A 288,358-nucleotide genomic window follows, 5' to 3' on the forward strand; every position below is an offset into this window, starting at 1 on the left:
ATTTATGAGAAGCTAAAGAACACATCTTAACCAGGGGTGCCAATAATTATGGAGGGCACTGTATGTATGCATGCATGGCCAAACGTTCTAGGCCAATAGAGGCTTGTTAATAGATTTTTATTCAGTCCATTCGAAATGGAAAGTTCACTTTTACAATCTCGCAGCTACAGAATACCAGATTAGTAGAGGAATGTCAAAGTACAGCAGAAGAAAACATCTCAACAACCCCCCGTCTACAGACGCCGCGCTATCACCCACCCTTGCCTCGAATGCACGGCTATTATAGCTGCTGTTTTCATTACAAGGTGCACTAGTTCATTTCATTGCACGTTCCTCATCTCTGCAACGATGCGATGCATTCTAGACTTAATATCCTCTCTGGCTGCCACTGTATAATTGACGCCCCCTCTGCCCCGGAGTTCCGAGCGAGCTGAAAGTAGTGGAGAGAGGAGGCGAGGCACTGGAGAAGCAAGAGCAAAGAGAGAGTGAGGGTGGGGGAAGAGGAGTAAAGTGTGGTGGTGGTGGTGGTGATGGTGGTGGGAGGTGGAGAGGAGGGCTGCATCCCTCGGCCCCCCGGTCTTGAGGTCTGTGAGCTGCGCTTTTTCTCTCCCCCACAACAAACACTTTCATGGCTCAACACCCGGTGGCGACTCAAGATGCGATTTCTTTCTCCCCCCTCCCAAAACAGCCAGCAGGGCCCCCAGCAAGCCTTATCAGCAGCGAGCAGAGGCCCAGGCAATTTGAGCCCTGTGATAGACACAGCAATTTCCGGCTGCACGGGCCCCGGATTCGGAGGAGGAGGATGAGGATGAGAAAGAACGAGGGGTTAGAGGATGCAGAGTGGGGGGAAAAAAGGGTGAAGAGGGCTAGAGAGACAAACAATGCAGGGAGCGCAGTGAGGGACCTGCTTGCACCATTGTGTTGCCATGAGTAAGAAAACACACACTGTTGTCGGCTTGACCCAAAGTGTTTGAGGACGTGACTTTGGCAAGAGTCTACATTATAACACTGGTTCTACTATTACGACTCCGGAAGCAAATTTAGTTAGTTGAATTATTTAATGTTTGAACAAAATATTTTTAGGCGAAACAAGTACACGTATATGTTCGTGAAAGTCGTATAGAAACAATTTCATGTATTAGAGTCTTTGGCGTAGGCCCGTCATCGGCCCAGGACTTGATACATCTGGGCTCTGCAGATCCTGTCGTACACTGAAGACAGGGCGGAGCCAACCCCAAAAGTAAAAATTATAAATATACCCACCGGCAGATCTTTACCTGGTTTCTACTTCCTGTAATAGAAGAAATGTTTAATTAATAATAGCATAATGCAATGTTACGATTTTATGTTGCACCGAGATTGTGGACAGTGGTGTGTTTTATTTATACCATGAATATCCCCATGCATGAGTGAGTTTATTTAGCATTTAACTTGTGAATTGCGTAAAGTGAGCATATGCTTGATGCATCTAAATGTGGGTGTTCTGTGCAGTAACAAGCAGAGTTAATGTGGGTGTAGTGCCCAGTGATGCGCTTGATCGCGCCAACTTTCCATGCTGTTAGTATGGGCCTATGCCCTGGTTCATACATGAGCTTGCTGCGAGCCTTGAGCGGGGAGCGCCCCCGAAGCACAAGGGCGCGAGCCCTCTTCCATACTCTAGATACTAGCTCGAGCGGGGTGCGCCCCCGAGGGCGTGAGCCCTTATAATTCATTCATTTCATCTTTCGTTATTCTTTTATGCGTAGGGGACGTCCCCAAAAGACATACGGCTGCATGCCTTTCTTTCAGTCTTTCGTTCATTCATTATATTCATCCGATCATACGCGGGGAATGCCACAAATATGCAGGCTGCGTGCCTACCTCATTCTTTTATTTATTTCGTTCATTCGTTCATTCTGCATTCATCGATCATAACATTACCTTGCATTAAATTCTGTTTGGCCGACTTTTTGTCTGAAGCGACTAAGATACAGTACAGATATGTTAGAAGATAAATACAGAATAGTAGAAGGAAAACATCATACAATAGGGCCTAAAGGAGGTCAGAGGGAAATAATGGGATAGAGGAGCGAAGGAGGAGAGAAGGAAAATGAAGTTAGAAAGAAAGAGAAGAGGTTATGCGAGGGGTGAGCCCCCGAGCAGTCGAGCCACGGGCTCTACATTCATACACTTGGGCGTCGAGCCCGAGAAAAGCATGCATTGCTGTTAGTGAGGGCCATGGGCCAAAAACATGCATCTAGGTTGGGCGTTGAGCCCTCATGCGCGGGGACCGCCCCCAAAGCATGCATTGCTGTTAGTAACGGGCGAAGCGCCCTTAAAAACGCTTGGGCGAGAAGCCTTGCAAGCGCGGGGATTTACCCCTGAAAACATGCATTGCTGTTAGTAACAAGATTTAATGATAATACCATGTTCACCGGGCATGAGCCCTGCTAAAATTGACTAATCTAACTATAAATAGAAACTAATGACCACGGGTCATAATGCATAAAAGTAGGCTGTAAAAGCAATAGAGTAATATAGTATCTTCGATCTAGTAATAACGAATAATTAAAATAGAAATCATTGAAACTATGAGCTAAAGTTAATGTCGTGAATACTAAATTAGCTGAGATAATCGTGTAGTTGAAGCATTTTTAGCATTTACCGATGTCAGAAGAACATCCACCGCCTCCAGTGAGTGCTAAAATAGAAACTTACTTGGTTAGTCTTGAAAGAGCTTGCTGAGCGTTTAGAACTTGGTCTTGTTCAGGTCTAATGTAATTCTGGTATGCCGAAGATGTCCATCTTCCCAGCAGCATTATGGAAGGGATGCTGACGCCGGCTTCGGCTGAAGACGTGGCTGCGCCGATCCTGAAAGAATGACCAGTGTAGCAGGATGGAGATAGCCCGCATTTTTTAATTATATGGGACAAATGATTCCTGAACCATTGTTTTGTCATAGGGTGACCATTGGGTAAAACGAAAAGAGGTGAATTAGGATCAGAAGAAGAGCGTGATAGCAGATAGCGAACCATTGAAGAGTAAGGGCAGAAATCGGTGTGAAGTTTTGAAATTTTAATCGTTACACCAGTTCGCCTGTGATCAGTTTTAGAGTGTTTTAAGAAAACAGAAAAGAAGGTAGGTGTAAAACTTAAATCTGACAGCGTAAGGCCTTTTGACTGATCGAAAGACGCAGAGTTGTTTGTAAACTCTCCTATGCGCATAAATCCGTAAAATTCTAGTAAAAAGGCAGCTTCTAGCATGGAGTTGACGTAAGGAGAATAAAACCCGTCTCGTAAAATTAAAATTAATTTGTGAAGAATGGCCAGAGTAATAGGCTTTTATCTTTGGATTGTGGAGATGATTTCTCTATACCTTTAAGGAGTAGGCGTATAGCTGGGTTGGAAAACAGGCTTGGATAATCTGGATTATTACAACGGGCTTTAAATTGTATAGCGGCGATAATTTTTCTCAGTGAAGAAATTTGGTTATGTCGTGTAGAATGGGAGTGAACTAGGAAAGCACAAACAGTAGTAGCTAGTATAGGAAAGATAGGAATTTGGAGGGAAAAGCAAAAGAGAGTAAAAAGATGCCAGACAGAATTATAGCTTTTTAGTGTAGAAGGAGCTAGGCCTTTAGTCATGAAATTTTGAGCGCTTATGAGTAGAGTGTTAAAATAATTTAATCCAGGATTAATTGACTGAATGGCGGGCATGGTTCCGGGAACTGATTGGCTGCTGGGCAGAGGCATCTGAACTCCTGTAAATGAAAACGAGACAGTGCGTCAGCAGCGTTATTGTAGTGACCGGGAATGTGAACAGCTTTAAGTATAAAATTTTCTATTACAGATTGCCAGGTAATTCTCCTGAGCAAGGGCATGATAGAAGAGCAAGAAGAGCGACCTTTATTGATTATCGCGACCACGGCTTCATTGTCACAGTATAAATTGGAGGAGCCGAAGCATAGAAAAAAGAGACACCGGGCCATAAAGCGAGAAGGCGCGACCAGAACCGCAGATCGGACCTGAAGACGTCGTCCAGAACGACGAGGTCTGACAGGCCAGGAACCGAGTGAGCCACGTGCAAGAGTCTTGAAATAAACGACCGGCCCTGAGGAACAATACGCATCGCGAAATTTAGGTGACCGAGGAGAGAGAGAACGGCGCGTTTGGTAACTAAAGACAAAGCAAGGAACTCCACCAAGAGGGCACGAATACGAGCCAACTTATCAACGGGGAGAGAAGCCTGCATTCGCAAGGAGTCTAACCAGACGCCTAGGAATTCGAGCGACGTGCTGGGGCCGATGGTCTTCTCCGCGGAGAGTGGGACGCCCAAATCACCGAACACGCGCCGGAGCACCGCCAACCCGGAGCGACGGGAGGACGCAAAATCAATTAACAAAAAATCGTCCAACAAGTGCAAGACGAAGGGCAACCGGCAAACGTTCAACAAAATCCAGCACAACGCCTCGGACAAACAGTCAAACACACGCGGACTACTCCTACAACCGAAAACGAGACGAACAGCGAAATAGAATTTGGAGGCCCACTTAACGCCGAAAAGGGGCCAATCGGCCGGGTGAATAGGAATAATCTTGAACGCATCAGTAATATCCGCCTTAGCGAGGAGCGCATCTCTACCCGCGATTTTAATGAACCTAATAGCGTCATCGACCGAGGCGTAATATAACGAAAAAGGTTCAAGCGGAATAAGCTCGTTCACGCTAGCTACCACATCGGAATGGGGAAGACATGTCAAAAATCAATCGTTTCTTGCCAGAGTAACGACGAGTGGCCACGCCAAGAGAATTAACACGGAAAGGAACAAACCGAATGGACCCACCAGATAACCTTTATTCAGCTCAGCAGCCAACAGAGAGGAAACAACGTCCGGCTCGGCCAGCGCGGACTGCAGGTTTTTTGAAACATGAGAGGATGAAAGAGGAAAAAGAGCACCTTGAGAGAGCCCAGAGAGAAGAAAATCAACAAAACATGAATCAGGGTGGGAAGCCAGGAGAGAGGACAGAACAGAAACATTAATAGGGGTAGAGGGGTGGCCAGCTAAAAGTTCTTTGATCGAGGAGCAAATCCTCTGCGTGCCGGGCGAGTGCGCTGAGGGCAAACAGACTTCGGGTGAGGGGACCTGCAGAAACTACAGACATGAAGAAATTTACAATTAGGGAAAGAGCAAACAGATTCATTAAAGTTATTGCAGAGTACAGCCCCTTGGTAAGGAATGAGCGGGCGGCCTCTGACATCCCGCATGGTGCTTACAGGATCAGCACCCGGGACAGCAGCCGGAGCAGTCACAGTGCTAGTCGAGGGGCACAACGCAGATGTGTGTCCGTGCGAGCCACAAACAGTACAGGAGAGGGTACAGTGGCCGCCAAAGTGGCGGACCAGCAGCTCAGTATCTACGACCGACCAGTCCAGCCGGGCATTATAGAGCGCGATAAAAGAAGCGGATTTAGCTGAAAAAGCCTTATGATACTCGTAAAAGAGAGTACCCCCGTACCTTTGACTAAAATCGGCCATCATAGCTAGGTATAGATCCAGTTCAAGGCGACGGGCAGGGAAAGCACTGCACAAAATGTCCCGAAAAACACAGAAGGCTATAACGAAATCCCCGAAGGAGAGATTTCTCTGGAGCCTGCGATCAGACGTGCGGAGGAAAACCGAAACATCCCCGCAGTTAATCATCTGACGGTCGAAGGCAGGAGGAGGGAGCAACAACGAAGCCAAATTAATGTCCTTACCTTGCAGTATGTCTGCGCGCAAGCGCGGGGAAACCAGAGCAGCAGCGGGGGAAACAAACGGCCTACCCAAAGCCGGGGCCGGCACAGCAGTAGCCAGGGTGAAGGAGGCAGAGGCCAGGGCAAACGAGGGCTCGGGCAGGAGCGCACCAGCCGAAGCCGCAGCAGAAGATCCGGGGGGGAGCACACTAGGCAGCGCGCCAGCGAAATATCCAGGCAGAAGCGCACCGGGCAGCGCAGCAGCAGATGAGCCAGGTAGAGGCGCACCAGCGAGCGGAGAAACAGCAGAAGGTCCGGGCAGGAGCGCGCCGGGCAGCGCGACGGCAGAAGATCCGTGCAGGAGCGCACCAGACGGTGCAGCAGCAGAAGGTCCAGGGAGAAACGCTCCAGGCAGTGCCAGCGCACCGGGCATTGCAGTAGCAGCAGAGGCCAGGGGAGGCGCCGCGGAGGTGGAAGGGCCCGGATGATCCACAGCAGCAGGGAGAAGCAACCCGGAAGCAGATCCACAACGCTCCTCCATCGCAAGCAGACGAGAGTCTATGCCACGCACTGAGGCAGCAAGAGCCTGAAGGACCGGGACCAGCTGGGGCTCAAGATCGACCGAGGGCAGAGGTTGCGGAGGGGGCAGAATAGGAGGAGGAGGAGGAGAAGGGCGAGACACCTGAATGAGACATAGCTGCGGGTACAGAGAACAGCCGGAAGAGCGACCAACAGCGTCTGAAATGCAGCAAGGTACTGAATGAGTGATCGTTATTTAAAGCAGAAGAGAAAATCTGATTGGATAGGTAATTAGGTGACGTAGCATTGGAGTCTATAGTAGAACTTACGCTGCGCTTTCATGTCTGTTTGAGGGTGCACATGCCACTGGCGGACGGGCCACATGATGATACGGTGTGATATCGAGCTCGAAAATAAATTGTCATGTGATGCATTTGCTACTTTTAGTCATTAGTGCACATTAGTCTCAGAATTATTCATCACCTTCATAACTTCGTTCATCAGTAGCACTTTTGCTGTTGCAACCTACTGCAAACATGGTGCATAGCCAGACACCAGCTTCTGGCAGCATTCCAGAGGAATCTTGACCCATTTCTCATTGCCAGTGGCCTCAACTTCAATTATATTCATGGATTTGCATGCTGCAACCATCATCTTCAAATATCACTATTTATACTGTAATATTTTAGGGGGGGGAGTCATGTTATATAACTTTAATGGTCACTCCAGAATCTTCCAGGACTTCTTTTGAAACCAAACTTTGCTGAACTGCAAGTTATGTTTCAGTGATGGGAATTCCGCCTCTTTTTAGGGAGCTGGTTCTTCTGGCTCAGCTCACTACCTCTTTTCCACCAACTCTTTTCCTGCGAATCTGCGAACATTTTAAGAACTGGCCCGTGTTTCCACTGCTTTAAGGAGTCACTCACTACATATGTGAATATGGGCGTCAATAGAAGTCGGGGGGCGATTTGAAAACAACATGGCAGAACCCGAGCTCCTTTTGAAACTTGTGCTGCTATCCTCAGTGGACCACTGTTGATTCATTTTATTCATTTAGCTGCTTCTGCTGCTCTTAGCTGTGAATGGAGGTGAGGTTTGTGAACAACTTTGCCCTGGAGACGCGCCAACGCCCCGCCCTTTGGCAGCTCGCGTCACAGGTCGCTGGTTCCAGACCAGCAAAATTGTGGGGCCAGAACGGAACCGGCTTTTCTGGCCGAGAACCTGTGATTTTGCGGTGGAAACGCAAAGAACCGTTTGGGAACCTGGCACCAGCACCGGCACCATGACGGTGGAAAAGCGCCTTAAGAAGAGCCCCCAAGTTAGCTCCCAAGTGGCTCCTTAGATTTTTTGGTTGTTTAAATCAATTTATTATCAAATTATGTTGAAAATAAATTACTAGGGTAAAAACATACATATGAAATATGTATTATTTATATGGCTTTTTTATACCAAAATAAATTATGAAATACAAAAATAAAGGCCCATCTCAGTAAACAAACAGGTCCAATCTCTAAATGTGTAAATTATTTGTAAATTTGCAACTATATACAGTGAAACAAACAGTACCAAACAAACAACATCAAAAAAGTGTCACTCAGACAGGACAGGTGTTGCTGCAATACACAGTTTATGTGATATCACGTGTAAGACATGGGTATATTAAGCACTCCCTTTCAATGTTGAATGCTTCTTAGGTCAATCAGAATGTAAATCAGTATCACATCTTTTTTTAATGTTCCTTTGTATCTAAATTCTGAGAGACTTTTCTTCTTTCTTTTTAAAGAAAACTAACATCTCTGTGAATATGAACCCTGTGATATAATGGTTCTTTCATACACTGATCTTGATATAGAGAATATTATTAATATTGTTATTTTATTGAGTAAATACAACATAAACTGTAAATACTTGACTTCAATACCAAAATCAAAAAAGTCCAGAAATCTTCTTTCTGGACTTTACTTCACTTTTTAAATCCTTTTAAAATGGCTAAGAATAAGAAAGGCTTAAAACCTGTGAGAATTTTTGATGGGCTGTCACTGTTAATGTTAACTCTTGTAAATATTTCTCTATGTTTATCATTTCTTATACTGTCTTCTATTGTGGTTCATATGTATCATATTGAAACTTGAAATAAAAGTTTAAATATATATATAATTACACTTTATAACTGAACGAGATTCACACTGTATAACTGTAACTAATAAACCATGTTTATCCAGTGCTCAAAAGAAAAAAAAAAAACACTCCACCAATTACGTGTGGCAAAAAAAAAAAGAAAAGAAAAAAAGAACTCTTAGAGACTCTTAGGGTTCAATGTCCTGTTGGAAGAGCCTATCTTCTGCACAGAAGCCATACATTTTTCCAGATATTTGATTAACTCATCTCAAATTCACACTGCGGTTCCTCAAGGGTTTTTGACCACCTGCCTCTTCAGGAGCCTGGCAGCTGAGGATACGTTCCTCTTTCTGCCAGGTCCAGACTAACTTTGAACTCCTCAAAACTAACCTTCCAATCATGTCTCCAGGCATATTTAGAGTTTCATCTCTTGCACACTTGATGCAACTAATGAAGCCTTTGATTTGCCACCTGATTTGCAAATGTGTGCTGGTTTGAGGGATTCTGTTCCCCTTGTCTGAGGAGAATAATTGTGACACTGGAGTATAGTCAATAAAGTGGCATTTTTGTTTGAATACTAGTTGTGTTGAGTGAATTAAATTGCTCTTGTTGGACAGTTTTTTGCTGAACGTTTGTGAATTCTGATAATAAACCTAATTTGCAACGTGAGTTACAATTAAACTGTACACAGTTTTCTCAAAAGAGCAGCAACAAAACTCTTGTTATACAAACTCTAGTGTAAAATGGCCAAGTGATGACACTTGCATCCATCTATCCATGTATCCCTTCATCCATCTTCTTATCTTCTGGATTAGAGTGTAGATTCTCTGCCTAAGCCTAAAGCTCAACCCGAATTCAGGAGATTTCCCACCACCAGGGGCAGATTAAGGCACAGGATACCCTAGGCTGCAGCATTGGGGCCCATGCAAATATTAGAGCTCACTGATTGGCCACATTCTTTTAATTAACTCATTTTCACCCAACCACCCCACCCTGCCTCGTCTAGCTTTGCAGTTCAGTCAGAGACCTTATTAATGATGGGATTGATGAGTTTGTCTGTGTGAGTGTGCTCATGCTTATGCTGTTTATTGTGTACCCGGTTAACAATAACACCTATCCAGCAAACTACCTATGGACCTGTGTCACTGTGTACTTAGAGAGTAAGAACAGTAAAAATTAGGTGAGTTGTGGGTTTATTAACCATTAATATAAAACCTTGTGGTTTCTGCGTATTAATAAATACATGTTCTTTAAAACCTCTGCATACCTGATTGAGTTATCGAAGGTATATAAATATTATTGTATTTTAGTCTTGGCATTATTAACTATACTGTTTTAGCTGCTCCACCCTTGAAAGTTTTAAAAGCATAAATCAAATTCTCATTTATGCATTTTTTATGCTATTTATTTATTTTTGTTTTATACAAAGCTATGGTGTGATTATCACAATACAGCTCTAAAAAAATTAGACCACTCAAAAATGAGTTTCTTTGATTTTACCAAATTGAAAACCTCTGGAATGTAATCAAGAGGAAGATGGATGATCACAAGCCATCAAACCAAGCTGAACTGCTTGAATTTTTGCACCAGGAGTAGCATACAGTTATCCAAAAGCAGTGTGTAAGACTGCTGGAGGAGAACATTCCAAGATGCATGAAAACTGTGATTTCACCAAATATTGATTTTTTTTTACTCTTAAACTTTATGAATATGAAATTGTTTTCTTTGCATTATTTGAGGTCTGAAAGCCCTGCATCTTTTTTGTTATTTCAGCCATTTTCTCATTTCTCAAACTCCAATTCCTAAAATGCACCTGACTCTGATCTCACATGCACTCACAACCACATGACACCAACCAGGTCACGCTCACCAGACTTTTGATTGCTCACTCCTGTTCAAGAACCTTTATTTATATAAACTTGTTCCCTGTGTTCCATGCCGTGTATTGTATTGGTCAGCCCTGAATTACAAAGTGTTCTCTTATTGTGTTTTTGATCTGTCTGTGTGTGACATTTGCCTGTTGCCACTGATGTTTTTTGACCTTACCTCTAGTATTTATCTTCAGTATATTGACCCTGTGCTGTTTTACTATCCCTGTTATGTTGCATTCTTTGTACTTTTTCCTTATATGGCCAATCCTTCTCGTTTTGACCCCCTTTTTTGGATGATCCTGTTTTAATAAAGCCTTATTCCTTTATCCACACTTGTCTTCCCCCTTTCCGTCCATGACATGTGCTTCTGCATGACTGAAATAAAAACCTGCAGCCTTACCAACCCTTCAGGAAAAAGTTCTGTCACCTCTTCCTTAAAAGAACACAATAATACGGCTCATATTATTCTAGCATTATAGCATTGTCTTTGAGTATCCTGGGATTATACGGTATTATTTTACACTTTAGCCTGAAGTTATAATTATTACAATAATCCCTGTTAAAGCTCTGCTGATATGGAGAATATTGGTGTAAATAGGAGTTCTATGTAATATGATACCTTTATTGAAATCTTGCATCTTACTCTGGCTTTCAGAATGGTTGATCAGAACCTTCTCATAAAGCTTTTCCTAGAAAACAGGATTATTTATCCATCATCCATCATTGATAACTCTTTTTATATAAAATAGCATCCTTTACAAGACATGGCACATCCTTTGGTACAATTTTATCTTATCGTATAAGATGGACAAGGTCTCTCCACTTTATAAATCTTTACGTTTTAGTTTCAGGTCAGTCTGTGTCTTTCATATCTTTAGAGAAATTATTCCTTTAGAGAGTTATTCCCTTTTTGCTGTCATGTATAACCATCTCATAAAAGTTCTCCAAGAAAACGTGAAGGTCACCATGATCCAATAAGTCTTTCAGGCGTGCTCAGAGAATTTCTTTATAAATGTTAGATCTAATGATATGGAAAAACTACAAACAATTAAACAATTATAGCAGATTTGTGTTAGGTCATGGTCAAAAGGTAATTTTTTTTTCTGAGTAACCAGTGTGCACTAAATGCATTGACTGTAGCATTTATTAGTTTATGGTTTTATTATTTAATACAGGTAGCAAGCTGAAAGGTTGCCTACATTGGTACTTTTGGCAGTGTGGGCATTGTACCAAGTCCTGCTGGAAAATGAAATCCGCATCTCCATTAAAGTTGTCAGCAGTAAGTGCTATAAGATTTTCCGGGAAAACACTGCACTGACTTTAGACTTGAAATAAAACCAGGTGATTTTACAGCACTTCTTGCTTCCCTCTGCTTTTATGCAGATGCGGATTTCATTTACCAGCAGGACTTTGCACACTGCCCACACTGCAGAATGTACCAATTGGTCTTATATAAAGAGAGCAGACAAGTGAAAATCCTCCTTATTTGATAATTTAATAATCTCACAATTTGATAAAAACAGTGATTTCATTTTAAAGTTTATCATTTTTTTTTACAGTTTGTAAATCAGTGTTAAAATGAATGCAGTATGAATGCTAATATTCATTGTGATAAAATACAGCAGCTTATTATTGTGATTTATTACTAATTACAGTACTGTGATAAGGCTACACTGTAATAAACATGTCTGTATGTTAAAGGTACTGTAATTGAATAAAAAATTCTTACAGCACTTACTATGTAATTGTGTCCTTTTTACAGTGTTGGTTGATTTGATGTGCATAAAAATATCATTTTCATATGAACACACACAATGTCCACTGGACTGCAGGTCAAAACACCAGTCTTAGCAAAACCAGACCCAACTACATTAGTAGCTGTTCCAGAAAACATGTTCATGTTCAGAATTGGAGGAGATTTTCTCTTTAACCCTTTCAGACCCGGCATCCATTATAATGGACATGTCCATCAGGTATTTTTCTATTATTTTTAAATGGTTTGTTTCACATAAAACTATTTGAGAGCTGTTGTCCATCAGAATAGACCATGAACCAGCCAATGAACAAGTTTATAAAACCACTGAAACAGTAACTTGGCCCCGCCCACTGCACGGAAAAAAACTGCAGTACTAGAACCATTAGGGCAAAGTAAGTAAATTTAATGTGATTTAGAACACGTTTTAATCATGTTTTTGTACTGTTTAGGGATGGTTTATGAAATATAAAGGTTAATAAAGTTTTTTTTTTTTTAATATTTTATTTAATGTATTATATTTATTTGCAATATAGACTTTATAGTAGAATATTAGAGTCTTCGTTTCTGTTTCTAATAAAGGTTAATCCTGACTGTAAAGACAGTTTTTTCTTTAATAGCACACTTCTGCAAGCATGACCCACCCTTTGCTTCAGTGTGGTGTGAAGATTGCACATTCTGGATGTCCCCCTGCATGGGAATCAAAAAGAAAAAAAATGTTCTGGCAGGCAAAAAGCACTTTACCAAATTGAAAACACTCAAACATGGAGGAAACATTTTACCTCCTCTAAGTGGTCGGGAAAAGATGACTGCAATTTCACAGCGAGTCCCTTTTAAACAGAATCGAATAATTCATTATCTGACCATGCCTTTGAACCTTGGCATAAAGAGTGATCATCAAAAAGTGTTCATCATCTGAGCGCACTCACTGCCACGGCAAGGACCAGGAGTGTACCGTAAATAATGGCGCTTTGTTGGCATTATGCCGTTAAAAGTATGAGGAATGTTCAAGATGTATTTAAGTATTAAATTAAATGGTGGCTATTAAAGTTAAAAGATTTTCTTAATTTCCTTGCTGGAGGTACACGCGCAGCTCGTTAGAAACTACGTGATGAAAGTGCTCTCTTGGCACAGATCCATTTACATCACTGTGCTTTCTGAATGCAGGCAGAGTGTTCCACCAGGGCCTGATCTGATACAATCAATCTGATTATATTGGCAACAGTAGCAGCATATGCTATTAACGTTTGGTGATGAAGAACGGCGGAAAGAATGTGCTGTTAGCTTATTGGCTGAGGATGGCCATTGCTCAGGGCCAGAGTAAGACTCAGCAAGCTGACCGAAACACCACGAAGGACTGACTCTTCATTTACACAATGTACGGAGACAATGCATTTAATGTAGTTTATTACATACATAAAAAATAAGATAGAAAAATACGGTATAAACTTGTAACAATGGCTGTTGATACAGACATACGTATTTTCTCATAGGCAATACTTGGGTATGGGGCGCACACATCATGGATCTAACACAGAGAAACTTCAGTCTGTAGGTCTGTAACACACTTACTTATTCACTCCAATCATGAAGAACATTCACATTGATCAATTCTCACTAATTCTGGAATAAAAACTAAAACTCATTTCATTAAAACCAAAAAAGAAACCAGATTGGGACTATTTGCTATCAAAGGGGAGTAAAGTATCATGCGATGTCAAATATGGTACTCTTCGCTCGTGGGCAGATCAATAACCTGTGATGTTGATCATCTAATAACATTTATTCTCTTTAGAAAAAAAAATCTGTTTCTCAAATTGGTTTATCTTATAATCTACACAAAAAAAACAGCATTTTTTTTTTTTGGCAAACAGGCGATTTTCATGTCATTTCATTTTTAATTTCATCTTATTTTATTTCAAAAGACTATCAATTCTAATACCTTCATGATGACAACAATACTGTCATGGCACTGCAGAATCCGTACTGAAAAGTAGTAGTAATAGTAGTAGTGGTGGTGGTGGTGGTGTTGGTGGAGAGACGTGAGGACGGTACAGGAAGACATGTCTGATTGACACACACATATGCTCCCCACAAGACGTCAGAGGCCATTCTGTTGCATAGTAAAGTAAGATTTGGGGGCGGGGTCTAGGGGGACACACGACACAGTAATATGGTGCAGACCAGGCTGGGCAGTGTACGCAGCTTTCTTTCTCTCTTACAGTTCATTATATTCCAACCTTTATTTAATGTATTTTAATGCAATCCATCATAATAAACCCCCCCACGTAACTCTGTTAAATGCTGTTAAATGCGGTGCAGTCTGTCGATTTTAGGCTGCACTGAGCACTGAGACTAATACTGTACAGTTTATTCAGTTCACAGTTGTAATATATTAAATATTGAGCTGAGTGTTTAAGCCCAATCAGAAAGCATAAGGTTTTAGGCACAAAGCTATTCCTGCTTCACACTAAAAATTCACATTGTGTTCTTCTATAATAACTTTTATAATATTTGATGTTTTTAAACTTTTTGAAATTGGGAGTTTTATAAAAAAAAATCACAATAAATGCATCGACTCAAATGTTTCACAAAATAAATTAATTTTACAATAACTTCTAATTAAAGCCAATATTTATTTTTTTATTCTTTTGGATGAGATTTTTGTGTGACAATGATAATATGCTTAAACCTGATAAAAAACATACATTTCATACATTTTAAACACATGTTATAATTACTAATGGGATAGTTCTTTAGTTCTTTCGAATTGTTCTATAACCTCTTGAGACCCTGCATACTCATATATGGACATTTATCATATATCATATATTACATTTCTGATTCTCCGCACCATGATACTCAATTTGTTAAAACATTGATCATTTGGCCCCATATGGAAACACTGTCCATTACATCTGGTGGTCACATTTTGGACGACATTTACAGACTCAATTCATTAAAAACACGATAATGGGAATCCCAGTCAAAAGTTTCTACAGCCAGTCCAGACACTTACTTCCCCATATGATGAAATTGATTTTTGCAAAAATGTTTGCTAATCCCAAATATATAGGATAAATTAAAAATGCACCCAAAGAAAAAGTTTGGGGTCTTAGGATCGCACATTTATGATTATTTTTTGTCTGGTTAAATTTTCTATAACTAAAAAACATTTAGAGGTTATGAATGGTTGTCTGTAGCACCAAAAAAGGACAAAAGAACCTATTTTCATACAGTATGTAAAACCTTTTATTTCAATAAGTGTATTGTGTAAAATGGCTATTATTGCTCTAAAAAGAGCTATTATAAAACTATAAATGATAAAATAATATAACAATCATTCTCACACTTTTGACCACTTTGGAAACTCAATATTGTCTGGAGATGTGTCCAGTTCATCATACTGGTACAACTAATATTTCATATATTTTCACAAGTTCATATAAGTTTTTATACGTTTTTTTTCTTTAGATTACAAACACATTTTATTGTATATATTTTATTACGTTATTGAACACAGTATGTTCATTCTAGGCTTCTGACTGAATCGCCTGTTTTACCAATGACTTTCTAAGAAATTTCTTAACGGGCCTCTGATTCCAAACTTTAAAATATTTGAGGGTAAATTTAGGGTGAATTTATACAAAATTGAACAGTCTAAAAACTTCCTAAACACTGAACGCCTATAGGTTAGCCCATTCACATCTTACATACTCAACGTAAAATTGAAATAAAAAGGGTTTTCCTGCAGTAACTGGAAAATTCACAGTAGTTACTGATGTTACTGAAGACTACAAGCCTTTTTAAGCAAGTTTAAGGATTCAGATTTAGAATTTAAATCCAGCCATCAAATCAGCTGCTTAAACTGAAGGGGAAATATAAGATGAGCACGGAAGGCTGATGGCATCTTCCTGCACTCAGAGAAAGCTGCGTGCACTGAGCTCTGGTCTGCTCATTCGCCACTAATGATGACACATTCAGATCGAAGAGAACCACGATAAGGCACTTTTGTAATGTTTCCATTTCAACCCTCCGTCGACAAGAGGAGAGGGCTGTTTTGGTCATCCGTTTCTACATCCAATTACAGAAAACTGGATTGTTTTCACTTCATAAAGGGTTTCGGTTTGATCTGTTTTAGTTTTTTATTATTATTATTTTTTTCTTTTTTTGTCTTTCCCTTGACAATACTTGCGAGTATAAAAGTCTGTAATTGTAAAAATATAGATATGTTCTGTTTGTTCCACTGCAGAGGAGGATAATAAAAGGTTTCTTTTCTGTACACGTGTTCTTTGTCTCGCGGATTCTGTTTTTTTCTTTTTAAACATTTTTTTTATCTACAAATTTCATACATTTTGTACAGCAGATAGGCAAGCATGGCTTATACATCCTCAGAGAAACTCGTCCACTGAATAGTGTCCGATTGTTTTGGAGGAGAGGGGAGGGGGGGGGGAAATGCTTGTTTTTTGACACGTGTCCCTTGCTGTTTTGACGCTACGACGTCTGTCTTACCTTCCCCAAATTTAAAAAGTCACACCAGTTGGACAGTTGATGTATCAGCTGAGTTCTGTCATGTACTAGGAGGAGCCGACTGTATGGTGCATGCACTGAGGCCACACCATCATATCACACATCATATCATACATTCAGATAGATAGAGCTGTTACCAACAGACGGGCAATGCGGCAGGTGTATGCTTTTCCCGTGACGGAAGGCTGGGTCTGGGTCTGGAGGTCAGTATACAGTATTTGGGGCTGTAGGTTGGAGTGTGAAGCCTTCGTTGAGTGGAGAAGTCAGTCTGCCGTTGTGGAGAAGATTGGGCTAATTGGGCGTTATTGCTTATTGCTTTTACAAATGACTGAGTGCAGATCTGCAGGGGCAGGTGGTCCACTTTTGGAGCAGACCATTCGTACCAACTGGCGTGGACGTCTTCTGTTCCAGCCACTGGCCTGCGTCCATACGTACGTCGACTCGGCTGCAGGAAAGCCACTTCTCCACTCCGCCACTCTGCTGTCAAGTGAAGGCTGTTTAAACACACTCTTGTGTGCGTTTTGTTCATCATTTATTATGTTTAGAGAGAGAGAGAAGTTGAGAGAAGTGATCTGCAGGCAGGTAATGGGCAGGTCATCATTGGGTGAAGTTGAGAGGTCAGAAGGTCAGATTGTTAGTTGCCGGTGGTGGCTGGGTGGGTTAGAGAAACAGAAAGGAAAAGGGGAAGGGGGACAAGAAGGAAAAGAAGGGGAAACAAAAGAGGGAGGAAAGGAAAAAAGATAGAGAGGAGATTAGTTTCAGCTAGTGACGGCAGGATGACAAACTGATATGATAAACTGATCACAACATCGGACACCTCCACTGTTTCCATGCCTTACACAACACGCCAAGGTGGGGGTCACCAAGCTTATCCAGCTAAGGTTGGAGTGGCTGCTGGTTTTCATTCCAACCTGGATGCAGCACTCTTTAAGTGACTCTTCAACTGATTGAACCAGTGGAGCCAGTGGAACCAATGGAATCCAGTAGAAGTTCCAGGTCCAGCCTGACTGGAATGGAAACTTGCAGTCACACTTTCTCCTTTATGGATAAAACCGATGACCCCTGCTCCAAAATGTCCAGAAATGTTGTGCAAGGCATGAAAACTGTGTTGTGTATTTTAAAACAATCCCAACAGTGGGTTGAACTGACTGAAAAATGGGAGCGTTCAGGACAGAACAGTTGGTGTTGCACCTACACGCCACAGTAAAATCAGTGCATGATTTTACTGACAGTATGACACACTCTTCAAACTAAAGGTGCTGAAAATATTATTTGTGAATTACAATTGATGCTTATGATTAAGCACTGTGTTTAATTTCAGTGCAACAGCTGTAACACCATTTCCAATGAGCACTACAATCGTTATTGCTGCAATCACTAATTGTTTTATAAATGTATTTGCAGTCCAATCAGACAAACTAATAGCTCCTTATGTTAACTAACTCCGGCTCATGGGCCACTAATAAAGTAATCTTAAATGTGAGGGGCCAATTAATATCTGTCGGCGGGATGCATTTGGCCCCAGGCTGAACTTTAGACACCCCTGTAAAATAGATGTGAAGCTTTAACCTGGTAAAGATCTTCAACATCTGCTTTTTAAAGAATTTATATCTCTTTTTAAATGCCCTTTTTCTATAAAATCACTTAAAATAAATTTTGTAGCACCTTTTTTGGAAGAGCGCAGGCCACCTGTTCTAACAGGTCATGTTAAACAGGAGGAAATGAAAAGAGAAAACCTGATAAACAAAAAACAGAACATAACTGCAGTAAACATGTCTAATGTTAGTAGCAGTCAAGTGAATGAACAAGAGCTCCTAATGAAATGAAAAAGAAACAGAAATAGCAGCCAGCGCATCATTTATTTCCCAACTGCTAGAGGTGGACGATATGGCAACAACACAATATGATAATCACAATACTTGGGAGACCTGTTCATAATTCACAATATTAACAGCAATATTTTTTTTTCTGAGATTTCATAATCAATCATTTAAACACAACTTTTGTATTTCTATTCTGTGATACAATAGTATCGTCATATCGCCCACCCCTACCGACTGCTATTAAGCACTGATGCTCTTCAGAGGATCAAGCAGCAAGCTGACAGTTATGATGGAGATGAATTATGATGTCTCATTTGTTAAGACTGAGAGGCAGAAGGTAATTTGAGAGGACCACATTGAACAGTAAAAAAGAATTTAGGGCCAGAACAAGTGTTGGTCGTTTTTGTACTCAATAAAATTTTTATTGCCTTTTCAAATTCTTTTTTTTCTTCCTTCTATTTACAACAACATAAAAATCATGGCCTTAATGATACAAAGCAACACTACAAGGTATTCTCTAGAAAGCATAATAGCCAAGGAACACAAGCTGTGGAAATTTTAGCCATTACCCACAGCATTGCAGACTATTGACAATAATTCACAGGACACATAATATAAAATGCTTTTGCATATAAACACTGAAAAAAGTCCTGTCGTTCATATAAAGCCCTAACATATATATCCAAAAATATAGGAAATTCTCTAAGGTGGTACTATAAAGCCACTATGATGCATATTTGTTCTTTCCTACAAATAGCCCTCTATAATATCATTGCTATTTCTTTGCAAAATACAAGTAAAATCTGACATTTCATATACATTCCTGCTTTATATTTTTTATATATATTTTATATATTTATATATATATTTTATTAAGCCACAAGTAAATACTATTTTCTTTGCAACAACAAAAAATAAAAAGAAGCTTACAGTAAAACATAAACAAAAAAGAAAATGTATCAAGTGGAATATTTCTCATAAATGCATTTATACTCGAACATGATCAAATCCACAAAGCGGACTCAACAATATTTTTGTCCACACCACAGTGGTCAGCCTTAAGACTAAAGCGGCTTCGATCGCACACGTATTCAACAGGTTTGTTCAGTTCCGTCGTCTGAGGTTTGATGTAGTTTTCACTTTTTCAACATGTCCGCTCTGTGTAGAGCAGAGGAGATGAATGCTTCTGACTCGTTCAGTGCAAAAATAAAGAGTTGTGCCACAGAGTATGTCTTTACCGAATGAGGCAAATACAATCGGTGGAAATAAACAAACGTAACAGAAAACTGAACAACTGAAACAAACAAACAAACAAACAAAATAAGTGAGGCCACTGTGTAGATTGGCGATCCAGTAAGAATGCACAGATTGGAAATTTGGAAGTTCTGTGCAAAAGGGCTTCTCAAACGTAGACTCTCTTGTAAGCAGTAGTACCATAATATAAAACATGTACAGTGTAAAAACAAAGAAATATGAGATAATAAAGAATAAGGAATTAAAAAAATCTCTTGAAACAATTTTGTCTGCTTGACATCTATCTGCCTCTACCTATTTTCCAGTTGTAACTGTTAAAGGGAGCCAGATCTAAAGGAACAGCTCAGTAAAAAAACGAAATGAACACGATTTATCCCATACTCCAGATACGGTTCATCAGACAAGACATGATTTTATATCTGGCACGTGAATGTGTAGTTTAGAATGAAATATGCTAGGCTAATATTGCTAACAAGTACTCATATACTGTATTTTTCGCACTATAAGGCGCAGTATAAGGCGCGGTAAAGTCCCTCCGCTAAAGTATAGCGTTATACAAGAGTTTCGGTGAAGTTTCAGAGGCTGGAACAGTATTAGCATTAGCCACTAACCATAGCCCTAGCTCCTCTGCCATTCTGAGGTGAGAATATTGGACTGTACCCTGCGTTTACCATGTTAAAACAAGCTACGCGGGACAAACCGCTAGCTGATATCACCCTGGCTTATCTGAACACTCAGGGTTTCTCAGCGCAGTGCTGTTGGGCGACGTTTACTAGCGCTAAGCACTGCTAACCGCATCTAGTGCTGCTGCTAACCTCAGCCAATGCTGCTGCTACCCTCGACTAGCGCTGCTTCTAACCATGGCTAGCGCTGTTATAAATATTGGAAATATAAGCTTACCGTAAACTAACAGAAGGGCTTTACTCACCAAAATAAATAGTTTCAGGAGATAAATCTGTGTAAATTAACATCCATCATTAACATGACTTTAAAAGACAATGTTTTTTTTTAGAATTATAGTTTTGTTTACTTAGGTGCTTCCCCCAGCTTTTCCTTTAGAAGGGAAACATGATGACACCATTGTTCCTTACTATTGTCGTTTAAAATGTGCCTTATCATCTGGTGCGCCTTAATAGTGTGAAAAATACATCCAAATCAATGATTTTTTACAGAGCAATCCCTTTGAAATGGCACCCAACACATCTTTCCTCCTTTTCATATATTCTTTTAACTTCTTTCAACTAAGCTACTTTTCCTGGATTCAGTCAGTCAGAAGTACCAGTTGACCTTTAAACGTCAACCAAGAAAATCATCTAAACCCAGATATTGGAGACACAGTATTCAAGGCTCTTATTTTTTTCACAGTGAGGGTCAGTTGCAGTGATCTGCTGGTCTGCTGGCAGGGCTGTGGCCTCTAAGTGACATGAAAATGTGTATCATTTTAGTTTAATCTGTGTCATTCTAATTCTATCCAACACATATTCCTGACTGTGAGTCAGTCATTCGTTTGTGTTGTCTCTTTGAAGAGTTTGTTAGCATCTGTGTATCTGTATTTGCTCCATAATTTCAAAAATCATGTGCACCTGCAGAGCTCAGTGACTGATCTTCATCTTTATCAAATTCCAAAGTTTTTCCGCATGATTATTCTGTTTTTTTTTTTATTTAAACTGGGAAATTTGTTTAACTTTTTATTTCCATCTGTGTAGGTGAATATCTATTATTAAATATTATTTAAGATTTGTTTTTGAATAAAAGGTTAATATTTTGAAATTTCCCATAAATGGACAAACATAGACGACTCTTAATGACATAGATGGACTTCAGAATCTGGATCTATTAAACATGCTGGGGCACCCAGTAAAGTACTGGCTGAAAAACTCGCTGCAATGTTAAAATGTAATATTTTTATTACTTTTAAAACAAAAATTTGTCAATTGGTGCTCTCGTCCTGAGCCCACATGTGCCAAAACAGCTTATATAGTTTTGTTTTGTCAGTGTACAAGTATTGATAAATTGAGGGTATATACAGGTAAACATCTTAAATAAAGAACTTATGATAGACTTATTATAGACAGAAATTTAAAAAACAAAAATGGATGAAAAAATTATGTTTTTTTTTTTGTGAGCAGTCATTATTCCACAGTTTAACACCAGGGCTCATACTAAAGTTTGAAGTGTACCCACCTTAATTTACCACCAGATCTAAAAGGCTATATATAAATATATTCATTAATGACTAAACAGAAATGGGCAACAATGAAGACTCAGGGTTTAGCTCACAAGAAGCACCAATGGTAGAATCTGGAAGTCCTGGATTTATAAAGTACATGTGGCTACCTATTATTATTTTATTAACGTAATAAAACATGCATCGTTTTCAATCAATTGTATTGTTTATTGTAAGCTATATCTGTTTCAAATTCTTAATTAAATTAAATTCTTAATTATCTTAATTATTATTAAAATGTATTCATTTTTTATTGTAAATGTTTGTACTGTAACTAGTGTCTGCAAAATAAATAAACATAAATATAGTAAACCTCACCAGCACACAGAGAGCCAGCGAGGTGATGGAAAATTGAGGGGTGTCTAAAGCAGATTTCCATGCAAGAGGGTCCATTATTTGTCATCAACATCATGTCCGATTCACAAGGTCATCGAAATAATGGAATGAAGTCATCCACTTAACTTCTGCAGGGGCTGCGCTTGTGTTTGCTGCGTTTGCTGTGTTTGTACTCCATGCATGCTCATCAAGGCTTATTTTTATATTATAAATGGAGCTCACTGGAAAAGGCTGACTGTTGAGACGGATGCTGTGGTGTTGGGAATGGCCTGCACACTGTATGTGTATGACGCACAACAGGACCAACAATTACTGGTGATTTAAAAAACAAAAGACAAATCACGAAAGCAGGGGGGCTAAACTAACCTCTGTCTGTGGTCACTACCCTTTGGTAAGGATGGACCCGCATTTCGTGCCTTCGTACTTTTGTTGTCACTGCACCTGCTTGGATTGCAATCATATCACCAACAACACAGGTTAGATCAATCAAGAATTCACAAATCCCAAGATCAACAGATCAAATTTAAGACAAAGAGTGGACAGGAGGCATACAGTATATCTGTAGAACCAAATTCACCCAAAATAAGAAGAATCATCAACATACAAGTTAAGGCACAAATAATACTTGTCTTTCATCTGTAAAACTAGCAATAAAAAAAAAATAATAATATAAGAAAATAAAAAAAGGAAAAAAAAACATGGTTGCATTCATCCCAAGTGGACCCATGCGTTGCTTGGATACAGTATGACGGACATGATAATTGACAAGCACACGTTTATGTACGGACACACACACACACACATAGAGGGGAGGCTTTACTAGTCACATAATTCCTGCGTAGGAGCAACAACAGGAAAGTGCATGTCTCCACAGTTCCACATTTAAATATAATACTGATACACTCGCTCTCTGAGCAAAGGCACAGAGATAATAGCGTTCGCTTATAGGCACGTCTGCAGTAGTAAAAAAAAAAATAAAATTAAAATTAATCACAACAGCGGTGAATTAAGTGATTAGTAAAGCAAGATCTTAGTTGATGTTTTTTTGTTCATATTTTTCTTTTTCCTAAACCAGAACACACACAGTCAGTAGAACAGTCCCGTAACTACGCACACACACAAACAAACACACACACACACACACATATATATGTATATATTGTCGCTGTAGGACAAAAACCTTCTGGTAACTGGTAAACTGAAACTTTACAAAAGAAGGAAAAAACCCAATATAAAGAACAAGTGCCACATTCACATTATTTTTTAAAAGTAAAAAAAGTGTATATTGGGCTTTTGTATGATGGTGACTATATATATATATATATATATATATATACTAACCCCAGCATTCTAAAATATATACCACCTATGTACACCCCCAGCATTCTGAAATACAGCACTTTTAGCCGTTTTATGCTCTCAACAGGTTTATGATAGTAGTGATACGGGCATAACGTTGCCCATTTAAAGGTACTGTGTGTATAAGTTTTTTTAAATAAACTACCTGCACACTTTTAAAGTTCTCAGTACCTTGTTTTAAATGTCAGAGCCCTCAAAATTCTATCAATGAAGTACGGAGCTACTTTAAGCTTTTAATTGAGGTATTTCTGTGCATGGGCAATATTATGTCCCTATCACTAGCATTATAAGCCTGTTGGGAGCAACAGTGTTATATTTAAAGTGCTATATTTCAGAATGCTGGGGGTGAACAGAGATGGGCTAATTGACAAAAGTTCATACTTATCATGTTTCACTACAACCCAAGTCTATTTCACACTGGATTTCTGCTTTAACTCAATTTCATAAGAGTCGAATTTAAGTTAATTTGGACTTTTAGAATTTTTAGAGCTTTTCTATTGGTCCATTAATCATAACATTTGAAAAAAAAAAAGTAAAGAACAACTAAGAAATTAAGAAATTATACACAAAAATTTTACTCAACACAAGGTTTTTGTACAACAGCGACAATAAATAAATAAACAGTATATATATGTGCTAGAAGCTGAGCCTCTTTGGGCGAGGAATGGCCAGTGTAAACAAACAAACAAACAAACAAAAAACAAAAAAACAACAGTAGTGTGTCTGACTGCTAGACACATAATCATGGTTCATCAATAACAAGGCCGCTGTGAAACAAAAAGCGCACGTGTGTTAACACTCAGATCGGATGAGGGGCTCAGTGTAAGGATCCTCAAAAGCGCTTTTAGCCTTTCGTGGGGAAAGCCACACCTAAAGAATAAAGGAAGGGAATGGGAAATTAGTGCCAGGAGTGTCTGTCCTCGGAAAGCAACACACACTACAGTCTCCTGCATCGGCACAGCCGTTCTAGGACAGTCCGAGTCGTGTGCGGGACCCTACGACCCTGAGAAGTAAGGCCCCTCTGAGCTGGTTAGGCCAAGCCCTCCTGTATTCCACTTTTATCTTTATGTATCTTTTACTGTAAACACTCTGCTGAACTGTCCTACAATGGCTGTGCGAACAGAGCTGCTGTATTTAGAACAGATGTACCACTGCCCTCTCTAACATCTCCCAAAGCAGCCCCTGTCTGACCCCCACTGTCCCCTCACCGTCGTCATGTTACCCCTCCTGACCCCCCCTCCGGACTGACCCGCCCTATCAGAGCGGGGAATGGAGGGAGCATCCAGAGAAGGTTTTGCAGCAGTTTGGGGCTCAGTGCTCTTTTTTTTTTTGTATCTCCCTCATTATGACACACACAGTTTCAACACAGCACATTTCATTACAATTGAAAACAAATTAATCTGAATACAAAAGAACAAATCAAAAAAAGAAAAAGAATGGACAAGGCATGAAGGTTGCAGAAGAGATAAACAGTGAAAGAGCCTCCGAGGAGCCGCTTTCTGGTCAGTCCGATAAGACGGGCGGTTGTGGGGCAGGGACTGGGGTGGTGGGGTGTGGAGTGCAGTGGGTGTGGCCGTTGGAAGAGTGAATGCGGGTCAGGAAAGGGGGAAGAGGGGGAAAAAAGGGAAAGGGGGAAAAGGGAAAAAGGGTAAGGGGGTGGTGGTGGTGCAGGTGGTGAGGGGTTCTGCTTTAAAATGGAGGCCGGCTGGTGGGCTCTCCACGCTGGACAGTGATGGGAAAGTGACAGGTCTGAAAGCCCAGGTAGAGGGGCAGCTCTTCGGCCTTTGAGGACGCTGTATAGGTGTACACAAGAGAGAAGACAGGGTGAAATCTTCCACTCTTCTACCCCCCAATCCCTCCTCACGTACTTCGCCCACTGAGTCAGACCCCATCCACCCGTATTCGGATTAGACCTGGACTGATCTATATAATAATATTTATGGGTAGAGGGTATCATTACATCATCAATATATCATGTTATGCATAAACTTTTTAAGGTCAATGCAAAAAGATTTAATTCCAAGTTCTTTTGGACTAACTACCTTTTTAATTCGGGCTGCCACAATTAGTCGACAATGCCAACTATAAAAAAAATTTAGACACAAAATTTCACTGTTGATGCGGCATTAATGTGTGATGAAGTGGACTACACCCCATGAGAGGGTTAATGGTCTTCCTCTCAGTGTCTCCAAAATATAAACACACCAGATAAGAGACAAGACAACACCCATAAACACTCTACATAAGCTTATTATACATTTAAACATATTCTCAGCATTTAAATCCCACATAGAGTGTGTTCTGTTGTCATTGGATCAACAGAGAAAAAAACAGACATGAATGCTGCCAGGGTTGCCAGGTCCAGCAGCAAAATTCCTGCCCAAAGTCTGTCTAAAACACAGTACATTACATGTTGAACTGTTTGCAATTAAGGCTTTATTGTGGCCTCAATAAATATAAAAATGAATCAAAAAAGCTCAGTTTGTCGTTGTAAAAACATGAAACTGGCAACCTGGGTTACAGAGGCAATTCAAGAGTGCAATACAAAGGTCATCTGTTGCAGCCCTAATTTCTATTGGTCCATCTTAAATTTTGACAACAACTTTTAGATTTCTAATCTGGCAAAAATAGAGATACAAGGTTTTTGCTAATCATTATCCAATCAGCTCATGAATATGAATCTCCCATTCTTTCTTTTCATGTTGGATCATTTTGAGCAATACACATTACAAAACATGTAATAATGTTTATCATAATGTGTTAAGACAGACTCCCCCAGGAATGACATGCTCATATGATGGTTTTCAAACCGTTTTTTTTTATAACACTTTTGGTGTGGGTGGGGATTTGAATAAAAAGAGAGGAAAAATAATACATAGTCAGTCATGGCATACCAATCCATTTTTTTCTGCATCCTGATCCAATTCAGTCCTTTAATCTTGAGTATCAGTCGAACAATCCAATTTATGTTTACACATAAACTGGTTTGACCAATGCTTATGGTTTCCTATAGAATCGAGATGTCCCTACTTTCCAGCTGAATCCGATTACGTGTGGACGAGGCCTCAAGCACCTTTGTGGTCGACCCGTACATCAAACCACCCCTGCACCCTCCACCCCCCACCCCAGCACCCTCCCACAGAAACACACTGCAACAGGCCTCTAAGACCAGGACCACTGTACTGTGCTAGAAACACTTGGGAGCAGCCGGCTCAATCTTGGCTGAATAAAGGCTGCTTATTGGACAGTGGTTAAACCCTGCTTGGCCTCATCTCATTGGACACGCCGCTCTTGGCGTGGGGACGCATTTTTTGTCATTGCTCAACTTAACACTGCGCCTCTGGGAGCAGCCTGTGTTAAACTGGCAGAATGCTGTTTGTAACATGATATTCATAATCGGCTTTTCTCAAGTGCCTTAATAAAGCCATAGAGCTTGTGCGGAGAGGACAGGGCCTTTGAGAGAGAGAGAGAGAGAGCGCAGCGAGGAAAAAGAGAGCGCTCTCTTATAATTCACATAAAGCCGGGAGAGCACTTAACAGCCCAATCATTTATGCACACATTTCTGAAAAGGATTTTTTTTAGCAGTGAGAGAGGACTTTTATGATACTAAATGGATTAAGTGAAAAAGGCTGGGAGTGTTATTGTTTTTTTGGCCTTATGTTGTAGCCTCTTTTACTTGCTCACTGTGATAGCAGAGGTGGGAGAGGACGGGGGTGGCGGCGGCAGTAACTCTTCTAGGCTGCAGAGGGTGTTTAAAGAGCTACACTGCAATAAGGAGGCTGAGCTTGGGAGGAGGGTTTATGGGGAGGCTGGTGTTAGGGATGGGCATAGGATATTTATTTAAATATGCAGATAACTATTCTCATCTTAGGGTTTGTTACTGTAGCAAAGTTTGGAACACTTATCATACATTTTAGATTAATTTTAACTGAAAATGTCTGATATTTTGTCTCAGTTTAAGTGAAATTGAAGTATCTGACATTAAACAGTGGACCCAATGTGGATCAACTGGTAGTGTATTGTCACATTTTTCTACAACCCAAAGACAAAATGCACAAAATCCCCCCAATAACCAGATACAGGCCACCTCTAATGCTAGATGCACACAATATTCCAATGTTAATGATCTTTTTTATGTTAGAATTTCCACAGTATAACATTGGGATATTGGAACACTGGAACCAGTTAAAAAGCCCATCCCTAGTTTAAAACTCTAGGAAAAGTGGTGGTGCAGGATCAGGGCAGGTGCCATGGCCCACTGGCCGAGAGGGTGGGGGTGCGGCAGTGGGCACTCGCAGGCGCAGCCATGCTTACCTAACACCCCGCTGGAGTCGATGGGGTACTCCAGGATGGATGTTGCGGGTGCCAGTGTATACGGGTACTCGTAAGGCGCAGCGTAGATCAGGCCCGCCGACTCGGGGCCAGGTGGCACCAGGGTGGCGGCGGCGGCCGGGTGGGCCGAGCCGTTGGGCATGACAGTCTGGATCTGACGGATGAGGGGCATGATGGTGGGGCCAGCGGGCGTGGGGGTGCGCAGGGCTGCCGGCGGCAGGACAGGGGCGGGGCCGGCGATGATGCGGGGTGCCTGGGCACTCGCTGCAAGAGAGAAGGCAAGGGCAGCTGCGGTGAGCGGAAGAATGTGGAGGGGGAGGAGGGGTGAGGACAGGGGGACAAAAGAAGGAGGAAAAGGGAAGAACAGGGGAGGGTAGAAGGGGGAGACAAAACAAGAGTTAGTATCATGCATGAGTACACAGCACATAAAGCATGTCAGCCAAGACAAGAGTGGCCAGACATCAGGTAGTCAGGGGTTTGGGGCAACGGGAGGGGCAATACAATGCAACTTATACCTCCGCTAATATAAAACTCCACAAGGTGGCACTTTATCAGCGGCAACATTTGCAAAAGCAGCCAGGCGAAAGAGGGGCATAGCGCAGTGTTCCATGACATAAAACGAGGCTTTTTCGCCCCCTCTTTTTGAAGCTTCAACTGTTTTGAAGCTTTAGCGAGCTTACTACAGCTCGCTGTGGCAATTTAAAATCAAAGCAACGAGCACTTTCTGAGTGCTCTTATCTGCAAATCAGGGTTACCTAAGAGCACAGGCTGGAGCATTAGCGAAAAGTCGGGATCACGCAGCTCTTGAACACAGCCAGCAATGTGCAAACAAATCTCTGCGGAGAGGAGGCACTTACGCGATTTAATGTTGGCGTCCCTGTAGGTGCCGTTTAGAATGGCCAGTTCCATCAACTGCATCTTCTTCAGACTGTCCTCGCCTTCAGCCTGGGTGAAAAAACACAAAGAACAGTCATCAGTTGAGGCACCCTTTATCCACATTGCCATATGCGCTTTATGTCTGTGTGACTGGCGACTTGGTCAGAATACATATACAGTTACACCCCAAAGTGCGGATGTCACAGATCATATATTTAAGTAATTAAATTACATTACGAATGAAGACATACATACAATTTGGGGAAAGGAGAAAGCATCAGAGAAAGTTCTACTAGGAGACTACAATGATGTCTCCTTTACTCCAACCAAACATCAGCTTTCCCCTGTTTTAATAAACCTCTCCTTGCAAGCCCACTTGGCTGCTTTCAGCCACCTGTTTGGTCATACTCGGTTTGTTCTAGAGGTTAGCTTCACCCCACTCTTCAATGTACTGCACAATCTGAGAGGGCTCAGATGTTACACGATCTGGCCAATGGTCTTTAAGTTACTATTATTTAGCCTATATTTGTTGAAGTTTTTATATTGCACACTTGTCTCATTAGTTTTCCGTGAGAACCATCTTACTTTAAGTTCTATTCCGTTAGCAAGCGATATGTGGATTTGCATAACACTGTGGAAATGGTAGTGGATTTACAAGTATCACTATGATAAAACATGCTTTTTGATACCTCTCCCCCACCCCCTTCACCTTCTCTCTTTATAGAACTCACTTTCTTTTATTTGTTTTAATCTCTCCACTGTTCTTTTTGCAAATGAAATGACTGAAAACAAGCAAGTATATCAGAGAAATGTTGGCCTTTTTATTTGAAGCTCATGGAATCCAGGTAAATAGGCGCGTGATAATAGATTGGAAAGCTGATGTTCGTAAATTTAGGGCCCTCTCCGGTGAGAATGGGTAATTGCACTGAATTGAACTTGCGGAAGAATCATTTTAAACTTGGCGGGTAAGACATGGTCTCCTTTCAGAGTGGATGAATCCGATTCCAGGTTACATTCAGTCAGAGTTCAAACACCAATCAGATATTAATCCTGGTTTTAGCACGGACACTATCCTGTTCCTTTTTGGCTTCTGAGCTTGCTTTACTCCTTTATTTCTTCAGTTTTACTATGGGTTAATGATCCCTTCTGAAGTCCCCATTGCTCCACCAGCCGCTCACATTCTGTACAACTGAGCCAGATCCTCTTTTAGAGGCTGTATGTGTGACGTAAGTATGTAAAGACGCGTGATTTGGCCAGAAGAAGTCCTGCGAAAAGTGACCAGACACCCCAGTTTTTAGAATGAATATATTTTAGACTAAGCAGGGACGGTGGTTCCAGCAGACTGGCACAATTAAACACATTATTTTGTCACTTCTACACTCAGAAATGTTTCTGTTTTCAGTTTAGAAACGAAATAATAAGGACTGCCTCTGTTACTGTAGGGGGCGCTGTATGTCACCCCTATGACCCCTGTGATTTCATTCCATCAAGCATCGTAAAACTGTTAGAACTGTTTGTGAAGGCAACCCATGCACTTCAAAAGACTGAGAGTGTGTTTCTTGTCATATGAACAACCTCTTTTACTTAAGAGTGGAATGAAACGGCAGTTGAAATCTAATCAGGGTGAAATCTCTTATATTTATGTCGCCTCTAATCTGTGTGGTTGGCACAGCAGCGGCAAAATAACAAAGCTTCGTTTCATTATCCCCCTCCCCAATTTCACATCACAGCCCCGTTTGATCACTCGCAGGCCCGCAGCAGCAATTAACTTGCCAAGTGAAAATGCTATCAAGACTTCGCTCCGTCCTCGTCTTTTGATTTGTCTGAGGCGTCTGGAGACGAGGTGCGGGAAGGGGAGGTGTGTTTCGCGGGCCTGTCACGGTTGCGCTCTTACCCGGGCCCCTGGTGCCCTCCTCCACTGCGCCGCTGGAGCGCTCCCCTGCCTCGGCTGCGTCTAAATATCAATACTTTATTAAGTCAAGAGGCTGGTGATGAATCGCGTAGGAGGAAGGAAAGGAGGGAGGGAGGGAGAGCTGTTATAAATCACTCTCTGTCTTTATGTAATCAGCCAAATGCGCTCTGTCCTTGGCTTGAGAGGGAGATTTGGGGGCTCGGCTACTGTGGGCCGCTCTGATGACTTACGGGCTTGTAAAGGGCTGAGAATGAGGAAAGAGAGAGAGAAAGTTTGGAGAACTTTCTTTTGTGTTGTCGTTTAGTTGGTGGCCTAGATAGAACATCTGAGGATGCTGCAAAAAAACTTACAGAAAAAGTAGCAAAATAGTACAATGTATAATACAACCATAATTCCAGAGAAGTTGGGACTTTTAAAATGCAAGTAAATGTAATGCTTTGAAAATCTTATAGTCCCATACTTTATTCAGAACATAGAACACATATCAGATACTAATAATGAGACATTTAACAATATGTCTACATGATCCAGAAACGTTTCTGTCTTCTTTAATCCAAAGGTAGAGAGGACAGTCATTTCTAGATATTGTTGGCATATGGTTTCTTCTTTGCATGATACAGCTGTATCTTATATATTGTGGGTGAATTGCACGACAAACTGCATTCATAGAAAGTTATTTCAATTTCAATACAGTGCAACTGCAACCTGAGGGCCCAAAGAACACCAGCATCTAATACTGATCATCCATTGTAAGCCTTTTCACACAGGGATTACTCCAGATTCTCTGATGATCTTTTGGTGATATTATGTATTGTAGATGCTGAGACATCCAAATACTTTACGATATTAAGTTGAGGAACATTTTCTGAAATTTTGACATGTTTTTTTGGCATACTGGTGAAACACTGGTGCCGACATTTCTTAATTTTATAATCAGTCCTTCCATTGTATCTGTTTTTATTAGTTCCCCTGACTTTTGTAGCCCTGTCCCAACTTTTATAAAACTCATTTCTGCATTAATGTTTTCCATGAAATGAGAAAATGCCTCGTTTCCACATCTGACGTATGTTCTAAGTTATATTGTGAATTAAATCTCAGTTTGGAATTGGGGTTGTATAATTTAAATCCATTTTTTGCAAGCAGTTTTCTGTTTTTCCAGACGGATAATTCATGGTGACACTGGTGATAAATGATGGAGAACATTCTATTTTGTCTCTCTGAGAAAACTGAAGATGTACTGTAATGCCACATGAGGCCACGGCCAGTATAGTGCAGTATCAAGTCTAAACCAGTGAGAGGTGCTGTGTTGTCACTTTAGCCTTTTGACAAAGCCTTCCAACACAACACTGACTCCACGGTGCATCTCGATGAATGGTACCTGCAGCCCAACTTTCTCCCTTTCTCCATGTGCATCACTCTCTACCCAAGAGCCCTACCTAAGCTCCTCACCGAATCCAGCTGGAGTTAGAGAGAGCCGTGGAGCAAATCCGGCTGATCCCAGCTCTGATTGATGCCCCTTTCCTTTCCCCACAGCTCTATTTCTCTTTATTCTACAAATCAAAAGCCCCTTTTTTTCCCTTCTTTCCGTAGTTGTGCTCCGCTCTTATCTGCCTCTGTTCATCTCTCTGAGGCTGAACGTGAGTGATTTCAGCTGCTCTCAGTTTTCCCCCACACCTCAGTAATCTATTACAGGCCTGCTGACTATCTCACTCACACTGCCTACCTCCTCCATGCTTCACTGTCCCCTCTATTCCTCTATCTTGCCCTATAACTCTCTTTTTCTTCCCTACTATCGTTCCTTCATCCCCGTCCTCTCCTCATCACTCTCACTCTCTCTCTCTCTCTCTCCCGCTCTCTCTGTGTGACAAACTTGCCCAAAGCCTTTCCTGCATTCAGACAAAAGCCCAGCAAAGCTTCCACGATTACGCGAGCGCGAGCAGCGGAGTCTCGCCGACGCTCACAGCAAACATCAATATGGTTGATCTCGGTTTAATATAAAGGATGCTCTAGGATGGAGAAGCTTCTGAATCGTGCTCTCGCTCTTCCGCCTTGGGCTCAGGGCGATTGTCTACGGCGGAATGCTTCCGCATTGCGAAAGCTGAGAAAAAACTTTTGCTGTACAACAAAAAAAAAGAAGATAAACCAGCAATACAATGGAAGCTTGCATCTTTCATGCTGCTTTCAGCTGCAAAAGAACATCCTCACAAACAAGCAAATGAATGAAGTAGAAGGAGAACAACTATTGAAATGGCCACGTTTCCTTTCATCCCTCAGGCTATATATATATATTTACAAAACAGGTGAAAGTGTCCAAAATCCAATCTTTTAATTATATGTGGCACAGACATGTCATTAGTATGTCAATATGTTATTCTAAAATTCAAAACATACAGTACAGGCCAAAAGTTTGGACTCACTTCTCTTTTTCAATGAATTTTCTTTGTTTTCATGACTATTTACATTGTAGATTTTTACTGAAGGCATCAAAACTATGAATGAACGTGGAGTTTTGTACTTAACAAAAAAAGGTATATTCTAGTTTCTTTAAAATAGCCACCCTTTGCACCCCTCTAGGCATTCTCTCAATGAGCTTCAAGAGGTGGTCACCTGAAATGGTTTTCCAACAGTCTTGAAGGAGTTCCCAGAGGTGTTTAGCACTTGTTGGCCCCTTTGCCTTGACTCTGTGGAGGCCATGTCATTTTTTGTAAAGTACAAAAAAACTCCACGTGTTCATTCATAGTTTTGATGCCTTCAGTGAGAATCTACAATGTAAATAGTCATGAAAATAAAGAAAACACATTTAATATGAAGGTGTGTTCAAACTTTTGGCCTGTATTGTATCCAATTTGTGTTAAACTGATTCAGAAAGAACAGGTGGATCTGATTTCATGCAACTTTTACGTCAAGGAGAAGGAAGAAAAGGCTTTGAGGAGAAAGAAAAACGGATGACAGCAGTGAGTGAGAGGTTTAGTATCTTGATAATGACCTCATAACAGGTAACAGACTTCATAAAGATTTGTTAATAAGTCCTCTTATAAACAAAAATAGAAGGCTTGTGTCACAATCGCTCAATATCTTCAATGAAATTGCAAGCAAGAAACAAGCAAGATTTACAAGGCTCTGAAGCTCCTGTGATGCTGGTGAAGATGAAACCGAACCTTCACCCGAAGCACATGTTCATTAACATATTTGTACAATCTGTTCAGACAAATGACAGATTTAATCCAGTTTTAAGCCAGTTTCTCATAACAATCATGATCCTTTTCAAGGTTTTCAGGCTTTGGAAAACATATCCCTGCTGTCTAACTAACAGACGGCTGAAGAAACAGGCCAGAGTCACTCACAGACCTGAAGATTACATCACATCACCTGCCAGAAAAAGCTATTTTCTTTGGCAATAAGTGCCAAATATCATTTTCATATAAAGAAAGCTGTCCGTGGTGCCCACCTCCAAGCGGACAGGCTGAGAGCACACATAATGGCTGATGAGCCTCTAACAATGGACTGGAGTAATGGAGATTTATAGGTGTTGTGGTGCAGACTCTAATCCTGGACCCAGGGAGGGAGGAGAGGAGGGAGAGGGTTAGAAAAAGAGAGAGGGAACCAGACAGAAAGAGAGAGAAAGAGAGGGAGGGGAGGGGGGGAGCTGAAGTGGGGACAGTGGGGCAAAAACGCAGGTCAGCCGCAGTGGAATGCTTTTTATGTCCTCCTGCATAAAGAGGAATCACTCTGGACCTATTCAGGCTGGGATCATAATGACCTTTGGAGCACAATGCCTGGCTGCCTAGCCCTCTCCATCACCGCCTGTCAGGCTGCCTCTCTCTCTCTCTCTCTCTCTCTCTCTCTCTCTCTCTCTCTCTCTCACACACAAACAGTTTCTCCCACAGGATCATGTACTAGAGCCTGACCGATATGGAAATGATTCTGCAGTAGTTTTACAGAGCTGAAATGTCCAACAGTATTTTTTTTTTATTTACTCAAAATTACTAAGTGTCAGCAGCCAAATATGATACAGGTCTCAATAGTCAAACTCTAAACTTAATTTAAAGTCTTCTATACACTTAAAACTAACTTTAAACTACTTTTTTGCACCTGAAATTATGCTTACATTCCATGTGCAATTATGCAAAAAAAATTGTTGCTGTTTAGTGGGTCGTATTTTTTTTAACTTTTCAAAACTTTGCGAACTCTTACTTTTAACCTATTTAATCTGGTTAATTAGTTTTATTATTAAGAAAACTCTAATAGAGCTGACAAGAGAGGAGCTGGGAGAGCCCATAGAGAAATATCCAGTTTATCAAACCATATACAGCTGTGGAAAAAAATAGTTTCTGAGTCAGTTTCTCTGATTTTGCTATTTATAGGTTTATGTTTGAGTAAAATTAATATTCTTGTTTTATTCTATAAACTACGGATAACATTTCTCCCAAATTCCAAACATTAATATTATCATTTAGAGCGTTTATTTGCAGAAAATGAGAAATGGCTGAAACAACAAAAAAATGCAGAGCTTTCAGACCTCAAATTATGCAAAGAAAACAAATTCATATTTATAAAGTTTTAAGAGTTCAGAAATCAATATTTGGTGAAATAACCCTGGTTTTTAATCACAGTTTTCATGCATCTTGGCATGTTTTCCTCCAACAGTTTTACACACTGGTTTTGGATAACTTTATGCCACTTCTGGTGCAAACATTCAAGCAGTTCTGCTTGGTTTGATGGCTTTAATCATCCATCTTTCTCTTGATTATATTCCAAAGGTTTTAAATTTGGTGAAATCAAAGAAACGTATCATTTTTGGTGATCTCTTATTTTTTCCACAGCTGTATATACCTTTGAGGGAACAAAAATGTTTATTTAAAAAAATAACTGGTGAAATAAAATTATTCTTTTTCTCAGATTAGCTTTTAGTTCTTCAGTTTTTATTTAATATGGTTAATTAAAAAATCTGTTCTTTATAGCAACAAAAATGTTAAATATCCCTTTCTCAATAACACATTTTGTTTAGAGTGTACAGGTTGCATAGACACTTTTACAGAAATATTATAAAAATGTTATAGAATTACCTATATTCAACAGGTGTCTAATCATAAAGTAAAAAGTATGTGTATAAAAATGTATAATATTAAAATGCATATCTATCATGTATACATATATTCAAATGCACAATGTAAAAATGTATGTATAAATTATATAATATACATATGTATATTAACAAAAAAGTAACAGTATTCAATTTTGTAAAAAAATTCTCCTTTGTGAAAAATTAAAAAAATATTATTAATAAATAAACAAATGAATCTATTCAAAATATTGTCTTGTCTTGTCCTGCTATCACTCTGTCATTCCTGTATTCTCTTCCCTCCTTCACATCCACTGTATCAGGCACTCTCGTATGACCTCTAACTAACTTTTACTTTTTTGCCCCCCCCATCAACCCTCTCAATACCCCGCCCCCAATCCCCTCTCCGCTCCACAAACCACTCAAGCGATTGCTTTCTTAATGGCACAAAATATGATCAGATCTGGTCCTCCTCCAGCCTGATCCTGTTATGTGGGTGATCTTATTAGTGGCACTCTTTCAAGGGCAGCGATGCAGGTTTGCTGGTGTCTGACGAGGCATTGATCTGATTGGCTGGTCCGGGGGGCCGGAGGACAGAGGGGTGCTGTAACTGGCTGAAGGAGGACGGGGAGGACGTGGAAAGCTGTGTGAATGGAAACAGGATGCTGCCGCTCCAAGAACGTCTCCCGCTCCCAGTGTGCACAGCTGCTCTGGGTGAATACGAACACGCACACACACACACGCTATTGGCGGCTGGCCACAGAGTCGCCTCATCCCCTCTCAGGCCCTTCCTGTCTCCCCGCGCCACACAGGAACCCAGCGCCTTTCCCCTGAGCAGCCCCCCAAAACTCTGATCACACCGTGTTTCTCCTGATCCAGGACCAGTGATATTGAGAATCTGACAATAATCGGTGTGTAGATGAGAAGAGATAAGGTGGGAGTCATTGTTTCAAACCTGAATAATTATGTTGATAAGATGTATGCAAAGTCATTCAGGATGTTTTGGTATCAGAGGGTAATTGATGAGAAATGTACTAGCACATAAATAAAACTTGTGATTTATTGATTTATTGTGAACATACACTATATCACCAAAACTATTAATTCTCCTGCATTGTGTTTGGTGATGTAAGGCTTTGGTGAAGCTGCTCGGACATGAAAACTCATTCCAGGAAGATCTGTTTGCTCTACTGTTCTTGAGCTAATCTGAACACCACATGAAGTTTGGAGGTCTGTAATGATTAACGTCTCATCCGCTGACTTCACTCAAGTTGCTTTAGTTCCCAGTTGCTTCCACTTTGTTATAATATCACTGACAGTTGGCTGTGGAATATTTAGTACTGGACTTGTTGCATAGGTGGCATCCTATGATGGTACCACATTGGAATATAATGAGCTCCTCAGTGAGACCCATTCTTTCACTTATGTTTGTAAAATAATATAAAATGGCAATATTGAGTATATAATAACATACCAAATGTCATGCACTGTCCACTGTGGGTGGTAATGCCTTCTATGTATCAGTACACAACATACTGTTGTTTCAACTTTGATAAAAAAAAGAGGCGGATTATATGTGTCCTAGCCAATGCCATTGCTCGATGCGCACTAAGCTTTGCTGTGATTGGTCTTCATGGCCATGTTCCCTCCCACACAGAGCTGCTGATACGTGCACACAGAAGTATAAAAGCACTCAGCTGTATAGTGCACTCTCGCTGAATACGCATAGGCTACGGAGTAGGTTCGACGCAGAAGTATAAATTGGCCAAAGTATTCACATTCAATATCAACTCAAGCTATTTACTCAAGTAAAAAAGTAAAAGTACTGCTTTTAAAACTACTTAAAGTATAAAAGTAAATGTAATAAAAGAGAGAAAAAAAGCTTAGACTACACCACAGGAGCCTATAGTGCAGTACCCCTCTCCACAAAACACATTTTTCTAAAAGCCATAATGACTATAATGTTATAATATAATGTTAATGTTAAAAAAAATTAATGCATTAGGCTCCCTGTTTCAGCTGCATACATACCTTTTTATCATTTAAAATGACTGTATTTCAGCACAATGTAAATATATATTTAAGAAGTTTAGTTGAGATATTTTGAGAGCTTGAGTTCTCTTAAATCTCTGCACAGATCATCTTCATACCGGGCTACATAAGTCTGCTATGTTCTTGCTGGAGTGTGGGCGTGACGTGTGTAAGTATGATGGATTGCATTTAAACCAATTGTGATACCAATTGTGTTTATGCTTCTTACCCAACCACAATCAAATTAACTCTATCCAGATGGAGAAATTTATCTGGATAGTTTTGTCTTTAAATACAGACTGAAGTGAAATAGGAGCAACGAGGCTATTTTAAAATGTAAGAAGTAGAAAGTTCAGATAATTGTGAGTAAATTTAAGAAGAAGAAGAAGTAAAAAGCTGTCTGAAAAATAAATAATTACTCCAGCAAAGTATAGATAACCAACCAGTGGTGCACAGACATTTTGGGGGGCAAGTGCTCAGGGGGGAAAAAGGGCATTTTTAGCTTAGTGCACGTGGAACACTTCATTATAAAAAAAATTACTTCAACATGAATATCAACATGCCCACTTAATTTTACTGCCCCCCCAAGCAAATCAGTCCAGAACCGGTGCTGTATGTGGTCGTCCTCACGTTATCTATCATTGATTTGGGCTAGAGCGGCTAGTTTATCTGGTGACCAGTCGGCTAAAGATGCTTAGTAGTTTGGTGCTGTATGAAACATTTTACTGCACAACAAAATGATTTTACGTTGGGCTTAGAGGGCAAACGGTAGGATTTTACTTGATGTGTATGTTACATGGTTGGTGGGACACGGGGGAGAAGAAGCCTGTTGCCGTGCTGTGCTGAAGACTCGCTGAACTAAACTGCTGCTGCAACATCTAGTGTGCCTTGTGCGCAATCGCGCGGGGTCACGTGACAGAGGAATAGAAAGGAATAGAAAGGTCGGGTGTGTGCGAGCTGATTTCAGGGCATTCTGTTTTCACTCGTTTTTAATCGCTCAGGTTTTCAAAAGATCATTTCAAACCGGCCTCAGTAAAATCTTAATAACAATAATAAAACAAAAAACAAAGTTTCAAAAAGGCACTTTGGTTGATAAAGGGCAAAGTTGGTGGTGCTTTAGCACCTATGTCTGCATGCCTCTGTAACCAACATTTCTATTTAAGTATTTGTACTTCATTATTTGACACTTCTGCCGATCTTTCTCAACAGATCAGGAGATCTTTTCTCTCAACATGGGTTCTGAGAGTGAAAGCACTCTAAACTGTCCTGTGGCAGACATGGAGACGACCTATCTAACAGAGCTGGCCTGAAGTTCAGCACCACTGGCAGTAATTCAGGTGCAAAGCAGAGTTTACCAGAATCTCAGATCGAGATTCCTCTGCAGCTGCTCGGAGATGAATCGTCCTACTGAGACAGACACCGGAGCTGCAGGGACTGTGAAAACTCACGCTGGCTTCCTGTCTCTCACTATCTAAAGACCGAGACACACCAACACGCGCAGGGACACGTAACTCCGACACAAAGCCATCACAGGCTCTTCACAGACCTGCTGGAATAATTGCATCTTAATCCGCTCTTAATGTTGATCAGACTTGCTGCACGTCACATAATTGGGTGGCTTAACTTGCTAATTGAAGAGGAGAAAACACTCTCCCGGCCTGTTTAATCCCCTCGTGTGTGAAGGCCTGGAAGAAAAGGTGAGCGGTGTGGCGTCGAGGAAATGACCTGAGACGATGAGACACCCCTAATACACACCAGTCTGATTTAACTATTGAACCAGTGTCACAGCTTTATTTACTACTATTCAGCCCCACAGCAGCGTGTGTATGTGTCTCTGTGTGTGTGTGTCTGTGTCTGTGTGTGTGTGTGCTGTCTGAGAAACAGCGGTACAGCAGCACTGAGAGCACAGAGCTTCATAAATAAGCACAAAGAGGATGAACATGTCTGTCTTTTGTCTGAAAGACCCCCCCCCCCCCCCCCCCCACACACACACACACACATACACACACAGGTTAAAATTAGCCCGGGAAAATAGAGGAAAACAGCCTTTCCTGGATGTGTGGAACAAGACTCAAGACCTAGGGTCATATAAGCACAGACTAGCAGAGAGACAAATACACACACAGGAGCAAGAGAGTAAGAAAGTAAGAGAGAAATAGTAAGAGATTAAAAAAGTGAGAGAAAAATAGCAACAGAAACAAATGTAGAGAAATAGAGGAATAAAATAAGAGCAAGATAGATCAGATAATAAATAAATAAAGATCAAATAGAGATACTGATCATCTCATTGCTTTAGTTTAATATTTATGTATTTAAGCTTATAACTAGGGGTGGATATATATACATATATATATATATATATATATGTATATATATATATATAGGATGCGATATTATCACGTTACATTACCCACGATAACGATTATATCACAATATGTGATTCTGCGACTCGCGATATTTGACACCTCATATCAATACAAAACAACAATTTAGAATATCATTGAAAAGTTACGTTATTTCAGTGCTTCAGTTCAAAATGTGAAATTCAAATATTACACAGTATAGATGTATTACACACAGAATGATCTATTTAAAGCGTTTACTTCTTTTGAAAACCCAAAAATCTGTTGAATATTATATAAGAACAATTGGTACTTTTGGCTGTGTAGTATATCATATAGATGTATTACACACAGAGTGATCTCTTGACAATGTGCCAAGTCCTGCTGGAAAATGAAATCTGGTTCACTGATTGTGGAAACTTCACACTAGACCTCAAGCAGCTTGGACTGTGTGTCTCTCCACTCTTCCTCCAGACTCTGGTCCATTTATTTCCAAATTAAATGCAAAATTTACTGATGGTCAGTGATGGTTTGGAGAGACATGTCTTCTGCTGGTGTTGATCCACTGTGTTTTATCAAGTCCAAGGTCAATGCATCTTACAGCACTTCATGCTTCCCTTTGCTGACTTTTATGGAGATACGGATTTTATTTTCCAGCAGGACTTGGCACATTGCCAAGAGATCACTCTGTGTGTAATACATCTATATGATATACTACTTTTACATTTGAACTGAAATAAAGCAACTTTTTAATGATATTCTATTTTTTAAAGATTTGCACCAGTTTTGCAAATCTTTATAGAAATGCTTATTGCTGTTTTCCTTCTCCTGTGAAGTTTATATATTGTTTTCAATTAATACCTTTGTTTACTGGTGTTTCACATATTTTTTCATTATTGTTGCTGTTTTTGTCTTTTTTATTGTTTTATTGTTGCAGTGCTTTGGTATTATTGAACTCATTACAGTTTTGCCATTCAATCTACTCTGCATCTGAACACTGAAAGAGAGACAAAAATAAAGTGAGAGAGAAAATAGAGGATCAATATGTTAAACAGAAGAGTGGGAACGAAAGAGATTAAACCAAGAAAATAAAGGAGAGAAGAAAAATTCACATGTAAGTTAAACAGTGGAAGAGGGAGACACAAAAGGAAAGTATGAGAAAAAACAATAATAAAGATCAGACCTCATTTAAATGAACAAAAAATATTTAAGAAAGAGATTAGTAAATAACATTCATTTATATGAAATAGGAAAGAAAAGATCAGACATATATTAGAGAGAAACTCAGAGACAAAACAAAGAGAGAAGAAACAAAAGGAGATCAGACCAAGAAAATGTGGATTAGGGAAAAATGAGAAAGAATGAGAGAAAGAAGAAAAAATCTGACATATTTAGAGAAAAGGCAAAAAGAAAAAAGAAACAGAGATCAGATCAAAAATGTGAGAGAGAATAAATTACCAATAGCAAATTAAAGATCGAAAGAGAAGTAGAAGCACAGAGGGAAAGGGGGAGAAAAAGAAGAAAAAGAGACATCAGACCAAATGAGAAAAATGGACAGAAAGAAAGAAGTAAATAACAGTCATATTTTGGAGACACAAAAACAACAAAAAGCACAAAGATCTGATGAAGAGAGAAAGAGAATGAAAGAGGGAGAGAGAATAAAAGAGAGGGAGAGAAATCAAAGAGATATTAGGCACAGAATGTGAGAGTCAAAACAGAGAGATCAAACAGAGAAAATGAGAGAAAGAGAAGGGGGGCAATGTTTACCTGACGTGACTAATTACTCTGAGTGTGTGTGTGTGTGTGTGAGAATGAGTGTGAGTGTGTGGGAGGAGGATTATGAGCACTGTATCTCCACATTTGGGGAAGCAATGTGTGAACATGCATGCATTAGCTTCAGGTTGAACTGCATAGGTGTGTGTGTGTGTGTGTGTGTGTAAACAGAAGGGGGGATTCAGAGGGCAGGAGGAGAAGGAGAGGGAAAGTCAGATCTTGCTGCATATCTACTACAGTAATCAGGGCGAGTCTCACAGAGCACAGGCTCAGGTGTTAATTGGTTTTGAGAGTAGGAAGAGGTGGGAGCGTCCCCTGGGTCAAAGCTTGGTTTGTGTGTGTGTGTGTGTGTGTGTGTGTGTGTGTGTGTCAGCGTGTGTGTGGTCTTCTAATCTACTGTGAATATTTATTAATGTAAAATCATCTTTGGAAATGAAATACTGGTGTGTGGCCGAATAAAGAAATTATAGAACACATAAATAAACACCAGGATACACTGATACACCTCTATATTATTTTCCATGCTGTATTAAACTAATGCACTCTGGAGATGTTCAACCTAATCTCTGTCTGCTGCATCTGTAGCGTGCAGTCAATTACCACAGATAATATCTGTGACATATTTCCCTCCACTCGGAAAAGAAGAGAAAATCTGTTCCAATAGATCCAAACTAGGAACTCACATCTGATAGAGACCAATTGTCCTGAATACTAAAACCCCTGTCCATCAACAGCAATTCAAGAGTGATTGGTTCTTTGGTGGCAATGTCAAGCCACACCCAAATGTGGTCTGTTATAATGTATGCAGGTATGCAGGTACTCAAATTACAGTATAAGTGTTGTTTTAGGTTAGAAATACAAAAACGATCTGTGCTTTGATTAGCATACCAGATTTTTTTTTGATAGGATAAGGAAAAAAAAATGTATGTCAAAATACAAAATACCAAAATACAAAAAAAAGTTATAATTTTTTTTTAAATAAAAGATGATGTATCAAGCTGTAAATTAGATTTAGAATTCTATTATCTGTTGGCACAGGTAGCTGGTGACTATGAATGGTCATAACCAGGCCCGTTTCAACGAGGCAAGCAAACTCATCAATTGCCTAGCTGTCTTGGGGCCCCATGACAACGACTGGCTATGAAATGAAGGCAATGATAAACTGTGTGAACATCCCTCTAAACTTTGTGATGGTAATGCAGGAAAGTACAATGATACTGTAACAGAATCTCCCTCAAGGAGGTCCCTCCCACTATTTGCTTAGAGTAGCCAGCCAGCCAGCCAGCCAGGTTTGGGATTCCTGCTCTGATCCTCAAATAGCATGGCTGGAGCAGCATTAGCATTACCTCCTAACTGTGCTAGCTCTTTTGCCGTTCAGAGGTGAGTATTATCGGCCTGTAGTCTGCTGCTAGCCCCGGCTGGCTTTGCTGGAGCAGCATTAGCATTACCCACAAACCCTGCTAGCTCTTTGCTGTTCAGAGGTGAGGATATCGGACTGTGGCCTGCGTGTTTACCGTGTTAAAACAAGCTACGTGAGACAAAACGCTAGCTAATTTTCACCCTAGATTACAAAAACACTCAGAGCTTCTCAGTGTAGCACTGTCTGGCTAGGCTTAGTGGAAATCTGGAAATCTAAGCTTATTGTAAATAAACGATAAAACTTTACTCACCCAAATAAATAGTTTTCAAGAGAGAAACTTATGTAGATTAACATCCAGCACTCGGTTGGGTTTAAAAGTAATGCGCTTTATAATCTTGCGCGCCTTATATATGAAAATAGACCAGAAAATAGACGTTTATTGATAGTACGCCTTATAATCCGATGCGCTTTATAGTGTCAGAACATGTACTGTTATAAATCATTACGCATTGTTATTATACATGTTATGTAATATGTTTGTCAGATTGCACACTCCCACTAAAGTAATGTGAGGACATAACAGGCTTAAATAGAGACACGATAGGATAGTGACACTCAAATATGAGTTTTGAGTTTAATTTGTTGTCATTATTTTTCACATGATTGTAAAAGCAGAAATATATTGGTATTAATAAAAGAATAATCACTTCAAATTGGGATTTTTTAGGGTTTTAATAGAGTGCATCTCTTTTGGTGGTTTAAGCTCCCCAGGCTGTCCCGTAATTTGAACACTAGTTTTTCTGTTCTCTCCTCTGAGCACAGGGAAATTACTGTCGGTGGTAATTGACTTAGGTTGAAAAACGCTGTTCCTTTAACACTTGCATTTGTAGTCCTCTGTGCAACACCTTGTCCTACAGCCAATGATGCGAGTGTTAACGACAAATGCAAAATGCTCCCACTGTAATCAGCAAAGCTGTCTTCACTTCTGCAACAAGAAGCAAAGCTCTGTATCATTTGCTTATTTTGACGGGCACCTTGTTTCTATTCTGGATGTATGCACTGCCTCAGGATGATGTAGCATCCCAAATAAATCAGAACAAAGCAGTTAAACCAGCCACATTCTGTTAAAAACGTGGTGGAGAAACTGATACACAAGGTTTAGAAGAAATTATCTACGAAATCCCTGCATTGTTTTTTTTTAAACACAAACAGCACACATCTTAACTGTAAAACATGCTGGAGGGAGCACTATGGTTCAGGGCTGCTTTGTACTCACTAAGGAAACAATGAATTCAAAATGTAAGGGCTACAGTCCAAGGTCTCAACCAAAGAGATACTGGATCATGCTACAAGACAATGATCAAAGGCACACATGTAAATCAATTGAGGATTCAAATTGATTGTGAGGTTTAATAGGTGTAATAAGAAATTGTTTACACCTGGTCACTTCATGCCTTTTGAGTTATCAGGATTTTATCTGGATAAAACCAAGTCATTTAACAATGCAAATGTGAAAGCTACCTAATTACTGAAAATAGATACAAAGCCAGTCACTTTAAACACTTCAATAGGTGGTCTGCGACATGGTTTGAACCACACATTAACCCTTTTGCATTAACCTGAATTATCTCCAGTGATTAAAAGAAAAAGAAGAATGTTGTTTTCTGTCTGCAATGCAGAGAAAAGAAGACTCTATTATTTGACAATAAAATCTATATAGCAAATAAACCTAATTAACTTTTTAGTAAATATTTAATATAAATATTTTTATTTCCATTGCATTGGAAGCCTGTTTGTAATATTTCATATTTCATATTGACCTTTTTATTTCATGAACCATCCTTAAATAGTAAAAAAACATGATTAAAACAGGTTCTAAATCACAATAAATTAGTAAAAATTGTATTTCTAGTACTACTGTTTTCCAGTGCAGTGGCTGGGACCAAGCTACGGTTTTAATATTTTATAAACTTATTGATTGGCTGGTTAATGGTCTATTCTGATGGACAACAGCTCTCAAATGGTGTTATGTGCAACAAAGCTTTTTAGAATAAGAAAATATATGATGTCCATTGCAATGGACGTGGGATCTGTCTCTTTAGATTCAACAGATTAAACAACACTAAACTCCTCTCAGTAAAACCGAAATAGCAGAAATTATGCATTTGTAAAAGATATGCAAAAGAGATGCATTTGACTACGAAGACTCAAGGTTGCCCCACTTAACTTTTTTAATCTGCCATTTTTCATTCACCTCTAAAGGGCACACTTTACACATGCATTTCTGGACAAGCTGAGAGATGCTGAACTATCATTCAAAGTGAAAAAAGCATGTAGACTAAGACTGTAAAGGAAAATGACAGTATTTAACAAATACAATTTGGTCACAAAACCTTACTCCACTTTTGCAAGCATTGTCCTGCTTACTTCTCAAAATTTTACAGACTACATAGTGTAGTTATCAGCATGGTAAACCTTAGAGTTGCAGAGATAGAGACGCATTTCACCTTTTTACAGGGTAATGGAGCATCACAATTTAAGAGTTGAACGTGAGTCCAAAACATAGCCCATAAATATACACCCAGATCTAATACAACAAAGACAACCCCACATAATCAAAGAGTCCTGAGCACACAACCTTCAGGGACATGCTATTTCCCTGAAACCTTCAATAATAGCAATAGCACAGCAATTGCTCTGGGTACGTAAATGGATACTCAAAATCGAAATGGCATATGAAAAAAAAAAAAAAAAAAAAAAAAAAAACATAAATGGCTACGGTTATCGTCTTAACAGCTCACCTATTTGCTCTTTCATCTTTTTCTTAGCGCTTGAGTGGAAAGCTATGCTAAAGTAAGCCCTAGCAAGATCTGGATTTGGGTCATCTGCCTGCCTGTGTACGGGGGGACAATAGCAGTCTTGGAATCAAGGCCTCTGGGTATGGGATACAAAATGGGTCCAAAAGAGTCTTTGATAGCAGTTCAGATTCGCATTAGTTGCCCGCATTTGAAATAGACGCCTCATGCGCTCCTGTTCCAAAAGCTGTTGTGTCTGCCAGCTCTGCACAGCAAGACGCTGCGCTAGCTGCCAGAATTACGCATAAAGGATGTGAGACTGGGTGCAACCCATGATTTCTCTCTTTCAATCTCTCCCTCTCTCTCTTTTTTTTCTTTCTCTCTCTCTCTCTCTCTCTCTCTCTATATATATATATATAAATATATAAGCACACACAGTGTTAGTTCTGCTGAACTGAGCATGCAGTACAAATACGCATACACATAATTGTAATGTAAATGCAGGTTGAAGCAATGACTGGCTGTCAAAGCGTAGGCACTCTCCTGATTGGAATTAAAGAGCCATAATTAGGAGGAGGAGGAAGTCTCATACATCAAACCGGCTTTGAACTGAGGAGACTACAGAGACAGGGAAGGAGAGAGCGAGAGAAAAAGAGAGCGAGAGAGAGAGAGAGAGAGAGAGAGAGAAAGTGAGAGAGGGAGAAAGTCTGTTTAAATCCAGCTAACTGCTCACCAGGCTGACTGACAGCTAGGCAGACTCACTTTATCACTCCGGAAGGAACTCTGATTGTTTAGTGTGTGTGTGTGTGTGTGTGTGTGTGTGTGTAAGTGCACACCAACACACACACGCGTTCACGCACACAGAAGTTCAAATAAAAAGCATACACCCTACTCCATTCCTCCCACTTATAACTCACAATCCCACTCACAAAAGGCTCAGTCCTCTCTCTCTCCATATATTAATATGCTATCGTTCCCTCTTTCCTCATAAAAGGCGGCCTCAAGCACAGAGAACCCGCTCGAGAGAGGAAGCACCGCTGTGACGAGTCCGCTGGACACAAAGTCCAAAACATTATGGAAGACAGAACTGTAAAAAAGAGAGAGATCGAAAGAGAGAGAGAGGGAAAAGAAAAAGAGAGAGAAACTGCTTGACATCAGACAAACACAGCCCTCTCATCTCTCCAGCAGCACTGGAAGCCACTGGCTGTCCCAGACACACTAAAACAGATTCGAGTCAAATTTGGCCTTTAAAAATGCATGCCTTCCTTCATAATTCATTTTCCGACTGCATCCAAATTCCGACTTAAAAAAAAAAAAAAAAAAAATCCCTGTGTGAGACGGTGGCTCTCCCCGGCTGAATGAAAAGCGTTGTTGAGCCGCTGCAATATCAATGGATAATGATCTGGAGGAACAATGGGGGAATAATGAGGAATCGCACGCTTTCTGAGACCCCGGAACCAAGGGGCTTCTGTACTCGGCTGCATCTGATTCATTCATTTGAACCGCCGTGTGGTCCGAAGTGTGGTGTCGTGTGATTGCTCATCTTATGTTTCTTCAGAGACCAAAGGGATTAGAAAAGAAGTTTGTCCATCCTTTTTTGCTGTAGTAGTAACAGCCTTCTCATATTTGGGGAGGCTTTATAGCAGACGTTGAGATACTGGTGGGAGGATTTGATTGCATTTAGGGTTAAGTAGAGCACTGGAGATTTTAGGTAAAAGATGAAGATGGTGGGCGATTAGTTCTGGAACTCAAAAGACACTCCAGCTCATTCTTAAAGTATGAATGAATAAATGAATGAAGCTGCACTTAAATAGCATCTTTTCAGAAACCCAAGGGCGCTTTCCAATCAACAGTCAATACACATTTTTTAGGGTACTTTAACATCTGCCTTGTTTGGTCAGGACTTTTCAGGTTGGTATTCAAACCAAAAAAACAGATCTAAAAGAGGCTGGGAACCACAGTCAAAGGACAAGAATTTGGTCCGAACAAAAGAGGTGGTCTTGGACCGGTTCGTCTGCAGTGAGAAAACACTTTTCTAAATGGTTCTGACTTTTTACAGGACCCATCACAGACAGTTGAATAGGTCTTTAAACAAACCAAAGGACTAAATAATTTTTGAACGTAGGTCTTCTGAGAGCTCTTTTGTGTGAGGCATGATTCACATCAAGCAATGCTTCTTAAGACAGCAAACTCAAAACTGGTGTTTTTTTTTTTTATAGGGCAGGGCAGCTTTAACCAACACATCCAATCTCATTACACTGATTGGACTCCAGGTTGGCTGACTCCTGGCTCCAATTAGCTGTTAGAAAAGTCATTAGCCTAGGGGTTCACATACTTTTTCCACCCTGCACTGTAAAAGGGTTCACATACTTTTTCTTGCAACTGTATGTGGCAGCTAGTCAGAGGTGAAACAGTACTGGTTCTGATGGACATGCCCTGTCAAAATATTATGTTTTATTTAGGTTGGTTCAGGTTAATTTATCCAATAAAAAGCATTCCACACTTTTAGTTTTTACCATGGTTTGAACCTTGCAGTGGCTCTGTGCACTTTATAAAGGACTCTGGATAAACAGACCACTACAAACGGCTCTAAAATAACACTTTTGTCTTCTCTTATGAGGATATCTCCATTTTTTTCTTTGAACAGTAATGATTTGTTCTCTGTACCTTGCTTTTTCACAACATTACAGTGAGCAGCTGCAATCAGAATAGTGGGTATGGGCATTTTCTGCTTTTCACATTGATTAGTACTGGCTCCTTCTGGTCAGGGAGGTCTCAAACTGACGAACAATCCTGCCGGGAGTCTTGTTGGATTTTTGCAGTTTTACGCCATGGTCTGCTATAATGTGACAAAAGACACCTTTGATGTGTCTTCACATTGCGCACTTCCTCTCTGGCCACGTTTGCGAGTCAGAATTGTACTTGTAATAGAAACACCTCTAGCAATTGGCTTTAAAACACACAGACTAAAGGATCAGGTGGCAGGTCTGCAGTTGGATCTGTAAGGATTCAGTGCAGCACATCACCGCCCTGAAATCAGCTTTACAGGAGCAATGAAGACACAATACGAAGAGTCAAAACAGCTCTGTACGTTCTGCAGCACTGCAGGGGTGTCAGAGACTTTCAAACGGCCTGGAATGACACCGGCTCCGCTAACTTCTCGGGAGGAAAAGCCGCTGAGCGCTCGGCAGAGTCAAGCGGCGTATTAGAGAGTCAGAACGGAGTGTTTGAGAAAGTGACGCGAGCTGACAGACGGTACATGTTGAGAATGGGTGCCTTTATTTCAAGCGCTGACATTTCGTTCTCGCAGAGCCTGGGGGAGGCTCCTGAACCGGATCGGTCTCTGAGCCACCGGAGTCTGCATCTTTACTACATTCCTCCACTTACTCTGGGATTAATGTGTCATTCAACTGGGAACACAATTCAGAGGTGGGCTGGTGGTGGGGAAAAAAGAGAGAGGAAAGTATGAAGGTCTATGGGTGAGAATATTGGGTAGGTGATATGATATTTTTTTCAGTTAGAACCAAATATGTTAACAGCATTCGCTGTGGCATTGTTTCGTTCAGCTTCTGCAGTGTCACAAGATTTTATTTCAATCCAGTGTTGCATTAATTTTTCACCAAGATCTTGCAGCAGCATTGATGCTGGTAGAGTCTGACCAACTGCACAAAGTCTTCTTCAGCACATCCCAAAGATTCTCAATGGGGTTAAGGTCTGAACTCTGTGGTGAACTCTCAATCCATGTGTGAAAATGATGATCTCATGCTCCCTGAACCACACTTTCATAATTCCAGCCCCATGAATCCTGACATTATCATCTTGGAATATGCTTGTGTCATCAGGGAAGATAGACCTGGTCTATATTCAGCATATTCAGGTAGTCAGCTGACATTATTCTTTGAGCACATACTGTTGCTGAACCTAAACCTGCAGACCAACTGCAGCATCAACCCCACACCATTTACTTACTTAAATCCAGATGGAGACTTTTTTCAGCCAGGCAGTGTATTATATAATAACAATAGTAATAATAACATCAGGATGCATGACGTGCATCACAAGATTTTGTTTGTGTTTTTGAGGTGCAGAAAGGTGATATGGACAGAAAAGCAATATTTAAGCAATAGAACACAAGAGGGAGTGTGTTATTCGCGAGTAACACACTCCCTCTCGTGTTCTATTGCTTTTATTCAACTTTTTTTTTTACAAAATGAATAAAGAAAATAAAAGACCCTCAAAAATGATAATGAATATGCTTTAATACGGACTGTGCCTTCCGCTAAAACGTAGTTCCACAACAAGTAAACTGTAACAGAACTGTAGCTACAAAACGGCGTATAGTTTATACGTTAGAATGAATTCAAAATTGAGGGGTTAAGGGGGTTAGTAAACATTAGGACCTTGTGATCATGCTGAACCTCCTCTCCTGCCTTGTGGAATTGTCTTTATGTGAAAGCTGTGCTTTTTGCTGGGTGGTGTTGGTTCTAGCTAGCCAGCTGGACTGTGGTTAGGTCAGGGTAGCTTGCTTTAGCCCAGCATTAACTTAGCTTAGCCTAGCAATGTTGGTTACTGTTCCGGTTATCAGACTGCAGCCGAGCTGACTGATGAATTTTCTTTCTTTTCCACAAAAGACGAGCAAGCAAATAGAAACACAAAACTCATTTGCAAATACTTTCATCTGCCTCATCTCTCACTTCTCATCTCTGCCACAGATCCCTCTATCAGACAAAGTCTGCTGGTTAATTCTGCTGTGTACTGTCGGAGGTTCTTAATCAAAATGACCAAATTAGTGTTTCTTCAACTGATCTAGTGGGTGGAGCTCTAGTGGTGGTTGACTGGTGAGGGGTGGTGCCAGGGTGGTTCTACGCATGTTTCCTTAGTGTGATGTCACAATAAGGGAGCCATTCAAACGGCTCATAGAAGCATATGATTCCTGATACCTAAATCTTTCAGCTGATTCACAGAAAAAGGTGTTTCGAGTGTTTTTAGAAGCAGTCAAGACCTAAGTGGAAATACATTTTTGAATAATATGTCCCTTTTAATATAAAATAACTTATATAACTTATAAAATAAACTGATATAGCTCTCTTTTTGGTTAATACATGGTTATTTATTGGATTGTCTCAACTGTAAACCTAAGTCTACCATCCCTAGGTGAGAATGAGGGAGCGAGCATTATGAGGTGCTTGTTAGAAGGGTGGAGAGAACAGGGTAAGCGGGGGCTTTTTGGCTAGAGGATTAAAGCTCCTCTGTCTCTTGTTCATATGACCTTATGCTTGAAAGATGGGGCAAGAGCCTCCCGCAAAAGGTCTCCCAGGCAACTCACCCTGTGACCTTCTGCGCTGCTGGACCTGCTTTTATTCCCCACCGAAAGCCCAACTGTACCCACATGAGTTGCAAAACATAACATAGTTACTCAATAAAGTGGACACGGAAGAATAGGAGTACGTGAAGTGAGAGAGAAAGAGAGAGAGAGAGAGAGACACCCACTGGGAGCATTATGCAGCCTTGCTGGAGCTGAAAGCTCCGCTCAGGATTTCCACACTCCAGTTGTAAACAAAAGACCTTTTGATGCTCTCTCAGCCTCAAAGACCTGGATGACTACTCAATCATGTGACTACAGTAAAGAAGTCCTCGCTGGTCACACGTCCAGCACACACACACACACACACATGCAGAGTCATAGGCCCTGCTTTTGAGCCCATCTCCACACTGCTATCAAAATAGAAAATAGTTATGCAACATTCACAGCTGTGGAGCAAGAAAAGCACTAGATTTATGCCCTTCCATGATCTCCCAATGCACACCACTTTTCTAAGGTCTACAAAACATCCAGCCTTTCCACACACTATACTGGTGATGCAGTGGTGACTCAGCAGTTAGAGCACCTTTTTACTGATAACAGAGTAGTGGGTTGTGGGGTTGATATCTGGGTTTGGTACTGTAAGAAGTTTATCAGTCACTACCTGCGTTAGAATGTTAGTAGAAATGTAAATGGCGTGTAGTAATTTCATTTTAATGGCTTACCTTTCTGTAATCTTTTCAGAATGTTTCTAAACACTATTATAATGCTCTCTGTTAGATGGGCTGATGCTCCACTAACCTTTAGGTTAGTAACTCTATCATTGCTTGGCATACCGCTAACTGCACTTTGTAACTTTGGGGAAGCTTTGTTGAAGTCTTTTCTATCGCTCCTTCACATCAAAATTTAAAAAATATTTTTTTCTACCAGATTTTCTTTAGTATTGTGTCCATATGGCAATATTTACATTTTGCTTAAACTATTGACTATACTCCATAATATCCAGTAGTACAGCACAGTTCCATCCGCATTTGCACGCTTTCCGACAATTTGCATTAATGCTAAGAAAGTGAACACAAAGTACGGACAGAAGGCAATGTAACCATTCCTTTCTAACCACAAAAAAGAAATACCAAACCACCTAAGGGCCTTAAAGGGCCATTATAGATTATTCTATCTGTTGTAACTCATAACATGATCAGAATGTATCATCAAATATTAAGAAAACATGGTGAGTTAAAGCACTGACAGTCTGTGTCAGAAGAGCTTCTGCCAGTATTAGTTAGTAGAGCTTAACCCATCTGTGTGGGTTGTGGCCTCAGAATCTGCCCAGCACCAATCCCCCAGTCCTATTTCCACACTCAGGGCTGCCAGGTAAAGACAACGGAATGAAAACAGTGTGCTTTATCCATGGAAATGGGCAATCTGGCTATTTTTCTTTTGAACAGGTAATCACTGAGCTTCAGTAAGGATGCTAAACATAGCTGAGTAGTTTACCACAGTTACTAGCATAGTAGAGACAGGCATTTTGGCTATTTTCACTGATCAGCTACAGAGTAATTATTTTTGTTGCTTCTTGCTGTGTCAATCTGGCAACCCGCACGAGCTTCACATCAGATAAGGGGTAGAAAATCCTATACAGTGTTTGGAAAATAAACTATTGTAGCCAATTCAAATTGATTACTCCTTAAAGATTTTTGTATATGCGTTTAGCCATTATTTCAATAGGAAACTAATTCTCTGAACATTTAAAAAATGTCCACAAACTTTCAAAAGAATGCAGTATACCACACCCACATACACCCACATACACACGCACATATGCACACACACCCCTAAATGATTAGAGGGAGGAAAGGAATGGGATGCTCATGCCTGCATACACACACACACACACACACACACACATACACATACACACATCCCCATTCCCACAGAGCACATAAGAGACAGGGGCTGCATTCTGAGAGAGTGAGCGAGTGAGAGAGAGAGAAAGAAAGAGAGAGAGAGAGAGAGAGAGAGAGAGAAAGAGAGAGACTCCCTGCCTGGGCTGAGCCACTCAGAGAAGCAGTGAGTGGCACAAAAACATGTCATGCAAGAGGGAGTCTATTGTGCACAGCGGCGAACAGATGGGAACTCCCACAAACCACTGCGTCTTTTATTCCACCATTCAACTGCACTCATAAAGACACACACACACACACACACACCGTCACAAACAGAAACAGCCCATGGGGACTCTTCTACTTTTATGTCCACTCAAGTCCTCCCTTTCAGAGATGTGAGAGAGTGTGTGTGTGTGTTAAAGCTTAGTGTTTATGGGAGTGTGTGTTTTTTGGGGCTGAACTCGGGATGGGAATCCCCAAGCTAAACATCCAGAGTTCCCCACCCTCACACACATTCTGATACACACGTCCTCCATTAAGCATGAGCAGCTCTGAGGCTCACACACACCCTGCTGTGAACCCCGGAGAAGGTGAAACGAGTGTCAGAGTAATAGAGAGCAAGAGAAACTGAAACTATCTGTGTTAGGATCTGGGAACAGGAGGGAGGGAGGCCGGGAAAGAGAGAAAGGAAGAGAGAGAGAGAAAGGGAGAGAGAGAGAGAGGGGAACAAAACAGTCTAAGAGTAAATGCCTGCAACAACAGTACACAACCAACTGACACTGACTCTTCATTTACTATTACTCTTGGCTGCCATCCTTCACAAATGATGCTGGAAATGATCTGCTGATGAAGTAACACTCATAACACATCCAAAAGTACACAAATACCCCTTATTATTAGTCAATTAAAATGATAAAGGAGTATAATTCCCCAGCAATGGGTTGTAGAGCAGTGGAACATGGTGTGTGAAGTACTGGCGCTCCTTCCAGTACACTTGAGACCCTCGGTTCCTCCTCTCACTTATTCTCTTGCGACCAGTGATGAATAGTTACTTTGAAAAAGTAATCTGATGACTGACTATTGATTACTCCTTTAAATTGTAACTCGGTTACTATATGGATTTCTTGATTTTACAAGTTACTTTATTATATACTTTCAGCAGCTGCCGACAGCAACCATTGTTAGTTCCAGCAAAAGTGATGACCGTGTTCCTTTATCCTGATTACTGCCTCACGGCCGTGGTTGCGATGCTTACGAGCTTACGAGCTAAACTTTCCTTTCCACCCGTTCTGGGGCAAAAACCCAGTTTACCCAAGTTTGGTTCTTTTCCAGCGCAAAGATGAGCAAAAACTGGGTTAAAGAGAAGTACTGGGCATTTATTGTAGCCTGCTTGTTCATGACACAAAAATAAAACAAGCTAAAATGACAAAAATGAGCGAGAGAGAAAACATAACTGCTGCGGCACCTAGGCGACTACACACCTACACTACAATTCCCAGAATACATTACGTTTCTCAGCATTAACACCTTCCTTTCCCAACAACTATAAACAGATTTCTCATCTATTCTTTCAAAGTGTCCAGCCGGATGCTATAATATCTTTTTACTAAGAAAAATGACAAAAAGTAACGCACAATGACCTGGATAAGTAACTTTAATCCTAACTTTATTAAACTTAATTCATTTCATTGATTTTAGAAGAACAAAAACAACAAAACAATAACTTAGGGTAGAAATCCTCCTTGATTTCTACAGAAACATCAGGTGTTTACATATGTTTGTACACTTACAGTAAAAACAGAAAACAACAACAATAAAAAGTGAGGAAAATAGGTTGAATAGTCTCATGTACTATTGTACTATGTCCTATTAATCCCATTGATTTCAGCAGAAACCTCATATGACCTGGTTTCCACAAATATTTAGACATATACATTAACTTAAGAGTGATATAAAACAAGATAATTATCTACAAATTGGTGAAACGGTTTCATTACATTTGTACAATAATCAGAATGTACAGAATGTATCAGCTACAAAAATTCCCAGTTCCCATATTACTTAATATCACTGCATGGCCAAAAGTGTGAGGACACTAATACATCACACCCATATGGGTCTCATGTATCAGATTACCAGTGAAGCATGATTTGTGATTCATCACTCCATAGAACAAGTTTCCACTGCTTAAAAAGTTTAAAAAGGGGTGTGTAGCACACCACACTGATGCTCGGCATTAATGATGATGATCTTGGCCTTATTTTAACTTCTAGAACTTCTAAAATGCTCTCACATCTACCCTTATTTGGCTGAACCAAAAAAGCAGGAGTGAATGGTGCTAAAAATCACTGTTCAGAGCAAAGGTCTAAAATTTGGTCTTACAGAGAAAGGCGAACTTAGTCCCTATTAACTGAACCATTGTCGGACGGCTCGGACTTTTGGAAAAAATGACAGGAAGTTGAGGCAGGCTATGTTTTGTTCAACAACAAAAAAAATCTCAGTGTGTCTTGCAGTAGTACAAGTGCAACAGATTATACTTGTGACGTCTATATCTACTGTAACTGTAGATTAATCTGATGGAAGTCTGATATGCTGTATGACACATGTGCATATTTAAAAGGGTCAGATTGTGGCAAGGAGGCACAGGTCACTGTAACACCCAGAAAAAGTATCTCACTCATGTCAAGTATAGTGAGATATAGAGACATTTAGTTTAGTGCACTCACTAAACTGCAGTATAAACCAAAAGTAGCCATTGTAACAAACACTTGGACCTTAGTTCAGACTATGAACTAGGTATAAAAAAAACTCTAAGAATCTTTGCTGGCCTCCATACTTTGGTTATAGCGTAGAGGCAGTGTTACACTGGACCGAAGCCCGAATCTGACGCAATGGCCAGATTGAGAACACAGTAACATCCACTCTTCCCTCGAGGCCACAGGCACCGACACAAAATTGCTGAGCTCAGACTGCGCGAGTCGACAGGGCTGGGGCCGCGAGACTGACAAGCCAAGCTGGTGGAGGATCGAATCTGCAGCTCCTGAGGCCCTCGCTGTTTATCCGTCAACACTGCTGGCCAGACGCGGGCGATGTGCGACGTGTGCACTATATGCGTGTACAACACCTGCCCAAAGCCCACCCCCTACTTTAAATTCCACTTTATCTCCAGCCCCGACAATTAAAGCTGTCTTTATCTGTCCCGACTGTGGCTGGAAGCCACCGCAGGGAGGCTGACGGACAGGACTTTAATTAAAGTGGCCCCTTCAGGAACGGACGCTGAGGCCTGGGTTCGGCTAGCGTGGCTGAGGCCCTCCAGACGTCATCAGGAGCTTCACTTTGTGGAGGCTGGAAAAAACGGCCGCCGGCTTATGTGCTCAACGAGCTCAAAGTTCGCCGCAATTCTGCACACGACGCTGCAGTGCACATGTCTGTTTACCTGTTTACAAACATGAATCATCAGCAGCTTCATATCACATGGATATAAAACTTAGGAAAAGAACATGCAGTGTGAAAAAGAATATAAGAAGTAATCCCAAGGAGTTTTGGGGACTTGAAGCCTTTCCGCTTGCAGATATGAGCATTTTTCAGTCCGTGGAGAAAGTGCAGAAAAAAAGAAAAAGAAGCAAAGAAAGAAAAAAGGCTAAGCTAAGAGCTAAAAGCAATATTACCTTGCACATTTCCCAACTTCAAAGTATTGCAGCGGCGGCACGCAGTGTGAATGTCGCTGACACAAGGCAGTGGCAGAGTTTTCCCTCCTGTGGCAGTGTGTTGTTGTGTGTGTGTGTACTATGTGTGTGTGTTGCGCTGGGGGTGTGTCTGCGTGAACCTCTGCTACTGTCAGCACAATCAGGTGCGATTGTCTGTAGTAAGGCATTTTTTATTTTTGCCACAAAGCCATTGATGATAATTGCTTTTGACTGTATAACCACTACCCCGCTGGTCACCGCGCTCCAGCCAGCACCCGGCCGGGGGCTACTGTGAAGGCTGATTGTGAGAGCGATGATGATGATGATGATGATGAGGGTAATAAAGATAGATTGAATGGAAAACATGATCTTAAGCACTGAATAAAGCCTACCATCTGCTTGAACTTTGGAGCGTTTTGGACAGGTCAGGTTCGTAAAGATAAGTAAGATTTAAACTTTACAAAGTTCAAACTAAACAGGTTTCTGATTAAACTCATCTATCAGTGCATGAAGTGGGTCAGTACTTATAGTTCTTATAGGAAAGTCAATCAGTTCAATCTGCAGCCATCTTTTCAACACTGCCAGACCTATTTTCTGCATTAGAAGGCGCACTATCAATAAATGTCTATTTTCTGATCTATTTTCATACGTAAAGCACACTGGATTATATGTTTCTACTGCTCCAGGCTCCAGCAGTGCTAGGTCGATAATACTTACCTCTGAATGGTGAAAGAGCAAGCGTTTAGCGCGATTAGCAGCTAATGCTAATACTGCTGGAGAATTAAACTAAAACTTCTGTATAACTCTGTACTTCAGAGGAGTGGCTTTACTGCTCCTTACAACCTGACTGCTAAAATTCATATATAAGGTGCACCAGATTATAAGGCTCAATGACAATTGTTGGGAAAATTGAAGCTTTTAAAGTGCGACAAATTCTCAAACATAGTTTAAATCAGATAAAATCTGACCTTTATAACCTTTATAAACAGTTTGCAGCATTTGGCTCAATAATGCAGAAAAAAACACAATTTGTTATAATTAATGTGTTTGCACAGATCTCCACATCGACGGGATCTTTTCAAAAAGGAGACCAGTCATTATCGCCATAACACTGCTAACCCCATTCCACTAGTACTAGTTAGTGGGTGGAAACTGGCCGTAATGGGGTAAAAATTCTATCAAATCACTTATTCACCTTTTTTGAAACATGATAGTTACATTAAGATTAGAAATCACTTTTACAAATGAGCCTAGACTTAATGCACAATGATTTAGTTATGTGTTAACATCCATCTCTTAGTTTATTTCTTTCTTCCTGGTAGAATTAGTGTTTCTATAATAGTTACACACAGTATCTTACCAGATGTATATGGAGTATATCTTCCCACGATTGGTGCACAAATACTAAAAAGACTGATTGGTTTTGTCTCTGTGGACAAACACCAAAAGACATACTAGTAAAGATTAAATTACCAAATTTTAAATCTGAACCATTTTCACAACATATTTTAAATCACTTATAAAATCTGAAAGAACATCATAAACAGTTTGGGTGTTTTGTGCATTATTGCATCAAATGCTGCAATTATTGGCTTGGTATTGCTAATGTGTTTGCACAGATCTCCACATCAAGGGGGGCTTTTCTAAATAAAGAATCCAGTCATTATCGCCATAACATTGCTAACCCTCTCCCACTCATGGTGTAAACAGCAAACTAAAAAAAATGGTCTTGTTTTATTGAAGGGCAGGATGCCATGTTGAGCATTGTAGGAATTCTCATTTATATTTCAACCAGAAACTGGTCTCTGTTTATGATGCAGTTTGATTTTATAACACTATGAGGACTTATAGTTTCTTTGATTTTACAAAATTGACAACCTCTGGAATATAATAAGAGAAATATGGATAAACTTGTTTTCTTGAAATGACAATATTTTTATTTGGAATTTGAGAGAAATGTCTGTAGTTTATTGAATAAAACAACAATATTAATTTTACTCAAACGTAAACCTATAAATAGCAAAATCATAGAAACTGATTTAGAAACTGAAGTGGTCTTTTACTTTTCTCCAGAGCTGTATATAGGTAATAACAGAACTGTTATTACATTTTTGAAACTGCTCAAAAATGTAATCATTTAAAATGTAAAAGGAAGCAGAATTGTTATATTTTTCTGGAACTGGTCATGTTTTGTTTAAAATCTTACCAAGCGCCTGTTTTTTTATTATTTCTGAATGTATAGACTTAAATATATTTACACCAAAAGATATCTTTTCAAAAATTTAAAGCATACAAATATTGATGATAGTTCATTACATGGTTTATTACTTTGACAAAATACATGAAAAGCATCAGGCAGATTTATTTTTCTTGATAATCACACCTCTAGGATACATGTAGATTACTAAAAACCTGACACTCAGAGCAGCCTATGCCTTTCAGTATTTTAATCAGGGCCAATATGGCCAATATTCCACAAAATAATGAGAAAAACACTTTTATTTAGGACACACAAAGAAAACTATGTCTAAAAAATGTCTAAATAAATAAAAAAAAATTAGTGCAAAATAGGTACTTAGTAAAGTTTGCAAGCAAAATAAAAACTATATAATGTAGTGCGCACACCATACCTAGCTTTAGTTTGAGTGCAGGTAGTTTCACACTTTCTGTGGACACTTTTGGGTCATTTACTGATATTATTTGGTTTGAAGCATCATTTAAATTGCAGGTATTGTTTTGTTTTGGGAAAGGTCCTTTTTTAACACTTTGAGGAATCAGTGGCAATGATGAGGTCATGTGATTTACTCAGAGACCTGAGAGTTATAATGGAAGAATAAAACAAGGAACTTTGAAGTAGATCTTACTTATTAGGTGTTTTCTCAATGGATTTCTTGTAGATGCTTTAACGCACTGGGATGTTATCCCCTATTTTTAGAAAGAGTAAGTTCCGCCCTTTCTAACCATATATGCATTATATTTATATGTGAAGGGATTTCTGAGTAATTAAGCTGAGAACACAAGGTGTGATTTTGCACGTAACATTTGTCCATAGGGTTCTAAGGGTTAATGGCACATAGAAACCTACAGAAAAAAAACAGGTGATACCTGATCCATTAGAAATGCCTGGATTGGACCTGATCCTGATCCACAGTTTGGAACATCAGACCAAACATAGAGAACCAGTTGGGTGTCTCAGATCAAAAAGTACTACAATATGTGCTGTGCCCTGTGAAGATATCTTTATGCATTACATCATTTCCACATCATCCACTCCTAATATTCAGGCTCAGAACTGCTGGTCCAATACAATCTCCTCTACTGGAGTCCTGTAGGGCAGGTAGAAACACCAGCTCGTGAGTGGCACTCAACAGGCAGCCTCTTTAAGACTAGGCATGCCAAACCCTGGTGTGACGGGAACTCTGCTAATGCATGCCATTAAAGTCACCGCATTTCCCACCAACTCTTCGGACGCTGGGCTGCCGCACCCACCCCTCCGCCCACCAGGGAGCAGGGCTGGCAGTTCAAATGCCATGGGGGTGCCTTCAATCTGTATGTAAATTTTGGTGGGGATTAGGCGTGCTCTCAATGAGTTGGAGCAGAACACTGGCGGCCGTGATCTCAGCACAAACACAGAGAAGAAAAACAGACTCTCTCTCTCTCTCTTTTTCTCTATTTCTCTCTTTTTCTTCATCTCTGTGTCTCAGACCAGCCCCTAGACGCAAACATGGAGGCGGTAATGGCTTTTACCTCGGGACTCCGGAGTGTGTCTTCACTGAAACCTCACACTGCAGAGCAGAGCCGGGGTAATGAAGCGAGAGGCACTGTCTGCGGGCCCAAGGGTGACCACAGGTCAGTGCTGTTGGACATGAAGTCAGGGGTCAGGATGATGTTACAGGTCTGGAGGTGAAGCAGTGCTGAAGCAGCTCAGCTGACAGAGATGGACAGATCTCAGACAGGTGACTGGAAAACAAACAGTGACCAAGATAACCCTGGAGTAACACCTGATTCTGGGCAATATATCTTCCTCTTTGTTTCTACATCCATTTTCAGTTTGTTCAGCTTCACTGATATAGGACCACTTTATAGATAGATCTACACTGTTAGTTTGGACAAATCATAGACTGTGTATAGCTGGACAGAGCATTGTCTCTCAAAATTGAAGCCACCACAGGTCGAGCGCCCCCTGCTGTTCGGCTGCAGAAAGCTGTGTAACCCCACCCATCCCCATAGGTTTCAATGGCAAAACAGACAACTTTCAATCACGTTTTTTTTCTAATATTCTGTAATTCTACCTCCATTATTTAAATGCAACAGCTAGTGTAACCTCTGCTTATATTGTACAGTTTTTATATCCCCACAGAATTCGTTTTTTTAAAACGTTATTCAGCTCTATTCAAAAAGGTGTGGTTATTGTAAAAGGGCTGGGTTACACCTAGCCGGGGTGGGACCAATGACTGTATGGGTGGGACCAATAACAGACCATCAGCAAAACCTGCATCATGCAGCCATCAGGGGCGGGTTTATGCAAATTAGTAGGCTGTCTCTCCACAGTCTTTTTTCCTCCTCTGGTCTACTCTCTTCAGGATCGCCAACATGGCAGAAGATTTTGGCTTCATTTTCATTGAATGAATGGGAACGGTGACACGGCGTCCATCTTTTTTACAGTCTCTGGGACAAATTAAGTCTGTTTGGTAACACTTTCTATGAATGTCATTTCTATTAGACTATATAAACACATTCATTTTATATTATAATGCATTCATAAGGCATTACAAACATTGCTATAAATATGTATAAAATGCATAACCAATTATAGCCATGTTTATTATGCATTATGACTTGTGATTATAATACGTATGATAGTATACATACCTATTATACATATTCGGTAACACTTCCTATGAACCCTGTAATCATAATGCATTCATAATGCATAATACCTTATAATGACTGTAATAAGCCTATATAATAACTCATAAGTACTTACAGCGACTTTCATAACACATTAAAAAACTACAAGTATAAGGGTTTAAAAGAAAGGGCTTATAATGCCTTATAATATTTGTTCATAAGAACATTGTACAAGAACATTGTACAATTATACTGTTATAATACATTATAAGTGACTATAACTAATATTATATTATTATTAAATTAAAGTATAATTCATGAGAGGGAAAATATTTAGTGTATTATACAAATTATTTTTTAGTCACAATGCATAATTCTGCTAGCTGTAACTGAGTTTCTTGGTATTGACGAATAATGTATGTTATAAACGCAGCTGTTAATGCATTATGATCACAATTCATAATGCGTACTAAACAAAGCTATGATGGGTTATACAAGTTTATAAATATGTTTATAATGTCTTATCAATGCATTATAATGTGTTATGTGAGTATGTTCATTGAGTCTTATATAGATGACATGCAAAGAAAGTGTTACCGGTAAAGTCTGTTTTATATAAAATTTGGATATTTACAAACAGAACAAACTATTTTAAATGAGGTGGTCACATTTGAATCAGTTCATAACAACCAAGTTTAGTCTGTTGCCATTGGCAGTGTCAGGTTGCAGCAAGGGAGATATGGAGGCGGACGCAAATGCAAGTATTTATATATATATATATATATATATATATATATATATATATATATATATATATATTTAATGAAACAGAAATAAACCAAAGAAATAAACACATACAGAATAAACAAACAGGACTGGCTAACAAAAACAAGAAATAAACTAAAACAACCTAACCAGTGTAAAAATGTACAAGAACTGACAAGGCAACACAGAAACAAAGGGGCTATACTGTATATCGACGCTGTCTTATGAAAAACACTTCTCCCTGTTTGTCGATTTTTAGTTTTTCTACATAATTCGAACAGAAAACCTGTCCCTTACACTGTGACAAAATTTTTCGATGAACGGACCATTAGAAACTCTTCAAAATGACCTGAAATAAACTCTTTTTACACTGACTTTATTTTCTCTTTCCTGTAAAGTTGCTGTTTCGGAGATGTGTTTTTCATTGGACAGCGATGATATACGGAAGTAGACAGGAAACAACAAACACCTGGGGACAGATAATGAGGGGGCGGAGTTACAAATGAACACAGGTGGAAGCACTAAAGACAGGGGCGGAGACAAGGAGAAAAGAGAGCCACGTGCAAGAAAGCACATGACTAGTAAATCAGACAGAGAAAAGATAGAAACACAGAGATAAATCAGAAAAGACAAGAAAAAGGACGAGAACGTGATGGGCAGCTTCTTTTTTAATTGGCTTCATTGGCACAATCTATTTGCATACTAGGTGTGTCCCCCAGTTTCCGACATCTAGCTAGGTACTTTTCTAGATCATATCTAAATTTCTATAAGTATTTCAACTCTGTATTTTATTTAAGTGAAATCAAAGAGAAGACTAAATACAAATTATACAAAGTAGAAAAAATATTATGCAAAGCAATTGATATAACAAAAAACAAATAAAAATAAATAAATAAAATAAAATGTACTTACAATTTAGGCATAATAACAAAGTTTTTAGTCTAATAAACTCAAGTTTTCAGTAAACATTACTTAAAAAGGGCAACTAGTTTCCTCAAATAATTTAAGTAAGTTCAGCTTAGCCAGGCTGACAGTGTATAATCACAGACTGCAGTCCTATATCTGTTTCTCTGCATACTTTATTACGATAGTCTGTAGAAATCTGCATCAGCATCTGTGTCTAGAATGATAGCCAGAGCTGTACATCACTCTACAGACAGCAAGAAACATATGGATGAATTTGAAGATGTAAGTGTTGAAGTAATAAATGTAAACAGATAATTGCAGTATATTATCACTTTATACCTTCTTGGTTTTCCGAGAAGCTCAATGAATGAAAATAAAATGCCATCTGGTGTCTAGCTTACAGTTATTTAGTTTAGACTGACTGTGTTAGTTGTTCTTGGATAAAGCAACTGCAGTTATGAATATGATTACAATCCATGGCGTTTGGCATTTGGGGGCCTCAGAGTGTTCTTTAAGATGTGTTTTTTTAAAAGCAAAACAACAGGTAGGTATAAAGCTTCATATTGTTTTAGAACATTGTACTACTGGACATAAAGAAATATGATTATGATGGTTAGTATTCAAGACCGCTAGAGCCGAGTCCATGTCAAGACCAAGACCAGGCCATGTCAAGTCCAAGTCAAGAACGAGACTTTTAGTAGCTGTGTCAACAGAATCAAATTCCATACATTTTTATTGAAAAATGTGAAAAGATTTACAATTTAAATTTTAACTTCTGAGCTTGTTGCTGAGGTTATCTTAGCAATGTTGTTTTAGCTAGCTTGTCCCTAAGGTTAGCCAGATTGCTGCTAAGGTTAGCTGGCTTAAGTTCTCTCCCTGGTAATATTAGATGTTAGCTAGATCATTGCTAACATTATTTCTCTCCCTCCGGTAACATTAGTATGTTAGCTAGCTCGCCACTAAGATAAGCTAGCTCGTCGCTAGCTTTAATTCACTCCACGGTAACATTACAATGTTAGCTAGCTTGTCGCTAAGGTAAGCTAGCTCGTCGCTAAGATTTTAGGCACACAGAGAAAGGACTGATTCTGTCTGTTCGAATGAATTGTTGATGTTCAGTAATGATAGAAAAAGTTCAGTTTCTTATAAACTTCACAAACATTAGAATGTTAGCTAGCTTGCCGTTAAGGTAAGCTAGCTTATTGCTAAGGTTACCTAGCTCTTCGGTAGCTTTAGTTCACTCCACGGTAACATTAGAATGTTAGCTAGCTTGTTGCTAAGGTAAGCTAGCTCGTCGCGAAGGTAAGCTAGCTCGTCGCTAAGATTTTAGGCACACAGAGAAAGGACTGATTCTGTCTGTTCGAATGAATTGTTGATGTTCAGTAATGATAGAAAAAGTTCAGTTTCTTATAAACTTCACAAAGTTTATTGCTAAGGTTACCTAGCTCTTCGCTAGCTTTAGTTCACTCCACGGTAACATTAGAATGTTAGCTAGCTTGCCGTTAAGGTAAGCTAGCTCGTCGCTAAGGTTTTAGGCACACAGAGAAAGGACTGATTCTGTCTGTTTGAATGAATTGTTGATGTCCAGTAATGATTGAAAAAGTTCAGTTTTTTAATAACCTCACCTTAGACAGAAGACACAGACTCGGCCGCTCTCGTGTCTCCAAATCCTTCTCACCTCAAGACCGAGACCGGACTTGAGTACTACAACACTAATGTTAGTTTTAATAAATGTAAATCGTACTCTTCTCTGCATCTTTTCCATTGACAAGTATCTTAAGCAATAAATCCATTAGTCTGCATTTCAGTGTCAAAAGGTCAGTGATGCACAGTGATGGTTGTGATAGTTGTGATAATGTATTTACTAATAAATGTCAAAATAGATAGCTTCATCATATGTTTATTTTCTGCTAAAGATTCTATTTTGTGTCCATATGGCAAAGGTTGTGATTTGCTTGAACTGTTGGCTACACTGCCCCCACAATTTCCAGTAATACTGCATCAATCTATTTGTATCTGAAAGCTTTCAAAGAAATGCACAAAAAAAATGAATTAAACCCCTCAGGCTCATTGTATATCCATATTTGATGGTGAGCATAAATGAGCCTTTCATTAACTCTCCAGCTGGCCTTCCTCACTGACAGATGTTATTATCCGGTTCTAATCTGCTAGGTTGTCAGATAAAACTGACACTGTAATTAACCAGGTAACCAAAGCCCAGTGTCTTCTACAAAATTGTCTAGATTTCACAGGCACGTTGCGATGCTCATTGCTACTTACACCCCACCAGCAGTCTCTTTTGACACCTGCCACCTGTAACGATTAAATAGCATTGATGCTTATGAATATACAGTAAGTACGCTGACGGGTGGGGTGGTCTGGAAGTGAGGTGTTCAAGTAAATTTCTGGTGTATTGCTATCTTGGCAACAAAAAACACAGGTGTGCCACTAACTGGATAAATATAAGCTATAAGGCACAATTTAATTTAATCCTTAAATTTTTTCCAATTTTTTTTATAATCCGGTAAGGAGCAGTAAAGCCACTCCGCTGAAGCACAGCGTTAAACAGGAGTTTCAATATAGTTCTCCCGAACCAAGCCTGGAGCAGTATTAGCATTATCTACTAGCCGCATTAAGCGCTAGCTTTTTTGCCGTTCAGAGGTGAATATTATTGAACTGTAGTCTGCATGTTTACAGTGTTAAAACAAGCTACGTGGCACAAACAGCTAGCTAACATCGCCCTGGCTAATCAGGAAACTCAGGGTTCCTCAGTGTAGCTCTGTCAGGCAGCTTTAGCAGTTAACAGCAGCTAGCGCTAACGATTAGCTGCTAATGCTAATGCTGCGATTTTCAGTGGAAACCTGAAAATCTAAGCTCACCCAAATAATTTGTGTAGATTAATATCCAGTGCCCAATTTATATTTTTACTTGTTACAGTTTTGTTTACGTAGCTTAGCTTAGCTTTGCAGGTCTCACCACCCAGCATGGTTTTCTAACTTTGATTTCTAACTAAATGCAACAATATTCATTATTCCAAATTTAACATCTGTCCAACTTTTCTGTCTGATGTCAAACTGACATCCAGTGTTTCCTGGGTTTATTATCCTATGTGATACCACTATGTATTCAGAATAATATTGAAATATATATCAGTATCATCCAATACCTGCAACCTGTTCTACTGCAGCCGCTCCCTGTGCTGGTCCTGGAGCACCCCTGCTCTCACACACCTGATAAAATTCAACATGAGCTTGTTGACTAGCCAATTAGTTTGATGAGGTGTATAAGAGCCGGGGAAACACCAGAACTCACAAGGCAAGGGGTCTCCAGGGGGTTAGTTCATTAAGCAGAATTTCTCAGTAAAAAAGATCATTTAAGCTGAAAGTGAAGACTGCCCTACAGGAATGCCCATTACTGCTCCTTCTATTGACTTAGACTTAAGTTGTCTGAATAAATGGGAACTTCTTCTGTGTGTTAAAAAAAAAAATAAACTACTGATCTAGGAACAGCAATGGGCTGTGAATCTGATGCTTTGCATAGCAGTTTCTTCTTTATTTGGTATTACTTTAAAATAAGGCTATATTTTATGTTTGTGTTGTAGCTGCTTATTATTGGTTTATAAAGTATTTACGATCGAATTAATAACATTAATAAACTCCTTTGTAAACTATTTATAACCCCTTTATAAAGGAGCCTAATTTTAAAGTGGTACCTTATTTGGTACCACTTTAAAATAAGGCTCCTTTGTAAAGGGTTTATAAATAGTCTATGAATGAGTTTATTAATGGTTAATAAACAGGTTGTAAATACTTTATGCACCATTAATAAATAGTTACAACACATTACAAAACGTATTCTCCTTTGTTTTTTCCATCAGTCAGCATTAGCACACTTAATAAAATGAATAAAAAAGAAAGTCAGTTTAGTTATTTTATGTTATTTTATGTTAATATACACCACACTATGATTATTGGATAAATAATTAATCTGTGTCATTGAAGTAATTAACAGATATGTTATTAACAGATAAGTTAATGAATGCCTGATGACTGATGGAACAGACAAAGTAAGATAAGCATCTAGTAAGACCTGAGGTTTAAATAAACATGAAATTATTATTTTTCAAATGACAGGCCATTGTTATCCTTTCTATGTATGTGTTATAGTTGCTTATTAATGGTTTATAAAGTATTTACAACCTAATTAATAACATTAATAACCTCCTCTGTTTATTAAACTATTTATAAACTCTTTATGAAGGAGCCTTTTCTTAAAGTAGTACCAAATAAGGTACTACTACAAATAATGCTGACTGATGATTTGTAAACTATTTATAAACCCTTTATGAAGGAGCCTTATTTTAAAGTGGTAGCCTTTATTTTACATTATAAAGAGAATTTCAAATGTTTTTGTGTTCAGTATCCAGTGTTCCTGCATGGAAATGTGCAGGTAAAGTGGAGAAACATGAGAAAAAAAGTAGATTCATTCTACACTTCCTTTCTCTTCTTCACACATACACACACACACAGACGCACACACACACACGCTCAAACAAGCGTCATGTGTAATCACAGATCTAGCTCCATGTAATGAACGTAATGAATGTTTCAGCCAGGCTCTCCAGAGGCTGACCCTGCAGTCTTGTGTTCTTCATTAATGCCCAGCGGCTAATGAAATCAATGAGGCAGGCCTCACCGGTCATGCCCTAGCTGTTAGCAAACTCTCAGTAGCTTTGAAATCATCAATGGCGGCAAACATAATCCAATGACCGTGATCTCCGTGAAGCTACGACCACATCACATGACCTGTCTTAAGATATCATGTGACTTAAGGAAACTACACTGAGCCAACGCAATGCCAGAGATTCACTCCCAAAGGTTTGGACACTTTGTTTTATACTGCCAGTGTTTTTTTTGAGGAGATAAAAATATTTAATAACACTGCCATTTATATTTCATATTATAGGACACCTTGGACACAGAAGGTATTGTGGAGTCCATGCATTTATGGCTGGCTGTGAGAATTAGATTGCATTCAGCAATAAGGGCATTAGTGTGGTCAACCTAACAGTACTGAATGTAGCTCCATCACTCTAGAGAGCACATTACCATTGTTTCAAAGCTTGGTAATGGTAATTGGGGGGTTTATACTCTTTGGCAGGCCTCTGTCAAAGTCTGTCAACTGAGCAACATGTTTTTAAATGTGTTGTAGAGGCAAGTCTAGCTATCAGCAAGAGGTTTCTCTCACCAAGAGGTGCACTACCCAAAAGTAACCTCTAAATGCCTTCTTACAGGGCATCTGGGGCAGTACTGTTAAAGCCCTCTTATGGCAAGACCCATTGCCCTCTCTTACATCTGACAAATATATATTTTCACACCTTGTGCCTGTGTTGTTTAAATAGAAAAGACACATACAAATACATATCTATGCTCATAGGCATAGTGGTCTGGAAGTGAGGTGTGTTCAGGTAAGTTTCTGGCGTATTGCTATCTTGCTATTAGAAACCACAGGTGCGCCACTAACCTTTTTGAACCCTGACAACAGTCATAAGTCAGATGTTCATTCCTGTCTTGACAACGCAGTATTAGTACATGCCTTTTGCTTGTTTCGAGCCACGCAAGGCATATTTTTTGCATCCTCACAATAGCAAAGAAACACTCACTCATGCCCTAAATCAAATAGCGCAGTGCATGGTTGATCGCTCGCCTACTTATCGCTAAAATAGGGCCCCCAGTGTCTAATCAAACCACTGCTGCATTAATTGATACAGTATACCTCCCTGAGACATATCTGAATGCTGAGATCTGCAGCAATCTGGACCTCATTATTATTATTATTTTTTATCAGTGAATGCAGATTTGTTACCATGTATGTACATTAACATTAATACAGCTTTTATTCCCTACTTAATTTCTAATTAAATGTCCTAATTAAAAAGTAATTTGATAGAAAATCAACCATCAAAATATGCCTGCAACAACAACCCCAAGTATCCCTAATTAAACATGCAGATACATCTAAAAAAAGTATATCATTGAAAAGTTATTTGTTTTAGTAATTCAGTTTAAAATGTGTAACTCATCGTCTTTTTTAAGTGTTTTTTTTTCTTTTAATGTTGATCATTATGGCTTACAGCCAAAGAAAACCCAATAATCAGTATGTCAGAAAATTAGAATATTATATAAGACCAATTGGTGCTTTTCTGTGGACTGCAGTGTGGGCAGTGTGCCAAGTCCTGCTGGAAAATGAAATCCCCAAACCAGAAACACTATTTTCACCAATGTTTTATTTTTCTGCATTGTGCAATTCAACTCAAAACATCACCAATTTGCTCCCTCTCTCACCCTTACCCCAGTGTCCTGCTGACTCAATACGTGGTCAGTGGTCTGGCCTTTTTCCCTCACACACCTCCTTCTTAGCTCAGCTGAAGAGGGAAAAAACAGTGCTTCCTCTTTCACAGGAGAGATGAGAGAAAATTTCGCTTCCTGCTCATCAAGTGACATGACGATGAATGGAAATGAAATGGGGAAATGTGTACCAGCTCAAAGGAGAGTGCATATGAACCCAAACGCACATACCCTCGCAATCGCACAAGAGACACGACAACAAAGCGCAAACAACCCGCCAATTAATAAAAAAAACGTAAGCGTCAAAAGACGTGTTGGCTGGGGCACAGCTGTCATCGGGCATGTTAGACTACTCTGCTGAGATATACTGTGGCCTGCAAAGCAATACAATCAGAGATAATAGGTTTTAAAGGGCAAACACTTTGTCTGCTGATTTTATGATGCCTCTCTGAGTGAAATGAATACTCTAATAAGCACCTGATGCCATGTGAAATGGTTCAGAGAAATTGCTAGGTAAACTCATAGGTCAAAACTGCAGGAAACCCAGCACACACCCACAAACATGTGTATACCTACGTATACATACACAGTACATACTACCGTCAGTGATCATTCTATACCATACTATAAAACTGTGCCCTGCAAACACACCCATTACCAAAAAGCATTTTTGCACAGAAAAGCAATCAACCGACAGGAATGAAACTTGGTGGATAGATGTACAATGTCGTTAGATGCCAGATCACCTTTTTGTTTTAATTAGAGACACTTTGACAGCTCTGTGTTACGTTAATAAGCTCCCACAACCAGTGGTTCTACATTCTTGAGGGTGTACGCACACTAAGCAACTAAGTTTAGTTGAATCGCGTTTAGTTTAGTGGAGCTAAACGGTTTTGCCCCCTCCCCATTCCACCGCCAGCCTGCACTGTGCTCTGCGTTTAAACAATCCGTGCCCGAGCACACTTAAGTTGTCACGCACTGCTCAGTGGGCTCAGTGGGCTTGCCGGTGTTGTGACAAAAAGCCATGAAAAGCACCCTCTCTCCGGTGCGCATACGCACTATTTTCTTGATAAAAGCAAAAATGATTCCATTTGAACTTACTTAGAAATACGCGCCAAAAGTCACAGTTAACTTAGTCACGGTTACGTACTTAGTGGCTTTTCTGGTGGGGTGCTGAATCCAGCACAACACCGCCTTGGGCAAGGAACGTTTATACCCTAGTGAAAAAAACGTTTTTGTACTTATTATACTTTAATTGTATAAAAATAGTACAAAAGTATTACTTAAATTGTGCTGAGTGTACTTAACTGTACTAAAATGAAACTATTTTAAATAAACTTAAGTAACATTTAAACATATTACTTAATGTATGTAACCCCATATTTTAAATGTGCTTACAGTAAAATTATAATACAAGTAATGAGTGTTACAACTGTATCACTAGTATACACTGAGTAAATTAGAAATGTACTAAGAATTGATGTTAAATATATGTAATCTATTTACATTAGAGTACAAATATGCTTCCTGTTCCTGTCTTTTGTAAGTAGCACACTTCTAGTACACTTCGTTGGGTATGAAAATATATTTTAATATAATGTACTACAATTTTTTGTGTTAAAAATGTATTTAAATTTTTTTTAAATGTAGTAATTTAATTTAGTTCTTAAAAGTTACATGATACATTGTACATTAAATGAACTACTGTAACATTTGTTTTTAACACACTTTGCTAAAAATGTACAAAATAATTTTTGGAAATAAGTATTTTAGAAGTATATTAAATTACATGAAACTAAAAGTGTACTTCATAGCACATTTGTTGAAAGCATAATATTAATGTACTTTTAATATATTTTAAGTAAGTACATACATCTGTTTATGTTTATTCACAGCATACTTAGACATTTCTCAATATGTTTTAAGTACAATAAAGTTTTTTTTTTTTTTTCATCAGGGCACTGCATGCGTACCGTGCTTGAGTCCAAGTGAATGGTTCAGTGTATGATTTGGAGCGATCACACTAATCAAATAAGCTGTGCTTTGGAAGGTAACCATGCCCGGGCGTGGCAAGGACTGTCTAGTGTGAGTACACCCTGAATGTACACTCCTGAGCCCAGTTCCAAAAGAACAGTGCTGGTCCGCATGCTGCTCATGTCTTAAGAGCTGACCTTCAAAAAATATTCAAGTTGCATGGGATGGATTATCACAGGACTGTATTCCTAAATGCTTATTAAGTAGCTCAATTAATATTGCATGTCCCATATCAGTTTAAAACTTGAATCATTTATTATTCTTGGTAACCTTTATTTTCCTTTTATTTTTGAATACAATCTGAATATGACACTAACTACTTTTGCAACAATTTCTTTGACAACAAAAGTATCATACTATGAAAATGTCCCCTGCACATATATTCCACGTACAATTAATATGATCTGTAACCTTCCACATAAGCAGAGTTCACAGCTCTTATCACAAGGCAGAGTTCATGGCATTTTTTTCATTAGTCTCATGATGTTCACTTCTCTGTCACTCTGACATGCATGACATCAATTTCTGTGTAAAAAGTAAATCTGAGCTGTGTGAAAAGGCATTTTGAAAAGGAAGAGGAAGAGTCACGAGCTGCAGCAGGAAGCCACACATTTCAGCCCTCACTCACCGCAGGAACCAGTAGCTTATTGACCTCCTCCACGGCCCGCTTCAGCTTGATCTCGGCACGGTTCTGAGCGTCTTCTACTGTAATCAGGACATGCAGGTCTTCATTTAGGTGCTCCCAGTTTGGCTTTCCTCGGTTCTGCTCCTCCTGGAAATAAAAACAGTGCAGACAATGATAAAACTTTACTTAAAAAAACCTTAAAACTATATTCACTCACAATGATATATACTGATTTTGTCAGTCCTGATGCTGTCAGTCTGCCCCTTCAGTACAATTCCACTAAAGCTCAATTTCCCAGCATTCTCAGCACATGGACTACAATGACTACAATGGACTACATGGACTACAATGACTACAATAGACTACATGGACTACAATGACTACGTTACACTGCAGCGTTAATCCTCACCTACATTCTGATTGTTCATTACCCACACCCGTGTTCACCTGTATAAATAGCCCACTGTTTCCTTTGCTCCTCGCCGAGTATTATCTAGTTTTCTAGCTCTGTTATGACACGCTTTCCTAGCTGTCTTGCCTTCTTGTTATTGTCCATTTTCTGCCCTTAGTTTACTCTCTTGTCTAGCCCTCTAGTTCTTATGTTGATCTTTAGTTACCGACCTTGCTTTTTTCTCTTTGACTGCTCTCTTGCCTAATCTCTGTATTCTTTATTGTTAACTGTGTTCTGGCTCACTACGTTCTGGTATGTTGTCTTTTTATTGCTGCCCTGTTGTTTACTAGTTGTACATTGTGCACCAATCCCTATGGAATCTGTGTTAACAATAAGACAGTGTTTTATAATCAGCACTTGTCTCACCTTGTCTTGGCCCTGGTGACAAATTTGATGTTTTAGTAATAATAACAAGTAGCTATGGTCATTTTTGATGCTTCTGGGCTTAGTTAACAGTGGCTATAGTATAGTCAACATCTAACTAATATCAGTTTACATGGTAGTTTACTTCTTATCTTGCATACATTAGCTTGGCTAGCTAGGAAATGTCCACCTAATATGAGCTAGAGAAGTTTACATCTAGTTAACATAAACTAGAATTGTTAACATCTTGCTAGAGTAGTTAACATCTAGATTACAGAATCTTACAGCACTTCAGAAAATAGATCATTATACTGAACGTAAAACATGGTGGTGGTAGTGTGATGGCCGTCTGTTTGTGACCTCAAGCTTAGGTATACTTGGGTTCTGCAGCAGGACAATGATCCAAAGCACCCCAAGGAAATAAGAAAATAAATAGAGAGTTTGAAGCGGCCTAATGAAAGTCTGATTGAGATCTTAAACAAGATGTTCATGCACAAGAACCCTCCAATGTGGCTGAATGAAAAAATTCTCTGGACAGAAGAGTGGAACAAAATTCTGCCTCAGAGATGTAAAAGATGCAAATACTTTTTACATGTAAAGCAGTGCAATGCAACAGTTAGTAACATATTTGTAGTAACAAAATCACATTATAAAATAATTAATAATAATAAAGATGGTTTGCTTATGCTAACCATACACTAGACGACTTTGAAAACACTGAAAAATCTTTTAATAGACTAAAGTCTGACACCCTCTCACATTTAAAGACAAGTCACAGACGTTTTACTCACAGACTTTTTACTCACAGACTTTTTACTCACAGACTTTTTACTCAGTCTTTTTACTCACAGTTTTTTTACTCACAGATGTTTTACTCACAGACTTTTTACTCACAGACTTTTTTACTCAGTCTTTTTACTCACAGTCTTTTTACTCACAAACTTTTTACTCACAGACTTTTTACTCACAGACTTTTTACTCACAGACTTTTTACTCACAGTCTTTTTACTCAAAGACTTTTTACTCACAGACTGTTTACTCACATACTTTTTACTCACAGTCTTTTTTACTCACAGACTTTTTACTCACAGTCTTTTTACTCAAAGACTTTTTACTCACAGACTTTTTACTCACATACTTTTTACTCACAGTCTTTTTACTCACAGACTTTTTACTCACAGACTTTTTATTCACAGTCTTTTTACTCACAGACGTTTTACTCACAGACTTTTTACTCACAGACGTTTTACTCACAGACTTTTTATTCACAGTCTTTTTACTCACAGACGTTTTACTCACAGACTTTTTACTCACAGACGTTTTACTCACAGACTTTTTATTCACAGTCTTTTTACTCACAGACGTTTTACTCACAGACTTTTTATTCACAGTCTTTTTACTCACAGACGTTTTACTCAGACTTTTTACTCACAGTCTTTTTACTCACATACTTTTTACTCACAGACTTTTTACTCACAGACTTTTTACTCACAAACTAAGATTTTGCAAAGACGGGGGACCTTGCAGGGTCTTTATTTGCAACTGGATTCTTTCTGAGATTATTTCCCATCATGCTTCTGGTGGAGTTTAAAAGGAAGAGAATCTGTTTAATAATGCACAAAAAAAATATGCATAAAATTTACTTTAAAAAAAGTTTTGCAACTTTCTGCATTTGCTTTTTTTAAGTTAATTTAATTTCAGATACATTTAAGTAATTTCAACTCGGTTTCAAGACTTAAATGTTACATAGAGTAAATAAGTCAACTGAACTTCAATTTCTGCATACAATATTACCTAATTACAATTACTTAATTTATACAATATTACTCAAATAAATTATGATACAATGAAATTAAAATATTTTTATTTAAAACACATATCACACTGTCTCAACACTGGGATGTAATACATTCTTTATAGTATACTAAAAAGAATGTATTACATGCCATTCATGTGTTGAAACAGTGAGACCTGGTCTGTTTACAAAATAAATCTTTGAGATTATATTAATATTTGAATTTTTTTTTTAAATTATAAATTATTTGAGCAATATTGTATAAATTAAGTAACTGTAATTAGGTAATATTGTATGCAGAAATGAAGTAATTAAGTTTACTAAAAGAAAGGATTGATTCAGCAAAAATAAATGAAGTAAAGTTTAATAAAAGAAAGGATTGACTGAAGATCAGTTCTCTTATTTACTCTATGTAACATTTAAGTCTTGAAATCGAGTTGAAGTTACTTAAATTTATCTGAAATTTAATTTAATAAAAAAACGAATGCAGAAAGTTGCGAAACTTCACTCTTAATTTCTTTCAGTGTAGGAACCGATTCCTGATACCAGTATCAGCATTCATGCATCTCTATCCCAAACCATCACTGAGAAAATGGCTAATATCATCAACCTCCATGAACACTGTCAGTGAATTAGAATGAGTTTCTGACTCAGTCTGACCTTATTCTTAAATCACGTGAAAGGGGAATAGAGCATATCTGCCACGAATCAAAATGAGTCTCAGAGCAGTTCAAATCTGAGCGTGGCATCCTCACTGTCAAAACTTCAGCATTAAGAATTCCACTTCGCCTCCAGCTCTTGTTGTGCGATACGTTGCTGTGTTTTCACTTCTCCAACAAAGAGCACAACCAACAAGGGCAAAGCAGGAGAGGCTGAGAAAATCAACTTAAAACACCGCAGACAGAGGTGCTGCCACTCTGATCTGCCGCATGCTACCAGAGGTGTCATGAGGTAATGCGCTGCTTTATAAAAGGAGATTCATGAAATAGCAACAGACTCTCAAGACAAACAGTGGCAGAGGCTTTCAGGGTAGTGGAGCACAGCAACAAAGCACACTACAGCTGCAGCGCTGTACATAAAACTCAAATAGATACGCAACACACAGCTGATTTACAACCGCAACTCAACTCAGCTCCCAAAACAGCCGGCCTCCAACATCAACAGACACTGGCTGTTACCAGGCTGAATGTAGGTTGAGACACCGTTTGGTGTTTGGTATCCGCGTGTGTCTATCGTGTATCTATTTTAAACCAAAATTCAACATCTGTACATCTGTATCTGGTTGATGTCAAACCATTGTTGGTTTTTGACAGTAACTTTGACTTCCAGCCAAGGTTTATCATTTGTACAATGTTGGAGCTTAATGTCAATTAAATGTTTGTATTTGACAGATATGTGACTGTGATTGTTGTTTAACGCTTAATGTTGTAGCTCAATGCTGATTTTTGACACATCTTCAACTTCATATCTTCGACACATTTTCAACAAAAATATCGGTACAACTTTAGTTCTTGATGGCAAATCCGTTTTCGTTTTTGATAGATAGCGAATGTCACTTTGATTCCCAACCAACCAAACTAACATCTGTACAACACTGGAGCTTGATATCAACCTAATGACGTAGACCCAGCCAATTTAATTTCAAACTCCTAAATTCACCATCTATACAATGCTAGAGTCGAAGGTCTTTCTAATATCAAATTGATGTCCTGTTACTGCTGGTAGACTGAGACTCGTACATTATCTACAATCCTGTACTCACTAAGGAGAAAGTGCAGCTCTACAGCTTCTCTGCTTGGCTTTCTTTTTACTTTCCACTGTGAATAAAAAAAAAACCTTTAAGATATGATTTATGCAATAATCAGATATGCAAACAGTGCTCATTTTTTCTCCTAGTGCCAGCAAATGGGAAATTGATGGCAATCAGCGCTGCCGTCTGTGTTGCTGCATTTTTTGCGCCTGTTGATTTTCATTAGGGCTCCATTGTTGCCTCTTTTTTTTGGAGGGAGGTGGGGGGGAGGGGGGGTTGATGCGACCGGGGAAAATATTGCAGCATTAGCATCATCATATGCGCCTGATATGATTTATCATCTGATGCTGAGGTGGCACGCTTGTATTAGGTCACTTCCTTTTTTTTTTCCTGCTCTGTGTTTTTTTCCCCCTTTGTTCGGCTGATTTACTTGGCTGTCCTTGGTTTTGACAAGCGCTAAAAATTGATCCTGTGTGCCTGGCTGTCACAGCCCAGCAGCCCACCCACGACCACCCAGTCAATATCACTCTGAAAAAAACAAAAAACAAAAAAAAACATGCAAAAAACACGCCCAGGAGGGTCCTCTAGTGTGTGTGTGTGTGTAAGTGTGTGTGTTTTCTTGTTGTTTTTTGTTATATTATTATTTTTGTTTTAGTTTTTGCTTGGAGGTTAATGACAGGCCTTGATGTAGGCCTATCTATCTGAGTGTCAGGGATGTACAAAAATAATGGCTATAGTAAAGTATTGTAATTAACATGCTTTAAATGAATGAATAAAAATACACTTTTATAGTACCTTTCTAGAAACCCAAGAACACTTTACACAACTTACACGTTTTTACACACAACCACTCATACTCAGCACTCACATAATGGTGAGAAGTGGCAGCCAATAGCGCACAGCATACTCTTAACCGGAAATGACCGTCTGTCTGGACGACTTTAACGTCTTTAAACTCTCACTCTTTCCCCCTCCGTTCTTTTATTTTACAATTAAAAATCAATTTCAAAAGTTTAAGTCTTAAGAAGAAAAAATGCAATTAATTAATTGTGTGATTAATACGTAATAATTTTTTTAAAATTATTTCAACGGTCCTAACGATTACAATATTATGGTTTGGAAAGCTTTATCGATTTTCAAAAACAGTATAAATTCTGAATTATTATTCTGAAGTTTACATGTAAAGATTGGTGGAAGACAGTGGTTTAATTTGTGTTGTGTTTAAACCCTGGGAACTAGAGGGCAGTATTGTATTTTTTTGGGCCCAATCTTTCACCCTGCACAAGGCGTGTTGCGATGCTCATTGCTATCTTACACCCCACATGCACAGTTTATTTTCACGCCTTTCACCTGCAAGGCTTAAATAGCAACAGCGCTTCTGAATATATGAAATGACTCAGGTACATTTCTGGCATATTGCTACCTTGGCAATAGAAAACATCGGTGCACCACTGATTGAAAATAACCTAGTCAGATGTCAACAGCCGAACGTTCACTGCTACCTTTTTACTTGTAAAAGAAAAGTGTATTAAGTATATTTTTTGAAAGTATACTTAACATTGACTTTTAAAAATTAAAATATGTATTTAAATACAAACTAAATGTACTGTTTTGGAACAACTTATGTCAACTTAAGTATCCCAGATAGCAAAAAGGATCTGGCCCGGATCCGGCACAATTCAAAACGGATCTGGCCCAGTGTCCTTTTGCACAGTGGGATATTTAAGTTGTAATTAAGCTATATTTAAATACAACATAAAAGCACAAAAAAACTTCTTTTGAGTGCTTTTTCGTACAACTTCTGCAAACTTAATATATTAAAGCACGTGTTTTTTGAAAACATTATTTTTAATACACTTGAAGCATATTGCTAATGTACTACTTTGCGTATTGATGCACATATTGTGTACACCTTAATGCTACTGGAAAAGAAAAACACTTCAAAGTGCACTTTATGCAGTATTTAATGCGACTCTTTATATATTATATCAACACAACATATAATTAAGGGCATATTGCCTAAAAATATATGTTATGGAAATACAGAGAAAGTATATTTAATGTGTATTTTCTAGGGGTGTGACGAGATCTCGACGTGATGATATTTTTCGTCCTGTCTCGCGGGGAAAAAAAATTGTTTAGTGTGGACTTTTTAAGCGGGATCTGCCAACACAGTAGGAGGACGTTCTGTTTGTGGTGTATGCAAACGTAGTATCAGCGCCCCCGGGGGCGCTGATTGGCTGTTTGGCTGTTTCTCTTGAGAAAAAAAAGAATATTTCGGGCTTTCATTTGGCGCTTCCTTCAGTGCAGCGCCCCTATGAGTCGCATAGGCTGCATACCCCCTTTTTAAGTTGTATGTCTGGCTGCATTTTGGCTCCAGTGGAAACAATAAACTGTATCAGAGTGACCAACAAGACACAAACCATATGTAAATACTGTAAGTAAATCGTACACGTGACGCAGCTGTACTAATCCCTTAGCTCTTTATCTGTATTTAAAAAAAAATGTTCTGTCTCTGTTTGCACTTCAAGCATAGTCTTAATATGACTGGTTATGGTTCTGCATAGTTAAATTACAAGAGATTTAGGAGAAAAAAACACAAACCATAGTCTTAATATGACTGGTTGTGGTTTGCACTTATTGTTTGCACTATATAAGACCTAGAAAAGTTTTATTTTTTATTCTTATTCTTATTTCTATTTCTTATAAAATCAATGTGTGAGAAAAACCAGTCTGCTTAATTTGCGTTATATGATTTTGTCAAATAAAACTCTAGTTTTCAGGCCATTTTTCATTTTTGAGGTTTTCTTTAAAATTTTATTTTTAAATCACGTCTCGTCTCGTTCTCGTGAACCCAGTATCGTGTCTCGTCTCGTCTCGTGATATTAGTGTCTCGTCACACCCCTAGTATTTTCACATAGTATATTAAATTGAAAATGCACATTTACAGGCCCGTAGCCAGGGGGGATCGAAGGGTTCGTTCGATCCCCCCCCCCCCATCCCCCCTATCCCCCCCTCAGCCACCACAATCCCCCCCCCCCCTGCCCCCAGAGTAGTGACGAGTAAGAAAAATTGTTAATGTTTCTCTTTACACATTTTGTTCAGACTGTTTTACACCAATCCAGTAGGTGGCGGCAATTCCCCCATTTCTGTTCTAAGCTTGTGGAAAGAATAAGAATCAGGGGAAAGTTACTTGAGAAAATGGGTAAAAAAGAAGACAAGCAGCGAAAACGGAAGAAAACGGCGGTAACATTGTCCCAAAACATTGGTGACTTGTTCAAAAAAAAGGCCCAAAATCGGTAAGCTGCTGAGTGCAGGGCTTCTATTTCTTTACAACTCCCCTGCATTAACAGTGCCGGGCTCGGCTTAGCCCAATAGTATATTGTACATGTAACACCGGATTATTACTGTTATTATTGCGATAACTCCAAAGTCTGGATTTTAGTTGATTTTTAAGAAATGTAGGTTAAGTGACAATAACATTCAGTCACTCACTTTGCAATTCTGACGATCAAGCTAGAGTGTATTTTACGGCCATATATAAAATACAGTACAGAGGTGTAAAAAGGGGGTTAACCTCTTAACACGCCCTAGCCCGCCGGCGGGCCAGAAAAATATCATATTTAATATCTGGCTGTGTTTATGAATACTTATAGGTTCAATATAGACACCCAATATGCCATTTTAAAGCTGTTCAGTTATCTAGCCTATTTAACCGTATCTCCTTTCAGAAAATAAACATTTAGGGCGAAATATGCCTATTTAGTTATGAAATATTATTTTCATATTTGCGTTTTTCGTACGTCCATATTTGATCGAATGCGGACATGTTATACACCATTCGAACCGTCTGCCTCTCCGGATTACGGAACTGTGTTTACAGTTTAAATCTGCTTGTGTTTCGCTTTGTGTTTACCTCAGGACACACGAGACACACACCCAACCCCCTCCAGCGCTTCCCCCACACTCTTACCTTCAAAACGCAATCCAGTCACCAGTAATTCTCACATATATCCAAACAGTGCTTTAAATAATTTGAGGCAGAAAAAAAACAATATCAACTTTAACGTGTTATTAAAAGCGGATTATTGGTCGCTCCACGAATCCAAGCATATCTAATGACCAGACGGTATGCCAGACGGTATGCACATGAGCTCTGTCAGCCAATCAGGCGCCGAGTTCAGCGAGCTGAAGGGAGGGGGCAACGAAGTCCCAGCACAGTTGTAGGAAGATTTGAATAAGACAGAACACTTCATTTTATATTATTATTAATTCATGTTTAAGTTTTAATGACAATACCGATAGTGAAGTAATTCTTATCTATTTATGTCAATAGTAGAGAGATAGACAGATAAAGGACAGCAACATCAGAGACAGACAATGGAGGGCAGCAACAGAGACAATGGAACAAAGCAACAGACAACTGAGGTGAGCAACAGAGACAGACAATGAATTCACATCACAGATGTAGGAAGTTTGAGTAACACTTACATTTATATAAAATTTATGTTAACAGTGGGGAGCAACAGATGAACAAATAAGGACAGCAACAACAGATTCACAACAAACTTATAATGAATAAAATATGTCTAAATTAAAAGGTTTGAAGTATGCTCGTGTATTTAGGGGGCATTGGAGTAGAGAGCCAAATGAAGTCCACTTTTGGGGGAAAAAGATCCCCCCCATAACAATGCTGGCTACGGGCCTGATTTAGTATTCTTTACCTGTTTTTTTACCTAATTATTAACTCTTACAAGAGAATTCTTACTTTTCCCGCCGTTACAATAGCAAAGACACACTGGAGATTCCTTGAATCAAGCTGCACAGTGTACACAAGCTGCATATTTTTTATACTGTTTTAGTTTTCTCCCCCCAAAAATCTCAATATACTGCCATTCATAAAATATCGCAGACAAAATGGCAATATACCGAATCATAACAAGTGTATTGTGATACATATCATATTGTCAGGTTCTTGCCGAGTTCCACATCCCTATTGCGTGTGTGTAAAGGGTGTGTATATATGTGTCTGTTCGAGTGTGTGCACGCACTGCTGGACCCTCTCGGGGTCCGGTCAGCTTGTCTCACATCACGTCCACTCCAGACCCTGCAGGGCGGCTGGTGAAAGGCTGGTAGTCAAGGTGACGCTCCCTCAACGCTCCACAGAGGAAACATGTCCAGCTGTGCAGTCCTTTGTTTACACCTTCCCTCTCTCTTTCCCTCCCTCCTTCCCTCCTCCTCTTCCTCCCTCCTCCTCTGCCTCTCCGGCTGGCCATCCAGTAGCTGAGCAGTAGCCTAATCAATGTCTATAAATCCATTGTTCAGTTCCTTTGTAATCCTCACAGAGGCAATAACACTGCCCTGGAGCAAAGCTGGCCCTACCGCCGAGGCTGCTGGGAACTAATATCACAGCCTGCTCAAGAGGAGAGAGGGGGAGCAGCTTTAATTGGCTGAGGAACACGCAGGGAAGAGGGAGGGATGGGAGGAATGGAAGAGCATTCTCAAGTCCTGGGTGTAATGAATCTCGTGTAGCTGACCAGTATCTTCAAACTACACAAACCCCAGTCAACACTGGAGATTGATGTACAAAGAATGCTGGTTTTTGATGGACATGTACTGTAACTTAAAAAAAGAGCCAATCAGATTGCTGATTATGTTTATATGTTTCTTGATAAGGAGATCTGCACAAGTGCAGCAGCCATAACCAGCCAAAAAAATATTTTTGTGCATTATGGAGCCAAATGCTACAAACTATGCAAGAGATTTCTGACAGATTTTATCAGAGATGCAAAATATTTTGATGTAAAATGATAATTTGGCTTTCAGTTCAGAGTATTTTGGTATTTTTCCCATTCAAACAGATGGAAGGCTGGCCCTGTATGAGTGGATATTACTAAGCTATGACTTTGCAAAGATGACCACTGAGTGAACTGATTTAAGGATGCTTATAGAACGTTGTTTTAACTCACTGTTGGTTTTTGACAGATTTGTGACTTTGATTTTAAACCAAGACTGAACATCTGTACAATGTTTGAGCTTGACATCAAACAATGTTGTTTAGATGGATCTGTTTTTTATTTCCTATCTAACTGTAATGTCTGTACAATGTGAGCGCTTGATGTCAACTCAGTATGGGTTTATGCTAGATACAGTACATAACTTTGATTTTAACATCTGGACAATGTTGAAGCTTGAAGTCAACCGCAGCTTGTGTTTTTAAAATCAAAAATCAAAATTCTGTACAATGATAGAGCGTAGCATCAAGCCAATTTTGTTTTTTGACAGAGATGTAACTTTGATTTCCAAACCAAAATTTAACATCAACATCTGTACAATGATGGAGCTTGATTTTTAACCCTATTTTTGTTTTTGACAGATGTAACTTTAATTTAGAACCGAAATTTAACATCTGAACAACTTTGGAACTTGAAGTCAACTGAACTTCGTTTTTTTATTGAATTTGTTATTTGATATTTTACTTTGATTTTTAACCAAACATTCAATGTTTTTGACATCTGGTATCTGCTGGGAAGAACTACACAAACCCCAGTCTGTCAACATTTTCAGGGGAATATTGTATGAGTTTCCCCTTTTTCTGATTGTGATAATTTTTTCTTGCAACACAGCCACCAGAAACACACTCAAAACATTCAGACCTATTGTGAGAATCAATTGGAATGAATCCGACATACCTCCGAAACGACAACTTCAAATTCCTCTGCTTTAAGCCCACTGTAGGCTGTTCAATAACAGCGTTCTATTGGTTTATTGCGTGTCGCCCTGCACAGAATGCTGCAAATTCAATCTCGGCCAAATTCCGCTGGCAGACGGTACAAATTAAGTTATGCTGCAGGTCAGATTGTGCGATAAAGATTTTTCAGCAATAGATCTACACCGCGGGAAAATGACCACAACAGATGTAGGCAAACACAACTTTAGAGCAATAAAGATATACACTTTGTTTATCACCTTCTCTCTCTCTCTCTCTCTCTCTCTCTCTCTTTCTCTCGCTTTCTCTCACACACACAAACGCATTATTTTATTACTGTTGGCTGTTGTCAGAAGTGAGCACCAACAGTTTTGCCATATGACAATAAATGTTAAAAGACCACCAACACAGTGCTTTAGGTCACTTTCAAAATGCAGCTCAAAGTTTTAGGTCACTTTAATAATGCAGCTCAATGCTTTACGCAACCTTGATAATGCGGCTCAATGCTTTAGGTCACTTTAATAATGCAGCTCAATGCTTTACGCAACCTTGATAATGCGGCTCAATGCTTTAGGTCAGTTTGATAATGCGGCTCAATGCTTTAGGTCACTTTAATAATGCAGCTCAATGCTTTACGCAACCTTGATAATGCGGCTCAATGCTTTAGGTCAGTTTGATAATGCAGCTCAATGCTTTTGGTCACTTTGATAATGCAGCTCAATGCTTTAGGCCACTTTGATAATGCAGCTCAATGCTTTAGGTCACTTTGATAATGCAGCTCAAAGTTTTAGGTCACTTTGATAATGTAGCTCAATGCTTTAGGTCACTTTAATAATGCAGCTCAATGCTTTACGCAACCTTGATAATGCGGCTCAATGCTTTAGGTCACTTTGATAATGCAGCTCAATGCTTTAGGTCAGTTTGATAATGCAGCTCAATGCTTTACGCAACCTTGATAATGCGGCTCAATGCTTTAGGTCACTTTGATAATGTAGCTCAATGCTTTAGGTCACTTTGATAATGCAGCTCAATGCTTTAGGTCAGTTTGATAATGCAGCTCAATGCTTTAGGTCAGTTTGATAATGCAGCTCAATGCTTTTGGTCAGTTTGATAATGCAGCTCAATGCTTTAGGTCATTTAAATAATGCAGCTCAATGCTTTAGGCCACTTTGATAATGCAGTTCAATGCTTTAGGCCACTTTGATAATGCAACCCAAAGTTTTAGGTCACTTTGATAATGCAGCTCAATGCTTTAGGCCACTTTGATAATGCAGCATAATGCTTTAGGCCACTTTAGTAATGTAATCAATGCATTAGACCGTTGCATTAACAGCTGCTTGCGCTATGCATGTATGCCACTATGATAATGCAGCATAAAGCTTTTGGCATCTTTGATAATGCAGAATGCAGCTCAGTGCTTTAATACACTTTAATAATACAATGCAGCTATCTGACGCTATCTGACGAGACATTAAATGATGCCATCATTACATATTAACATTACAACAGTTCTACAGTATCTACATCAAATGTAATGTCAATAGGGTTACATCATGCCTCTGTAAACAGAACAGAATGTACAGTGCTTAATTTAATCTGGAAATGGTTTAGGAATGTTTGTTTGATTGTTTGGGTGCAGGAAAAGAAACAGTTTTAATATTGGTTTGGTTTGGAGAAAAGCAAATTTGCTTTGTTTTTATTGTTTCTCTGCCCTGGTTTTGGGGAAATGAGATCCATGATTTATGCCAAAGGAACTGAGGAGTTGGCATTGCTTCAGCAGCTGCAGTCTTTCTTGATTGCGGCTTTAATGCGATCTAATCAGTCAGTGCGTTGTGATGACTGTGGTATCTAAATTTTCATTTATGTGAAACTCCAGTTATTTCATTCAGTGCTGCTTTGGGGCTGCATAATAGAAGAAAGAGTGTCAGAACCTACCAGGCTCCTCCCTCTCTCTCTCTCTCTCTCTCCCTTTCTCTTTCTCTCTTTCTCTCTAGCTCTCTGTCTCTCAGGGGAGGATTTCAGGTTGAGGGGAGAGAGGCAGTAGAATGAGAGAGGGCTGTGCTCTGAAATCCAGAGGAATCGGTGATTGTGTAAAAACCTCCAGCACATCAAAGCTGCTTGTTAGAGGATTTAGAGAACAGAAAAATCCAGGGTTATGTTCTTTGTTAGAGAACTCCCAATTGCGACATTCCAATATTCGGCCTGCGCTAAAGATCGCCGCCACACACACACACACACACAAACACACACACACACACACACACACACACACACACACACACACACACACACACACACACACACACACACACACCACATACACGCACATTTATCTGGACCTGGACACACACACACCCGCCCACAAAGGCGCACCTTTAATTTAGCAGTTTCCCTGGATCTGTTCCTCAGCCCATTTCCTCCTGGCTGGCTAATAAAGACTGGCTGACAAGTCAGTGACGGTGCTGAATTATGTATTCATATTATGTACACTGCGAATTTGGCTCTCATTCATAACGAGGCAGGACAAAACTTGATTTAAGTGTCTGGCGTCCTTGTCGCAAAGGTGCAGCGCTTTTTTTTTTCTCTCTCTTTTTTTTTTTTTCTCGAGTGCTTGTGCAAAGGCAGTAATTAAACTCGGCTTTAAAATTCATAAAACTACTTGTAATTTACATCGCTGAACAATGAGCCCATGGCTAACTTCATGTTAGCATAGTGGAAACGTGCCTCTAATGCTAATTTAAAAAAAGCCACGGAGAGGCTCGTATAAACAAGCGCTCTCAATATGTGTTCTCTGCAGGAAGGGGTGGAGGAGGTTATAAATAAAAATAAACACTGCATGCAATAATTCTAGTGCGTGCACACACACTCACACACATACACACACACACGCATATACATGCACGCAATCTCACACACTGCTTTTGCATGGTAGCTGTGGTATGACTAGATGGTGCTGATGTAATTATGACAGGCCTAATAACAGTAATTCCTAGCAGGCTTAACTGTGGAGCAGAGCCTCTCTGACAGGTCCAGCCTGAACAATAGCAGCTCCAGCAGACCGCAGAACCTCAGGAGAAGCACAGCGGTAATCTCCATACGCTTGTGCTGCCTTCACATACTTGTTAAATGCTTCTGTTTTCAACGTACCAAGCCCTAATTACAAAGCCACTGCATTTAGTAAGGCTTAGAGATGCACTGATATAGAACTTCTGGGCTGATGACAAGAACTTTAAATGCCATAAATGTAAAAATAACTGATAAATAACACCTTTGAAAGGCCAAAGCCAAGAAGTGATCATTTATTTTTATTTTATCATTGCCAAAACTGGCCTTCTCGTCACATCAGCGCCACTAAAAACTGCAATGGTGTCGTGCGAGATTATAGAGTAGTTTTTAAAGCCCTAACGCGAACCCTGCGCAAGGTGAGTTTGCGATGTTCGTTGCTATCTTACACCCCACCAACACTCTATTTTCACAAATTGTGCCCGCACGCTTTTAAAATAGCGTCAGCGTTTATGAATAATTCTACACTGATGGGCGTGGCGGTGAGTGTGTGGAAGTGAGGTGTGTTCAGGTCAATTTCTGGTGTGTTACTATATTTTGACTGCACCAGTGACTGAAATGAACCTAGACAATAGTCAACCATCAAAGTCACCATTCCTATAAGTGAGCCATGCACTGTAGAGCACAAACCCAACTTTTAACTCAACAATAAACACAATAAAGAAAATAATATAACATAAAATAACATTGCTGTTCCCTTAACCCTTTTCATCATCTCAGTATTTGATGAGTTTAGCACAGCTGTTCAATTTCTGCCTGATATTACACAGTTATATCTTGAGGAATTATTTTTAAGCATTACATAAAAAGGTTTCATGTTTGCCAGTAAAACTGCCAGAGCTAAAATTATTAAGAGAACATTATTAACCCTTGTGTGGTGTTCATATTTTTGTTACTCGTTTACTTTGTTACTTGTATTTAATTCAGCAAAATTTAGCAGTTTTACATTAAAATGCTTTACACATGCTCGCTTCACCTAAATTGCAAGCAATATAAACAGCTTACATGGTTAATATTGGCTCTTTACCTTTCTTATGTTACATTTCTTTTAAAAAGTGCTACTCTTTTTTGATGTTTTTTAATAAAATGTAAAAGAAAATGAATTAAACTCAAGATATGAGTAGCAAATTTGTTTAGTTTCAAATTTACAAATGAAGCCATGTTTTTTAGCCCTTGGCCAAACATACTGTTTTTAATATAAATGTGTGTGTGGGGGGGGAGTGTGTACAGTGTGTGTTTATCGAAAATGTGTTTTGATATATGTTTTTCACATAAAATGAGCCAATGCCAATGAGTTTGAGTTAGAAAACATATTTTTTTGGTATCATTTGATGAAAAATGAAAACGGGGCCCACAGACCCGAACACCACACAAGGGTTAAGAGTGAGCATGTAGCTCCTCCAACTGTTCTGTAGGAGAACCTCTACAAAGCTTTTAAAGTTTGAGAATATAAATAACATTTTACTGTAGAGATAAAGGGTTGCACCTGTAGTTCGTATACAGGCCAAGGTCTGTTAAGGGGTTAAATGAGCTGCAGATGTACCTGCTTCTTTAAGGTAATGGCATGAGACACTCACTTATGACTAATTAACAGAATTAGTACATGTCTTTTGCATGTTTTGAGCTATTTTTTGTACTCTCATGATACCAAAAACAAACCGATGCCCTAAATCCAGGTGTGCAATGTGCTACAGATCACTAAAATAGGGCTCATAGAGTGACTCAATAATAGAAAATCAGTGAGTCATCTTCAGTAATGTGTCCTGTTTTTTTGTCCTCTGTTCTGTGTGCTAGGATGAACGAACATGAGATTTCATACGATGACAGATCATACTTGATCTTTGGTCTTCATTACCTTTTGTTACCAGGGTCCTGAAACCAGAGGTCCTACCTTTTACAGTGTGCTATATCAGCAGGACAATGCTCATCCACATGCCGCTGCTGTCTCAAGAGCTTGCTTTACACAGATACAGATATTATGCCATGACCTGCTGCATCGCGAGACCTATCCCATATTGAAAATGTGTGGGATGCTTTAAAAAGTGCTATCAATATTTCACTTTAGATTATTCAAGATGCATGGGATGGATTTCTAGGAGGACACCCTAAGGAACTTCATGTCAACACATCTGCCATGTTGCACATGTAATTAAGTATTTTGTAATATAAATTTTGTATATTCCAGGGGTATCCCCCAATCCACATCCTCCAGTCCTAAAGGGTTCGGATTCAATGCACCTTTTGTTGAGCATTCAGATGTTACTATAGATCTTCATTAACAGTATCAGAATGTTAAGCTAGGGTTGGAGCTAAGATCTGCAGAGTTGTAGATCTACAGATTCAGGGTTGTTCTTCAGGGTATTCCTAGGTTTCTTAAGCCCTATCCGGACGAGATTAGTTTCTGAGGGGGACGTCTGTGAAAAATATTTCACACTTCTACTCAGTGATAAAACTCTTGCATACAGACTGCAATTGAAAAAAACTGGAGGACCAGTAAGTTTTTTGGCTTTTGCGATCACATGACATCGCGTTCAGTAGCTCCTCCATTTCCACCCGCTGTTGTGTTTATGCGGATCTCCGTGGAATCGCGCACCCAAAGTGTAATTACGGTGTCTGGCAGTGGACAAACAACTATTTTATTAAACGTAAGGTGATGAAACTCACAAAGTTCAGTGCGTCCGGATGGGACTAAAATTACCGGAGGAACACGGACTTCAGCGAAAAACAGTAGGTAATTCAGCCTTTAATTTTTTTTCAGAGGATGTCAAAAAAAAATATATATATATACATGGTTGTTCCGGACGGGAATAAAATCGCAGAGACCCCACCATAAAAGAGAAAATTACCCCAGGACCCCCTGAGAAACTAATCCCGTCCGGATAGGGCTTCAGTCAGACACTAAGGGTCCTATCTTACACCCTGCGCAAGGGGCGTCACGATGCTCATTGCTATCTCACACCCGCCAACAGTCTTTTTTCACACCTTCCTCCTGGGTCTTTTAAATAGCAACAGTGCTTGTGAAAATATCTACGCCGATGGGCGTTGTCATCTCAAAATGAGCTGTGTTTAGGTAAATTTTGGGTGAATTGCTATCTTAGCAACAGAAAACAGAAATGAACTCAGTTTGCCTATAGATAGCTAAAATAGGCCCCTAAGAATGTTATTAGGCTCAGCCTCAATTACCAACCATCTGAACCCAACTCCCTTTTAGTGTTGTCAGATTTGTTAGCTAGTCTTTACTGTTACTCTAAATATGACAAAACCTCAGTTTTATGAAATGCTGCTCATGCAGTTTGTTGGGTTTTGTATTTATGACTTTGCTAGTATTGACCCACGCCCTTGATTGGGCAGAGAAGAAGAAAGAGGGGGAGCGAACTCAGAGTATTTGGGATGGAGTTCTGGGCAGCTTCGCTGTAAAGCGTGAAGCCGAAGCCCCCCCCCCCACATGAAGAGAAACATGAGAAGAGAATAAAATTAAAGAAGGAGGAAGATGGGGAGGAGGTGGGTGCGAGGTTTGTTCAATGAGTAGGTAGAGAGGAAGTGACTGTTTAAATAGGGATGGAAGTGGGAGGAGTGAGGGCGTGGCTCACTCCCAAAACTTAGTTATGACACATAACTCCACTTTGTTGTTTTGTCAGTTTTATTTGTGATGACAATGAATCTTTCTCAAGCAGTAAAGCCTTCTTTAATTCTGCATCAGAGAATGGTTCAGTGGACAAAGCTTTCTAAACTGCTGCGCACCTGGTGGTTAAATGCTTGAACAATGCAGGGATCCTGGGGGATTCAGCAGCACAGTTTCAGGACAAACATTCCAAATCTTATCTAAGGCAAAACACACCCAAAGCAATGGAGGCAATCGGTAGCAAACATGTTGTGTATGTAATGAGAAAACAGACACAAAATATGTGGAATTTATTTGTATTTATATACTATCTTGTTCTAGTATTTTACCATCTGTCAAATGTGGTCCTCAAATTCATGATATGGACAAAATTGTGCATTGAAAATATCTGCTTATTGACTGCTTGGTCCAAAATCAAGCGTATGAAAAGATTTTAGTCTGTCCCAAATTCCCAGAGAAAGTACTGCTGAGTAGATTGATAGGTGGATTGTCCCCAAAAGCGTGCCTCTTTAAAACCACATGCCCTTGTAGTACTCTCACCAAATAGCACTGTGTAGCACTGTGTTTGGAGCATTTTAAGTCACACCACAAATTTTCAATAATATTCAGGTCTGGGGACTGAGATGATCATTCCAGAACGTTGTTCTTGTTCCTCTGCATGAACGCTTTAGTACATTTTGAGCAGTGTTTAGTGTTTAGGGTCGTTGTTGAAGTATCCAACTCCAGTTCTTTAACTTCAACTTTATCTCTGATTTTAAAACATTGTTCTCAAGAATCTGGTGATATTGACTGAAATCCATGAGAACCTCAACTTTAACAAGATTCCCAGTACCTGTACTGGTTACACAGCTTCACAACATGATGGAACCACCACCAATTTTTATTGTGTTTGTCTTGGAATGCTGTGTTTTTCGTTACCATGCATAACGCCCTCCAAATAATGTCCACCTTCATCAGCTCTTATTCCAAAATGAAGCTGGCTTCGCCAAATGTGCTTTAGCTTTAGCATACCTCAAGCGACTATGTTTGTGGCGTGCTAAGAAAAGACTTATTTTGCTCTCCCATACAGCCTCTACTTGTGTAGATTGTAGGTCTTTGGAGCTGGTTTGTGGGTTGACTATGATTGTTCTCACCATCCTTCTCCTCTGCTTATCTGAGATTTGGGCCTTAACTAGAACTGTGCCTATGGTCTTCCATTTGCTCAATGTGAAAACTGAGAGCCAAAATCTCTGAGATTTTGCTTTTTGTATCCTTCCTCTAAACCATGATGTTGAACAATCTTTTTTTTTTAGGTCATTTGAGAGTTGTGTTTTGAGGCTACCATGTTGCCACTCTTCAGAAAAGATGCAAAGACGAGAAAAACTTGCAAATCAATAAAAGGACAAGGGTGCCTAAATGTATGCACCTGCCTAATTTTGTTTAAAGAATGATTGCACACTTTCTGCTGACTCCTATAAACTTAATTTTACTTCTCAAATGTCACTGTGTTCATCTGCTATATGATACATGTAACTGAAATTGCTGATCCAAACAGCCAATGATTTATAAAGGAAAATCATGAAAATTATTAGGGGTGCCCAAACATTTTCATACCTTTTTTTTTTAAACGGCAACGCTATTTTAATGGCACAGGTGCAATGATAGGGCCCTTAATCTTTTTATATGTCTTTATCTATGAGAAGGTGTCACTGCTTGTTCTTGGTATGTCATGATAAAAGGGTAAAAGTCAGATGCTGTGTGGGAATCAAAAGAACTGCTGAAGCATCGACATGTAACTACAACTACTATTTGTTAATGCAAATATGGATTTACAATATATTTATAAAGACAGCATCACTTCACAACCAAAGACTCTTCTGAAGTCATCTCTTACACCCTGTCTGTTTACATCTTTATGTACATGTGGTGTCCCTTAATCACTGCATATTCTTTAATCATCCATCCTCATTATGCCTGAGAAAGAGATTTGGAGAGAGCAGGAGTGAGAGACTCTGGAGTTCTCAGAGTCTCTGATGTAGGCTGAGATGTGTCTAAATGAGAGCTGGATAGATGTGCAGGTTGTGGAAAGCTTAGCCTTGAGTGTTGGAGAAAATGATCCAACTGCCAGATTCTATCTCCCCTCGCATTAAAGTTGTGCTTCAGGCTGAGGAGAGACAAAAGAATCTCATTTCTGTTTAGAGAGCTCGGACAAGTTCACTACAGTCTGCTTACGTCCAGCTGAAGATGCTGCACTGTAGCTTATAAAAACAGGCTTTCGAGAAGCTGCTGCTTCCGAGACGTGATTAGAAAGAAAAGACCTGTGATTTTACTCTAATAACGCATGTAAACTGTTATTATATCAAGCATAAATTCAAAATATATTTTCTGAAACAATGAATAAGATGAATGTCCACACTCATAAGGCCATAGCTATTAAGGCTCAAACAGTGGAATGTGTACATTCAGCTGAATATCTTAGTTATAACTATTTTGATTTTATTATAAAATAAGATATCTAAAAATATATTTTTATTTATTATTGATTAAAAATAGACTTTTGAAGCCAATAGCAGTGTTAATTTTGACAGGTGATTTTGATTTAGTTCTAGTCTTAGTCTTTTGATTAAAATGTATAATAGTTTTAGCCACATTTTAATCTTTTGGTTATTAGTATTATTTTTTTTTTAGTCTAGATTTAGTTGACGAAAACAAACAACATTTTTGTTTAGTTTTAGTCTAATGAATTTTAGTCATATAAAAGAATGTATTATGCATTTTTATTGTTTTTCTATTTTGGATTTGTGTTTGTTGTTATTTTTAGATTATTTACTGCTAATGTTTTTTAAAATAATAGTGTTTAACTTTTGTTGCATTTGAATTATGCTAACCTTAAAATGTTTGAAAGCAAATTACCTGTAAAGATGGTCGGACAAATATAGGCAAGTTTCTGAAATTGAACACTTTTGCTGTATTACAGATTTATAGTAACATTACTAGGTTTCAGTAGATTAGACTTACATTACTGCAACAAGTGTATTTGAAACTCGTCCAGTCCAGTGACAGCAGAGTATAGCACCGTTCACATATAGCTACAAAGATATATATATATATATACAGTTTTCTGTATTTAGTAAAATATCCAGCACAACAAACCCTCTATCTGTTAAAGACTTAAAACACAAAGCAATCGGTGTATAAACAGAGACAGAGGAGAATTTCGCCCTCAGGCTTTTTTGACAGAAACAGTGAGGGTGAGGAAAAAGAGAGAAAATGCTGCTTCTCCTAACTTACATTAATTTACACGTAAAGTGGATTAACACATGCCTTACCATTAATTTAATAGAATGTAAAAAGCAGTGAAGGCTGTATAAATTGTGTCTTGCAGCTTGGAGAAGAGAGATGTTTTTGGCCAATATAACCAAAACACCTTAGCTAAAAATCAGGGAATGCACAGATCCCTTTAAGACATCGGTGTCCAAACTTTTTTTGTTTGGGGGCCAGAAGGAGAAATATATTTGAAGTCACGGGCCACAGACTCTGTAATAAAACAAATAATGAAATATCCCAATTTAAATAATACATTTTCCTGATTACTTTCATTTACACACCATTTTACTTGACTTACTATCTATATCTATATTTGACAGTGTTGTGTAAACTAAGATTTTTCAAATTGATGTTTCATTTCATGATGTCTCTTAATATTAAACTCCTTAATTACAGCAACTTTTAGACTCTTTGGCCCGTTTTTCTGCGCTAAAACTGCGCACTCTGTAAGAGGCCGCCCGCAAAGCTGTCTCATTACACACTCTCTCAGCTTTTAGACTCTTTGGCCCATTTTTTGTGCTAAAACTGCGCACTCTCTCCGCTTTTAGACTCTTTGGCCCGCTTTTTTGTGGTAGAAATGCGCTATCTCTGCGCTCTTAGACTCTTTGGCCCGTTTTTCTGCGCTAAAACTTCACTCTCGCCGCTTTTAGACTTCGTTTCTGACACCTAGCATTCAAACTTTGAATCTCATATTATAAAAACCTGCTTAACAGCGGACCAACTTTCATTCTATTTCTAAAATACCTCACGGGCCGCTCCAGAAAAGGAAACGGGCCGCAAATGGCCCGCGAGCCGTAGTAAGACATTAAACATCACTAACTGTAAACCAGAGACATATCAGACTACCTAACTTAGCTAACCTAGATAACAGAGCCGCAGTACCTGCTTTACCTGCCTCCAGATATCTGAACAAGCTTACCTTTCTAAATATCTTGGTGACCAAACACATGCCACATATTTAGAGTTTAGTTTTCCATTGTACTGCAGCTGAACTTATCCCATAAATGATGTTTATTCAGTAAGTGGGAGAGAAGCTGCTGTATGGATCAGTTGTGTGGGGTTTAGAGTGAGGGGCTCGGGGGATACGGTCATTAGGATGCTGTGTGGAGCAGCTGTGTTCCAATTACTGCTTAATAACTTTATTTATTACAAATATTTTCCCTATTCCTTAATATTTTCAATTTTATTGAATTTTTATTTGTTGATGAAAGTGTAATAAATTTCATCGTAGTTTTCGTTTTCAAGTATTCATTTTTATTTAGTTTTGCTCTCGTTTTCGTCTTGCAAAATAGGTCTTCAACAAAGATTGTTTAACGAAATTAACACTGGCCAATATTGAAACGTTTGCAAAAAGTGGAAGGAGCGGTCGCACTGTTGTTTGAAAAGACTGAACTCCTTTTTCATGATGTCCCAAGTTTATCAAAGTTTTATCAAATATGTTTGATCTTTTTCCTGGGTGGAATGGTTCGGAATTTTTTTTTTTTTTTTTTTGGAATGCATTATAGAAATAAGTTCATTATGTTAAACATGTCTGCAGTCAAAAAAAGTCAAAGATAATGAGACAAATACCAAATATGTTATCAATATAATCATTATTACAAAAAAAAAAAAAACCCTGAAATATTGTCATATTATTTAAGGGTCATATTGCTAACTCCTACTAGGCCAAAGACACGCCCAGATGTTTCCCTGCAGGGTTTTCCTCCAGCACTTTCTGCTTCTGGATGTTACATTTCTATTCTTATCTGCTTGGGCTACTGGTGAGCCATTCTGCATTCCATGAACACACACACAGTGTCAGCTGGCATTTGTTTCACTTAAGCAGGGTGTGTGTTTGTGCGTGCGTGAACGAGGCTATGTGTGTGTGTGAGTGTGTGAGAGAGAGAGGCATGAAATATGACACAGAGGACAAGGACACTTGCCCAAGAGGAGAGTAATCTAATCAAATGTGTGCAGGTAGAATAAGCTCTTATAGCCAGCGACAAAAACACACAGCTCCGTGAGGCGGGGAGAGGAGAGGAGAGGTGAGGCAGGTGGCGAGAAGGAAATGAAGGTCACAGAATATCTTCAAGGACATTTTTTTGCTATTTAGCTGAGCAGCTCATTTATGAGGAATGGCAGAAAAACTCGATTAACTGAGGGGATGTTATGCAGACAGCTAACAAACCAGTAAAATATCTATTTGATAACTATTTGAAAATCTGAAAAATCGATTTTGTGTGGCATGATACAAAAACCAAAGTCCAATTACTTGGTAGTGTAGCTATGATGTAGTGAACATTAGTCTGCTCAAGCAACAACTTGACCACCAACAGAACTATGTTAAATATGTACACTGAATTTTTTTTTGTAATTTTAATTTGTAGTGGATTTGTAGTGACTTGTTGATTACTGTAGATGATTTCTGAACTTTGATGCTAGACATTAGGGGCTCTATTTTACCAATTTAGGGCATGTCAGTGTGTCTTTGCTATCGTAATAACAGGAAAAGTACACCTTGCACACGCAAAAGGCATGTACTAATTCTCTTAATTAATAATGGGCGTGTTGCTATTTTAAAATTCTACATGGATGAGCCCAACGCTTCTAAACAGAGAAAAAAATTACCCGATCGTTCACGCTGTAAAGGTGCACGAGAAAGTCATTCATGGAAACAACAATGTTATTTTATTTTGTATTCTGTTTATTGTTGATGTAAAAGTTTGGTTTGTGCACTGCTGCATGTCCTTTTTTGGGCAACAAGTGGAGGTATACTTGTGTTGAAAACGTGTGGCGCACCTGCATTGTGAAGATAGCAATGAACGTCTGAATGTTGACCCTCGTATTTCATTGCCAAGATAAGCAAGCAACAATATGGCAGAAATGTATCTAATCAAACCTTATTTTGAGACCATCACACCCATCAGCATAGATATATTCATAAGCGTCTATGCCAGGGGTCGACAATAGGTGGCCCGCGGGCCAGATGTGCCCTGCAAGCATATCTGTTTTTTTGCACTATAATGGAAAAAAAAAGCCACTCTGGCCAGATTTTGTTCACATTTCTCCCCTGTCTCTCTGTCGCGCTCGGTGTGACTATAGTTTCCGTCTGTTTTCGTCTTTCTGCTCGTTCTTGGGCTCCCTATTTCCGTAAAATGGCGTTTTTCACTACCGTGTCCCAATTCACTATCTGGGGCAGTGGTAGTGTATTGGACCGCAACCATGACAGCCCAGGTTTGATCCTGCATGTGCAGCAGTGAGTTTATTTATTTAATTATTTTTAAAGTTTAATGGCAAGTAGTATTATTAGAATTTTTTAAGCAATTTAAAGTAAACATAACATAATCCAAAGTGTTGAAAAGGCTCAGATTGTTTTTGCCTAAGTCTGAAATCTTGATTAGCAAATCAGACCTGAGGCATGTGAGGAAAGAGCAGAGACTTGGTTTCGATACATCAGCTCACAGATGCCTTGTGCTGCATCACCCTTTGGAGTGATGAGGGGAATGAGCTACCATCTACCCTACGAAGAGAGAGCAAGGCCAATTGTGCTCTTTCAGGGCTCCGGCAGCTGATGGCACGCTACATGAACAGGATTCGAACCTGCTATCTCCTGATCATAGTGGCAGCGCTTTAGACTGCTGGATCACTCGGAGCTGACTCAAATCTATTTATTTTTTAAATGTGTTAATTATATGTAATTAATAACTTAACTGATAGCGATGCTTGACTACAGAATTACTCAAAATGTCCACCATTTTGCTACAACTCTCCTCAAAAACAGTGTCCGATACAGAAGAGTGTTACGTATGTGAGTGAATGTTTGCACTACACAGAGGCACAGAGGCTTCAGATGACCCCATCAATGTCAGATGGACTGTCCAAATACGCACGCACACATGGACTCACAGATCCGCGTAAACACACACGCGGACACACACACACACAGAGCTGAGATATGATACGCTGGTGACCAGCTGTGTTCCAACAGGATACAGAACTGATCCAGATGTGGGAGTACTTTTCACAGAGCACTTGTTTTATTTTCCCCTCTCTCTCTCCCTCAGCACCCTCTGATAACTCTCTGCTACAGTCACTTGTACAAACACACGGCCGACCCTGCTGAAGAAAACACAAATTCACCTCTTTCTTAGAACCAGACTGCATGTAAACTCACGTACGCATGAAGAGAGAGAGTGTGAAAAACACTTCATGCTTCTGCACTCCAACTAAAGCAAGATACACCTGTTTACACTTACACGCATTATGCAGCTGGATTTAGGGCGTGTCAAAAATGCGCCTTATGCGACTCGATACGTGCAAAAGGCATGTACTTATGCTCTTAATTAATCGTGAGTGTGTTTTGGCGGTAACGTGAAATAAACCAATCAGTGTGATAACCAGCTGTCGTTAGCTTTAAGAGCCAGCTTTGCTCTGACTTTGGCATGTTAATATCTAAACAGCCCAGGGCTTTTACTGACCTGTGTGTTCACACTGTGAAAGTGCACCAGCAGGTAATTTAAAGGAACAGCAATGTTATTTTATTTCTTTTTATTCTTTTTATTGTTGATGGAAAAGCTGGATTTGTGTCCATATGTGTTTGTAAAGAGCGAAAGTGTACACATGCTGAGGGCGCGCAAAGAGCACGACGCTCCTGCGTGGCTAAGATAGGAATGAGCGGCTGACTGCTGTCAGGGTTTAACTCAGTCAGTGGCGCACCTGAGTTGTGCATTTTTCAATTAAAATCTCTCTCTCTCTCTCTCTCTCTCTCTCTCTCTCTCTCTATATATATATATATATATATATATATATATACAGCTCTGGAAAAAAATAAAAGACCATTTATTTTACCAAATTAAAAACCTCTGAAATATAATCAAGAGGAAGATGAATGATCACAAGTCATCAAACCAAGCTGAACTGCTTGATTTTTTTTCTTTTTAAGGAGTGGCATATATTATCCAAAAGCAGTGTGTAAGACTGATGGAGGAGAACATGCCAAGATGCATAAAAACTGTGATTAAAAACCAGGGTTATTCCACCAAATATTGATTTCTGAACTCTTAAAAGTTTATGAATATGAACTTGTTTCTGCATTATTTGAGGTCTGAAACCTCTGCATCGTTTCATCACTGAAGTGGTCTCTTGCATATATATATATATATATATATATATATATATATATATATATATATATATATATATATATATAGAGAGAGAGAGAGAGAGAGAGAGAGAGAGAGAGAGAGGGAGAGAGAGTTATGTTAACCACTATAACAGGTTTAGGATTTAATAGAAAAAAATAATCCCAATTTAAATCACAATTGCAATTCTGTGGAAAAATCACAATTACATTTTTTGCCCAAATCGTGCAGCCCTAGTCTCACTTACTTTTTCGAGTCTTTTGTTGCCCAGTTTCATTTTTGTTTTGAGATGTGGTGCTACTATCAAGTTCTTAATGATAACCTTTTTTATAAACTAGTAAAATGGTGAAATGTCTGACTTTCTCAGTTTTTTTTTTATTCACATTTTACACATTGTCCCGACTTTTAACGTGATATGCTTGCTACAGGGAAGGTGGTGTTTTTACCCATTACTTACTTAAAAAAAAAAAAAAATCATTGCTTTCAGCAATGCTATTGAAAAAAGAACCAATAAGAATGTAATGAGATGTGTGTGAAAATCAATTAAGACCTTAAAACGGTTCTTCACACCCACAAGTCTTTAACAAACATGCTTCTTTATCACCTTTATTTTTAAGAGTGCATTACACCAAACAGTGAGAGACGACCCGGCAATCTGTTCCATATAAAAAAAAATCCCTGTCTAATCAAAGCAAACATCATTTTAAAGGCTTGCCCTTACTCTGAGCATCCAGTCAGTTCTGCTGATGATAAACAGCTGTGTATAGAATGACTATCCTATCCTGCAGCACGGGGTCTTTATCCATCAGTTTCATATTAGAATGATTAGATGCTTCCACAGACCACTCGCTGAGTTCCACAGTTACACAGTCAGCTGTCGCAGGTGGCAAACGCTTACACAAATGAGAAACAAGGACAAGCACGGATAATCTATACAGAGAAAATGAACTGAAACGCAGCAGAACAGAATTGATATTGTTCTCCTGAAGGCATATGAGTAATGCAAGTAGCATAATTCATAACATATTGATGCATATGAGCCCAGAACCCAGATTTTTATATTTATTTAAAATAATTTAATCAGTTAAATTGACTGAATGAATAGCAGCTCTTTAAAATGTATATATTTTTTTAGCACATTAATGTTTTTTTTTAACCTCATCTATAAATATTTTTAAGGTTAAAATCTTCACTTTAAAATAATTAGTTTCTCTTATTTTGCTATTTATAAGTATATGTCTGAGTAAAATTAATATTTTTGTTTTATTCTATAAAATACAGACAACATTTCTCCCAAATTCCACATAAATATTGCAGAGCATTTATTTGCAGAAAATGAGAAATGGACCTCAAATAATGCAAAGAAAACAAGTTCATGTTCATGAACTTCAAAAACAATACTAAATATTTGCTAAAACAGCCAGGATTTTAAATCACAGTTTCATGTGTCTTGGCATGCTCTCCTCCAGTCTTACACACTGCTTTTAGATGATCTTATGCCACTACTTGTGCAAGCAGATCAGCTTGGTTTGTTGGCTTGTGACCACCCATCTAATATTTCAATGGGGTTCAGGTAATAAACAGACAAAGTAAATGCTATAAATGACAATATGCTGTATGTGACAATATGACATCTAATATTTGTTTTATGTGAAATTTGGGAAAGATTAATGTCAGTAGTTTATAAAACAATAGCAATAGTAAAATCAGGGATTTGTAGGTAATCTCTATTTTTTCTGGAGCTGAATATGTCAACAATAATGTTTTAACTGCATATGAAATATAAATATTAAATATATTAAATAAATTGAAACAAATGTTCAAAAGTCAAGATTCTTTTTAAAATAAGGTCTAACTTTCACAATGATCTAACTTTCACAAACATATCCAGAATGTTCAGTATGATTATGTCACTCACTGAATTCATAAGTTAAATTGAAGGACAAAGTGCTGTACAAAGAAACTTCCCATTTCTTATAAAGGGTCTGTTGGCAAACATGTAAGTCAAAGGTGTCCTACGCCTTATTCAGATGAGATTAGTTTTACATGGGGAGGTGGAGTAACGTAACTTTAGTACAGGGTGTGTGGAAAATTCATGACTAATCCGCATGGGATATAATATCTTGTCATAAATTGCTGAGATGGGAGTGGCTACTTGATTTATGCACTGCTGTCATCTTTAAAAAAATGTGAGGATGTGCAATTTTGTTAACATTTATAACCTCATAAACTTATAAAACTAATGAAATTAGCTATGCTAACAGGTTTGTAGTCTATATGCTTCCTAATGATCGCCACATAAGAAAAATCAGCATGTTTTATTCTGATGTATAATAGCGGGATGTTTAAACACATCTAAGCATTTTGGACCCTTATAAAAATGACATACTTACTGGATAAATAAACTACTCAATACATGCTTTATATGACATTCTATTACACTAAAATGCCACATGTAAAGAGATAGCAGTATTTAAATAGACCAGGAAGTGTTTCTTCAAAGATAAGTTGGGAATGCTTTCATCTGTATAAGTTGTAAGGGTTTATCTTGTGACTGAGGCTGAACAATTACCACCATGCTCATGGCAGGCTACATGCTTTATCAGAGTTTGAGCTTGGCCTGATAGTGGGTGCCTGATAGTTATCCGCTCACACGGATTTTCCTACCATTGCTTTGCTGATGACACCCAGCTATACCTGTCGTTCTCACCTGAAGATCACTCAATCTCTGCACGGATTTCGCAGTGTCTCTCTGACATATCCTCATGGATGAGGGAGCATCACCTTCAATTAAATCTCTCAAAGACTGAACTTCTGGTTATACCAGCAAAACCATCTTTTCAACACAAATTCTCTATAAGTATCGACTCTCTCTCTCTCTCACCGACAAAGGTTGCTAGGAACCTGGGTGTTCTGGTTGATGACCAACTCTCCTTCACGCACCATGTGGCCTCAGTAGCTCGATCCTGCCGCTTTGCGCTCTATAACATCCGAAAAATTAGACCGTTCCTGACGCAACAGGCCACCCAACTCCTGGTGCAAGCGGTCGTCATCTCACGCCTCGACTACTGCAATGCCCTGCTAACTGGCCTCCCGGCCTGTGTAGTAAAACCACTCCAGATGATCCAGAACGCAGCAGCACGTCTGGTCTTCAACCAGCCAAGACGGGCACATGTCACCCCGCTGCTCATTGAGCTCCATTGGCTACCAGTTAATGCTCGCATCAAATTCAAAACTTACAATCGCCTACAAGGTGATGACAGAACAGGCTCCTTCCTACCTGCACTCGCTCCTGAAGGCTTACGCTACCTCCTGGCCGCTGGATCTCCATGGAAGCATATTTAAGTTGCGTGGCAGTGGACAAATAACTATTTTATTAAACGCGAGGAGACAAAACTATTCAGCCTATAATTTTCTCAGAGGACGTCTGTAAAAAACATGTATATGGTTGCTCCGGACGGAAATATATCACAGAAAGAGAAAATTACCCCAGGACCCCCTGAAAAATGAATCCTGTTTGAATAAGGCTAGTGTGCCAGTTTTTCGTTCCCTTTAGAAGTCAGGTGTGCTTTGACTTTGGTGCGTTGGGATCTTAACTGTTGACTCTTGTCAGGGTTTTAATCAATCAGTGGCGCATCCGCAGTGGCATTTCCAGCCACCAAGACATTTACCTAAAAACACACCTCACGACCATACCACTATGCCCATCAGTCTAGATTTATTTCTAAACTCCAACGATATTTTATCAGCAAGGGCCCAAGACCTGAAAATAGACTGTTGACCGGGTGCACAGGATGTATGATAGGGCCCTTTGTCTTAAAAACTTGTCCCTTTATCTCATGGAGCTTCAAAAGAAACCCACTTGGAATGCTTTTCCAAAAGCTAGAAGAGGTTCTTCATACACTGAACGCCTGTTGCCTGCTGAGAACTATTTATTGAGGTAAAAAAAAAGTTCTAAATGTGATATTTTGAGTTTTACTGTCCCAGAAACTATTTTCTTACCAATACATTCATTCAGTTTAGTGTCCAAACATGACCAGTACTGCTCAAATGAATGCTTTCATCACGCAAACAAGCAAACACTGAGGTACGTACGTCTCCTCGCTTACGAAAGACAGAGTGCGTATGTTTATACAAGTGTTCATAGACTCTTGTAATGGACTATGGATATAACCCTTAGCCCCAGACCCTCCCATAACCCCCGCTGACCGGAGAGATAGAGACCCAGCGTGCACTGCTCAGCCTCTGGCTTTGACTGTGACTGCAGCCCTGGCGGGGCCACTGGAGCCAGGCCCCATGCAATCTGAGGCCAAGGACAATGTTTGAACACCTGCCCAAAGCTCTCAGGAGCAAAACTGCAGTTTGGGGAGGGCTTGTTATTCCCTGCCGTCAGGAAGGCTGAACGTTTCAGCTGGGCCCGCAAATAGCCCAGCACAGACTGGACCAGACTGGACACACACTGCTACACACCTGCACATCACTAACACACGTGGATGCACCTTTACTGCCCATTAAAACAGTGGGGGCGCCCTGTCTCCTATTGAATTCATTATTTGAGTTGCTTTTATATTGCAGTAATGGCTCAGATAAATAGGGTGTATTCACAGGACTTCACAGGATCTGCATTTCTATAACTGGTGGCTTCTGACTGTATTAAAAAAGGCATAATTAAAAGATAATATAACTTTTTAACAGCATCAGTACTGATTTTTACATTTTGCTTTTACATTCAGACAAAAACTGTAATTTTTGGTGGAATAAACCTGGTTTTTAATCACAGTTTTCAAGCATCTTGGCATGTTCTCCTCCACCAGTCTTACACAATGCTTTTGGATAACTTTATGCCTTTACTCCTGGTGCAAGAATTCAAGCAGTTCAGCTTGGTTTGATGGCTTGTGATCATCCATCTTCCTCTTGATTATATTCCAGAGGTTTTTAATTTGGTAAAATCAAAGAAACTCATCATTTTTAAGTGGTCTCTTATTTTTTTCCAGAGCTGTATATGCAAATCTGTGCTTTAAAGTGTAAATCCAGATTACATGGACGCACATGATGAACACAGCCATCTGCACAATATGAAAAGGAATTGGGACAATTACACATTATATTTTCATAGTCTTTATGACATTTATTTCTAATCTATAGGCATTAATATAGCACTGTTCTCCACCTTTCACAGCTCCAGCGGCAGATTTGGAGCGCTGCAGTGTTTAAGTCAGCAGAGAGACTCTGAGACTGAGGTGGCTTCACTGTGGCCACTTTTATGCACTATGCCCCTCAGCACTCGGTGACCTATCTCTGTAATTTCACAGAGTTACAGAAAGTTACAGAGTAGCTTTAGTAGAAAAACAGTCTCTAAATTTTTTTCTGAAGTTTTTCCTCATTTTTTATGGGAAAATAGACATTATGTCAGTGTCACCTATCATATAAGGCAGCGCTGTGCCTCATTTCACAATCCACAATAAAGAAATGTAAACCAGAAAGTCTGTTTTTGCTGTTTAATTTCCATGTATTATGTGCACAGACTGATGAGTGAATACAGTGAATGCATGTTTGCATATAAAAAGACAAGATAATGTATACAGAGCAATGACTCGTTTATTTAAGTCATATCGCAGTGTTTAATATAATGTTAGGACGTTTTTTAGCAGTGGCAGCAGGTCCACACTCTCGCAGAAAGAACAGAGAAGTGGCAAGTTTCATTTCATTTTCATGAAATCTATACATACATTTAATGCTATAAATCATTCAGAATCACTTGTAACAATTGGTATCAATTTATTCAGTTTCCTACACAGCTGTTTTCCAGACGAAAGATAGGAGATGTACAGGGTTAAGATAATAATATGAGCTAGCTGAGCTACGTTAGCTTTAGCATCTGTTTGTTTACTAAAGGACAGGCTGTCTTTCTCTGTGTGCATTTCATTTCACTAACATGTGTCACGCCGCCTCAGTCTCCTTCTACACTGTCGGACTCCATTTCCCAGAATCCCTCTGATTATGACGTCAACAGCACCCGTTTGTCTTCACCCAATCGCATTACACTCCGACGCTCTGATTCTCCCGTGTTCTGAGTTAGTTCCGGTTCATCTCTATCTGGCTCCGGTATTTAAGGCAGCAGTTTGTAAACAAACACCGCGAGGTATTGCTAACTTATGTTACATACTAAGCGTTTTCCTGTAAATTGTTTTTGCCTTCTCGTTACGACCCTGTTTTTGGATTATCGGTTTCTGTCTTTTGTTTTGCCCTTTCTAGATTTAATGTATGGTTGGACTGCTTCTCGGTTACGAACTCGGACTGTATTTTTGACTACGTTTTCTGTCATCTGTGAGATCACTGTTTGCCTGGCTATTCTGTTAGCAGTGTCTGTTAGCCATCCTGCTAATAAACCTGTCTGTATTTTTAACTGTATTTAGTCACTCCTCACTACCTGGCGTCACAACATGTGACTTAAATATCATTAATACGTTAAATGTATGATTAGAGTAGCACTACTAAGGTAAATGTATGATTAAAATTGCACTACTGGGGTAGCTAGCAAGCTAAATTTATGATTAGAATAGCATGGCTGAAGTAAATTCATGATTAGAATTGCACTATTGACACAACTGTATTGTGTGTTGTATTGTCTTTGTCTTCTGGGATGTTAAAAATGATTCAATATATATGTTTGATTTATATAAAATAAAAAGCATAGCTGTATATACAGCAATATATACAGTACTAGTCAAAAGTTTGAACACCTTGAATTCAGTTGTTTTCCATTATTTTAAAATGTTCTGCATTGTAGATTAATACTTAAGTTATCCAAGCTATGAAGAAAAACATATGGAAACCAGAATATAATTTATATTTTAAATTCTTCAAAGTAGCGCCTCTTGCTTAGACGACAGCTTTGTACATCTTGGCTGGATTTTCTTTATAAGGTAGAGTCATCTGAATTGGCTTTCAGTTAACAGCTGTGCTGAAACTATCAAGAGTTAATTACTTGATTTTTTTGTCTCTTAATGTGTTTAAAAGCATCAGTTGTAAAGTTGTGAAGAGGTAGAGTTGGTGAAATAAAAAAATAAAAAAGTGTCCTTGCAAGGGCTATCAAAAATGTTATGATAAAACTGGCTCTCATCAGGGCCACCTCAGGAAAGGAAGACCAAGGGTTACCTCTGTTGCACAGGATAAGTTCATCAGAGTTACCAGCCTCAGAAACCACAAGTTAACAGCACCCCAGATACGTATTTTAGTTTTTTAAACATTTTTAAGTCACTACATTTACATTTGCATTTATGGTATTTAGCAGACGCCCTTATCCAGAGCGACTTACAACAGTGCTTCAAAGTTACTTAAGATATCCAAAGCTAGTTTGTAGACTATGATCAAGAGATACACAGAGCTTAATCATGTTAAGAACCCTAGGAACCTTTTTTTTTTTTTATTATTAGTTTAGGAACTCTTTGAAAAGATGTGTCTTCAGTCGACGTTTGAAGACCGTGAGTGACTCTGCTGTTCTGACATCCAGTGGAAGTTCATTCCACCACCTTGGTGCCAGCACAGAGAAGACTACATGATTCCTTATGTGTTCCTTTATAACCTGGATGATTCAGTATTGGCTTATAATGTAGAAAAAAATGTAAACTTTGAATGGGAAGGTGTGTCCAGACCTTTGTCTGGTACTGTATATATGTGTATGGATGTGTGTGGGAGTGTTTGAGGTTGCGAAAGTGTGTGTTTAAGAGACTTACCTTTTTCTTGTCTCTCATTGAACCTTTGCCTCTCACCATGATCTTGCATCCTGTCTCAGCCTCCAGCTGCTTGGCGGTGAGCCCCCGCGGACCCAGGATCCGGCCCACAAAATTAAACTGTGACACAAAACACACACACACACACACAACATTTAGTCTTTGGCATAGACACCATGTTAATATACACTACACATCTACCGTATTAGATTCAATAGATTAAAAGCATGAGATGAAAACTTTTTATAATACACAAAAACCCAGCGCAATAAAATTACACAGTGCAGTGCACACTACTTCATCATGCTGACCTTGATGAAAGGCAGTATGCAAAACTGCTTTCCCGAACAGTGTAAGGCCTTGTCTATACATAGCTTTACGCGCTTACAAAAAACACCTGCTGAAAGAGGAGAAAGCTTAGTGTCTGGATGTAGTGTCTGATATTAATCTGCAATTATAGCTTACTTAAAAAACCCTGAAAAACAGATTCTAAGCCTTCAATCACTATCACACACTTTTTTTCTCTTAAGATTTATTCCTAATTTTCTGTATTTAAATTTTTTTTCTCCCATTTTTTTCTCTCCAATTTAGCTATTCAGCTGCTAGTCAGCTGTATACCCCCATCACTAGTAATGCCACAACACAAGGAGGGTAAAAACTTGCACATGCCTCCTCTAACACATTTGAAATGAGCCACCGCCTCTTTATTAACTGCTGCTGATACAGTTTTGCAGAGTAGCATCACAGTGCACTCAGAGGAAAGCACAGCGACTCGGTTCTGATACACCAGCTCACAGACGCCTTGTGCTGATCGACATCACCACCTTTTGAGTGATGTGGCAAGAGAGTGCCATCTACCCACCCAAAGAGAGCAAGGGCAAGTGTGCTCTCTCAGGGCTACGGCAGCTGATGGCAAGCTGCATGACCAGGATTCGAACCAGCAGTCACCTGATCATTGTGGCAGCGCTTAGCCCAGCCAATATACTGTAATATTTAACATAAAAAAAATTCATTTGAGAGGTTACTGTTGTTCATACACAAATAGAAACACAAACTGCTGCCAAGTATGTATAAGACACAATTTAGGAGCTCTTTTCCCCACATGCACTTTTCGAAAGTAACTGAGTGGTAATTAATAAGGAAGAGTTTATTCTGAACTCATATGAAAGATAAAAGATCTACAGGGCTAGGATCATAGCATTAGCTTGATGAGCTAAGTTAGCCTGTCTGTCTTTCTCTGTGTTATTGTCACTCTTATATTCTCTGTGTTAATATCACTACTAAGTCACATGTAATATGATTTGTGTAGCACTACTAAGGTAAATGTATGACTAAAATTGCACTACTGATGTAGCTATCTAGCTATCTAAAGGTATGACTAGAGTAAAGTCATGATTATAATTGCACTACTGAAGTAACCAAACGTTTAATTTTTATAACTTTTTGCATATATATATGTCAAACTTTAAATGTACTGTATTTTTTGCACTAGAAGGAACACCAGATTATAAGGTGCATTATGCCACACTAGTAAGGAACAGGGGTCTCGCCATGTTTTCCTGGGTGACAAGACCTGTAAAGCTAAGCTAAGTTAAGTAAACAGAACTGTAATTCTTAAAAAAACATTTTCTTTTAAAGTTAAGCGAGCGCTGGATGTTAATCTACACAGAATTATCTCCTGAAGACTGTTTATTTGGGTGGGAAAAGGGCTTTTCGTTTTTTTTTTACCATAATTGTAGTAAAGCTTAGATTTTCAGATTTGCACTAAGGTTCTAGCATTAGCAGCTAACTGCTAGCGCTCGAGGTTAGCGGCTAGTGACGCTCGACAGCGCTACACTGAGTAAACCTGAGTGTTCGGTAAGCCAGGGCAATATTAGCTAGCGGTTCGTCCCGCGTAGCTTGTTTTAACACAGTAAACACGCAGACTACAGTTCGATATAGTCATCTCTGTACGGCTAATGAGCTAGAGGTTAGCGGCTAATGCTAATACTGCTTCAGCAGTTCTAGCCGGGGTAAGCAGCAGACTACAGGGAGATAATATTCACCTCTGAATGACAAAAGAGATAGTGCTTAGCAGTCTCATTGCTGGAGAGCTAAACTAAAAGTCCTGTACAACGCTGTACTTCAGTGGACTGGCTTTACTGCTCCTTACAACCTGACTGATAAAATTCATACATAAGGCACTTCGGATTATAAGGTGCACTGACAATTTTTGGGAAAATTAAAGCATTTTAAGTGAACCTTTTAGTGCCAAAAATACGGTACATGTCAATAAAATATATGTCTGTGTATGTGTGTAAATCTGTCCCGAAATTTTGGATGGGTATTCCTAATACCCTACAATACAAGGCACAATATGAGAGCTTCTTTTTCCCTCATGCACTTTTCCAAGGGAACTCAATGGTAATTAATGAGGAAGGGGGTTATTCTGAACTCAAGCTGCAGTAAAAATCCCCATAAGGCAGATGCAGTAATCAAGCTGAGAGAAACAACTAAAAGCGCTCCTTCGAGCGTGCCTGACTGCTAATAGAATGCTGCATGTCTCTCTGATGGTCTTGTTTTGGGAAAGAAAACTAATGCAGAAGCAAATTTTGTAGAGATGTTCCAATTTGATATAATAAATCCAGTGGATGTGGATTAAGAACAACCCAGCCATATTTTTAAGGATCGTCAATTGGCCACTTTAACGTAATCCAATCCTGATTCTTTGTTTTTATCACTGTTTTATAGCAGCGCACCTGGCATATACAATGACAAAGGTTTTCGATTAAATTATGGTCTGGTAAACGAATGTATTTGTTTCTAAATTACGACTAAAAATATATACAGCTCTGGAAAAAAATAAGAGAGCAAATGATGAGTTTCTTTGATTTTACGAAATTAAAAACCTCTGAAATATGATCAAGATGAAGATGGATGATGGATCACAAGCCATCAAACCAAGCTGAACTGCTTGAATTTTTGCACCAGGAGTAAAGGCATAAAGTTCTCCAAAAGCAGTGTGTAAGACTGGTGGAGGAGAACATGCCAAAATGCATGAAAACTGTGATTCAAAAACCAGTGTTACTGCACCAAATATATATTTTTTAAACTTTTTAAACCATGAACTTGTTTTCTTTGCATTATTTAGGGTCTGAAAGTTCTACATCTCTTTTTTATTTCAGCCATTTCTCATTTTCTGCAAATAAATGCCCAAAATGACAATATTTGTATTTGGAATTTGGGAGAAATGTTGTCTGTAGTTTATAGAATAAAATAACAATGTTAATTTTAATCAAACATATACCTATAAATAGCAAACTGATTCAGAACCTGAAATTGCCCTTCATTTTTTTCCAGAGCTGTATATTGTTGAAGTACCATGTGTGTAAGTCACACTCTATTGTGAGATATTAAACACACAATGAATCACCTAAAAAACCACCACAAACAAATCAGTCCAGAATATTACATTATATAAACTTTTCACTGAAACAAAGTGATTCTTTCAGTATTTTTTCAGTTTAGCATAATTTAATCTTATATATGTTACACATGTTAAATGCTTAAAGCATTTTGTTAAAACAATTACATTTCTCCAATGGGAAACCTAGATTTTCTGAGTCTTTGGCATGTTAATATAAAAAGCTCAAACATGTAAAAATTGGTAATTTTTTATTCATATAGCAGCAACACATACAAACTGTAGTCTCTTTTTAATGCTTTAATTACTCTCATCTAAAAAAAAAAATTAGTACATACATCTTATAATTCTTTCTGGGTACAAATATTGCTCATTTAATGCTGATACTTTGATCTTTCTATGTTTTGTTTGCATTAATTGTAAATATATTTGCTCCATGTTGGCAACAGTAAAACAAAACAAAACTAATCATTTTTCCCAGAGATGTTTCCGTCCAAAACCACTTGAACAGAAATGCTGTTACACAAGCTCACAGGTTCATGAGGCCAGAAATAGAGCTGGCTTTCTTGGCAGCCTAAACATTATTCAGTATTGCTTTTTTATTGAATTAATAACACTATTCACAATAACTTATTCAGCTTCATAGAAATCAGTCTAGCACTTGATTAAACTGAATAAAAAGTGTAATTTACCCTCCCTGCTCTTAATTGTGAGATTGTTTGGTTCATTTTTATTAACCTCCTGTACTGTAATTAGTAAATAGTATTAAAACAAAAACTTTAAATAAAACTTTATTTGCTCCTATCAGTTGAATCCATTTTTAAATATCCATGTTAATGGAATTGAGAGGGTCAATGCAATATGGTAAAGTGTACTTGCACTGTATTTGTGGTACTTAACAGTGTGTAACTTACAACCTGTTGATTCTGATGTACACTCAATGTAAACGGAACATACTGATGTAATTAACTTTAATTCATGTAAAACTGTGCAATTACTGTTACATAGTAACTACAGTAAGTAGCAGTGTAACCTGAATACAGAGTAAGAACCCTTAAAAATGTAATTTAAGAGAAATAAAAGAATGCTCAAAAATATATTAGTATTGCAATAATTAGAACAAAAATATGCACTTCAGGGGTGCATTTCCCAAAACGTTCTTAGGGTTAAGAACTAGGTAATCTCAAACGTTCTTACATTTACGAGCGTTTCTCATAAACCTTTGTAAATTACGTAGTGATTAATCTCTTTCATATTCTAAGAGTAACCTGACCTACAATTAGTTCCACCTAAAAAACTTACAGCTAAACATAAATTAGCTGTAATTCACATATATTACATTCAACACCAAAAAAAAATAAAATCTACTGCTTGTTTTACAGTATGTGCTATGTGGCCCTGCAAAGTCACTTAGTTGAGTCGTCTTATATTTTAGTAGTGTTATATTTTAATCCTTGGTTTAACATCAGAATGGTCATTTTAATTTGTTATTGACACATTAAACCACCTATTTTTTGGAATTAATACCATAAAGCACCAAAACATTTCCAATAGTTTGATCGTATAAATACCATACTTTTAGATATTGTTATTTATATTAGCATAATTAAAAAATTACACATATATATACATATTATGTTATGTTATGTTTTGTATGTATGTTTTCAGAAAAAGTAATTTAGGTATCAAAGGTCCATAAATTGTCCAGCTTTGCTTTAAATTATTTTATTTACGTGAAGCAATTATTTTTTTCTAGATCGTTATAAGCTTCAAATGCAATTTGTATGTATATATGTATATTAAGAGCAGTTATTTAAATACTTATCTAGTATTCATCAACAAAGAAGTACTTAACACTTGTTCACAAACTTTGGAGGTAAAAAGTCTTTTGGTATACAGGTGGAAAATTTGTGTTCTTTGCTCGTTAAGATAATTTGTTTTTTTGGGGAAACGCACCCCAGTTTCTTACACTTATAACAATGTAATATAATCAGATGTACAGAGGTTGGACAATAAAACTGGAACACCTGTCATTTTAGTGTGGGAGGTTTCATGGCTAAATTGGAGCAGCCTGGTGGCCAATCTTCATTAATTGCACATTGCACCAGTAAGAGCAGAGTGTGAAGGCTCAATTAGCAGGGTAAGAGCACAGTTCTGCTCAAAATATTGCAATGCACACAACATTATGGGCAACATACCAGAGTTCAAAAGAGGACAAATTGTTGGTGCACGTCTTGCTGGCGCATCTGTGACCAAGACAGCAAGTCTTTGTGATGTATCAAGAACCACGGTCTCCAGGGTAGCATACCACCAAGAACAACAAACCACATCCAATAGGATTAACTGTGGACGCTGTAAGAGGAAGCTGTCTGAAGGGGATGTTCGGGTGCTAACCTGGATTGTATCCAAAAAAACATAAAAACACGGCTGCCCAAATCACGACAGAATTCAATGTGCACCTCAACTGTCCTGTTTCCACCAGAACTGTCTGTCGGGACAATAAATTATTGTGGTCTAAAACCAGGTGTTTCAGTTTCATTGTCCAACCCCTGTATATTCATAGACACTGAATAATGCTAAATAATGTGCAGTAGGTATAGAATAATTAATATTGTATAACTAGTCTGGTTCAGGAACAGGATAGAGAATCAGGGTGAGGAGAAGGAGAGTGAGAGCGGTGGAGAAGGAGAATCCCGCGAGGCAGCTTGTTTGAGCAGGGCTGTCTAAGCGTTATCTCATAGCCTCATCAGGCCAGCCTCTGACAATGGCGCTCGATGTGTGGTGAACGGGTGTCAATAGCGCGGAGTGCGGCCCCGGCCTGCTCCGGGGCCCGGCGTGACAAGATAAGAGCCGCCGATCGTTCGCCCGATCGATCGGCTATCAGCGCTGACCTGAAGCCTGTCAGTCAAAAGATCAGGGCCCGTCCAGCACGAGGGCAGCCAGACGGAGCAGACCGACAAGCCTTAAAACAAAGTCAAAGCCAGATCTGAGTGAGTTAAGAGATAAAAAGGCCTCTGATTGCTTTCCTGTGAGTCTGCTTGTGATGTTTAGTGTTTAGGTAACAGCCCAGGTGCTTTACAACAGGCGTGGGTGATTAAAGGCTGAGGAAAACAAATTCTGCATCTCGGAGAAACCTCCCGTAATGAGTCGATAATCAGTGTTAATATGACACCGAGGACGCCGCGCATTCCGCCACTTCCAGACGAGACGAACCGGCGGCTTCTCCCCGCGGTCTTAACGCTTCGCCGGGCCTGTGAAGAGCACAAAAGCCTGTCTATGTTTACTCTCACGTCTTGGGCTTAATTTGAATCACATCCTTTAAATCCAGACCCCTCTCTCCCCCCTCCCCCACTCCTCCCACAAGGAATTCCATTCATCAAAGCCACGCAGTCAATATGACATCTAACAAAGGTTTGATTTTGGAGGTGAGGCAGTGTGCACGCGCCTCTGCCTGCCACAAAAATCCCATTTTGCAGGAAAAAAAAAGAAAAAAAAAAGACCCGAACTCCCCTGTTCTAATCAATAATACTCCAAGGCCTGATTTATCAATGTATTTGGTATTCAGACGCAATGTTGTTTTCACACGAGCGACTCCGTGCATAATCGACTGCTTGTAAAACATAGACTGCGGACACTGTTAAGTTTGTGAAAGAGTGTGTGCGAGAGTGAGTGAGTGTGTGTGTGTGTGTGTGCTTGATAACAGTGTGATTTTTCTCCCTGTTGCATACTTCATGCCTGTCCGAGAGCACTTGCGGATATGAATGAAAAGAAGCAATTAAATCGTGCTCCCAGGCACAAAAGCAACGGTGCAAGCATGACATTTGTATGCATGCGCACAAGTCCTCAGGGAGGAAGTAATGTGTGTATGTGTGTGAGAGAGAGAGTGTGTGTGTGTAAGAATATGTGTGTATATGTGTGTGAGAGTGAGCCATGCTGTTAGTACATCAGGCAAGTGGCTAATACCTGTCTAATACAACTCTTGTTTCTGTTATGCAGAATTCCTATTATTACTGCCATGTTTTAACACTTGTATGTCAAAAATGGTAATGTTAGAGCATTAGAAGAAAAAGCGGTAACACTTTCTATGAATGTCATCTTTATTAGACACTATAACCACATTCATAACATATTATAATGCATGCATAAGGCATTATAAAATGGCTATAAATATTTATAAAAATACATAACCCATTATAGCCATGTTTATAAAGCATTATGACCTGTGATCATAATACATTATAAGCTGTGCTTATAATATATATATATATATATATATATATATATATATATATATATATATATATATATATATATATATATATATATATTAAAATAGTACATCTCTATCATTAATAATCTAGTCCTACAATGAAAGTCTGGCACTTTACTTAGAGCGCACAAAGACCTGTTATAATACATTATAATTGACTATAACTTATATTATACTCAAGACAAGAATAATTTATGAGTGGTTAAAATATATATTTATAGGATTATTGAGGGTGTGTTTATAAGTTGGAAGCTTTTTTAGTCATGATACAGTCTGCACACTGGACTGAGTTTCTTGGTATTGATGTATAACATGTTATAAACACAGCTATTAATGCATTATAATCACAGTTCATGATGCATAATAAACATGGCTATGATGAATTATACATTTTTATAAATATGTATAGCCATGTTTATAATGCCTTATGAATGCATTATAACATGTTATGAGTATGTTTATAGAGTCTTATGCCATGACATGCATAGAAAGTGTTACCGAAAAAGCTTAGTAACACTTCCTGTGAACCCTGTATTCATAAAGTATTATAATAAGTGCATTCATAACACACTATATGGCATGCATAATACCTTTTAATGACTGTAATAAGCCTGTGTAATAGATCATAAGCACTTACAGCGACATTCATAACACATTATGTTCTAATATTATCCATCTACATACATCATACCACTCTAGTCCAAAGCTCAATATAGTCCAAAGAAAGCTTAATAAAGAGCAGAAACCATCATCTGCTGTAGATCAGAGGTTTTGAATGTCCAATAACTTCTAGGTTTTAATCTATATCAATATTGATCAGAGGATGGTCTTAAACAGAGGGGCTGAAGAAGATAAAGTGCAAAACTACACTCTTAAAAATTGTTCTTTGGTAAAAGCAATAGACCACTGGCAAAACAAAGGATCGTTTGGATGCTTAAGTGGTGGTTTGAATCCCATAAACATGCTTTACATTTCAGTATCAACCATCCATATCAGTTCAAAATATAATCAGGTATTGTTCCTGGTAACGTTTAGCTTCCTTCAAACAGCAATCCGACTATTTTAAGTGTATGTAACTATACACAGCTCTGAAAAAAACAACACTTAAAAATGATGAGTTTCTTTGATTTTACCAAATTTAAAAACCTCTGGAATATAATCAAGAGGAAGAGGGATGATCACAAGTCATCGAACCAAGCTAAACTGCTTGTATTTTTGCACCAGGAGTGGCATAAGGTTATCCAAAAGCAGTGTGAAAGACTGGTGCAGGAAAACATGCCAAGATACATGAAAACTGTGATTAAAAACCAGGGTTATTCCATCAAATATTGATTTCTGAACTATTAAAACTTTGCATTATGTGAGGTCTGAAAGCTCTGCATCTTTTTTGTTATTTCAGCCATTTCTCATTTTCTGCAAATAAACGCTCTAAATGACAATATTTGTATTTCGAATTTGGGAGAAATGTTGTCTGTAGTTTATAGAATAAAACTAAAATGTTTTTTAATTTTACTCAAACCAAATACCTATAAATAGCAAAATCTGAGAAACTGATTCAGACACTAAAGTGGACCTGTATAAGTGTATTTGGTACACTTTATCAATTAAACCCAAGAATCATATACTAAAATAATAAGGTTCTGATTAGAACAAGCTAAATCCACCATAGAACGATACCACCAGTATTACAGTGCTCTGTATTTAATATGAAGTCGCTTGAGCTGTTAGTCAGCTGCCAAATTAGGAACATGTCATTAGATAGAGCACAAAGGGCACATTCTTATCCACATCATGTAGACACACACACACACACACACACACACACACACATACATTCCCACACACATGCCTGTTCAAACACACACTCTGGAAGAAAAGTCATAGTGAGACATTTATTGGAAAAATGATCTCTTCTTCAGCTGGTGACTTAATTCAGAAGTAATTACGACCTGCTCTGAAAGCGAAAAGCGCAGGAAAAGGTTATGTATGCTTAGCTATCACGATGGAGATTGAGGGCCGTTCAGTATATCAACGCCGGCCGAGCGTCTTTTTTTTTCCAGGCTCGTACGGACAGATTTCCAAGGTGCCCTTGGAGGCCTTCATTTTCATAAGAGTAGCTTCACTTGCATACGGGCACGGGAAAATTACACTGACACGCGGCGCTTGCAGTACCCTGTCATCAGGATACATCTCCCACAGTGACACACCTCCAGATCCGCTCGCTCTCAGACAGCGAGGCGAGGCGGGGAACATCCTGCCTAGAAAATTGTAAAGCAGGTGCCTTAGAGAAAATGGAAACGTGGAAAAATTGTGCACGCATGTTCATGAGATTGAGCTGTTGTTCTTTGTTCTTCTATTGTGTAATAATAATAATGTGAAAGTGCTAGTCTTAGGACCTGCAGAGTGGTGAGGGAGGGAGGAACACTCTTTAAAAGGGTATAAATTGCATACCGGGTTCTTAGGAGCCATGATGGAACAGTGATCACCTCCCGGGAATCTTCATTCAGCTAATCAAACATTTGTGAAAGCAGTAATTAGACGGATCAGGTGAGGTCGATAAAGGTTTGGAGCTAAAGTCTGCAGTCTAAAGGAACGGCACGATACAACTGAAGCACTTATGGACGCTGTGGTTCCATTACCATCCATTCTACAGAAATAAAGCCAAATATATCAATTATAAGTGCTGTGCGATATGACGATAAATATCGTGGGGACTGTCGTTTCTACAGTAATTTCATCAATTATTCAGGCAAATATATAAAATAGGCTATGATGAAATGTATTGGCGTGGTCACTTTGCATAAACTCGGTTTATATAAGGGATAATAAATTAATCTTCGCAAAAAAAGCTTCATAATGTGGTTGTGCAACATGACGCTACTTTACGTTATTTGACGGACACGCGCAGACACGCCGGTTTGCGACATGCTTTACGTTGTTAAACTCATCATGAGAGCTGAACAATGGAGACGCATTGTTATTTTGAAAAAAAATTAGCTACTGCATCTACCTCATCTGTTTTCATTTGATACATATATATTGCACACTAAAAGGTAGTAATTCTCATTTGTGAAAGTTTGGTTTAATGTCACTTTGAAATAAAGTTGGAAAAAAGTATATAAATATAATATATATGTAAATAATATATATATAAATATAAATATAAATGATATTATTTTGTCATATTGTTCCAAAGAATAACTGAAAACATACTTAAATGTGGTATATCATGATATATATCATTATCGTGATGTAAAAAATTCCATATTATGTTATATAATTTTTCCTGTATCGCCCAGCACTATCCAGCATTTTGTCAATGTTGTGCACCACATTAATATTAGGGAAGTGTCTATCCACAAACTTTGTATATTGTAAAGAGACCAGACAATGGTTAAAAAATTGAGTTCTCTTCATTCTAAACATGGCATCTGTTTACAAATAAAGTTTACAAAAAAGAGTCAATCAGTAGTTATGCTGCAGTTAAGCACAGGCAGTAGACAGACAAGCCAAAAAAACAAAAAACATTTTTTCTGCATTACTGAACCAAATGCTATAAACTATTCATAATGTTTTTTTTTCAGATTTTATTGTTGGTGGTCGATTGCTTACCGTATTTTTCAGAATATACGGAGCACTAAAAACCTTTACATTTTCCCAAAAATCGACAGTGCGCCTTAAAATCTGGTACGCCTTATGTATGAATTTTACCAGTCAGGTTGTAAGGAGCAGTAAAGCCACTCCTCTGAATTACAGCATTATAAGCGCTGAGGCTTATAAGGCTTTCAACACTCAGAGTAGAGGATATTGGACTGTAGTCTGCTTGTTTACCATGTTTAAACAAGCTTCATGGGACGAACTGCTAGCTAATAGTGCCTTGGCTTACTGGAAGACTTAGGGTTCCTCAGTGTAGCGGATGGCATTTACTAGTGATAACCAGGGCTGGCTAGTGCTGCTAACCAGGGCTGGCTAAGCACTTATTAACCGTGGCAGGTGCTCATCCTTGGACAAAATAGTGGAAATCAAAGTTCACTGTAAATAAACGAAAGAGCTTTACTCATCCAAATAAACAGTTTTCAGGAGAGAAATCTGTGTAGATTAATATCCAGCGCTCGTTTGACTTTATAATAAAAGCTTTTTTAAAGAGTTAACGTTTTGTTTGGTTAGCCACCCCGCCACCACCCAGCAGTGAGACCTGCTGAATTAGAAGGAAAACATGGAAACACCCTTGTTCACTTGAAGTATGCATTGTTACAAGTGTCGCTTAATGCGCCTTATAATCTGGTGCACCTTATGTATGAAAATAGACCAGAAAATAGACGTTCCCTGTAGTGCGCTTTATAATATGGTGCGCTTTATTGTTCGAAAAATACGGTATATTACAGTTTGCTGGTTTCCTAGTGGTTTCAAAAGTTCATTTTGTTTTGCAAGTCGCCCAACTCAGAAATAATCTTCCAGAAAAAGTTTGTGACTAAGACACAGTCTTTACAATCTTTACGTCTAGACAAAAAACTGTACTTGATTTTTTTAGCTTTTGGTGATTAATGTTTTCCCCCTTAGGTAAGGGCTGCAAATCCATGGGTTCATGGACGTAGGAAATTGTGGTAAACTGAGATGCTGGTGCTGTTGTCCTGTGTTTTCCTGATGTTTTTGGTTGCTTCCATGTCTGGTACCTTCTGGCTTTTATTAGAATCACTAGCCAAACTCTGATAATGTTGCATACAGTTTGTTCTCCATTAATTCAGTCAGAACCAATTCCATCTTTCTGCCTTCCACCAAGTTACTGACTGCCCACCTGTCTGGCCAGACTGATGGAGGTCTCTGGAATTCAGGCTTTGCCATCACTCACCACAGATCACTGCATAGTTTAAGTCACCTTGAACTGTAATTAGGAATTTTCTAACAGCGTTTTTTTTGCTATTAACCTCAAAATATAAAACCTACATGGACCTACGTAACTTGCTGTCTGACCAGAGGAGAATGGGTCCCTCCTTATATATTAATTAGCACTTATAATACATGTGATAGTACAAGGGGCATGTAATATCCAGCTTACTACAGTAAAGTGAAGGTTGCTTCAGAGGGTTCTTTGCTGTTTCTTACTAGAGCACAAAAACTCAATAGTGGTGCACAGAACCATGAGAAGATATGGAACCTGAAAAAGTCTTATAGATTATATATATATGTATAGATCCTACAATAAAGTTTCTAAAACACTCTACACTCTGCAACTGACCTTATAAGTGTTACATACGTCTTCTTTGATCTGTTTTCTGATCTAAAGCCATCTGCCATGAGAGGCAACATGTTACCATGGCTTTTACTTACAATGTACATGAGTGGGAGTGTGTTGGTTATTGCTTTCTGAAAAAATGACACACGTTATATACAGTAATTGATGCATGCAGAAACATATGTGCTTATGGAGTGTTCTAATTGTTGTTGATGCTTATCAGCCTATCTATAACTGCCAGTTCAGAGCTGAAAGCGAGATGATCCGTCAAAACATTTTTCAAAACGTCAACTGTATGCAGGTCCCAAAGTAGCTCTGCCAAGACTTGCAAAGATTTGTTGCGTTCACATTTCAAACAAACCGCATCAAGAGTTTTTTTTTTGTTTTGAAAGGGACCAAAATTCATCTGCTCAAGCCGCTGTGATTTCTGTTATTTCAGGTCTTTAGAAGTATTGAATGTATTATTTATACTAGAATAGGATGCTCTGGTCAACGTAAGCCAAGCATCAGCTAGAGGCAAATAAACCCTTGAACCTAAAATCTGATGGCTTTATTTGGGTGTGAGGTAAGTTGACTTTGAGCTTAGCATGTTTGCCTCTCAGTGCTGGGGTCTTGGGTTCAAGTCCCTATCTGGGTGGATTTTCCATGTTCTTCTTCCGCCTGTGTGGGTTGCCTCCCACAGTCCAAACTTATGGAAATTAGATACTTTAAGTTGTACTGGTGTGTAAATGTGTATATAATATATAATATGTGTTCCCAGATATGGACTAGCACTCTGTGCTGGGTTAACTCCTCAGTGCCTGATGCAGTTATCTAGGTAGACAGTCGTTTCTGGTTAAGAGTACGCCGTGTTTGATTGGCTGCCGATTCTTACCAGTGTGTGTGTGGATGAGCGCTGAGTGTAAAAAAATGCAATCGTAAAGTGTCCTTGTGTGTCTAGAAAGGCACTATATAAGTGTAATTTCATTAATTAATTCCCTTATATTGAATATTTTTCAAGTGCATCGTACTATAAGGTGCATATAAATGAATGTCTATTTTCTGTTCTATTTTCATACATGCTATGCAACAGATTATAAGGCACATTTTAAGCAACAATAGTAAGGAACAAGGGAATCACCATGTTTCCTTTCTAGTTCAGCAGGTCATACCACTGGTGGGGGGTTGTGGGCTAAGTAAACAAAACTGTACTTCTTAAAAAAACATTTTCTTTCAAAGTCAAACGAGTGCTTGATGTTAATCTACACAGATTTCTCTCTTGAAAAATGTTTATTTGGGTGAGTAAATCACTTCTGTTTACTTACAATAAGCTTAGATTTCCAATATTGTAGCATGGTTAGCAGCAGCTAACAGCATTAACAGCATTAACTAACAGCATTAACTTAGCGCTAGTAAATGCTTCCCGAACGCGCTACACTTTAGAACCTTGAGTGTTCTGGTAACTCAGGAAGCTATCAGCTAGCAGTTCGTCCCATGTAGCTTGTTTTAACACGCCTTTATAACGCTTCAATTTGGTGCAGTGGCTTTACTGCTTATGGCAGCTTGTGGCTGTGCCACCAAGGGTTTGTGGCCTAGAGGCATAAACCCCAGTGTATCAAATGCAGAGAACTTTTCATGCAAGAAGTAAAGAAAAAGTATCTGCTCTTCTCTGACTCAGACCCTGCACACATTATCAGTGTTGTAATACAACATTTCTGTACCAGGAACAGTAATTTTACAAAAGGAACAGGGCCAGCTAGGCCCACACCTACTGTATAAGTTGTGAGGTATTATCTTGTGGGTGTGGTTATCATGGGAGTGTGAGTGAGGCCTGGTATTGTGGGTGCCAGATGAATCAGGGCATTCCATTACCAAAGAATTCCCAAGTATTTATTTCTGAACTCTTTTTAGTTTTCTTTGCATTATTTGAGGTCTGAAAGCTCTGCATCTTTTTTGTTATTTCAGCCATTTCTCATTTTCTGCAAATAAATGCTCTAAATGACAATATTTTTATTTGGAATTTGGGAGAAATATTGTCCAAAGTTTATGAAATAAAACAACAATTTCAATTTTACTCAAACATATACCTATAAATAGCAAAATCAGAGAAACTGATTTAGAAAATGAAGTGATCTCTTATTTTCTTCCAGAGCTGTATGTGTGTATGCCTGGATGCCTAGATATACAGTAGTTGATTGGCACTCCATCAATGTGGTTGTTTCTGGTTGAGACTAGGCTGTGCATTATTGGCTGCTGCTACTTGGCTACTTGGTGGTGTGTGTTGGTTCTGAGGTGCTGAGTGTAAAGATTTGTGTGTAAAAAGATGATTGCACACACTTTCATGGGTTCTAGAAAGTCAGTGTATATAGTACAGGCCAAAAGTTTGGACACACCTTCTCATTCAATGCGTTTTCTATATTTTCATGACTATTTACATTGTAGATTCTCACTGAAGGCATCAAAACTATGAATGGACACATGTGGAGTTTTTTATGTACTTAACAAAAAATGACATGGCCTCTACAGTCACCGGACCTGAACCCAATCCAGATGGTTTGATGTAAGCTGAACCACTGCTCTGAGACTGTTTCTATTTCCACCTGCTTGCCACCTACTCAGCCAGCGCGTCAGGAGCTCACATTCCTCTCTCTCTCCCTCTCTCTCTCTCTCTGAATTTCCCTACCACTATTCTGTCAGCACTCGCCATTTACAAATGACCAGTCTGTGCTCTGGCACTCTGAGCGGGAATTTACCAGCGCCCTGTATGCAGAGAAAATGGACGGTGGGAAATCAGGGATAATAACAGGTGAGGAAGGTAATGAAACGTCAGTCATATCATCTATTGTGTGTGAAGCGAGGAGCAGCTCCAGCAAGGACGAGTGTCCTCTCTCCTCCTCTGCACTCTGCTTAAAAACCGGCCCGTAAATATAATTGAGAGCAGGTTAGCATTACTGTGCTAACAATGCCAAAGAAATGTCTTATTTGGAAGAGCATACTATGGAAGTGTAGGGGTTTTGAATGCTCCTCTGGTTGTATTTAGGGGAAAAATGATCTAGATGTCCTAGATGACTTTATGTGTTGTCTCCTGCTGAAGTATTACAATTAATTGTCCGTTATTAATACTTCCATACTACAATAATACTCCAGCAGATGACAACACAGAGGAATCACAGCACAGAGTTAATTTAATGGCATCGTATGACTTCAAAAAGATTGGAATCAATTCATTATTATTGTCCAACCTGTAGTTCCTCTGTGATGGTGAGCTTTTAATAGCTTTTACTTCATTATTTTTTTTTCCACCATAAATGATGCAACCTCTCCAGCCTGTTGCAACACTTAAAATAGAACAAGAAAGATTTTTTATGCTTGTATTATAGTAGTATTATAGTGGTTATCATAAGTTTTGACTGCTAACCCTAACACTTTCCCTTATCTCCTAAGCCTAACAAGAATCAGGACACCCTACCCTTAAACAGTGGGGTAGGGCTAAGTGGTAGGGCCAAGTGGTAAAATGGGATTGGGCCTTACTTTCTTAAGTCTCACTTCTCTTCTATTCTTCTGCTTCCCTCATTTACACATGTACTGCTGCTGCCTCTCTAAAGTATACGTTTACAATGGTTCCTCTTCTACCAGCTTAATTAATCTGTTTATCTGATAAAATTGTGTTTAAAAGTAGTTTTTTTAGGAGCAGATTGAGCCGTGCAAGGTGTACTTTTCCCGTCGTTATGATAGCAAAGACACACTGACACGACCTAAATCAAACTGCGTGTTGCACAGATTGCTAAAATATGGCTCTTTGTGTCTAAGCTTTGTCATGTTTGATGCTAGAACTCTCCCTGAAACCTTCACTCAGGAGATTACGAAAGTCTATAGCTTTAAAACCTTTACCAGTCAGGTTGTAAGGAGCAGTAAAGCCTCTCCACTGAAGTGCTATAAAAGTTATACAGGAGTTTCTGTTTTATCTCAAGTACCGGGGCTGGAGTAGCATTAGCATTATCCGCTAACAGTTTTATCAGCCTGAAGCCTGTTGCTAACCCTGGCAAGCACTGCTGGAGCAGCGTTAGTATTACCAGCTAATCGTGCTAGCTCTCTCGTCGTTCAGAGGTGAGTATATCAGATTGCAGTCTGCGCGTTTACCGTGTTAAAACAAGCTACATGAGACGAACTGCTAGCTAATATCGCCCTGGTTTACAGGAGCACTCAGCACTCAGTGTAGCGGTCAGTGTAGCGGTTTCTTTAAAAGAAAGCCTTTTTTACCGGTTTGTTTACTTAGCTTAGCTCTACTTAACTTAGTTACCTACACCCCCCACCACCATCCAGCGGCGAGACCTGCTGAATTACATGTCCCTTTAGTGTCTCTTAAAATGTGCCTTTTAATCCGGTGCCCCTTACGTATGAAAATACGGAAATACATAGATCAGACAATAGACGTTCATTAATAGCGCGCCTTATAATACGGTGTGCCTTATAGTGCAAAAAATATGGTATAATAGATAAGAAAACTCTCTGTTTTTGATTCTGTCGTGTTTTTTGACCTTTGTTCTGCCGTTTTTTTAGTTTTTCTCAGAGCAAATAATCCTGGTAATAACCTGCCTGCCCGTGTATTGTCACCTGCTTGCTATGATGACTACAAACAAATGATGGAAGACTCTATTCATGTGTCCTGCTGCTGCATTGTTACATCCTGGCTGATTCCGATATTGCACCCCTAGTTAAAGCTGTTAAGCATTTCCCTCAGTAAGACATGAATGCGCATGAATGTGGATGAATGCTGCTAATGCGTTAGCGTCACGGCACCTGGCTCGCTACAAAAACAGCCCCCTCTAATGGACACTGCGCTCACAACCTGACCCATTAAACCTCTCCTAAAAAAGACAGAAGAGCAGAAAGCTAAAGAGCAGCAGCTGACTGGGATGAGGTGCATGCTTTGTGCCACACACACACACACACACACACACGTGGATACACACACAGACTGCTTTATTCATACGCTTCCTGAACACACAAAGCCTATGTGACAGCAGCTAGAACTCTACCTGAGTGGATGCATCACTTCCCCACCTCTCCACTCTCGGCCTGTCATCTGCGCTTTGATGCCTCGCTTACACACACACACACACACACACACACACATACACAAATACACATGCGAGGAGCGCTCCTGTACCGGGGCCTTTTGTGGTGGGCCCGCTCCTGCTGCGCTACACACTTACACCACCTTCACTGCTACTGGCATTGATGAATGCCTGTGACTGTGTTTGTGTGTGTTTTATGTATATGTGTGTGTGTGTGAGTGTGTGTAGCTCTGTGATAGCAGTGTTTGCGGGTATGCGTGTGTGTGATGGGGGACGAGGGGCTGTACGTGTCTGTATGTATTTGAAGGGAGTCAGAAAGAGAGGGGGGTGAATTAAATTTTCATCACACCCCCCAGATGCTGCCAGAACGATTGAGGGTGAAGCTCAGGAACAGTGCTGAGGTTTCTTTTCTTTTCTTTTCTCTCTTTTTTTGTTTTACCACAACAACCTACAAACCTTTCTAAACCTTCACATGTCTGCACATACATCCTCAAAAACAAAGCAGCCAAAGGAGCTCTTTCCACTGATATGTCTGATATGAGCGCAGTACACATTTTCACTGCAGGATGGAGGATGGTTCATCCCAGATGCCTCAGAGCCTAAAGAAGTCAATGCCTCTTCTGGGCATGGTTAACATAAGGCTTCTGTTTTGCAGAACAAAGTGTTATAAGGCCCTTGTGAACGCAACTCTGTACTGTAGCGGTTGGAACAGTAAGAGTAAGAGTTGGAAGAGTAATCTCTTTCAAATGTGGTTTTATTATATATTCTGGAATGACGGTTCCTGATGCAGCGAGTGAGATTATAGGCTTTTTTTGAAATTACTCCTGAATCCTGAATTATTTTAATGATTTAAAGATAAATGAGAAACATTTAATGACATTATTCACTGTAGAGGGCTAGACTTACAGAAGTAGTATGGGACAGGCAGGGTCAGTAACAGTAAGGCAGCAATACACAAAAAAATACCAGAGCGTAATCAAGCAAACAGAGGGCTAAGGCAAAAGTGCAGTCAAAAATACAAAAATAATTTGCCAATGGAAATAAACAGTAGAGAGGGCAAGGCGAAAAATTCAGTACAAACAAAAAACAAGTCAGTAACAAAAGGCAATCAATAAACAAAGAATACGTGTTGTTGAAGAGCTAGGTAACCAGATTCAACACTCAGCAAGGAATAAAGCAAACTGAGGGGTATTTATACTAGACAGGCCAGGTGGGAACAATCAGTAACTGGGGGAGCGGGAACGCTGTAGAAGCATGTGATTAGCATGCTGAGTCAGGGAAATCCAGTGTGAGTGCATTCTGGGAATTGGAATCTTTAAGTAGTTCAGAGTCCAGAACAGGCAGACTGACAGCATCAGGACTGACAGAGGAACACTTAAATAAGTTTTAAATAAGGCTGTCAACTTTACAACAATTAATCTTGTTAATTTCGTTAATCTCATCATGTTTTTTTATTTACATTTATATATCCACTATAACAACTTGCGTCTTAAGAAGAACAAATGTGATTAATCAGTCACAAAGTATTGTTGTGATTAATCTGATTAAAAATGTTATCGATTGACACCACTAGTTTTAAAACATTTTTTTCTCATATTTTTGATACAAACTAAAGATACTCTGCCCAGCTTTGCTACTCAAAGAAACAATCTTTTGTAGATACTGCTTTTGTACTAAATCAATCCATTTAATTTTTTATGCTGTAATAAATGCACATTATGAGCCAAAAGTTTGGAGACACGTTCTCATTAAATGTTTTTCTTTATTTCTTTATTTAATTTATTTTCTACATTGTAGATTAATATTAAATGAATTAAAACCATTTAGGGACACATATGGAATTATGTAGTAAACAGTAAAAAAGTGTTAGTCCTCCACATTAATTCCCTGATCTAAACCTGATCAGCTGAGATGGTGATTTGAGGTGATTTGAGATGAGCTGGAGCTTCACAGCGTGAAGGAAAATTAGTAAATATTGTTCAGCACCTCCAGGAACTCATTCAAGACACTGAGAAAACTCTATTCCAGGTGACTCTCCCTCATGAAGACACTGAGATTAAAATACCAAGAGTGTGCAGATCTGTCCTCAAAGATAAATGTAGTAAGAATTGAAAGTATAAAACATATTCTGGTTTGTTTAACACATTTTCTTCCTGTATAGCTTTAATATAGTCTTCAATATTAAATTTACAAATTAAAAAGATGAAAAAGAAAGAAAAAAGAAAGAAAACACACTGAATAAGTGTGAAAATTTGTGTCCAAACCTTTGAGTGATACTGTATATTAACAAATGTATGCAATTAAATAAATATATGCTTTTGAGTGTACCATGTGCATACGTTTATGGTCAAAATTGACCCATTTTCTAACGACTGCTTATGACTAGCATGAATGAGAATTATTTCATAAAAATAAAATTAGTCTAATTTCAAAAGAACATGGCATTGAGTTTTTCAGAGGCATTTCTAGATAAAGAAATTTGGGATGTGGTGGAATGGAATAAATTATGAAAATTATAAATGTAATAGTTTTAGAGCAGATATACTATAGTTAGAATGGTTCCTCTCTTCTACTGCCTCTACAGCTTCCTGTGCTGTTATTTATAGGAGAGCAGACTGACTGTTAACACAATGTTACTGTTTTTAACTCCAATGGCTGCTAAAAGCCCTGCATTATTGTTCTTAAATTGAGACAATTTAAGGACTAAAAAAGGTTAAACAGCTGCATCCAGAGCCGTGCTGCTCCCAGAATTCTCCTAAATAACAGCTTCCTTTTCCTTTTATTTGTGGCAGATTTTGTTGAAGGCGCATGAATCATTGGACTGAGTGTGTATACCTGCGTATGCCTGCTGGGAATTGTTTAAACTCACGGGTGCATGAGAGACACCGTATCCGTGTCTAACCTTAACTGTCACACTGCTGAATGATACAGGATAACAGGCGCATTCACCATTTGGTCACAGCACACATCCTCTTGCTTTTAAAGCTGTGACGACTGTTGGTGGACAGCAGGTTGCAGGACTGTGCTCGTGTTTTGCACACCGGCGCATCTTAAAGTAGCAGAAAGCAATTGCAAGAAAGGGTGGTCAGTAAAATTCTGCACATACAGTACAGTATATTGAATTTCAAGCAAAAATGCAGATAAAACATGACTCAAGCCTAATCGCACTGTTGCACTGACATCCATTTACTTTTTAACAACATTTTAAAATATAAAGTAAATAAATGTGACTTTGGTTGGGGTGAAAAATGCCCAGATGTCAGTAAATAGGCCTATTTATAGCCCTGTAATTTTGCATTGGAATTACATATGTTCATTTTCTTTTATAGAGGGCTTGTAAAAAAAAACTACAGGACACTCTAAAACTCTAGAGCACTGGTGTCACTAAATCATTTTAAACTTTTAATATCTAAACACCTTCAGACAGCCTGCACCTGTTTTACTCTTTTTTTCTTCTTATTTTTTTTTCTTCTGTTAGTTCTTTATTTCCTTTTTATTTCTTTCCTGTTTTATTTTTTTTAAGTTTTGTACTATTGCTTTTTAACCTTCTTTTATTTTCTTTTATTATTATTATAATAATGTTATTATTATTATTATTAATATTATTATTTATTTATTTTTTAATGTTATTGTTTTTTTAGTTCATTTATTTATTTGTATTCTTTATTTTTTATTGTATTGCATAAAAGTTAGTTTTAGCTTAATTTTAACAGTTTTTTATTGCATTAATTTTTTTCTTCTTTTGATCTTAATTTCTTATCAATTAAACGAAGTTTTATTATAATTATTGTTATTATTTTTATCCAATTCTTTTTTATCTATTTTTTAGATTATTATTTCAAAATGATTACATTTAGTTATTATTTTCTTTGTCATGTCCAATCCTTGGTTTTGAAAAATGCTTAGCTACATTGAAAATGAGGATTACTCTCCAAGTCAAAATAAAGGTTAATTGATTGATTAAATGAAAAATGACAAGCTCTGCTTTCATTGGATAGTTTTTGGCACCACAAAGAGATTCTAGTTTTGCTGTGCAGCACAGTGATGTGCTTTTAGCAATCTGAAAAAAAATATATCTGGTTAGCTGTAGCCTTGCTTTCACTCATTTCTATTTTTTTTGCATTATTTGATGTCTGAAAGCTCTGCATCTTATTTGTTATTTCAGCCATTTCTCATTTTCTGCAAATAAATGCTCTAAATGACAATACTTGTATTTAAAAAAATCCTTTTAGTCAAACATATACCTATAAATAGCAAAATCAGAGAAACTGATTCAGAAACTGAATAGTTTTTTTTCCAGAGCTGTATAAATTCACTGATCTGCTACAGAGTAAGATTTGTTGTCGCTTGCCACTCTCTATCCAACTCTATACAATATTTGTAAATTGGGCTCCTGCAGGCATTTCACACACTCCCTCACATTTATCACTGATTATTCCTTTAAGATAGGAGTGAAAAATCTTTCTTGTTGATCCAGCCAGAGTAAGAAAAGATGAGTTAATAGCTTGACACAGGGTGTTATAGATGGTCAACTGTGATCAACTCACTAACTTACTAACGTTGCTTGTGTGATGAGAGATTTTTTTGTGTGTGTGTGTGTTTTTCCAATCATTTAAGTTAAGAAAGTCGTGTGGCGAGCGCCTGGCCTGTTTGCTGTTTCCAGCGCCGCTCGCTCATTGAAGCAACACGAGAAAAATCATTACACTGTAATGGAATCTCTAATATCTGCTGTTCAAGGCCTAGGCCTATTTACACGATGTGCACAGTGGAGATTAAGCGTGTTTTCCATCAACTACAATAAAACAGGCAGCGGGGACGTAATTAGGGCCGTTTAAGACAGCGCCCGCGCGAGGCTGCCAGAGACTGGGAGTGATGGCATTATCTTATGAAGATAAACGAGCTGGCGCTGGTAATAGGCAAATTAATTATTGCATGGCTTCTAATAGCACTGCGCTCTGATTCCCTGCTGCAGGATGTCTTTTGTTTTCATTACTGTGCGGGACAAGGGGAGGAGAGCAGGGGAGGAGAGGCCACGCTGCTCCTTTAAGAGGAGGGGTGGCGAGTCACAGAGAGAGTGCTTTAACATCAGAAATGCTCCGTTTCTGAGACCCGCTTCACATAACGGATGTAGTTTCCAATGTGCCGATCACATGGCGCAGTTCTACATTCACAAAGGCAGCTTTTCATACAGTTTAATGCTCACTGATGAAAAGAAAATCACAGATTAATAAGCACGCTGGATTAAATGATATCTGTACATTACATTGTAAATTGAATTCAAGGTCCACAAGGACACTTCAGTTCACCTGAACATTCAGAGCCTTTTTTGTAGTCTAATGTTTAACATTTTTCACCAAGTTGTATGAATTTTATATTAAAGAATAAAAGGCGAAAAAACACCACTGAATAATAGTATGAAACTAATTCAGACACTATGGATACAGTCACTATTTATAATTTGAGGTGTAGCAATTTAAAGAAGAAATCTGGTGTGAAATGGACTTGAGGTGTAGTGAAACATGATACCAAGTACAAACTTTTGTTGAATAGAGGTGGACTATTCCAAAATAGACACTTTTAGACGATGCTCTGAACAGCTTTACAATGCTAGCAATTGCAATTTTTATACATTTAACAAGCTCAAAGTAGCTCCACACTTTATTTGTAGAATTTTGAGGGCCCTGAAAAGGCACTGAGAACTTTAAAAGTGCACAGGTCTGCCAGCAGACTTTGTCTGAAGGAGGGATCTGTATGATTACGAATGACTTGGATAAGTTATGTTTGGATAAGTCAACTGTCAAGCACGTAAAAATAGGTAGGATAGAGGAACAGATAGCAAAATTAATAAAGTGAAAATGCATGAATTCCAGTTGTTGCTGAAAATATATCTCAAATATTAATGCAAACGTTTTTAATAAACTACCTCTGCATGTGATTTATTTCAATGGGCAACACTATGCTCCTATCGCTAGCATTGTAAGCCTGTTGGGAGATGAACGGAGGTGGGATATTTGACTCCTAAAGTTTGTACTCTTTATCACGTTTCACTACACTGCAACATCAGATTTCTCCTATAACATGGATTGTAGCAAGGAATTGCAGAATGGTAAAGTTTGTGATAAAAGTTACATTACCTACTTTACTTAGTTCCAATTCACATTTGGATAAAAAAAAAAAAAAACTAGAGCTTATTTTTACTTACTCATTCAAGCAGCCCATAAAGGTGCTACAAATAAAAAAAGCAAAGGCAAAAACACCTTCAGAAGCAAAGTCTGCAAAATCCAGGAAAGTAAAACAAGGTTGAAAATGGACACATTCCAAAAAACCCAAAAAAGCATTTCAAGGCTAAATAGAGCTATCTGAATATGAAAGTGAGGCTAAAAGGGCTAAACGGTAATGCTAGCCAAGCACAGAGTGAAGCACAGAGAAGGACACTGAGAGGACAGCAGCCCTGAATGCACACAGTACCTAGTATGTATATAATGGGGAATGAGAACAGTGTGAATTTTTCTTTAGCTAAAAACAGCAAAAACGGTAGTACCCGGATGTGATAATTAGGGGTGGGTGATTTGGCACAATAATTCAGGGTATAATATCGTTCACATTAATAAAAAATGTTGACGATATTATTGCGTATGATACGATATGGCACACCCCTAGCTAGAATCAAAGCTATGCTATGGTATGCTAGGCTATGCTATACTAAGTGGCTTCTGTGGGGTACTGAGATGATATAACCGCTATCACTTTGTATGAGGCCACCAAAAAAGGCTAAAACATATCAAATTTGGGCATTTTCACACCAATCAAATGCATATACTTACTTTTTATGCAAAACTCATTAAATACATTTGATTTGCACTTAAAAATAGTTTTGAAAAAACAGGTGTGAAGTCCTCATGAATATCAAAAATACCCTCCAGTTAAAACTTAAAACCAAACTGTAAAAAGTGAATGCATCAATGAAACCTGATGGTTAGATAAATCACCACTCATTTTCTACTTGTAAATGTGGAAAATGTAAGATTTCTCTCTAGTTCTAGAAATGCATCAGCTTCAGGTCACACCCAAATCCTCCTAGGAAATGTTATTCCTGGGAATTATAAACTTCCCATGATGGCCTGATTGCCTGATTACAAGTAACCTCTCCCAGTTTGCAGATATGTTCAGAAACCAGTCTCATGAAGCAATGGTCTTGAGGTTCTGTCCCTTGAACAAAGGTTTAATGGTTTTATCATTTCTGATTAAAACAGAGTGAAAACTGATGAGGAATCACTTAATGTGTGACGGCCAACAGTTATGGGAATATAAATCATGTTTTTTAAATAGTTTGACAGTTTGATAGTGATAAGTTTGGACACACCTTCTTATTTAATGTTTTTTTTTCCTACATTGTAAATTAAAACTGCACTCATCCAGACTATGAAGAAACACATAAGGAATCATGTAGTAACTTAAAAGTGTTAAATAAACAAAAATACTCTGTGAAGCATTTAGGTGCTCTTATCTGGGGTGCTGAGGTTTCTGAGGCTGATGAACTTGTCCTGTGCAACTCTAGGTAACTCTTGGTCTTCTGGTCTTCCTTTCTTGGGGCATTACTGATGAGAGCCAGTTTCATCATAACATTATGATGCTCTTTGTGACTGCACTTGAGGGTACTTTCTAAGTTTTTTTTAATTTTTCGGATTGACTGACCCTCGTTTCTTAAAGTCATTTTGTTTTTGCCATATTATGGATTAGAACATTACTCAAATAGGGCTATTCACTGTATACCTGTAACTCTACCTCTTCACAACTTTACAACTGATGCTCTCAAACACATTAAGAGAACAAGAAATTCAAGTAATTAACTCTTGATAAGTTCAGCACAGCTGTTAACTGCAAGCCTGAATTCCAGGTTAATCTACCTCATAAAACCGACTGAGAAAATGCAGCCAAGATGTTCAAAGCTGTCTCTATCTAAACAAAAGGTGTGTAATTTTTAAGAATCTAAAATATAAAACATATTCTGCTCAACACTTTTTTTGTTTACTATTTTTTTTCTTCTTCATAGTTTGGATGGCTTCATTATTAATCTACTGTGCGGAAAATTGTACAATTTAAGGTCTGTCCAAACTTTTACTTTTACTGGTACTGTATTTGGCAGAGCAAAGGTATTCTCCACACGTTCCTCTGCTGGGATTTATATTTGCCCATTAATTCTAATTTTATATACAAGGAGTGTGCCATTACTGCGTATCGTACGCAATAATATCGCCAACATTTTTAAATATCATGAACAATATTATACCCTGAAATATTGTGCAATATCACCCACCCCAGATTATCACCTCAGGAAACTACTTTTGTTTTTTACTGTTTTTAGCAAAAGAAAAATTCACACTGTTCTTATTTATCATCATATATCTACTAGAGACAGATTATATCTGTATCATTTAGTATCATTTATTTAACTGGATTTAATCCTGGATATATGGAGATATTTGGAGTGCATTATTAGTATCATGACATTCTGATTCATTTACTTCTGTTACAAATCTGATCAAATTCTTGTTTTTTTTAGTATCTCAGTTAGGGGTGTGCCATATAATATCATATGCAGTAATAAAATGTAATTTTCATTTTATTACAGAAGTGTATTCTAGAAATATATATATATATATATATATATATATATATATATATATATATATTTTATTCAGTGTTTACTCATAACGCCAGGAGTATCGTTATCGCGAAAATACCATGAAATATTGTGATATTATTTTAGGGCCATGTCCCCACCTCTATTTTATACAATACTATTAAATAAAAGGTATTTTAGTCAAAAATTTTACTGACACTAAACTGCATGCATTGCTTTTAAGCTCATTCGAGTTGAGACTATTTAAACTCACTCTTTGCTACTTCAACCCAGAAACGTGACCTCTGTGAAAGCGGTGTCTGGCCTGCGGCTGCACTGAGCGGAGCCTGACACCAGCCTGTGATTGCTCCAGATTGATCAGCGTACACGAGTCCGGCCTGGCCAAGCGGCCGTCAGAGCTGCCATTACAGGAGCGTGAGCGGGAGGAGGCCGAGCTGAAGGGCCGTCTGGCTGCCGGGCGAGGGGCTGAGGTGTTGTTGTGAGCAGCCATCATGTCCTAATGAACCCTAATTAACCTTCATTAGCCATGCAGTGATCCAGAACGCGGCCGCTCCTGCCGCAGCCCAATCCCCCGCGTGTGAGTTACTGTTTATTATCATCAGAAATAATGAGAGGACTCGTCCACAGACCACCGGCCCGCACCTAATCACGGCCCGAGCTGTGCTGTGTGTGAGGCTGGCGACGGAGGGGGGGTGGGGAGGGGATTAGGGGGTTAGGACATAAGTCTTTCACTATATGACCCCCTCTGTGTACGGGCTGTGGTCTTATCGAGCGCATTCGCTTGTGTAGAACGATCATGGCCTTTTGCACTTTGAGCTCCATACCTGCACTGGAAATGAGATTTAGACCACACACACACACACACTTAAACACTTACACACTCTACATCAACACACACATACACACATGCACACTCCCACACAAAAATGAAGTCATATTAATCAAGACCAGCTGCTCCAGCTACTGCAGCCAATCCCCCAGTTAATGTCCAGTAGTTTGGCTTTCATTAGGCCCTCATTCAGGTGCTGAGTTATGGGGCCATCCTGCTCAGCCCCATTCAATTAAAACAAGCACACCTGGAGAGGAAGGGCAGCCGGCCAACTCCCCTCCAACCTTCCAACCCTCCGACCGCCCTGGACGCTCCACATCACAGCCTGCTGCCCTTTATAATGCGCAAACATGCCCTCAAACAAACACGTTTGACTCCAGTCTGACACAAACAAGATTGCATTTAAAAATACTCTTAAAAATATCTCATTTCTGTAATCAGGAAGTAGAAATTATCCCCTTAACAGCCCAGGATTTTTATCAGTAGTCTGCCTGACATTACACCACTATATCTTAAGGATTTCTTTACTGTTTCTATGACTATAATTGTAATAGAAACTATAAAAAATAAAAATAAAAAAAAATAAAATAAATAAATAAATAAATACATCTGCTAATGTCAAAATATAATGAATAAAATCATAAAATTGTCTCTTTCCTGAACTTCATTTTAAAATCAATAATTTTTCTCAATACAAATCAAACAGTTCAGGTCCTCCAAACATTTTTCGTTTTGTTATGTTTGTCTATATTTTACGTCTATTTTTAAACATGCAGAATTTGAGTTGATTCCTGTTTCTGATCTGTAATTATTAAGTTGAATAAAGAGTGAACAGGAAGCTTCTACAAGTGCCCCAATTTCCATAATGTAAATATGTTATTTTACTGCAGAAAAAAAGGGTTTTGTATCACTTACACACTGCTGTCTGGATAGCTTCCTTACTAGTGCTGTACGGTATGACCATAAATGTATATCACAGTATTATTAAAGATTCTGACAGTTTCACAGTATATCACAGTATTTTTATTGTATTATTATTATTATTATTTATTTATACTTTTTATTGCATGACTGGGCTTTAGTATAGGTTTGTGACTTAATCTACTGTTAGTAGTACATATAATCTAAAACACTAAGGCTTTAAATTAGGACTTTGATTAGTATTGGGTTTATCTTGTCCAACAAAATGATACAATATATGAAGAAATCAGACTTAGTTAGCAGAAAAACACAACAGACCTTAAGAAAGATATGCAACAACTTTCCCTCGCACTCAGCTCTTCCTGTGCTCTTCAGTCACCGGAAAAAAATACCCAGAATGCACCACACATGTACTACACTTGCTTACATGATCACATGACTCTGCAGACGGCACATTCAGGAAGTAATCATTGTAATTAGCCTCACCTGTTTCCCCCTGTATATATACCCCTTCAGTTCTCAATCTCATTGTTGAGTATTGTTTGGTTTGTCCTGATTTTTTTTTGTTTTCAAACATTTTTCCGTTTACCTCAACTCTGCCTTTTGCCTGCTCTACATTGCTGGTTGCCTGTGTTTAGACCCTGGACTGTCTCTTGTTTATGGTATGCCTTTCCCTGTTGGCTCCTGTTTTTTGGTATTGACCCTGCTTGCTCTGACTACCCTTTGTATTGCCCTTTACTAAATAAAGCTGTTTTTACAAATCCACATTTGCCCGAGTCCTGCCTAATCATGACACATAGCTTTCTTTTTAAAATTAAATATTTTAAATAGTTCCATAAACACTACAAATACACCCAAAATACTCAAAATATTTAAGTATTCAAAAAGAAAGTTCTTTAGGCAGTTCAGTTTTTAAGTAGCTGTCAGTTTATCACAATTCTCTTGGGTCTACAGTCAACAAATACTGTAAATTTATTTCAGTGTGTATTAATATTATTCTTCAAGATACAGTATTAATATATTTAAAAGGGATATAGTTACTGTTCTTGAAGTTTCTTTTTAACTCATATCAAGAGTTTTAGGGAGTTATTTTTTTTTACTTGTGCTGATTAAATGATCCTGTACTCAGGACTGTTTCTGTGCTTGTCTGGGATATTTTACAGAGTTTTATTCACAGTCCTGAGCAGTTTCTGAGTAGTTATTGTGAATCTTATCAGCTGTGACACTGACTACATCCCAGGTAATCATTATCAGCATTAATTAACAGCACACTAATAAGAATTAGCAGTGCCTGAGGTGCACAATCATTTAAACAGCTCTTAAACAGCTTTTGTTCAGGCAGCAGGATAGAGTCAAAACAGAATTGGCAAATAAACTGCCAATAAATACACTGACATGCCAAAAGTTATGGGACAGGAACTCGCACAGACCTATTTGGCATGGAGTGTCTGAATTATTATGTTTTTTTTTGTTGAATCACCTCGTACGAAAACCAGAAGCCCCCCAGAAACACAGAAAGCATAAAAATAACTTCGGATTAGAGTAAGCTTCTCGGTAATTAACGGAAAAATTATATTTGCAGATATTTTTAAGTTTGAGACCCTACAAAAGTTTCCATTTTAATCATTTTTCCCCTACTAAAAACTACAGATGAAAAAAATAAGGTTCAAAACTATGTTTACCTTTATTTTGGTTTCACTTAAATTTTTCCTTTCGAGCTCAAGTGCAACCAGAAACAAGCTTGTAGATGAGATCTAAGACCACACCATTGTAAGTAGTATTTACATTTACATACTGTACATTATTGGAAATCTGTATATACAGCCCTGGAAAAAAAATGAAGAGACCACTTTAGTTTCTAAATCAGTTTTCATGATTTTGCTATTCATAGGTATATGTTTGAGTAAAATGAACATTGCTGTTTTATTCTATAAACTACAGACAACATTTCTCCCAAATTCCAAAAAGCCTTTTGTTTGCAGAAAATGAGAAATGACTGAAAAAAAAAGAAAAGATCCAGAGCTTTTATTTGGTGGAATAACCCTGGTTTTTAAGCATATTTTTCATGCATCTTGGCTTGTTCTCCTCCACCAGTCTTACACACTGCTTTTGAGTGACCTTTTTCCACTCCTGGTGCAAACATTCAAGCAGTTCAGCTTGGTTTGATGGCTTGTGATCATCCATCTTCCTCTTGATTATATTCCAGAGGTTTTATTAGGGAAAATCATGATTAAGTGGTCTCTTTTTTCCAGAGCTGTATATTTTTAGATTTATATATATATATATATATATATATATATATATATATATATATATATATATATACATTTATTTTGGTCACTGCCACTTTGAAACTAAGCTATATATATATATATATATATATATATATATATATATATATATATATATATATATATATATATATATATATATAAACCAGAAAACAAGGCATTTAAGAGCTGGCATACATTTAAACTCTGATTTTTCATGAATTATCATGTGATCTGTGTGGTATTCAGACATTTTGGGTTGAGTGTAGGATCGATTAATTTACTGAATCTATTCACAAATCATAAGTCAATAGTTTGTCACTGCAAAAGCGATTAAATTCACATAAGCTCGAGCTTTCCCCTGGTCACTGTGCCGTTGTGTGTGTGTGTGTGTGTGTGTGGCAAGCGCATGGGAGGAGGGTCACTCTGAACTACGGGAGCCCAAAGAAAGTGTAATTAGCGGAAGTTTAAAAAAACAACACATCGTGCTTATCTGTAAATTCGAATTAATCGACAAAATCTAAAAAAATTATCGACCTGCTTTACCAACCAACTGTTGCACTGCACTACTTCACACTAACAATTGCACTAGTACATTATGCTCCTGATTTTAAGTAAGTATCAACATCAGTATTGGCAACTAAAAAATAGTATTTATTCACCTCTAGTTGTGGATTTGAAATGTAAAAGTTTTGTGGAAAAACAGCAGAATAAAATATTCTGTTTCTGTTCAGAATAAGAAACAGTTTGTTTCCAATCCATCCCTGCTCACAATACACCTGTCTGCTCAAAGCAGAGTGTACCACAACCTCCTACAGTGACACAAGCACACACACACACACTCACTTACACACACACACCACGCATCATGTCCTGCCCCCCCCCGCCCCTCGCGTCCTGTCTTTCTGAGCTTGCTGAACGATGACCAAGGCCAAAGAGAGGACTGAAGCAGAATCAATCCTGCCGCGCATGCTTATAATGATTAATAATCAGTGATAGCTGCTCATCTCCGCCGTGAACGAGCGTGACCCAGAAAAGGACACTGAGGGAGGAATGATAGATGACAGCATTCTCTCGTTCACCCGCTCTCCCCACCTCTCTCTCTCTCTCTCTCCTCTGTCTCCAAACTCACTCCGCAACACACTGACTATAATTAAAAGCTCTTTGCCTGCCCGACCCCTGACAGCAGTATTTATAGAGCTTTCCCACTACACAACAGAGTCTACTGCCTCACAGTACACACACACACATATATACTGTACATATTGTGGCGTGAGGAGGCGGGGGAACCGTGGGTCCGCCCCACGCCGGAACTCACAGCCATGTCTGTCCCAGCCGGTGTGCATTCAGGACTGAGTAAGCCGCCAGCTGGGACAGGCATAAAAACTCTGCCTCAGCTCACACTCAGGGAGACTTGGACTTGGGAGGAGTGAGCTGAGGCCGCACGGACCTTTAAAACGACCACTAAGTGATTTATAGACTCTAGAGCCCCATTGGGCCGAGTTATGTTTATTTAAGTTTGTTTCTGGGTGTGGTGGAGGGCATTTTCGAAAATAAAGGTACGTTTTGAGTTAATTTAATCCCCGTGTCTGTGTATCTCTGTGTGCTTCCTCCTTCCGGGTCACAGTGGTCACGCCCCTAACCCCAGGGGCCTACCACAGTGGTAGAGAATGCGGGAGCCGCCCCTTTTGGGCGGGGTCCAGTGACCTGGTTGGAAGGAAGCCGCGGAGTTGAGCACGGCACGGGGCTGTGGTGGACTCAAAGCGTGCCTTTGTTTGGCCGCCTGAAGCCACACCTCAGTTTTGTTTTGCCTTTTTTTTTTCCGGAAAAAAAAAAAAAAATAATAAAAAAAAAAAAATAAATAAATAAATAAATAATGCCTCGCGGGAGAAAAAATGGGAGGCCCGCCCCCGGCTACTCACCTCCGTTCGGGTGTGACGCTGGGGATTTCCCCTTCGCCTGTCTACTCCTCGAGCCAGAGCCCGCCCCCAGCTTCTCTCCACCGCTCTGCAGCGGTGACGCTGGGGATTTCCCCTTCTCCTCTCTGCTTCCGGAGTGGCTCCGTCAGCGCTGGGAGGACGCCAGCGAGAGGCGGCTGCAGCAGCAGTGGACGCCTCGCCCCGAACTCGGCTGGTGCGAGTGGTGTCCGAGCCCCAGACACCGGGAGGCCGAGTGCTCTCACACCGGCCCGGACTTCTGCTGCTGCTGCGTCTTCCCGGAGGAGGAGGACGAGTTCCGCGCCTCTCTGCCCGGGCTAAAGTCCGACTCCGCCCCGCCTCTCCCGCGAAACTCTTCGGCGGCCGAGTCGGAGTCGTGGAGGGGGGAGAACGGCCCTGACAAGAGCGAGGCCGAGCCAGCCCCGGCGCTACCGAGAGCCACCGCTCATCCAGCCCCGGAGCTACCGAGAGCCGCCGCTCCACAAGCCCCGGCGCTACCGAGAGCCGCCGCTCCACAAGCCCCTGCGCTACCGAGAGCCGCCGCTCCACAAGCCCCGGTGCTACCGAGAGCCGCTGCTCCACAAGCCGCCGCTCCACAAGCCCCGGCGCTACCGAGAGCCGCCGCTCCACAAGCCCCGGCGCTACCGAGAGGCGCCGCTCCACAAGCCCCGGCGCTACAGAGAGCCGCCGCTCCACAAGCCCCGGCGCTACCGAGAGCCGCCGCTCCACAAGCCCCGGCGCTACCGAGAGCCGCCGCTCCGAAGGCCCCGGCGCTACCGAGAGCCGCCTCTCCACAAGCCCCAGCGCTACCTAGAGCCGCCGCTCCGCAAGCCCCGGCGCCCCGAGCTGCCGCTCCGCCTGTCCCGACACCGAGAGTCGCCGCTCCGCCTGTCCCGGTGCCCCGAGCTGCCGCTCCACCTGTCCCGGTGCCCCGAGCCGCCGCTCCGCCTGTCCCGGTGCCCCGAGCCGCCGCTCCGCCTGTCCCGGTGCCCCGAGCCGCCGCTCCACCGGTCCCGGTGCCCCGAGCCGCCGCTCCACCGGTCCCGGTGCCCCGAGCAGCCGTTCCACCCGCCACGGCGCTGCCGAGAGCCGCCGCACCTCCCGCCATAGCGCTGCCGAGAGCCGCCGCACCTCCCGCCACGGCGCTGCCGAGAGCCGCCGCACCTCCCGCCACGGCGCTGCCGAGAGCCGCAGCACCTCCCGCCACGGCGCTGCCGAGAGCCGCCGCTGCGCGAGGCTGGGGGACTAAGGCTGGGAGGTGGGCTGCCATCTCCACGGGCCTCTCTCTGGAGGGGGGGGCCCAAGCGAACGAACTGCATCCCCCGCTCTCCTCACCCCGCCTCTCTTCATTCGGTCCAGTCACCAGGTCACGCCTCACCTTCGACCCTGGTGCCTGGAAGCTTAGGGGGAGGGACTGTGGCGTGAGGAGGCGGGGGAACCGTGGGTCCGCCCCACGCCGGAACTCACAGCCATGTCTGTCCCAGCCGGTGTGCATTCAGGACTGATTAAGCCGCCAGCTGGGACAGGCATAAAAACTCTGCCTCAGCTCACACTCGAGAGAGACTTGGACTTGGGAGGAGTGAGCTGAGGCCGCACGGACCTTTAAAACGACCACTAAGTGATTTATAGACTCTAGAGCCCCATTGGGCCGAGTTATGTTTATTTAAGTTTGTTTCTGGGTGTGGTGGAGGGCATTTTCGAAAATAAAGGTACGTTTTGAGTTAATTTAATCCCCGTGTCTGTGTATCTCTGTGTGCTTCCTCCTTCCGGGTCACAGTGGTCACGCCCCTAACCCCAGGGGCCTACCACAATATACACACATATACTGTACATATACACCGATCCGACATAACATTATGACCTCCAAAATCGGCACTGACCAATATGATGCCCTAGGCCAGATTTTGGTTGGTGGCCCCTGCCTTATCAATCATAGTGTTTAGCCTCAATCATGTGAAAAACAGTAGAAACAATATAGAAAGTTAGATAAATATATTATATACAGTGCCCATCAAAAGTTTGGACACAGCTTATTCAGTGTTTCTCCATTATTTAACTGTTTTCTGCATTGTAGAATAATACTAAACATATGAAATTATTTAGTAAACAAAAAAAGTGTTAGATTCTTTAAATAAGAACCTCTTGCTTAGATAGATACAGTTTTGCACATCTTGGCTGGATTTTCTTAGTCAGATTTATGAGGTAGAGCCACCTGGAACTCAGGCTTTTAGTTAACAGCTGTGCTGAACTGGTCAAGAGTTAATTACTTGAATGTCTAGTCTCTTAATGTGTTTGAGAGCATCAGTCGTAAAGTTGTGAAGAGGTAGAGTTGGTATAATGCAGTGAATAGCCCTATTCCAATCTATATCATGACAAAAACAGTTTTTTTTACACCATAAAACGCACCAGACTATAAGGCACACCATCAATAAACGTCTATTTTCTGGTCTATTCTCATACATAAGACGCACTGGATTATAAGGCACATTATGCGACACTAGTAAGGAACAGGGATATGACTATGTTTTCCTTCTAACCTAAGCTAAGTAAACAAAACTGTAAATCTAACTGTATTAAATATATATATATATATATATATATATATATATATATATATATATATATATATATTTAAAGTCAAACTCCTGAAAACTGTTTATTTGGGTGAGTATAGCACTTTTTTATTTACAATAACCTATAATAATTAGCTGGGTGCTGCAGTATTAGCTTTAGCTGCTAATTGCAAGTGCTACACTGAGGAACCCTGAGTGTTCCAGTAAACCAGGGTGATATTAGCTAGCGGTTCATCCCACGTAGCTTGTTTTGACACAGTAAACACAGACTACAGTCCAATGTACTCACCTCTGAAAGGCAAAAGAGCTAGTGCTTAGTGTAGATAGCAGCTAATGCTAATGCTGCTCCAGGAGTGCTAGTCAGAGTTAGCAGCAGGCTACAGGCCGATATACTCACCTTCATTAACATTGAACAAGTGTGCCCAAATTATTGATTGGTACTACATAAATATAAGAATTAAATTTCAACAATCAGAATTAAACAGAACTTATTATTATTATTATTGCATAGACATTTCTAAGTAATATTTGATGTCATTTACTGAATTACTAGTATATGCTGAATTTCACAATAAGCCCATGTTCAGCTGATACCAGACTTCAGTACTGGAATTCTCTGTTTTGTTCATTTATACTGTATGTCTCTGTAATGCTGATCCAGAGAGAGCAGTTCTGTTTTTTACACTTTAAACATGAATCAGCGCCAACAGACATGACAAACAGCGGTTATCCACCCACCATCTCCATATAACTGTATCCCTAACACGAGCCCAGGCACAAACACACATCACCATGCACTCATACACACACTCCCATGCACATACATCATACACCCCTCCCAGAACACACACACACACACACTCGTGTAATACTGTATCTGAGTACATGCTGATACTATATCTTATCTTTATCTTAAAACCAGTAATAAAAATCCTTTGCTTATTTATCATTTTTCAACAAAAAAATGATTTGTGGGATTTCTTGTAAAAACCAGCCATGTGTTCCCACATCTAAACCAAGTTCATGTATTTCTTTCAGTATGAGGACGTTTGGTCCTCCCAAAGGGCTAACTCAAACCCACATGCAACCATGCACACACAATTTATGTCTAAAACTAGGTAATATTACAATATTGAATTATATTGTAATTCATTTTCTTATCGAATAGACAATATACTTTAATTAGCATATCAATGAAACATCATCACTGCACACAAGCGTATCTTGAGATGTGTGTCTGTATTGACAAGTCTGGTCTCTAGGGAGAAACTGTAACTAGGGGGTTATTATGGTATACCAGATGGTTGATGTGGTGTTGCAATGCTAAGGTGGTTGCTATGGCATCCTCAATGGCAGTTATGGTGCTAATACGTTGTTTTGTATATTGGTGCTATAGTGTTGTTATCGAGGAGGTTGCTAGGCAGTTTCATTGGTATCCTAGTTGGTTCATATGGTGTCACAGGTGGTTGCTAGGGGTTGCCAACTGAGCCACATGTGCCAAACACCCCAGTTGCTGAGTATAACGGTACAATTGGCTCAAGCCAGATGTACCAACACCTCGGTTGCTAAGCATAATATGACAATTGGCCCAAATCACGTGACAACACCATGGTTGCTGAGTAGAATGTGACGATCGGCTCAAATCACGTGACATCACCATGAATGCTAAGTATAATGTGAGGATCGGCCCAAATCACAAGATAACACCATGGATGCTAAGTATAATATGACAATCAGCCCAAGTTACATGACCCTACACCCCAGTTGCTGAAAATAATGTAACAATCGGCCAGATCCACATGTAATAAACACCCCTGTTTCTGAGTATAATATGACAATTGGCCAAATCCACATGTGCCAACATCCCTGTTGCTGAGTATAATGTGACAACCATCCAGAGCATCATGTGCCAACACCCAGGTTGCTGAGTATAATGAGGCAACCGGCCCAAGCCAGATGTGCCAACACCCCAATTGCTAAGTATAAAGTGACAAAAAAACCACAGTGTCATGTGCCAACACCCCGGTTGCTGAGTATTATATGACAATCAGCTCAAACCACATGTCCCAACACCCAGGATGCTGAGTATAATGTGACAATCAGCTCAAACCACAAGTGCCAACACCCCGGTTGCTGAGTATAATACGAGAATCAACCTGTGCAACTTTTGCCAATTCTGTGGTTGTCGAGTATAAATCACATTCAGTCCCATTCTGCATGGCTGATGTCAGGTCAGCTTGGGTCAGATTATACATGCTATCTTGGGCGTTTGTAACATCCGGGCATGCAAGTCTGATCTCATCACTTGCTAATAACACTAGTGTGGACAGACTCTGGTAACACTTCCTATGAACCCTGTATTCATAATGTATTATAAATGCATTTATAATGCATTTTATGACATGCATAATACCTTATAATGACTGTAATAAGTCCGTATAATAACTCCTAAGTACTTAAAGCGAGATTCATATCACATTATAAACTACAAGTATAAGGGTTTATGAAGAAAGGGATTGTAATGGCTTATAATATATGTTCATAAGAACATTATACAATGTAGTGTTGTAATGCACTATAACATAGATTTGGTATATTTTGGTATAATGCATTATAATATGCAGCTATGATTTCTCAAATTAAGCTTTTACATAAGCGTGTAACACATTATAAAGCCTTATACAGTCATTACTGACTTTAAGTGATGTGAATTTTCATATGCTTTTTAAACATGAGGTTAATTTTTTTATGCCTCACTATAATGTCTTGACAGTCATGACTGTATATAAGGCTTTATAATGTGTTACGCACTTATACAAAATCTTAATTTGAGAAATCATAGCTGCATACTATAATGCATTGTACCAAAATATACCAAATCTGTGTTATAGTGCATTACAACACTACATTGTACAATGTTCTTATGTAAATATATTATAAGGCATTATAAGCCCTTTCTTTATAAACCCTTATACTTGTAGTTTATAACGTGTTATGAATGCATGCTGCTTTTAGTACTTATGAGTTATTATACAGGCTTATTAAACTCATTATAAGGTATTATGCATTTCATATAACGCATTATAAATGCATTTTAATACATTATGAACACAGGGTTCATAGGAAGTGTTACCCAGACTTCTTCTGAACAGATTTGATTTGAGACACAATCTGAAGACCTTGCCTTGCAGCCTGAATGACAGATCAAATTGATAATGTTATTACTCCTGATTATAACATGGCCTGTTTTTGCATACTACGTGCTCTGCTGCTGCTATATAAAGAATTCCTAGTTTTATATTTACAAACTGCCGTGTGTAGGCTGTTGCCTGCCTACATCCAGTTGGTCCTCCCACCTGTCAGACCAAATCCGAACACTCACCAGACCCCCTGCAACAGCACACACCACCCACACCACCCACACACACACACACACACACTCACAAGGCAAGAGTAAGTATAGATATGAGCAATCCAAATGAATGGCAACAATTACAGAGAGCAGCGATGTTCTTCTAGCTCTGTTGTCTTTCCCAGCCTAATAACACTGTTCACCAAATTGGAACGGGTGCGTGCTGCCAAGAGAGCAGCGCCGCCGCGCCAGTCTGAAGGAGCAAATTAATTTCCGTGCCGCTGCATGCCTGTCTCGGAGACGAGGCACCGGGGTGTGTATGAGTTTGTTCTCTCTCCTTTATCAGGCGGAGCAGGCCACTGTTCTTCTGCCCTGATTCCCTGACCTCATCATACCCTCACATTCATCACCACTTCCCCGCATCCACAGCTGGTTATCATCCTCTCTCTCCTTCTCTCTTGCGCTCTCTCTCTATCTCTCTCTCTCTCGTTCCTCAGCTCTCTCCCTTTAATGCATTTTTCACCTTTAAAGCTATCACCCCCTCTACCCCCTACTCGGAAATACCAATGACCACCTATGCAGAGATAATTGGAGATTCTGAACCCCCATCTACGTCAAAATGCGCACAGAGACCGCTCACACGGACACCCAAACGTGCGCACACACACCAGCCCCTCACCCACCACCCTGATGTGATAATTAGAGGGTCTTTGAAGACAACCCGTGATGGTTTTACTGGTTAATAGCTTAAGTTAATGATTTTCTGAAGGGGGTCCCCAGCAATTAACACCTTTTTCCAGCCTGTCATACGTCGTGGCATCCATAACCATTCAATCCTTCAGTACACAAAAACCTTAAGGCACGTCTGACACACACTCTATGACAGAAATGCGTGTGTACACATTCCACACACAATCGTACACACACACTCATACACACACACACACTCGTACACACATCTCTTAGATCTCCTGGGAACTCTATTCTCGGCTGGGGGTTATTTGAGGCCTATCATTTCATCTCTCATTCCTGCTAATGAACCCAAGCTCACTAATAATGATCCTGGGTGTCCTTCAATGCAGCAAGGACAGCCAGAACCTTTACACACACACACACACACACACACACACAGAGACACACACCCATATGCAGTGGCCTTTCGCACAGCCAGACAACTCTCAGAGCCCTCAAGAGAACGAGTGAAGCTCCACTAAACGTGAACTTTTTGCAATTCGCTGAAGAACGGGGAAGATGGATGGCCGTAACACAAAGGGCGAAACAGCTTGGCAGTATTTCAGTGAACATATTTTACATCGATGACATCACTTCACAAAATAGTGGGTGCTGGTGTCGAGCAGTGAGGCTTCTTGCAAATGATCCAGTGTCTTTATAACAAGTACAAATGATAAAATACGTCGCTCAGTTTTTTTAAGCTTGTTTTTATTTTGTTTGTTTCTAATCTAAATTCAATCTGGAATTTTTTCTTCCCATTCTACAAAACACAGGGTTCCTACACTTTTTAATCAATACATTTCCATGATTTTTATGACTTTTTAAGCCTTCAAGGCAAATTTTTATGACCATATGAGTTTTAAAACATTGGTGCAGACATAGACAATGAAACCAAAAATCAACAAAAACTATAATCAAAGTTGATTATAGTAGGCCTAAAACTAATCTGATTATGTTGACACACATTTTTTCATAATAAAATGTGTGTCAAATCCTGAGACCTCTATTGTGTAGAGCTAAACTACTAAATCAGTTGAGCTGACATATTTGTTTAAAAGACAACACAAAGGATTGTAAACCAAACTTCCGTGACTTTTCCAAAACTTTTTGGGTATTTTTATTTTTCCAAAACTTATCCAGGATGAAAAATTACTATTTTCATATTCCATGACTTTTTCCAGGTTTTTCATGACCATACAAACCCTAAAAAAACATTTTTATCCTTCTGTAAATTTTTGTAAATTTGTGATTAGTGATAATATCTTTTTAATGTCATGTATACATTCAGGTTTCAATCATAGGAAAGTCATAGGAAATTTAGAGCAAAGTTTACATTTCAGTTTTGTATGCAAATGTGTTGATTTTCCTTGATGTGCAATGAAATCAACAATGCTGATTGTAACAGTGGAATGATCACTGCCTATTCACTGAGAAATATTGACCAAAATCATTCATATTTTTGTTTAAAATAATAGTCATTGAGAAAACAAAGTCACTGACATCTATCAGTCTGGAAAAGATTACAAAATCATTTGGGAAAGCTTTGGGACTCCAGCAGACCACAGTGAGACCTGTTATTTACAAACTGAGAAAACATGCAACACCGGTGAACCTTCCCAGGAGTTACTGGCCAAACTAAATTACTCCAAATGGGCATGAACAACTCATCCAGGAGGTCACAAAACCCAAAGATCAGTGTTAATGATTCAATAATAGTATAGAAACTTGCCAAAAATAGTATTCATGGGAGAGTTCCAAGGCAAAAAACACTGTTGACCAAAAAGAATACAACAGCCCATCTCACATTTACCAACAAACATCTTTATGATCTCCAGGACTTTGAGGAAATATTCTGTAACGGCTGTCCCTTTACATCTGAGGTAAAACTAACACAGCATTTCAGAAAAAGAACATCATACTGAAAGTTAAACATGGTGGTGGTAGTGTGATGGTCTGGGCTGCTTTGCTGCATTACAATCTGAAAAAAATGTGCTGTAATTGATGGAACCATAATTTTTGCACTGTCTGGCCATCAGACTTTGGCTTAAGCTCAGGCATACTTGGGCTCTGTAGCAGGACAATGATCCAAAGCACACCAGCAAGTCCACCTTAGAGTGTCTCAAACAAACAATAAACAAACTTAATTAAGGTTTTAAAAAGGCCTAGTCAAATTATGATATAGCTTCTGTTGCATGAGCTTAAATGACCATTAGTGATCAAAATCTCGACTAAAATAATTTTTATTGATGTTTAAAACAGAGTAATCTGGTTAAAGTGACATTCCCCTGTGCTATGTTGTTGCAGAATCTCACAGCAGATGTTAAATACACATGAAACTGGCCCACAACCCATTCTAGTGACAGATTCCCCCCATTACACTCTCCTCTTCCAGCTGACAGGTATATCCAGGCTTCCCCCCTGTGGGGAATTTGGCCAAATAAGCAGCTCGGTAAAACTGGGGAACTTCAGCGAGACGGAGCAGCGTCCTGATTCCAAACAGCGCTCACGCCCTGCTGAAGAGGCTCAATTAATGCTGCCCATGCAGGAATCAAGGAGGGACGGAACAAGTTAATTGGGATCAATCAGCTCGGAGCTGGGCGCGCTCCCCTGGGCCGCGAGGCTTAGACGAGCCGGATCTGACAGCGATTGCTTAAAAGATTTGTTAACCACTGGGAAGCTGGTGACGCGGGTGAGCGCGCCTGACTCAACACAAACCGGAGAGCAGAGGCACAATTCAAAGTCACCCCTATTACTGACGGGTACAGAGCAGAGGAGAAAGAGAGACTGAGAGAAAAAAAGAAAGAGAGAGAGGGAGATGCAGAGGGGACAAGTCACTCTCAGTGTTTAGGGAAAAAAGAAACCCAACAAATTCTACGACAGTATTCCTCACATGAATCTGAAATCATGCCATGCCTGAGTTTCGTTCAGCTAGGCTAATAGAATCTATTGCCTCGTGATTGTAATCGTCCTTAAACTGAGACAGAGAAAGATCCAGAGAAATCCTCCAGAGCAGACCCTGTAAACAATAACAAAGCGTTCGGAAACCCCCGGAACGACCCGCCTCGCAGTAAGTGCCTATGACAAACCATCTGTTTAGTCCATAACAGATTAAATGGCTCCATAAAATGAGCCAAAGCATAGTATGCAAGCTCACCACTTAAGATTCTCTTAATGAAATCAATAAATTGGACGTGGGCCCATGTCCTAATGCAGGGAAAACTAGATTACATTGACTCGTAGGCCTCTGTAATTAAATAAGGCCACTCCTGTATGCAGCTGCGCACAGTTATTTACAATTCCATTTACTTATTTATGAAGATTTAGCAAAGAGCCCGCGAATGAATATTTATTTGGAAAGTAATCTTTTATTGACATCCAGGAGCACCCGGCTTTCATTGTGTGGCATGAGCAAAACAATTTTTGCCCCTCGGGCTTCGCCGTCTATTTTCCGCATACAGATTGGCTTTCCTCAAAAATAGCAAAGCAGCGAAATGCAAATAGCGTACTTACACAAACTGTAATCTCCAATGATACTGTAACTGGAAGCACTATATGAGAGAGAGCCCTGTGACATCACACTCTCTGCTACTACCTTGATAAAGCTTTGCAGATACTGCACGATTTTTACATCTGCGTCTATAGGATATAGGACCTTTATATCACAGAGGTTCTACAAACTTTCTTTACACTTTCATTACACTTTGTCGTTCTTTGTCGACATCACTACAAAAATGCGGATTCACAACATAAAAAAAACTGTGTACTTAATAACTGTGTTATTACACAGTAACAATACCTATACTAATAGTGTAACTACTGGTGATGTACGCATTGTTGCAGATTTATTACAGTTGTGCAGGTTGTAATGTAAAAACTTTTTTTTAATAGAGAATAGTGTATGTGTGTGTCGGGGGGGGGGGGGGGGGGGGGGGGTTGACATGTAATAGTGTGTGTGTCTGTGTGTGTGTGTGTGTGAAGAATAAGTAACAGCTTTTGTGTGGTGTGTTATTGGGGGCTGTGATTGTTTTAGTTGCTTTTATTTAATAATGTCTCAAATCAATCACACTCTTAAAAACATTCCAGACAAGAGCTGTTGAAATATATTTTAGACAACTCACACACACACACACACACTAAGACGTGTTATTACACTTTTTATGTTGAATTGATGTTGACACACACATGTAATTACATAACCTGTACACCTGTAATAAATCTGTACCAATACATACTTCAATAGTAATTACATTGTTATTACGTTAATTGTCAATGTGTAACTACACAGTTATTACAGACACTTATTACATAGTGAGACCCAGAAATAACTGGCAATCATATTTTGTTGTTCCATGATGTAATATATTGCAATATGCACTGTATAATGTATAAAATAATAATTATATCTCCTGTGTATCAAAAGTGTGTCATGGAAAATTGAAACAACGCAAAATTTCCCTTCTGTATCAAGCAAGTTGTAGCTTAATGGGTTTGATTTTGTTTGCCTTTTATAACATTGCACATCTTGCAACGCTGAAGCAATATATAGTACCAGTCAAATGTTCGGAGACACTCCTTTTAAATGATTATGTTTTATTTATTTATAATTTTTCTCATTTTCTACCAATGTAGCTAGGCCAATCGTCCCACCCATTCAGCTGCTTGTCAGCTGTATATCCCCTATTATGAGTGATGCCACAACACAATGAGGGTAGAGACTAGCACATGCCTCTGCTGATGCAGAATTGCCGAGTAGCATCACAGCGAGCTAGGAGTAAAGTGCAGCGACTCTGTTCAGATACATCAGCTCACAGATGCCTTGTACTGATTGACATCACCCTTTGGAGTGATGAGGGGAAAAAGCGCCACCCAGAAAGAGCAAGGCCTAAAACAGTGTGCTCTCTAGGGGCTCTGGCAGCGGATGGCAAGCTGCATGATCGGGATTCAAACCAGCGATCTCCCAATCATAGTGGCAGCGCTTTAGACTGCTGGACCACTTGGCGTCCCCAATCTGGGTTTTCTTTATTTTATATTATTTTTTTAGTTTTCTTCATTGTAGATAAATATTGAAGACATCAAAACTATAAAGGAATGCATATGCAGTTATTAAATATTTTTTATATTTTAGACTCTTCAAAGTTTGCCCACTCGTGGCTGATTCTCTCAGTCGGCTTCATGAGGTAGAACCTGGAATGGTTCTTCAACTTAAAGTCTTATAGGAGTTCTAGAGGTGCCGAGCTCTTGTAAACTGCTTTTTCTTTACTCTGCTCTGCTCCAACTCGTCCCAAACCACCTGAGTTAGGTTTTAATGTCAGGTGTTTGTTTGTGAAAGCCAACCACCTTTTGTCTACTACCCCACTGCATATGTATTGCATATCTTTCAAAGTTTTGAACTGTTTAATATTAATCTACAATGTAGAAAATAATATAAATAAAGAACAAATATTACTAGGAATATGTGTCCAAACCCTCACACTTTGACTGGCACTGTATTAAGCAGCCCTAACTCCTCAGATTCAGCTAAAGAGAGGATACTCACGTCAGGGTATTCTTTCACTGGAACATAGAGCTTCTCCTGGAGCTGAACGATGGGACCCACAGCATCCGGCAGCTCTGAGCTCCTCTTCTCCGTGCTGCCGTTTAATGTGTCGTTGTACATGTCCTTCCGTACCCTGCTGATCTCTGCAACAAACAGAAAAGACACACATGCTCAGTCAGTCTAAACACAGTATTTTATTGTGCACAGTGCTGAAGAGCACAAAGACCCTAAATAAATAAGGAACTGAGTGGTCTATCCATTCTCAACACTTAAAGATCTCCCTTCACTAAAATCCACTTTTTCACATGCACATAACACTTTGTAGCACTTTTATTGTTTAGGACAGTATGTTAATAAAACACATGTATTGATTTTTTGTTTTAAATATTCTATGCTATTATTTTTACTATATGATGGGCAAGGTGGCTAGGTAGTAAGTACTAGTACTTTGTCTCTCAGCAAAGGGGTCTTGGGTTCAAGTCCCTATCTGTGTGGAGTGTCTGTGTGAGTTTCCTCAGGTGGTCTGACACCTAACAGTTTCCTTCCACTGTCCAAAAACAATGTGGTTGCTTCCATTCAAGATGACTCTTTGTGTGATTGATTGATTGATTTGTTTTTTTTTTACCAATTTTAATTGGTCATTGTACACACATATATACAGTATATTTAATATTAGATACAGTATTGGCATTGCTTAAAAACTCTTAAATGGGGCGCAGAGTGGTCCAGCGCTGCCACTTTGATTGGGAGATGGCTAGTTTGAATCCCGGTCATGTAGCTTTTTTTTAAGTCACACCCTGTGTTTAAAATTCAGAGCTCAAGCACTGTACCACACTACTGCTGCTGCTGCTTCTACTTTTCTTCTGCTGCTGAGATCAAGACAGCTAAAGAAGACGGAAGAAGGCTAATCACTGTAATTACACACAATCCCTTCTGTCACTTAATGAAGGAAGCAATAACTCTCCATTGCTTAAACCAACCCGGTATTATCCCTCAGCTCTGAGCTGAAGCAGACAAAAGGGAAAGGAGTAGGGTGGAGTGAAGTAGCAGCAGAAAGAAAGTAGTTTTTTTTTTTCTACGAGAGAGGGAAGAAGAGAGGGAGGGTGCATTCTAATAAGGTGGGATAGTTCATTAAAACCACCAACTCTGTTAATATTTCTTAAAAGACAGTTTTGGGACTCCAGTGAACCACAGTGAGAGCCATTATCCACAAATGGTGAAAACGTGGAAGAGCGGGGAACTTTCCCAGTGGCTGGCTGATTAAAATTACCCCAAGAGTGCAGCAACGACTCATCCAAAAGGTCACAAAAGAACCCACAACAACATCTAAAGAATATTTTATGCTATTATTATTTACCATATAGTTGGTGTGGTTGTTTGGTAGTTAGTATTAGTACTTCTCCTCTTAACAATGGGGTCTTGGGTTCAAGTACCTACCCTCACTTAATGAAGGAAGCAATAACTCTCCATTGCTTAAACCAACCCGGTATTATTATTATCTTAAAAGACAGTTTTGGGACTCCAGTGAACCACCGTGAGAGCCATTATCCACAAATGGCGAAAACGTGGAACAGTGGTGAACTTTCCCAGGAGTGACTGGCTGACCAAAATTACAGCAAGAGCGCAGCAACAACTCATCCAAAAGGTCACGAAAGAACCCACAACAATATCTAAAGAATATTTTAAACTATTATTTTTTACTATATATGTAGTGGGCGTGGTGGCTTGGTAGTATGTATTAGTATCTCTCCTCTTAACAATGGGGTCTTGGGTTCAAGTCCCTACGCCCACTTAATGAAGGAAGCAATCCCTCGGCTCTGAGCTAAAGCAGACGAAAGGGAAAGGAGTAGGATGGTGGTGCAGAAGCAGCAGAAGGAAAGTTTTTTTTTCTACGAGAGAAGAAAAGAGAGAGCGAGAGAAGGAGTTAGAGAAGAGAGGGAGGGCGCATTCTAATAAGGTGGGATAGATAATTAAAACCACCAACTCTGTTAATATTTCTTAAAAGACATTAAGTATCCCGGTCCCTCGCTGCCTCCGCTGCCGCCGCCGCCGCACGTTGTGTAATTCTATTACTGGAGGATGAATTCTCTGGTGCAATTCTCAGGGGCAAACCAAGGAGGAGGGAGAGATGTAATTACAATGGGGATGGCTCGCTGCCATAGACACACTCTTGACACACGCACACACACATACACACACTTAAATGCCTGCCACTTCCATGACCTCTCCAATCCATATTCCAAAGCCCCCGTAAGTCCTCTTTTATTTATGAGGACGCACGGAAAAAGAGCGGCGAACGCACACAGGGTAAATACATCATCCCGAGCTAGGTAAATGGAACGGCGAAAGGTTACAGGTAATAAGCAATAAGCAGTACGGCCATGCTCTAATGGATGATCAAAAACAACAGTGCCGAACCTACGGAACGAAAGAGCCGCCAAACACACCAACTGAACCCTCCTGATCAGATGCACGGCCCATGCTCCCAGCCTGCCTCGGACAGGTGCTTTGGCTAAACGTCTATTAAACGGCGTCTCCGGCTCATTTCAATAAATCCTGGCCTAAAAGAGCTCTTCTGATGGCCGTAAACGACGGGCGCGTTGTTATCAGCCGTGATTTATACCTTCCTCATGACACCCAAGGCCTTGGCTGTGTGAGAAAGTGAGTGTGTGAGAATGAGAGAGAGAGGGAGAGAGAGAAAGAGAGAGAGAGAGAGAGAGAGAGAGAGAGAGAGATAGAGAGAGTGGCACTAGCAGAGAACTTCCTTTGAGAGGTGACAAGAAATATGACAGGCGCATCAGGTCACCCGCGCAGCGTGTCGGTGTGAGCGTCCACGCCGGCACATAAGGGATATCACTGCTACACTGGTGATAGAGTGGTGAAAGGAAGTGTGAGAGCAGAAAAAGGAAACGCCAGGCTTTATATTTCTTGGAGAAATCCTATTTGATGCAGCAGAAATGAGACTCTCTCCACTCACTATTATTTCTATAATCACGTCCAGTAATTCAGTTAACTAACTATTCTTCTATAATCTCCTCCAGCTTCTTTCTTCTTGTCACTGCTATTATTTACACCACAAATAGTCTAAATAGTCTAGATGCAAGATTTCATATTTTATGGTGGAATAAAAATAGGTCTGTCGTGATAATTACATTATCCACTTATCATACAATAAATTGACTTTACCTAAATATTGTTTGATAATCGTGATATCTTCTCTTGTGTTTCTGTGTATGTTTGTTCACATACAGTTGTATATAAAAAAAAGGTTTGCACACCCCTGATAATTTTCATGATTTCCCTATATAAATCATTGGTTGTTCCAATCAGCTATTTCAGTTAAACTTATTATATAGCAGATGAACACAGAGATACTTGAGAAGGAAAATGAAGTTTTTAGGATTTACAGAAATTGTGCAATAATTCTTTAAGGCAGGTTCATAAATTTGGGCACCCTTGATGTTTTATTGATTTAAATCCCTTTATCGCTTATTATTGGAACACATTACTGGTTTGGTAAACTCATTGATCCTCAACAAACAAAGATTTTTGAACATCATAGTTTAGGGGAAGGATACAAAAAGCTATCTGAGATTTCAGCTGACAGTTTCCACTGTAAGGAACATGGGGAGGAAATGGAAGAACACAGACATAGTTCTAGTTACAGTTCTAGTCTTTATGGAAGAGTAATGCAAAAGAAGCCTTTTCTGAGCACCACAAACGCCACAAACAGAGTCGCTTCAGGTATGCTAAAGCACATTTAGACAAGCCAGCTTGATTTTGGAATAAGGAGTGGTGTTATGGTGTTTCCATCATGCTGTGGGGCTGTGTGATCAGTGCAGGTACTGGAAAATCTTGTTAAAGTTGAGGGTCGCTTGGATTCCTGTCAATATCAGCAGATTCTTAAGAACTGTATTGAAGAAAGTTGCAGTGAGAAAGTTGAAGTTGAGTCGGGGCTGGAAGCTTCAACAAGACAACGACCCTAAACACTAAACACTGCTCAAAATCTACTAAAGCATTCATACAGAGGAACAAGTACAACATTCTGGAATGATCATCTCAGTCCCCAGACCTGAATATTATTGAAAGTCTGTGGTGTGATTTAATAACTCAGGCTGTTTATGCTCAGAAACTATCAGACCTGACTGAACTGGAGATGTTTTATAAAGAGGAATGGTCTAGAATTCCTTCAACCAGAATCCAAACTCTCACTGAAAGAGCTATTGGAAGAGTTTAGAGGCTGTTATTTCTGCAAAAGGAGGATCTACTAAATATTGATGTCATTTCTGGGATGCACCTGCCTAATTTAGTGTCAAGAATTATTATAAAGAAAATTTACAATTTTACTGTATTTACAATATAACCTAAAAAATAAACCTTAATCTGTCCATAATTTTAATCCATGCAGATATAGCCCAACGTTTTTGTTTAATAAAGTTTATAAATATTTATCTATCAACATTGGCATCAGCCCAGAATTCCCATAATGATGCATCCCCAGATACCAATATCCCTGCAGTCCCGACCAGTATCTCTGCACTAGCTGCTGTACTGCCTGGTCTGCTGTAGATGATGGCGTTTATCATTACTCATACCACTGAGCATTAAATATGTAGAGGGCAAGCTAGGCTAATGCAAGCATGTTTTACACCTTCAGCGGTGCAACTTAACAGCTAAGCAGAACATTACTGTGGAGTTTTTTTTTTTACATTGTTGCAGAACTGTTTGCTTGTTTTGCTCATGCTTCATTTTGTGACCATCTAAAGGTGATCAATTAAGGCCTAATTGTCTTCAATGCTTGTCTAAAATCAAATGTTATCTTTCATCTGCTCACCTAAGGAGCCTTTTGTCTGTTCTATTACAAAAATGCAATGCTCTGTTTAGACTTAAAATCCATACATTTGTGTATGGATATATAAAAAAGGAGGAAGATAAATCTCAGTTTCCAAAAATACCAAGAAACATGTGGATGGGGCCTTTGCATTTGGTTTGGGTTGGAGCAGAAACGTAGCTCTCCAAAGGAAGGGCTGGAGATCACTGCTGTGCAATCTGTAATATCTTATTGGTTTGATTTTATATAAACTGCTTGGCCAAAAAAAAAGTTGCTTCCAAAAAAACCTGCACTCTAATTTTTGTTGGACTGCCTTTGTCTTCTCCGGCACATCCTAGAGCTTCTCCAGCACATCCCAAAGCTTCTCCAGCACATCCCAAAGCTTCTCCAGCACATCCCAAAGCTTCTCCAGCACATCTCAATGCTTGTCCAGCAATTTTTGCACCAGGAGTGGCATAAAGTTATCCAAAAGCAGTGTGTAAGACTGGTGGAGGAAAACATGCCAAGATGCATGAAAACTGTGATTAAAAATCAGGGTTATTCCACCAAATATTGATTCTGAACTCCTAAAACCTTATGAATATAAACTTGTTTCCTTGCATGATTTGAGATCTCAAAGATCTACATCTTTTTTGTTATTTCTCATTTCTCATTTTCTGCAAATAAATGTTCTAAATGACAATATTTTTACGTGGATTTTGGGAGAAACGTTGTCCGTAGTTTACAGAATAAAACAACAGTGTTCATTTTACTTAAACATATACCTATAAATAGCAAAATCAGAGAAACTGATTCAGAAACTGAAGTGGTCTCTTAATTTTTTTCAGAGCTGTTTTATACTTTGCTAATGTCAACAGCTCTAGCTGATGTTAATTTAACCCAGAAGTATAGCCTAAAATGAACATTTAGAAATAACGTTTCTCTAACAAAATAACACACTGGCAGATCACCCACAGAAAGGACAGAAAGACCTTGTATAGACGAAGTGTCCTCATCAGCATCCAACACTGCTTAGCTCTGTTAGCTCATTAGCTAATCTAAAGCTGCCACTGAGAGTTTTTGCTGCTTAACACAAGCACTTAAAAAGCCTACAGCCCCAATTTAGGGCATTTTTGTGTCCTTGCCCACTATTAGAAAGACACTTCTGTACTACAGTACATACGACACTGCTGAGTTTTTCACAAATCATTCACTGATTATAAAACTTGTAAAAACTTGGTCGACCAATCATTAGTAGTACTGAATTTCATAACTACTGAAGACGTTTACTAGTGTTGAGGTACAGTAAGTACAAAAAGATTCAACACACACACACAAGCACACACACATTTCACATTTCTCTTAGATCTCCTACAACTCTCTTGATCTCTCTCGTTTCATTTCCAGTTTCTCCTAATGATCCCATCCTCCTCTGTGCTAACTCTCCCACTATAACATATATGACAATCCTAACTGTATCAGCATAACTGCAAATTAACGTCCATTCTATAAATACCCAACGACACTGACCTAAAACAGTGTATCTACTCCACCCCAGCCCTGAGCTTGTTTGTATCTGCATGCTGCATACAACAGGCTGCAATTCTCCCAGGTTCCTGGCAGTCGGCAGCTCCAGCACAGCGGCGGTGCTGAGGATTAGCCTGCTGCACGCAGGGAACAGGATACACTGAGTCTTTCATCAGCCGTGACGCCTGTGAATGTAGCCTCATTCTCCTCACTCTCCGGGAAGCCGCGGCTCCAGTTATTACACCCGCACTTAGCTGTTGCTTTTTCACCGCCACTCTCTCGCTCTTCTCTGTCAGATACCGTACTGCTGCTAACGGCTAGAAGAAACCACAACACACGCTGAAAAGAAAAAACACCGGCAAACGAGTCCCGATGATACAGAAAGTGCATGAAAATTGATCATTGAGAAATGAAGTATCCTGCCAGACACTGTTTAAGGTATATGCATGTGTTTTCACAGTAGATGCTAATATATTAAAGATCAAAGACTCTAAAAAAACATTAAAAACTACCCCATCAAAATGTCTCATCCTTGTGGTGGACATTTCATTTATGATGTTTTGACAGAATTTATCATTCCAACATCCAGGGATATGACATAGAATGCATTACCACCCACAGAGGACAGAGCAATGCCTGGTAATAATTGTGACCAGCAGCATCTGGCTAGAATTGTCCATGAAAACAAACAAAAATAGTGATTCTACATTCAGTGAACAAAGCCCTTTGGCTTTATTGGGCTTATTGGCCAATGAATACAGGCATATTACAAACTAGTGCCACTCAATCATTCAAAACCGTTCAACCTTCATCCTTATTCAATTGAACCATCGGTTTATTTTTCATTCTTGTGAGTGAGGATGAGGATAAACATTGGACATTGTGCTCATGGCAAGGCAATATATGACTTTGGAATAAGGCCCGACAATGGGTGCTATATTAATGGGAAATTTAATTTCTGAAGTCTGACAGAATTTAACATTCCAATATACAGGAATATGTCATAAAAGGCATAACTGCCCATAGTGGACAGGGCAGTGCCTGGTAATGATGGTGACCGGCAGCATCTGGCTAGAAGTGTCCATGAGAACAAACACAAAGTGGTTCTACATTTAATGAATGTCCTGCAATTCATTTCAGCATTCTTTAGTTTCTATGGGACATGGCAAAAGTCATGGGACACTATACTGGTTCCTGTCCAATGAATACAGGCATCCTTCATCATCAGTTTATTATTCATCTACACTGACTGTACTTGTTCTTGGAAGTTGTGTGGTGTTATCTTGTGAGTGAGGATGAGGATTTACATTGGACAGTGTGCTCATGGCAAGGCAGTGTACATAAATGATCATTATTTGATTTATCATAGTTTGAATGAGGCCCCATAGTTGGCGCTATATTGATGAGACATTTCATTTATTTTGCCAGAATTTAACATTCCAATATCCAGGAATATGTCATAAAAGACCTTACCACCCACAGTGGACAGGGCAGTGGCTGGTAGTGATCCTGACAGGCAGCATCTGGCTAGAATTGTCCATAAGAACAAACACAAAGTGGTTCTATATTCAATGAACAAGGCCCCACACGTATTTCCTGCAAGTCATTGCAGCATTCTTTAGTTTCTTTGGGACATGGCCAAAGTCATGGGACGCTATGCTAGTTTCCGTCCAATGACATTTGGCATGACAGTATGTATTAATTCTTGTGTAGAAACTATTACAAACCATCTAATAACCATTCGTAACAATTTATTATGTTTTTTAGAGACCCACAGGGCTCTATTTTGGGGTTTACGATATTGATGGTCAAAATGAAACAGCTTCTTTAGATCTTGGATTCTTTTGACATTAGTCTTTGAGTGATTCTTTGAACCATCTTTCCAAAAGAACTAGACAGAAGAAAAAGAAGAATTATTTACTCTAGTTTGAAATGTTTCTTTAACAAAATGCTTGTTGAAGGCTCTGAAAATATAAATACTTTAATACATTTAAATCAATAAGAATCTACAAAAGAATCACAGTGGAGTCTTTCACATTTTTGAGTTTTTAGAATCTTGAGGGCTTAGAGTGTAAATAGGACCGGACGGACGGTGTACTTAAGGTTGTGTTCTTTGGGCCGATTGGGGAGCACTGTCTGACCAGTCAGACGAGGCCCCAGACCTGAGGATGATTAAACTGTCAGCAGTGATTTATGAACGACGTTATTACGGCGCTTTAAAGGCGATTTTTAGTGATTTGTCAGCTTTCTCGCCCTCCGAATTCAATCACTTTTCCTGCGCTGGCCTGCAGGGCTGGACTTGCTGCACTAGTGAGCACGCAGCGGCCACCTGCGCACATATTCCACAAAACCTGACACAGACAGTCACATAGACACAACACACACACACACACACAGACAGCACACATATACACATACACAAACACTAAACTGCTGAGAGCTACATCCACAAAGGACTTTTTTTTACGTGTACACAGCTAGTATTAGCAAACCATTAAAACCACACAGCTTTTATATATATATACTTTGTTTTAGATTTTTTAAGAACGTACAGCAACAAGTCTTTGCTGTGTTTCTTCTGATCCCCTCCGATCTCTAGTGAGGCTGGGAAGGTCCCGCACACTCCAGCAAAGCCTCAATCAATACGGTCAGATTCATTTCCCTGTCACCGGGACACAATCTGCCTTGCGCATCTCCTGCGATTGGCCTCGCCTTCGTCATCATCACAAACTATTAGCTCAGCTCTGAGTGAATAACCTTCAACGGCCGGGAAGATCTACCTATTCAGTAAGTCTAATGCAGTCAGAAGGAGTCTATAATAGAACTAGATTTTCCTGACCTGATCTTTTGAGAGACTTCTGGTGCTAATCAGTGCTTTATCTTCATCTTCTTTACCTGTTAATCTTCATTAATCTGCCTTGTACTCTTACATTCTAATAATTCTGCTGTAATATCATTATCCAGTGAGGCTCAGAGGAGGATTTAATTCTCTGATTCTCTCTTTGAGTTCCATTCGCTCTGGATCACAAGTGACCAGCACAAAGTGCAGGTGTGAACGGGCTGCAATACATCGTGTGGTGCAATTCTGCTCTAGAACCCTGCCCTAATCTTTCCTGCAACCCTTTATATTTGCGCTTACGCATACTTCAACAGTGTAGATTAACATCCAGAGCTTGTTTGACTTTAAAAGAAAATGTTTTTTTTTTAAAGAATTACAGTTTTATTTACTTGGCGACACCCTTGTTCCTTACTATTTTTGCTTAAAAGTAAATAGTACTTACAATACGGTAACCGCAACCATGAGACCACACTGTCCATCATCTGCACAAGCTAATGGATGAAGGTGATAATTGTAAGTAAATTATCTTGATTTGTGTGGAAGACTCGCAAAAGACAGGTTGCATCACACAAGTCTATCAATGTTTTTTTAATTTTTTTAATTTTTAATAATTTTCTCAAAGCCAACAGAGACTACATAACACAACCCATTCAGTGTTGCTGTAAAATGCAGGGGTACAGCAAACCGAATTTAATTTTTGTTTTTCTATTTCCAAAAACATAGCAGAAAGTCCAGGCGTGCCTGTCAATTAACTCAAAACCCACATTTAAACTAAAATCCCCAATTAGAAACATTCAGCTGTGTTTTAAACACTTTTATGGCAAAACACAATCACTATTTCAGTAATGCCATGGTGAAGCATGGAACAACGTTTATTCAACAGAAACAACAGCAGAATCACAATCAGGCTTTTACTGTGCTCTTGCTTATAAAGGAGGAACACTGAACTTTCTGGAAGGTGTGCTTGTATAACAGTACTACAAAATATAAAGTGGTATGCAGTATGTAGTATGTTTCTGTGAATAGTTAAAGTAAACACCCTTAAAACTCTTAATGGATTATGGGTGTGCTTTGGGCGTAAAGTGAAATAAACCAATCAGAGCCAAATGCGCTCTGATTTGGCAGATTGGTATTTTAATGGCACAGTGCTTCTGCGCTTCTTAGCTGAGAAAACTGACCTTCTTGTTCACGCTGTGAAGGTGCACCAGCAGGTCATTTACACGAACAGCAATGTTATTTTTTTTTTGTATTCTGTTTATGGTAATGTAAAAGTTGTGTCTGTGCACACTTGCATGTGCCGCACCTGTGTTGTCAAGATAGCAATGTACACCTTACAATTGACTGTCAGGGTTTTATTCAGTCTGTCAGTGACGCACCTGTTTTCTGTAGCCAAAATTGCAACATGGCATACATTTACCAGAACATACCTCACGTCCATCGGCGTAGATATACAGGGTTTGGACAATGAAACTGAAATACCTGGTTTTGGACCACAACAATTTATTGTCCCGACGGACAGTTCTGGTGGAAACAGGAGAGTTGAGGTGCACATTGAATTCTGTCATGATTTGATCAGCTGTGGTTTTGTGTTTTTTGGATACAATCCGGGTTAGCACCCGAACATCCCTTTCAGATAGCTTTATCCTGCATCCACAGTTAATCCTGTTGGATGTGATTGGTCCTTCTTGGTGGTATGCTGACATTACCCTGGATACCGTGGCTCTTGATACATCTAAAGACTTGCTGTCTTGGTCACAGATGCGCCAACAAGACGCACACCAACAATTTGAACTCTTTTGAACTCTGGTATGTCACCCATAAAGTTGTGTGCATTGCAATATTTTGAGCAAAACTGTGCTCTTACCCTGCTAATTGAACCTTCACACTCTGCTCTTACTGGTGTAATAATGTGCAATTAATGAAGATTGGTCACCAGGCTGCTCCAATTTAGCCATGAAACCTCCCACACTAAAATGACAGATGTTTCAGTTTCATTGTCCAACCCCTGTATATTCATAAGTGTCTTTGCTATTTAAACAGCGCAGGTGCAGAAGCAAGGTGTGAAAATAGACTGTTGGAAGGGTGTTACACAGCAATGAGAATTTATCATAGGGGCTTTTTTGTCTGCTTGTGTGTACTGCTGTTGAGAGTCTTGAGAGGAGGAGATCAGACCATCAATGCTTATAGTTGATGTTGGAGTAAAACTTTGAAACTATAAGCTTCCTAATGACGACTGTGAAGTCAAGCCACAGCTTTAACAAGCTAATTAGGTGAAATTGTGTCCTTGTTTACACATATCCTGCTGTTAAACATGGAGGCAAGTCATTCATTATTTTAGTCTGAAACAATGGCTGTATTTGTAAAGGAAATTAGGTGGGTTTAAATGTGAGTATGGCGTAGCGTTAGTTATTCACTGTGCTCTATTAAACCAAGTTTATAACAATGTCATCAAAAGTGACTTTATATGCAGCAGTTAAAATGTGATCTACATTATCATCTGCAATTATCAGCTGTAAATTTAATATCAGGTCGATATGAGTAATAATTCAATTTTCTCATTACTGAGGGAATAATATATCCCTCATATGTCGAGTACTTTTTAAAATGAGCTGAATTAAACTGATCTGAACCTCCGTCTGTAATCGCTAGGCCTCACCTTTCACAGCTCCACAGAATATCGCACAGCCAAACCCCGGCAGCCACCGCCGCCACCACCACCACCGCCGCCGCTCCTCAGCCGACTGCATCAAGATTACATGTGACAAATTTCTGACACCGGGGGTTATCTTAATATTAATGAAACAGCTGCTGAATCGCTGGCGCTGGGCCCAGACGAGACGAGACGCTCCAGCGGCATCGGGACGGTGACATCACGGGACGTGATGGGGTGGCGGAGGGTGCCATCTTCTAAACAGAAGGCTGCATCACCTTCACTCGCTGCACAGGGAGGTCCACACCAGCATATGGGCCAAGAGAGAAAGGATACGGGGGAGCGAGGTGAGATATGGAGGGGATAAAATATGAAAAATGTCTGGGAGCGAGAGAGAGAGACAGACAGAGAGAGAGAGAGAGAGACATGCTGCCACAGGGCTGAGCTTTAAAGGAAGAGCCAGTGAAGCAGACAGGCAGAAAATAAAATAGGGAGGATTCAGTGACAAAAGGAGGGGGAAAAAAAGACAGTGAACAAATGAAGGGAAAGGGAAACTAGGTGGGATGGAGGAAAGGCCACTAGATAGATCAAAATGCAGCACAGACCCAGACGCTGTAATAGATGACCATGTTTGATGTTGAATACAGCCGGTCTGTATCGGCAGGGGAAATGGAGTAAGTGTGGATAACGAGGAACTCGAATGAAAAGGAAAAAAAAAGCAACCTGAACCATCATCTAAAAAAATTAGAGGGTGATTTATCTACACTGACTTTGGACATTTTCGCCGGTCAGAGTAAAATTCAACAGTTATTTTCACATACGTAAACAAATTCGTAATTTGTGCATCAGGTGACAGTTCAGTTTGCAAAAGTTAAGATAAGAAGTGAAAATGAATGCAGTTATGTTGCGGTGATCAAGATTTACTGAGAAATCCATGGAGGCACTCAAGATTTCTTTACTTTTTTTTTTTTACAGCTAAGAGGATGTTTTCCTTTTACTGTAAAATTGCCGTTTTTGAGATGTATTAATGTATTTTGTATTAAAATGACACCAAAAGGCTCTTTTCACAGTACTGTAAATATTATCCAGACATAAAGCAAATTTCAGTTTTGTAGGCTGATGTAAAGCTGGTGAGAATGGGTGATTGCAGCGAGCATGCAGAAGAATCATTTTAAACTGGGCGGGTGTGATGGGGTCTCCTTTCAGAGCGGATGAATCCGATTCCAGGTTATGTTCAGTCAGAGAGCAACTCAGCATCACTCATGTATCTCTCTCTCTCTACTGTTTAAACGCCAATCCGATATTAATCCTGGTTTTAGTGCGGACTCTATCACGTTCCTTTCTGGCTTCGAAGCTCGCATCACTCTTTCGTTTCATTGTTTTTACTTTGGGTGATTACTGAGGTCTGAGTTTTCCCTTCTGAAGTCTCCTTTGCTCCACCAGCCACTCGTGTTCAGTAAAACAGAGCCAGATCCACATTTAGAGGCTGTACGTGTGATGTAAGTACGTAAAGACAGGTCTGTAGGTCGTTTGTTCTAGTACATTGGTGTATTGCTATCTTTCAATACCAGTGGATGGAATGAATATTGGTGTGTTATAAAGAAAGAGTCCAATTGAAATCAAATCTGTTTGCTTAAAGGAGAAATCCAGTGAGAAATGACCAATATGATTGGGATGTAGTGAAACATGATAACAAAACTTTTGTTGAATAACCCACCTTATTTGCCCCCAACATTTCGAAATATGGCACTGTAAGCTCCCAACAGGCTTACAATGCTAGTGATAGGGGCATAGCTTTACCCATGCAAAGAAATACTATATATTTTTACACCATTAGATAGATTATTTATTTTGCCACATTATGATTATACTGTTATATTATTATACTATATTCCTGAAATGAATGAATTATTTTAGTTTTCCTATATCGCCAAGTATATCGTTATCGCAAAAATACCCTGAAATATCATGATATTATTTTAAAGCCATATCGCCCACCCCTACTAAAAAGTCTGTTAATACATTTGGTACCTTGAGGTAGTTCTCCGGACACTGCCATCTTAATATTAAGTCATGATATATTTCGACTGACGAGCGCCAACGAATAGGTAAGATAGGGGAACAGACTGCAAAATGAATTTTGTGGAAATGCATAAATGAATTCCAGCTATTGCTAAAAAAATATCTCTATAATATTCATGCATTTCCAATGATTAAATGTTAGGGTCTTTGGAATTCTACCAATAAAGTGTGGAGCTACTTTGAGCTTAATAATGGTGTAAAAATATTATTAGCTATTTCTTTCAATGGGAAATGCTATGCCCCATATCGCTACTATGGTAAGCCTGTTGGGAGCTTCAGCTAAAAGCGCTGTATTTTGGAAGGAGTTAGGAAGGAGGCTATTGGACAAAAGTTCGTACTCAGTATCATGTTTCACTACACTCCGAGTCCATTTCACACCGGATTTCACTTTTAACTCTGTAACAGCTTCTCAATTTTTTGTAGACAGATCCTGATATGACACAACATAAAGAAACCCCTATCAGGGCAAAATGAAGATTTCTCAAAGCACTAAAGTCCCAAAGTCCTAAAGAATTACACCAGAACACATTCATCACAGAGTCACAGAGTTCCACACACACATATGAGTGCAGGTAAGCAGCGTGTGCTCAGTGAGGGAGTGGATGAGAATCAGAGAGTCGGATGGTGGAGAGAGAAGAGAGGTTTGAGAGGGAGACGGGTGCAGAGCTGAGACGGATGGCTGGGGACAGAGTGAGAGACAGCGAGAGCTGGGGGAACTGACACCCTTCTGTGTTTGTAATTACGCAGCTCTGTCAGAGGGTGCAGGTGGGGAGGGGAGGAAAAGGGCGCAGGCTCAAACTGAGACACCATCTGGGCCTGCGCTCACTGCAGCATGATAATACTGCCCAGCCCTGCTGCTTCAACACACACACACACACACACACACAATACACACACGCACACACCAGCATGCACCTGTACCTACAGACCAGCATGACTGCTAAGTTTGTAATGACACTAATACAGAGGAGCTCTCACTATTTATTATATTAGTAATCGAGGAATCTGAGGATTCACTTGACAGTTACTGAATTTCAAAAAATATAATCAGTACCAATTAAAGCCTCTTTAGAAATGTTCAAACACATGGACAGTTCGAGCCAGATGCAGCCGCTCACAATCATTAACTCATTAACACCCACTGCCCTTCTATAATATATTCCCAGTACACCCATGACACTGTGGATTTGAGGAATGTCTTCCCACAGCTTTAGAAATTAAATGTTTCATCTATCTGGTGCCCACTATAAAGTCTTGTTTAAATTTCAATCATTTACACAACCATGCTATAAGCATACTGGCCAGTTTTTAAAGGAGAACTCTGGTGTGAAATGGACTTGGCTTGTAGTGAAACATGATAAAGAGTACGAACTTTTGTTAAATAGTCCACCTCCGTTCACCTCCTGCATTCCTAATACAGCAAATTTAGTAAATGCTTCAAACAGGCTTACAATGCTAGTGATAGGGGCATAGCGTTGCTAATGCACAAAAATGGCTATTTTTGCCCAAGCTAAAAGTAGCTCCACACTTCACTGGTAGAATTCTGAGGGCCCTGGCATTTAAAAGGACTTTAAAAGTCATTATTATTAAAAAAAAAAAAAAAAGATTTTTTTTTCACTTTATACACCTACCTACCTACTACCTTGAAGTCGCAACAGACGAGCATGGATGACTAGGTAGGAAAGGAAAACAAGACTCTTTAAGCTTGTCAATAGTAACATAAAGTAAAAATAGTGATTTCTTTGCATGGGTAACACTATGCCCTTATCGAAATGCATTGTACATCTCTTGGGAGCATCAGCTAAAAGCTCTGTATTTTGAATTTGAAAGCTGGGGGTAAATGGAGGTGAGCTATTCACCAAACATTCTTACACATTATCATGTTATATGATAATGACTATGGCATCTCTAGGGATAGAACCCGCAATACCTAGATGATAAGAGATGGTTCGATATCTAAGCTACTTAGGCATCAATCAAAACATTAAAAAAAAAAAAAAAACATGCCATATTTTATGTACTAAAAGGCGCACTTGATTATAAGGGGTCCTATCAATAAACGTTCATTTTCTGGTCTATTTTCATACATAAGGTGCACTGGATTATAAGGCGCATTTTAAGTGACAATAGTAAGGAACAGCAATGCCGCTTTATTTCCCTTCTAATGTCACCTAAGTTAACAAAACTGCAATTCTTAAAAAAAAAAAAAAAAAAAAACATTTTCTTTCAAAGTCAAACGAGTACCTAATGTTAATTTATACAGATTTCTCTCCTGAAAACTGTTTATTTGTGTGAGTAAAGTGGTTCAGTTTATTTACAGCAAGCTTAGATTTCCAATATTTTCAACAGCATGGTTAGCAGCAGGGCTAGCCACAGTTAGCAGCGTTTAGCACTAGTAAATGCCCGACAGTGCTACAGTGCTGAGGAACTCTGAGTGTTCTGGCAACCCAGGGCGCTGATAGCTAGTGGTTTGTCCCATGTAGCTTGTTTTATCACAGAAAGCACGCAGACTACAGTCCGATATACTCACGTCTGAACGGAGAAAGGGCTAACTTTGAGGTTAGCGACTAATGTTAATACTGCTCCAGCCCCAGTGCTGGAGAAACTTCCCTGAAACTCCTGTATAACGCTGTACTTCCGCAGAGTGGCTTTACTGCTCCTTACAACCTGACTGGTAGAATTCATACATAAGGCGCACTGCTAATTTTGGGGGAAATTAATGGATTTTAAGTGTGCCTTGCAGTAATAAAACTACGGTATATAGATGTAAGTAAAACAAATCCTGACCTCAGATCTGCAATCATTGCTTTTCTATTCACAGACCTCAATTTTACGATAGTCTTAGAAACATGTATGGTGCAAGAACCTCTGATTCACATAGACTTTATATAAAACACACAAAGACATGCACCACATCCCACAAGTTATCCAAACAGTAAAAGAGAACCTTTAGGCTTAGTCTAAAAATGAATGAATGTTTGATTGGAAACATAATGAAGCTAAGACCAGGTCAAACAACTTTAGGAAAGAAACTAAACAATATGTTCTCACAATCACAGCAGTACCAAGCATGTATCCTACTTCAGGCTGCACAGCTCATCCAAATCCATTATCACGATTTCTCCTCTGCAATTACATCACCACCAAAACCAAAATCAACTCATTCAAATCTGCAGTACACCAACTTCTTCATGACTGAGCCTTTCCAATTATACACACTTCCTCTCATTGAACGACCTCCAAAACAAAACTGAAGGGATTTCTGCTGCGTTTACTGCGACTACAGTGACTAATGATGGGCGTCTGAGGAAAGTGTTCAGTGAGTGTTCCAACAAATCGCAGATGTTCAAGTAAGACGAATTAAAAAGGGTCTACCGTGCAGCCTATTAATCACTGTTACTGCACATTAATAATCACGCTCACAGTATCACTCAACATAAGCTGTACTACAAAAATAGTGTTTATTTTACATTAAAATTAAAATATCTGCCAGTCAACCAGCATGAACATTCTGGTCAACCATCATGACTGATCATCACAAGCTAGTTCACCTGCTAGCTCATCAGCACAGGATATGTTTTCACTGAGCAGCTTTTTAACCATCTTGTCCATCAAAGATCAGCTTAAAACATTTAAAACAAGATACCAACAAGAGCTTGTCTTTAACTTGATTCTGTTTTTTTGGCAATGATAGCAGGGATAGAACCATTAGCAAAGATGTAATAGATATATGTTAGATATATAATACTTTGTTTAATATAACTTATCTACCTACTTCTGTTTCCGTAATGTCATCTAATTTGATTAAATAGCAATTTTTTATTCACATAGATGCTCCTCTCTCCTGGTTTTGAATGCGTTATTGTGAGTTTAAAAGTTTTCAGAAATTTCAGTAATGTTTCCTAGTTTTGTCATTGAGGCAACAAGGCTAGTACACACTGATTCAATTAAGCAGTTACTTTTATATGAATGTGGTTTACTAATTATAGCACCAGTCATACCATACTTTTGAAGCTCCACAGTTGACTGACACAATTATTTCTTTAAAGTGATTTTTCCCACTAGTGCCACCTTGACCCTCCTCCTTCTCTTACAGCAAGACTGATTGGCTCTATGTTGAAAGATAGGTCTTGTATTGTGCTAAGCATTAGATAAACCTTTAGTCATAGTTCAACCAGTTTCTATTGCATATACATTTCCCAAAAGAGCTTTAATTTGGTCCCTTTTGCTATTTTTGTCCTACTTCAGGACAATGGAAGAATGTTAGTATGGAGCCCTGGTTTAAATTTATTTCCAAGAACATAATTAATAATGAATATATTTACATAAAATACATTTACTTTTTTTGCACATGTTAAAATGTTTTCAACTTTGAATTTAACCTTTAAACCCTTTAAATAATGCGTTGAGTGAAAGCTTACATTTCTTACCATTTATTAACTTTTTTGCTTGTTTTACTTATTAGAAATTATAACATTTTGCATCAAATCACTACATGTTTTTGTTTAATTGTTGGCAATACTAAAAATCCAAGGACTGCTTTATGAAATTAACACTACTTCTGCCCTACTTTTAACTTGAAACTTAATCTAATCTAAACTTAAATCTAAACATAAACCATAAAAAGCCTTTTTTATTTACTCTGGTCATAAATATAACCTTCACCTTAATGTTGTAAATAATACCCCAAAATGCAGTGCAGATAAGCTTATCAAAATTATGCCATCAAAATAAAGCCAATAGATCCAGGACCCAACAGACAATCATCAGAAATCACACAGAAAGCAACCTATCTCTGGCCAGCGCTTCAAAGAGTCAGAACACGACCTAAGCAAAGCAGTTAAACAAGCACAATTCTAACCTCTGAATCCCTCATTTGCAGCAGGTCATTCAGAGAATGGTTTGATGGCACGGTAAATAAACAGTGAGTCAGTAGCGAGTGTAATGCTGGAAAACATTGTGGTAAATATAGAATCGGCTTAATGAAGGTCAACTGCTGTACTGGCTGGCAGAAATAAGGGAGAGAAAGAAGTAACACTACGCCTTATTAAATGTTCACTGGGTTGACATGGGAATGTGAGAGGAATACTGGCTGCAGACTGTGGATAAAGATGAGCTGAGATAGAAATGTGGTGAGGTGGTGGGGAAAGATATAGAAGCATAAAATCGCTTCGGTCAAGCCTTGGTCTGATTCTTTTTGTCAAGTAGAGTTTGCAATGTTATAAGATTTTCACAGAGTTTGGTGGTATTTCATATTTACCCTAAAGTATTATCAGTATAATAGTAATAAACAGAATAATAGAAAAAATATAGATCACATACTAGCACACATGCACTGGATGGCTGCTGTAGAATTTAAACTGGGGTTTCACTTCTGGAAATGAGTGGATTTAGCTGTTTTTCTGAGCTGCATTACTCACTGACAGGCTGAGATTGAGGATAGACAGAGTAATCTTTACTGTTTTTTTGAGATTATATGTCTCATGTTTGTAGGTTATTCCAAACCTAAATTATAAAGCCTAAAAAACAGAAATTAAGAATGTGATGGGTTGCATACTAGTATGCATGCACTGGATGGATGCTTTGAGATTTAAACTGAGGTATCATTTCTGGAATTGATGCTAACCGAAACAACAGCATTATGAAGCCTAGAATAACAGGAATTAAAAATATGATGGGTCACATACTAGTATGAATGCACTGGATGGCTGCTATGGGATTTAAACCATGGTTTCATTTCTGGAAATGAGTGGCTTTAGCTGTTTTTCTGAGCTGGATTACCTACTGATAGATGTTGACAGACTGAGACAGATCAAGAGACAGACAAAGTAAGCTTAACTGTTTTCTGGGATGATTTGTCTCAAGTCTCCTGTCTGTAGGTTATTCCGAACCTGCATTATAAAGCCTACAATAGCAGGCTAGCTGTGATGTTAACCGCTGGGTTAAGCTACAGTAATAACCGAAACAACAGCATTATAAAGCCTAGAATAACAGGAATTTAAAATATGATGGATCACATATTAGTGCATGATTTAAACTGCTGTTTCATTTCTGGAAATTAGTGAATTTAGCCGTTTTTCTGAGCTGGATTACTCACTGACAGATGTTGACAGGCTGAGATAGTAAGATTGTAAGAGAAAGTAAGCTTTACTGTTTTCTGGGATGATTTGTCTCAAGTCTCATGTCTGTAGGTTATTTCAAACCTAGCTGCAAAGTTAACTGCTGGGTTAAGCTACAATAATAACCGAAGCAACAGCATAATAAATCCTAGAATAACAGGAATTTAAATAATAATGGATCACATACTAGTACACATGCACTGGACGGCTGCTATTGGATTAAAACTGGGGTTTCATTTCTGGAAATGCTTTAGCTGTTTTTCTGAGCTGGATTACTCACTGATAGATGTTGACAGAGTGAGATAGAAGATAGACAGAGTAGAGTAAGCTTTATTTTTTTTTAGATGATTTCTATCATGTCTCATGTCTCACAGCAGGCTAGCTGCGATGAACAGCTGCTACAATGCTAACCGAAACAACAGCATTTTGAAGCCTAGAATAGCAGGCTAGCTGCAATGTTAACAGCTGGGTTAAGCTACGAAACAACAGCCAGCCTCAGCAGTGCTGGATCGGTTCAGCCACAATGCTAGCAGCAGGCTCTACAAGCTTGGAAATTGTTAGCCGTGATGCTAACAGTGTTTCCAAGCTGGATATTTATTGACAGTATCAATAAACCATGTTTCTTTAGGAGGTATCCAAAGTAAATCCATGCTGCTGATTTTAGTGTTCATTTATTAAGGGAATAGATACTGTTTCATCAAAACGAATAATAATAAGCAAAGGTTCACAATATGATAATCATTCGTTATCATACTCTCGTATACCATGAAACCAGTTACCAGTGCAAATCTACTGAGAACATAATTCAAATAAGATTTAGCCCTCTTTTATACCTGATTCTAGATAGAAGCCATGTGATATAATAGTTTTTTGTTGTATCAAATGTTTGCATGAGCGGCAAACGGACAACAGGAGGAAGGAAGCGTTTTAGTTAGAGAACAAGTGGAAGGTGGGATGTTCTCCTCGCATCGCTGGCTCTGGCACAGACCCACTTCAATTAGCTCAGTGTGCAGGCAGTGGTGGTTTGCTGTGTATGAAAGCATGAAGCATGCTCCCCTGTAGCCTGTACAGACAGATGACAACAGCATGGACGGCTGCAGAGTCATCAGAGACAGTCATGCGGAGACGGTGATTCCATATGGAGCGAGCATCTACCATAAAGAGTGTCATGCTGCTGCTAGACTGTATCTGCAATTACATGCATTCCACTTTCTTTTCAATACGGTGCTCAAAACTAACACAAGGACAGTCTTGTTGAGGTCTCATTTATGTTTTCAGAGCTTATCTACATGACCTAACTAAAACTGATTTGCTGCAGCAGGGTCTGCGAAGCATGCACTCACTGAATCCTTTATCGTATGAATTCTTCATTGTATCAGAGGGTGCTTTTTTTAAATGAATAATGAAGCTGAACAGGTGGATTATGCAACATGACAATAACCCAAAACATTCCAGTAAATCCACCAAGGAATGGCTTCGAAAAAATATGAAGAAGACTGAAATAAAAGATCTTCTAAAAGTTATTGAATACGCAAGTCAAAAGTCTGGTTCTCTGTAGGGTGAAAGCTGAAAGAATTCTGCATAGAGGAATAGAAAAACTTGTCAAAGACAGTTAAATTAATAGGACAATAGGTGTTAAAACGAAGACATTACACCATCTTTTTGTTTTCACTGATATGCCAGAAGACATGGAATTTAAGAATGCATACTGATCATAAATTGTAACATCAGTGAACGAATGGATTGGGAACATCCATGCCTTCCTAAGTTGTGAGGTGCTATCGTATGAGAGAGATTGAATACTGTCCAGTGTGCTCTTGGCAAGGCAATGGGAATTATGGCAATGGGAGTTCCATTAAGGTCTGATCGTGGGTGCATTCCAACTTGTTTTTGCATTTAACATTCCTCCACAGATCCGTGTGTCATTTTCTGAGTTTATCTCCATGACCTAACTAAAACCAACTAGACTGCTTTTCTGCAGCAGGGACTACCAAGCTCCCCATCACAGAATCAAATCCACTATGAATTCTTTATTGTATCAAATGGTGCTTGACGAAAACTGTCGCCGTCTAATCAGTAATGTCAGTGAACAGGTGGACTATGTAACATGACAATAACCATTACATTAAACCAAAACATTAAATCCAAAAAATCCATTAAATCCACATAGGAATATAGGCACTGAGACAGGTGTGCAGCTGTGGACATTATTATTGAAGTTTATCATGATCCATAAATTGGTGTGGTGCAATTTACAACACCACTTCCTACTAGTGAGCTGGCCCATCATGAAGGACACTGTGGTTCAATTCCAACAATTCTTATCAAAGTTTTTATTTACCGTATTTTTTTGTACTATAAGGTGAACCAAACTATAAGGCGTACTATTATTGAATGTGTATTTTCTGGTCTATTTTTTTACATAAGGCGTATTGTGCAGCACTAGTAAGGAACAGGGGTGTTGCCATGTTTTTCTTTTAATTTAGCAGGTCTCAAAAATAAGTCAAACGAGCATTGGGTGTTAATCTACACTGGTTTATCTCCTGAAAACTGTTTATTTGGGTGAGTAAAGTGATTCTGTTTATTTACAGTAAGCTTAGATGTCCAGATTTCCACTAAGGCTGAGTGCAGCAGCATTAGCATTAGTGGCTAACCGCTAGTTAGCGCTAATAAATGCCACCCAACAGTGCTACACTGAGGAAACCTAAGTGTTCCAGTAAGCCAGGGTGATATTAGCTAGCGGTTTATCCCATGTTACTTGTTTTAACATGGTAAACACACATGCTACAGTCCAATCTCACTTCTGAATGGGGAAAGAGCTAGGTTACCAGCTAATGCTAGTGCTGTTCCAGCAGTGCTAGCCAGGTTTCGTAGCTGGCTACAATTCATTAATATTCACCTCTGAATGGCAAAAAAACTAGCACTTATTTCAGTTAGTGGCTAAAAACTAATACTGCTCCAGTCTTGGTGTTCTTCTGTTTAGCGCTCTATTTAAGCAGAGTGTCTTTACTGCTCCTTACAACCTGACTGTTAAAATTCATACATAAAATGCACCGGATTATAAGGCGCAGTGACAATTTTTGGTGGAAAATTGGGAAAAAGGATTTTAAGTGCAACTTACAATACGAAAAAATACGACACATTATAAGAAATCTCCTCAGTGCTGCTGACAGCATAATAATGTCAGTTAGTGGTGCTTTGAGGATGCCAGATGGTGCACTTTTAAAACAAAAGCTTAGAGCTGGACTGGGACTAAAAGAGCCGATACTGATCCATTTAAATTCACCTGGATTGGACCCAGTCTCGAGTCACTGGGTGTGGGTGGGATTGGGACATATCTACTGTGCATGAACTTAATGGTGTGGTTTGCTGGTTTTGCTCTGTATAGCTTATAATAAATAATCAGTACTGAAAACTAGAATCATTTTCATTTACATTTTTCCAGAGAACATTTATTTTACTGTATTACTTTTTAAAAATAGATGTGACATGTTTCTATTTACCTATAGAAGACTATAGAAGCCTATAAAGACTTTCTACATTGCATTGTAAACATTAAGCCCACTCCCTTGTGAATCCTGAATGAGCACGTGAGTGATGGGGCTACAAGTCAGGTCCACAAGGTGCTTTTGCTTCTAAAACCTGAGTAGATAATGCTCACTTCAGTCCAGGCTCGTAATCGGCCCTAATGAATATCACACAGTTACTTTTTTAACACTCGGGTCCATTGTCTCGTTCCCCAGAGTATTCGTAATGATGCATAAACCCCAGATCTGTCCTCGTGCTCCTGTTGTGCGTAATGATTCAAGGCCTATAAAAAGTGCAAGGCAGCATCTTCCCTGTGCTTGTGCTCTAATGTCCTGGTTGCTAAATACAGTTAGAGGAAGGGGCTTATACTATCAGAGTAAAAAAATAATAAAAAAAAGAAGACAGCCATGGGCCTTAAAGCAACTGCAGCATCTGCATGTGCTGCTTAGGCACATTTAAAAAGAGTGTGTGTATATGTGTGTGTGTGTGTGTACAAGTATATGTGAGGATATGTGTGTGTGTGTGTGTACGCGGGTGCATGTGTATGCTTGTGCTTAGCTTCCTCTCAACACTTGCTGCCTCAGGAGGTGCTGACACAAAAGAAAATGATGATTCTCTGTGGTGAGGCTCTAATAGGCGCCAGGAGAGGCATTGTGCCGGGCTGCACACGGAGGCCAGCATATGGGCTACTCTGTCACCCAAACACACGTCAGAATGCCTTCAGGCTCCGCTGCCGGGCCCTCGGCTTAAGGCACACACACACACACAAACACAAACACACACACACTCACGAACCCAGACACACACACACACACACACACACACACAGACAGAGCATGCCGAGCGGATCAGGACATCAGCAAGAGGCAATGATCCACTGTGATACAGGTGCACACACAAGGAGAGGGAATGAGACCAGATGAAGTTTCACCAGCAGCAAAGCTGAGCTGACATGCTGCTGAAATATTTCCAGAAGAACCAATGATCTGAAGCTGGGAAAGAGAAACCGAGCTGAAAGGACCGGGCAGAAAAGGATGTTCTCTTGTCTTAAGAAGGCATCAGAACTTTGTAGGACTCGGGGTTGACTAGGGGTTTAACGATACACAGAAATCACGGTTCGGTTCACATCAAGGAATTAGGTGTCAGGGCTGCACAATGCTGTATATCATATCAGCAATTGTATATCATTGCAATGTGTTTATGATATGATGACACGTAGGTGTCAGTTGCACCAAGAGCGGACGCAAATGCGAGTAATATTTATTTACGACAAAGAAAGAAAGAAACAAAGAAACAATAAACCAAAAGCAGGAACTCTGGGTTCAATCAGAAGTGTAAACGCAACCTGAACAGACACAAACAAAGTACAAGAACCGTCAAAGAAACAGGAAACAAGGCGGAAAAGGAAACAGGGAACACCTAGGGAAAGGTAACAAGGGGGCGGAGCTACAGATGAAACACAGGTGAAGGCACTAGACACGGAAGAACACAAACAGTGACACGTGACAGTAGGATAATTGACATTTGGAGAAAGTGATTTTAATATTAAAGTATTAAATAAAGTTTTAAAGTCATCCAAACTATTAAGAAAAACAAACGAATTTCTTTTTTTTTATTTTAGGTTCTTCCTAGTAGCCATCTCCTGCTTAGATGACAGCTTTGCACATCCTGGCCTTTTCCTAGTCAGCTTTATGAGATGGTTTTCAGTTAACAGCTGTGCTGAACTTGTAAAGAGTTTGTTACTTGAATTTCTTGCCCTTTTGATGTGTTTGAGAGCATCAGTTGTGAAGTTGTGAAGAGGTAGAGTTGGTATACAGTTAATAGCCCTATTTGAGTAATTTTCTAATCCATATTACGGCAAGAACTACTCAACTTAGTAAAAAAAACATGACTTTATGAAATGAAGGTCGTTCAATCGGAAGAATTTTATGTATTGAAAGTCCTCAAGTGCAGTCACAAAGACCATCAAAAACAGTATGATGAAACTGGCTCTCATCAGGATTACCCGAGAATAAGAAGACCAAGAGTTATCTCTGTTGCACAGGATAAGTTCATTGAAGCTACTGCATGATTCCGTATGTGTACCTTCATAGTCTAGATGATTTCAATATTAATTAACAAAAAAAAAACGCACCCACACCCGTATCCACAATCAAGCCTCACTTTACCTCCAATAATCCTCCAAAATTGTTGATAGTCTTCTTATAATGAGCATATTGTTCAGTGTTCAGCCTCTCTCACAAAATAATTCCTCATAATTTATAGAGGTGTGGTGATGCTCCCAAGCCATCATAAGCACAATATAACACAATCACGATCAATTTACATACTTCTATCCCATGTCTTGTGTGACATGCTTGGCATTTTTCAATGTATTTTAGTATCACTTGCATTTAAGAAACTTGTGTTTCTTCGCAATGTTGAGACAGAACAGTGCTGAGACAAGACAGCCATCAGCAACCACGAGCAGAGAGAGATCAGATGATATCCAGACAGACACGCTGCTTGAGAATTTCAGCGAGCAAACCAAGTGCAGCAAACAGTGCCAAGCAAATTCCCCCTCTGCTCCGGATTCTTGCATTCGCCACAGCTTAATTGCATTGCGCCGTCACGAGACGAGCCGGTGGGGAGTTAATAGCTTAATGCCACAGAATGAACAGCTGTGTACATCACATGCTTTCTAGGATGGAAGGTCACACTTGACGCCTGCGGAATGATTGACGGACCTGCCGGCACCGTCTGAGCCGTCGCTAGACGCAGCCCCCTTGGTCGGCGCACGGCTTCAATGTTTCTGAAGCAGCTTGAGAAGACAATCGAGGGCGCCGCGCTCTTCGTGAGCCGGCACAGATCTGACTAATCAAGGACAATTACGGCTCGAGTTTCGCAAAGCTATTAATGAGGAAATCTTTGGCTGGAGACTGACGTTCTATAAAAACCTGATAGAGCCATTAGCCTTTAACAAAGGATTAAAATGCACATTTGGCTTGTAAAGGGTATGAGCTAAATCATAGTAAGGAGGCACCGAATCGATCATTACTCAGGGACGGCTGGATGGCTTTTTATCTATATTAAGCAGATGAGTCTAATGGATGGCACATTAGGTGGTACCTCAGAGTGTCCTTTAGAAGGCGGCCGCCTGGGCGCGAGCCTGGAAAATTTGAAAATCATTTAGAAGAGGGGAGATCTAATTAAATGTCTCTCCTCGCACCTTGAACTTTGCGCTGCTGACGAAGGAAAACACATCAATCTCTTTTTGCTCCTCAAGCAGCAACAATCCTCGAATCTGCCCGAGCGTTAAGTCGGTATCTGGAGCAGAAAGACAAAGAGCAGCCCGGCTCGCGGCAGGACCGACGTGCTGACACAGTCGTTGGACACAAAGGTAGATAAGATGCTCCTAAGCTCTCTTCATTACACGCTAACGAATGTTTCTGACAATCTTCGCGCCAAACATCAGGCCTCACTGAAGGCACCAGGCTAATCTGAGGCTCAGATATGTGGTGGATCACCGTTTCTAAACTAATTTGGTTAAGAACTGGCCCTAATCTGAATCGGAATCGGAAGCAGGCTGAGGTATTTAAACTAACAGTGAAAATAGATGACTGACATCTCTAGAGGACGGATCTTTCAGGCCTAATTTATCCCGAACAGAAGCCTTTGAAAGTGTGAATCATTCAAAGTGCGGCGTTCCCTTTTTTTAGGAGTGGAGGACGAGGATGGAGACAGACAGGAGAGCAAAAGCGATTGATATAAATGTGCTCAGTTGCTGCCTTTTCTTTCGCCCCTCTTACCTTTAAATCAATACGGCTCTGTCTGTCGAAGTAGATTCAAATTCCCCTCCGCCTCTCCTCCTCCTCTCCGCCGGTTCCAGAGCCGCTCCCGCTCCGCTACAGAGGCAGGCCCCAAGACTTAGTCAGCAGTCTGTGAGAAACCGTTTCAATTACACAGAGTGCTTTTAAAATGAGGGATGTGAATGCATTATAAAGCCCGACGTTGATGTATTCACTAATAACGACGGCATCACAGGAAGCCGGCCGTAATAATCTGCAATAATATATAGAGCGGCTAATAGAAGAGGAAATGGGGAAGGGAGGAATGAAATCATGATGGATTTCCCTTTCAGACCAACTATTGTTGTGCTTTTTTATGAGAGGATAAGGACGGCTCTAACTGACTTCATGACAGCATGACCTTGACCTCTCTTACATACATGCTATAACATATATGTAGTGGCTGTGTGAGAATGTGTGTGTCTGTCTTCTTTCAGTTCTGTCACACACCCTTGCCCCACTAAGTTGCCTTGATTTTCCAACCTCTCTTTATTTCTTAATAAGAAATTAAACAAACTCTGATGCGTTCTGATACTATGTGCCCTATTTTAGTGATCTATAGACAGGCTGTCAACCGTGCACCGTGCAGCTTGATTTATGGCACATCAGTGTGTCTTTGCCATCGAAACAACAGGAAAAGTATGTCTTGTGTGGCTCAAAACATGCAAAAGACATGGACTAATTCTCTTAATTAATCATTAATCAGGTCTGTTTTTAGGCGTAACATAAAATAAACCAATCAGCGCGTCACTTGCCATTCGCTTTAAGAGCCAGGTGCGCTCTGGCGAATTGGTATTTTAATGATGCAGCGCTTCTGAGCAGTGAAAATTGAAAAGTTGGGTCTGTGCTCTGCTGCCAAGATAGCAATGAATGTCTGATGGACGACTGTTGTCTAGGTTCAATTCTGTCAATGTGCACCTGTGTTTCCTATTGCCAAGATAGCAATATAATAAATGCAAACTCTGTTGCTATTTGAACAATGCAGGCTAAAGTCTTCAAAGTAGACTGTTGGAAGGATGTAAGATAGCAATGAGCAAGGAGTGTAAAATAGGGCCCTATATCTGTTACTACCCTATGTTGTATATGTGTATAGGTGTTACACATATGTTGTCAGGTGTTATCTTGTGAGTTAGATTCAAAACTTATATGTGGACAGCCCAGTGGGCCAGTCTTTAGCTTCCATGGGACATGGCAAAAATCATTGGACACAATGTACAGCTCTGGAAAAAAAAAGTTTCTTTAATTTTACCAAATTGAGAACCTCTGGAATATAATCAAGAGAAAGATGGATGACCACAAGCCATCAAACCAAACTGAACTGCTTGAATATTTGCACCAGGAGTGGCATAAGGTTATCCAAAACCAGTGTGTAAGACTGGTGGAGGAGAACATGCCAAAATGCATTAAACTGTGATTAAAAACCAGGGTTATTCCACCAAATATTGATTTAAATATGAATAGGGTTGTCACGATACCAAAATTTTGACTTCGATACCGATACCAACTGTAGTATCACGATTCTCGATACCAAAACGATACTTGGAAGAAAAAAAAAAACAATAAAAATATCTGAACATAAAATGTTTATTTTTGACTGAACTGGATTGAACACTGAACAATCGGTGCAAACGTTTTTATTCTAAAATGAAACATTTGTACAAAAAACAAGTTTCGTTATTATAACCTTAACTATAACATAATTATCTAAACACTTCCTAAAAAAAAACTAAAACCAGAGGTAATGGTAGCCTGACTATGTGAACCTGACGGGCGGGCAGAAGTTAAGTTCTGAATAAGGAAAATAAAGAGACAGAAGAACATTACAATGTTATGTTCATTTTAACACTCACTGCTCCGTTTTATTAATCAACCGTTTACCGTTTTTAATAAGCCCATGTTCAGTGTAACGATCAAGCAGGCTACGTGCCTGACCACAGATTTGCGAACCACGGGTCCAAAACAAAACTCCTGCACACTCCTCTCCGTGTTAACGTGATTTATTGGCAGTCGCTAGTAAATCTTAGTAAAGCTACAGACAGAGTGAATCTTGACTAACTCCACTAACCTGTCGACTTCTCAGCTCTTTGTAGAGATCAGGGTGCTTGTCTGCTAAATGAGCGAAATATGATCAGAATTATGTTAAATAACACTGTAACATAGAAGCAGAGAACTATTATTTAATTAAAATGATTTTTAAGAACAGCTAAACACAGTGCTGCAGGTCAAACGCGGAGGCGTTCACGTGCGAGAGAGAGACACAGAGAAAGAGTGAGAGAGTGAGAGAGCGAGAGTGAGAGGGAGAGAGATTTGCGTGTTCTGATGTGAGCTACTCACAGGTAAAGGTTCTCTTTGATCTCCTCGTGCTCATATTCTAGTCCCACACATAAGTCTGCAGCTCCCTCAGTGTTTTCTGTCGTATTTTGCGGTTAGCGCGAGCGCTTACAACTAACACCGCGGAGCGCGAGGTGCCGAATCCGCTACTGAATCCGACTCCCGCTTCGCGGACAGAATCGGCACAACACCCCCCGCTGTACAACTGCGGGAGTGAAAACAGCGCTAATAAAGTAGTTTAGTTTCACTTTCAGTTTTCGTTATTTTATTTAAAAATAAAAATATCAATAAAAAACAGATGCCTACATCTCAGACTATTTTCCCACACTTCACTCCTCGCGCCCGTTTTGTCCACAAGTCGCGGACGAGAGACATCTGTTATTTTAGCCGTCGCCATTCTACACTCGCTGCTGCTCTGCTGGCTTGCGCGTGAATCGATTCATTTGTTCAGAACACTAAGTTTATCTGAATCCTGCCACACCGACTGCTGCGGTGTGAATCAGTTTTCTTATGAACTGAATCAAATCGCGCCTACTAATTTGACTCATTTGAAGCTAGTGACTGGGCTATATACAGTATCGAAAGCATCGAACACTAAAGAACCGAATCGTTTGTGATGACGTAGTATCGAAAAAGAATCGAACCTTCGGTACACCGTGCAACTCTAAATATGAATTTGTTTTCTTTGCATTATTTGAGGTCTGAAAGCTCTGTCTCTTTTTGTTAATTCAGCCATTTCTCATTTTCTGCAAATAAATGCTAAATGGCAATTTTTATTTGTAATTTGGGAGAAATGTTTTCTGTAGTTTTTAGAATAAAACAACAATGTTCATTTTATTAAAACATATACCTAAAAAATAGCAAAATCAAAGGAACAGATTCAGAAACTAAAGTGTTCTCTTTTTTTTTTATCAGAGCTGTATATACAAATCCCATGACATATACATATATACACACATCAATACACAGTATAAATTTCTGTATAAGTCTGTAGCAAACACATTAACCTTGCGCCAATTGAAATGCTCTTAAATGACTTGGAATTACATCTTTTTACACATGACTCTTTGTGAAAGGTTCTATTGAAGGTTTTCTCCTTCAGCTTTAAAGATACAATGCTCTATAAACTCTTTGTGCAACATTTGTGTGATGCCAAGGAAAAAACATTTAAAGTTCTGTAAAGAAAATTTCTGACAAAAGACGTGCAAAAATATAAATAAAGGTAAAAAACATAGAAGTGTTCTTTATAAAGCTAAAACTGGTTCTCCTTCAGCATCACTCAAAAAACTCTTTGCAGCGCCTTCATTTTTTAAGAGTCTAAAAGGGTGCACAAACTTCGTCAGAGCACAGGAAAGGAAATTTATAGGATGTCAGACTGAGAGAAGGAGGAACTCGAGGCCTGTTCCTCCTCTCACTTCACTTGTTTCATAACTCCATTTCAAAAGAGCAGACCTGTGCTCATCTACTCTTTCTAGGATAAGCTCATAAATCCAGCATACAGAGACTCGGTTAGCTTACTCCGACACTCAGAAATAGCCACCGCAGGCTTTTAGCGTTTCCCAGAATATCAACTCGCGCTTTAAAAACAGAGCCCAGCTCAACGCAGACACACACACTGGGTGATCTCATGAAAGGTGAAGTGAAAATCTCCTCAGTGCCTTGTTGCACACCACACTGCAACCACACTTGTGTCACACAGCCAAACTGACATGTCAAAGCACACTGTATTAGCTGACTGCAGGGATTCGGCGGCAGACAGTGAGCGAGTGTTGTCTGAACCCTGAAACAGGTCACTGATCAACCATGGCCAGCCCCTGATTGGGTTATTTCATCCTCCCTCTGCAACTACTGGGTTTAACCGTCCTGGTCTTGAGTTCTGTATTATGTGATTATGTGGCATTGCTACTGCTGACTATCCTCCCTGTGAAGAGAAATGGTCTTGTGTCATGCACTTTATTTAGCACACATATCAAAATATAGCATCAAGAGGGGTTTCATGATACACAGTATGTACCAGTATATGAACCCTTTATGCTCTGTGTGACTTATTTTACATGATAAGCCTTAAAATACGCACTTAAAATGCTTTAATTTTCCCAAAAATCATCAGTGTGCCTTATAATCCAGTGCACCTTATGTATATATTCTACCAGTTAGGTTGTAAGAAGCAGTAAAGCCACTTTGCTGAAGTCTAACGTAATAAAGGAGCTTCAATGATGTTTCTCCAGCACCAAGGCTAGAGCAGAATTAGCATTAGCTGCTGAATACTGCGCTAGCTCTTTTACCATTCCGAGGTGAGTATATCAGACTTTAGTCTGCATGTTTACCGTTTTAAAATAAGCTGTGTGGGACGAACCGCTAGCTTAGCACCCTGGCTTACCGGAACACTCAGGGTTCCTTAGTGTAGCGCTAAAACGCGGCACTTACTAGTGCTAAGCGCAGCTGCTAACCATAGCTAGTGCTACTGCTAACCCCACTGTTAAATATCCAAAATATTGGAAATCTAAGCTGACTGTAAATAAACTGAAGCGCTTTACTCACCCAAATAAACAGTTTTTAGAAGAGAAATCTGTGCAGATTAACAAAATGGCGAGGGCCGTGTTCCTTACTATTGTTGCTTAAAATGAGCTTTATAATAAGGTGCGCCTTATGAATGAAAACAGACCAGAAAATAGACGTTCATTGATAGAGTGCCTTATACAATGGTGTGCCTTACAGTCTGTAAAATACGGTAATCAGTAACTACATGCAACAGATTACTTTTTAATGATACACGTGCTGATAAAACAGCAGAGTTTAAGAGGTTTAAATGTTTTTACTCAGTATTTTAATTTTAGTAGTCTCCAAAAAAGGTGTGGGTCTTTGGCTGAGACAGAAATTCCTACATATTGGTTTCCACACCTTATATACTATTTAATGTTTTGGCCCAAGAATAAAATGAGCTGTTTATCCTTTTTCTAATCCATGAATAATTTGGTGAGCTCTGCTCTGATTGGCTGGGTTACAGTGAGACACTGTGGCACTGTAATGGCTAACATATCATTAGAATCACCATGACCCATTGTAATAATTTTGTGTTTTGTGATTGTTCTTGTTAGTTCGAATCTTACGCCAGGTAGTGCTACTATCCTAGCCCAGCTACATGCTTTGTCTTTTCTGTAATGCTGCTACAGGCTAGAGTTAGCTTCTAGCCTAGCAAAAAGGGTAACCTGCTTGCTTTCCTAGCCTTTAAATACTCACACTTCACTTTTAAAGTGCTTTGCCAAACGTGTTCCATCAGACAAAGCCTGATATATTTTCTGATATCGATCTGAATGTGGTGGTGATATGCATGGCTTTCTAGCAGAACTGATGCTCAAATGACTGTTGCATCTCAGTCTTGTACTTGGGCAAGTATGTTAATGTACACTATATGGCCAAAGGTTTGTGGACACAACGATTAATCTAATGAATGAATACAACTACAAACATACTGCATGGATCATTTTCATCATATTAATATAGTTCCACTGCTCCATAGCTGAATGCTGTGGGTATATTTATTAGCCATGGTAGGTAGGTTTATCTGCCCCACAGTCTATCCTATTCTATTGGCAATACTTCTCTACAGGGATTTGACCACCAGTGTGTGTGTGTGTGCATTTGGACATCTGTGTGCATCAAAGGCTATGTTCACTAGGGCTGTCCCTAACGATTATTTTTTAAACGATTATTCTAACGATTATTTTTTTCGATTAGTCGACTAATCTATTCATTGAGAAACATATTTAAATAATTATTTTACGTTTTAAAGCAAACGATAAATTACTATATTTATATATAATAACAACAACAACAACAACAACACAAGCCTACTAAACCAAACCCCACACTTATAATCACTTACATGTACAACACGTTGTTTAGATCTATAACGCTAAAAATGGATAAGCTCCCATACACCACAACCGTGTGTTGCACTGTTTTCTGTGACCGCTAGATTTTGTGACCACTGGCAAGTAGTTCTCAGCAGACCGGTGCACTGGCCGATTCGAAACGTGTTCGTTTCTAATGTTTACCCCGACTGGCCAAAACGGTTCAGTTTAGGGCTGAGGGTAAGGTGTAGGTATAGAAAGCTTCCGTTTTGCCAATGAACGCTCACAACCGTGAGCACTGGTCACAAAATTCCGACGGTGACAGAAAACGGTGTGACACCGCAGCGCCGACGGCGCTAGCTAAAATAACTTAAGGCAGCTAGCTTAGCTAAACACCTGAACTTATGAATAATGCTACTGTTTCTGGAAACTGCGAAATGCCATGCACAAATATAAACCAAAAATGTATAATTTCTGCCTGTGGCAGGTTTAAAACCTTTGGTAGACAGCCTTAAGTCTTTTTAAGGACACCCGCGGAGACCCTGATGTAAACGGTAACTTACTGTGTGACCCTGTTGACATAGTGCTCCTGGATGTTTGCGCTTCAAGTGCTCCTTTTGCACGTATGGCAGAGGACCACATTGTTGCCCTTTTGCGTGAAATGCTCCCAAACTTTAGATGCCCGCTGGCGTTTTTTTGTAGCTGGAGATTGCTCTCCGGAGTCCAAGCTCTCTAGAGCTTAGATTCTCTGCCCGAACCCGACATGACCCGAGGCCCGCCCGTAAATCCGACCCGGGCTCCAGAAAATAGTCCGAGATGTAGGCGTCTGTTTTTTAATTATATTTTTATTTTAAAAAAAAAATAACGAAAACTGAAAGTGAAACTAAAATAATTTATTTATAAGCGCTGTTTTCACTACCGCAGTTCTACAGCGGGGGTGTTGTGCCGATTCTGTCCGCGAAGCGGGAGTCAGATTCAGCAGAGAGTCGGATTCGGCACAAACGCGGCGGCTCCTCGCGGTCCGCGGTGTCAGTTGTAAGCGCTCGCGCTAGCCGCAAAATACGGCAGAAAACACTGAGGGAGCTGCAGAATTATGAATGGGACTAGAATATGAGCACGAGGAGATCAAAGAGAACCTTCACCTGTGAGTAGAACAAGCAAATCTCTCTCTCTCTCTCTCTCTCTCTCTCTCTCTCTCTCTCTCTCTCTCTCTCTCTCGCACGTGAACTCCTCCGCGTTTGACTTGCAGAACTGTGTTTAGCTGTTCTTAAAAATCATTTTAATTAAATAATAGTTCTATGCTTCTATGTTACCGTGTTAATTAACATAATTCTGATCATATTTCGCTCATTAAAACAGCCCGAAAACAGCCAGTTGGAATTTTTGGGCCCGATCTAACCTCTAATGCTCTCCACAGGCGCCGCCATGTTTACGACGCGCCGACGCACGTTATGCAAATCGATGTATTTTTGTAATCGATGACGTCGATTATGTCGATGCGTCGCCCCAGCCCTAATGTTCACATTACGATTTTTTTGCTCAATGTGGTTTAGATCTGATTTTTTTTCATGGATGTGTGAACGTGCCAAATTCGTTTTTTTATCAGATTTGAGTTACTTTCATATGTGGTTCTAAATTAGATACATATCCAATCCATGGACATGCGACATGAATGTGAACGATCAAATTCAAATTTCATTCATCTTTTTTCATATTTACGCATGCGCTACGTGTTTCTCTCTCGTACCTACACATCTCTTGATGCAGCTGTGCAGCTAGAGGTACAAAAACAGCAAAAGAGAAAGATTCGTTTACATTACACTCAGATAAATGTCACTTATATTTGTGAATGTGAACTGTCAAGACAGCCAAATCCGATCTAAGCAAAAAATCTGATTTGGGCAATGTGGCTTGCAATGTGAACATAGCCTTAAATTAGCTGAATGGATACATTAGCTGGACATACTTCCAGTTTCAGGATTATGCCTAGTCCTAAAGCTGGGCGATATGGCCCAAAAAAAAAAAAAATCAGATTTTCGATTTAAATCGTTTTTTTCCCCCTATTAAAGTCTCCTAAAAGTCACTAGAAGTCGCTAAATGACGTCATCACCTAATTTGCATAATACATGTTTTTAAAGCTGTAAAGGATTAACATCGTGAGAGAAAAAAAGTGAGTAAAAACACTGTAAATATGTTAGAAACTATACAAAGCGGGAGCGCAGGAGAGAGAGGTGGGGCTGCGAGCGGGAGAGAGGGGCGGGGCTAAACTCAGGGGAGTGTGGGTGGTGAAAATTAAAACTCAGGGAAAATCCATTTTCATAAAAACACATCGTCCTTAACTGTAAATTCGAATTAATCGATAAAATCGTTTAATCGCCCAGATCTACCTAGTCCTAAAATATATTTTCTAAATATACAGTAAATCTCTATTCAAAATACAATGTAGTCCAAGACTTGGCCTAATACCTTCCCAGGAAACTAACCTATAGTGTATCCACACACAAATCATGATTCTGTAATGCCAAATTGACAGAATTTTGAGACAAAAAAGTTTCAAACAAAAGGCAACACAAGGTTTTCTGAAGACACACTCTGTGTAATGATCATGTCCACTCTCACACAGCAGCACAGCCTCATCTTCAGGTCACTCTTCTCCCGCTCCTCTAAACCCCTTTAACGAGTCCACAGCTCATTTCCTCCCGCTAATGCCACAAAGTGAGAAGGATAGCAGCACACTCCAGAAAGGACAACTACTCCTCAACTAGGGATAGCGTCCAAGTTAATTCAGGATAAATCGACTCTGACCCCAGTGAAACTCCTCCGAATTAATTAATTACTGCAATTAAGTGATGAATGTGGCCACTTAGACTAATTGTTAGAGGATCTATAAGGGCTCGAGGGTCCCTGGGGGGCTTTATGGGAAGATTTAGCCAGAGGGACGCTCCTCAGAGTAAAGAGTATTCTGGTTTTAACCAGTCAAAGTCATTGGAATCATCTCTCTGAGCGAGATTATCACTCCTCAGCAGGAAGTTCCTCCTATCTGTGTCTCCATGTGCGATTAATGACGCCTGCTAGAGTGCACATCCTGCCTGTGTAGTGAAACAGTAGCTGTAATAGCAGGAGTGGTCCTGTTTCTTTGGTTAACCACCGCTGTGGTAGGGCGCTCAATGAGGCTTCTGAGGACATATCGACCTAAGCGTACTTTCTGCATGAGGACGATGCAGTTCTGTAAGTACTAGAAGTAATAATGGCAAGGTTAAAGGAACAATCAGTAACAAATGTGAGCGAGAGTGTGAACAGGCTACAGGAGTCCCATTTCCAAACACTGGATAGAGTTGCGAAGCTCACGTGGGTTGCCAGATTGACACCCAGTGGCAAGGAACAATTAGTCCTACTCTGTGGCTAATCAGCTAATATACAGCTCTGGAAAACAATTAAGAGACCACTTCATTTTCTGTATCAGTTTCTCTGATTTTGCTATGTATAGATATATGTTTGCGTAAAATTAGTAACATTGTTGTTTTATTATATAAACTACGAACAACAATTCACCAAAATTCCAAATAAAAATATTGTCATTTAGAGCATTTATTTGCAGCAAATGAGAAATGGCTGAAATAACAGAAAGATGCAGAGCTTTCAGACCTCACATAATGCAAAGAAAACAAGTTCATGTTCATAAAGTTAGAAGACTTCAGAAATCAATATTTAGTGGAATGTCTTGGAATGTTCTCCTTCACCAGTCTTACATACTGCTTTTGGATATCTTTATGCTACTCCTGGTGCAAAAATCCAAGCAGTTCAGTTTGGTTTAATGGCTTGTGATCATCCATCTTCCTCTTGATTATATTCCAGAGGTTTTCAAATAGGTAAAAATCAAAAAAACTCATCATTTTTAGTGGTCTGATTTTTTTACAGAGCTGTATATGATTCATTGTCCAAAATGCCTGTCGCTACCCTGGTAATGTGGTAAATTATCTAGCTATGGTAAGCAACCTTACTGAAGTTCAGTGATTACCTGTTTAGCAGATCACTGATTGCTCGGAGTGCAGATTACAGTGTGGAAATGAGACTTGGGGAATGGGACTGGGCAGATGAGCAGGCAACATTCCACACAGATTACTGTGACGTACTGCACAGTTCAAATTTGAAAATACCGACTGAAGCTTTGCTGAAAAGCATGCTAATGTACATTTATTATTACAATATCCCTACTAAGGTAAATTGCACTGCTGATGTACATTTATGATTACAATATTCCTACTAAGGTGAATCACACTGCTGATATACATTTATAATTACAATATCCCTACTGGGGTAAATCGCACTGCTGATTTAAATTTATGATTACAAATGTCCTACTGAGATAAATCACACTGCTGATGTACATTTATGATGACAATAGCCCAACTGAAGTAAATTGCACTGCTGATGTACATTTATGATTACAACAGCCCTACTAAGGTAAATCGCACTGCTGATGTATATTTACGATTACAATAGCCCTACTGAGGTAATTCACACTGCTGATGTACATTAATGATTACAACAGCCCTACTGAGATAAATCACACTGCTGATGTACATTAATGATGACAATAGCCCAACTGAGATAAATTGCACTGCTGATGTTTATTTATGATTACAACAGCCCTACTGAGATAAATCGCACTGCTGAAGTACATTTATGATTAGAATAGCCCTACTGAGGTAAATCACACTGCTGATGTACATTTGTGATTAGAAATGTTTTACTGTGGTAAATTTATGACTAATATTGCATATTATGACTATGTTTAGAGGTAAATGCATGGTACTTTGTTGGTATGTTGGCTGGAATATTAAAAATGAACAATGTTCAATAAATAGTGTTTTTTTTTTTGTTTGTAGTTGTTTTTGTATTTATTCAATAGTAGAAAAGTGGTAAAAACAATGAAATTTTAGTTTACAGTTTTCATTTTATTTGGTTTCAGTTTAAGCCAAACTTTAATTTCAGTGCATAAATAATAAAACAGCTGTGGGCCATGTGTGCTGAAGCAATATCTGCACTGCGCCTCTGTTGAGGGTGGAAAAACAGAAAATTAACAGTAATAAGGCCCGAAATGTCCTCATTTAATCAATGTCCAAATTTAATCAAAATGGTTGCACGCCAACATACAAGCATTCTTTCATTCTGTTTGTGAAAATTGCAGACGTCTGATATTTCTGCTGTTATGAATTTCAGTTACATGATGACTCCATTAATCCAAATAACTAATTTAATCCACAATCCACATTATTACACGAAGCTCAGGCCTACACACCTCCTGTTATTAGGCTTTCTGTACTGCGACAGTGCCTCTGCTCTCTGAGGGAGTCTGAAGCACGGCTTTGCATTGCAGGGTGTTGTAGTGGCGACGGCTGCAGCTCCCGTTTTTAAATTCATCACCTTTATTACAGTGCGCGGCGCACGGCTCACCATGGCTGGCTGCACCCGCTGCCCATTGAGGGTATTCATCTGTACTAACGGAGGAAAAGAGTGGGGGAAGGGGGGGGGCAGGAGTTTATGCTTGGACTGTGCATCAGCCTGCACACACCCCGTCTGCTCCACATGACTGCGCAGACGCATCGCTCACAGCTAACATGTCAGGGCCAGCCGGGCCTCTCAGATCAAACCGCAAAGCCGGACCACGGCGGCAGGTAGAAATGTGTTATGCCTGAGGATACAGAGCTTCCTGACCATAGAAAAGCACTGAGTGTTTATTTTATATCAAATTATTAAAAGATGGTGTGAGCTGAAACAATCTGTACACTGGGGCCTCCAGTCTAAATCACTGGTGTAAACGATTTTTTAGAAAATCTTTATTTGTTTAAAGATTAAAGATTAAGGAGTCAAATCTTATTTTGCCAGTCTTCAGGTTCATTGCAATATTTATTTTCAATACGTTTAGATATTTATTTTAAATATTTTCATTTTCCTATATATATTTTAATTTCTTATCTCTTCATATTTCTATATTAGATTTTTCATTTTGTTTTTAAAGTAAGATCTTTAAACTGTGTGACATAATGTGCCAAGGCATTTTTTTATATACATTTTCATACATACTTTTCACCTGTAAGATAGACAGAGAGATAAACAGACAGATAGACAGGCAGACAGACCTTCCATACTAAAGATATGCAGATTTTGTATTATTTATGATCTGAAATAAGAATGTTTGACAAAAACAGTAACTGTAAGGCCAAATACCGAATACCAAATACCAAAAAAAACTCCATTGTTTTGCCACTTTTACACCATTATTATTTTTTTTTTTTCAAAGAAAAAGCAATTATAAAACTACAATTTAAAAATACTTACTGAACATTGATTATTTTCTGATCATCATCACATCACTATTTCAGGGATAGTTGTATTGTGTATGACTGTAGGTGTAGGGTTGAAATGAAAATAAGGGACACCCACCACGACTTCTCTGGGCCATGACCACCACAGCTGTGCTTATGTTTATTTTATTTTTTTGTAATGTTTTATTTCATTTTTATTTTAATATTCTTTTCTTTCTTTCTTCTTTTTCCTACATTTTTAATTATTATTATTATTTTTTATTTATTTTTTTAAGATTTTTTTTTAATTCAGTAGTGCACAGTCAGCACTGTTGTAGCTGAGGTTGTGTCTGACTGTGTGGTAGGCCACACCTGTGACATGAACATTGTTAACTGGATTTAACAGTATTTGTCTGTCTTATATCCTGACGTCAATTCAGCCAAACTGTTACACTACACTAATAATATCATTTATGTAATATTCACTGGACACTGTTTTCCTGTTCACTGTTTATTTATTAACTGTTAATCTTTTAGATTTGTTCTTTAAATGGCCATATATAATATTTATATTGAGTAATACTATTGCTTAATAAAACATATATAATTCATTATACTTAAGAAAAGAAAAAAAAAAACTTTGTGTGACAGACGTGTGTTTGGACATTTATGGAAATACAGAACAAATGACGTCCTGTATTGGTTTAACACTTATTTGCCAGATAAAGGATGTTTCTGTATTTTACAGGAGGGGTGGCAACCCTATATAGGTTATAAAAAATATTTGATTATATTTAAACAGTAGCATTTATAAATGTATTAAGTTTTATACTAGGTCTGGTAGGGATGCTGGTGACCTATGCTGAAACTATGCTGATGGGATAAGACCAGAAATGGAAGGCAGCAGGTTTTAAAGTCTGTGCTTTTAACAAAGAACCCAATCTCAAGTTTCTTTGGCTTGGTATTTTCCTTTGTGGCAGGCTTGACAAAAGCGTAGTGGCTGTAAATGGTTATATTGTGCATAAATGAGCACAAAAACTGGCAGCAACTCTTTCAGCTTTGTTAGATGAAGTCTGTTCGTGGAAGCAGGGTCAGTAAACAAGAGAGAGAGAGACATAGAGAGAGAGAGGGAGAGCGACACAGAGAGAGAGAGGGGAGAGAGAGGAGAAAGACAGAGAGAGAGAGAGAGAGAGAGAGAGAGAGATGCTGCAAAGCCACAATGTCTGTCCTGTCCTGTGGTATCACAAATGGGACTAGCATGCATGAAAATAAGCCACACACACACACACACACACACTCACACCAGAGTTATTAGATATTACTATTCCGAGCACACCAGAGGGAATATTGCGTAAACAATTCTCATAGAGTTTGCAAACTTGGTGCTGCCGACGACGCCACGGCTTCTCCAGCGCTACTCATTTTTACATTTTCATCTTGCGTTTCTCGCAGCGGCAGATATATAACATCAGGCCCTGGCTGAAAGCACCAACTCAGTGTCTTATATATGATCAATGTAGCGAGAAGACACAAGCTGTGGAGGATAATTCACGCTCTCCTCCTCCTCCAAAGGTGGAATATCGCTGAGCTGAGCAAAAAGCCAGTGATTTAGCATTGCTTTGGAGATACCACCGCAGCAGAGGCCCGACCAAAGAGAAAGACAGTGGGTATACATATACATTCATGCATGTGCGTGTGTGTGTGTGTCACGTATATATCACAAGTTTTAGTACAGCCATGATTCTTTTAGTAGCTCTTCTGTACTGGACCTGATCTTGCAACTTTTCTCCAATTTCCAAGAGGCTTTAAATGGTGTAGGAAACGTTACTCAACACTTTCAAGAGTAATATGATCTATATATATACATATATCTTGATTTCTTTGTTTAGTGATTTTTTTTTAAAACATTATGTTAACAATCTGAACGATCTGCAGTTCTGTTTAAATACTGCAGTAAAGAAGGCATTAAAACAATGTGTATTTATACTGCTTTTACACTGCTTTATGCTGTTTTATACCGCTTATAAAACTGTCCTTGTCTTTACAATTCAACTTTATTTTGTTTTATGTTTTATTTTTGTGTCATTTTTGACCTCAAAAGCCTTGGCTAATTACCTCAATGTACCAAGGTATCATTTGAGGTAGGGATTAGGGTATTAGGGGTGGGAATCACATGAAATCTCACTAAACGATATTATCAGAATTCATTCATTCATTGGCCACCATAACGAGGATATCACAATTCTGTTATTCTGCGATACTCAATAGAACATACTCGCAAGAACATTTTCTGTGATACTTAGGTTCATTGCAATATTTCTGGTCAAATCTTAGACTTTTAATCATCTAGATATTTATCAATATTTTTTTTCCCTATATATACGTATATTTTTTTTATCTTCACATTTCCGTATAAGAATTTTTAAAATTCACATTTTGTCATTTTGTTTTTTAAGTAACATCTTGTACTGTAAGGTAGATAGATAGAAAGATAGACAGAGAGCTAAAACTTTAAAATTTGTATCGTTCATGCACCAAAATAAAAATATTTGGCAAAAACTGTAAACGATTAAAACAAAACAATTGGCCAAAAGACCAAATACCCAAAACCAAAAAAGCCTCCATTATTTTTTTTTACCATTAAATAAATATTTTCCTGAATCAAAAATTTAAACCTGCAATTCTGTGTATAAACTGCATTAAAGAGTGCAGTAAAACAATCTGTATTTACACTGCTTTTTGTAAACAATGTAAAGTGTAAAGTGTTTGCATCAGTTCTAAAAGCATATTACTTATTAAACAATGACTTATTTCCTAAAAATGCTGTCGTTTTCAACAATTCAACATTATTTTTCATGTTTTAGTTTTTTGATGATTAGTGCTTTGTTGATTTTTACCTTAAAAGGCTTGGTTGACTACCCTAATGTACCAATGTATGATCTGATGTAGGGATTAGGGGTTGGAATCACAGGGCATCTGTGGTTTAGTGATACCGGTACCGACTATCAAATTTCTGGTATTGTCTCCTCCCTAATTTGAGGTCAGTGGACTTTAAGAAGGGGTGCTCCGAAACTTTTGATAGTGCACCTTCACATGCATGAGTGTTAACAAGCCCTGTCGATTAAGCCTTTTCCCACCACTTGTAACAATGTGGATGGCTTTAGATTTCTCCCTGTGCTTTTCAGTGAAGGAACAGCTCGTTCTCTGCAGGGTGATGTGCCAGGACTTGGACGCTGTGAAATCAGGCCACAGCGACGTGCTCTTCACCATGGTTGACTTAATAGTACCTAATATTCCAGCTTTTAAATACTGTCCAAACTGCAGTTCCTTCAGTGTAGCGCATTCTTTATCACTTTCTCTTCCCTTCCACACACACACACACACACAGTTAGCAGTGATATGTTGTGTCTCCGGTGTTGCAGTTTTGTCCAGGCTTGACCCTGGAAGTGAAACTGGTTTCTCTTCACATGAAAACTCTACTTACACAGTGTCATCTCTGCACATCTGTCACACTGTTATGTCTCAGAGAAAAAAAATTACCCCCAGTCCGTATCTTATATGTATACATACACAACTACAGACATAAACAGAGGAATAAATTTCATACTAATTAATAATTCTAACTACCAAAATGTTCACACTATAAGGCGCACTTAAAATCCCAAAAATCGTCAGTCAGGTTGTAAGGAGCAGTAAAGCCACTATGCTGAGGTGCAGCGTTATAAAAGAAGTTCAGTGAAGTCAGTAAAGTTTCTCCAGCACCAAGGTTGGAGGAGTATTAACATTAGCCGCTTAGCGCTAGCTCTTTCGCCATTCAGAGACGAGTATGTCAGACTGTAGTCTGCATGTTTACTGCGTTAAAACAAGCTACATGGGACAAACTGCTAGCTGATAGCGCCCTGGTTTACCACAACACTAAGAGTTTCTCAGTATCGCACTGTCAAGTGCCATTTACTAGCGTTAAAAAGTGCTGCTACATGGCTAGCGCTGCTGCTAACCACGCTGCTGCTGACCGCACTTAAATAATGGAAATCTAAGCTTTCTGCAAGTTAGTTTTAGATTTTTTTTTTATTACAGTTTTGTTCACTTAGGTGCTTCTATATTAGGGGTGGGTGATATGGCACTAAAATAATATCACGATATTTCACGGTATTAGCGCGATAACGATACTCTTTGCGATATAAATTATTATTGTTTTTTTTTTCAAGAATACACTACTGCAACAAAATGAAAATTTCATTTTATTATTGCATATGATTTATGTCACACCCTTACCTGAGATATAAAAAAAAATACAAAAATTTGATCAGATTTGTAACAGAAGTCAATGATCCAAAATGTCATGATGACTTATGATGCACTCTAAATATCTCCATGTAACCAGGATTAAAGTAAAATAAATGATCCTGGACAGACTTAATCTGTCTCTAGTAGACACATAATGGAAAATAAAAACAGTGTGAAAAAAGTAGGACCCTGATGTAATAAGTGGGGGTGGGTGATATGGCACGATATTTTTAGAGTATAATGTCATTCACGATATTCAAAAAATGTTGGCGATATTATTGCGTACGATATGATATGGCACACCCCTATTCTGTATTCAACTGCTAATCCCCCTTCAGGCTTCTATACAGTCCTGGCAACCTATGATTGAATATCTGTGGTTTACACTTTTGCATTGAGTCAACAGATCCAGAGAGGCAGGTGTGTGTGCACAGTGACATGATATCTGAAATTGCAATGTTTTGTTGTTCTGTAATACAGAACTTTTTTCAGCAGCTTTCTCCAGATGTCAGTTATCCAACAAGTCTCATTATATGAATAAGATCTTTGTGTATGTAAAGATTAAAGTTGCATAGCAAATGAATGAAAAGTATGGTGTACATTTTGTCTCTTTTTCTGTCTCAGTTAATTCAGCTACTTCAAGGTGAACCTCCTGCTGAGACAGGTGTTCAGCTGTGCACATAATCTCCAAATAAAAGCACTGCCAATGGAGTCTACAGTAATTGTGCCCAACGGCAAGCGTGCTAGAGGGGTATGAAGCCCCCCAGCATTGAGCTGTGGAGAAGTGGCACTGCGTTCTTTGGAGTAATGGAGCTCCATCCAAAACCTGGGTGAACTTAATTGTCGGCTCTTCCTGTCGACTATTTCATCACTTCCTGCTCAGTATAGAGCAGAAGCCTGAGCACTGCTGGGGATGGAGGTGAGGGGTGGTGTATTGTAGGCCTCCACTGTTAGAGGAAACACTGCAAAATGACTTACAAAAAGAAAAAAAAAGTCATTTTAATGTAGAAATTATTTGGTCTTTTCACTAATTGCCATTCACAACCTAATATTGTCCATTAGCAAATATTCTGTGCAACCCAAGTCAATACAGTATTGTGCTACTAGGAGTGGGAATCTCTAGGCTCCTTATTTGTGAAAATAGCAGCTAAAATAGTATTATTAAAAGCAGTTAAGATATATAAAAATATATAGTGCTGTATCTATTTATAAAAGTAAAATGAGAAGTAAGACAGCAGAGATTTAGATGTTTAAGTAGAAGCAGAGTTCCTCAGCCACTTCCACTATGACTGCACATCTTCATGGTGGAGAAGCTAAAAAAGAGTGTCTAATAGAGTGGGCATTGAGTGAACACAGTGTTTAAAAACTCCAGCAGCACTGACGTGTCTGATTCATTCACACACCACCAGTATTACTGCAGTTTTAATAATGACCCCCCATCCAACATCCACTGTCTGTCTTACTTCTCAGAAGCCCTGCAGTTGGAGTGGCCTCAGACTCAAGGGTAGGGCTGGATTTTAAAAATTCGATGTCAAAAAGGTACCGACCAAAAAGTCTCTACTACTCTGTCCTTGCTCACTCTACTCTGGGATAATATAATACAGTAACAATTATCTAATCTGTCCAGCCTAAATCCCACTACTCTATTTTTTACTGTCCCCTCACAATAATACAGAATTTTTGGGTGATTAACACCACTAATATAAATATAATTTTATTTTGCCAATTTAATGCTCATCTTTCTTAAAAGGAACTCTTAAAAACTGAAATGCATCCAGCAAAATGCTTAGAAAAAATAAGTGTAGTTTAAGCAGTTAGTAATGCTGGTATTTTTGTTCTTAATAAAGCGCCACAAATAATCATGCTCATTGTTTTTGTTCTAACACGTTTTAAAAGTATGGTAGTGTTTCAAGGTGACAGTATGAGAATGAGATTACTCATGTTGGCTGGTAAATAAATACGTTTTGTATTTATAAAAAAATACAAAATAAAATGTAAAAAAAATGATTTGTTGGGTTAGAATATAGAAAAATGTACTGAAAAAGTATTGTTTGGGTATTGGTACCGAATTCAAAGTATCGAACAGGTACCATTATAAAAAAAATGGTACCCAGCCCTTCACATGCACATCAGGCAGAAACACTTTTACTGCAGTCTTATGCTTTTCTGAGGATTCTTTTTTATTTTAATGTTAATGCTTTACTTATCACTGCTGTCGAGAGAAAATCTTGGACAGAGACTTTAAAAGAGAAAGAACAAACCTTATTAACTTGTAATGAAAGACAATGTAAAAATATTTAATTCCAAGTCATTTTTGAAGATTTTTAAGTGGTCCATTCTTTGTAACTTTGTGTGACAATTTAAAGAAAATCACTCAAGTAAAACAAGCTCTTTTGTCTTTAGTCTCATTGAGGCGATTTAGCATTTTAGCTTCATCGTTTGTGAGGCTCACATTCTCAGTGCTTTGATGGTGGTCATACCTTTCTATACAGTCATGCTCCTGAGGGGAGATCTGGTTGAACAGTGTGATGGGCCTCTATCTGTGATCACATCATTCCAACTTTCCTTAAAGCAGCAGTGAAATCGGAAACCCATGTGTGTGTGTGACTCACAAATCCACTTGAAGTGTGATGAGCACAGACGAGTTACACTTTCATCTCTGCATTTCCATGCTTCTTCAGTGTACAGTCCTCCACCTACACACTGTTCAGCCAGCAGCAGCTGCAGTCAGAGCTGCGCTTTAGTGGCAGCGCTGTGACAACACTGTAACAACCACTTCAGGACTTCACTTCCACCACTCACTCAATGTCTCCAATGCAAAATATGACCTTCATAATAACTACTCATCAGACACAGCAATGTGCTGCCAATGAGGTCAGTGAGTTCTTCTGCTGCAGTCTTATGCATTTCTGAGGAGTCTTTATTCTTTAGACGTTAATTCTTTACTTATCGCTGCTGTCGAGAGAAAACCTTGGACAGAGACTTTGAAAGAGAAAGAATAAACCTTTTACAATGTAAAAAGATTTAATTCCAAGTCATTTTTAGAGGATATTTAAGTAGTCCGTTCTTTGTGATTTCGTGCGACAGTGTAAAGAAAATCACTCGAGTAAAAAAAAGCTCTTTTGTCTTTATTCTCATTGTGGAGATTTAGCATTTTAGCTTTATCATTTGTGAAGCTTGTTGGTTAGCCCTTAAGCTAACATCTTACAGTACCTGTAAGATCATGAAAGTCATAACTGAGTTTCCTCTAAACAAATAAGCTCCTTTTATTTGGAAGAAGGTAGATGTAAGCTTGTTGGGTTAGCACAGCTACCTGATTGATTATCAGTGCCTTTGGTAGTAAAAGTAGTAGACTACTGTCACGAAATGACCCAAGCAGGGAGACGAGGAGGCGGACACAAATGCAGGTAAGGGCGAAACAAATAATTTAATTAATAAATAACAAAGATAAACAAAGAGACAGGCAACAAATAAACACGTAAACATAAAACAGGGAGATATATACAAGGAACTGGGGAATAAACTAAATAACGGAAAATAGATAAACATATAACCAAAAACCAAAACAAACGAGAGAAACTAAAGAACATAAACTAAACCAACTAGAGATAATAATGAGAAAATAAACAGGGAATATATATATACAAGAAGATAAACGTGAAACAAGGGACTAAGGCTAAGAAAACAAGGTAAACACTGAGCGAAGCTATAAAACACAGAAAGAGACAAAACGACATGGGAAGGTGCAAAGACCGACGGAGGACAAGGTGGCAGAGAGGGCTATTTATAGTAACATAAAACACACTAGAATTGGAAACACCTGGGGAAGAGGCGGAGCTACAAATGAGAAACACATGGTGGAAATCTACTGACAGGAGACACAGAGAGGCACAGGTCACGTGGGGAAGACACACAGAGACATGAGACAGGGCTAAGACGTGACAACTACATTCACTTTGAATACAATCAGTGATGCATAGTTACTTTGAAAAAGTAATCTGATTACTAATTACCCCCTAATTAAACTTATTTACGTTATGGTAATTTTAAGTTACTGCCGCCTCAATATAACAGTTTTGCCAAAACTCACTTTAGTGGAAGCTTCGCTCCACCTTTGGTACTTGTTCTGTAAGTGTGCCCCTGCGACTCCAAACATTTCTTCAAATTTGACGTTGTGTTTTTAAAGCTAAGTTGCACTTTGTCTCCAGCACAGAGTGAATAACAAATCTTAATATTTATCATCTTTAGCTGATCCAAACTCAGAAGAGTGTCTGTATTTCCAGATTGAAAACACACATCTATCTCCTCCCTTTAGTGTTTGTGTCGCTGCGTGGTGTTAAAAGAGTGTCACATAGGCCAGACATCACTCCCCGAGACACAAGAACAAAGTAAAAATATACTGTAGTAAATCTGCAGTAATGTTCTGTGCTTACTGAACACTGTGTTAAACAATGCGCTGATGTGTTTGGAGTATAAGATAAGTGTGTGATTTGGGAGTGCGTGGGGGGGTGGCGGGAGAGAGAGTGCGAGGACTGTGTGTGTGTGTATGTGTGCGTGTGTGAGGTGTAGAAAGAGGGAGGCTCGCTGTGAGTGTTTCTGTGTGTGTGTGTGTGAGAAGCAGAAATAGGGAGGCTCGCTTTGTGTATGTGTTTGTTTGCGTGTGTGAGAGAAGCAGAAGAAGGGAGGCTCGCTACGTCTGTGTATGTGTGAGAAGCAGCAGTAGGGAGACTTGCTGTGTGAGTGTGTGTGAGGAACAGAAGAAGGGAGGCTCGCTACGTCTGTGTATGTGTGAGAAGCAGCAGTAGGGAGACTTGCTGTGTGAGTGTGTGTGAGGAACAGAAGAAGGGAGGCTCGCTGTGTGTGTGTTTATGTTCAACCTCGAGTGCTAGTATTAGGCTTGTTAGCTTGTTAGCTCGCTAGCCTGTTGTTATTTTGGCTTGGAGGCGGCCAAAATTTTCAGCAATAAAGTGACGACTGTAATTTTTTTTCTCATCCATCCTTTCAACACATCCACTCAGACATTACAATATCTTTTTCATAAAGGAGAATGCCAAAAAAAAAAAAAAAAACGCACAAAGATTTGGATATGTTACTTTAATCTGACTACTGGTTTGTAAATAGTAACATGTTAGATTTCTTGCTACTGAAAAAAGTATATATTAATATATTAACGCATTACTAATATGACCAATATGACCAGAAACATTTTGATATTAAATTATATGAGATGTAATGATGAAGGTTCTAAAATAAGGTGACAAGAAAATGTTTGTAATAACGATGTAGTTATAGATTAATAATACAACAAACAACAACAATGTAACTGCTAGTGATTCATTAGCAGTACAAATCAGTAGCAGTAGATTACAATATAAACTTCATATTTGTCAATAGGTGTAATTGCATATTCTCTATTATGTGGTTAATAATATGGCGTTTATATGGATTGCAGCTTTTCATTTACAGCTACTAAGACACGCTTGTGTAACTGCAAAAGCATGGGTTGTTATAACATTATTACATAGTTATTAAACAGTGAGAGTTTATAGAAAGTGGGACTGAATAGTAAGAAATGTAACACATGTCTTATATTAACAGATCCTGGATATACAGTTGTACAGTTGCAAAAAGAGTTCTATACGGTACTGACGAAGTAAAAGAATGTAAGCTTTCTTGCAGCTAAATATTAGGACTCTGTATAACGTTCTACTTAAAACTGTTTTAAATAGAACATTATACCAACATAATACCAATGCAAATAAAAAATAATAATATGTGTTCATCCAAAGGGGTCTTTAAGTTGCCATAGCTCAAAATAGAACACCTGTATTTTGTAAAGAATCACCCTTCTTGAAGAACCTCCATTATATTAAAGTGTAAAACCTTTAAACAGAATGTTTACATCTGTATTTTTAATATTGTACTTAAATACAGTTTAAGCTCCTTTGTGTATTTCTTTCTGTGAAAGCTTTCACTGTTTAAAATAAGCGTGAAGATTACGCAAGTTCTTAGAGAAGTTCTTACATCACCTCATTCTAACGTGTGTAACATGCCACAAAAAGCACTTTGCGCACATAACCAGAGACACAGATGATTCAGAGAGTGAAAAGCAACTCGTGAGCATGCATCAGACACAGCATGCTTTACGCAACGGTCAGCACTTGCACCCCAGCTGGACAAGCGAAGCACTTTCCGTCAGCGAGCCAAAGACACAATGGAGAATTCAGCTGAATTCCACTAAACGGCGTAACCGCTTAAAGAACAGTTTTTTTTATTCGCTTCCCAGACTGCTGTTTGCTACCAGATTTTTTGAGGAGACCAGGACAAGACTAGGAGCTCCAAGATCACTGCTGAATTATGAGAGTATTAAAAGAGCACTTTTTAGATTTTTTTTTCTCAAAAATAAAAGGCAGCTCAGTTTCATTAATATTTATTTATTATTAACAGTTAGAGCAATATATTTACATGTATACAGTCATGTCAGAGTATTATAACCATCTCCTTGTTTCTACACTTACTGTCCATTTTATCAGTTCTACTGGTCATACAGGAACACTTTGTAGTTCTGTAACTTAGAGCTGCAACAATTAGTGGATAAAATCAACATTTTCGATTATATGCATTTTTCAACTACAAATTTCAGTGTTGATTAATCGTTCATTTGTAACAGCACTGTATTACACAAAGTGCTTGGGACAGAAGCACAATGGGAGATGGGTAAATGGCTCACTTACCCAGTTTACATTCAACTTAGTTTTTGTCTCCAAAAGGGCCCAAACACAACAGATTACATATTTAATCACTAAATATGAGTACTTTTTATGTTTAAAAAACATCCAGACATTTAAATGCCTAATCTAATTTTAAGTAAGTCTCACTTGTTTCTATAATTTTTAGAGATACTATACTACTACAGTACTAGAGATACTACCATACTATAATTACAGACTGTAGTACTGTATCTGTTTCTCTGCTTACTTTATTATCCTCCTTTCACCCTGTTCCATAATATTCAGGACCCCACAGGATAGACCACCACATGACAGGTATATTATCAGGGTTGGCGTATCATTCTCAGCACTGCAGTGACATTGACATAGTAGAGGTGGATGTGTTTTAGTGTTGTGCTGTAGTTCTTAAACACATCAGAATCCAGCATCACTGCTATAATAAGATAAAGTTCACCAACCAGAAATATTCAGCTAACACATGAGCTTCTGTCCCTGACTTTACAACTACATCTACATCTAAGGTGGAGCCGCTAGGTAGGAGTGTCTAATAGAATGGGCAATGATTTGACACAGTGTTTAAAAACTCCAGCAGCACTGCTGTGTCAGATCCACTTACTCACTTACTTACACACCACGTTAATGTTACTCCACCACACAAATAGTAAATACTTGGTAAAGTGCTCCTACGTAGCCAGTGGAGCTAATAAAATGGACAGTAAGTGTAGAAACAAGGAGGTGGTCATAATATGACTCAAGTGTAAGTATTTTTACATTGACTTAAATTCCATTGAAAGCTAAGAAAGTTGCCAATTTGTTGATACAAAACGTTTGCATGATGGTGACGAAATGTACATATTTGCGTGTGGGTGCACGTCTCCATTTAGAGCTGTGTAAAGTTGAGAAGGGAGAACACGGTTCCCACAATGGAAAGGAGAGGAGCCCCCTGGTGCTCCAGAAACCGAAAAACACTGCCGATGTGCCTGCACTTCTCCACACAGATTCACAGGTCATACTCTGAAATAACTTATTCCGAATTTTCCAGAGGAACACCTTGCCTCTCCTGTCAGTCCTGTTGCCGTTTAGATATACGGGATTAATTTAAAATGCAGCACAGGCCAGAAATTAGCTGTGGGCTGAATCAATGGATCATAGTCTGTCCACTCCGCAGCACTTCCATTCTCAGGGCAGTCTACTCATCTAATGTATTTATACCCTTAGCAAACTGTTTAAGGGCAGCACCGCTCGTTCCGACCACCAGACCCGCTCCGATACACACATGCACGCGCACTGACACACACTCAAACAAGAAGAGAAAGGTTTTGAGTCAAAAGCCTGCCCTGTAGTCAGGGATCGATTTTTTGGACGGGTTGTGAGCTGAAGATACTGAATGTGTGGGAAACAAAACAGACAGATATTCTCTTTTCTGGTCTTTTCTGATCTTGTACTGTGATTAGAACACAGACCTCTGAATTAACATTTACAACTGAGAAAACTTCAGATAGTTGTATAATAATTCTGTTTGTAAGTGTTTTCCTATATACATATCAGATATATCATTGCTGTCAACTCCAAAATATGAGTTTTGCAAAGAAAGAAAAAAAAAATCCTTAACTTATAATAAGGACTTCCAATGTAAAAAAATATACATTATTTCAAATAATTTTGCATAATTTCTATTGGTAAATAATTATCATTGAATTTGGCTGCACAATATAAAGTATCATTGCAGCATCTTTTCTTTAATTCTTTTCCTTTCTTTAATTTTTTAAAAACTTTTATGATGATTGATTTAAAAAAAGGGTGTGTTCGTTTTTAATTGCGTATCAATCACCTAAGCAAGAAAATATGTACTCAAAATGATCTATTTTACTAAAATCCGCAAAAATTACATATATCATGACACGTTGGATCATTAAAGACCAGTGAAATCTGATGAAAATCTCTGTGTTCTGTATCGCAACTCAAATGTTACCCAAAGTACAGGCAGTATCATGCAGCCCAAATTCACATTATTATGTCAATAGGGAGATATGGGCGTTTTGTGTGACAGCAATGATAGTGATGATTATAAAAATTTAGTGAATAAACTGATTTAGGAATCTTAGCTCACATCACGTAATACCATTAAAATAAGGGGGTTAAACAAGGTAGTTCAACAAAGGGGATGATTTATTTATTTTTTCGCACTCTGGTATTTAAACTCTTCTGCTTCCAATTCCCAACCATTTCAAATCCAGTTAGTATGTATATCGCGGAATGAATATGTATATCAGGGCTAGATTTGATGAGAAGATAAATAGATTTAGCAACAAGTTATCCATTGAGTGATATATATATGTGTCATCCAGCAAACACAGTTACTAAATACTGACAACATTGTGACAACCTGTTGTTTTGGTGCTTGCAGGGTTGTCACATTTCTTAATGTTCTAAAATTCTGTTCTATAGTCAGAAAATAGATATTTGAAAAACTGAATTTTGAATGGTTGTCTAAATTAAAAATGTAGTCTTATGGTGAACCTACCTAATGATCGACGTTGTAAAAAAAAAGAAAGAACAAAAGACAATTTAAAGAGTTTTCTGAAGTTCTGAACAGTGAACAGTTCCCAAAACACTTACTAGGGTCTTGTGTTTGGGTTTGTCTTACCTCTGAGTTGCCTAATATGCCCCTTAGACTGTCTGTGATCTGATAACAACCCACAAGGCTTCACATTTTCTCTCACAAGAGTTTAAAGTCATATTAAAGGGAATTATTATATGTGTTTATAGACTGTCTGCACTATTATTATACTGTATCACACACACATGCTCTCTTTCTCTCTCTCTTTCTCTTTCTCAGAGATAGATTCCAGCTCTCACACACTGTTTGCGAGTTATCTAACAGCTTAGTTATCTATCTCAACCAAAACAACAACAACAGCAGAAGAGAGGAGTTGGGGACACCATATAGTCTCATGGAGACTATATGAGGAGTTGAGGACGCCATATAATCTCTTTGGATTCTCTCTCTGGATTCTCGCTAGATAAGCAACAATTGTGAGACTCCTGCCACTGTCACACACTCACTACTGTCTGTGTGTCCTGAAACAAACCCAGACCCCAATCAGCCTCACACTCACTCTCTCTCTCACACACACACACTGCTCGACACCGTGTTCGGTGTGTGTTTGCTCTGTATTCGCTCGTACCTTCGTCCAGAAGCCGCTCCAGGTGGTTGAAGATGCCGCAGAAGTTGGGCAGGCTGCTCATCAGCTTCTTGTCGTTCATCAGCTGCATCAGATAGTCTGGGCTGGGCTTCGGCTTCTCCTTCGCTTCCATTTCCCCCACCATATTCCAAACAATTTACCACAGCTGAGGCCCCCGAAGCTCTCACACACGCTCACAAACACTCACTGTCTAAATAAAATAATAACTAACGCGGGAGCGGGGCGAGCGCGCTGGAGGAGTGGAGCCGGTTACAGTGCGAGGGAAGCGGGCAGGAGGAACAAGTGCAGCCGCTGGAGCTGCTGGAGCTGGAGCTGCTCTGATTAACTGACTGACTCACCGCGTCCAGAAATAATAATGAAGAGAAGAAGAAGAAGCAGCGGAAACCAGGAGAATGAGAAGAGCTGGTGCTGCTAATAACGCTGTGCTGCTGCTGTCTGTCAGCGGCCAAAGCTGCAGTTTCTTCTCCTCTCACTCTCTCTTTCTCTCTCTCTCTCTCTCTTTCACACACACACAATCTCTATCTCTCTCTCTCGTTCCGCTGTATTTCCCTCACTCACACAGAAAAACACACAAACACGCACGCTCTGTCGCTCGCGGGCAGTTCACGTTCTCAAAAACAAAAAATGCAAAAATCAAAAACACGCGATAAAAAGATAAAAAGGTGAAATAAACTGGTAAAAAAACACGTAGAGAGGATAGTAAGCGCAGTGGTGTCAGGAGTCAGAGGTAGCCTCGGTCTCTCTTCAGTTTCCCCGGTAAATTCCACAAGTTTCCGGAGCTCCTCGGAGCGGACACGCGGCGAGTCCGGCGCGGAGAGAGCCTCTCAGACCGGCGGGTCTCGTCCTTCACCTCCGCTGGGTGAGTGAGCGCTGTGGATGTCAGTAGTGTTGTCGGTGGTGGTGTCGGTGTTGTTGGGGAGGCGGTGTGTTGCTGCTCCCTCTCCCCGGTTCCTCACGGCTGCCTGTGCCTGACTGACTCAAGTACTACTGACTGGAGCTGTCCGCGCGTCTCCACCGCGCTCTCTCTCTCTCTCTCTCTCTCTCTCTCTCTGCGAGTCTGTGTGACTCTGTGCTCTTCGCCGAAGCGTCACGTGACACACACACACAAATGCAGAAACGCATATTCCTCTATTACTGCATTTGTGCTGTGTTTCCATTGGCTGAACACTCCGGCTGTGCTACACCTGACCCAGCCATCCTCTATGGTAAAATTACTGTTTTAAATATACTACTTATACTGCTATTAATTAACATATTTGATTGTACTACTAATAATAACTGTACCTCAGCAGTATAATGTTCCCACGTTGCTTACAAAGAGTCCAAAGCCCAGTCCCAATCCACCAATACATCCAGTCCTGAAGCAACTCACCCACCCAGTCCTAATAACCCAGGCCTAGTTCAGTCTTATACCATGTCCTAACCCATCTACCTAAAAGTTCCCCAGTTTAGATCAAACCCAGTCCTATATCGACCAAACACCCATTCCTAACTCAGCCACCCACGCAGATCCCCATCCCACACACCTAATCCTAACCTACCCAGCCCCAGTTCTACAGCACACAACCAGTTCTAAACCACCAACTCATCCCTAACACATCCATCACTATCCCACACATCTAGTCCTAACCCACCCAGGGTTAGGGAACCCACTGACACACACAGTCCCAAAACCCAGACCTAACTCAGACTGAGCCCAGTCTTAACCCATATCCTAAACCCACCTACACTCCCAGTCCAATCTCTTCCACACAGCTATTCCTAACCCAAACCCCTAAGTTCTACTCCACCCACTTAATTCAAACCAAGTCCTAAACCCAACCCACCCGGTCCTATACCAATTGAACAGGCATCCCTAACTTAGCCACCCACTCAGGTCCCTATTAAAGAAACCCAGCCCTATAACACCCACTCAGCCCTATAGCACCCACCCTGTCCTATAGCACTCACCTAGTACTAATCCACCCATCAAGTCCTAAAGCACATACCCAGTCCTATAGCACCTACCCAGTCCCATATCACCAACTCACTTCTATAGCACCTACCCAGTTCTATAGCACCAACTATAGCACACAAATCCCTAACACATCTATCCCTATCCTGCACATCTATTCCTAACCCACCCAGCCTTAACCCACTGACACACCCAGTCCCAAAATGCAGACCTAACCCAGACCAAGCAGAGGCTTAACCTATATCCCAAACCCACCTATCCACCCAGGCCAATCTTATCCACACAGCTATTCCTAACACAAACCCCGAAGTTCAAGTCCACCCACTTAAGTCAAACCCATTCCAAAACCCCAACCCACCCAGTCCTATACCAACTAAACACCCATCCCTAACTCAGGCACCCACCTACCCAGGTCTTATAGCACCCACCTAGTCCTAATCCACCCACCCAGACCTATAGCAGCAACTCATCCCAAAGACAACCACCAAGATCCCTGTTCTACACATCTTGTCCTAACATACCCAACATTAACCCAACCACCTATCCAGTCCTATAATACACAACCAGCGAATAGCACCCATCCAGTCCTGTAACACACACCAATCCCAAACATACCCATCCAAATCCCTATTCTACCCATCTAGTCCTAACCCACCAACTCTAATCAACCCAGCCATAACCAACCCACCCAGTCTGGCCTAACCCAACCAATCTTAAACCACCCACCAACCCAGGCCAAATTTAACCCAACCAGGCAGGTAAGCTTAAAAACCCCAAACCCAAAAATCCAACAAACTGGAGATATGGTCCCCAGAAAGAGTAAATACACACGCAGACATTTAAATGAACACACACAGAGATTTTAATATGGGCTACTTTGAGCTAGCTGCAAATGGATATCACAAGCATTTACCAAGAGACTTCCCCTCAGAGACATTTACCCCAGACACACTCGCAAATTACTGGAGAGCTCTAATAACTGATCTGCTTCTGTCTGCAGTAAAGAGGCTGGCAGTAAAAACTCTACACAAGCAGCTCTGTCTGCGTTCGTGTTTATATAAAGTATATACCTGCTGATCACTAACATGCTGTAACTGCATGATGTAGCTAAATAGGGCTCTAGGATATTTGTGAAGAATTTAAAAGGTTATTCTTAGACATTCACTGTATTAAAGTTTACAGACACCTGTATTGTATTGTATTGATAAGGAGTTTGTCCATTTTTGTAGCATCAGCTACAACAGCAGCTGTCAGGAATTGATGGCATTCAGACACAGGGGTCAAAAGTTCAAGTTCATGTTATTCTGCCGAAGGGCCTGTTGGTCACATGGTACTCTTTCAAGCCCTTTAACTGAACACTAATACAGCTTTAAAATAGAATAAAAGCAACCATGAAATAAGCTGTGCTGTATAAGGTGGTGGATGTATTCTGCATTTACCTCTCATATTTTGGCTCCTGCTCAAGTTGTTTTTTTTTAGAAGACTACATTTATTTCCACTTGAGTCGCTGCTTTATTAAACGGACTATACCTTAAACCTCTCTATCCTTCCTCTTCTGATTGCATGGGCCTAACACAGACAGGCCCTGCATTTGTGTCCTCTTGGCAAGTTGCATGGGAATGTCCGTTACATTGTGTGAATGTGAGAAAGAGAGACAAAGTGTGATGCCAGGGTGCATCAGAATGAATCATGGTGAAAACAAGGCCTTTATCTCAATGGGGTACTTCCTCAGAGAGGTGCTAAACACTGCATCGCATGCCCTGCTGGTGCTGCACAGTGACAGAGCCTGATCCCCAGACCGGGGGAACAGAAGGGGCTTTTTTATACACACACCTCCCTCTTCTTACAAGCAAACAATCAGTAAGGAAATTGGTCAGCAAAAACTTGGATGTTGTTATTTTTAATATTTGGGTAATTAGAAATCTTCACAGTTGTAACAACATAGTGTTTCTTTGAGAATGTAACAGGAGATGTGTGTAACATGTAACATACATGCAGAGCACTAATATATGTAATTTATAGACTTCAATCAAATTCAACATGTAATGTACAGTATGTAAGGTAATTATGTACTTTGTGTGTTACGTAATTTTGTAACACAAATGTAACATGTATATTGCTAATGTATGTTAGTATTGCATGTAAAATACATGTCAAATAAATGTATCATGTCATTTAAGTATGAAAAATATATGTTAATATTGTGTGTAACACATGTTAATGGTGTATGTAATGTAAGTTAGTCATGTTTACAACAGGTATGTTACTAATGTATGTAACATGTGTTAGTATTGTATGCACATACACATGTCAATGTTAATGTATGTAACATTCTTTGTAGTATGTTATTGTTAAGTATGTTACTAGTATATGTAACATATATAACATGAGATACTATGTATGCAACGTATGTTGCTATTGTGCCTATTGTGTTATTGTATGTAATGTGTTAATATTTTATTGTTTTTTAATAATAATGTTACTAATAAATAAGTTGCTATGTATGCAACATATGTTGCTAATGTATCTAATGTGTTATTGTATGTAATATGAGTTAGCATTGTAGGTCTCATTACTAATGTATATAACATGTATGTTACTAATACATGTAACATTTATAACGTACTGTGTTACTAATATATGTAACATATGTTGCTAATGTATCTAATGTGTTTTTGTATGTAACAGGTTAGTATTGTATGTCTCATTACTAATGTATATAACATGTATGTTTTTAATATATGTAACATATATAACATGAGTTGCTATGTATGTAACATATGTTGCTAATATATCTAATATGTTACTGTGTGTAACTTGTGTTGTATGGCTCATTACTAATGTATGTAATATGCATTTTAGTGTTGTGTGCGGCATATATGTAACTTATGTATGTAAAATATATGTCAGTATTGTGTGTAACATGTATTGTAACATGTATTGTATTTATCATTACTAAAGTATGTAAAATAGATGTTACTATTGTGCGTAACAAATGTGTATGTAACATGCATTTCAATATATTATTTATATACTTTAGTATGTTTAGTATGTTAATAATATATGTAACATAGCATAAGTTTCTATGTAACACGTGTCAAATGTATTTAATGTGTTTTCGTATGTAACATGCATTTTAGTATTGTATGTCTTATTAATAATGTATGAAACATGTATCTATAGTATGTTGCTAATATATCTAATGTTTTATTGTATGTAACGTGTTGGATGGCTAATTACTAATATATGTAACATGCATTTTAGTGTTGTGTGCAACACATATGCCGCTTATGCATGCAAAATATATGTCACTATTGTGTGCAGCATGTATGTTACTAATATATGTAACATATATAACATGAGTTGTTCTGTATGTAACTTATGATGCTAATGTATCTAATGTGTTATATACATTAGAGTCATTGTATGTACTGTAACATGAGTAACAAGATTACAGTGTTTGGAGTTACAAGGTTTTGTTACTTCAGTGTAACTTCAGGTCGTCCATGTATCCATGTGTGATTTGATGACTGTTCACTGTTGTCCACTGCTGTCAATACAGGGAAACATTGTCATTATTGACCATTAGTGCTTCTATGCTAATTGCAGAAGGCGACTCACAAGTAAACATCGTTTATGAACGCCTCGATCTTTTTTATTAGCATTATTATAAATACTTTAATTGGCTTAACTCTTCTGTCAGCTCTTTTTGTCATGCAAAGCAGTTCTCATGCCCGGAGCTGACTCGCATTTAAATTGAGCTGGAAAAAAATATATAAATAAATAAATAAAACAATCCCTCCAGTCCCCGTTTGATTGCACCTATTGGCCTGTCAGTTGCTTTCACGTGAATGTGGAAATAAAGAAAGGGAGCTGGAACAGTGTTTTAGAAAGTGCCGGAAAAACAAAAGCAGGGGTGAATGTGTGAAACGGGCCGCGGGGCTTTGGTGGCCCGGACCTTGACGGCACGGAAACAAATGACCCTCCAGAACAGGAAGGGATTGTCCAGGTCCTGCCCAGAACCTTTTCATCCTTTTGTGGCGCTCTGAGCTTTCTCATGCAGATCGGTTTGGCTGAGGAGGCCTGTGTTAGGGCGCCTCGTTCTCCTGGGTGCAGAGAGGAGGAGGAGGAGGAGGAGGAGGAAGAAGAGGAGGAGGGGGGTGTATTTGGTGTATTTACCCCAGAAGACTCATACTGAGAGAGAGAGAGAGATCCCCCCAAAGTCTCCAGACCGATGGCCTCCTCTCGCTCACTCACTCTCTCTTTCTGTCTCTCTCTCTCTCGCTCAGTGACGGAAGCCTTGTGTGAGAGCCAAGGAATTACGTTAATGAATGCATTCCTGCACACACACACCCCGAAACCAGGCAAAGCGCAGGCCTCGGTCAAGTGCAGCCCGCCCCAACTCAGCAACCAGGAGAACCTCGCTCAGCTCAGTTTAATACAAGACAGCTTTATTTATCACTGAATTTAATACTCAGTATTAAATATCACTGTATTTAATACTGAGTTTCTTTGATTTTACAAAATTGAAAACCTCTGCAATATAATCAAGAGGAAGATGGATGATCACAACCATCAAACCAAACTGAACTGCTTGAATTTTTAACCAGGAGTAAAGGCATTAATTTATCCAAAAGCAGTGTGTAAGACTGGTGGAGGAGAACATGCCAAGATGCATGAACCAGGGTAATTCCACCAAATATTGACTTCTGAACTCAAATCTGAATATGAACTTGTTTTCTTTGCATTATTTGAGGTCTGAAAGCTCTGCATCTTTTTTGTTATTTCAGTCATTTCCCATCTTCTGCAAATAAATGATCTAATGACAATATTTTTGTTTGGAATGTGGGAGAAATGTTGTCTGTAGTTTATAGAATAAAACAACAATGGTAATTTTACTCAAACATATACCTATAAAGAGCAAAATTAGAGAAACAGATCAGATTTAGAAACTGAAGTGGTCTTCTAATTTTTTCCAGAGCTGTATTTATATTCCTTTCTCTCTATTATTCTTATTCTGTTCTGTATCTCTTCTGTCTCTCTCGCTCACCCCTGTTTGAATTTCTCCACCCATTTAAAATGTCTATCCCATCAGTCTCTCTCTCTTTCTCTCTCTCCGTTTGTCTGTGTTTTTCTCTGGGCCCTATTTTAACGATCTATTAGCAAAACGTCAATTGTGCACCGTGCAGCTCAATTTAGGGTGTGTCGTGTGCTGTTGGTCTCGTGAAAGCGCAAAAAATTCAACTTGCTCAGCTCGAAATGTGCAAAAGGCATGAAATATTTATATTAATTAATCATGGGTCTATTTTGGGTGTAAAAAGGAATAATCCAATCATTGTGACATTTGCCATTCCCTTTAAGACACAGGTGCACTCTGACTTTGGCATGCTGATATCTTAACAGCATGGCGCATGGCGCATTGCGCGTCTCGGAAGAGGAAACTGAACTGCATGTTCATGCTGTAAAGGTACGCCAGCAGGTAATTTACGGGAACATCGATGCTATTTTATTCTTTATTTTGTTTATTGTTGATGTAAATGCTCAATTTGTGTGCTGTAGGGGAGTGTCATGCGCTGAGCATGCGCCTCGTGCCTCGTGCCTCGTGCTTGCAGCACCTGCATAGCAAAGAAAGATATGGAAGGGTGACTATTGACTGTTGTCAGGGTTTAAATCGGTCAGTGACGCACCTGTGTTTTTCCAGTCCACCACACCGATCAATAGTAAACTCCAGTGCTATTTTAATGGCGTGGGTTCAAGGCGTGAAAATAGACTGTTGATGGGATGTAAGATGGCAAAGAGCATCGCAACGCACCTTGCGCAGGGTGTACTGTCTCTTTTCTAAGCCCCTGGTCTGCCCACTTTTTACAATTTTTTTTTTTTTAATGGCAATAAAAAGAAAAACAAAACACTTTAAATATACAACTTTTATTTTATTGCAGACAATATGAAATACTCAATATGTTTTGTCAGTTTAAGTTCATTTCATTGATTAATATACAGCACCATTCAAAAGTTTGGTCACACCTCTTCTCATTTGATGTGTTTTGTTTCTTTTTGTAATTTTTTTCCTTGTAAAATTTAAATTGAAAACTATATTAAAGCTATACAGTAACATGTGGAATTATTCTGTTAACAAAAAGTGTTAAACAAACCAGAATATATTTTATACTTTAGATTGTTCTAAGTACCACATTTAGCTTTGAGGTCAGATCTGCACACTCTTGGTATTTTAATCTCAGTGTCTTCATGAGGTCGAATCACCTGGAATAGTTTTCTCTTGAAGGAGTTCCTGGAGGTGCTGAACAATAGCTGCTGCTTTTCCTTCATGCTGCGAAGCTCCAGCTTATCCCAAATCACCATCTCAGATAATCAGGTTTAGATCAGGGAATTTTTGTAGGACAAACACTTTTTAGTTAACTATGTAATTCTATATGTGTTCCTTAATTGTTTGAGGTCTTTAACGATAATCCGCAATGTAGAAAATACATTTAATAAATACATAAATAATAAAATACTGATTATGAAGGTGTGTTGAAATCTTTGACTGGTACTGTACATCTATTCCTACATTTCAGGTCTGCTATACTGTACATTATTAAAAAGTTTGGATAAGTGCAGTTTAATGTTACGAAAGCACTAAAAGTATTTAGGGGGTTAAGTTTGTCAGAAAATGCATGAAAGGAAAGTTATGGGAATGTTTTAAAACAAAACATTTAATCATTAAATATTTTAAGGAACTACATGGGCAAGGGATTACTTTGCCAAAGCCTGCACTGTGCAGAACAAAACCCTTATATTATTCATGTCAAGAAGTGGTGTCAACTTTTCTGGGCTCGGATACATTTGGGATGGACCATCACACAATGAAACTTGTTTTGTGGTGAGAATCAGCACTCTAGATCTTTTTTGAAAGACATGGATGTTGTGTGGTCTGCACCAACAACCACAAGGATACTGTTAAACCAACTGTTATCAGAAACAAGTCCAAAAGCCATGGTCTATCATGGGGTGGAGTGTTGGCAGGATGAACATCTGAAGGACTTAATCTCATTGTATCCTCAGTGCCAAGGTTGATTTCACACTTAACTTGTTTGGTCCGGGCTTTTAGACTGGTCTGACCAAAGTAACAGGTGTGAAAGGGCTGTGAATGGTCCAGACCAAAAAAGGCCAGAGTTTGGTCCAACCAAAAGAGACTGTCTCGGTTCAGATCTACTGAATCATGGTCCGGTTCATCTGCAGTGCGAAAACACTTTTCTAGAATGATCAGATTTCGGACCAATTACAGGAAGTTGAGATAGTCTTTAAACAAACCAGAGGAAAGAATAATTCCAAAAATCTGACACTCCTTGATGTGCAAGCGCATCACACAGCAGTATGGACACAGTATGGAAATGTATTTACTGTAACAGTAGATTAACCCTTATTTATAAAGAGAAATAAAAGGAATCTGAGAATAATCTTTTACACTCATTCTGCTGCAGGGCGTGCATGTCTAGAAGGGGAGTCCGATTCTAATAGAGAACTAGAATTCAACACCTGGTAAAGCAGCTCGCTGAACTCAAAATTAACATAGTAACTAGAATTCTGCAGACCAGTTAATATGAAATTAGAGAGACACAGTCCACAAAGTGTATGAAGACAGAATGTAGTAAAGTTACCTATAAAACCAAGACTAACTGTACCAAATGCTGTATATACAACGTAACAAAGACACAAATCAGGTCCAGACTTTCAGGTGTAAAAAAAAAAAAAGAAAATATTATAATTCATCATAAATGTTTTACTGTCCCAGCTTATTCTAGAATGTGTTGCAAGACAGAAGTCCAGGATAAGTATGGATAAGTATTAATAAATGAAATGAAGTTGAACCAACAAAACTTGGGTTCATACTGTGTGCAGTTAAATAATAAATACATGATTTAAATATTTTTTTTTTATTCTGCCTCAATAGTTTCTGATTTGGGAATACACCATCTCCCTCTGTCTCCTCTTTTTTATTGTCTCTTTATATATTGTCTGTATATATATATATATATATATATATATATATATATATATATATATATATATATATATATATATATATATATATATATATATATGGGCAGTCTCTGTGCTGAGATCTACTGCTTTTATTACTTAATACATACAGATACAGATACAGATACAGATGGAGAAACAAAGAAATATGCAACCTGACCGACGTTAAACACGCACAAGGACCGACAAGGGAACTCAGAAACAAAGGCGCTATATATTCCGAAGCAGACAGGAAACAAGAAACACCTGGGGACAGGTAACGATGGGGGAGTTACAAATGAACACAGGTGGGAGCACTGAAGACAGGGGCGAAGATAAGGAGAACACAGAGCCACGTGCAAGAAAGCACATGGGTAGGAAAACAGACAGACAGGGAAAAAGATAGATACAGGGATAGACCAGGAAAGACACAGAACAGGATGAGAACGTGACAAAAACAATCTCTGGCTCTTTGTCAACCATTTGGTCAGTCTCCCTGCTGAAATCACAGCTTTTATCACTTGATTTCGTATCTCCTTTGTCTCTTTACTTTATACATCTCTGAAGAACATTCTCTCTCTCTTTCTCTGTCTTTCGCTCTCTCTCTTTCTCCCACATACTGTCCGAGGCAGTATGTGGTGGTCATGCCGAAAATAAAATCAGCTCATAAAGTGCTGAAACCAGATCCAGTCCGTGAGCAGTAGCGTGAAGGCATAGGATCACTATAGTGACTGCATGTTTACCTGAGTGCTCTAGTGTTATTAGTAATTAAAATGAGGTTATATAATTTCACCATGGATAAATTTAGCACCCATACCTCACAAACATTTTCCTGAATGTTTTCTGCATAATTTAAATCCACGTTAATGAGAAATGGTAATGAAAAATATGGAAATATAGTGAATCGATGGTTTTGATTCCACAAACATGCAGAATCCATGCAATTAACGTTAAGTCCTGTAAAAAACAGGGTGAATCAAATCTGTTTGGTCATGACGGATTGAATACATTAGCAAAATAACCACAAAACATCAATAATCATTCCCACAACTCCATGCTCTAAGGCTCATTACCAGGGCAGAATGTTTTATCGAGTGTGTTATTAAATTTGATCATGTTCCACCAGATTAAAGCAGATATTAGTTTCAGAGCAAAGCTTGTGCTTGTAAATACAGTATGTAACTGCAGTGGATTTAGAATGATCACTGTAGAAATGCATGGAGAGCACAATGTGTGCATGCCTAGGGATAGGGTGTCCCTAGTCTTGTTAGACTCAAGTTGTAAAAATAGTAATTTTTAGCTTCATGGCTCTTCAAACTGAGATTTTTCATATGCATATTTAAAACAGAGGGCTATGAGAATCACAGGCAAGAAAACGACAAAATAAACCTATACATTTGAGTGTTTTTCTTGTTAAAAAGTTTTAATAACCACTATATCACCAAAGTTTAATGTGTAGTTTCAAAGTTTTATGGCCATTTTCTTCATAACAAGCATAAAACATTTGCTAGTCATTCGTCTCACTAGCTAGCTAGCTAACTTTCCCATTCCACCTTAAATGATGCAACTGGCAGCAGAGGCTGCAGCATTTAAGGTGGAACGATAAAATAAAGCTAAATGAGATACATAAAAGCTAATTTCAGCTCCCAATCACAGAGGAAATAAGAATTGGACAATAATAATGAATTACTTTACCAGCACATGAAGATAAAACAATGCCCTAAAGTGCCCTAAACGTGTTAACCAGCAGCTAGGTTGCTGAACTTTAGCGCTCCACTGCTGTATATCTGTATTGTGTGTTTAAATGATTGTTCCAATTCTTAGGGGGAGGATTTCACTTAAAAACAAGAGGTAGGTTTACAAAAAAGAAATGGGATTGGACCTACATGTCTGAACTAGCCAGTTAATCATACTACAGTATTATTGATCATGTGATGTGATGTACACACTGTACAAAAAAGTTATTTACCTTTTTTTTTATTTTTTTGATGATGCCATAAAATAATTACTGATATCTAATCAGTTGTTAGCCAGCCAGCTAATGGTAATGAGGTTGAATGTGCTGGAATTAGTATGTCATACCTAGCACCAAAGATGCTCCTTTTCCATTACCTGTTTCTACCAGTTATCATTCAGTTCTGGACTCCATTGCCCAAAATGCACCACACACACATACATCACCCTTTCATTCCCTTACATGACACCTCCCAGACCACAATCACCTGTACTGTACTGTGCTGTAATTTCACCTGTTTCCCTCACTATATATATATATATATATATATATATATATATATATATATATAAAATGTGTACACCTGCACTTTGCTCACTCTTTGCTGAGCATTAGATCTGGTTCTGTCTGTCGACAAAAAGCAATTATTTTCTTGTGTTTTGTTTATTCCATTTTTTTTGTCAACCATTTTGCCTTGCCCTTCTACATTCCCTACCTTATTATCTGTTTTTGACTTTGCCTGTTTTTAACTACGATTTTGGATTAGCCTTATTTAATAAAGCCCTTTTATTGTATCCTCACCTATTTCATTCCTGCATTGCCTTAAAGGGGTACTATTTGTACTGTTCTCGAGCAGCACTCAGGCCCAGATTTACGTTATGGAAGGCCCAGATTTTACTCATATGGACTGAGTCCAAATACCGTTTAAAACATATATATTTTTTGTTCTTTTTTTCTGTTTTTTTGTTGATTGTAGTGGATTGTAGTATCTTCTGCATATCTTAGCAGCTAACAGAGCTAACAAAGCTGAGCTTTGTTACTTTGATCTGATAGAAATATAAATAACTTCATGATAAAATACATTAAATATTAAATAATTTCACTGCTGAAACATTACTGAAGAACTAGGTATCCAGTGGAAATTTTATTTTGGTCCTTTGTTCCTGGCTTCTGGTCATTTAGGTTGTGCTGTAAACTCAATGAATGCAGTCTGAGACATGCCTGGTCTGGGAGAAGTAGTCTATTCACTGAATAAGTGAACCTGACTCCCCCTTTAGTTTTTGCTCTGCAGACTCTGGCATGTTTTTCAAATTTGACAACATGGCAGACCGTTTTGGCTTCATTTCTATAGAATGGATGGGAATGGAGCCACAGTGTCCATGTTTTTCTGCAGATTGCAGGGGGAGACAGCACACAGAGGCATGCTGGGGCTCCTGATGAGGTTGTCTCCAGATTTTTTTTTTTTTGGTTACCAGGCTTGGTGTATTAGGAAGGGGCCGGGTGCTAATTTGACGCGCTGCGGAGATAAAAGGGGGAACTCATGTTAGTTTCAGCATCAGAGGATTGGAATGTGGGCTATTTAACACAGGAGTCAGACAATCCCTCTCAGTTGGGGACGGCAAACCCCTCCCAACCTCCCGGACCGGCTGGCTAAATAAATAGAGAAGTAATTAACAGAGCAGCGAGAGGCGCAGGCCTCTACCCATAGGACACGGTCATCACAGCCAGTGGTGGACTCTGGCTGTTTGAAGGGCAGGGCTGAAAAATAAAAAGGGCAGCTACTGGACAACATTGTAGAGCATGTGTGGCTAAAATTGAAAAGAAATATATATATAATAATAATGCGATCGATACATGTTTAACAAAGATATTTTTTGGAAATTGTAGAACTTTGTGCCAACAATAACAAAACTATGACAAAAAAAAAAAGGTAAAAATTGAAAATAAAACTTTGATGGAATTCATTTTTTGTCAAGGATGAAAAACTAAAAGAAAATGTCAAAGACTGACAAATGAAGAAATTTAAATTTTTAACAATTTTTATTTTTGTCCAGTGATCAGGACATACAGTCCCCTCCAAAAGTATTGGAACAGTGAGGCCTTTAAATAATTTTTTTCTGCTGTAGATTAAAAAAAACATTTGGGTTTGACATTGAAATCTACATTTTCTTGTTCTTTGTGAAATACAATAGGTGTCTCAAAGTTGTATATGATGCTGCACATGAAAATCTTCCTCAACCTCCATTGTCTGCAGTAGCTAGTAAAAGAAAATATTCAGGAAAAATATGGCCTCACCCACCTTGGCTCGTGACCTCCAAGAGGCAGTGCTGATGGCAGACAGGCAGCCGGGCAGCGACACGTCTCGTCAGACAAGAGCTAACTGGACTAGGAACAACACATCAGTGATACATGCTTTGCCCAGTAATTCAGAGCTAAGGAACAAATGGTTAGAATTTGTCTATGAAACACCACCAGCGATATACAATTGAGATAGGTAGGTGTGTATGTTTAAAACAGATCTATTTACACTAGTTAAAAGTAAAAATCCACCCCTGTTTTTTTTTACTTTCTCGATCTGGATTACCTCTATGTAAGTAACTAGGTTTACATAGGATCTCCAGTGGATTTCACATTTTACAGAGACTCTAAGACTAGGTCAGTGGCTGAATTGCACTTGCATTACGCCTGTTGTAAAGTAACATATGACAATGTAAAGACTGTTATTAGTGTAAAAATCTCTTTATGTTGTAATGTTTCTAACATTTCTTCGTCTCACTGCTTCGCAGTGCTGTTAGCCAATCAGAGGTGATATGTTAGCATGTATGAATATTCATGAGCAAGAGCCGAAATCCGCAGCAGCGTTACCAGATCACCGGAGCACGTTTTTTTCCACAAAAACCAGTTCACAGGGCATTCCTTCGTACTAGAGACCACAACTAGGCATTAAAAAAATAATGGAAAAAAAAAACGATGAAATGAGACCTTAAAAAGATGAATAAATGACAAAAGATTAACATTTAAGCTGTTATGTCCAGGTATTTACATCTAGATCCGATACACAGTTCAGAAAATATCACCTTCTTTCTTTTTTTCATTAGATAAGCACCTCAACTGGTACTCATTATGTTTTCTCACCTGTAGAACCAGAGAACACTACACACAGCACACCATGTCTCTACTGGAAAAGGGCATCCTTTGAAACATTTTCATGTAGGTGTGGCATGAAATAGACTTACATATATAACAGTATCCTTTTCTCTTGGAAGTGCACCCATAGATGGGCATTTATTAGGCCACATAACCAAAATTTCTTGATCTACAGCACTCAAACATCTTTATCCCACACAAATTGTTGCCAATAGGTCACTTACCTCTCTTCTTTTGTCCTCAAGAGGGCATTTTAGTGATGATTGCTACTGTCCCCCCTTGAGTTTGTCAATAGTCACTACTAACCTGAACTGGAGAGACCAGAAAGTGAAAGTGAAGGGGCTTAGTGGGGTAGAAAAGAGGTGAAGGACAGAACGTATGATACTGGCTGAGAAGAGAGGAAAGAAGAAAGAGAAGGAAGGCAGCTGAGATGAGAGATGATCAGTGGAACAGCAGATGAAACGTCTGAATGTGTGAAAGCAGAAAAACAGAAAACATGAAACAGACGGGGAGATTTGGAGGCAGAGTGTGAGGGAGTGATGTTTATTTGAAAGGGCTTGAGGGCATCTCTGTATCTGAGGATTCAGAGCTTCAGTGATCGCCTGTGCCAGACAGTCAAGACCTCATCACACACACACACACACACACACAAACACACACAGACACACTGCAGAAAAAAAAAACTGCAGAAAAGTACAGTTAGGGTTCAAAACCTCTGTAGTCTTCTACGGAGGCCCATTGTTCTTTATCAGCACTATTAAAAACAAGATATTACAGACCCAATTGACAACTTTGACGTTTTGACTTTTACAGACTTTGGATCTGCATCTACACTTCAATCAATCAATCAATCAATCAATCAATCAATCAATCAATCAATCAATCAATCAATCAATCAATCAATCAATCAATCAATCAATCAATCAATCAATCAATCAATCAATCAATCAATCACAGTGGCACGGTGGCTTAGTGGTTAGCATGTTTACCTCCCAGCACTGGGGTCTTGGGTTCAAATCCCTAACTGGGTGGAGTTTCCATGTTCTCCCCTTGTCTGTGTGGGTTTCCTCCGGGGACTCTGGTTTCCTCCCACAGTCCAAAAACATGGAGATCAGGTAAATTGGATACTCGAAATTGCCCAGAAAAATTTTATATTCTAAATTGATCTGGTAAATTGATCTGCTAAATTGAATACTCTAAATTGATCTGCTAAATTGAATACTCTAAATTGATCTGCTAAAATGAATACTCTAAATTGATCTGGTAAATTGGATACTCTAAATTAATCTGGTAAATTGAATACTCTAAATTGATCTGGTAATTTAAATACTCTAAATTGCCCAGACAAATTGAATACTCTAAATTGATCTGGTAATTTAAATACTCTAAATTGCCCAGACAAATTGAATACTCTAAATTGATCTGGTAAATTGAATACTCTAAATTGATCTGGTAAATTGAATACTCTTAATTGCCCAGAACATTTAATACTCTAAATTGGTCTGGTAAATTGAATACTCTAAATTGATCTGCTAAATTGAATACTCTAAATTGATCTGGTAAATTGAATACTCTAAATTAATCTGGTAAATTGAATACTCTAAATTGATCTGGTAAATTGTATACTCTAAATTGATCTGGTAAATTGTATACTCTAAATTGATCTGGTAAATTGAATACTCTAAATTAATCTGGTAAATTGAATACTCTAAATTGATCTGGTAAATTGAATACTCTAAATTGATCTGGTAAATTGAATACTCTAAATTGATCTGGTAAATTGTATACTCTAAATTGATCTGGTAAATTGTATACTCTAAATTGATCTGGTGTGTATGGTGTAAGTGTTAGTGTGTTGTATGTGTGTAAGTGTGTGTAAATGTGTGCATGACTGTGCTCAGATATGGATTGGCACTGTATCCTGGGTAAATGCTGTAGTGCCCGATGCAGTCCTCCAGGTGGACGGTCGTTTCCGGTTGAGAGTCAGCTGTGTGCTATTGGCTGCCGCTTCTCACCGGTGTGTGGATGTAAAGCAACCTTGGGTTTCTAGAAAGGCTATATAAGTTGAACTTCATTCATTCATTCAATCAATCAATAAATTAACCTTTATTTTTTACTCAGGGTAATTCTCGTTTTCAATGCATCCAAGCATTTACATAAAATTAAGTATTTAATCAGGTTAAGCTAAAATAAGGAACTTCATAAACAAAACAATAAAAATTAAAGAGCAAAAGCATTAACTCCTCCTGTTATATTACGAGTCAAATTGACCAGTTTTAAACTTTGAAGATCTATGAAAAAAAATATATATTTTTTTCAGTATGAAACTTCTTCCACCTGATGGCGGCGCGCAGTAGTGCAGCGGCTACTCACGCTCCTAGCGAACACCCTTTTTTGAGCTGTTTTTCCGTCGGTTCTGAACCCAACTTCACGCACCCCACGCGTGTGAGTTATAGCAGGACCGAACTTTTGAGGATTATGGACAGTTTGGTCAGTAAAACAGCAACTTTGGACAATAATATCCGAGCTACGCTGGGCGAGCTACAGCTCCTCCGCGCTCCGGCGTGGGGGAGCGGATCGCTGCAGACAAAGGGCAGGAGGAGGCGGTGCCAGCGGCGTCAGAAGCGAGGTAAACGCAGTGGTGTGCTAGCCAGGCTAAAGGCTAATGCTAACCGGCCCCCGATTCCGTCGCTTTTCCTGTCTAATGTCCGCGCTTTGGATAACAAACTGGACCTGCTGCGGCTGAGGATGAATGTTTCTGAGGAGATGAGGAACTGCGCTGTGATTTGTCTCACGGAAACCTGGCTGAACCAGACCATGCCGGACTCAGCCTTCCAGCTCGCCGGCCGGCAGCTCTTCCGAGCGGACCGCAGCCTTTTATCTGGAAAATCCCGGGGGGGCGGTTTGTGCGTCTACATAAACAAAGGTTGGTGCACAAACTGCGTGTTGGTAAACAGCCACTGCTCCGAGGCGACAGAACAGCTGACTGTGAAGTGTCGCCCTCACTATCTGCCTCGTGAGTTTTCGGCGGTGTTCGTGATTGCTGTTTACATAGCACCGGATGCTAATGCTAACAACGCGCTGAAGGAGCTCCATGACAACATCAGCTCGCTTCAGAACAAGCATCCGGACGCGTTCTACGTGGTAGCGGGGGATTTTAACCACGTAGAACTGAAGAACACGCTGCCGAGGTTTTACCAACACGTGAACATCCCAACGCGAGGTAATAATACGTTAGACCGCGTTTATTCCTCCGTGAAAGACGCTTACAGGCAATTCCCGCGCCCCCACCTCGGGCTTTCAGACCACATCTCCATCATGCTGGTCCCCGCATACCACCCCCCGCTGCGACGCTCCAAACCCACACAGAAGACCATCACTGTGTGGCCCAGTGACGGCGACGCTGTGCTGCAGGACTGCTTCGGCTGCACAGACTGGCAGGTCTTCAGGGATGCTGCTGAGTGTGAGGGGGAGCTGGATCTGGAGGAATACACATCTGCTGTTCTTGGGTACATCAGCAAGTGCACTGAGGATGTCACTACCACCAAGACTGTGACTTGCTACCCCAACCAGAAGCCCTGGCTGAACGCAGAGGTGCGTTCTCTGTTGAAAGCCAGGGATGCTGCCTTCAGGTCTGGAGACCCAGACGAACTCAGAAGGGCTAGAAGAGAGCTGACTGTTGGAGTTAAGAGGGCAAAAGCTGCATATGCTCAGAAAATCCAGGGACACTTTTCCTCCCAGGATCCACAGAGCATGTGGAGGGGCATCAAGTGCATCACGGACTACAAATCCAACGCTGCACAAAGCTCCAAAGACCCATCCCTGCCTGAGGCTCTCAACAAGTTCTACGCCCGCTTTGAGAATCCTGACACCCCCCCCAGCACCAGACTCCCACACTCACCAGGAGAGGAGCCCCTCAGCGTGACACCAGCAGAAGTAAGGAGAACGCTGAGAAGGATCAACCCCCGAAAAGCTGCTGGCCCGGACAACATCCCCGGACGGGTGCTAAGAGACTGCGCAGACCAGCTCTCGGACGTCCTGGCCGACATTTTCAACGCGTCCCTCATCCAGGCAGCTGTCCCCACTTGCCTGAAGACCGCCACCATCATCCCAGTCCCCAAGAGCTCCGCAGTGACAGGTCTGAATGACTACCGGCCAGTGGCCCTCACTCCGATAGTCACAAAGTGCTTTGAAAGACTGGTTCAGACCCACATCAAAGCCACCATCAACGTCACTGTGGATCCACACCAGTATGTCTACAGGAAGAACCGATCCACAGAGGATGCCATCTCCTCCGTGGTCCACACTGCCCTCACCCACCTGGAGCAGAAGGATTCCTACGTCTGTATGCTCTTTGTGGACTTCACATCCGCTTTCAACACCATGATTCCACAGACCCTGATAAATAAACTCTCCTCACTAGGACTGAGCTCTTCGCTGTGCAACTGGGTCCTAGACTTCCTGACCAACAGGCCGCAGTCTGTGAGAATTCACAACATCTCCTCCCCCACTATAATCCTCAGCACTGGCTCCCCTCAGGGCTGTGTGCTGAGCCCCCTCCTGTTCACACTGCTCACATATGACTGCTCACCTCTCCATCCAGGCTGTCATATTGTGAAGTTTGCAGACGACACAGCAGTGGTTGGATGCATCACAAACAGAGATGAGTCCAGCTACAGGCAGGAGGTGGAACACCTGGAGGGTTGGTGCAGAGAGAACAACCTCTGCATCTACATAAAGAAGACGAAGGAGATGATTGTGGACTTCAGAAGAGGCCAGCATGCCCACCTCCCCCTGCACATTGGAGGATCTGCGGTGGAAGTGGTCGACAGCTACAGGTACTTAGGGGTGCACCTGAGCAGCAACCTCACCTGGAGCAACAACACCTCCACTCTGGTCAGGAAGGCACATCAGCGGCTCTACTTCCTCAGGAGGCTGAGACGAGCTGGACTCGGGAACGCAGTCCTCACCTCCTTCTACAGATGTGTGGTGGAGAGCGTCGTGTGCTCCAGCATCAACGTGTGGCATGGAAGCTGCTCTGCTGCAGACAGGAAAGCTCTGCAGAGGGTGGTGAAGGCTGCACAGAGGATTGTTGGAGTCAGCTTCCCCAGCACCATGGACATCTACACCTCCAGATGCAGGAAGAGGGCCACCTGCATCAGGAAGGATCCCACCCACCCAGCACATGCACTTTTTGTCCCGCTTCCCTCAGGACGGAGGCTGCGGAGCATCAAGTGCAAAACAACCAGACTGAGAAACAGCTTCATTCCGGAAGCTGTAAGACTCTTAAACTCCACTTAACAACACACTGCACTGACACACAAGGACAATTACTGCACAAACACGGTCACTTTACCCGCACTGAGACACTTTATTTTCTACTGCTCTAATTCATTTCATGCTGCTATAGCACATTTGCACTCTGGACTTGTTGTTGCAACCTGTCTACTCTTTCTATTTATTTCATTTGGGGTATTTATCTTTAACTATTTTGTATATTCTATTTTTATTGTATTCCTTTATTGTACTTTTATCTATATATCTATTTAATAACAGCTCCTGGGTGTAAACTGGATCGTGAGATCACAATTTCGTTCCACCTCATGTACCACATAAGATGCGAATGACAATAAAATCTCCTTGAATCCTTGAATCCTTCTTCTGCTTGCTTTAATTATTGTAATCAACATAAAATATGAAAATGGTTCATCTCACATATTTGCAACCAACCCCTGCAAAAAAACTCAACTAAAACAAAATTGCAATGTTATGTAAAACTATTGTGTTTTATATGTTGGTCTTCCAAAAGTAATAAAGTAGTGAAACATTAAAAAAAGTTTTTTGAAAACGAGTGAATTATCCTAATTGAACCGTTACCTGTTAGAGGTAAGTAACAACATTGCACTGAATATTGTTAGAATAATTAGTAATGGAGTTAGTAATGAAATATTCACACTGCTTTTTAGGATTTTTCAAAAAAATTAACATGCACCAGATAACATAACAGGATTAAAGAGGATTAAAAAACAAAATGTTATGATTTAATTAAATATACTAAACTAATTCAGAATAAAAGGATAAGTGGATAGGCTACAGTTTTAAGCAGTCAAATTAAGAGATAATTATAATAAGAAAACAAACACAAATAGAAAACAATAGAAGATATAATAAGAATATATACTATATATATTTATATATATAATAAAAAACAAGCAGCTAAAATTAACATTAAAATGTAAAGAAAGTAAACAGTAGAAGTACAATAAAAAAAGGAAAACAGAAAATAAAATAAATAGACAGATAAATACATTAAAGGTAGAAGACCTAACTAAAAAAGTAGAACAAAGACAAAAATATAAAGAAAATAATTAAGGTAGAAAAGAAACTCAACAGTTACTTAAAACAGTTAGTTACTTTAGCAAAATATTTTTTATTTTAATATTAAATATTATCATAACAATTCAGTGGAAGCTTTTTTGGGCCTGTATAGAAGCCCTTTTGAATGTGAATACCATACATTTTAACACAGATAATGCTCGATTTGGAAAATAAATGATGCTACAGTATAATAGTTCAACATCATAAGCATAACATTATGATTAAATCATTGGCTAATACATTAAAAGCCTTAGTCATTTATTTCATTTTTTGTTATTTGTAAAGCAGTTAATAAGTATCTAGGTAGTATAGTAGTAGAAAACACAGAGTAGTATAAGTGAGAGTGCTGCAGAGCAGGAGAAGTGTGGCAGGAGAAGTGAGAGTACCCCCAGTCTCTAGGGATGACCCTTCGGCTGCAGAGTCAGACAGTTGGGATGACAGGTATGGAATATCCTAATGAATCCAAGGTCTGGAAAATTCACTTCAGGGCTTCTTCCAGTCCAGAGCATTGCAGGTGGAACTTAGGGCCCTTGGTAAATTACCAGATTCACTACTGCAACGGTCATCCAGATTTCTAACTGAAGCCTGAAAAAAAAAAACACATGGACTTACAGCATGTAGTAAACTAACCAGATTATGTTTTATACTTTGGACACACCTTCTCTTTTTCAATGCGTTTTCTTTATTTTCATGACTATTTACATTGTAGATTCTTACTGAAGGCATCAAAACTATGAATGAACACATGTGAAGTTTTGCATTTAACAAAAAAAAAAAAAGGTGAAATAACTGAAAAAAAAATATATATATATATATTCTAGTTTCTTTAAAATAGCCACAAAATAGCTTTCCTCAGATTACTCTTGGCATTCTCTCAATGAGCTTCAAGAGGTGGTCACCTGAACTGGTTTTCCAACAGTCTTGAAGGAAGGAGTTCCCAGAGGTGTTTAGCACTTGTTGGCCCTTTGCCTTCTTCACTCTGTGGTTCAGCTCACCCCAAACCATCTGGATTGGATTCAGGTCCGGTGACTGGGGAGGCCAGGTCATTTTTTTGTTAAGTACCTAAAACTCCACATGTGTTCATTTATAGTTTTGATGCCTTCAGTGAGAATCTACAATGTAAATAGTCATAAAAAATAAAAAATAAAAAAAAAACACATTGAATGAGAAGGTGTGTCCAAACCGTTGGCCTTTTGGACTGTATGTTGCCAGGAGCCAGTGGGAAAAGTTTAAAAAAAAAAAAAATATCAAAACCAACTGCCTGACAAACAGCAAGTAAAAACCCAATGAATTGCAGAATTGTTCAGTAGACCCCATTCAATTAAAGAGTTAAACTGAGCATGTGCAGTAGTGCAGAGTAATTGGCCTCAACAAGGTTTCAACTAAAATTTGTTAATTTTGCCAACACAGAATATTTAATTAGACCAACTATTAACAATAAACTTAATGAAGTTATTTGAGGCAATTAGTTTGTTACAGTTTTCAGTGTATTTTTTTCTTCAGATGACTAAAAATAACAACTGATATTTTAAAATGGGTCTGTACCCTGCTTTGAATTTTAAAACAATTTTTAATTATTTTTTTAAAATAACAAGAACAATATACATTAATCAACATCATTATTTTATAATGTAAATGTGCCAGTTTCATCCAAATGGCTCATTTTGAATGAACAGTCTCACAGAACACAGTTTAGATCATTTATTAAACACACATACAGGTTATATGAAATACAGCATAAAACATTATTAAACATCATGCTGACAGACCTGTGTGCTCAATAACCCTGACTTTAGACTTCTGAACAAACAGCTGTTAACCCTTTACTTCAGATCTTCTCCTGTTCTCAGATCTGTACTCAAACTCAGCTCCAGATACCATGATGGAATCATTTGGTTTCTGTTGCTCAGCTCTGCTGTTTCAAGACAAATGAAAAATATATGCTTATTACGATCCTGTTCCATAGCAGCGGCGTGCAGATGTGATGTTAGATTGTATAAAAAATGATAGATTGGATGTATTGGCTGGATGTGTGAACCACATTAAAATGCAAATCAGATTTTTCCTCATGTGAAGGAAACACATGCATACAGTGCATCACATCAATCCCAATATCACAAATTTCAGTTTACTCACATTTGCGAGTAATAAAGTAAAAAAGGTATCACTTATATTTAGAATGTGCAGAAAGAAAGTCTGAATTAAATTGCTTCTGCAGTAACGGAGGGCTCTTCTTCTGCTCCTCATGCGCTGAAAAGTGAGCGATGATATCATATATTGGCATCAATATGCTGCTATTACAGTCTGCCAATAATACAGACTGACTACCATTTACATTACAAAAGCCCCCTCCTGCCTCCGCAGACATCATAACGTGGAGGTTTTCTCTCCACCTGATTGATACGCCCATAATGGTTATTGATCTGTGTTGCATCACTGCAAATGTGAGGGCATATCTATGTCAGTGCGCTAGAGCCTTATGCATTGATTTAGTGTATGCAAATGAGATGGCTTTGTCTCATTTTCCTGGTAATTCAACACAATAGAAACTTGCCTTGATGTGTAAGGCATATGTGCATATGTGTAAGGCAAATGAGTGTGACATCAAAACCATGTTTTGCAGTTTAACACTGTGATCATTGCAAGACAAATGGATCACTACAAAATAGGGGTGGAAGGAAATATCAATATTGTATCATATTGAAGTGTTTTGTCTTGCAATACCTTATTGCAATTTCGAAAAAAAGAAAAGAAAAAAGAAACACTCACATTATTGACTTTTAATCAACAAACCCAGCCTCACCGTCCCACCCCCCTTAAAAATAACTGTAAATAAGATTGAGGAGAGTTCCAGGTAAGGGAAGGGTCTCCTATAAGAAGAAATAGAATCATTTAGATACAAATTGATGTTTTTTCAAACATCTTTTCAGCAGATAAGGAGAAAAACTGATGGGAGCAGCTGCATTCTCCATTGTCTGTTCTAATTTAACTAGCTAAAAGCAAAAAGATACTCAAAACTCCAGGAGGGATCTGTAGGAGGGATCTGTACCTACTGTCTGCAGCAAGTCAGCAGATGATAGAGGTGTACTGTAAGTATAGTAGCTTGTTTGTGTTTTGCCATTTAACACAATCTACATAACACTTAACACATAACTTGTGGTAACCACTTAGCTTATACAGTTGCAAGAAAAAGTATGTGAACCCTTTGGGATTACTTGGATTTCTGCATTAATTGGTCATTAAATGTGTTCTGATCTTCATCTAAGTCACAACAATAGACAAACACAGTCTGCTTAAACTAATACCACACAAAACATTATATGTTTGCCTGGCTTTCCTGAACACATGTTAACATTCACAGTGAGGGGGGGGGGAAGTATGTGAAGCTTTGGATATAATAAAGGGTTGATCCTCTTTTGGCAGCAAAAACCTCAACCAAACGTTTCAGATCAGACCTGCACAACAGTCAGGAGGAATTTTGGATAATTTCTCTTCACAAAACTGTTTCAGTTCAGCAATATTCTTGGGATATCTGGTGTGAATCGCTCTCTTGAGGTCAAGCTACAGCATCTCAGTCGGGTTGAAGTTCAGGACTCTCCAGAAGGCGTATTTTCAGAAAACAGGTGTATTACTTTTAACATTTTAAGGTCTCATGCCATCATTTTTTCATTAATTTTAAAAATGTCTAGTTGTGGTCTCTAGTATGTCATGTGAGAAGTGCTCTGTTGATCCGGTATAACGCTGCTTTAGTCCGGTGGAGGAGTTGACGGGGAGAAACAATAGGATTTCAGCTATTGCTCATTAATATTCATACATGCAAACATATCGCCTCTGATTGGCTAACAGAATTGCGAGGCAGAGAAACGAACAACAGTTAGAAATGTTTTTAAAATTGTCATATGTTACTTTACAACACGTGTAATGCCCTGCTAAGTGCAGTTTAGCCACTGACCTAGCCTTAGAGTCTCTGTAAAATGCAAAATCCATTGGAGATCCTATGTAAACCTATGTAAACATACAGAGGGGCCACAGCAAAGCAAAGCAGCAGAGCAGTTGGAACAAAACCCTGGGGTGGATTTTTACTTTTGTAAACAGAACTGTTCTAAATATTCACACCAACCTATCTCAGTTGTACTTATATGCTGGTGGTGTTTCATAGACAAATTCTGACCATTTGTTTCTTAGCTCTGAATTACTGGGTAAAACATATAACACTGATGTGTCACAAATAAACTGCCATGTTGTTCCTAGCACTGTTAGCTCATACCTGATGAGACGGTGTTGCTGCCTGGCTTCAGCTCTGCCTGTGGGAAGTCGCGAGGCAAGGTGGGCGAGGCCACGAATACTACGGAATTGACGGTTTGATGTAAACACAGGTGGTTCTCCTGATCGACTAGTTTGTCTAAGTATTTTCTTTTACTAGTTACTGCAGACAATTGAGGTTGAAGAACAGTTTTATCTGCAGCATGAATATACAACTCAGAGAGACTTATTGTATTTCACAAAGAACAAGAAAAAGTGGATTTTAGCAGAAGGACACTTTTTAGCATCTTTTCAGCAGATAAGAAGATAAAAACAGTTGGGTGCAGCTGCATTTTCTGTTATCTGGTCTAATTTAAACAGCTAAAACTGGAAAAGACACTCAAAACTCCAGCCAGGAGACTTCATCTGAGGGAGGGATCTGTACCTACTGTCTGTGGCAAGTCAGCAGATGAAAGAGACATAAGTATTCTCAAATAATGAGTTTTGAGCTTTTATTACACAGTTGTTATCTTGTTTCTGTTTTGGCATTTAACACAAGCTAACAGTTACTTGTGGTATCTGCTTAGCATATACATGGCATGGCCACCAATAGCTTATTTCTAAGCATAAAAGTGGCAGAGCCCTCTTTCAGAATAATGGCTTATTCTGAAAGAGGGACTGAGAGCTGGTAAAATCTTTTTATGATTTTGGGCAGAATACTTCATGAACATGTTTTGAAAAGCCCATAGACCTGTTCTAACTAATATATCTCTTGATGGATGTATAAACTGATATGCTCATCCTGTGTGCCTCCATGTGTTTTATTTTATTATTCAAAGGAGAACAAGAATCTGAAGGTAAAATTTGTTGGTGATTCTGAAATGATGCTGTAGAAGAATGTTTGATTCTCCTCTTCAGTTTCAGAGCTCCTGTTAGAACAGCAGGAACATGTTCTTCTGTTCCTGTTAGTATGGATGAACAGAGCAGAGCGTGTGTACAGTCGGAGTGGACAGTGACTCGGCCGGCTCAGCGCAGACAGAGAGAGCGATTGTTTGGGGAGAGTAACACTGGGCACTATTGTAACCTGCAGTTGGACTGAAGCAGAGGACCAGGATACAAAGACAATTAGAGTACTTCCAGTGCGGAGACATCGCCACGCCGGCCCCCTTTTCAAAGAGCCGTACACACACAACCACTGCTCCTCCCCTCCACCACAACAGAGAGAAATCAGCCCAGCCAGGGGCCACACACATACCCACAATGCATTCTACTACACTGCAAACCTTCTAGTAAAGACGTCTGTTCTATTTCACAGTTATCACCAGGAGAGAACTGAAAACTGAAAATTGTGATTAATTATTTGTCACTCATAACACTCAGAAAAACAAACCAACAGATTCTGTGAGAAGTGCTGCCTGTAAACTGCCAATCAAGACCACATCAGTGTTTGTAAATAGAAGGTACTTATTCCGACTTTCATTTGATTTTTTTTCTTTTTGTAAAAATGTATTACAGATAAATAGAAAAAAAAACAACATTAATGAGTGGGGATCCTTGCTGGTTTCTGGAAAAAATAACATGACTGACTGAAGCCCCATGCCACAGTGTGTCAAATTTGCAAAATAAATGCCAGTTATCGGTAAAGCTTGATTGCAGTTGTTGCTGCCAAGGGTGGCACAACCAGGTTATTAGATTTTGGGGGCAAACACTTTTTCCACACTGGGCTAGAATGTCTGGCCATCTGTTCGTGACCCCAAGCTCAAGTGTATTTGGGTTCTGCAGCAGGACAATGATCCAAAGCCCATAAACAAGTTCACCTCTGAATGACTTAAAAATAGGAACTAAATGAGGATTCTGGAGTGGCCGAATCAAAGCCTGTGGATGCTCGAAAGCTGGAGGGCTGCAAAGAAGAGTGGGATAAAAAAATTCACACAAAATTCCAAAATAATTGCCAGTCAGTAAAGCTTGATTGCAGTTGTTGCTGCCAAGAGAGGCACAACCAGGTTATTAGGTTAAAGTTTTTTTCTCAATTGGTTTGGTACATTTTTCAGATCAGAATTGAAATTCTCAAAACATTTCATTCAATCTCCACATCTCCGAGTCACTTGTGCACATCACAATTGCATTTCTCATTGTTTTTGACCTTAAAATTACTCATTTTTTTTATTACAGTGCAGTTTCTTGCTGTCAGTCTCCCACATAGAGACATGATTAACTATCTTTTTTGTATCTTTGTTTGTATTTTGTGTGTAACACATACATTTTAAATTGATTTGATTCAAATCAAAAGTTTGTTTCCATCAGAATATACTTACACTGTACACTGCTGACAACATGACTAAGTATTTTGACTGGCTTGTTCAGAGGCAATGACACACAGACTAGGCATTCTGATGGCACTGACAAACTGATTGATGTAAAAATTTGCTTTTGAAGTACATACAAAGAATTCTGAGGGAGTTACGAGCTTTTGCAAGTGTTTCATTGAGTTTTGCTGTTTGCACTAACTGTTTTGAGAAATGCACTTGTTGTGATGCCAATGTAAATCCTGATGTGAGAAATGTACCAAATCGACTGAGAAAAACTGTAAAGGGGAAAACTTTTTTCACACAGGGTTAGATTGGTTTAGATAGATTTTTAATTAATAAATTAAATTATTGTTTATAAAGTGCTTTTTATATTAGCTTATATTTGTCAGATATTAAAGTTTGTTTGATTATCTGAAAAAGGCAGGCAGGCAGAAAATGAATGGATGGATAAATGGATGGATGGATGGATGGATGGATAGATAGATAGAAACCAAGGGATACAAAACTACACATTTAAAACAGGAGGGAGTTGATATATAATTATACTAATACGGTGGACAACATATATGAAACTATTAAAATATACAGCTCTGGATAAAAATGAGAGACCACTTAAAAATAATGAGTTTCTTTGATTTTACCAAATTGAGAACCTCTGGAATATAATCAAGAGGAAGATGGATGATCGTAAGCCATCAAACCAAACTGAACTGCTTGAATTTTTGCTCCAGGAGTAAAGGCATAAAGTTATTCAAAAGCAGTGTGTAAGACTGGTGGAGGAGAACATGCCAAGATGCATGCAAACTGTGATATATAGATAGATAGATAGATAAATAGAAACACAAGGACTACTGTCTGTAATTATATGGATGAATTGATAATTAAATACACAAATAGACAGACTGACTGACTGATGAAAAGATAAATTGATAGACAGATGGCAGAGGCATGGATGTGTGTGATACTTTATTTATTCTTGCTGATTTCTCCTATTTGCTGAATGGGTACATTATGAGAACATCCAAAACAACGCTACCTAAGAACCTCTCTACGTCACAATAGATAAATCAATAGATGGATAGATGGATGGATGGATAGATAGATAGACACACATTGACATGTACACACAGACCTCAACATGCAACCAAAAAAGAGTCCATTCAGAATTAGAACAGTATGATATTAAGTAGGGAAATGTAAAATGTGACCTTCTTCAGCATAAAGTGTGAATAAAACCACCTTTCAGAGGTTCTGCACTAATGCTGGAGTGAGAGTAAAAAAAGCCCTCATTAAATCTGGATGAAGACAGTAAAGATAGGTATTGCAATATTTCAGCTCACTGAAACCCAGCTGCAGCACTGCATAAATGTAGCCTGGCTAATTCCACCCATCACTGTTAGAAGACTGATTAATATTCATTTGTTCTTTGGCCTTTACTGAAATGTATGCATGTTTCATCACACAATGCTGGTGGTCACCATTAGTGACCTAGTAGCCTGATTTTGTTAATAAAGCAAACTGATCCACACACACACATGTATAACAGTATAAATCTGTAACAAAAAAAGAGAGTAAAAATAATGATGTTTGATATTCTGGTTGTCAGATATCTGAAACAAATGGATTACAATGCTTTAAACGGGTTCCTCTTGTACTCTGTTAATGCTGTGAACTGCTTGATCCTTTGGTATTGGAACAGAATGTTCTATCAAGCGGGTGTCAATGATTCTTCCTCCGAGGTGTGAGGAAAAGCATGTCCAGCTCAGCCAAGGACATTCGCTATGCCTCTGGTAAGCTGCAATGATGTATGATCCCTGACCTGCTCCTACTATATATACATAGTCAGAGCAGAACTGGGTCAGATAAGGGAGCAAAGGGATGAAGCAGCTCTCTTTTGTTTGCTCTGCAACAGCCCCCTCTATTCATGTGCTTTCGAGCGAACGTCCGTTGCTGGTGGAGCAGAAGAGGCCCGGTGTGTCAGTCACGGCACGCAGAACTACAGCTACTGCTGCACTGACCTGAAGCATTTACCATTACACACTTATTTTATAAATTGTCAATCATTTCAATAATAATAGTTTCAATAATTATAATAATTGTGAAAGTCACGCAGAGTGGTTTATATTGGAAATGCACCATTCTGGAGAACATTACTAACTTTATTGCCGTTACAGAAACCAAGGCATAAAATACATGCTAATACAAATTTTAAATAGGGTGGAGTTTACATATAATTATACTCATGGCGTGCAGTGAACATAGTGGGTACCCCTTTTGCAACCACCCCCCCATACCCCCCCACCCCGCCGCCGGCCGACCGACACATACATACATAAATTTTACAATAACTACATATCCTCTGTCTTGCCTTAGTTGTATTAACTTAATACACATCAACAGCCCACAAAAACAGCTACAAACTACAAAAGTATACAATAGACCCAACAATAAATGTTTAATTTGCCTACAAGTACAACCGTTCAACAAAAGATCTGTAAAGATTTGTATGTCTACAGGACACCAGAGCAGCCAAAACATTAAGAACACACAAAAACTCACCAGTCAGGTAGCCTATTATTGTGAATTAGTTTCACATTGAAGGACAGCCTTTAAAAAGGCCTTTTAATATAATATGAAACAATATCTGTCTAATTTGCAGCCGCAATTTCATAATAGTTCGCTAACTATTGAAATAATCAAGCATGAGCTCCGTTTATGACTAAGTGACGCGTAACACCTTCAACGCAGCGCTGAGAAAGGGTTAGACAGTCATGGCCCCGCCCCCGGAGTGAAAATCATGAATCTGATTGGTTAGACTTGCTTCGACTTTGCTAATGTCACCGGGGAAAGGACGCACACCAAATGACAAAATATTTTGTTTTTCGGGTATTTTATTCTGATTTAGTTGTATTTGAAACAATAAAAATAAAATGAATACACTGTAAAACCCCAACTTAGAACACAGTACAGTATTTGGTAGTGGCACTAATTACAGAAAATAGATAAATAACATTAATACCATTAACAGAGCTCTTTTTATATTTGTTTTTAAGCTCACCTCGATTTACTCAGCTTTACTCAACAAGATTTGAGCATTTCATCAAGAGAACTTGGACAAACAGCTTCTGTAACCCAGAAAAATACAAGGCTTGAACACGAGGAGCACACTACCCCACTGAAACAATCCCATCTGCCCGCATCTGGATATGATTCATCCAAAAAACATGTTTAGAAAGGCAATATAGGCATCTACTACTGTTATAGGCCAACTAAACCTTATATTGCTCAGTATTTCCTGATTTTTACCTCTTATTTCATTAAGATGGCTCTGGATGGATCCTAAAATGGAGCACCACCATTCACTGCAGCTTGAGCCTCCTTCTCTACCATGCTCTTAGCTCCTCCCTTTCCTCTCTCAGGGTGACAACACTTCTGATTGTGTTTCTTAAAGTTACAGACACACATTTTAAAGGTGTATTCTCAATTCACACCACCTGGCTACATTCTCCCCTGCTCAGGAGTCAACGTCCTCGGTGACCTCATAAGATTTCTTTACCTCTTTCACAGCTTCTCTGAAAAATGCTGTAGCCAAGCTGGATAAAATTTGTGAAACTGTCACTGAATCAAGAGGGACGGACTCTAATATGGATCTGGGTTCATGACGCAGGTTAGAATGATGTCCTGCATTAGTTCTTTTGCTCCTACGAGGAGAAGGCACAGGTAATGAGTGAACCTCAAGATTGGACCCAGTATCTGATTCCACTGTCTCTGCTTCAGGACCAACCTCAACACTGGTCGGATTTGACTCTGTCCGGTCATTAGAGGGAACAGCATGACACTCCATTTCTATCTGCAACCTTGGAACACACATCTCTTCCAAAACCACACCCTCCTCAATACATTCTGGATCTAACTCAGTGTCATTAACAGTAGTCGTCTCAGATCTAGGAAGATTACTTTTCTTTCTAGGAGTAGGAATGGGAGTAAATACACTGCTCAAAAAAATAAAGGGAACACTCAAATACATCCTAGATCTGAATGAATGAAATATTCTCATTGAATACTTTGTTCTGTACAAAGTTGAATGTGCTGACAACAAAATCACACAAAAATCATCAATGGAAATGAAATTTATTAACCAATGGAGGCCTGGATTTGGAGCCACACACAAAATTAAAGTGAAAAAACACACTACAGGCTGATCCAACTTTAATGTAATGTCCTTAAAACAAGTCAAAATGAGGCTCAGTATTGTGTGTGGCCTCCACGTGCCTGTATGACCTCCCTACAACGCCTGGGCATGCTCCTGATGAGGTGGCGGATGGTCTCCTGAGGGATCTCCTCCCAGACCTGGACTAAAGCATCCGCCAACTTCTGGACAGTCTGTGGTGCAACGTGACGTTGGTGGATGGAGCGAGACATGATGTCCCAGATGTGCTCAATCGGATTCAGGTCTGGGGAACGGGCGGGCCAGTCCATAGCTTCAATGCCTTCATCTTGCCGGAACTGCTGACACACTCCAGCCACATGAGGTCTAGCATTGTCCTGCATTAGGAGGAACCCAGGGCCAACCGCACCAGCATATGGTCTCACAAGGGGTCTGAGGATCTCATCTCGGTACCTAATGGCAGTCAGGCTACCTCTGGTGAGCACATGGAGGGCTGTGCGGCCCTCCAAAGAAATGCCACCCCATACCATTACTGACCCACTGCCAAACCGGTCATGCTGAAGGATGTTGCAGGCAGCAGACCGCTCTCCACGGCGTCTCCAGACTCTGTCACGTCTGTCATGTGCTCAGTATGAACCTGCTTTCATCTGTGAAGAGCACAAGGCGCCAGTGGTGAATTTGCCAATCCTGGTGTTCTCTGGCAAATGCCAAGCGTCCTGCACGGTGTTGGGCTGTGAGCACAACCCCCATCTGTGGACGTCGGGCCCTCATACCATCCTCATGGAGTCGGTTTCTAACCGTTTGTGCAGACACATGCACATTTGTGGCCTGCTGGAGGTCATTTTGCAGGGCTCTGGCAGTGCTCCTCCTGTTCCTTCTTGCACAAAGGCGGAGGTAGCGGTCCTGCTGCTCGGTTGTTGCCCTCCTACGGCCTCCTCCACGTCTCCTGGTGTACTGGCCTGTCCCCTGGTAGCGCCTCCAGCCTCTGGACACTACGCTGACAGACACAGCAAACCTTCTTGCCACAGCTCGCATTGATGTGCCATCCTGGATGACCTGCACTACCTGAGCCACTTGTGTGGGTTGTAGAGTCCGTCTCATGCTACCACGAGTGTGAAAGAACCACCAACATTCAAAACTGACCAAAACATCAGCCAGACAGCATAGGTTCTGAGACGTGGTCTGTGGTCCCCACCTGCAGAACCACTCCTTTATTGAGTGTGTCTTGCTAATTGCCAATAATTTCCACCTGTTGTCTATTCCATTTGCACAACAGCAGGTGAAATTGAATGTCAATCAGTGTTGCTTCCTAAGTGGACAGTTTAATTTCACAGAAGTTAGATATACTTGGAGTTATATTGTGTTATTTGAGTGTTCCCTTTATTTTTTTGAGCAGTGTACAAAGGGCCTAATGTCAACCCTATTAACCCTTTTCAATGGGCCTCCCTCTACTGGCTCAACAGAGTAAGTGGTCCCTTGGATTTCTACTACCCTGTAAGGAATAGATTGCCAGGCATCCTGTATTTTATTTCGTCCCTGCGGTCTGTTTCTGAGATACACAGTTTGACCAACACCAACTGGTGGACAATAGGTTTTGTCATTCTGGAAAGCTATGCGTTCGGCAGCTTTTTGTTCAGAATATTCTTTAGCTCGAGCATGTGCCTCTTTCAGTCGCCTTTGGTGAGCAGCTAACTAGTCAGCTTTTGCTGATACCTCTGCAGTATGTCCTAACAAAGCATCAATTGGCAGATGCGGGTCGATTCCAAAAAGCAGTAAATAAGGGGAATACCCCGTTGTGGCATGAGGGGTCACATTGTATGCGTACACAACTTCAGATAAATGCTCAGGCCAACGACGCTTTTTGTCTGGAGGGAGACTGCGCAAAAGATCGTGTAGCGTCCTATTAAAGCGCTCACACTGGGCGTTTCCGGTAGGGTGATGAGGAGTGGTACGGCTTTTCTTTACACCATACAGTTTACAAAGTTCAGCAATCAATTCACTTTCAAAATTACGGCCTTGGTCTGAATGCAGACGCTCGGGCACACCGTACTTCATAAACCATTTCTTTAAAAGGATTTTTGCTGTTGTGTCTGCTTTTTGGTCTCGAGTCGCATCTGTGATAACCAGAACATTTTCTCTACCATCTGTAGCTCGTTCCAACAGAGTAAAATCTACAGCAATTACCTCTAATGGTCTGGTAGCCAAAAATGACTGCATAGGTGGACGTATCTTTGGCTGAGGCATTTTGGTAAGTACACAACGTTGGCATTTCTTTACCCACTGCTCAACATCCTCATACATCCCAACCCAAAAACATCTTGGCTTTAACAGTTACATTGTCCTCTCTATGCCCTGGTGACCCATAGAGTTATGTACACTCTCAAGAACTTGTACTTTTAAACAAGCTGGCAACAGCAACTGATTGCATTCACCTTGCCTCAGATCTTCCACCACTCGGTACAGTAGACCATCCTGCTCTCTAATTCTACCCCAGTGCTTCAGAAGTGACAGTACAGATTTAGACAAGTCTCTCCTCTCCTTATTGTTTGGCTTTTTCCCTCTGACCCAAAAGGACCTAAAGATGCTGAGGACAGGATCTTGCTCCTGAAAAGAACGCAACTCATCTTTAGAATAGCCTGGTAAAGTAGGTGTATTTTCCTGATCTAACCCAGCCAAAGGGTGACCTGCCTCACTAGCTCGAATTTGTCGAACCTCGCACCTCTTCAGCCCAACATCTACTAGTTCCTGCCCTAGTGTGGTTCCTTTGTGGATCAAATTACAAATAGCCACACAACCATCATACTCCAGATCTTCAGAGGCAACGTTCGGCTCCCCTGCTAAAGGGTGCCTAGAGAGGGCATCCGCAGCCTTATTACTCCGTCCGGGGCGATACTGAACGTCAAAATCAAAGGCAGCTAACTGCGCTACCCATCTCTACTCAACAGCTCCTAGCTTGGCTATGTTGAAATGGCATAATGGGTTGTTGTCTGTGATTACGGTAAATTTTGCACCCAGCAGATATCCCCTAAACTTATCAGTTATGGCCCATTTTAGGGCGAGAAGCTCCAACTTCATACTGCTGTAGTTCTTGTCATTTTGTTCAGCCTTTCTAAGCCTACGGCTAGCATATGCTATCACCCGCCTTTTACCATCCTGTTGCTGGCATAAGACAGCTCCTAAACCGTGGCTACTCGCATCTGTCTCTACAGTGAAAGGGCAAGTAAAGTCTGCAAACCCGAGCAACGGAGCACTAACCAGCTTCTCCTTTAAAACATCAAAAGAGGTTTGACACTCAGTACTCCATAAGCTCAACAACCGCTCATTTACTCTAGAGGGAGGTCCAACCAATAGACAGTTATTTACCAGATCATGCAGTGGACCAGCTATCTTTGAAAACCCCTGCACGAATCTTCGGTAATAGCTACAGAACCCTAAGAATGAGCGTAAAGCTTTCAGAGTGGTAGGTACTGGCCACTGCTTCACAGCTTCTACCTTATCAGGGTCGGTCGCTATACCTTCTGCGGAGACCTGATGTCCTTGACCTCCTTGTACTGGGTCGGTGGGATACGACGGTATGGAAGGTTCACTGGAGTGTCATCAACTAACACAATCTCATGTTTCACCTTTTCTGTGTAGCCTAGCTCATCATCTCCAACAGCGAACACATCTGAATATTTACCAAGTAAGGCCCTTAACTCTGCTTGTTCTTTTTCAGTGCCACCTATATCCAGCTTACTCAGTATATCAGACACCTTCTGATGATCTTGAGACTCTTTTAAATCCACTGACACCTGCTCTGTTGGCTGAGCACCTGGCTGAAATGCGCTGAAACGTTACTTCACAGTGCTGATTATTGGTAATGCACTGTACAGGTGATAAGACACCTATGCGAGTTCTTGGATTGAGCCACACATCCTCTCTAGAGAGATTAACTACTTGCACTGGAATCTGATGTCGGTGTTCCTTAACCAAAGAAGGCATTACTACAATACCTCCTGGTAATGGTAGTTTACCAGGCTCCAACAACCATGAACCTTGGTTTGGTGACTTGTCTGAGAAACCTCTGACCATGACAGTGACTACTGATTCAGCTGGGACATGTACAAAATCTTTTCCTGCTATTCGAGCCATCTTTGTCTTGTCAACATCACATTTATGCATCTGTTGGAAAACAGTCCTCCAATCTGAGTCTAGCTTTGCATCCAAAGTTCTATCAAATTCAGCCTGAACTAACTGACGACAACGACTGATGATGTTCATGCCTATGATAGCAGGTAGGGATGACTGAGAACTCTCAGGGTTTTTCACGACAAAAAATCCACAATCAGGGATTTTAATACATGGTATCCATCTCTAACTCCAAATAGCCCAGGTAGGGAATATCTAATCCATTGGCGGCAGTTAATTTAAGACAGCCAGAGGTCGAAAGCATATCCCCCTCTTCTCCCCCTAACTGCTGGCGGAAGAACTCTTCTGTAATAGTGCTTACTTGGCTGCCTGTATCCAGCAAACATGAAACAGGAACATTCCCAATGTTAACATCTATTGTAGGGCACGTTCCTACCGCACGCTCCAACACCTGACCTTGGCTAAACTTGGCTTTAGGTGAGTCTGTAGTCTGCCCCTGAATTGCCCGACTCACAGCAACCGGGGCCTTTCGTTTCCCTGTGCATCAGTAAAGGCTGGATTTTTAGTATGCCGTTTTTGTGGACAATTTCTGGCAATGTGTCCCTCCTTCTGACACTTCAGACAGATAGGTTTGCCATCATCTGTAAATCTGAGTGGAGCCCTTGCCTTAGAGACGGGTTTGAACGTGTGAGTTTTCTGAGTGGTCAACTCCATTACTGCCTGCGTTAGCTCACTAAGCTGCTTTCCCTGCTCAGTAACAACCTACATGACATCATCCAAAGTCAATGGTTTGTGTTCACCAACACTTACTACAGCACAGCATGCACCCCTCTCAGAATCAGACACCTTACTTCTCATTCTAGATGGTTTTGAATTAGTAGGCTCTTCCATATTCCATAGGTAAGCTTCCTCACGTACTTCTACCATCGAGGAATCAGGTTTGTTTCAAACCCACCTCCTAAGCTCTCTCTTAAGTGCAGGGTCCCAAACTCCCTCGACATACTGATCTCTCAATACTACCTTCATATTTGGTACTGCATTAGGTGTTTGTCTCAATACATTGTTAAGTGCTTGTGATAAGGCATGTGAAAATTCCAGTAAGCCTTCACTCTCTCTCTGTTTGCGGCTGTAAAAGTCATGCAATAGCTGAGCCCCACTACGCCCATCACTAAAAGCTTCCCGAAGGTAGGTGAACAGGTCACTAACCTGGTCTACTTCACTATCACTTCGTAAACGTACCTCTTCTAATGCAGCCCCTCGCAACAAAGAGAGAACAAAGTCATACTGCTCAGGAGGAGACTGACTGCGTGCACGTAAGACGCATTCAGTTTCCTCAATGAAATCATCTACTAGTCTTCCATCTTTTTCAAAATCACCAGTAAACGGAGCAATGTGACGCTCTCGTGGCACATAGACATATTTTCTATCAGGCATCCTATTCAAGGAATCAATGGTTGCCATGGCTACAGCATGTTTTCTGTTCAGTTCACCAATTTGTTTCTGAATGTCCGATTCTCCTGGCTCAACCCCATCATCAGAGTCCCTCTCCTCCTCTGAATGGTCAGACATTTTAGGAAAAATAGTCTTTGCCAGATAAAGGATAAGGTTTCTGGATCAGTCCAGGAAGATGAACAGCAGCAGCAAGCAGCGATGAGTCCTCCACTCCACCATCTCTGCAACTCCGTCTGCAGTCCGACGTCTGGTCTCTCTGTCCTCTACCACCACCACCAGGTCCTGGTTCCATTCTCTCCCTCTCGAACCTGCGACACTTCACCACTACCAAATAACTGTACTGTGTTCTAATGTATTACCTAAGAAACCTAACCAAACTATCAGAAACCCCACTCCTGGTAACAATTTTTGTCACCGGGGAAAGGACGCACACCAAATGACAAAATAACTTTTTTTTGGGGTATTTTATTCTGATTTTTTATGTATTTAAAACAATAAAAATTAAATTAATACACTGTAAAAACCCTAACTTAGAACACAGTACAGTATTTGGTAGTGGCACTAATTACAGAAAATAGATAAATAACATTAATACCACATTAATACCATTAACAGAGCTCTTTTAATATTTGTTTTTAAGCTCACCTCGATTTACTCAGCTTTACTCAACAAGATTTGAGCATTTCTTTAAGAAAACTTGGATAAACAGCTTCTGTAACCCAGAAAAATACAAGGCTTGAACACGAGGAGCACACTACCCCACAGAAACAATGCCATCTGCCCGCATCTGGTTATGATTCATTCAAAATACATGTTTAGAAAGGCAATATAGGCATCTACTACTGTTATAGGCCAACTAAACCTTATATTGTTCAGTATTTCCTGATTTTTACCCCTTATTTCATTAGGATGGCTCTGGATGGATCCTAAAATGGAGCACCACCATTCACTGCAGCTTGAGCCTCCTTCTCTACCATGCTCTAAGCTCCTCCCTTTCCTCTCTCAGGGTGACAACACTTCTGATTGTGTTTCTTAAAGTTACAGACACACATTTTAAAGGTGTATTCTCAATTCACCACCTGGCTACACTAATACACTCATTACTACACCCTTCTCAAAATTAGTAGAAGTGGCACGCAGTCACGTGGGGGCAGAAGCCATTTTAAAAAGCTTTGATTGGTTAAAACCGCTGTACGTCAGATAAGAGTCCTATAGCAAATAAAAAACACAGATTAATTGCTGTTTTTTATTTTAGTTAATTTATAAAATAAATTCTTACACTTACAATAGCTATGATATATATATTTCCTGAATAAAAATTGTCATTATTTACTTGCATTTATTGTCACCTCTTCTCTGAAGGGTTAGAAGGGCCTGCCCAGGAATTTACTTTTATTTCTGTGAAAATAGAAGAATTATGTCAATAATGGCTGTAATTCCTAGAGTACAAAGGCAAAATGACAACATTTGTTATAATAGTCAGTGGTATAATAGGTTCAGAATAATGAATATCTGACTAAAACTCAACGTTATTCTGTTAAATTACATTCCTCCATAAATGTCTTTGTGTTTCTAATCCGTCATGAAATAATAAGCGAACAAGCCATACCTGTCCAGGAATTTACTTTTGATCCTGTGAAAATGGAAGAATTATCTCAATAATAGCTGTAATTCCAAGAGTTGAAAGGCAAAATTACAACATTTGTCTTATAATAGTATCTAAATACTGTATACTTGACTGAAACTATACCTTACTTTTTAAGTTACATTCCTTCTTTTTTATTTAATTCATCATAAAATAATGAGCGCACAAGTCATAGCTGTCCATAAATTTACTTTTGATTCTGTGAAAATGAAAGATTTATGCCAATGATGACTAGAATTACAAGCAGTAAATGCAATATTCAACTCTTGCAATCAACTTTAGACTTTCTATCGTCCTAATTTATCATGAAATAATGAGCACACCAGCCATACCTGTCCAGTAATTTACTTTTCATTCTATAGAAAACAGAAGAACTATGTCAATAATGGCTGTAATTCCTAGAGTACAAAGACAAAATGACAACATTTGTGCTTTAATAGTGTCTAAATACTGAATTTCTGACTGAAACTATATCTTATTTTAGTTACATTTCTTCATAAATGTCTTTTTTTATTTAATTCATCATGACATGATGTACACAAAATCCATAATTGGTCTTACATTTACTGTTGATTCTCTGAAAATGGAGGAATGACTTCAATAATAGCAATAATTACAAGCAATAAATGCAATTTTCAACTCGTGCAATCAACTCTAGACTTTTTATCTTCTTAAATCATCATGAAATAATGAGCATGTGAGCCATACTTGTCCAGGAATTTACTTTTGATTCTATGAAAATGGAAGATCTATGTCAATAATGGCTGTAATTCCTAGAGTACAAAGGCAAAATTACAACATTTGTCTTATAATAGTATCTGAATACTGTATACTTAGGTTACATTCCTTCATTTTTATTTAATTCATCATGAAATAATGAGCACACAAGTCATAGTTGTCCATAAATTTACTTTTGATTCTATGAAAATAGAAGAACTATGTCAATAATGGCTGTAATTCCAAGCAATGAATAAATGTTTTTTTTGCTCAAACCTTCGATTTAAAGCTTAAAGTTTAAAGTTATTGTGTTAAGGTGCATTCCTTCACACATGTCTTTTTCTATTTAAAAACTTTAGATAAGATAAGAAAAAGTCCAAGTATATATCTTCCCCCTCAGGAGATTAAATGACTGTACAGGAACTCTAATGGACATTGATGAGCGTGTTGTACCTCTGATGGTACACACGTTTACATTGCAACTGCCTTGGGAAAGGAATATATGGCACATATGGCCGTATATATTGCTTTTCTTCTGACAGTGTCTGAAGCTTATGTGAAAGTTATGTAGTCTTAAGAGTGAGGAATTGAAGTGTGGGCCCACATACAGATCCCTGCAGATTAATGAGTGAAACCGCCTCCGACTTTTACATGTAGAACCAAGTAAACTCCAATAATGTGGCTCAGCATCATTATGCACAATACATCATAAACATGACTGATGTGAATTGTGCCCCAAGACCAAGGCAATAAAGACCGCACTGCAGTAAGTGTCTTCACATTAAAACTCTTCATTTCCTGTCTCTAAAGAAGAGGCCATAACATCAATCATGCTTGATTATAAAGTATGTTTTTTCTTTTACTGTTGTAACCAGATATTTTTATTACATTTATAACCAATGCATGGATTGGAACATTCTTGCCAAGCTGTGTTGCAGTGCTGGAAACATCTTCTGAATGTGTTATTAATGTTACTACACTTATCATCAAAAAACTTATTACATTACATTACATTTGGTGCATGCTTTTGCCCAAAGCGACTTACAATAATTATGTACATTTAGTAATAGAAGTTCAAGGGCCTAAAGGAGGCTAAAGGGAAGTAGTTGGATAGAGGAGGAAAGGAGGGGAAGTAGTAAATGAGGTTAGAAGTAGTTAGTAGTTTATGCAACTTGGTGGGCAGTCATGCTGCCAGACTGTCATGGAGTGATTCAGAATGGCAGCTGCACATCTTCACTGATGAGTCCTGCCTTTGTCTTGGTGAAGATGACCAAGAAGTATATGTGTGGAAGTGCCATGGTCAGCCCACCATTAATTTCATGAGATCCTACAACCATTAAAGGCCAATTTATGCTTACACGTTGAACCTACACCAAGCCTATATTATAATTCCTGAAATTTAAAAATACTGTCTCAACAAATGGACGGCATGTAATACATTCTTTTCAGTATACTGTATTACATGCCATCCATGTGTGGAAACCGTGAGACTTTACAAAAAAAATCTTTGAGATTATGTAAATATTTGAATGTTTGTTTTAACTAAAAATATTTAAATTTCAGGAATTATAATATATTATGTATCATAAATTATTTAAATAAAATTGTATAAATGAAGTAATTGTAATTAGGTAATATTGTATGCAGAAATTAAGTAACGTTTAATATAAGAAAGGACTGCCTGAAGTTCAGTTCGATTATTATGTAACATTTAAGTCTTGAAATTGAGTTAAAGTTACTTTACTTTACTCAGCATTTTTTAGTGTGCTCTGTAACCTTTTCCAGACTGACAGAGCTGTATTTAAATTCCTTCACATTGGGGCATAATGTGTTTTTGAGATCTTTTAGCTGCTTCATGTTGGCAGACAGGTTCTTTTTAGGTGATTTTTTGATTCTTCAGGTCTAGCAGTAATCATGGTGACTGTAGCTAGTGAAATTGAACTCAGCTTTCCAAACATGTGGTTAATGAAAAATTACAAATAGGGTTTTTTTTCCTTTAATAAATTAAATCATCATTCAAAAACTGCCTTTTGTATTTACTCAGGTTTGTATTTTTGTGATATTAAGTTTGTTTAGTTTGAAATCTGAAAAATGTAAGTATGACAAATAAACAAAAACAAAAGAAAGCTCTAATTCAGGACTAAACACTTCTGCAGGAGTGTAGGTGTGTGAGGGACTGTGCAGGTGCAGCCGAGCAGAGAGAACACCCTTTCCTTCACATTCCCGCCCTAATCCAGCCTGCGCAGCATTCCAGCCAACGCATTCATGTGTCATCATGGCTGACGAGGCCAGAAGGGACCAAAGGGAACGGAAGACATTATCCACTCGGTCCCATGTCTGCTCCCTCCCTCCCTCCACTCACCTCAGCCCAGTCAGTCTATCAGCCGTCTCCAGAGTTCAATTTCACCTGTTGGACATGGAGCGCTGAGCTTCAGATAATATTGAGCAGACATCCTAAACTTCACTAAACTGAGCGATCCATATCACACCCTGCTCATTTTAATGGAGGGAAGCTGAGTAATGAAGCACGACCCTCTGAGCTCTTCTGAGCCACTCTGACAGGGAACGTATCCGTCCGTCATGTCCAGCTCCGCTCAGCTTCTTCCGCCTAACATTAACACCGGTCATCAGATGAGCTGGAAACAACTGAGCTCGTGTGGATTTCCCAGGAGACACACCCTGCGTTCAGTATCAGCCTCTTTTTCCTCCGGTTATTTTCCTGCAGTTTTTTTTTTATTACTTTTACTGTTACTGTGAAAAAAACGACATGTGAAGAATCAGGGAATACAATAAAGAAAACTTTAATAACAGCTTGTCAATCACACACTACATAAACACACTATATATATATATATATATATATATATATATATATATATATATATATATATATAAATGTATATATAAATATTACTGCTGTCAAGTGCAAATCTAAATATATCTCTATTTTCTCTTACGTTTTTCACTTTCTTAAATGTCTTAAGTCTCGTCTGAAACATAGAAATGCTTCAGAATTACTTGGAATAAAAACTTTTTACATTGATTTTTTATAGAATGTTAAGCAGGACCCTTCTCTGTAACGTTGTGTTTTGAAGATGCAAGATTTTTATATTAAATATAACCAGTCATGCCATGGCCAGTCACATCCCCAGACATATCTCACACAGTCCGGGTGCATAAGCTGCAAAAGCCTTGTCACCCTGAAACTTTATTTTAGTCCATGGAACAATCAGATCTCACATAATTAACTGGAAATAGAAGCTCCGTAATGTAAGATGGAGCTCCATTATGTACAGCCTGGAAGCAGTGTGTAACATCAGCTTTGCACATCTAGAGACTGAGACTTTTGCAGATTTTTCTTTGCAAAATAGCCTTTTGTAGCTCCAACAGGTTTTTTCCAGGATTACCCTAAATTTAGCTCCACCAATCTTCCCATCAACTCTGACCTGCTTCGCTGTTCCTGCTAAAGAAAAGCATTCCCACATCATGATGCTGCCACCACCATGCTTCACAGTGGGGATGTGGTGTGTTCAGGATGATGAGCAGTGTGTTTTCCCACCACACAAAGCACTTTATATTTAGGCAAACTTTCAACATTGGTTTCATTTGACCACAGCACCTTCTTCCACATGTTACTGTTTCCACTATACACGGCTTGTGGAGTTTGTTCACTAGTGTTCTCTAACAAACTACTGAGGCCTTAAAAAATGTGTATTTATACTGAGACTAAATTACACACAGCTGGATCTATTAATTAATCAAATGACTTCAGAAGGCAAATGATTGCTCAGGATTTTTTAGGGGCTTCACACACTTTACATTTTTTTTAATTCAAATCTTGAAAACTATGTATGAATTTTGTTTGACTTCACAAATATGTGCCACTTTGTGTTGCTCTATCTCTTAAAAGCTCAATAAAATATATTTAAATTTGTGGTTGTAAGGTGACAAAGTGCGAAAAAGTTTAAGGGGTATGAATACTTTTGTATATACACTGTATATTTAAATCTGCTGATAAGCCTCACTGGCTCAATCTTTAATCCATTCTTGCTCATGAGGGCTATCTACAGTAGTCTAAAAATTGTTGGAAATCTTCGCTGTCTAATAAAAAACAAATATGTCATTTTTTGTTGATTTCATGTTTAATACATAAATTAAACAGAACAAATGTCCCTTACACTGTGCCAAACTTTCTTGGTGAATGGACCAATAGGAATACTTAAAAATTACCTGAAATAAACTCTTTATACATTGACTTCCACTGAAAGTTTAGAAGCTTTTGTTCTCTCCTTGTTTTTCATTGGACAGTGACGATTTACTGTAGTTGCCAAGCAAAATAACAACCAAATATTATTCAATACACAACATAATGGGTTGGTTTAAACTAGGTTCTAATTAATTAACTGGAATGCTTTGGGTCATTGTCATGTTGCGTGGTCCACTTCCAATTCAGCTTTTGTACAAATGGTCAGCTGCTTTTAGTTTGGACCAATAATATCTGATTACAAACTGTTATGCTTGTTTACAGTGACCTTTTCAAAACAACTGGCCTTAACTAAAGCTGATTAACAGGAAAGTTAATCAGGCCTTTTGAATTGACATTTCCTGACACACTTAGGCACTAGACTCACTGGCTTGATCAGTAATTCACCCTTGCCCTTGATTTCAAAGGGGTATCTACAGTAGTCCAATGGTTGCCAAGCAAAATAAAAATCAAATGTTAATGTCTAAACAACATCAGCAGCATGACAGCAACAGTATAGATCAATGTCTTTCTCTATAAAAAAAATTATATTATTATTAATTAAAATTATAATATTATTAATAATATAATTAATTATATTATTATTATATTATATTATTATATTATAATATATTAAATTATATTATATAAAAAATTATATTATGTTTATAATTTTCAATTACTCAACCCACTCATTAGGACTCCCCCTATCACTAGTGATGCCTCAACACCAGCAGGGTAAAGACTAACACATACCTCCTTCTACACATGTGAAGTCAGCCACCACCTCTTTTTAAACTGCTGCTGATGTAGCATTGCTGCGTAGCATCACAGTGCTCTTGGAAGAAAAGGCCAGCAATTTGGTTCTGATACAACAGCTCACAGATGCCTTGTGCTGACCAACATCACCCTTTGGAGTGATGTGGGGAGAGAGCGCCATCTACCCACCCAGAGATAGCAAGGCCAATTGCGCTCTCTCAGGGGTCTGGTAGCCGATGGCAAGCTACAAAAACAGGATTCAAACCGGTGATTTTCTGATCATAGTGGCAGTCCTTAGCCCGCTGGACCACTCATAGCCCCGAAATCATCTATATTGACACAGATTTACTGATTAACTAAACTGATTTGCTGAAATTTCTTTGTCATGTTGCATGGTCCACACCCGATTCTGTTTTCCATTTGCACCAATCATACAATATTACAAACTGTTATGTGACATTTTTAAAACAAGTGGCCTTAACTAACTGGCTTAACTAACTATGGTTGCCAAACAAAATAACAATCAAATATTAATTTCTAAACAACAATACAGGTTTATTGGTACAATCCAGGATAGAAGTCTTTCTATTTAGCCCCCAATAGGAGGATGGGTAGAAAATACAGCAATGTTTCACTCTCTTTTGTCTAAAGTCATGTAATATGGGTCATTGATTGTCAGTGTCACATTTTTAAAACCCCTGCGGACGACGAGCGGCAGCTAATACTAGCACAAATGTGAAAACTGCTCATTAAAGTGCCACATGGAGTTTATGCAGTGTGTAGTGTCTGTATTCCACAGCAACATCTGCACAGAATGTTCCAGCAGCAGCAGCAGGAGGAGCAGTAGGAGGCAGAAAAAGAGGAGAAGGAGGAGGAGAAGGAGGAGGAAGGCTCAGGGTGGGACTGTACAGCTGCTTCAGGGCCCAGTCAGCAGCCAGACTGGCCTGCCGAGCCCCGAGGAGCGAGCAGAATGCCGGGGTGTGGGCTTGTGGCGGAGGCCCCTGAGAGCTGGAACTGGTCTGACTGCCATTATGCGGTCGTCATGCAGCGGGACGGGCTGCAGGCCTGGGGCTGGAGGTTAGGGGGAGGAGAGGTCAGCTCCACAGCTCCGCAGCGCTGGGAGCTTGGGGCCGACTGGAATGCACATCTTGACTTTAGTGCTGGAACATTGGACGGTGTTGTGCTAATCCTAAAATCTATTGCAGGAATCCGTCAGGAAGCTAGCAGGGCTGGTCGACCATAAATTAAGCACTCTGAAAGACTCTTAAAAAATAACTTTTTGGTTTTGGTCTACTTCACATTTGAGCATTTAAACGCTAGACAACTGACTTGTTTACATTCAAACCAAGGAGACAGTGACAGTGCAGACAGTGAAGAATCTCTGTGGCCTCAATGAACATTTTGTTTTTGTACAATCCCAATGCCTTATTTAAGCAGTAATACATTTGAGGTTTGTGCTATAATGTGTAATATTGGCACTACTGTGATGCGGTCGTAGTTCCATTATCGCTGTTTCTAGAAGTTTATTAAGTTAAATAGGACAAGAAAACTCTGCGTGTTAAAATAGTTCCATAGCTGCTCTGCATGTAGCTGCGCTGTAAGCTCTGCATTATCCGCCATTTCAGTCAAAACTGTGGAAATCTAAGCATAGTGTACATAAACGGAAGCTCTGTACTCACCCAAATAAACGTTTTTCAGGAGAAAAATCTGTGTAGATTAAAGTCCAGTGCTTTTTTTACTGAAAGAAAGGGTTTTTTTAAGAATTGAAGTTTTGTTTACTTCAGCGCCTGCACCAGAGTCCACCTTACTTTCAGCATAAAATACCATATATTAACCAGACATCCCAAGTTGCAAAAGTTGATTTCAGGGAGGTTACACCCCAAACCCCTTCCCGGCCAAAAAAAAAAGATAAAAAAAAATTGCACACACACACCAAAGGATAACAAAACTTTACTTTTATTTTAATTACTTTTACTTTTTTTTTTTAATTAAATTTAGAGTATTTAGAGGTGAAATGAGTTATATATTTTTTCTTTTTGGAAGGCCCTGCCTCTGCTTTCCCTGCCTCCGCCATGATCTGCTTTCTCTCACTCGCTGAACAAATCCCGTCCGGGAGGGGGGAAAAACACTGTCCGCCCACACTAAAAACTGATTGGCTGTCTCACAGACTCTTTGCAGAGAACAGGCCAATCAGAACCCTCTCTGTTTTCTCTCTCTCCTTCCCACACGCGATTAGAGAAAAAAAGTCTGTCGCCTGTGTGCGCGTTTGTGTGCAGTGCACTCTTGGGGCACTCGTTCTGAATTCCGGGAGATTATATGTGACTCACGGGCATTGAAATGCGGGAGACTCCCGCAGCTTCAGGGAGACTTGGTTTGTCTGTATTAACTGATAAAAATAGTCATTGATCATCTATCAGTGTGGAAATGATTCATTTATAAAAAAGTAATTTATAAAGCTTTTGGACTCCAGCAGACTACAGTGAGAGCTGTTATTCACATATGAAAAAAAAACATGTAACACTGGTGAACCTTCCCAGGAGTGACCAGCCGACCAAAATTATTCCAAAAGAACTTAACTAAAACTTAACGGACTCAACTAAAGTTGATTGACTGGAAAGTTTTGTGTTGTCATGTTGCATGGTCCACCTCAGCTTCAGCCTCAGTTTTTGGACAAATGATCTCACTTTTTCCCCCGGCTACCTCTGACACAGTAAAGAAATCCTACTGGATATTTTGACAGAGCTTGCCAGGCCCTGTTACAGCAAAGCAGCCCCAAACCATTTCTACAAACTATTATATTTGTCCACAGTGACATTTTCAAAACCACTGTGCTTAACTAATGCTGCTTTTGTTTGGGATCCAGTGGAACACCATCTAATGACCTGTCAAATCTTCCCTTTAATTGCCTTGTCTTGTCCCTGCTTGTTTCCAATTGAACTGAGGCAACCTCCATATCAAAGGGTGAATATACTGTACATGGCATTCAGTGTGAGTGGCTTGATGAGTCCTTGTTACCCAGGCTTAAGCCATTCTTGCAGAGATCACCATACTTGGTTAATAAATCCATGAGTTGGCGAGCTGCTGGGAGTGAGGTGGCTATTTGCGGCTGGCTGTCCAGAGATGCATGCTGTCAGTGTGAACCAGGAGCAGGTGCGCCCTTGTCAAAGAGGGCCAGGTGTGAATAGCCAGTGCAGACTGATGGTCCTGCTGGGGACATTCTATCCTGAATAGCAGGCATCCTCACCACGGGATCTTCTCACAGTGTCTGACAGTATCAGTGAAGAAAGGATGGTTTGGGAGCCAAACTCTTCAAAAACAAAGAATTTGAAAAAGAGTTCTTGAGATCTGTGAAATAGAAGAACCACCTAAATCAGTGGTGTCCAAGCTACGTCGCACTTAAAATTAGGGTTGCCAGCCGTCCTGTATCAATTCAATACGGAATGCGTAACCATTACGGGGCATTTCCGTATTGAATTGATACGAGACACGCTTTGTCCCATATTTTTGAGGTTAATTATTAAAACGGGTGATTTCTTTCAGACAGACAGAGCAGTGATGTCTGTAGCTGCATCACTCCCTATCACAAAAATAGTGCATTATTTACCATTTGTTCAGAACATTTTATTTGCATTTTACCTTTTTTGCACTAATTATTTTACAATATGTGGTTATATTCCAAATATATAGTGTTTTGCACTGTTAAATGAAACCCCTTGAATGTGAATGAATGTCTGCACTACTATACATATGTACTGAATGAGCTTTTGCAGAATGAGCTTTTGTGTTTTTACAGTACAATCAAAAATGTAGAATTATATTATGTTACACATTTATTCCTGTGGAGTGTTTAGCAGTTAATGGTTAAAAAAATAAATTAAATAATTAAGTAAATAATTGACTTTCGTTGTGAATTGTAATGATGCAGTTCTGTGTGCATCCCCCGGTGCACCACCAACCCTGCCCAATCAGACCCACAGCAACACCTGATATATGTTTTTCACAAAAAATGAGCCAATGCCAATGAATTTTAATTTGGAAAAAATATATTTTAGTATCATTTGATGATAAATGAAAACGGGTCCCACAGACCCGAACACCACAGGGTTAAAATCCTTTAATTTTCTTAAGCATCAATTTCTCCCAGTCTGGTTGTAAGGAGCAGTAAAGCCACTCTACTGAAGTACAGAGTTACACAGAAGTTACACCAAGAATCGAAACTGGAGCAGTATTAGCATTAGGCACTAACTCCGCTAAGCGCTAGCTCTTTTGCCATTCAGAGGTGAGTATTATCGGCCTGTAGCCTGCTGCTAACCCCTGGCTTGCACTGCTGAAGCAGCGTTAGCATAAGCCACTAACCATGCTAAGTGCTAGATCTTTTGCCATTCAGATGTGAGTATTATCAGCCTGTAGTCTGCACATTTACTGTGTTAAAACAAGCTAAGTGGGACGAACCGCTAGCTAACATCACCCTGACTTATAGGAACACTCAGGGTTCCTCAGTGTAGCCCTGTTGGGTGGCATTAGCCGTTACCCACTGCTAGCCTTAGTGAAAATCTGGAAATCTAAGCTTACTGTAAATAAACGGAAGCTCCTTCCTTACATAAATGTCACCGGGGAAAGGACGCACACCAAATGACAAAATACTTTTTCGGGTATTTTATTCTGATAGATCCCACTCTAGGGACTTTTATGAAATATTGAATATAAAATGTATATGAATTATAAAACAATAGGAAATAAACAAACAAAAATAAATCACTGGCTTCTTACAGACAATGAGCCTCAAATATGAAATAAAAGCAAAATAAAGACAATCAGCACTTGCTGAGCAGAAATATTAGTCTCAATGCACAACAACACTGCACCACCTATCTTTGACTTACTGCAACTGCAGTGTACAGATTTATAGACTTTTATCAGAGCTTGTACTCAATTGTACTCAAAATAACAAAAATAAAATGAATACACTGTAAAACCCTAGCTTAGAACACAGCACAGTATTTGGTAGTGGCACTAATTACAGAAAATAGATAAATAACATTAATACCATTAACAGAGCTCTTTTAATATTTGTTTTTAAGCTCACCTCGATTTACTAAGCTTTACTCAACAAGATTTGAGCATTTCTTTAAGAGAACTTGGATAAACAGCTTCTGTAACCCAGAAAAATACAAGGCTTGAACACGAGGAGCACACTACCCCACAGAAACAATGCCATCTGCCCGCATCTGGTTATGATTCATTCAAAATACATGTTTAGAAAGGCAATATAGGCATCTACTACTGTTATAGGCCAACTAAACCTTATATTGTTCAGTATTTCCTGATTTTTACCTCTTATTTCATTAGGATGGCTCTGGATGGATCCTAAAATGGAGCACCACCATTCACTGCAGCTTGAGCCTCCTTCTCTACCATGCTCTTAGCTCCTCCCTTTCCTCTCTCAGGGTGACAACACTTCTGATTGTGTTTCTTAAAGTTACAGACACACATTTTAAAGGTGTATTCTCAATTCACCACCTGGCTACATAAATTAACAGTTTTCAGGAGAGAAACCTGTGTAGCTCTCATTTGACTTTTTATAAGGAATACAGTTTCGTTTACCTAATTTAGCTTATCTTTACTTGATTTAGTTACCCTCCCACAGCACCCAGCGGCAAAACCTGCTGAATTAGATAGATAGATAGATAGATAGATAGATAGATAGATAGATAGATAGATAGATAGATAGATACTTTATTTATCCCCGAAGGAAATTTAGGCATCCAGCAGCAACAACACAACACAATAAGTAACATATTTAAACATAAATTAAAACAAAGAAGAACTGAAAATATATCAGGCTATAAAAAAACTTACTATACAAGGTAAAGATATATCTGTAAACTGTAAATTAGATGGAAAACATAGCACCACCCCTGTTCCTTATTAGTGTTGCATAATGCGCCTTTATGTATGAAAATAGACCAGAAATACGGTAATCCTCCTGAATCTTCTGAATAGAAGACTCTCAAAACACAGGGAGTTAGAATTTACAGGGTTCAGCCATGGAAAAACCCAATCATAAATATAAATATGGATAAAACATGGATAAAACTGGATCATAAAGACATGTTTAGGACATCTATAAGACTGTATAATAACTTCTAATTATTGTTCTAATAGAAGGTTTTATCATTTTTATGATTCTGTTTATCCAAACTTGGTTGAGAATGTGAATGACTCTGTGGAATCAAACTACATGCATCTTTTGGAATGAGAATCTGGCTAAAAACTGCTAGTACACTGTTTATCTCCTTAAAAAAGGACTGCGCCGCGCAGTGGCAGCAAGTCCAAACAGCTCGTATTTTCTTTGCGTATATTTGTGTATGTGTTTACTTTGTTTTTGTTTGGAGTAGGTTATACTCTGAGTATGTGCCTGTATAAGTACACTAGAGCGGAGCTTCTACAGTTACGACTTAAATCGAGTGGGATTAAACACCCTATACCGCCTGAACTTAGGAAACCTTTCCGTGGTTGCCGTGCTGGGGCGAAGCTAAAGGCTAGGAGATGGAGATATAAGCCGTTCCTACCATCCATTATAATGGGTAATGTCAACTCTCTTGCTAATAAATGTGAAGAGCTGGAAGGGCTGATGAAGAATGACAGGACTTACCGAGAGGGCAGTTTATATTTCCTCACGGAATCATGGCTAAATAACGACATCCCGGACTCTGCTGTTAGCATCACCGGCTTCACCATGGTACGTGCTGATAGAAATCCGGAATTGTGTGGGAAAACTAGAGGTGGGGGTCTCGTTCTGCTTGTGAATGAGAAGTGGTGTAATTCCGGACATATTACTGTGAAAGAGAGGGTATGTCATCGCGAAGTAGAGCTTTTAGTAGTTGGTTTGAGACCCTATTATGTGCCGAGGGAGTTCTCCCACATCGTCGCCATTATTGTTTACATCCCGCCGGGCGCTCAGCCTACGTACGCGTGTGACGTCATTCAGGAGGCAGTGGCGAATGTACAGTCCGCCCACCCTGATTCCTGTATTATTATATCGGGTGATTTTAATCATGTGGACATGAGCACTCATTTAGGGGGATTCACACAGTATGTCATCTGCCCCACCAGATATAACAACACGTTAGATCTGTGTTTTATCAATGTTAAAGATGCCTATAAAGCACTGGCTATGCCACCTTTGGGTAAATCAGACCACAATATGATTTATCTTAAGCCACATTATAAACCTTGTGTAATGAGACTACCTCCCACCTGTCGATCTTTCCGTAAATGGACTCCTGAGGTCTTCGAAGCTCTACAGGATTGTTTTGAATCAACTGACTGGGACACACTTATTGTCTCACAAGAGGCTGATAATGACATAGATGGGATAGTGGACCGTGTTACTGATTATGTGAACTTCTGTACTGATGTGGTGGTACCCATGAGAACAGTCCACTCTTTTGCAAACAATAAGCCATGGATCACTAGCAACATTAAGAGCCTCCTGAATCTAAAAAAAGAGGCATTCAAATCTGGGGACCGTGAGAGGGTTAGGAGTGTGCAACATGAGTTGAGGAAGAGTTTAAGGGCGGCCAGAAGAGACTTTGGAAGGGGTCTGCAATGGAATATGCGGGGTAACAGTACAAGGGAGGTGTGGAAGGGTATGAAGACCATTACTGGCTACAAAAGTAAAGTTAGCGAGACAGTGGGCGATGTGGACAAGGCCAATGAATTTAACCACTTTTATAGTAGGTTCAGTTCAGCCAGTGGGCCCCTCACCTCCTCTGCTGGAACCACCTGCTCTGCTCCATCCAGCAGCTGTACCACCTCCTCTGCTGTGACCACCTGCTCTGCTCCACCCGGCAGCTGTACCACCTCCTCTGCCGTGACCACCTGCTCTGCTCCACCCGGCAGCTGTACCACCTCCTCTGCTGGGACCACCTGCTCTGCTCCACCCAGCAGCTGTACCACCTCCTCTGCTGGGACCACCTGCTCTGCTCCACCCGGCAGCTGTACCACCTCCTCTGCTGGGACCACCTGCTCTGCTGTGACCACCTGCGCTGCTCCACCCGGCAGCTGTACCACCTCCTCTGCTGTGACCACCTGCTCTGCTCCACCCGGCAGCTGTACCACCTCCTCTGCTGGGACCACCTGCTCTGCTCCACCCAGCAGCTGTACCACCTCCTCTGCTGGGACCACCTGCTCTGCTCCACTCGGCAGCTGTACCATCTCCTCTGCTGGGACCACCTGCTCTGCTCCACCCGGCAGCTGTACCATCTCCTCTGCTGGGACCACCTGCTCTGCTCCATCCGGCAGCTGTACCACCTCCTCTGCTGTGACCACCTGCTCTGCTCCACCCGGCAGCTGTACCATCTCCTCTGCTGGGATCACCTGCTCTGCTCCATCCGGCAGCTGTACCACCTCCTCTGCTGTGACCACCTGCTCTGCTCCACCCGGCAGCTGTACCGCCTCCTCTGCTGGGACTACCTGCTCTGCTCCACCCGGCAAGTGTACCACCTCCTCTGCTCCACCCGGCAGCTGTACCACCTCCTCTGCTGGGACCACCTGCTCTGCTCCATCCGGCAGCTGTACCACCCCCTCTGCTGGGACCACCTGCTCTGCTCCACCCGGCAGCTGTACCACCTCCTCTGCTGGGATCACCTGCTCTGCTCCACCCGGCAGCTGTACCATCTCCTCTGCTGGGACCACCTGCTCTGCTCCATCCGGCAGCTGTACCACCTCCTCTGCTGTGACCACCTGCTCTGCTCCACCCGGCAGCTGTACCACCTCCTCTGCTGGGACCACCTGCTCTACTCCACCCGGCAGCTGTACCACCTCCTCTGCTGTGACCACCTGCTCTGCTCCATCCGGCAGCTGTACCACCTCCTCTGCTGTGACCACCTGCTCTGCTCCACCCGGCAGCTGTACCACCTCCTCTGCTGTGACCACCTGCTCTGCTCCACCCGGCAGCTGTACCACCTCCTCTGTGGGGACCACTTGCTCTACTCCATCCGGCAGTTGTACCACCCCCTCTGCTGTGACCACCTGCACTGCTCCACCCGGCAGCTGTTCCAGATGTACTGCTGTGACCCCACATAGCTTTTCCATAGATGAGGTTTATGCTGAACTACGTAGGCTGCGTCCAGGGAAAGCTGCGGGTCCTGATGGCGTATCGCCTCGGCTTCTAAGAGAATGTGCATCAGGACTGGCGATGCCTCTACAATCAATTTTCAACCTGAGTCTGCGCACAGGACAAGTGCCTGTCCAGTGGAAAACATCATGCCTCGTGCCGGTCCCTAAAGTAGGGAGGCCGGTAGGGGTGAAGGACCACAGACCAGTGGCCCTGACTTCAGTGATCATGAAGACATTGGAGAGGCTTTTGCTGCGGGTTCTCAAGCCTCAGGTGCAGCAGGCTGTGGACCCCTTACAGTTTGCATATCAGGAGAACATGGGTGTGGAGGATGCAGTAATATATATGACCCACAAGATACTTTCGTTTCTGGACGGGACAGGGGGATACACAAGGATCATGTTTTTTGATTTTACAAGTGCCTTTAACACTATCAGGCCGCAGTTTCTGAGGGAACAGCTGGAGATGATAGGTGTGGATGCTATGTTAGTCACATGGATTTACAGCTATCTCACAGAGCGTCCGCAGTATGTCAGTTTGGGTGGTTGCAGGTCTGAGACGGTGGTAACCAACATTGGGGCTCCTCAGGGTACAGTATTGTCACCATTTCTCTTCACTCTTTACACTGCTGATTTTAAACATATGTCTGAACTTTGCCACATTCAGAAATATTCAGACGACACAGCTGTGGTGGCATGTATAAGAGGTGGGGATGAAAGAGAGTACAGAGATCTTGTTGCTGCCTTTACAGCCTGGAGTAGAAGAAAAGGTCTTCTCCTCAATGCACTGAAGACCAAGGAGATGATCGTGGATTTCCGGAGACTGAAACATTCCCATCAGCCTGTTATCATCGATGGACAGATCATTGAGAATGTTCAGTCATATAAGTATCTCGGAGTCCACCTGGACAACAAACTGGACTGGTCAGTGCAGACGAGTGCAGCATATAAAAAAGGACAGAGCAGGCTTTACTTCCTCAGGAAGCTTAAATCATTTGATGTGTGTAAAGAGTTTCTGCACACATTCTATCATTCGGTTGTGTCGAGTGCTGTCTTCTTTGGTGTTGCCTGCTGGGGAAGCAGCATTACTGTTAGGGACAGGAACAGACTGGATAAGCTTGTAAGGAAGTGTGTGTCAGTTATGGGCGGGAAAGTGGACTCTGTGGGTCAGTTAGTGGAGAAGAGGATGAGGTGTTTAATGGAGGGTATCCTCAGTAATAGCAGTCACCCTCTGCATGGGATCCTGGCAGCTCAGAGGAGCAGGCGCAGTGATAGACTCCTCTCTCTCTGCTGTAGGACTGAGAGGTTCCGCAGGTCATTTGTTCCTGCTGGAATTAGACTACTTAACACCTGATGTGTGTACTTAATAAGCACCATTTAGCACTTTTTTTTTTTTTTTTTTTTTTTTGTACCTGGGTGTGGACTCTGTCGTGTATGTTTTTTGTGTGTTTTTGTTTTTTTTGTTGTTGTTGTTATTTGTGTGCTGTTGGACAAATGAATTTCCCCATTGGGGATTAATAAAGTATCTATCTATCTATCTATCTATCTATCTATCTATCTATCTATCTAAACACCCAGAACAGGTGTTTTGACAAATAAGTGATTTTTATTGAGTATGTAGACCATGGATAGGCATGCTTAGAGGGTGTTATGCTGGCATATCTACCTGTAAATCATTTGCAGATAGAGGCAATTAAAATGAGATGTGCAAATGTGAAGGGTAATGTAGCCCAACTGGGCAGATATAGGGCCCTGTTTTAACATTCTATAGGTGAGCCATCATGTAATTCTCCTAATTAATCATGGGTGTGTTTTGAGCTTAACATGTATTTAACCAATTGGTGTGTCACTTGCCATTTCCTTTAAGAGCCAGGTGCTGGATGTGTCCAACGCAGAGGAAACTGACCTGCTCGTTCATTCTGTTTATTGTTGATGAAAAGGTTTGTATAAGCGCCAACAATTCTCTGCCAAAATAGCAGTAAATGTCTTTCTGTAACGTCAAAAAACATTCAAAAGCAAGGTGTTTATGCCGATTAGTATATCTGGTAAATTATAGTATAAAAATACAGGAACATCCAGGCTGGGGTGTCTGTGAAGTAAACTGTACATTGTGAAACTACATCAAACCATGCGCGCCAATCCATAGCATGGAACATTGGCAGAGATGACATATGTTGAAGGCTGTATTTATTATCTGCGTGATAAATCAAGTTAATCTGCACCTGAAAAAATGTTTATATTAAACATAATGAGTTGGTAGTTGAGTCAGATTTAAGATATCACTTTCTCACATTTTAACATACTGCTCCAGAGTTTGTTTGGGACCAGACCGTAAGCACCTCCACCTGCAGGAATGCTATTACAGTTTTCACACCTGCCGAAAGGAACCGCACCATGAGTACAAATTAGAGGGGCATGAATAGTATCAGAAATATATTTGAAGTCACGGGCCACACTCCTTAATGAAACAACTAATGAAATATACCACTTTAAATAATACTTTTTTCCTTTTTATTTCATTTACACACCATTTTACTTGACTTATTATCTTTATCTTTGACAGTGTTGTGTAAACTAAGATTTTTCAAATTGATGTTTAATTTCATGATGTCTCTTAAAATTAAACTCCTTAATTACTGCAACTTTTATGTGCACCCTCTCCGCTTTTAGACTCTTTTGCCCCGTTTTTCTGCGCTAGAAATGAGCACTCTCTCCGCTTTTAGATTCTTTGGCCTGTTTTTCTGCGCTAGAAACATGCACCCTCTCCGCTTTTAGACTCTTTGGCCCGTTTTTCTGCGCTAGAAATGCGCACCCTCTCCGTTTTTAGAGTCTTTTGTCCCATTTTTCTGCACTAGAAATGTGCACCCTCTCCGTTTTTAGAGTCTTTTGTCCCATTTTTCTGCACTAGAAATGCGCATCCTCTCCGCTTTTAGACTTTTTGGCCCGTTTCTGACACCTAGCGTTCAAACTTTATAAACTTCATACACCTAGCGTCTCACATTATAAAAACCTGCTTAACAACGGGCCAATTTTCATTCCATTTCAAAAATACGTACTTTGGACACCCCTGGCCTAATACCATGCTCAGTTACTCATATGACATAAGAAACATTCCAGCTACATTACCAGAACACTTAAAAACGTTCAATGAAAACATCTTAAGAACATCCAGAAAACTTGACAGATTGAACATTTTATTCTATTCTAAAATAGTTAGCTGGGGTGCAATGGCTATAGCTTGTGCTTTTAATTCTAGTTGAATATAAAGGCGAAACAATGGGTTATTGGGTATGTTTGATTCCATGAAGAAAGTGTAAATGTTAAGAATCTGCTTTAAAAAAAAAACTTTAAGTGGGTTAAAAGGTGGTTCTTTCATGATATCATTCAAAGAACTATCTAAATCACCTTTATTTTTAAAAGGGAACCGTCTATTTTATCCAAGAACCGTTTAAGAACCTTAATCATTAGGCCTTCAGGAGATGCAGAGGAGGCTTTAACTGGCTTCCATACAAGCTCTTTTGTGCAAGTGAAGCACCTATTGTATTCTCCCGGCTTTGATTAATGCTGTGTGTTAACCAGCTGCCATACAGCGCTGTGCGTTACATAACCTGAAGACTTATCAGAGAATATTATTCTCAAATCATTTGGATTGCTCATATCTTTGTGCTGATTAGAGACGAACAGTGTAACAGATTTATAGCTTTGATGTTCTAAATCTGGAGGGATGTTTCCTTAATGGCAAAAAACGCCTCAAATCATTCTGCAGAAACGTCACGGGAATAAAGAGAATTTAAACCCGAGGCAGACGGAACGAAGAGGCTGGCAGATGTCCGAGTCCTTTACCTGCCTCGGCTAATTAGCATGATGCATCCACATGCTGCTGGAACAACCTGCCATAGAGACAGTGCCGACATCGGTGGAGGCGCGTACGCATTTACAGAGGGGTGATAAAAAGATGACCTTTGGATTATTTGTTTGTTTGAGGGATGGGAAGCCCGACAATGGCCACGCTGCGAGAGAGAAGAGTGAATGATGACCAATTACACTGACCTCCTGTGCTAATTGTGACCATGTCCAGAAATGTTTTTACCAGCAGCTCTTAATTACTTATTTCAGACCCCAAAACAAGCTGCCTATTATGTTGTGAGGGATGTCAGAGAATGCTCTCTGCTGGTAACAATATATATCCAAAAATTCTAATTAGAAAAGCATTTCTAATTAGAAAAGCATTTCTAATTAGAGGATTCAGGCAATTTATTCATTTTATTTATTTGATTCAGGCGTTCAGCTTGTACATTTCCATAGAAAAGTATCACCATTAGTGCATAAAGCCAAGTGCCAACTAGAGGGGTAGAGCTCTGTGCTGAGAAACATTGGATGGAGTCCACTGATGGAGTGATGGAAGGATGAAGCTCTGTACACTGTACAGGTTTATAGAGATGACCCAAGCAGGGAGACGAGGAGACGGATAAAAGTGCAGGTAATAAATAAATAAATAAATAACAAATAACAAATGAAAGAGTAAACAAAGAACAAAGAAACAAACCAAAACCAACGAGTGAAACAAAGGAACATAAACCTAAACAAACAATAGATACTAATAGAAATAAACAAAGTAAACAGAAATAAACAAAGGACTAGGGCTAAGGCTATAAATACAAAGAGACATGGAAAGGCAAACAACAGGAGAAGGTGCAAAGACCGACAAAGGACAAGTGACAAAGGAAGGCTTTATAACACACAAAGGAAGTGGAAACACCTGGGGCTAGGGGGCGGAGCTTCAAATTAACACAGGTGGAAAACTACTGAGACAGAACACAGAGGCACAGGTCACGTGGGACACACACAGGCACGAGGACAGACAGGAAACAGGGCCAGGACATGACAAATACAATAAATAGCTAAATGAATACAAAAAAGACTGCTTTCAAGAATAGTGCGTTTCATTATATAGTTGTTTTTTTTCTTCAAAATTTTGGCAATATTATTGCATGCAATAGAATATAGCACACACCTAGTAAGTTTTGTTTGTCTATATTTGTCTCAAAAGTACGGTGGCCGAGAAAGCCCAACGCAGTGCAAATTGAAAAGCGCTGCAAAAGCACAAAACACATCCATCAAAATTACAACACAGGCGCAGCAAATAGAAAAACGCGCTGCAAATAGAAAAACGCGCTGCAAATAGAAAAACGCGCTGCAAATAGAAAAACGCGCTGCAAATAGAACCACAACACAACGGAAGTGAGTCACAACACAACGGAATTTTCCCGGGGGACCTTAAAAGATACTGTACCAGCTAAGCTGCGTCTTCAGTAACGTCTCGGACTTCACTATGTGTAAAAAGGACAATAAGTGGCAAACAAGGCGTTTTGTGAAGCAGAACTTTTAATAATATGCACACAACCGTGGTAATCACAGGTAATAAACATAACTTACTTTTCAGAAGCTTGTTTGCCACTTATTGTCCTTTGTACACAGCTGGTACAGCATCTTTTAAGGTCCCCCGGGAAAATTCCGTTGTGTTGTGACTCACTTCCGTTGTGTTGTGGTTCTATTTGCAGCGCGTTTTTCTATTTGCAGCGCGTTTTTCTTTTTGCTGCGCCTGTGTTGTATTTTTGATGGATGTGTTTTGTGCTTTTGCAGCGCTTTTCAATTTGCACTGCGCTGGGCTTTCTCGGCCACCGTACAAAAGCCAACAGACCATATTATTGGTCATCAATGCAGAAATCAGAAAGTAACTCCACAAGGGATTCACTGACAGAAACTGTACGTTCTGTTGAAAAGGGCTAACGGCCTTGTGAAACATCCCAGTGAACTGCCAAAAAAGGAGTGTGCAAATGAAAACATCTGGGTTTGAAGATGCTGTTCATCACTGGTAAAATCAAGCAATCAAGCTGATCTTTTAAGAAGACCTCATGCTCTCGTTCTGCCTTTTGCTCTGATGTCTGCCTGCAGTATGCTTTTGACTTTCAGCACTTGAGTAGTATATTCTAGAGTAAACTAATTACTTGCAATACTTATGTACAAAAAATGTTGAATGCTTTAGTACTTCCACTTGAGAATGGTGCTTGAGGAACTCTTCAACAATGTGGCACATACTTAGTAGGTTGAGTTTGTCTATAATTGTGATCTTGAAAACCAACAGACCAATTTAGTAAGTAGGGTTCACTAACAGTTGAAAAGGGTTCACAGCCTTGTGAAACATCCCAGTGAACTGCCAAACATCAGCGTGCAAATAAAAACATCTTTAGAGCACAAGCACCATGAGGAACATCACTGATCATTCAGTTCAAACGGGGGAGATGTAGTTTCAGAGCTTACCTCAAACAGGTGGCTTTTTTTTCCCAAGTGACACTTCACCTGTTTATGAAAGCTTGTTAAACCCCCCCCCCCCCCCACACACACACATATACAACACAGACAGGAAAAGAGAGCAAGACAAGAGCGAGACAGAGAGACACCCTCTACCTCTAAACAACAGGGAACAAATCAGCCATCAATCCGCGAGTGAAGTGACAGAATAATGTAGTCAATAACACTCGCGCGAAGGCAGCGGCTGCTTACTAAGAATAGGGCCTGTCAGACGCTGTCGCCTAAACGCTGGCTGTCTCATCATCTGTCACCCGCCGCCCGCCACTATTTTTCCCTCGGGTAGAGCCCAGATTACATCTCCCCCTTTCTCTAACTTCCTGACCCGAGTGTAAAATGCCCAGTGCGCGCCGAACGCTCTGCGCTCTGTTTGCTTGGTTGGTTTGGAGAGGTGTTCAGTTCAAGTGGAAGTCGTGTCTACTGAACAGCGTTTCCCGCAGACGGAACAGGATAGCACACTGTCACCTCGCAGAAAAGAAGCAAGCGAAGCGTGGGAAGACAGACATTACATCACAGTCCATGTGTAGGAAGGTGTTTTTCCCTCCAGGCTCGACTTATTTAAGACAGGGCTTTAAATTTAAGCAGACGCGTTAATTGGTTGCACATTGATATACCGGCTGACATCACGCTGTGACTCGGTTCTGCTTCGCGATTCTTAAACAATGGCATTTAGTAAGGCAATGATTCTTTTAATAAACTAACGTTAGAATAATTAGTCCTCCAGCTAAAGGGTCTATAATTGGATGCGTATTCAGGTGCTTAAATTGTTCACTGAAGGCGCAGGTGCCTGGGGCAGGTATGTCTAATTTTGCATCTTATCACCTCTTGTAACATACCTCCACACAGTCCCTCATTTTCTATTTAATTCATTAATAAATCCCAGTCGTAAAAAAAATGAAATACTACTAATGATTAAAAGTTCTGCAGGTACGTTAAACCTATATATATGTATATATATATATATATATATATATATATATATATATATATATATATACATATATAGGTATATGTTTGAGTACAATTAACACATTTCTCCCAAATATTGTCATTTAGAGCGTTTATTTGCAGAAAATGAGAAACAGGTGAAATAACAAAAAAAAAAAGCAGAGCTTTCAGACCTCAAACAATGCAAAGAAAACAAGTTCACATTCATAAAGTTTTAAGGGTTCAGAAATCAATATTCGTTGGAATAACCCTTATTTTTATCCACAGTTTACATGCATCTTGGCATGTTCTCCTTCACCAGTCTTACACACTGCTTTTGGATAACTTTATGCAAAAATTCAAGCAATTCAACTTGGTTTGTTGATTCATGATCACCATGTTGTCTCTTGATTATATTCCAGAGGTTTTCAAATTGGGAAAATCAAAGAAAATCATAATTTTTAAAAATATAATTTATTTCAAATTTTTCCCATTTTCTCCCCAATTTACACGGTTAATTACCCAACCCGAAAAATAATAATTTTTAAGTGGTCCCTTATTTTTCTCCAGAGCTGTATATAGTGTTTTGTACGTATAAGAGGGACTATACACCTGTGTTTTGATGTGAGGAGCCAAATTTCATTAAATTTAATGATTTAATATTATTTTAAGGTGTATTTCAGTGTGAAAATATAATGTAAATTATGGTTAAATAAAAAGCAAAAAAAAAAAACTTTTGGTAACACTTTCTCTGAATATCATGTCTATGTCACACTCATAACTCATTATAATGCATTCATAAGACTTTATAAAAATGGTTCTAAATATTTGCAAACATGTATAACACATTATAGCCATGTTAGGCATTGCGTTTATAACATATCGTACGCTGTGCTTTTAGTATGTTACACATCTGGGTTAAAATATCATGTATCTGTCACTTTTAACATATTCTCATAATAGACACCTATCACTTTACTTGGAGCGTACAACCACATATTTTACATTATAAATTACATTATACATTAATATAAGCTATTATTCTACGTAATGTAAGTATAGTTAATGAGGGGTTATAAGTAATTATTGTATGCTTTGTTAAGGCAGTTGGATGTTGTTGAGTTTCTTGGTAATGACACATAACAGCTTATGAACTCAGCTCATGATGCATTATAGCCACAATTCATAGTGCATACTAAACATGGCTATAATGTGTTCTACATTTTTATAAATATTTTTAATGCTTTATAAATGCGTTATAATATGTTATGAGTATGTTTATGGAGTCTATTAGACATCACATTTATGTAAAGTGTTACCAATACTTTTTTTTTTACATTTAAATTATAATCACATGTCCATCACTGACTATAGTTGCAGTGTGTTTATTTCTAAGCATAGTGATAGAAATGTACACCACCTGAATACCTAGTGCTGTAGCCTAGAGGCTGCACAAAAAGAGTAAAAGAGAGAAGAATTCACAACCTGTCACACCTGTCACTGACGAGACTAACACAGTTTTGTCTTTCAGTTACAAATGTGGCAAATTCACCCCATTTTCTAAGCCTCCTTTCGATTACACTGTGGTTTGTGCTGTCAAGATCACCAGGATCCAACATAACAAGAACGAGATATGAAATGTCATCGGCAGCAACATCAGCATCAGCACCAGCATCAAAGTACTTCTCCAGGTTTTCTTAAAACCCTGTGGAAGCCTGAGTGCTATCTTTGGTGCCTGGGTATGACTTGTTTTAACTGAGCCGAGCCTGCGTTGCAGTGTGTCGCAGAGGCGGAAGTCTCTCACGGGTTTAAAACCAAAGTTAGAAGTGACTATTTATGACAAACCTCGAGCACACAAAGGCATTTATGACTAGGTATATGGATTGGCCCTTAAAAGTGAATAAGCACTGTGAGAAATCGTTGACTGGTGCTTCAGAGAGTAAGTTGTGGACCCAATAGTCCTGAACTATGGCAGTACTATCCGGTGGAATTATGACCCTCCCTTGTGAGAAGAATGTATGTTGAATTCAAACTGTCTTCCTTTAGCAAAGAAATTGTATATATTTTTTTTGCATTGCTCCACTCTATTCAGCACCATTGCAACAAGGCAAGCAAACCAATCAATTGCATAGAGCACTGAGCTGGCCAGGGGCCTCCAGACAATGACTAGTTATGAATTGAATGAAACGACAAACTGTGTGAGCAACTCTTTAAATTACAGTATGTGACAGTTAATGAAGGAAAGTACAACAAAGCTGCACTCTAAAAAACAGAGGTACGATATGAGTACTTTTTTGTACTCAAAGGTACACTCTTCATAATTGTACCCTCAAAGGTACAATATTGGTCTTTACAGGGTCAGATTTGTTCCCTCTGAAGTACAAAGTAATTTCGAACAGCAATAAGTACAGATTTGTACCATTTAACCAGCCAAAGGGTACATTCAGTATTCTGTATCACTGTACTAATAAACAATATATATATTTTAATTGCACATTTTTTATTTGAAAGCCAGACAATTTGGATCATCAAGTTTTTGAGCCATATTTAGTTAATGATAATGTTTATAATTTTTGTAATCTTTACTGGCACAAAAACCATGGGTACAAAAAAGGACTTTCACTGAAAGGTGCTTTTTTGTACCTCAATATAAGGTACAGCCCCAGCGACAAGCTTTGTACTCTTTTAAGTACAAATCTGTACTTACTTTTCTTAGTGTGTGTTATCAGAATCCAATGATGTCATAGTTACTTTGGAAAACTAATCTGATTACTGATTACCCCTTTAAAAAGTAACTTAGTTAGTTACGTTATGGATTACTTGATTTTAAAAGTAACTAAGTTACTTTAAAATTACTTTTAAGTTACTTCCGCCTCAACATAACAATTTTGCCCATAGACTGTGTATAGCTGGACAGAGCATCGTCTCTCAAAAGTGAAGCCACCACAGGTCGGGCGCCCCCTGCTGTTCGGTTGCAGCAAGCTGTGTAACCCCACCCATCCCCATAGGTTTCAATGGCAAAACAGACAACTTTCAATCACGTTTTTTTTTCAATATACTGTAATTCTACCTCCATTATTTAAATAGAACAGCTAGTGTAACCTCTGCTTATATTGCCAAATGTTTATATCCCCACAGAATTAATTTTTTTAAATGCTATATTTTTAAAAATGCTCAGCTCTATTCAAAAAGGTGTGGTTATTGTAAAAGGGCTGGGTTACACCTAGCCGGGGTGGGACCAATGACTGTATGGGTGGGACCATAGACTCTGTGAGCTCTGTGGAGGCAGTGCTCAGGGGCGGGGTTATTTAAATAAGTAGGCTGTCTCTCCACAGTCTTTCTTCTTCCTCTGGGCTCTACTGCGCAGACTCGAGTTTCAGGATCGCTAGCATTGTGGAAGATTTTGGCTTCATTTTTATTGAATAAATGGGAACGGCGATGCGGTGTCCATCTTTTTTACAGTCTGATTTTGCCAAACTCACTTTTGAGACTTGTGCTGTAAGTGTGCCACTACGACTACACACGTTTCCTCAAATTTGACACTGTGTTTTTGACACTTAATAGCACTTTGTCACCAGCACAGAGTGAACAACCAACCTTGATATTGATCATCTTTAGCTGATACCAACTCAGAATAGTGTCTGTACTTCCAGCTAGAAAACGTGCAATCTTCTCTAGCCTGCAGTTGTTGGCCAGTTGTTGACAGTTCCAGCAATAAAGTGACGACTGTAAACGTCTTTCTCATCCATCCTTTCAATGCGTCCAGTCAGACACCACAAAATCTTTTTACTAAGAAAAAGGACAAAAAAGTGTAACGCACAGTGAATTGGATAAGTAACTTTGATGAATTATCTGATTACTGGATTGGAAATAGTAACATGTTAAATTACTCGTTACTAAAAAAATGTTCAGATTCAAGAGTAACATGTTACTGAGTAATGCATTACTAATATCACTGTCAGAATCAATCCTGACAGTATAGTTGCTGACAGTAGCCACACATCCAGGCAACCAAAATATAAAACATCAGCAATAATGAAGAGTTATCAGAGTAATCCAAAGAGAAATCCAAAGAGAAAACAACACAGCAGTAAATGATTATTTATGCTGAATAAACTAGTCCTTGAACAATGTGGGGGTCCATCTTGCTTGGGCCCCCAAAATTACGATAAATCTTCTGTAGAGTGGGGTGACAAACTTTACAGTGAAGTTGTTCTATAACTACATTTTGGGAGAAGACCAGTAACCCTACTCTTCCTTCTGGTCCTCAGGCAAAACATCGGCTGCCTCCTTCTTTCTACACCCATTGTTAGTGTTTTTTCAAATCTGCTGATCATATAGAAGAATTTATTTGGGTTTATTTGGGTGGTGGGTCATTCTCAGCACTTTTATTCACTTTTCATTTGAAGAGCACTTTGACTCGGCCACTCCAAAACCTTCATTTTTGTTTTTTGTTTGAGCCATTCAGAGATGGAACTGCTGTGGTGCCCCAGGTCATTGTCCTGTTACAGAATCCAAGTACACCTGAGCTTAAAGTGAGCTTAAAGTATGAAATGATGGCTGAATATTCTCATTCAGTTTTTTCTGGTAAAGAGAACAATTCATGGTTCCATCAATTACAGCAAGTTTTACAGCAAGTTACAGCAAGTTTTAGACCCTTACAATACCACCATCACCATGTGTGACTTTTAGTATGACGTTCTTTTTTTGAAATGCTGTGTTAATTGTATGCCAGATTTTTTGCCTTGAAACTGTTTTATGAATATCAATATCATTATCATTTTCTATTCTCTATTTCTTATGGTTGAATAAAAAACACTGACCTTAACTAAGGCTATGTATAAGCTACTCCAACTTTTCAGTCCAACTTGAGAAGTTGGTGAACAACTTCACACCAACCTCCACACCCTCTCTTCCGTCACTCACCACACCAACAGGGGGTCCCTGCTTCACATGCCGACCATTGGAAAGCCAATCTGGACTCTCATTACATTCTGGGCATGATCCACACTTACAAACTGGACACTAGTTAACTGGTCTTGGCTCATTTAAGCATGCTGCTGTCATTTCATCCACCCATTGCCCCCAACCACATCTACATCCCTCAGTATGTCTTCCTGTGTTAGCTTATTGCCCTTCCTGACAGTACTGAGGAATCAACACGTGTTGATAAGGTCAGACAACATGGCCACGCTTTCAATCTATCCTGCCCTCAGGCCTGGGAGCACTCATGCATGGCTGGGCAGACCAGTTGCTCCGTGCCTTCCCTCCACTTTTCTTCATCTAGGAATCAACACACATCTTCATCTAGAACACACACAGTACTGTCTAGAACACACACAGTACTGTAACTTTTGTAAAAGGACCTGCACTACACACCCAATACCTGCACTACTGTTACGCTGCACTGTCATACACACTTTAATTCCCCAAGAACTGGGAACTTTAAGAACTTTACCAGCCTTAAGCTAGATACAACATTTGCACTACTGTTATACGGGTTCTATTTATATTGTCACTTGATCTTAATCACCATTAATATTGCACTATTATCTTCTGTCTCACAAATGTCTATTGTGTTTTTGTTGTATTGTACATATAGTGTCTCCCACTCATTTAGATTATATTTTTATTTCTTTTTATTTCTATTTATATATCTATTTCACCCCCACCACTACTGCACCTTGTTCTGTCTCATGTATGTCTATTGTGTCCCTGCTGTATTGTACACATAGTGTCTCCCCTTTTTCTTTATTATCCATTATCTGTACTTGCTGTAAAATTGGGAAGGAGAGTAACGTAATTTCAATTCTATGTATGTCCTGTACATATGCAGCATTGACAATAAAACTACTTGACTTGAAACACCTTCCTTGAGGGCATGCTGCCGTATCTTCACTTCTCTTCACATGTCTGCAAGTCTGCAGTTTGATTTATTCTTGGTGGTGAACTTTTGGTGCAATCTACTCTCTTCCACTGGTGGGTCTCAAGTGGATCTTTCTGAAAGCTGCCTGTGCACGGGCGATTGCATCAGCTTCGATGTGTACCGGAGTCCGGAGATGGCTTGAGAGTCATGCTATGGCCAATTTGGCATGTCCCCCTAAAGTCTGGACCTTGATGCATTAAGTGGACTTGGCCACTGGCGTTTGTCACAACGGACAATTCTGTCAAAACACAGATTTTGATACAGATAGAGTTGAAAACAAAATGGGGCTTGTGAGTTTTTTATTTCTCTCCAGTAAAGCTAGCTGGGTCTACCTCTGCTTCACACTATTCCCATCCCTCACAGTTTTGGTCAGGAGGAATGGAATAGAATGCTAGTTAGGAAAGTATCTGTAGTTCCTCCATGAGTTCCAGTTGACCATGAAGAGTTCTCAGTCAATCCCAGACTGTGTCCCAACTGTGTTTTACACAGTAATACAATAAAATACATTATATCTGCAAAACTATACCTCTATACCACCTATACCACTATACCTTGCCCCCAGCTGCTCAGACATGGAAACCCATTCCACTCTATGCTCTACTGAGGTAATCTGAAGGTCACATGTTTGGAGTTTAGAGGTCTGTGGTGATCCAAACTCTCCAGAAGGTTTGTAACTTCCTCACACTATGGTCTCAATCAAACGCCCTGTGCAAGGTGTGCCAAGATGCTCATTGCTATCTTACACCCTGTCAACAGTCTATTTTTACTTAATCTTATTTATTCTTAATATTCTTATTTTTTATTTTACTTCTTCTTTTAGTTTTTTTATTTCCTTTTATTTGTTTCCTTATTTATTATTATTATTATTATTATTATTATTATTATTATTATTATTATTATTATTATTATTATTATTATTATTATTATCCTTTTTTATAGTTTTGTATGATTGCTTTCTGAATTATTTTCTTTTATTGTCACTACTATTATTGTTATTATTATTATTATTATTATTGCTTTTATTTTTTTAGTTCATTTATTTTTTGTATTTTTATTGTATTATTTAAACGTTTTAGCTGATTTTAACAAATTGTTGTTGTATTAATCTTATTTTCTTTTTTAATCACATGTTTTTATCTATTTTTATATTTAATTTTGGTATATATTGTTATTTTAAAATAATTAAATTTAGCTATTATTTTCTCTGTCATGTCAATCCTTGTTTCTGTAAATACTCGGCTACATTGAAAATGCGGGCTGCCCTCAATGTACATCTGAGTCAAAATAAAGGTTGACTGATTTTTTTAATCCTTGCACTATTAGTTAAAATACTGTCAGAGTTTAGGAATATACAGTATCTACACTGATGGGTGTGGTGGTCTGGAAGTGAGGTGTGTTCAGGTAAATATTTGTAGTGTTTCTATCTTGGTGGCGGAAAATACACACACTTAGAAAGATAAGTACATATTTGTACTTAAAAGAGCACAAAGCTTGTCGCTGGGGCTGTACCTTATATTGAGGAACAACAGAGTACCTTTCAGAGAAAGTCTTTTTTTGTGTTTCCATGTTTTTTTGTACCAGTAAAAACTATAAAGCTTTTAAATATTATCATCATCTGAATATGTGTGTCGAGAACTTGATGATGCTAAATTGTCTGGCTTTCAAATGAAAAATGTATCAAACTAAAATATATGTTGTTCATTAGTACAGTGATACAGAACATTGAATGTACCTTTTGCCTGGTAAAATGGTCCAAATCTGTACTTCCTGCAGATTTTGTACTTGACCCTCTAAAGACCAATATTATACATTTGAGGGAACAATTATTAAATGCACCTTTGAGTACAAGAAAGTACTTATATCATACCTCTGATTTTTAGTGTGCAGGTGCGCCACTGACTGATTAAAACCCTGACAACAGTCAACAATCCAGCGGGGCAATCCTATTTTAGCCATGCAGGAGTGCATGTATCCTCTGCTAATGCACAATATTGCTGCGGTGTTAAAATATCAAGAGCGTACTGATTGGTTTATTTCACATTACGCCCAAAACACACCCATGACTAGTATATTTTAGTAAATGGCTTTGCCCATTTTGAGCCTTGCAAGGTGTATTTTTTGCATCCTTACGATGCCAAGGACACACTGGCATGTCCTAAATCCAGCTGTGCGATGCACAATTGACTGGTGTGCTATACATCGTAAAAATAGGGCCCTATGTGTCTTAACAAAGTGAGTTGAGTTCATTCTCAGTCACTTTTATTTGTCATAAGATCACTGACAGTTGATTGTGGACTATTTAGTTGTGAGGAAATTTCACAACTAGAATTGTTGCACAGGTGCTGCATCTTATCATGATATGCATGGTGTGGTTTTGTGGTTATTATAAATGTTCTGGCAGGGGTAAAGGCATGAAAAATGATTGCAGTTCTTTTTTTTTTTGCTTTCTCTTAGACATTGAGAGACTTTGACGTTCACATTACAATGATGATGTGGTTATATATATTCTGACTACGGCTGAATGTAGTTTGAGTGTTTGGAAAACCATCCCTCCTTGAGATGCATTGTATCCCATTCACACCTTCGCTTTGTGCTGGCTATTTATGATTGGATCAACATGGACACATACAGTATAATGCCAGGTTTAAAAGAGCATTAAATGCTATAGTATCTATACAGAACTTTCCTTTAACATCAACTATGCTCTATTTAGCTGTGCTGTCTCACTGAATAATAAAATAAATTTAATTTAAATCTTTAAAAAGTTATGGTCTTGATGGTGCTTACACCAGCTCTTACGATAAATCTTGCAAAGTCTATCAACAGTTAAATTAATTTATACATATTTTTCGAGAAACCTTTGTAGTTGCCTTTAATAAGGATGAATTGTCAATCATGGGTTCGGAAAGTACATTCTAATTTTACTTCTCTGCCAGAATCTGCCATGATTGTCCTCATGGAGCTTGTTATGATATGATGCAACCACGCCAACTGAGCCAGAGCTTTCCGGTGGCAGAGCAGCACAGGCCTGATCATTTGAGGCTGATATGAACAGAGTCCAAAATACAGCCAAATGGCACCACTGGCACACATGCTGGACGGATGCTGGAGCGCCCCCAGTGACAAAGTGGTTGGATAGAAGTAGGAGCTACTGATGTACTGGGAGAGTTTCACAAAGAGAATAATGCTTCAACTCAACAGGCTCGGATATGTTAGAAAATGAAATGTAACTGTGATTTAATATTCTTAATAGTAATCAAAATAATAATAATAATTGTTAATAGTATCCACATTTTATAATTTCTTGCATCATTAATTTTGCCCTCTTTATATGACCATACAAATTAAATTAGAGTCAATTAATGTTTTTTTTTTGTTTCTGTGCTTCAAGAGAAATATAATTTGACCGCTCAACTGTGGAGCGTTGGCAATACTTTGTGAAGTAAAAGAGCAGATAGGTTTAAATATATACAGAGAATATATACACTGATATGAAATTTTTTTCATGATTTTCCTTTATAAATCATTGGTTGTTCAAATCAGCAATTTCAGTTAAATATATCATATAGCAGACGAGCACAGTGATATTTAATAAATGAAATTAAGTTTGTGGAATTACCAGAAAGTGTGCAATAAAAATTCTTTAAACTAAATTAGGCAGGTGCATAAGTTTGGGAACCCTGCCAGGTTCACACTACACGATTTTGGGCCAATTATTTTTAATCGCCGACAGTTTTCATTGATCGCTGAACAAAAACTCTGTTCGGAGGGAATTCTGGGATTACTCAGCACTCGCAATGTCGCGTAGTGTGAACTACTGAGACACTCGCTGAGCCATCGCTGACTGATCACCGACCAGCCGCAGACGCCTCGCACATATTCAACATGTTTAATATCTGACTCAGTCGGCGACTAGAAGCCAGGAGCAGCGGCTACAAACAGCCAATGAGATCACAGAAAGAGAGAACCACGGGTCCAAAACACACCAGAGCTGTTTATAGAGAATCTGATCACCCTACCATCCCCCCTGATATATCAGTAAATGACCCTAGAGGGAGCCCATGAGTAAGTCCTCTATGAATAGGGGTAAATGGAGCTAAAAGCTAAAAAAGCTTTAAATTAAAAATAATTACTTGTTAAAATAACTACTTAGTTCTCAATATTTCTTTAATTTTAGAAAGTAGAATAATGTATTTTACTAAAAATACTAAGAAAGTTTGCCTGTATATTTCAGTTGAAGAAAACAGGTTTTACACTGTAAAGCAGTAGCATTACTGCAACTGTGAGCTGATTGGTTGGTGAGCTGATCCTTGAGATCCTGGAGCATGTTTTAAAGGCATATGACTGGAGTTCAAAATGATAAAACAATTATGTCGGCAGTACTGAAACATTTGATATACTGTAGTTCTGTGTTGAGGACATAACTACATATTTCAGTATAAAACTGATCAGACATTTATAAACTCTTTTTAACTTTGCTCAGTTGCTTCTTAGGAACTCATTCATTGTGTACTCACTTTAAGTGTGTATTCTTCCCTATAGAGATTCTCTGCTTTGGCATCGCTAGTTTTCGCGAGTGTTTAGTTGAGGTTTGTTCTCGTGACAAAACATGTTTTTGGAGAGCAGCCAGGTGAGTCGGAAATTTCCCACAGTGAGAAATCGTGTAACTTGTGACCCCGTGACGCTGATCAGTCATTTAGTGTGAAAGTCTCAACAACTGAAGGACTCATGATTACAGCACAATCAGTTGTGTAGTGTGAACAGCACAATGACTGAAGACTCAAAAAGTCGTAGTGTAGTGTGAACCTGGCATTTTCGATTTGATTACATTTAACACTAATTATTGTAAAACATAATTAATTTGGTAAGCTCATTGACCCTTGACCTACAAACACAGGTGAATCCAATTATGAGAAAGAGTCAAGGCACCAATTGTAAGCTTTTCTCCTCTTTGCTCTGAAGAGAGGCAACATTGGAGCCTGAAAACACTCTACTCTCAAATTACCTAAAAACTAATTTATGCACCTGCTTAATTTTGTTTAAAGACTTATTTAAATTCTATAAATAAACTTAATTTCACTTTTCAAATATCACTGTGTTCATCTGCTATATGATATATTTAACTGAAATTTCTAAACTGAACAACCAATGATTTATAAAGGAAAATCATGAAAATCAAACCTAACTTTCCTTCGGGATAAATAAAGTATCTGTCTGTCTGTCTGTCTGTCTGTCTGTCTGTCTGTCTGTCTGTCTGTCTGTCTGTCTGTCTGTCTGTCTGTCTATCTATCTATCTATCTATCTATCTATCTATCTATCTATCTATCTATCTATCTATCTATCTATCTATCTGTCTATCTGTCTGTCTGTTTGTCTGTCTATCTATCTATCTATCTATCCAAGAAAATTATCAGGGGTGCCCAAACGTTTTTATACTGTTGTTATTAGAGAAAAAACGATTAGTATTCTGTGGACAGTTCCTGATTGACTGACGTGTGACATGTTACAGCATCCTCCAGAGAAGAAGGATTATGGGAATTTTAGTCTTTAGATTTGATAGAGGCAAGAAGTAGATGGGAGAGAGACAGATCCAACAACTAACAATTAACTGAGGTTGCTGGGGCCGTTTATGATCCTATAAGCAACACTCGGGACAAGATCCGTAACTTAACCTTTTCTTTTACCCATTAAAAAAATCTGATAGAAAATAATAGCATGATAGAAAATCTGTGGATAAACCTCATAGGAGCAGTGCATGCAAGAAGGCGCAACGATTTCACAAATCTAAAAGGCTTTTGCAAGGAAGAATGGATAAAAATATTAAGGAGCTCCTTCTAAAAAAAAACATTACAGCACAGATTTCTGAGTTGCATCATGTTGTCTACTGTCATGAAAATGTTTTTTTTTTTTTGGAACTAAAAAATGACTGTCATGTTTGAGGACCAAATCAGGGAAAGGACTGAGTGGTCATCAAAAACACTTCAGGTGTGTCTTTATTTTTTGTATTACAAACATGGTGAAATTAGATAGAAATGAAAGGACAGTCTGGGATGAAGAAATCACTGCTGAGTCTTCAGGAGATGTTGTGGGCCTAATTCAGAGAAACACTGACGATGGGTGGAGCCTACATGATGACCTGTGTGAAAAGCTTGTTGTTAAATGGATGATTTTGTGTATTTGTGAAGGGAAGGTTAGATGTTTTGTGTTGGTGTTAAAAAAATGTGTTGGTGTAAAATTTGTGTAAAAAATATACAGTAGAGGGCGCCGAGTGGTCAAGCGGTCTAAAGCGCTGCCACTATGAGCGGGAGGTCGCAGGTTCGAACTCCGCTCATGCAGCTTTGCCATCAAGCTGCTGGCGCTCAGAGGGAGCAAAACTTTAGATTTGATTCCTTGCAGGCTCTCTGATGGGGTTTCACAAGGCTCTGTGCATGGTCCTCTTCTTTTCTCACTCTATACTTGTTCTCTGGGTGAAATAATATCTTCTCATGGATTCTTATACCACTGCTATGCTGTTGACTCTCAACTAATTCATTCTTTTCCTCCTTTCGACACTCAGGTTTCATCCCACATCTCAGCATGTCTTACCGATGTCTCATTGTGGATGAGTTCTTATCACCTGAACTTTAACCCCAGCAAGACTGACTTTCTGTTCATCCCAGGAACTGCAGGTCTTCATCACAATCTCTCAATCTCCTTTAAGAAATCATTGGTCACTCCATCAGCAGAAGCATAAAGACTTGGTGTAGTAATGGACGACCAGTTGTCATTCCTGAGCCATGTTGCAAATCTGACTCGGTCATGCAGATCTCTCTTGTATAACATTAAAAGAATTTGACCGTTTGTCTCTTTTAGGAAGCCACTCAGGTGCTTGTGCAGTCTCTCTCTTGTCATCTCAAGACTTGTGTTCTGCAACTCTCTACTGGCTGGTCTTTCACTATGAGCCACCAAAAACCCTGCAACTAGTTTAGAATACGGCAGTATGGCTCGTCTTCAATCTTACCAAGTTCAGTCATGTGACTCCTGTGTTGTGTTCCCTCCATTGGTTTCCTGATGGTCTACAAAGCCAAAAATGGACCAGTTCTTTCTTAGTTGATGGCAATGGTCAAAGCCAAATCTGTATCAAGAGCTCTTAGAGCTTTCAGTACGGCTCGCCTCAACCAACCATCCCTCAAAACCAACAGAAAACAAACATCCCAACTCTTTTCTATGCTAGGAGTCACTCACGGTTTTTAAACCCAGACTAAACACTCATCTATTCAAAGAGTTCCTAAACTAATCTCCTAGGGTTGTAAACATACATGCAAAATTTGGTGCATCTCTTGATCATAGTCTCTACAAACGAGCTATGAATATTTTGAAGTAATCAGTGAAGCACTTTTATAAGTCACTCTGGATAAAGGCATCTGCTAAATGCTATAAATGAACTGCAATCGGAATCCACTTAAAGAAGTACTTTCAGAATAACGACTGGGTCGGGATACTCTGGAATTAACGATAGATACTAATTAAGTACTAATTGACAAAGTTCTAAGCTTTTCGAATATTTGGGGAAACCCACCCCTAGGTAGTGTCATATACTGTAGTTAAAGGTGAGAGAGTGGGAGAGTAGAGTATAGGACAAGGACAAGGGAATGGGCTCAGTATATGTATAACCCCAGTTCTTAGGTGCAAGATTTACAGTATCATCCTCCTGTAATGTGTTACTTGCTTGCAGTGGTACTTGTACTTGTCTGGCATGTTCCCATAGGGTTCTCAGCAGTACAGAAGACCCTGATAAAACTCAACTGGTCCATGTTGCCCCCTCGTTCTCTTTGTATGTGAACAGTAATGGCCTCAGTCATTTCCCAGCTGAAAGGAAATCAGTTGGCAGGGGAAGGAAAGCAAGTGAAAACAATGAATTAAAGCATATGATCTAGTTTCAGTCTCACCATGAAGATTAAAGCGCTGACATGAAGAGAAACATCAAACATTTTACCACAGCACCAGTCCACTAAAAAACTGTGAACCCCGCAGTGCTGGAGTGTCGCTATTCATTTCAGCTGGATATGTGCACTTGTAATATTAAGACCTTTATTTCTGTTTGGGCAACAGTTTGGGTCTTGATGTAGCACCTGGATCACTAAGAGAAAACTGTGCATTTTGGCATCTTGTATATACAGTATGTGGGTACCACTTTAAAATAAGACTACCTTTACAAAGGGTTTATAAATGGTTTACAATTAGTTTATTAATGGTTACTAATTAGGTTGTAAATGACTTAAAAATCGTTAATAATCAGTTATAACACATACATAAAAAGGGCAACAATATAGATGGCTGTGGGTTCACTATTAGGCAAATAACAGGTCATTGTTTCCCTTTCTACGTATGTGTTATAAATGATTATGAATGATTTTTAAGGCATTTACAACCTAATTAGTAACCATTAATAAACCAATTGTAAACCATTTATAAACCCTTTATAAAGGTAGTCTTATTTTAAAGTGGTACCAGTATGTGTAACTATAATCCGACTGTTTATCATAGAGTAGCAGTCAAGAGAAGAAATAAAGGTTAAAATTTAAACAACTTTGAAAGTTTCCTCAAGTGCAGTTGCAAAGACCATCGAAAGCGTTATGATGAAACTGGCTCTCATCAGGTTAGGCCCAGGATAGGAAGAGCAAGAGTTACCTCAGAATAACAAGTGAGAGCCTCAGAAACCACACGTTAGCAGCACCCCAGATAAGAGAGCCTAAATGCTACACAGAGTATTTTGGTTTATTTAACACTTTTAAGTTACTACATGATTCCTTATGTGTTCCTTCATAGTCTGAATGACTTTAATATTAATGCACAATACAGAAAAAAAAAGAAAAACATTCAATAAGAAGGTCCAAACGTTTGACTGGTACTGCATTTCTAAAACTTGAGACTTCACAGAAATATTTTTTTATAGCTTAATCACTTTTAATTTAAACTTTTTATTTTCTGCCATGGAGGACGATTTGAATGAAAGATTAAATTTGATTAAAAATAGTTTGCTGTAGAGTGGCAGACATTTAGAATTGTTTGTAGTGGTCTTGTTCTGTTTCAAAAATTAATTTTGATTTTCTAAAATTATTTTAATCATTTTTATTTTACCACAACAAGGCTTTAGCTTTAACTTTAGCTGTTCTACAGCTAAATAAGGAGGCTATATTAGACGTATTAAAGAAGCTTTAAAAACACTGTTTACATCCTATCACGCTAGCTTCAGTTCCGAGTGCAGCCATTATTGAACTGAAAATGACATACACATATGTATATATATATATATATATATATATATATATATATATATATATATATATATATATATATATATATATATATATATATATATATATATACATCGATTCCGCATAGCCTGCCTCCTGACACCGGCTGCTACTCTATGCGGAGTCTATGTATATATATGCCTATGTTATTTTCAGTTCAGTGATGGCGGCACTCGGAACTGAAACCAGCATTATAGGATGTAAACAGTGTTTTTTAACAAGCTTTTTGTGCACTTTTAAATTTATTAATGCCTTGTGTTAAATGTTAGGGCTCTCCGGATTCTAGCAAGGAGGTGTGGAGCTACTTGCAGCCTGGATCACGATGTGCCTTAAAAAAAATAAAACAGTGTGAAGGTTGTGATGTCACTGATGTGAAAGGTTACTTTCTTAAAGGGGCAGACAGGAATTTGTGAATGTTTAAATAACTTTTAATTAAAATGCCTAAATCCTTCATATGCTTCCATGAGCCATTTAGAAGGCTCCCTTATGGTGATGTTACAGTAAGAATGTGCATCGAACCACGCATAGAACCACCCTGGCACTACCCCTCACCCATCAACCACCACTAGAGCCCCACCGACTAGATCAGTTGAAAATCCTCTATTTTGTTCAGTTTTGTTGACAACTTCAGACTTCGTCTGAGGGAGGGATCTGTACCTACTGGCTGTGGCAAGTCAGCAGATAATGTGGCAAATTAGGGGGATGTAGGTACTTTCAAATGTCACAAAAACTGCAAAGAAAAAATACAAAAAGTAATTAGATATTGAATATGTTATATATACAATGTTTTCATTCAGTAAATCTTGAATAATATATTGTTACACAGCATTTGTATGCAATTTAAACAACATTGCAAACTATGCTGCCGACATAAAAGGCACTTTATACTGATAGAGTCTAACATCTCTCTTGTCTTTTTCTGGCTCTCGATTTCTCCTCTCTCCTTTTCTCGCTGTTTTTCTCTCTTTTTCCCCTCATATGTTCCATTCCACAACACTTGCAGTCACATTAAACACTTTGCTGGCTGTTTTTTTGCTAATGAGGAATGGAGGGACCCCTGGGGCTGAATGCACAGCACACAAAATATATAACTATCTCTGTGATGGATTTATCACATGACTGTTTTCTGCGCTGAATATTGAACACCAGCTATTCCGAATCCTCTGTGGACAACAGGAATCACTCACGCAGAAGACGGAGAGAGGATGGAAGGAGTTCTGATGAGAGGAAGAGAAAGAAAAGATTTGATCAAAACACTTTCTAAAGAACAGATGGGCAGAAAGATGCCTGCCATGACTGTTGTTGCTGAGTTATGGGAGGCTGGTAATTTCCATGTTGACAGCATGTGCATGAGGAATGCATTTAGGGTGTGGGAAAGAGGTGAAAATAGAAAATTACACTGTTTAAAAAAAATAAAGTAATATTTAATTATTACAAAGGAACACAAAATTAGTTAAACTTTAGTGATAACAATCTGTCCAGTTAGAAAACATAAGAGATTATGAACAAGTGTCAAAGGTACAACAGGAAATGGTTTTACTGGTGGAGGACACAGAAAAATGCTATCTGCTTATCTTTCCTGACTGATTCTTCTATAGTTTTATATTTTTCTTATGTGTCCTTTTCACTTCTGGTAGTATGAGTCAGTACCTGCAGCCCTTTCAGATTCTGGTAGTTCAGCTCCTCCAGGACGACACATCTATATGTAAGGTTGCACAAAGATTTGCTCTCAAGAGCAAGGAGGAGATACCAGGACACAGGCTGTTATTAGTCAAGCGATTCATTTGGAATGTTATTGTTTTTTTACGTGTGGTGGCATGGACCTTTATTTTGCTTTTTGCTGTGTTCCACTTCCTGGAGCGGCCATTTTGTCTCTTCCTGGTTATGCTTATTGTCGCTGTTTTCCCCCGTCATGTAGTGGCTAATTAGCAAAATGGTTTCTTCCATGCTCTGATTGGCTTAGGCCCTGTAAATTATCCCCTTTGACCTCCTTAAAGCAGACAACACATGCACCCTTGCTCTCCATTTTTGATTTGCCCCTCTAGCTGCTGCTGGAAGCTCCTGTTTGAAGCCAATGCTGTTCATGCTTTTAAGGATCAGTTCCTGACTATTGCCTTGATTTTATGTACGGTAGGCCCAGCCATTCGGGTTTTAAGGACTGACCTCTAGCTAGCTGCTGTTATGTAACTATTTTGTTTGTTTTATTTTGATTTGTTTTGAGATCGTTTTGGTTTATTTTGAGTATATTGGTTTGTTTGTTTCTTTGTTTTATTTGCTTCTTTTGATTATTATTATTTTGTATAATGGCTTTGCTCAGTTGATTAAAATAGAGATTTTATGGGCTGTATTAAGTCACTGCCATCATTACACTTTTGCTAGTGGTTCTTGGAAGCTTGGTTGGACCTAAGAGCAAACATTAGGGAAGTGCTTTTGTCACTTTTTAAAGTGTGAGGTTTTAAGCTGTGATCTTTTGTTGGTATTTATAAACACGAGTGACTAATCAGATTTTTGGTTGTTAAATTTCCCTTTCTCCTCTTGTCTACCTGTTTATCTCCAGGCCCCTTGGATGTGTGGATTTATGCAGTGGCATTCAGTCGCATAAAGAGTCCTGTGTTTTAATTGAATAACTATATTCTTGTTTTGGTACCAATGTTTTAATTAAAGTAAAAATAAATGTGATTCTATTTTGTGTGGAAAATAAACTAATTAATTTGGAAACTTGTCTCTTTGCTCAGAAGTGAATCATTTTACTGTAGCAGTGTACTTTGCTGGGTTACTTCTATAGCTAAGGCCAAGTGATTTACATACTGTTACAAACGCAATTAATTATGCTAGTAAGTTTAGACCCCAACTTCCACCTTAATCTGCCCTGCACCCACCCAACACACAGATTCCTTACTAATATAATGTTGACCATTGAAGAAATGAGCCAGTGTACTATTTATTAAAATTGTATTTATATATTTATTTGTTTATAACAAGTGATAATATATATTCTACAGTCATGTAAGGGATTTTGTACATATTATTTCTACAAAATATATTACTATAAATAAACAATCTAATAAGCTGGGCATGCCCACACTGATATCACTATTTAAATCTGTAAAAGACTTCCTGAGTTGGATAATCTGATTTCATAAAGGACCAATATGAAACTTATGTTCAGTATTAAATGATAAAATTATCAGGATTTATCAGATATTAAGAAAACATGTTGAGACTGGCAGCTCTTGTCAGCAGGGCTTCAGCAGTAGGTTCCTATTTTAAGTGTTCACTCTGTCCCAGAGTTTTCTGTCAGTTTTGTCCTCTGACTCCTCCTGCTGCTCGTACCCCACCCCCGAGGTTGCCAGCACCCACACTACACTGCAGCGATCAGTGCTGCAGCAAAGGAGCTAGCTATCAGGGCTGGTTCAGTTTTAAACCTCAGCTACTACACAGTTTAAAAGGCCTCAGCATGTCTCAAAAAAGCTAAAAAAAAAAAAAAAAAAAAGCTGCTACTTTTCTCCTGAACAGGTAAGATAACTGGCTAGCTAATTCAGTCAGGTACTTTTATCACCACATGTAGATGTGCTTACTAGGGACCCGCCCTCGTACTCTAAGTTCTCTGTCTCTCCTACTGGTCTAAACCTTGTGTAGATTGTGTAGATTCAGCATCCTAAATTTGGCAACCCGATGTAGTTTTGTGGCTGGGGAGGGGTGGGCCAGACAGACTACTCTCTGTGGTGTTTTGAAATTTGACTGCTGTAGCCATTTCACACACTGGCTCTCAGTTCCTACAGAATGTACCTTTAATCTTTGTTTTGTATGAATTAGAAATGTAAAGTGATCTTAACCCTTTAAAATAACGGCAGTTATTTAATGTCCTCTGTATTGAACAACAGGGCCATCCCCCTTTTTTCCATTTTGACCCATTTTTCATACATTAGGAAACAATGTGATGAATGAAGCTGGAAGAACTTTGTGTAGGTGAAGGAAGATTGGACAGGAGATCAAAAAGTTTAAAGGTCAAGAGAAGACCAGCAGGCCTTTTTAAAAGCACAAGGTTCTCAAAAAATTTTTAGAGTTCTTGAAACTGTAAAGAAAACCCCTTTAGGTGCATGAATAATCTTCAGGAAAAGTTTTTTAGTAGAAAAATGCTTCCTGATAGTTCATAAAGAACTATCAACTATCCAAGAGCTTACCATTTTTATTAAGTAGAACATTGTTTGAACGTTAACACTAACATTTTCTAAATTTTTTGTCATGTCTGTGTCATGTCTGGTGCTGAAAGCGCACCTGTCTCCCCAGAAAGCACCTTACAATGACATCACACAATCACATGACACTGCACACGGCACCTTTAGGAAGCCAATCACCGGAATACTCAACACCTGGGGATTCAGTAAAAAAGACTACTTAGAGGGCGCTGAGTGGTCCAGCAGTCTAAAGTGCTGCCACTATGAGCAGGAGGTCGCAGGTTCAAACACCCACTCATGCAGCTTTGCCATCAAGCTGCCGGTATTCAGAGCAAAGATGGCCTCGCTCATCTACCGGGTGGGTAGATGGCACTCCTAGGGTGACTCCTAGAGATGACTCCTAGGGTGATGTCTGCAGCACAGGGCGTCTGTGAGCTGATGTATCGGGACCGAGTTGCTGCGCTTTCCTCCAAGCAGCTCGAAAAGAAGTGGTGGCTGGCTTCACATGTATCGGAGGAAGCATGTGTTAGTCTTCACCCTCCTGGTGTGTTGGGGCATCACTAGTGATAGGGGGAGTCCTAATGAGTGGGTTGGGTAATTGGCCGTGTAAATTGGGGAGAAATTTTGAAAAATTAGAAGTAAAATTATATTAAAAAAGTCTACTTAGTGTTTTGGTTCGTCCTGCATTACACTGCGTTTCTTCATTGCTATTGTTTAGTCTCGTAAATGGATGTTATTACATGTACCTCAGTTCCCCTTCGTTACTGTTTATCTGTGTTTTAAACCTGGACTGTTTCTTGTGTTTCGTATGTTATTTCCTGTTGGCTCCTGGTTACCAGTGTTGACCCTGCATGTCTGAGATCTGCCTGACCATCAAAATCTAGTTTTCTGGATGTTCTTTGAATATTTTTGAATAAAAAAAATGCTAGAATTCATCTAACTAGAAAAGGTATGTGAGAAATGTTTTAATAACATTGTGATGCAAACCAATAGTATGTCACTTTTTTCAGAATGTTTCTGGAACATTATTTCTGCAACATTACAATCTAACCTTCCTGGAACCTTTTCAAAATGTTATTAAATGTTCTTATAACGTTCTCTGTTAGTTGGGTTAAGGGGTTCCTACACACTTTCACATTAAAAACCCCTTAAACGTCCTCAAGGAACAGTGATAGGAGCATGAGCATAAACATTCAATCTTCTGCTTACCCCAAATGACCAGGTTTCTGAATATATTTTAGTCCACACAAACCAGCGGGAGATGCTCATCTCTACAGAGAGCCTTTAAGTTTTCAGATTTATTTCCTTCATCTTTCTGGGTTTTTTTTTATGTTTCATGAAATGAAATGAGATTCTAACAAAAACCCGCTTGAAAACAAACACAATAGCACTGCACAGCCCCTACGTTCTGAGACCCAGCGCAACCCCTGTGTCCACTTCAGGGGAATATGATCAAAAATAAGCAAAGAACATCCTTTGGCTGAAACAGACTTGCAGGTTCAATACTTACCAATATCAAACCCATTTTTTGTCTAGGTCTCATGAGGATGTACAGTAGACCCATGACAACAAAACCTAAGCTAGTTCTTCCTCAGTCATGCACATGTTACCAAGCTGGGAGCTTCAGGGCTGATGATACATGCTTCCTCTGAGACACGCGAAGCCATGCCACCGCATCTTCTCCAGCTGTCACTCACACAATGCAACTGGACAGCTGAATACACTTGGAAGAAGAGACTAACTGCCAATTCTGTTACGTGAGCTATAACAGAATGTTCTGGGTTGGCCACAGTGTCACACTGAGTGATGGAAGACGGCAACGCCAATAGAGATCTTCTGGAGTCTCGCTATTGGATAAATGTAACATTACCAGATTTTATTAGCAGTATTTTATCAGTAATTTAGTCATTTAAGGGACAATTTTACTGTTTAATAACAATACCCAATAACCATCTACACTCTAAGCGCAGATAAGTTGAATTTACTTAAAAAATTAGAATAACTTAAAACATCAAGTTATTACAACTAAAGTAGAAGTTGATTTAACTTTTTTAATTTTGTTATATAGTAAGACCTGATAAGTTGAGTTCACTTAACCTTTTTAAGGCAGCTGGTTTGCTAAATTTTTTAAGCAATTGGGAATGAAAACTTGAGTTAGCATAAATTAAAAAAACTGAAGGAAAAGTAGATTTATTTCTAAGGTAGCTCAGGGGGAATCACTACACACTGATGGTGAGTGATGGTCAGAAACTGTTGGACACACCCAGTATGCAAATAGGTTGTGACAAAAGCCAATGGGAAAGAAGCTGCTAATGGACTACAACAGACTAAACTCACTTATTATAAGTTTGTCCAACTCAAAGATCTCAGTTTGAATGTTTATATTTGTGCCCACAAATGTTCAACTAACTCAAAATAATTGAGTAATGTTTAGAAATATCCAATTGTATGTAAAACTTAAGACTTAAATCATTTGAGTTCAAACAACGTATGGGTT

The 288,358-nt window shown here is 39.3% G+C and overlaps 2 protein-coding genes across 12 annotated transcripts; both read right to left on the reverse strand.

Annotated features, from left to right (window-relative positions):
* Positions 1-13,360: 13,360 nt before the first annotated feature.
* Positions 13,361-206,215, reverse strand: LOC103026410 (protein quaking). Of its 6 annotated transcripts, XR_007439921.1 has the most exons (8): positions 205,132-206,213; positions 151,051-151,193; positions 106,297-106,413; positions 72,385-72,528; positions 28,689-28,776; positions 27,814-28,119; positions 22,507-25,292; positions 13,361-17,151 (listed from the first exon to the last, which is right to left on the reverse strand). XR_007439921.1 is itself a non-coding variant. In XM_049481001.1 (7 exons), the coding sequence occupies exons 1-7, from the start codon at positions 205,271-205,273 to the stop codon at positions 17,135-17,137; spliced, it is 957 nt and encodes a 318-aa protein (XP_049336958.1). In that variant the 5' UTR covers positions 205,274-206,212; the 3' UTR covers positions 13,361-17,134. The 6 variants fall into 6 exon arrangements, 5 of the variants coding, with proteins under 5 accessions (XP_049336958.1, XP_049336959.1, XP_049336955.1 ...); XM_049481001.1 differs by lacking the exon at positions 22,507-25,292 and having other exon boundaries at positions 205,132-206,212; XM_049481002.1 differs by lacking the exon at positions 13,361-17,151 and having other exon boundaries at positions 18,721-22,581; positions 27,814-28,095; positions 205,132-206,215.
* A 50,145-nt stretch (positions 206,216-256,360) lies between these two features.
* LOC125803015 (uncharacterized) lies at positions 256,361-259,144 on the reverse strand. Of its 6 annotated transcripts, none has more exons than XM_049481740.1 (2): positions 258,920-259,144; positions 256,361-258,823 (listed from the first exon to the last, which is right to left on the reverse strand). In XM_049481740.1, the coding sequence occupies exons 1-2, from the start codon at positions 259,142-259,144 to the stop codon at positions 257,780-257,782; spliced, it is 1,269 nt and encodes a 422-aa protein (XP_049337697.1). In that variant the 3' UTR covers positions 256,361-257,779. The 6 variants fall into 6 exon arrangements, with proteins under 6 accessions (XP_049337697.1, XP_049337694.1, XP_049337696.1 ...); XM_049481737.1 differs by having other exon boundaries at positions 256,361-258,553; positions 258,584-259,144; XM_049481739.1 differs by having other exon boundaries at positions 256,361-258,409; positions 258,458-259,144.
* Between the last annotated feature and the right edge of the window lie 29,214 nt (positions 259,145-288,358).

This window comes from Astyanax mexicanus, chromosome 7 (genome assembly GCF_023375975.1).
Source record: "Astyanax mexicanus isolate ESR-SI-001 chromosome 7, AstMex3_surface, whole genome shotgun sequence".
NCBI lineage: Eukaryota > Metazoa > Chordata > Actinopteri > Characiformes > Acestrorhamphidae > Astyanax > Astyanax mexicanus.

What these genes read in the sequence shown, in the direction of transcription:
- LOC125803015 (XM_049481737.1), bottom strand. Translation starts at nt 259,144, where the DNA reads ATGGAAAAGCTATGTGGGGTCACAGCAGTACATCTGGAACAGCTGCCG. An exon ending in AGGTGGTCCCAGCAGAGGAG is followed by an intron (nt 258,554 to 258,583) that starts GTGGTACAGCTG and finishes GGAGCAGAGGAG; the next exon opens with GTGGTACACTTGCCGGGTGG.
- LOC103026410 (XM_049480997.1), bottom strand. Translation starts at nt 205,273, where the DNA reads ATGGTGGGGGAAATGGAAGCGAAGGAGAAGCCGAAGCCCAGCCCAGAC. An exon ending in GGAGCGGCTTCTGGACGAAG is followed by an intron (nt 151,194 to 205,131) that starts GTACGAGCGAAT and finishes TGTTTGTTGCAG; the next exon opens with AGATCAGCAGGGTACGGAAG. An exon ending in CAGTGAAAGAATACCCTGAC is followed by an intron (nt 106,414 to 151,050) that starts GTGAGTATCCTC and finishes TTTGTGTCACAG; the next exon opens with TTTAATTTTGTGGGCCGGAT.